The sequence below is a fragment of the Hippopotamus amphibius genome, chromosome 7 (genome assembly GCF_030028045.1).
Source record: "Hippopotamus amphibius kiboko isolate mHipAmp2 chromosome 7, mHipAmp2.hap2, whole genome shotgun sequence".
Lineage (NCBI taxonomy): Eukaryota > Metazoa > Chordata > Mammalia > Artiodactyla > Hippopotamidae > Hippopotamus > Hippopotamus amphibius.
In genome coordinates, this window is record NC_080192.1 from 103,480,495 (window position 1) to 103,768,852 (window position 288,358).

Here is a 288,358-nt window from a genome sequence, read left to right on the forward strand (position 1 = left end):
TGGGGCTTTGTTCTATGTTTGGGGGGAAGAGGAGCCCTCTCCCTCCTCGTCGATGTGAACAAGGACATGGCCTCAGAGGTGCTGACAGTCACCATTCCCGGGGCGGGGGGGGGGACGCCAGGCCGAGGCTGAAACTGACCCATGGAGGAGGGTGGGGTTGACAGAATACAGAGACATCACCTGCAGTCCTGAGAAGATGCAGAGTTTCTGGAGCAAATCAACGCATGGAGTTGGCTCTACTCTGGGATGTTTTAGTTGCATGAGCTGACAAAGTCTGCTATTTACACCCCTGGGATGTGGAGTTTCTGTTATCAAATTGGGAAGCACTCTAATAAAATCATCTTTAGGAAAAAAAAATGCACAGCACCTCTTCCTGGCAGCGGGAGAGAAGACGTGATTTACGCAGTGCAGTGTTCATCACCTCATTTCCTCAACCCCCTTGTAAAGAAAAGACGACCCAGGCTCTGACAAAGCCCACGGTACAGAGTGTAGTGTGTTATAAGCTCCACTAAAGCTGGCAGTTAGTAGGTACTTTGCCAAGGCAACGAGGGAATAGTCGTCACTCAGCTGCACAGTAACCAGTCTGGGCTCAGAGCCCACAGTCTTTCCCTAGAAGAGCAAAGGTCGGGCAAGCCTGATGCAGGACTCAGATCAGACACCCAGGAAAGCCCAGGGGAGAGATGTGACAGCCGCGCGGAACAGATGGCAGCGGGAAAGGGCCCGCCCGCACACCAGCAAACACGGGGGGAGACACACTGCTCCCGGCCTTTTTAGCTGCAGCCCTGGGGCCTGTCCCTAGGATGGAGGCCCTGGGTGAGAGACTAAAACCTTGAGAGACTGTCTCCCTCACAAACTCTGCGACAGGGAAACGGAAATGGTGACTGAACCGAGCAGATCCTCCAGGGAAAGGCCGTTAGCCGGGGCTTCCTCAGCTCCGCGGAGAAAGGCCCAGGCTCCGGAAGGCAGGATGCCCCAGCCCTGGAGAAAGTCCCTGTGGGCATAGGGAAGAGAAAATTCCCCTTCCCTTTAAAGCAGCAGCTCCAGGAAACTCCACTGACGTTCCGCCTCCTCCATTCCCACTCCCAGACACAGTGGGTCCCCAGAGACTGATAAACATCAGAAGGGATGAGTGGAAACGCCCACAGGGGCCCGGATGTGGAGCCCTGGGGGATGGCTGTGTGTGGGCAGCAGGGCAGGAGCTGAGATCCTGCCCCTCCAGAGCTGATGTGAGTTTGACGTGAACACTGACAACTAAGGCAGCTCAGGCAACAGGGGCATTTCTGAGGATGCTGGTCTTCCAAGCTCCTCCGCAGAGGAAAGAGACAAATGAGGTGCTACCGCAAAAAAATCTCAATTCTATCAAATAATTCTACTACCACCAACTCCCTAAGTCACCCCAGTTCATATGAGTCTTGGGTTGGTGGCACTGCCTCGACTTGAGTGAAAATTCCCTGAACAGCATGGGAGAGAAGCATCAGTTTCTCACACATCTTGACCCCTAATTTAAAGTAAAGGGAGAGAGAGTAGGTCCCTCCAATTCCACTTCCTGAATCCCTCCTTTTAGAAGGAGGGCCTTTTACAAAAACACACAGAGCTCCAAACAGGATATAACATTCTTTCTCAAAGTTGGGCCAACTGGGAATTGTTTTTTTAAAAACAAGTTGAAAAACTCATTTTTCTAGGGCAGCCTGCATTCTTTAACCTTTGAAAAACTTTGAAGCTCACATTTATTTCTCCCTTGGAAAGTCTTCACTCAGTTCTCAAAGTAACAGAAGAGCACTTCACTTTTAAGTGCTTGACTCAGAGAACTGGCCAAAAATAAGGAAGGTTGGGAGTTGGGGTGGAACGAAAGAGAAACTAATTAAAAATATATATATATACACCTAGACAACACCAAGGAAATGAGCTTCAGACAACCAAAATGACTAGAGAACATCCACATATGGTTTGGGGGTTAGCATTAAATATACAATTACTTGTAGAACAAAGACTACTCCAGGGTTCAGGAGAGCAGAACTACTTGCTCAGACATTTTAGATACAATAAAATAACCTGAAAGTGGGGTAAGGGGAGAACGGAGAGACCATATACAAAATGTTTTTTAAAAAATTATTCTCAGCACTCCTGGGCATTTTTTATCCCAGGGGTATGAAGGGGTATGTTCACACAACATAAATGTTTACAGCAGCTCTATTCGTAATAGCCCCAAACTAGAAATTATCCAGATGTCCTTCAGTAAGTGAATGATTAAGCAAATGGTGGTATATCCACCCCACTGAATAGCACTCAGCAATAAAAAAAGGGATGGATACACACAATAGCCTGGATAAACCTCCAGAGATGTATGCTGAGTGGAAAAAATGCCAGTCCTAAAAGATTACATCCTGTGTGATCCCATTTATACAACATTCTTGAAATGACAAACTTAGAGCAATGGAAAACAGACTGGTTGCCAGAGGTTAAAGGGGGTGGGGCTGGGAAGCAGGTGTGGCTTTATTAAAGGGCAGCAGGAAGGATGCTCGTGGTGGTGGACATGCTCTGTATCTTGACTATACCAAATGTTCTGGATGTGATACTGTCCTATAGTTTTACATGATGACACCATTGGGGGAAACTGGGTAAACGGTACGTAATTATCTCTTACAACCACATGTGAACCTACGACAACAAAATTTCACAAAAAAATTTGTTTAAAAAAAACTGTCCTCACTAATTATATTGATGGTGGTATTATTGGTATTGAGTTTATTCATGTAATTTAGGATAAAGCACATGAGTAATTACAGGATATTGTAATTCTATGCCTCCTGTATCCTTGAAAGCCGTGATTCTGAGCGAAAGTGATTAGGACATAAAACAGGAAAAACCCCTGCAATCCTGAATTTGTGTTATTTTTTCTTAGCTCTATCTACTGATATGCCTAGAAAACAAGGACCAACCCAGTAGCAAGAAGCATTGCTAGCTCACAAATTATGGTTTTGAAATACCATTTTACACTAAAAGAAACCGGGTTTTCTTAGAGGAATTTTTGATTACAGATTCAACGGCAGGACACATACTGGATGTGTCTGGGACATCATGTCATGCCAGATGAGGAGGAAGGGGATATCGAAAGGACTCAGAAGCCAACTTGAAGGGGATTCCACCAGCCAAAGACGGGACTTAAATTTTTCAAAAAGGGTAATTTCATTGATGGTCAGTGTTGGGAAATGGAAAGTGAATGATTTCACCGTGACTTTCAATGGTGAGAAAAGTCCTGCACTTTGGTGGACAGAAGCTTTACTTTTTAAAATTTAGGCTTTTTAGGTTACGGGTCATGCTTAAAAAGACCAACTTAAATCATGGTAGACTCAAGCATTTATTCTGTTTCCTATGTGAAGACCACTAAATGAAATATTCAAGTATTCCAACTAATAAATGAAAAGAATGTAGCCAGAGGGAAATAACATAGCCACCCCCCCCATATACCACGAATCCTGAAAGTGCCAAAAACTTGGTGAGAAGATAGCCACGTGTCCCCTGCTCAGTCTGATATACTCTATTTCATCGACTGAAGACCTGTACGTTGTATGAAGCACCATCACAGTACTGTCAAGAAAAATACAACACTGAGGCATGGGAACTGAAGATGCGTTCCAACTTTAGAGACGTTCAAATGTGACAAAAGTGAACTTTGATCAGTCAAGAATGCCTCCTTCACGTCCTGTGAGTCTTAATTTACGACTTCTCACTTCTCAGATGTATACAGAGGGACCAGTGATACCCATCCTGTATCACTAAAAGTTCAAGTAAAATGGCACATACCAGCAACAAAAATAAATGTGCACAACTCTCAAAGTGTTAAGTAGTGCATGATTTCTATAAGAATCCATTATTTACCCTGACAGGATCGAAGATCACGATCCTATATGGCCTGTGACTTCAGCCTGTGAGCATGCCTTCAGATTTTCTAATCGCATCTGTTGACATCGGCTCCTGATGACCCACACGAGCCGGTCTTCTGTGGCTGCTTCTCCTCCTGCTGCCCATCACCTTCCACTTTCAGGCCTCGGGCATCCTCAGCGAGGGCAGTGGGGAGAGCATGTACCACCAAAGCCCAGGCATCAGGGGTCTGCGAGCCTCTGGAGTTATGTGCAAAATGTTCCATCTGCATCTACTTTTTATGGGAATCTGGGATTGGTGGTTAATTTCCTTTTGAGTGTGGCCTGCCTGCCACCTGCCTGGCTTTGTCAGGTAGGCTGTAATCAATCATGACCATTTTCCAAGATGCTTTTTCTTAACTAAACAGTTTGGTCAGAGGTTCACCTGTTGAGAAATGAACACCTTGATTCCAATCCTGAGTAAGGCAAGGGAAAGGAAGTATCATGGTGAGATAAACGGCCTTGGGTGCTTGGGGGTGCAGATGGGTGGGAGGGTAAGGAGGATAAACAGTGAGGCCTCAGTTCACCTGAGGGTAACAGAAATCCCAGATGCCAGTCATCTGTGGAGCCCAGGACTGATGTCACGTTATGTATGTACTTTGCTACTTCATGTAAGAGAACATGCAAGCGCTATGGAGTTGATGCACGCAGATGAACTAGGACAAGTATAACATGCATGTCTAACCCGTGACCCTACGCTGGCATCAGCAAACTGGCCCATAGGCCACACCTGGCCTGTCACCTGCTTTTGTACAATCTGTGTAAGATAGACTTTACGTTTTAAATGTTTTCAGAAAATCAGAAAAGAATATTGTGTGGCACATGAAAATGATACGAAATTCAAATCTGCGTCCACATATGAGGTCTTACTGGAATGCAGCCGACACTGGTCTACACATCATCGACGGCCGCCTCTGGATTACACAATGGCAGAGTTCAACAGAGAGAGTATGGCCTACAAAGCCCCAAATATTGACTTATCTCTGCCACTTACTGAAAAAATCTTCCAACCCTTGCCTCAAAGCTCAGATGTAAGCAAGCTGATAACTTTTTCGTAAATAAATGACAAAATCTGGATGTATAGCTGCAACACATTCCATATTTATTTCTCTGTCTGTTGTAATTTTCAAAGCTGGGGTATCAGACATGCACGAGAATGCAAAATAGGAACCCCGATGGACAGCCTAATGTTTCCCATTTGCTGCTTCTCACTCTGCAAACTCCCTACATGGCGCGCACGCAAGGAGAGGAAAAACAACGACCAACGGTGCTAGATTTAAAAGCATTTAATGACATAGCATATATTTAACAGATAGGGCAAAAGTTGAGAGGTACAGGTCATACGACTGAGCACCGGGCCTGAGTGACCACCTCCCTGCTCAGGCCCAGCCTCTGGAGTTCATTCCTATCAATGCCATTTTGATTGTGCAGTAAGATGAAAATTTGTCATTACAATCATTACAGTGACAAAGAAATGCACACTATGTATCAAATAGCAAGGTAATGAAGCAAATTATAACACAGTGTGGCAACGCACAAGCAAGTAACCATTAGGGTAACATGACTTTGTCCAGTAAATGCTTCAGTTCCACTTGTACACTTACCAATGATTTAAAGGGTTTATTATACATCTAGTTTTATTATACTTTGTACTAGAATTATCTCAAACATACAATATAATGTATTTCAGCAAAAAAAAAATTGAAATTACAGATTATTTAAAACAGTATCAGTTTTCTATTCCTTCTTGTATCCCGACATTCTTAACCGTCGTCCAGGTTGATGCAGAAAAGCCGCATGTCGTGTGTTAGTAAGTGATGCCAGATACAAACGGTTTGGTCTGTAGAGTTAACAATGGAGCTGCACTGCGGCTGCAGCGAGATCGTAATACACGATCTGTTTATTCCAGGTTAGACCCATCGTGGGCACTTCTAATAGTCAAGACTCAAGGTAACCCCTGGGAGTGAATGGAAGAGAATGGTGTTGGGAAACTGGTACATTTTATCTGTGGTGAGCACAGAAATATTGTTTAAGCACCGCTGCCTTGCATACCAACAGCACTAGAGGCAGGTTATTTCCAACACAGCCTCACAAAATTGAGGAACAGTTTAAATATTCAGATCTAATCTATATAATTTCGTTTAAAAAAAATCTGGTCTTCCCTCTGCACCTCAAACTTTTGTAACTTGGAGATGAAGTGTTTAGGTGTATTTTCCCCACCCACCCCAAGAAATGCTCTATAAATTAAAAGAAAAAAAAAATCAACCACATTGAGGAACATTTAGGCACAGAGAGTAATGTGTTGGTTCTGAGCTTGCATGCTGGAATTTCACTGAAAAGGTAAGAGAAGGGCAGGAGGTGATGGAAAGGAGTTCACTTCTTTTTGCCAAAAAGGCTGAACCTCTTTTCTTTGTCTTTCTCTTTGTCCTTCTCCCGTTTGCCGGGACTGGACTCGCTGGTGATGGTGACGACGCTGGTGGGCAAGGTCTGAGCCCGGCTGGACGCTGGCGTGCTCTGGGTGCTGGCGGACACCTCGTGTTTATCGGAGGAGATGGCGGAGGAGATGGCCTGGATCCACGTGTTCATTTCCTCCTGGATGAAGGAGGGGACACAGGTGAGACTCAACTAAGAGGGACGGGCACGAGATGCTCTCACCCCTCCTGGGTGACTGTGTGAGGCTCTGTGGGTCAGAAGGCTTGGGAACCATGTGTCTGCCTGAGAGGGGAAAGCAGTTCCCAAATGAACTGCTGCTTTGTTGGGACAGTAGTGAACATGGTTCAACTCTCATCAGAATTCGCTTTACAGTACCTGAAGGTCCTCACTCTAGTATGTGGTCCTATAAATCTGGATGAGCTGGGAGACTGGTCTACAGTAGGGTGTCAGGTCCCACCCTAGAAGGTGTTTTTTTCTTTTGTTTTTTTAAAATTGAAACACATTTGACATACAACACTGTATAAATTTAACAGAAGTTGATTTTTCGAATTTAAAACTCTACACACCGCTGTTTTCACTGTTTTCTCATTGGCCGACCCTCTCTCCTCTCAAGGAGGAGCACAGCCGCGCGATGGTTGGCTAAAGGCTGGGGGGTGCAGTGGGAGCAGAGGGGAGGCTCCTAACAGGGCTGCAGGATCCACGCCCGGTCCTGGGACCTCCTCCCTGTGCCTCATCCACAGTTCTCCTCCATGCATTTTAAGGGACCCTGTGCCAGCTCTCCTGCCACGGAAGGAGGACAGCGAGATGACAGTCACTGCCCCTGAGAAAAACATGAGAACCGAACGCCTTCCAGCGTTCATGACTGTGGAGGCCAGAAGACAGCAGCCACCACCGATCATTACTTACGTGAAGAACATCATAAATAAAGCTCATCAGGCCACAAATGCTTGCAAACTACTAAGTATTTGAAAAAAAAAAAAGAATCTTAGAAACTTACGTCGTCTTTGGCTTGGAAGAGGTACTCATTGCCGTCACTTAGTCTGTAATTTGAAGGAAGAAAGTCAGTCACAATGTGACTTAAGGAAAAAAAAACCAAAAACCCCCAACTCTCATTTCCTACATGAGTTACAAGCAGGTACAGGAATCACACCAGAGATGCCCCTGGGAACTCTGTACACACCACCCACCAGGCCTGGGGCGTGCACAGGCCCAGCAGCCACCCCCTGGACATCAAGAAGCCATATAACTGGGCCAATATACACAGGGAACTTTGGGGTTTCAACCACTGGAAGCATCAAAAAAGTTCCAAACATAGCAACACCTGAATTTGTGGCCAAGACTACCTGGATGACCAGTCACTGCTCTAAACTGAATACAAGAGAGAGGTCTTTAAAAACCATGAGCCCTTGTACATATGTACCACACTTCCTTTATCCATTCCTCTGTTGATGGAGATTTACGTTGTTTCCATGTCTTGGCTATTGTAAACAGTGCTGCAATGAACACTGGGGTGCATGTGTCTTTTTGAATTATGATTTCTCCTGGTATATGCCCAGAAATGGGATTGCTGGATCATATGGTAGCTCTATTTTTATTTTAAGGAACATCCATACTGTTCTCCATAGTGGCTGAATCAATTTACAGTCCCACCAACAGTGCAAGAGAATTGCCTTTTTTCCACACCCTCTCCAGCATTTATTGTTTGTAGGTTTTTTTGATGATGGCCATTCTGACTGGTGTGAGGTGATACCTCACTGTAGTTTTGATTTGCATTTCTCTAATAATCAGTGATGTTGAGCATCTTTTCATGTGCTTTTTGGTCATCTGTATGTCTTCTTTGGAGAAATGTCTATTTAGGTCTTCTGCCCATTTTCATATACACACTGCTATATAGAAAATACGTAACTAAAAAAGACCTAGTGTATAGCACAAGGAACTCTACTCAGTAATCTGTAATGACCTACATGGGAAAAAAAACCTAAAAAAGTGTAGATATCTGTGTATGTATAACTGATTCACTTTGCTGTGCAGCAGAAAGTAACACAACATTGTAAATCAACTATACTCCAATAAAAATTAAAAAAAAAAAAACACCAAAAAACCATGAGCCCTTTTGAAATTCTGCTACTGGGCTTGTATCTCCCACATTAACGAACACCAGACTCCCTGAACTGACACACAGAAAAGGTCTCCTTGATTTCTCTTCTTACGTATATGTCAGAACAAAAGAAACTGCCCTGGAGAGGCCATCACTGTGACACGGAGAGGACACCGGCTGGGAAAGCTCCCTCATTCACTGCTGTGTCAACAAGGAGGCTTTCCTGATGCAGTGGAGTTCAGTGCCCCCTGGGGCCTGCCTCAAGTGCTCATCAAAGGAGCTCAAGAAATCACACCACTTGAACTGCTCTCATCTGCGGTCCTTGGCCTTGTCCAGCAGGCATGAGACACACACGTCACAGAGGACCAGAGCTTTTCAGATCCCAAAGCAACAGATCAAATCAGTATTAGGCTAAGTATCATCCTAACCACTAACATGTTTACTTTTTATGTTTTTAAAAGAAAAACTGATTTTTCTGCCCATTTCCAAGTATACGCAGAACTTCTGAGCCTGTATGCACTCTGTGGGGAGTTGTATGTGTTCTACAGGGTAGAGACATCTGGAACTGGACAGTTCCAGAGGCATCTGGGACATCCACGGGATGAGTCAGGGGAGCATGGGGCCCCTCCCTCTCTTCCTGTTTATCTCCATCAAGTTCCAGGGTGAGTCACTTGACCCATCTCCAGATAACTCACGAGCAAAGAACAGCATCTCCTGGGTCTCGATTAGCTGCAAAGATGGGGAAACTATTTTTCTAAGCTCCCCCTAAGCTGTGAAATGTGACTAGCTCACCTTGTCTTAGGAAACACCAAGTTCCAGCTTATAAAAATGAAAGCACCTTTCTTCACTTTTCAGCTGTGCCATTAACCACAGGGATGCCAGAGACTGGCCTCAGAGCCCAGAGATCCTAACTGCGACGTGTGCCTATCCAGCCTGTCACTGTGTTGGCGATTTTGTAAATGGCAGAGGAGAGGAACCAACTGATGGCAGCATCTATCCAGGAAAACCAACCCCTAGAGTGAAAATAAACACACACCCACTCTCTGGCAACTCTCACCTTAGCTTGAACACGTGTTTCTTCTTTTTGTAATCAAGGGCCACTTCACAGCTGGCTTCTTTCAAACTCACAGGGACCTCGCTGTGATAGGGAATTCCGGAAGCAGCTGTCTTTGCATCTTTGTAGAAACCCATTTCTTGGTTATTTATGACACAATAAACATTGTGCCAGGACCTGAGCAGTAAAGAAAGGAACATCAAGGTTCTATTCCACATCCCTTAAAGAACCAAGAGTCTGATTAACAGGAAAATAACCCACACACAACGTGGCAAGATTCCATTACAAGCCCTTCCTGAATGCTGCTAAAAACAAACAATGGAACAAAATTCCTCTGTGGACTCCCAAGACAAGGCACATGCTGCTACAGTGGCAGGTTTTTGAGGTAATTCTCACTCTGAGTTTGAAGAAAACCACAGTGCCCTCTTTTATTAAATAAAGGTACTCTTGTCTCTGACGGGAAAGATTTTTGTTAGTGTTTGGTACCCTCTCGTGGTAATGGGGTACCGGCTAGGTTGCTTATTGGAAACATGCCTGTCCTTAAGCAGCTCTTTCACCTCAGCTTCACTCTGTAATGTGGCCTGGCAACCTGACAGGCAGATCCTGGGGCCACAAGCACTCATGGTACACTGGCTGAATTAGAAACAGGTAGTCTTTCCCCCAGGATATGGCAAACTGTCCTAATACACTGTTCTCATCAGAACAAGACATTTTACTGCCACCTACCTGTATTAATAATATCTATACTGTCCTCAACGTGGATGGCAGCTCCTCATGGGATTCCTTTGTACAGTGTATAACCTGTACAACTGTACATGGCGGTCCCAGGCAGTTTAGTTTACTGGTTAAGCACACAGGTTGTGGAGTCAGATCAGTTTTACCCCATCTGTGCCATCTACTAGGTTACTACACAGGGTGAGCTTTCTTAACCTCCCAGAGCCTCAGGTTCTTCATTTGTAAAATGGAGATGATACAAGTAGGGATACTGGGAGGTAATGAATATAAAGAATGATATGGAGATGAGGTGGGGGAAATGGTGACTGTCTTACAACATCCCGCAGGAGCGAAACAACAGTGAAATCATTTCACTCTAGGGAAGACACCCCCACCTCAATCTAGCAGCATCCTGTCTCAAACTACCAAGGCCTCCTCTTGCTGTTCCCACATACACTGAACTCCTCCTTCTCTCAGTGGATAGAAAGCACTTTACTCCCACTTCCCAATGTCAGTCCCGAGAAGGATGTAATGCCTGGGCAGCTACAGAAAAAACCAACCACGTGAACGCACACTCCCCTTTCAATCAAGAGCAGCCCGCCTCCACCTCTAACGTGCCGACCTCCCCCGGGCCTGCCTCGGCCTTTGTGCTGTTACCTGCTTGAGGCCTTCTTGTTGTGGGCCTCCCACTCGTGCTTCCGATTCAGGAAGCCTTCCATCTGGGCCGAAGGCATCTCCTGGGTCCTGGCTGGCAAGGTGGCGGCACTCTGGGCTGGGAGGGCAGTCTTGGCTTTGCGATCGGAGGTGGGGGAGGGGATGGGGCTGGACTCTTTCGAGCTTGTCCTCTGTTCTGCAGCGCCGTTGACCATTTCGCTCGTGTCCACCATTTCTGCCATCTAGGGACAGTGGAGAGGCCGTTCAGCTAACCCCGTGAGCCCCGGGGGAGGACCACATACGCTCTGACTCGCACACGTGGCTGTGTATAAATGCCTGGCACAGATCGAGGCAGTACAGTAAAACCATTTGCACATCCCACAAAGCCAGCTGGACACCAAGGACATTAGAAGGTGGGAGTGGATTAATACCCGCCCGTTTACGGGGAAATGAGAAAAGCGAAATGCCAGGATGAGTTTTACTGCACTCTGCTCCTCTGATCAATCCATTTTCTCTAATAGAACTCAGATCATTTCCTCTTATGGTTACTTTAAAACAAAAGGACCACGGTAACAATCACACACATTAAATATGAGAGAGTGGACGTTATACAGCAGCCACCTTACAACCACGGACGCCACCAGAAGGGCTGGAAGTTGAAGCGAAAGGGCATTCACAAACAGATGGAGAGACAACGCTATCAGAGCTACACGGCATTCCCCCAAAGTCAGACAAGAAAGACCTCTGGTTTCTGAAAATGCTCTCCGGCTCTCCCCCCACCCTACCCCTCGACACATCGTCATAAACACATGCAGAAATTAGGACGGCAATCATGCACTTCACATCTACCATCCCCGTTAGACTTTGGAACTTAAGAGCTGGAAGGAAATGAGGCAAGTCAACGAACATCACTTTAACCACAGCTGCCGAAGTTGTATCGTGAGTGGGTTGTAGTTTGTGTTAAAGGAGCTGGAAAAGCCAATCACAGTCACTCAACACCACACGGCTATTTACCCCCAAACAAAGACAGAACCAGGGCCTTCCCCATCACGTGTTGGTTGATCACGGTGCCTTGCTGCACTGAGACGAGAAAGCCCAGACAGCCAGGCTTCCAGCGGCTCCGACCCTTCAGGCTGGAGACGTCTTCGGGAGCTGTTCCTTCCCAAGCTCATTTATATTGTAACCCTCATGGCTTTCCGGCTTGGGAAATGCAGTAGGGTCTCCATTCATTATTGCTTTCAGCCTCTGTGCCATCAACTGTGTGCCATGAACTGTAGCGGCCCCTGGCTGATACACCCAGGGTGTGGGATTAGCGAGTTACTAAAGCTGGGTGTGGCTGACGCTTTAGTGGATTACAGACAACCTGCACCCCTCGTACACGGACAAACACAGAGGTGTCAATGGCACGTTCATTAGATACGTCCCCCACCACGGCTGCCCAGAACCAGGTGACACCAAATTAGCAGCAACAACCTCAACAGCATCAATGGGAGACTGGCCACCACTGCCTGAACATCAGATATGTCAACTCTCAGGAACTGGATGTCTCTGCTGGGTCTTATCTAACTGTTGGGGCGGGAGTCAAGTTTATATTCTGTCTACACAAACTATCACTGTCAGCAGCAGTGTTTAAGACTAGAGGCTATGCACGTGAAGGGTGTTTATGAATAGAACCCTTTATCCACAAAGCAACGTGGAGAACGGATTCGCAGGGCAGAAAGGCATGGGCAGGGTGGGGGGAAATGCATGGCAATTACCCTGGCCTTGCAAGTGACAGCCTGTAGACACATGTGTATAAGCAACAGGGTGTTTAAATATCTCTCTTGCCTCTCACTTTTAAAGGAGAGACAAAGGGGAAAGAGTCACCAAAAAACCCCAAAACCCCCGCATCAAAAGAGAGGGGATTTTAAGGTTGACAAATCTGTTCTAGTGTGAGATTTCCAGAAAATTCTGGTGGGGAGGAAGTATGAGATTGGTCTGGAAGGCCTGTGCCAGGCATGAGACCAGGGAGACATGGGGTTAGTGTGTATAGAAACCAGGTTAAAAAAAAATTAGTGCTGCAGGTGTGACTCCAAAACTGCTAGTGACAGCAATGACCCGGACAGAGGAATGTTTACTGGGAAAAGGCTAAAATTTATCATACTTGGTCAAACTTTAAGGTAGGTGAAGGCCAGGGAAAGCCTCTTCTGGGGGAAATTCTGCAGCAAAAATTTTTTTCTTTAGAGTTAGAAGGAAAGAGAAAACCCCAAACCAGTATGCAGAGATAATTAATGTTTATGCAAATGAATCACTAACCAAGAAAACAAGGAAAATAAAAGGAACAAAATGAATTTTAATGGACATGTGCTTAAGCATGCCAACAGACAACACGCCACTAGAGACAAACATCAAAAGCAAATCGTAGTGCTGTGACCAAACAGTGGGTACACGTAGATACACCCCTACCGCCACCCCACAGTGCTTCTCTTTAGCGATTAGTCCAGAGTGCTTTAGTGGCTGGGTACGCCTGAGATATTCCAATCAGGAGGTGAACATGAATGCAACGTGACAACTAGTAGCACAAGGAACACCTGATTGGTTTTCTAAGTGCAAGAAGCAACTCTATTTTCAAGTTCATTAACTTGAGTCTCTGCACTGTAACTCAGAAGAAGGAAAAGAGCTTTTCCTCTTCTGATACAATCCAATTACAATTTAAAAATCTAGATAAAACTAGGCATGAGAACAAATGCCAAAGACAAAAACATCACAGCACTCCTTTTCCTGTGTGCTTATGTGGCTTTTTTTCTTTTTTTCTGGTCTTCTGAATACAAAAGGCATAAAATTGGGTATTAGTTCTAATGATACAAAATTTAAACATATATATATGGACACATCACATATATACATATAGATCAATGACACATATCATTTGGAGCCAGAAACACATGTCAGGGCTCCCTAATGACCAAAGATGAAGCAGTAGTTTTTTTCTAAAATGAATTTTGGTGTTTTAAGGCAGAGACCCAATAATGGTGCACACTACTCCCAGAACATAAGAAGCTTGGCATCTATCTATATACCCATCTACAGTCGCAAGTAGATAGATATGTACATAGAAATAAGGAAAAAACAAACAAGATGCTATATGATGTTATCCTGACAAAAGAAAAAAAAGACATGCATCATGAAATGAAAAGACAAATTAGACTTAACTCATGGAGAACATATCAAAACAGGTTTTCTGATTCCACTAACATCTAAACATGGCAAATGAGCAAGTGAATGTCTCACAAGGCTCTGATGTAATATGGACTTGATTTGGTAAACAGAACTGCTATTAAAACATTTTCGATCCCTGCTGGTGGTCTGATAAATGCCATCCTAAAAGACTCCTTATTAGAGAGTGCCACAAAAAAGTCGTAAGAAAATGAAAAATGAATCAGAAGATACATACGAGACGCACAACGGAGTTTCTGTCTACAGACACTGAAAGGACTTCTGGAGCCCGGACGCAGGCCACGGCTCCCGGGGTGGTCCCCCAAATGCATCGTTCAAGTAATCAGGGTGAACCAGAATGGCTTTTGTTCCATTTGTTTGAAAAATTTAAACAGTTTGACACCCTGAAGTCATCAACTGAACAGAGAGGCACAGAAGTCTGGCAGGCAGGCTTCCCCAACAGGCCGAGAAGCACGGCCACACCCGCCACGTCTCGCATCCTGGCGGTGCCCACAGTGACTCAGACAGAGGTGGTGGCAGCCGTCAGCGGGCACCTGACTCCTGAGGCCGGCTGCACTGTCTGCTGCAAGCAAGCCTACAATTCTCAGTTCAGGACTTGGCAGAAAAAAATAAAGAGAGGAACTGGTTTGTAAAACAGTAATGAATGATCTGAGGCTCTCAAAGCAGTTCAGATTCTGTGCCTAAAGTTAAAAGAGCTTCCCAAGTAGATTCAACTTTTTGTTGTTGTCATTTTCAGTAAATGAATGCATCCCTCGTGGAATGTTACACAGCTGACTTTAGGTTTTAATCTTAGTGCTGAAAGTCCCCCTCCTCCGTTCCTAGTTAACTACTGCAGGTTAATAACTCTGTAAAGGGGGCTACGTATAGTGCAGGACTGCACCCTGTTAGTATAACTGGATGTGTCATACCTGTCCGACTCTAGTTTTCTTCTTCATTTTGCTGTAATCTCATTTAATTTCAATTACTCACGTAAGGCTTTCGCTGCAAAATCTTAATAAAGTAAAAAAGCTCACGATAAATAAACAAAAAATATGTATGTTGCTTTCAGGTAACTGAGCATCCATCAGTTAAAAGACTCAAATAAACATGAATTAAATGCAAACAAATATGAAACCAAGGAAGGCTATGAATTAAGCAAAATTTTTAACACTGTGGGTGAAGTGGAAGCCAAAAGGTCAAACCAACAGGATCTGGAAAGAGTGGTTCTTGACAAATGGTAGTGAACTTCACAGTCCAGACCACGGCTGGTCACTGGCTGTCCGTCTGCTATTAAAGTTTTTGTAGTTTTGGTAGGTTTGAGAGCGGTAACTAACCCGTGGAGATCCCTGTTCAGCCGGCAAACCATTCTGGGAAACTTGCTCTCCTTTTGAAGTATCCCTGTTGGGAAAAGGGAGAAAAGAAGACAGAGGAGAGAAGCAGAGGAAATGGGGAAGGGGTGGGGGAGGGAAGAAAAGAGGAAGAGAAAGAGAAGACAGGGAGAACACAAGTCAACTTTATTAGAGCCTTTCTCTCAGAAAAACGTATGCAGCCCTCTCTCACGTGATATGATTTCTTTCTAAAAACTTCTCAAGTGTTTCAAATTGACTCTAGAGAGTAAGACCACAGGCATCTCTGCCCATAAAGGTGGCATTCGGGGTTGTCAAAGAGCTTGGACCCTAGCAAAATAATCAGCCTTTCAGCGATAGAGAATAACTTCTGCCCTTCGTGTGAAGTCACCCAGAACTTTCAGAAAGCATCACCACACCATCACTGGCCCGAACGCCGGGTGGTTCACTCCATCCATTCACTCATGGAAATTCTGAGAGAGAGAGTGTGTGTATGCACACAGGTGCACAGCAGAGAGGGTGCTGTCTGTACTCCACTTCTGTGGCCAACATAGCAATGTGACTGTGGATAAGTCACTGTCCTCAAGTATTATCCAGGGGTGACTGCATGGAGTCTAAACAGTCTTCAGAAGTAACTAACAGGAAGGGCACAGCGTAGCACAGGCTTAGAAAGCGTGCTCCCTAAACCTCAATTGTCACCGAAGCTGAGACGCTGGGGGGCAGGCTGCCCGTGACTCACCACTGCTGCTGGGACTCGGTCTCCTCGGAAACCTTCGTGCTTGGCTCGGGAGAAGGCGGCCGCCTCTTCCTCTCCTCTTCCTCTTGCTGTCTGCGCACTTCCAGTAGCTCCAACTGAGGGAGAACACGCTGATGTCTGGCAGAGCCCCAAACACTACCTCTTTTAAGGAAAGGGTTCCTGACGAACCCTCCTGTCTGAGTATTCTGCACTGGATTACATGGGACAACCAGAAGCTCTAACATCCTAAGCAAAATCTCTTTAAGGTCATAGGAACAGCAGCTACAACCCCAAACCACAGGAAACAGAAGTCTGAGTGATGAAAGAGATCCATTCTATGGGCTGGCAGAAGCCCTGTGAGTTGTGTGTGTCCCTGGGACATCGCGTATAATTTCCAAATGAACCTTTCAGCTCTCAACTTTGCTTAGGAAGAAAGCACCTGAGCGTGAGGGTCTGTGCTGGACTTTCCATCAAAACTCAAACACCACTGAGTTAGAGCTGCAATAATTCCCAAGGAGGCTTCTTGGGTTGCAGTAGCGATTTGGGTTTAACCAAACCCCAATAACACATTTAAAAAAGCCACAAAATAGTCTAACTGAAACGAAGCCATTTCATGAGCAATATGCATGTACCAAAAGTATTCCGTTTTAACACAAAAGTATACAGGTACATTTCAGATGCCCAGAACTGTAGAAATCAGAAAAAACACCATTTTTGTAACACCATAAAGAATCAGCTTTCCACCAGGAGTGTAAGTGTCTAGGGAGAGAAAACGCCAGTGAGCACAGCCTATTCTAAGGGCTTTATTTTGGCAGAAGAGATTATCAGGACTGGGGAGTGCTTTCAGTGGTCTAGGATCAGGCTACCACGGCTTGATGGGAATTCTAATTCTGAAATCTGAAGAAAATTGTGAGGCTATGCTCTCTAGAAACCACAGCTTCTATGAGATGCAGGGAAAAAAAGCAGATCAAAAGAGGAAAAGCAAACCCCAATCCATCAACTTCTAGACAGGACGTGATCACAGATCTAGGTGCCCAGGAAGTAACTCAGGGGGCAGCAGCCCTGGGCTGTCTCCCCAGGTCCTGTACCAAGAGAAATACCCACTCCAGGAAGATCCTTACTGCTTTAAAAATCAGAGCAATGATGTGAGCTCCCCAGTTTGGGAGGGGAGCAGGAAGGAGAGGCGACCCACAGGAACCAGAGTGGGCACCCCGGCTCCCGGAGCCCACGTACCGTCGTCAGCCTTTCCAGGGCGGAGAACCTCTCGTCCCAGGTCGCTGCAGACTTTTCAAAAGCCTCGTGGCGCTTGATGAGCTTCTCCACCTCATCCACGCTCTGGCCTATTTCTCGGCTGGATAGGTAGGGCTCCTGTCCGAGCAGCCAGGCCTCGGCCACACTGGCGTCCCTTGAGAACTGATGGACCTCCAAGACTGCACAGGAAGCCAAGAGTGAGTGGGACGGGTAGGGTGCCTGGGCGGCCAGGGCTGGTGCTGCCCTCTGGTGGCAGCTGCCTGCACAACCCGCTCACAGTCTAGTCTAGATCTGCACTGTGCACATAAATGTCATGTGAGCTACACGTGCACAACTTTAACTTTTCTAGTAGCCACATTAAAAGCAGGTGAGGTTAATTTCAAAAGCATATTTTAGACAACCTGATATATCAAACTTTTATTTCAACACGTAACCAGTATAAAAATTTACTCAGTCACGTTACATTTTTTTCTTCTGTCTTTGGAGTCCGACATGCATTTTATACTTAAAGCACATCTCAGTTTGGACCAGCCACGCTGCAAGTTCTGAAGAGCCTTATGGGGACAGTGGCCACTATACGACCACATGGGCCCAGAAGGTGCGCTCTGCTCACTCAGCCCTACGGCAGCAAGGTGAGCCTCCGAGCCCTGCAGGAATCCGCCGTCTACGTACAACCAGATCACAGGGGTGGGACAGCCGCTCACCATCACCCTTCCTGGGGCAGAAATGCTATGTTTTATCATCCTTTGGGGGCTGAGAGGGAGGGAAGGATCTGGGAGCGCTACAGGAAGTGGGGACAGTAACGCGCTAAGGCTTCTGCTGTATTCGTTCTGTCCCTCTGCACGTGCCCGCCACCCGCCGCAGCTGTGAGAAGGCAGGTCAGACCCGGCTCTGCGCTATGGGTGGCATTTTCATTACCCCTCAAGCAGCAAAGCTTGGGGTCATTCAGGTGAGAGAAAGACTGTGGACAGCACTTGGTGTCACCCTGGTGGCCTCCAACACAGCACAAGGAGCGGCCACCACTGCTCGAGGGACTTGCCGCCTCATCAGGAACGCTCAGCATGCAACCTGGTGCCTAGTTTACAGTGGGGTGTAACCTGGGTTTTGTGGAACTGAAATGAATCTGCCCTGGGAACTGGCAAAATTTACAGACCAAATCCTCATCCAAAGAATGGTCAAAAGTGACACTTCTTTTTTAAAAGAGTTGAGGTGCCTCCCCTAGGTTTCTTACACACCTTTCAGAAGAGGCCCCTTGGATTCTGCCTTTAGAAAGCACCCCTGGTGCCTGAGAAGAAGGTTATAATATAAAGACAGAGCCCGGAGCCCCAAGCACAGAACGGCAAAGTATGGCAAATAATGCTTCAGTTGGGCTACCTTTAGTGTTCATACCAATCATAAATGCTATTCCCAATACTGTATATTATAAACTCTGTGTTAGTTCACTTATTCCTTTAGAAACTGAGGTTAAAAATAGAATCTACCTCAGAGGGTTATTGTGGGAAGTAAATAAAGAAAAACATATAAAATATGTTTAGAATTAGAATAATTAACTTAGAATAACGCCTGGTTCACAGCAAAATCTTTACCGTTGTTAGCTTTTATAAGACCTAATCAAGCCAACCTTCCATCTTCTTGACTCCACAGTAACAATTCTTAAAGACAACTGGAGGAGAATGGGTTCCTGTCTGCACACTCCCGGGGGATGCCACATCCTGTCTCCCCATACTGTCCCTACACATCCAGACCCCACTCAAGCCACGGAGGTCAATCATGAGATGAAAGATAATGAATATGCCACAGGGAACTACTTAAAAAGTTATTAGCATGAAATGATGAAACAGGACGTTAAAAAAGAAGCATTCAAAAAGACTCCAAAAATCATTAAGAGATAACATCACATCAAATCAATTAAAGCAGGTAAATAAACTGGCGTGCTTTTAGCGGGGACCCAAAAAGAGCAGAGAAATTAGGTATGTCCTTACTCAGTCTTAACCATTCCCATCGGTCTTCCCACTTGTCAATCATTTCTTTCCTCTTTTCCGTCAACTGCAGTAACTTCTCCTTGATCTGTGGGAAGAGAGGACCCCAGGGACATCTTAATAGAATGGACCACATCCTCCTAGTCTGCCCCTTGATGGGCCACTTCATGTAAGAAAAACACATTTTATGTAGAGAGCACCACAAGGCAGGAAAGATCTAAGGGCCGCTGTGCATACTGGGAGAGGAAAGCATGGTGACGCTCCTTCCAGAAGGGGCTGGGAGGAAGGCCAGACTCCAGCCAAAGCTGCTCTGCTGTGGGGAGGACAACAGTGCACCGAGTCCCTTCCAGACTCTGGGCCTCCCTGTGGCGAACACACTCAGGAAGAGGGGGCAGCAAGAGGGCAAAGCCCTGAGCTCTCTGGGAGCCTCACGCTGATAACCACTTACCTCCATATCGCCAGCATCCGAGCTCGACTTAGCAACCATCCACCAAAGAGCAAACTGGCCTAGGGCACGTGTGACAGAGCAGGGGTGACACCCATGGGGAGGACCGACGGAGGAGGTGGGAGAGAATGAACCCTCACCTGGAGGCCCTCAAAAGTCGTCTTCTGTGCCACAGATTGATTAGCTTCACACCTAGAATCTTGTCTAATTGTCTTATTCTACACACAGGAAAGGAGCAGGAGTTGTGAAATGCATGTGTGTGCATATGTGTATATGAATATAAATACAAATTTCTGTGTGTGTGCATATACATTTTACATCTGAACACCAGCTGCACTCACCCCAGGAGCCCCAAAGCAAAGCGGCATCCTACCTCCTCGGATGCGTAGTGCTTTCTTGCCAGCAGGGATTTCCCAAGTTCAATGCAGGTCGTGAAACTGTCATTACGAGCATCAATTTCAGCTTTGATACCTTGATGATTATTCATTAATAGTTCAACAGATGACACATCCCTAAAATTACACACATAATACTTCCTTTAGGGGACCAAGCTTTTCAAATAAACGTGCAGGCTTCAAAACATATAATTAATTTGAAGGAAACTGGTGGCACAGTATCTGATTCACAGTCTGAGCTCAGGCTGGGTCACTGAGCTGTAGCACAAGGACGGTGTAATTCATGCCCAGCTTCGCAATGTAACATTGAGAATAACGCTACTTTTATTTTTGTGTGTGTGCTTGAATAATTTTTCTAGGTGGAGACCAGAAAAACCACTGGATCTCTGTTCAACCTTTCACTTTAAAATGCAATTCAGACTCTTCCAGAACGTACAGAGGCAGTAACAGGCACCTCCAATTGTACGCCGGTGAGTTAGCTGCTGAAGGTTCAGGACGTGTGGTGTTTTTTTCTTTTTTTTTTTTGGTTTTGTTTTGTTTTTAAGGACGTGTGTATTTTGAAGAGCAGCAAATACTGTCTCCTTATGTAGACATGAAGACACACACAGTAGGAACCAGCCAAGAAATCAATGACTGGTAGAGCCATGAGACCGTCTCATCCATCAAAACCCACTGACTGGGAAGTCCTGACCTAAGGAAATACAATCACTTCATATATATAATAACCATATTTCTTCTCTTGGGGCACAGTCCATTTCTCAATTACGGTGGGGGCTGGAGCGGGCAGGGGTGAATGGGAGGTTGTATAGGGGCCTGCTTGTACATCCACTAGCTCCTCTCACTGCTTTGCATGAAGCACGGCCAAAGAGAAGATACAGAACAAATACTAAATACGAATCCCAAGATACCATTCAAGCAGATGCTGAGTGTAAGAGGCACCTTTAGTAATGTGTCTGTAAAGGGATAGAGTGGTTTTTAACCTAACAGACATAGAAAAAGAGCTCAGAAAAGCCACCTCATTCCAACCATGAGGCAGAGCTAGTCCGGCCCCTGGTATGTGGCTGCTCTGACGCAAGAGGCCCACAGAAGAGGGTAGGAGGGCCCAGGTGACCATGGACCCAGGGGACCAGGTTGGGGAGAAACGAGGAAGGCTCCACAGGGCTTGATTACACTGGGCCCCTCGTTCCTGGACAGCCGTGTGCAGCAGACATGTGAAACAGCGGTAGCGTCCCAAACTCCTCCCTGCCCCCGCTCTGGCATTGAAACTCTGGGGCAAGGCCCACTCAGGAGGCGGCAGCGTTACCGTGGCTTCTCCTGGGCTTCGATCTGCCGGATGACATCCTCCATCCACAGCATGAGGTCACGCACCATGCTGAAGAAGCGGAACTTGTCCCCTGTGTCCACCAGCCGCACCCTGCGGCCCTCACAGGCGTCCAGCAGGGCCTTCCAGGCTTCCAGGACCTCGTTCTCCCGCTTCTGGATGTCGTCAGCCTTGTCGCCCGCATAGGCCGCCTGGAGGCGGGCTGCATCCTCCTGCAGCTGCCTCACCTGCGGAGCCACCAGGAGACGAGCCGGGTCAGAGCTGGGCTTCCGCGCCACCGCCCCATCACCCACTCCCCCTGCACACTACTCTGCCTTCACAATGACGGGAGTCCTAGTCAGAAAAAGTCTCTGGAGGTGGCCCGGGATATAAAGACTGTATAGAAACACATGGTACACATCGAGATACGGTCAAAAATAAACACCTAATCTGCTCCTGCACAGTACAGACGGTGTTTTTACCATGAATGAGAAACTGTCATAAAGAACTCATTTTGAGAACGCCTTCTCTACTGCTATGTGACGCTGCTGCTGAAAACAATATATGAATCACCTATAGGAGCTCCCACAACAGCACATTCCAACTTGAAAAACAAAAATGCAGCATTTAATGTAGTTGAAAAAAACTGATGCCAAAGAAGATAAAATCTTATTAACCAGCCGAATTTCAATAAAAACTTTGGAGAACAAGAATGCCAATGGGTCTTATGAAAAGATGCCTCATGGAAACAGTGATTTGTCATCTCTCAGTTGGCAAGGTTGATGATGTACATGCCAGTGAGCTGATTCACTGTTGATGGGACAAAAGGGGACAGCTCCAACAGAAAGCACACGCAGTACGCACCAAAATTACAAATGCGGGTGCCTTTTCATTTTATGATGCCACTTTGGGGAATTTATCCTACATATACTCTTGCACTTTTATTTATTGCAGCAGTATCTGTAAATGTAAAAAGATTGAAAATAAAGTATCTATCCGTGAGGGACTGGTTAAATTACAATGACACACTCATCCAGGAGGCGCCCATGCAGTCATGAAAGGCTCTGTGTACTCACATGAAAAGTACTCCAAGATGTAGAAAAAGCAAAGCACAGAGACTGTACATAATATCAATACTTTCTGTGTAAAAAGGGGGGAAAAATCAGAAGAGGCTTTCACCTTTTTGTTGGGGGTGGGGGTGGTGGAGGGGAGATACACCTTTACAAGAGAAACTAATAACCATGGCTAACTTTATATTCAAAAATTTCCTTCTCTTACATTTTATATAAAGGACACATTAGTAGTGCCATACTCGTGTACAACATCTAATTTAAAATACACAAGTATGTGGAATGCACACTTGATCTTCATTTACTGATCAAAGACTGAAGACAGCAGCCATCCTGAATGATAGGAGCCTTCAGATGTCTGTGAGGGGAGTATGGGTAGAAATATCACCTGGGAGGATGGGCACTGGGGCTTAGGGGGAGGATGACCGACCCCGACCCCTCAAAAGGCTTTAGGTAGTGGTAGGTAAGAAAAACAAATTTCTGCAGAAGATGCAAAGAAGAATCAATGGGGTTTGGCTTCCCTGGTGATTTGATTTCCATATTTTAAGACTTTTGGAAATGTTCTTTAATTGTGGCTCAGGTATAACTCAAATGAGAAAAAGCAAGTTCCTAGGAAATTATTTGAAAAGCTAATCTACTATATGACTAACCAAATCTTTCCAAACAAGTAAAAAGAAAACCCAAAACAAACCCACATTTTCCTGTGCCTCTAGTTTTTTTAATTTGTCCTCACAACAAAAAACAAGGTGGATGAGGACAGCAAAAGCAGAAATGCCCATGAGAATTAACTACTGCTTTGAAAAGGCACTGTAAACCGTCACTGGGCTCCTGCACGTCCACTGTGCCTGCACCGAGAGCCGCCCTTTCTGCTCCAGTTCTGCGGTAACTGCAGGGGGAGCACACATACTTATGTGGCTGAAATGGCCTGGCCCAGCAGGTAATGGTGAGGTGCAGACGATCAGGCTTGACAGAGCAGACTCCTGCCCTGGATGTTCCTGGACTCTCAATGGGCCCCTGCATCTCTCTGAGCCTCAGAGAGTGAAAATATTTAATGAAAAAATGAAGAAGCAACTCCAGCATCTCTGGAGTTTCCTGAAGTTCTAAAAGTAAATGATTTTACAGGTGCAGAGGAAAGATCTGCTACTAATAAGGCTTCCAAGCATTCCAGAAGTTCTCTTAAGCTTTTTAAAAACTGTAACAATAATTAAAGAACACTCATGGAGCTCTTGCTATGTACACATCTCAATCCTTAAAGTATTAGGGAACTGAAGCTTAGGGAGGAGAATTAAACTTGCAGCCATACAGTGTGACAGGCTCAATTCAAGCCAGGGTCTGCCCGTCTCTGCTGGCCTTGCTCTAAGTGCACGACACGTCAGACTGCATGGTTCAGGACCCATACGTGCTCACATGGTGCTCCAGGACCTCATATGCAATGAGAGGCCCTGAACAAGAAGCGGACAAGCTTCTGAATGGGGAGTCCACCAGCTCTGAAGGAAAGAATGGAAACCCTCGCAATGCACAGTGGGCCCCTGTAAATTCTGCCTGATGCAGACCCTCAGCCACTCCACAAATCTCTTTTAAATATTCCCTCCACACCTTCTGCCTCCTTGATGGAAATGGTGAAGCTGCTTACTCTGAGTAGAACCCCAGCTGGGACCTACCTTTGCTTCTAGAAAAGGGGCAAATTAAGGGGAAGACAATGGCAGTAAAGGTGGTCCTTCTATAGAACAAACCCCAAAGCACACCAAAGAAGGCTGACACCCTGGATCAGGGGCTGGCCCACAGCGGAACCTGGGCTGCCCGTTTTTATAAAGGTTTGCTGGCACCCAGCCACGCCCTTCATTTTCGGATTGTCCATCGCAGCTTTACGCTACAATGGCAGAGCTGAGTGGCTGTAATGGACTGTACGTCCCACAAAACCAAAAACATGCACCGTCTGGGCTTCTACAGAAGTCTGCCGACCCCTGCACTAGATCATGGATGTGCTTCTAAGAGGTAAAAACAAACCCCCTGATATCCTCAGGGCTGATATCTTTAAGAAAACAGACTTCTTCTCTAAGATCATGAAATTTAAGGGAAAAGACAGACACAATCTATCTTTCATCTAACAGACAGAAGACTAAAGCAGGAAACTGTGCCGAAATGAGCGCGTGAGCTGGAGAGTGATTACACTGCAGACCCTTTTACTGCCGGTGTTGCCATCACACTGTCAGAGGCCTTTTAAACAAAGTCTTAGTGTTAACTGCTTTATGGGGGGAGGGGAAGACTCAGCATATTAAAACATGAGCATCTTGTTTTCTCTCTTCTCTGATACATAAGTCAGACTCTGGTTGATGGAAAATAATAAGGTATCATTTTGGATATTACTCTGGATGGATATGCCAACGTCATTCAAATTCTTGCTGAGAAGGTTTATAACTAGTAAATGTCCACGTGCGCGTCTGGTTTATCTATTTTAATCATGGGATGTTCTTCCAACAGTGTCTGCAAACGTGACAAACTGAGAACGTTATGGACGGTTAAGTCCTCCCACATGGAGCGTCACAACAATGTGTGTAGTGTGTAAGTGTGCAGAGTGTGCACATGCGTGTGCATCTAATTTCGGCAATTCTTTCAGGCATGTTTTGAGGAGCCAAGGAATGGAGAGAGATGCTCAGAGAGGCACTAAGACGCTGTATGGAAAGAAAACCTCCCACCACCCCTGGGCAGCACTCCCACCCACCTGAGTGCCCAGAGCCTGGATGTCGTGTTCAAACGTGGTGTGCATTCTCTGTAAGGTCTCCACTGTGTTCTGATCTCGCCCGAGCTCCTCAGGGAGCTTCTTGTGTTTGTCCTGGATGCGCCCAAAGATCTCCTTGGCATCGTGGTAAAACTTGTGCAGTTCATAGGAGGCAGCGAGGATCTGAGTTCTCGTGTCGATGAGCTCCAGGAGGTCAGCCCAGGCTTCGTTGAGCCCGTCCTTCCACTCGGCGATGGTGGCGGCATCCGAATGTCCAGAATTGATGAGTTCATCTGCCATGTGATTGACCGTGTCCACGCGTTCCTGCCCAATGTTCCCTGTGTCCCGGGCAAACTCCCGGAATCGTTCTTGTAGCATCTGAAACAGGGATGAGCACAAGAAATCAGTGAGACTGTTGTGAACACTTTATTTCTTGATCACACGAACATCTTTTGGAAGAAATGCCTGACAACAGATCTCAGCTCTAAAGCCTCTTATGACTCAGGCTTCCTTCTTGCTCACGGCAGCAGAGTAAGGCACGGGCCCCACCTCCTGTGACCAGACAGAAGAGGGCGCAGAGAGGTTCAACAACCTCCAGGTCACCTGGTGATAACAGTGCCAAGTTGAAAGTGATCTCTGGCTTGAGTCCAGGGTGTTTTCTCTGCTCTCAGATAAGGAATGCAAAGGGTCTTGCTCAGCCCGCGTGCACACACACCCACCCGCGCTCTGCCCACAGTACTTGCCGTGACGTGCTCATAGTCCTGCCCCAACTCGTGCGACCCCGCGACCACCTCCCTCTCGGCGATCCACTGCTCCAGGTCGTCCACCTCACGGTTGAGCTGGAACAGCCGGTGCCTCTCGTCCAGCTTGCCCCTCCTCTCCTCGGCCAGGTCCTTGAGGCCTGCGTACAGCTTGTCGACCTTGGACTGCCGCATGCTGATGCGCTCACTGCAGGAACACAGGGGTGGCGGGGGTGGGTACGGACCTTGAACGTCACATTTTCTTTTGGGAGACAGCAGATGAGGGGAAGTGCCAAGACACCACATTCCACAAAATTTCTCGAAGGAAACCTCAGGTTAACCTATTTAGCTTAAAAAACAGAACTCTGAAATCTGACCTCATCTTCAAGTAATGAAGAGCCAACATGTAACAAAACAGTTACTAAGGACAAAGGCCATCCTGACAGTGATGACGGAGCGAGGACAGGGACATCAAAACGCTCTGCACTGGCTCCGAACGTTAGAAGTTAACCCAGGACCTGGGAGCTGTCCTCTGTTCTCAGGTGCCATGCCGCCGAAGGGACCGATGACATCCCTGTCTGCACACACCTTGGCCTGCTCTGGGCGGGATGCCCTCCTCTGCCGGGAGGGCGAGCCCTGCTGCTCCCACGTCCGGAGTCCTGGGCGTGCAGCACCCACCGCCCCCTCCGGCTTCCCCAAGGACCACAGCCTTCCAGCGGGAAAGCAGACAGACAAGGGCGTGCTGACGCCTGTGCTTGGAGACGGGGAAGGCCACTTCCCTGGGAACCCTGATCATGAACACCTGAAGGACCGCCTGCACCAAGACAGCACGGACCTCATCTCCAACTCGCCTGGGTTCGTGCACAAAGCCGATTCTTGTCTGTCTGAGCCATAAAAGGCAGTTCCAGAGAAAGCCTTCAATGACTCCCACTGAAGTGAGCGTGTGAGCCTGGTCTGCAACACGGCAAGAGTACCACCCACTCCTTTTTCTTATTCCTGAGGCATTCTCAAGACTCAACGTGTCAGAGTTCAGAGGCGGCATCATTTTGCTCTCCCAGTAGCCCTTTTAATTTACAGCTCCCTGTAGCCTTATCTACCGCTCTGTTAAAGCTAATAATTACTCTCCTAAACCGGATGACTTTTTAAACCCAAGGGTAGGTGCTTTGATCACCTGTATATCCACGCAAGTCAATCTGTACTTCTGACTCATGATACCACTAATCTCGCAATAGGGCTTGGCCAGCAGGAGATAATTAACCCACACGAGTCAGCGCCTATAACATAACAGTCCACTCTTCCTGTTCAGCACAGGCCTACTGGGTCTGTTTCTAAAATGCTTCCCAAAGATCTACATTACCAGTTACTCGAGCAACAGGCCCTGACTAGGGAGGGAATGACAGGCCAGCCTCATCCTCCCAGAAAGGCACGCACCTCTCAGGATGGCTGTCGGCCACCAGGGCCCGGCTGGTCTTGGAGAGCTGATGCACCGTCTCTGCGTAGTCCTCCACGGCTTGTTCCAGAATCTGGTGCTTCTTCAACATGGAGACGGCACTCTGCTCGTCCTGCACAGAGAGGGGGCTGTCACAGCCACAGTTGTCCCCCTACACCCAGCCCAAAGCCACCTTCAAGAGGGACCAGCTGACTGCGTGGTGGGGCAGGAGGAAGACTCGGCAGAAAGAAAAAAGCCACAAGTGTGACATGGGCAGTAGAATACGGAGCGTTTCAGGATCGTCGATGTGGACTGGACGGTGGGAGCCTCTGAAAGACGGACATGAAGATGATGCCGGGTGACGAGGACCCCTGAGGTACGAGGTAAAGCCCAGGCAAACCAAGTGTATCCCGGATGCCTGAAACTCAAGTCCAACAGATACAGATGACAGCATTCTGGTCAGAATACTTTCAAATTGTCTCAAAAGGATCTAGTACGTTGTAAAAGAAAGACTTCGGCAATTTCTGTTTTAGAAAGGGGAGGGCATGATGAAGCCAGTCTTAATGGCATACCAGGATTACAACGAGAAAATTCTGCGTCAAGGGGCAAACAGCCAGGTAGGCACTATGCTGCCCCCATGACCAAGGCGACAACGAAAGGTTTCACAAGGACACCGCCGCCCGCGGTACACAAATTCAGGGTCTGAGTCTGAGGCTCTCGGGCAGGGATGCGGGGACGGGGCCCAGCCTCCCTCCCTCACCTTGGCCTTCTCCTCGGACATCATGTACAGCTCCTGCTCGCTCATCCACGCCTCGGCCTCGGCTGCGTCGAAGTAGTACTGCTGGGCCCTGTGCGCCTCCTCCAGCCGCCGGTGCCGCTTCTCTGTCTCCTCGATGAGCAGGCCCCACAGCTGCTTCAGGTCGGCCAGCCTCTGCCGGATGGCCTCGGCATTGAGGCTGCTGCTGTCGGTGATGATGTTCTGGCTCCTCTCGAAGATGTCGTCGATGCGAGGCTGGTGCCCCTGGATCTCCTTCTGCAGGGTCTGTGGGAGGGGGGAACACACGCCGGAGGCTCGCTGAGCTGCAGCAGCGCGCCGCTTGTGCCACGCCTTGGAGGCCGAGGAGGAACCGCCGGCACGCACAGCCCTCTCGTTCTCCGCCTTGCAACGTGGGGCCGTTATTTATCGGACGGAGCTAGCCCCAGCGGACACGCTTACCTGATTTTTCTTTATTAACAGCTGCACGGTCTGGAGGTTATGGCCATGATCTGTGGAAGTTGCCAAAGGCATCCTCTCTCCAACCCACAACTGGAAGGAATTGTAAACAGGTGGTCAGGGCCACTCAAAAGGAACAAATATTTGATGCAAACAAGGGCAGGAGGGGGCAGTACTGAGGCCAGCGTGAGAGAGGAAGTGTGTTCAACCCCACTGGGGGATAAACAAGGTCCTACTGTGTAGCACACTGAACTATATTCAACATCCTGTGACAAACCATAATGGAAAAAAATATGAAAAAGAACATATACACGTATAGCTGAGTCACTTTGCTGTACAGCAGAAATTAACACATTATAAAAATCAACTACACTTTAATAAAATTTTAAAAAAAGAAAAAGAAAAAAGAAAAAAAATCCCACTGGGAAGGGCAGGCTGGGGAGCCTGTCCTTCTCTGATACAAGGTGCAGGCTAGTCTTAGAGACCTTACTTCATCCTCAATACCGGACTCTCCCATGAGTCCTCATTCTTTGTTTTTAAGACTACTGTTCTAGGGGCATTAAAACTCCTGAACTACCTTCAGAAAACCACACAGGAAAAAGGAGCTGCCTTTTGTGCGGACACACAGAGCAGGGCTGTGACAGCTCGGCCCGGTGATGTGGCCGAGGGGGGCTGGGCACAGAGCTAAGACCCCGGGCACGAGGCCGGCCGGACGAGGAGGCACTCACGATCTCGTCCTCCACGTCCCTGTTGAACTGATGGATCTCTCTGGAGGCCAGCAGGTTCTGCTTCCTCTCGCTCAGGGGCTCCAGCAGCTCCAGGAACCTGGTCTGTACGGTGAGGCGCCTGCTGTCCACCTCGTCCGTGCTCTTGCCCTCCTGGCTCAGGGCCTGCGCCTGGCTCTGGAGCTCCTCGATCTCCTTCTTCCGCACCTCCATCTGATTCTCCAGCATCTGAGGGTGAAGACAGACCCGCCTTCACACCCGAGGCAAAGGAAACACAGACGGCGCTGCAAAATGTTCCCTTCCGGCACTGGCCACGATGGAAGATCCAAGAATATTAACTGATATGGTGGGGAGCCCAAGAAATGGTTCCGCACGGCCAGCAAACTAGCAATTAGCACTCCACTCCATCAGCAGATTTTTTTTAAAAAAATCCCTAGAAGGATTTTTACACTTGGGAGCAACAAGTCAAGTTCATCCAGGAACTTAGGAGGCAAATCACAGGGGAAACAAGGATTAATTATGGGGAAAGGGTAGTCTTCATCTGCCTGTTCAGAAGCCATGACGACGCTGGAAACCAGTTTCACCACCAGGGAGGAGTCAGGTCTTCTGTTTCCGGTTCTTTTAGGCCAGAAGGATAGCTACCGTTACCATCTCCTCTCAATTTCTTCAATCAGAAAGCTGATTATTCTTTTTAAAAATACTGGATAATAGCTAAAAGCATTCTAACTGTATATGGACATGAGTAAAGTGGGCAAAAGCAGAAACAGAGGTCTCCCACTCAGGAAAGACCACCCCGGGCAGACCACACACTGCCGGCTTAGAGACAAGCGGCGGGCGTTCCTGGGGAAGGGAGGACTCTGCCACATGCTGCAAATCTGGCCCCGTGAGCCCCACAAGATTCTGCCACCAGCTTGCTTGCTCAGCCTCACCAAAGCTGTTCCTCCTAAATTTGAAGTAAATTCATTTGCCCTCATAAGGGCTCTACTGTGATGCAAAAAAACCCCAATTTCTTTTATTATCTAAAAAGTGCCCTGAACAACTCAGGTAACTATCACATATCGAGACATTATACAGCAAAGTATGCAAACATGATAACTCTCCTTCACGTAAACTGTGAAACTAAATGAAATGTAAATGAAATGAATATCTACTCAGCTACCCATCAACTAAGATGATAATCAAACATTATTTCCATGCAGGGGCACCTGATACTCCTACTCTGTCTTTCCAGTTGACTCTGGAAATGTCCCACGATGCTGTGAGAGCCCACTGTGCTGGGCTAAAACCCCTTCACACACCAAGGGATCATCTGAGAACATGGCGGGTGAGCTAAGACTATCAGGACCACAGCAGGGAAACAGCCCCGGCCCCAGCGTGCGCTGGCCGCGGCCACTTGCCTGTTGCTTTTTCAGCAGGATGTTGACACTGGTGAGGTCTTTGCCATAGTCGTCAGATTGAATCTGACTCTCCAGGCCGTGCAGCCATTTGTCCAGATCCGCACAGCTCTGGGTGAAGAGTTCAGCTTTGTTTGCATCAAACAGCCGCTGGGCCTTGGTCTGTGTGGTGGATTCAAGGACTTCCCACATTTTATGTAAACCTGTGAGTTTCTCCTTCACCACGGCTTCTGTCTCTGGCTTTTCTGAAATGAGCTGCATTCCTTCCTGGAAAACACACATACATGCAGTTTGCAAGAGAACAGGTGTCACTGGGGAAGATAAATCTGAGATGTTTGAGCTGTGAATTTCCTATCCATTCAACACACACACACGCACGCAGTCTTTCCACATGGAGTTACCGCTCGACAAAACTGACAACGGCCTGCCCTATTGTGTGCTTTTCACAGGTGTGGAGCACCAAGTGATTGCTGGGGCTGTGGGACACGATGCCAAGAACCTAAAACTCTCTCCCCCCAACATCACCCCCAGAGACCGTAACAAGCTATTTCAACCGTGAAGAGTGAAATAACAGAGCATGAAGGAAGAGGAGGGTGGGGAATGGCACACGCACGCTCAGTTTCGCTGCAGAGAATCTCCCTGAGCTGAAGCAGCACGCTTTAGATTATTAAAATGAATTTAAAGTACAGAATATTTCTAAGTTCTGTGTACCCGCTCAGTCTCTGTCACAGCCCAGCACACACAATGTGATCAACAGAGTGAGGATGCCGCCCCAGGGGCTTGCAGTTCATCAAGTGCAGCAGATGAGACACAGAGCAGAAACTCAACTCCTGGTAGTCATTAAAAGATAAAGCAGGCATTCTGTGCCACTTGCCTGGGTTTCTGCTTTTCTCTCTTCTGCTGGGTTGAAGTCAGGAGTTGGTGGGTGAAAAGTGGGACTGCTCCCGGCTGCGTAACTTGAGTCATATGTGGTCGGATACGACTCAAATAGGTTGGAAAACATGCTAAATGCAAAGGAACTCATTCCCACCCAGCTCGTTTTCTCACCACGGCCACACCGAAGGAGCCCCATCAGGTATTTTAACCCACCTTCTCAATTTTGTCAAGCCATTCTTTGTTGGATGCGAGTTCTGCCATGAAGGCTTGATGCTTTAACCATTTACTGTGCAGATTTCTGGCTTCATCATAAGACATGTCCTGGGCTGTAAGCATCTTTTCATTGATCCAGAGAGACAGCTAGGAAAGAAAAAAATCACGAACGTTTCAGAGATTGTGATGACAGACCTCAGCCTTTTTTCTGCCTGGAAAGAGCATCATGTTACGTCGCACTACGGGCACGCCACGTTTCCATGTCAATAGACAAACAAAGGTTCACTTTAAAGCTCTGACCTGTCACAGCAGGTATGTCCATTGTATGAGCCCTGTACCTGAGCCTTGCTCCAAACTATGTATCTAACATTAAATCCAGACGTACAAAAGCGCTCTGAGCTTGCTTTCAAACTATTTGGAACTCTTAACCGGCTCTTCCCCCAAAGGCTTGTGTTTAAAATTCTGCCCTAACCAGTCCAAGTCACAACCTTCTTTCTCCTTCAAATACCCGTGCCAGCTATACCATGTTAATCATGAGTAACTGTCTTATACTCCATGTGGTAATCTTTTTACTCTTTTAGTTCTTTTATTTAAAAAAAACCCAAAGCTGCTACTCTTTTATCCCTCCCTCTCCTTCACAGGCATACCTGTGGGGATCCCAAAAAGCATCAGTAACTTGCTCACTGTAGGGAGGCGTGAGGCAACAACGACGACCTCTCAGTGCTCCCTTCAAGCCTGAGTCACCTTCACCTTTTCTTCTATGGCGTCTGTCCGTAAAGAACCTTTCATTCAGTCCAAGAACACTTCACAGAACTTGATCTTGAGACCCAACGTGTCTGCCTGGATGGGAATTCTAGGAAGCCTCTTCACAGACCCCGCCAGCTGCTGGCACATCTGAGAAGGGAGTTCTCTTATGAGGCTGGGGTGGGAGTCAGCCCACCTGGCTCCTAGACACACTCCTCCTGCTGGCTTTCAACCCCACTTGCCTGGCTCCTCACTGCCTGCCTGCAGTTGGCCACGCTAGGGTCCTAATTCCTATCCCATCACAGCACTAACCAGGAAGAGTTTTTGTTCACCCAGGTGGAAGACACACACGCGAATGCAGGGTCAGCCTGCAACCAGAAGCAAACGTCTTCGGGGGCTGTGCCCTTTCTCGCATGTGACCACGAGGACACTCTTATACCAGCTGCTGCCACAACAAATCTGCACCCAGACTGCTTCATGGTCCCATCATCAGAGGTTTAGAAATGGTGTATAAAACCAACAGAAATGCTTACAGAATCAACAATTCCAAGGCCACTCACTTGCACTCTGGGCTGCTAGGGGAAGGGCTTCCCCGTAAATCTGCTTCAACAATAGAAAGTCTGTTCTTTAAAAACGAAGTCAAGGTAGGCGATGCAGGTCACGGGAGGGCCCCAGATCTCCATATGGGTGAACCTCCCTGCCAGGCACCAACTCTACCTTTCTCAGGCTACTCACCCACCACGCAGGAGGGAGTGGGGTTGAACGCAAAAGGTAGTGAGATCTTTGATGTCACTCTTTATTAAGGGGAAAAAACCCCAATAAATCTCATAAGACCCTTTGTAAGCAAGGACTGTAGATTTGTTACACAACAACCGAGACACTAAATTTCCTACTTTAAAAGAATTACCTATTTTCCTTCCAGTTATGTGAAATGCTACGGCCATTCAATCTAAGGAGAAAAGAAGTTAAAAGGAAACCAAATGGTAAAACTCTCCCCTGTATTGCGTACACACACACACTAAATACTATAAAAGGCATTTATCCAAAGTGCAAAGAACATTCACATATTTGCGCTATTCATAACCACCTACCCAAGAGAGGTTTTTTAAACGAACTACATAAAAATCAGAGGCTTATACACAAATCTGCTCTTTGCTGAACACATCATCCTACAGATAAAGCAGCGTGCAAAGCAGCACAATGAAACGGGGCTATGGAACTTGCTAGTTCATCAGCCTTCCATCAGCATTCTGGAATCCGAACCACAGTTATTATTTGTGGGCATTTACAAAGGTCATTTAAGAATATACTCATTCTCTGCAGAACAGAACACTGCGCAGACTGGAAAAGGACAGGAAAAAATGCTTTGATCACTGAATTAAGCTCAAAGCAAAGCACTGAACTCGCTATCTCCACCACGTCTAGTTACACGGCACTCCTGGGGAAAAAAAAATCAGTTTCGGAAAACAGGAGGTATGGTGGGAGGGGATAAAACTGAAAAACAGTACCTTTTAAATCATTCGTTTTTCAGGATATCACATTAAAATAACAGTACAAAAATTACGATGCTCTTTGTATCGCCACCTGTGACTAGGACTAGGTGGGCCCTGCTCATTCCCACTGCACTGCTGCAATGAGTGTCCCCATCCAGGAAGTGTCTGTGGGGGGCGGCAGTGATGGCAGATTTCACAACCCAGCCTCCTCTAGCCTCTAACCCACGAGGAAGGGAGTGTGACAAAGAGACAACCTGGACTCCCCAGAACTTAAACAATACCAACAGCCAGCAGTGGTTTTAAACCTGACCTCTGGGTGCTCTGTAAAAATCCACCAGCACAGTAATAGACAGGTTTTCAAATGTAGGGCTGGTCCACATACAAACTCCATTCTCAGAGATTCTGGCTTAAAAGGGCTGTATTTTAATGAGGCTGAATGATGAAAGTTTATAGTCAATAATACCCCTTAAAAACAGTATCACCCCTTTGCTGGTACTTCTATACCGAGGGTTTTGGAGCCCCCAGACTTTACCTAAACTCCGTCACTACCTGGAAACTATATATGTTGATGTGGTACCCCCAGGAGATCCTATGGTTGTACTAACTTTTAATGAGGTTCAAGGAAAGAAAAGATAAACCTGGGAGACTTGGCAGAGCAGTCACAAAGAGACCTGGAAATCATCTCCAGGACGGAAAAGCCCGGCCAAAAGCTTTGTGCATACTTCCAGGGGAAATCACCCAGGACTGAGCCCTCCGGACGTGCCTAACAGTCACTGGTGCATGTTAAGGAAGGAGCGAACTCCTTGGAACTAAGGATGCTAACTTGGAACAAGTGTTAACAAAGATCTACTAAAACTGACTATTTCCTGTGATTCTACTTGCAAGCACTATCTTTTTATCTACTCACTTTTCCCACACATTTCTATTTACAAATGGAAAATTTGTCAGGGGCTGGAAATTTCAACTGAGCTTCTCTCAAAGGCTCCTCTGTCCCCTCACTTCCTGCTCATTTCCTGGCATTCTTTCTCCCAAACTTAGTCCAGATTTCACCATGCTCAGGTCAATGAATTTCATCTCAGTAACTTGTCCTTTAAGCAAGTGTATGGAATCCCACTGATTTCTCCAGAACCGCGCCCCCCATACGACCTGAGGTTAACATAAGTCATTCGCAGTGCTTCAAGGGAAACATCAAGGCACTTCAGGGACCTCCAATCAGGGAAAGGCACAGCCCAGGCTGCAAACGTCTCTTGACAATTTTCACTCCCTCCGATGCTGAAGGGCCACCTGGTATTCACTGCAACACATCATGCAACTCCACACAGCTAACCCTTGATCCCATTACTCTTCCCTATGCCTTGTCTGGGGACGTGAATGCCTCTTTACATGAGCATCCTATTCAAATGGGTTATTAATGCTCAGGTGTCACTTGAGGAGACACACCTGTCCTCAGCCTGCCTGGCTCCAGGCAAACCCCCAGAGACCTAGATTCATCACTGTGGCCCTGAAAGCTGACAGACCCCAAGCTCCACAGTTGAGGGGTTTTCTTTCCTTTGTAAGGTTTACCTGTTAGAGCATATTTTAAGACCCATAGTAAGACAGCAGTTTAATGGACATGACAGATCCCTTCTGTCACCAGCTCTCTGACTCGACTGTTATTACAGCCATACTTCTTTTAACACACAGCTACAAGTCTGCACGCGAGGCATTCGTGATGAGTGCAGTCATATTCTTAGCACATGACCTTGGCCCTTGCCCCACCCCTCTAGCTCCCCTGTCTCCAAGGTCCCTGCAGCTTCACTTGGATATTTTTCATTCCATTTCTGCCTCTGATGAGATTTAGTCTAATAAACCAGAGAGGACCAAGTCATACCGCAGTTGTCTGGCAAATAGTGAAACAAAATGTGCTTGTGATCTCACATGTGAGGTCAGCTAGATGCTTTTTTCCAACTAGCTTGCAGAGAGATTGCTTCTTCTGGCTAACTTTAGTTTTCTTGGTTTATCTATGCACGTATCAGGGGAGCATGAAAAGTCTGAGAATCATCAGATTAATACCACATGTTAAAACTCAGAGTTTGAAATCAGGATTACAGCTCTTGGCATGTTAGACACACACCTGAGGAGTCTGAAAGATAGATATTTCTAGACCTTCAGTGAATACGAAACTTAGTTTGTATTTTTTTAATCTTTCTTCTTACCTGGGTAGCCAAATGCAGTTCCTTTTAGCTCCTTCCTTCCATGCTATTAAATGCACATTATTTTCACTAGTTAAAACACAATATTAGATGCTTTTAGGTTATAGAATATTTGAGACTCTCACTGCCTTTGATGATGGAAATGTTCTACATCTTCATCGTCCATATGATACAGCAGCCACGAAGCACAGCTGGCTACTGAGCGCTGAAGATACAGCTAGTATGACGGAGGAACTAAACTCTTAATTTCATTTGGTTTAAAGTGAGACAGCCACATGTGGCTAGTGTCTACTGTACCGGACAGCACAGTTCTAGATGACAATATTCTAGTTACTCTAAGTGGAAGCTTGTAGGCTGGAGAATTGACACTGCCCCACCTGCAAATTATACAAGTGATCCAAATTTCTGACCTCAGTCAATTTTATAATTCTAAGGGCTCTTCTGCCAAACGCTTGGTGGCTCTTGTTAGAAAAAAGGAGTTAAAAGGAGACGTACCTCCTGACAATCTTGCAGGAATTTCTGAAGATCCCTGTTGTCCTTCAGTCTCATCAGGAGCTCACTGGCTGCCTCACGGTTCTTCCTATGTCTGTTATAAAGATAATAAAAATAACTTTAAAAAGAGGAAGTAGGGAACCTTGAAATACAGAATTTACAACTCAGTTTCTTTCCCGAGTTTCTCTATATGCTAAAAACAGTTTGATTACAGTTCTCAATGACGTCAAGGAGACATGATAAACAAGGGAGTTTAGCATCCTCCAAATGACTAAGCCATGGTACAAGAGACAAAAACACCTGTTCCAGCCACACAACAGGCCAGGATGCAGGCAAAAGAGCTTTGTAAATCTGGTGCTAGGGAAAAAAAAACCCCTGAGCATGTGCTATGAGTCTCCATTTTAGGAACTGTGGGAGAATATGAAATTGATTTTTAAGAAACTCATACCTGGGTGACAGGCCATGTACACGGCTAACAAAATACATAAAACCATGTAACTGGCTTAAAGGAACCTTTCCTGATAATGAGATTCTCATCAGGAGAAAAACACACCCAAAACAACAATAAACCAAGAATGAAAATTTTTAGAGCTGTGAGATCATCTACATACTCAATCCCATTTTCTATTAACAGGTAAGGGCCACAAAGGTTTAAAGAAGTTAAAGCACAAAACCTTAACCAAAACACTTAAAAGAATAGGAATGAGCCGCTGAACTTGGTGATGTGGGGTGCTAGCTCCCCAGCTTGGACGCTGGGCACAGGGCTTCTTGGCACACACTGTGGAGGTGCCAGAACTCCCCTGCAAGCCTCCTTTACGTGCCCAGCGGCTTCTCCATCAGACTATGAAGAAGAGCTATGTGAATGCTGTGAGTGCCATGAATGCCACAGAAAGGGCTGCCTTCACGCAGTTCTACTGCCATGGGGCAGAGCTGTACCACGCTGAGAATCGAGAAGCATCACCATAACACAGCTCTCCCATATTCCCAAGGAACCCAAGCGAGCGAGCCAGCCAGCCAGCCAGCCAGCCAGCCAGCCAGCCAGCCAGCCAGCCAGCCAGCCAGGCTAAGCACAGGGTACAAAAAAGGGCAGAGAAAGAGTACAAATAGGGAGGTTTGGGTTTTTATTATTTCAATTCCCAAAGCAATTTCTTGCTGCAGTGCCTGGGCAAAGTCTCTTGACCAGCCCCGCAAGCCCCCATGGCAGGGAGGAGGAGGAGGAACACGACACCAAGAAGGGGCAGCTCAGGGAGCACTTGATGCCGGCTGGCTTTTAAAGAACCTTCTTCAAGCGCAAGAAAGACCTTACAGTGATGTATGCGTCACACGGGCCTGAAGTGAGTGCTGGCAAGTGACAGCATCATCTGCCTGGGGACCAAAGGGAAATACCCTCTGTTCCTACAGGTACCAGCAGCGACAGCACCAGCTATGAATATGAATGGAAATAATACTGTCAGGGAATTGCTTGATACAGAGAATGACATTTTTTTAGTTGAAAGGGGTTTCATAGCTTCAGGAAAAGGGGTCTTAATATGTTATACCACTTAGACAAAGTGCAACAATAGAAAAGTACTTCTTACAGAACGCTAAATGAAAAGTTTATGCACAGCCAATGATACAAAACTCCAAGGCACAAACTGGAAAAGCAAAAACTAAAATAGCGTGTACTAAGGATATCAAAAAGTGGTAGTTTCCACCTCCCCCCCAAATTTTTAACATGGTGGCTTTTATAACAAAAATAAAGGCCAAAGCCTCTTTACTTTATCCCTATCCTTTCTCAAAGATCAGAAACGTAAAAAAAAATTTTTTTTGAAGATTGTTAGTGATTTCGGACTGAAGGACTTAGTCATCTAAAAATGTGGGTGGGGAAAGAATGTCAAGAAAAGGTCTTCAAGTTCCCAACCCTCAAATTCCAGTCATTATTTGTTGGGGGGTGGGGGGGATAAAGCAAACCTTCCAGAGGAAGGTAATGTGAATTGGAGTTAAGTCACAAAATGTGAGTCCTGCTTTTAGCCAAAGGCCTCGAATAAAAGATCCCATTCCCTTTCCCGGAGTCACACGAAAACGCTACGATGGCAAGGAGTAATTAGAGACACGGGCAGTTAAAACAGGATATGCAGTCTTGAAACTCATAGAAATAATAGAAGTAAAAATAACTTCAAACACTGAGAAAATTCACTGAGAGAAATACCACCAGACGGAACCTTGTATGTATCTCTTATTTAATCAAGACTCACACGTGCCCAATAGATTTCCTTCTGCCTGGGCAATTTTTCTTTCAGTGGGTCCGTGCAGGAGGGAAAGGCCAAATGGTGATTCAGGGCCTTGTGTCCAAACACCACAGATGAGGAGGCCATGGCGATGGCCTCTGAGTGATGTGCTCTGTGGAATGAAAACCAGCTACACAGGCAGCTGAGACGTTGGTGACTCAGGAAACCTTTGAGAGAAGTGAGCATGGCTTAGCTGTGTGCTAGTGGTCACCAATGGTGATCACGGGAAGTGACGCTTCGGAAGGTCTTTCAAGGCCGCACTGTGGATTTAATCATAGGGAAGGCCCTTCTTAAACTTGGCCTTAATTTCCTACACTCCTAAGACTACTCTTTGTTATGGGTGAGGGTAAATCTGCTTTCTTTCCGTCTCTCATCTCCTACCCCTATAATGAGATTCAAAAGCTCCCTGTCACATAAGGCAGATACTGGGCTTAACTGTGGTTCTTATGAAGAGTGAAGCACCACAGGTACCTGAGTAAAGCCACGTTGGTAATTTTTAAGCTTTTTTTCCCACGTAAGATCAGGTCTGGCTTTATGAAACTGGACACTTTTCCTTTTCTCCCAGGACTGCTGGAATTTTCCTCTGAGCAAGGACGCTCACCCGTTCGCACCCCCTGAGCAGGCTTGGATAGCAGGCTCCTCTCCACCCAGTCACAGCACTTTAAAGGCCACTCACACCCCACCCACATCTGTTAGGAGTCAGTATTTTTGTTCTAGTACTTTTTCATTTCAACAAACTCAGTGGTAATCGACGAGATTTCCGGGACGTAAGCAGGTTTATGATGCTTTTGCATCCTACAAAAATAGCTTCGAGAGAGCGTCAGAATGTTTCTGGAAGGGCAATCAGATCTGAAGGGTTAGATATTTACTTAGCATGTGCCCAACACCACCTGGAACTCAGATTTGTATATTTTTATAACAGCCCAGTATCCTCTGGGGTCAAGTTTCAGATCCCAAGGCCTCTGGGGATATTAAAGTGAAACCAGAATTCAGTTAATACATGCAGAAGAAAATAAGAACATGTAGTTCTGAGGACAGATCACTGGAAAGCCCGTCCCCTCTTCCCTCTCTCTTACGCTTATGGATAGTAGAGAATCTTCTTCCCACTGCTTTTTAACCATACAAATCCCCAGCAGGCCTTGGAACCCCAGAAGCCCAGGCTCAAGGACAAAAGGAAGGTTAAGCCACAACTGAGAACTGTTGAAATGTTCTCTCATATCCAGGAGTCTCCAGTCTTGATAACGTCTCTTGCTTCCAACAAGTCCTTGCAGCTGCAGCACCAGGGGACAGATAAACACACGCATTGAGGAAGCTGCCAGGCAGCTGCATGCCTGCCTGAACACAAGCGTCCCCAAAGGAGCGGCCCGCCTTCTGGAAACCAGCTGTGTGCACCTAACTTGGAGGAACATGGGGTACCAAATTTACAAAATAATGAGAGATTTAACATCAAGAGAAAAGGAAATTCCTTTTCCTCCAGGTTGAGACTGTCTTGCTCAATCCTTGATTCTCACACTCACTGAAGAAGGGCTTGGTGGAGAGATGTTTTCTTTTTATTTTTTGTAGCTATTTTAAAAGCAACAGACCCCAAATTATAATTAATATACCTGACCTATTCCCTAGTGCCACCCTCAGCGCATATGGTTTAGGATCCGAGTCAGTGCAAAGGACAGACTGGCTAAAGCCAGGAGCTCAGTCTTTACAGGGAAAAGAGTAACTCCCCTCTCCACTACACATGGTAAAAAGTTCATTGGCCCAAGGTCCCAAGAGACCCTCTTGGAAATGGTAAGTAAGGAAATGCTCTCAGCAGGAAGTTCTTCCTCTTCACTGCACTTGAAGGCCAGAGAAGCCTTGAGGAAGAGTTTGTTTCTCGATGACATCAGTCTCACAATGAGCCCTTAAATCGGGCCCAAACTGGGACCACAGAAGGTCAGCTGGAACAGAGGCCAGTGACTAACTCAGATGGGTCACACCTGGAGAGAAGTGGCCAGTCCAGAACCAGGCCAGAACCAGCCCAGGTTGTGCATCCAAACCAGATCTGCCCGGGCCTCCCACTTTAGTAATAACCAAGGCAGAGTGAGCATTAGGGGGAAGGGTCCAACAGAGAATACTGCCCAGGGAAAAAAATCTTTTGGAACTGAAATAAATAAATAAAAATAAAACAAGAGCATCTAATCCTGGAGAGGCCTTGGCAGAAGAGGAAAAGGGTCTTTTTTCTTATTATGAAAAAGATTCTATTACAGCATTATCCAAGCCAATTTTCTAAGAAAGGTCTGATGATGTTCCTTTTTGGTTCTGCCAGGTACTCAGGACAAACAAACCTTGTCCTTCCTCCCTACCCCCTCCTGAAAGGCCTCAGAGGAGTCTTGTGTAGATGAGGGTGAATGTGGGCTTGGCTGGGGAAGCGCCTGGCTCTCGGGGTCCCACTGGTGACATGCTGTGTGTCACCTCTCACATGGCAAGGCTTACACCTCATCACTACTTGGCACTCTGGCTTTCGTAAGTCATTGGTGAAGGATTAGTTTGGCTTCTCAGGCTTTCTTTCTTCTGTAGATTAAACTTTGGTAGGTGGCCATATCCTGCCCACTGGGGAATTTATACCCACAGCCCCAAAGATGCTGTCCAAGGATTCAGATGCTTGAGAGTCCCAGGGTGCATGACTCCCTTAAGAACCTCAGGACACCGTACCTGTCATCGATAGAGTCCACCTTCTCTTGGATGCGATCCGAGTTGATGTTCCCATCGCTCACCAGCCTCCGGCCTGTCTCCACGACCGCATTGATCTTCTCCTCATTGGCATCCATGGTGGTCATGAAGTCCTCTTGCTTTTTAATAGCTGCTTCAGCTCCTTCCAAGGTGGTGGGCATTTCAGTATGGGCCAAGACATACTCCTTATTTTAAAAAGGAAAAACAAAATCACAGCAGGATGAGAAATCATGAAATACAACTTGCTCTCAGAATAACAAAAAAAGAGCACTCTTTCCTACGTCCTACATTTCCACGCAACATACTTGGCAACAATTACTTTGTCACACTTATATGAAATTATCTAGATTCAGATAATACGAAAAGTTGGGAGGGAAAAAATCCCAGTGGGACACCATAAATGACTAAATTTCCCTAAGTGGTTAAATGCTCTCAATTTTTCCCCAAAGCGAGGGAGGGAAGTAAACAAAGGTCTGTGCATCAGCCACAAAGGTCCGCTCATGTGCCATAAGGTGACAGCAACAGACCCTTCAAACCCAACTTTTAAGAGAGGTTATCAACCATGATGTTGGTGACCATTCTTAGCTCTTCTCTAATCTCTGCCTCATGTCACTGACTCAAGTCCCCAACCCTTTCTAGAGCAAGGAAGACAGAACCATTCAGACAAAAAAAAAAAAACAAAAAAAAAACAAAACCCCTAAAATATTGGGTTGGCCAAAGAGTTCGTTCGGATTTTTGTGCAATCATATGGAAAAACCCGAACAAACTTTTTGGCCACCCAACACTTCTTAGAGTGGATTAATACCTCTCAGAATGTTGCTAATTTAATGAACTACTATGAAGACATACGTTCTATGAACACATTAAGAGGTCCTTGACTGTAAATACAGTGGAACTGTGCTTTGCAAGGCAACACAGCCCCTGCGGAAATCTTCAACTCTATCCCCCACACTGTGATGGGTTTCAGTGCTTGAGATGTGAGGAAGAACAAATGTCTTTCCATTATTATTCTCATTTCACACAGGTGAGCTTTACACCTGCAGCCCTGGTGGAAATGTTTCCAGAAGCAGCTGGGGGCCTGCTCTGGCAGGAAGGAAGCCAAGGTGGGGAGGGACGTTACCTGGTTGTTAAGGAAGGCTTCGGCCTGCTTTGTGTCCCGCAGGAACTGCTGGTAGGCGTGGGACTGGGAGAGGAGGTTCTGCCTGTTCTCCCACATCTTGTGGAGCTCGTTCCACCCGGTATCCAGGGCCTGCAGCCGCTGCCGCAGAAACATGTACTGGGCATCGGTCTGGCCCTGAGTGACCATCTCGCCCATGTCCCTCATCTTCTGGTAGTCCTCCTCGTAGTTGTCAATCTCATTTTTGATGTTCTCATGCTGCGTGAGGAGCTTCTCAGCCTCCGTCAGGGTGTTGGGCATGTCCTCCGAGGCGATGGCCGTCTGGGTCCTGGACAGCCAGGACTGGAAGTCATCCAGGTCCCGCAGGAACTGCTGCAGCTTGCTGGCCTCTCCCAGAGAGGCCTCGCGGTTCTTCAGCGTGGTCTTCATCTCCTCCCACACGTCGCTGATCTCGGCCAGCCGAGACAGGATGGCCTGGGCCTGGTCGGGGTGCTCGGACTCCAGCTTCTCAGCCTCCTTCTGCAGGTCACTCAGCTTCGCCTCGATGGCCACCAGGTCCCGCTCCATGCCGGTCAGCTTGCGCTGCAGGGCCATGACGCCCGCCAGGTCATTGCCCAGGTCCTGGGTGGATTCGATGACCTTGGTCTTTTCCCGAATCCAGGACTTGGTTTCATTGCACTCAAGGTGGTAGTTCTGAATGCTCAGGGCGGAGAGGAGAGCATCCTTCTTCCGGTCCACCAGCTCCCTGAACTGACTCCACCTGTGGGTGCAGGAGCAGCAGAGAGAGCAGTGTGAGAGACAGGCCGGAAGCTCATGGCTGGACAGTGAAATTAACAGTGATGGTCAAAGCTGCGATTCCCTCTCCACCTTGGCTTTCACTATGTGTTTTTTGGAAAATCACCTCCCTCAGTATAAATATCACCACCGAAAATAGCTCTGGGACACACTATAATCTGGAAAGAGCCTGACAAGAGAAGGGACTTGTCAAAGAGCTACAAAGTGAGCAGTGACAACCCACCTGTCCCCCAAAGAGTCACTTAATTCATGTCTGCAATGCACATTCTACTCATCTCCAGGCTGCGCCTAATGGACATTTCCCCCACCCAAAGGCTTCAGAACCGAGGCTAGCTTGCCACCACAACCTACTCAAATGTATTTACTCAACAGAAAGATAAGACAGGGACAAAGGTCCACCTTGGTAATCAGGACTTTCATCCCCCAATTATGTCTCAAACAGGCTAAAACCCTGTTCCAGGAATCATTTTAAAAGGCACAGCACAGATGCCACCTTGATGCCGCGATCCACCACGCTGGGCACGGGTCTCACCCAGGCCATCACGTCCCACGTGGGGAGGGGCTGCCCTGAATGATGTCACCCCCAAAGACACTTCTCGGAAAACCAGGATATGTCGAAAGGCAGATGCCGATGCCATGACATCAGCGCCACAGTGTTAATGACCCCGTGTAGGAGACTCCTGACCGCAGGGCTCAGCAGGAGACCCCGCCCTCCCAGCCCCGTGGGCCTCATGCTCGCCTCGTGTTGAGCTTGTCCTGCTGGGCCTTGATCTCCTTCTCACTCGGGTGGCCGCTGTGCATCAGCTGCCGTGCGATCTGGTTCACCACCGCCACCCGGGAAGCCTGGTTGTTCATCTCCGGTTCCAGGCTCTCAAATCTGCAAAGACAATTTGACACGGCGGTCACCTGCTTGGTGACCTTGGCCGTGAGCGGCGGGCAGGCGGGCCGGCGCCCCCGCGGCACCTGCTCACCTGTGCTGGATGACCTCCAGGTCCTCCAGCTTCTCTGGGATCTGCATGTTGTTGAGCCACTGCTCCTTCTCGTCGATCCAGAGCTCGCAGGCGTCGGCCTCGCTGAACATCTTGTACAGGGCCAGGGTGTCCTGCAGCGCCTGCTTCCGCAGCCGCGTCAGCTCGGCCACCTCCTTGTAGCGCTCCTCGATGCCCGCCAGCCGGCCCTGCACGTCGGGGGACTCGGCATGCTCCTGGGGGAGGGCGCCGGCCTGCTCGTGCAGCGCGTCGATGGTGGGCCGGTAGTTGGCGATCTCCTCCGCCACGTCCTTGTGCTTCTTGACCAGGGACTGGGTGGAGTACTCGTCGTGGCCCACATCGCTGCTGGAGACGATCTTGAGGATGTCCAGCATCCAGGCGTCGATGTCGTCGGCGTCCGCCTGGAACTGGTGCAGCAGTGAGGCCTCCTCCAGGCGCTTCTTGCGGATGGCCGAGAGCTGCTCCAGGTGGGCCCACTGCTCGCGGATGTAGGCGATCCGCTCCCGGATCTTCTCCGACCCGAAGTGCTCCTCAGCGATCATGTCTTCTCCCTCCTTGATGGCCTGCTCGAAGTGGCCGCTGCGGCCGCTCATCTCGTCCTCGAACGCCCGGTGCTTGCTGAGCAGGCGCATGACGCTGGTGAGGTCCTTGCCGTAGTCGTCGGAGGACAGGATCTTCTCCTTCTCCCGGATCCAGCCTTCCTCCTCAGCCATCTCCCAGAAGAACTTCCAGAGGCGACGGGACTCTTCCAGGCGGGCCCGGCGCTCCGCCGCCAGCTGGCAAAGCTCTTGGTAACAGAACTCCATGTGGGCCACGCGGTCTCGGATCACCTGGGGGTCACAGGGCTTGTAACCTGTTTAAAACCAAGGTGGGCATGTGGGTGTGACAGTGGCAGCACAGGCTCCTGCGTGTTTTTGCAGGCAGTCGGCTACACCCGTTCTCCCTCCTAGATCAGAGGTTCACGCTAAGTGCAGGGCCACAGTATGGGGCAATGGAGCACCTTCTAGGATCTCGACTGGATGGGAAGGGAGGGGCAATGATAAGTGGTTTTTTTTTTTTTGCCCCAAGCATTATCTTTTTTCTTTTTCTTTTTGATCACTTAGGAACCAAAAAAGCAGGTAAATTGTAAGAAAGAAGGCAGCTGCACTTAATTGTTTCTTAAACAGGACAAAAACAAATCCTTTCAAACATCACACCTATGCACAGCCAGGTGTGAAAGCCATGAGGTGTCTGAGAGCCACACCAGGCTGTGGGTGTACAGAGTGTGGTCTGACAGATTTCACTGGCCAACATCAAGGCACTCAAAACCAAGCAGCACTAGAGTACTGAAGGAAAGACAGGTCCATTTCAGAATAGCAAGACAGAGTTAAAGTGTTCAGAAGGCCACCCTACTGCATCTCATTATACCCACAACCTGGCCCACTGGGAACCCACAACAGCACAGTAACTGTAAAGGCCCCGGTACCACACACAACCCAACATCTCTAGAGATGGACTCCTGGTGACAAGGGGGGAACGCCTGGGAACAGTCTGTCCTTACCTTCTCCGTCTGTTGCAAATTTCTGGGCAGAGGCATTGACACCTCTCACCCGCTCTGCCTGGATGCCAATGTCCGCTTCAACAAGGGCATGCTTCTGTAACAGGTCTTCCACACCAAGCAAGTGTTTGCCATAGTCTTGAGACAATAGTAGCACCTGTGCACAAGAGGCAGAAAGAAAGACATCCCTGAACACAGCCTTGACTTCAGCGTCTCATAATCTCTGGATGGGATGGGAGCCAGCAACCAAGCTGCACCCTGCCTCCCGCCAGCCATCCTCCCCGCATGTGCAGGGGAAGATGATGGCAAGCAAAAGACACGTAATAAACTAATGACCCTCTACGTTGGAATAAGAAGTCAAACCCATGCTAAAAAGTACAGAACAGAAAAAAAGGGAAGGGAGGGAGGGGGAACCAGTGTGAAATATAAACTAAGCCTCTAAGAAGAAACTGCTCCAATAACAACTATTCAAAAAGATAAGATAAAGGTAACGGAGCCGTTTCATGTCAAGGTTTAAAGAAATCTCCTAGAAGTTGCTGATCCCTTCACTGGATGCTCTCCCCACCTGAGAGCTCACGGACACACCTCTGCGATACTTACACAATCAACGGGAGAGGCATCTACTTGAAAAGCTTACAAACCACGTCTTTAACCAAATAAGGATAACAGGGTCAGGTGACAGTCACGCTTAGGAGGTCCCAAGCAACGTCTCTGGTTTAAGTTTGGACCCACGAATATTTTCTTTTTCATTTCTTCCATCAGCCCAATCTGGGGCTCTTATCACACACCCTCTCCAGGTGGAATTTCTACCCAAGTAGAAACGGGGTCCCTGGCCCAGTCTGAATTTATAAAGTGCGTGATGAATTCTAAAATGAAAAGCACCTCTCTGCTAGATTTTATGAACACTTCCATTTTAAGAGGACAAAACAGACTGTACATGAGAACATCATAAATCTGGGACAATAAGAGGGAAAACTGATTGTATGAAGTGACCTTGCTCCCCCTGCCAGGAACAGTTCAAGAGGTAAGCAAAAGACAAGGGTTTACATCCCAGGAAGGAAACCCTTCGCACGAGGTCAAGCTTGGGAACACAGCATGCTGAGATAAAGGAGGCTTCATGGTACTGCCTGAAATCTGCCCTGTTCTGTCCCAGCTATGTGGCTAAGTGCCTCCCAGCTGGGGAACCGCATCAGAAGACATGGACGGGCACAGGACGACGGCACGATGGCACGTCTCTTCCTGGGTTGGGAGAAAGCTGGGAGCGCCATGCTCGGAGCTGTCAGCAATGGGAGGGGAGGCACAAATCGGCATTGGCAGCCCTCTCCAACCAGCGCCATCCCATGACACATACACATCTTGCACTGAATTCACACTATCACCGGATGAAGGAGATGAGGCAGATGGTAAGCACACTCTCGGCTAACAGAGGAAGGAAGGAGGCTCAAGGAGATTGGGCATGCACAACCTGAACTCTGGCGGCCTGGTTCCCAGGCTATGCTCTGTCCACACTGCCTACCACTCTTCCACACCACCTGCTGGGGCCCCCTTCCCCAGAGCAGAGCCGCTCCTACACAAAGATCAACGAAACGGAAAGCTAGCTCAACTCTAAAAACTTAAAACCAAAGAAGACCACAATTTGATTGATTCCCTACCATGGAATATATTTAAATTAGATCTGAGTCACAGCAGCAGAGCTCCAGCTACAGAACTAGTCTTCATTACAACTTCTTCTCACTTCACATCTCATTTAACTTGTGAGCGAACCACCCTCCCGGGGGGTGACATGGCCCTTCTCTGGCTGTAAGTGGGCAATCAGACCAGGGGCGTGGCTGTGTGCTGGGGGGCTAGTGGGTGGGTCTCTAGAAAAGAGAGGCCTGACTGAATGGGCTCTGGCCTCCATGCAGGCACATTTTACCTTCATTTCATCCATCCAGTCCATAATGTAGAGCATTTCCTGGAATATCTTCTGCAGCCCCAGGTTCATCTCAAGGCGCTGCCTCCGGGCCCTGAGCAGTTCCAGCAGGTACTCCCAGAGCCGGATGACGTTGTCCTTCCTCGCCGTGATGCGCTTGATGTCATGGTAGTTCTCTGCTTCCAGCTCCCTGGCCACGGCCACCACGGCCTGCACGCGCTCTTCATATGCAGCAATGTCTGTCTCAATGGCCTCGTGCTTTTTCGTGGCGGCCTCAACTGCGGGAAGGTCAAATCCAAAGTTGTCCTAAAAGGAAAGGGAACAAAAAGAAAAGAAACACAAAATTCAAAAGCCATGCAATTTGGAACAAAGAAACAGAAAACTGAGGTGGAGTCCTGGGTACACCCCTTAATCTTTGGGGGGGGGGTCCCAAAGCTAAACACCACCTCCCAAGTCCCGACCCCCACTGGTCTCTGCCTTCTGAAGGGCCCTTAGAACTGTGCTTGGGCTCAAATGCTGTCCCCGAAGCAAAGCAGCAACTTCTCTCTTTACAGAGGGGTACGGCACGTACGGAAGCACCTGATTTCCAAGACTGGAGCAGGCAATGGCTTCGGTTAAGCCACGTAGGAAAGAAACCACTTACTTATTTCATGACCAGTCTAGCTGCCTTGAAGGCCAAACACTGGGAGAAAGAGTGAAATTTTTTAAAATTATACAAATATGAATGGTTTACACACATTCACTGGCTCTAAACAAACTCTGTTAGAGCTACTTCCAGATCTATGAAAAGTCAGATAAACAGAAAATATATTAGAAATTATAAACATCCTCTTCATGGGAAGTGGGTGAGATGACCCGACAGCTGCTTCAGGACACTGGATGGTGACAAGCAGCTGTCCTTAGGACCCCTGGGTGTGGTCCAGGTTCTAGGGGACCCCGGGAGCAGCTTCTGGAACACTGTTCTAGAGCAGGACCTGGGACACCAGACGCTGGTTCTCGCTCAGCCAGGTCTCCCTCATAGCTGCCTTGCGGTCGAATCTGCGGGCGAGCTGTTCCAGTTTCTCCTGTCTTATGAGCTCATTCCGCAGGGCCAGTTCTCGCTCATGTTCTGCTTTTTCCAGTCTTTCCCAGGCCTACGGAAATGAAAGAGACCAGTCTCCTGCTATGTTCAAGGAACAATCCTAGGCTGCAGTCAACAGCCAGTGGTTCTCAAAAAGACCTAAGAATGTAAAATGAAAATCCCATTCCCACCCTCACTGACTCTAAAGCATTGGGAAAAAAATAATTTTCTCTCAGTTGAGCCCCATGGGAACACTCTCCCCTATCTACATCTAAAGATCCTGTGTTACATCTGGAAAACAAAACAGTGCAGATATGGAGCAATGTAACTAAGTTATAAATCTCAACTTTGAGAGGAAGCAAAGTACCTTCAACAGCTCTGAGCACAAAAAAGATAAACGACTTCTAAGAAATCATATCATGACTCTCTCATTCACCCCACTCTGAGCCACTTATTTTTAATTCACATATCTATTTTTTTTCAAAATACTCACCACTTAAATTCATTTCTATGAAATATATCTTACTTCACATTAAAAAAAATTCCACTCAAAAGAATCTAAATGTGTACAACTGAGCACAGTTATAGATTTTTCAAATTTCTGCTTGGGAATAATGCCCACCATGAAATTCTATAATTGCAGATACAACAGGCATGGAAACAAATTTTCTGACAGCTTCTCTCATGAAAGGAGTCAAAATCTCGAGCCCTAACCTCTAGGGATTCCAGATACATGAAATAAGGTTTTGAATTCTCCCTTCTGTACTTTAAAGATGTTTCAGCCCATTGCCTGGGACAGATGAGAGGTAAACTGTGTATCTGAGTAACAAGGTAAACGGGCTGAACCTGGTTTGATAAAATCTAACATCCCCCCACCTCCAATAAACCCCACCAAACTGTCACAAGTACTCGCTTGACCCCTCAGTACTACCCAAGTAACGGCTGCCACTTATCAACTAGGGGGCCAGGAAGGAAGCCTTCCAAGATCTCTTAGCAATCAAGACCCACTGATAGAACCTGAAAACCTACAGGAGGCTGTGGCCCACACAGGCCAGATGGACTGGTTTTACCTTGTTAATGTCAGAGATGAGCTTCCCCTCCCGGGGCATGTAGACCTTCTGGTTATTGGCCCTCATCTTGCTCTGGATAGTGAAAAGCAGGACTTCCAAGTTCCCCTTCTCAGTAAATCTAAGCAGAGAAAACCAGCCATAAACATTATCTACTATATTTTGTTCCTTCAAAGGGAAAAATTCATCTGCTTCTAGAGGAAAAAACCACTTCATGCAGCCTTGCAATTTTAAAAGGCATTTATCTCTGGTCTGATATATGTGAAATGCGTGCGTGTTAGAGAAACCACAGTGGGTTAGTTTTGGGGTACTGCAGACCTCAATATATGCCAAACTGTGGGGTCTTTCTTGTGGTTGGTTGTTGTTGTTGAGATTTTTAGTCAGGGGAACAGAATGCTACTCCTTTGTTAATCAACTCAATTAAGATTTAGACCCCAAGCCCTGGACGATGAGCTGGCTTCATTCGGAGAGCACAGCTGAATGCATTCCAACAAGGATCATTTCAAATGACCACCTAGCGTCATTGTCAGTGGGGTGTGGAGACAGCCAGCGATTCACAACTGAGTGGAGTTCTCAGAAAAAGGAGGGATGATTCTTGCCACAATAAGCAAGAGGTAAGATCTACCATCTTTATTGGACAATTACAAGTTTTTAAAATACGTGAAAAATCAAATATTTGGGGGCAGCAAAACCTGATCTGAACTGATAGGAAACCATTGTTTTTTTATTCACACAGTGTGAATGTTTACACGTTCTGCTGCAGACATGTCAGTGGGCCTGACGATGAGTTACTGCCTCAGAACCACAGAGCATGTGCCCCGCTACTCCTCTAAAATCCAGAAACGATGGCATTCTGTAACACATGAGGCACAAGAGCTGTGGATAAGGAATTGGGGACCTGCACCACTTCTCGGGATTCTCATGTATTACACGCATCAGCGGCACATTTTTGCTAATTTGTGATAAATCTCAGCAACACAGGCTCAGAATAAAAGGAGTAGGACAGGCTGCTGGTGAGAGGCATTCACGGAGAGATGAGACCATGCAAATCAGAAAACAGGGGCCTGTGGTTGCCACGATCTCTCTCCCCACATGAAGGGTAACACATTCTAATCTGCGTCTTACTTGGGTGGCTTCTCCACAGTGCGGTAAGTGTTGAAAGCCTGAAGCTGCTGTTGAACCCCAACCAGCGAGTTGGCAAATTTGCGATTGTTCAAAATAATGATGGTTTGTTCGATCCACTCCAGAAGGTCAGAGGCAAGGGATTCATACTTTTCAATCATTTTTTCTGTTTCAATAGCGTTGTCAAGCACCTGTAAACAGGAGGTAGAAAAATAGAGAAGCAAGATCGTATCGCTACGTAAGGGAAGCACGATTGCAGCCCTACAGGAGCCCACACACACTTAATCACTGGCTTTGAAACGGTTCTATGAGTCTTTGGCACAAGAGTTTTTAAACTCCAAGAACCATCTGCTAATAGGCACTCAGACTGTGGCTATTATTTGTGAGCAGTGACAGCTTAACTCAACTGTAAGTGGTTCTGTAACCTCCCAACCCCCAGGCAAAGGGTTTAAGATCCTGAAAGACTCCTGGTGCCTCAGCTCCGAAATTCCTAGAGAAACAAAAGGGACTCTAATTTGCTTGGTCCTGTTCCATGAATGCCCGTGAATTTTCCATCCCACGGCACTGGGAGGACAAGGTCATCTGATCTGAAGTGTTCTGAGATATATGGCAGGGGAACATCCGCCAAACAAAAAAATTTAAAAAGTGTAGCACTGAGGCCTCTCCAAGCGTGGTAAGTAGGATTTTCAAGTCCATCACATTGGGCAACTCAGTCAGATTTTCAACACCCAATTTCTGGCAAGGTTGAGGGGAGGGGTGTTTCCGGGTCTGAGATCCCCCTGAAATCCCTTCCTAAGTATTTTAGCCACCACTCCTGCCTCCTGTTACTCTTTGGGATGGAGAAGCTCCTGCCCACTTCCCTGCTATTTGGAGAACCCACCATGGACTCCCAATAGCTAAATGTCTGAATGCTTGGTGGCTGCACATTAAGACACGAACCTTAATTATGTCTCACAACTTACAAAATTGGTGTGAGCTCACCTTTCCAATTCGTTTTCCTTCAACAGCCAAGGCCTTCATCTTTGAGAAGTAGTGGTAATAAGTCACCACATAAGTGATAATGGACTTCTCATCGGGGTGGTCCACACTGATATCTGCAACCCAGAGAAGATTCCATTCAGTATTCTGCTCATGGTGCCACAACCCAGGCAGCAGGAACAACCCGGAACAGCTGCTCAGCACTGAAGGGCCACAGGTCTTCAGTTTTTGTGCCTGAGAGTTCTGCCATCAGTGCATTACTTATAAAGTTAACTAACGAAGATGAAACTACCTCCCTGGCTCTTTTATCATATGAACATTCATAATTGCCTTCTATTGCAATAAGGACACAGAAGTCTTAATAGACACGATCCCTTCTCTAGAGGACCCCAGGCCACTGAGATGACAAAATATATGCAAAACTACTACAAAGAAGTGCAGAACATCGTAAGCACTGAGTCAGGTATCTCAGTGATGTGGTTACCACCCAGACACAACATGTTCACCTCCCTGCCTCCCCCACCCCTAAGCTGGTCTGTGCTTCTTTGTGGTCCCTTTTTCTGACAACGGCACCAGAATTATTCCTGGTCACTAAGTCTGTGGACATCTTTATCTCCTTGTTACTCATATCCAGTTAGTCACTGAGTCTGGGACCGGATGATTCTATTTTATGGAAACCTTATTATCACTCTCGGGTCCAGCTCTCACGGTCACATAACCAGACCCGAAGCAATGGCTTCTTCACTGGGTTTCCCTGCTACTCGAGTCACTTTACACACTGTGCCTAGCTGATATTCCAGAAGCACAGCTGTGAACACACTTCCCCCAAGCCCAAACTACTCAAAAGTGACTTGTAGTCTGAAAAATAAAGTATAAGCCCCAAAGGCCTCGACAATTTGCCCTTTCTTTCCCTTCCTTACTTTTTTCCATCCATCCACCGAATATTTATCAAGCTTCCTCTAAGTGCCAAGCACCACTCTAGACATTTCTCATTCTATAGCCTACTAGTTCCCCTAAGGCACTACCAATCTGAACCAAACTGGACTATTCCCCTCTCCCCAATCCCCAATATTCCTTCCACCGACAACTTCCCTTTGTCTGAACGGGCCGTCCCCAGCCCATCACCTTCCTATCCTCCAGGTCCAGCTCAGAAGCTACCAATCCAATACAGCCATTTCTGATCCCTACAACTGGAATGACTGTTTCCTCTGTTTCCTAAAGGGTTTTGTTAATAGTTTGTTTTCTGGGACTTCCTAGGTGGCACAGTGGTTAAGAATCCACCTGCCAATGCAGGGGACATGGGTTCGAGCCCTGCTCTGGGAAGATCCCACATGCCGTGGAGCAACAAAGCCCGTGTGCCACAACTACTGAACACGTGTGCCACAACTATTGGAGCCCATGTGCCTAGAGCCCATGCTCTGCAACAAGAGAAGCCACTGCAATGAGCCCTCGCACCACAATGAAGAGCAGCCCCTGCTCTCGGCAACTAGAGAAAGCCCGTGTGCAGCAATGAAGACCCAACGCAGCCAATAAATAAAATTAATTAATTAATTAAAAAAAATAGTTTGCTTTCTGCCAGGCCTATGATTACTTATGCACATTTCCTTAGTCTTACAAGACTGAGTCCCCAGGGCAGGAACCCAGTCTTGGGAAGCCCTGTGCCACTCAGCCTCCCCATCTCCTAACGTGTTGTCTATATACAGAGTGGGTGGTCACTAAATATTTATTGAGGGAGGGAGCAAATGAATGAAGGTGGCCTTCAGGTATGGCAACACTGAGGGAAGTACTCAACTCAGGGTAGACAGAGAAGAGAACACACAGGTGGCTGTTTCTTCAATGTGCATTCATACATGCGCCTACACTTCTATCCTCCTGACAGCTCTGGGTGAGGCAAGGTTGTTTCTCTTATTTTAAAGACTAGACCACCAGGGCCCAGGGTGGGAAAGTTCCCTGCCCAGGGTCACTGAGGCGGCCGATGACAGTGGGGAACCACAGCTACTGTTCCCACCCCAGGGCCCCTGTGGCCAACTCCTGTGTCTGTTTGGCCCCATCAAAGTGGGCCCCATGGATACAGAACTGGAGGAAGGCCAGGAAAAAATGCCAGCCCTGTATGCAATTTAATAAACACAAAATGTCAACACGACTGGAGAGGAGTGAGCAAGCAAAACCTTTTTTAACTTGTTGACAATTGCATTTTAACGGATGCTCTCTGGGGCAGTGGACAACTAATAATAGCTAAGGACAACTAATAATCGAGATCAAACCCACAGAGTAAGCGACATCAACTGCTTTCTTTAGCTCCTTGTCTTCGAATGATCTGCAGAACATCAATCCCCTTTTCATAGTGGGTGGTGATTAGAAAGATTAACTAATGAGCAAGTTACTAAATTTTTTTGTCATAGTGATTTAAAAAGAAAAGAATCTTTAAGTACAAAGAGCTAGGGCTCAGGGAGAATGCCTTTCCACTGTAAAGCAGGGGTTAAGTACAAAGATTCATCACAGTCCAAGGAATTTTAGTTTTGTGTTTATATTGAGAAATCATTTAATGGGCTAGCACAAAGATAATTTTACCTCAGCTTCCTGTAGCGAACCTATCAGCGCACCTGATGCACTGGAAAATAGCAAGAAGCCTGCCTCGCAGCCTCGTGACCCTGATCTGCCCTTGGGGAGTTCAACTTCCTGTTCTATATAAGAACTTTAAACTTTCACTCACATACAGTTTTTTCCTAATATTTGCTCACAGCTGAGAGTGTCTAAAAAGCTCCAGCCCTACAAACATATCCCCTCACATTTTAAAGGCTTCTCCAGGTTGGGAAATGTTCCTGTGATAGCTCATGCTAAGATGAAGCCTACCACTAGGATTTCGTCAAGCACGGGAGTTACAACCTACGGCACTGCCCCACACAGGTCTGCCCCGTGTCGCCCGCAGTCAGTCTCCGGGGTCCTGCTGCAGGGATCCGCGGAGCAGAGAGAGGTCGGTTCCGTGCAGAGACCCAGCAGTCAGCCACGAGGAGGTGCGCGTGTTACTCCTTCTGCCACCTGCACGTTCCTGGTGCATCTTCCTCATTCAAGCTCTTCTTGCTCAGAAGCAAACACTGCACGGTCTGCTAAGGAGGCCCCTGCCCCAACTTCTCCCAGGCCAAACCATGCCCTTGCCACCGTGGGACGAACGTCAGCCAACAAGCATGTACGCAGAGCCTGTGGCAAGCTCTCTTTCTTGAGCACAGAGCCCAAGAGCCTTCGATGACTCCCCACTGCCTGCTTGAATAACCTCTAAGAAGCGTAACCTGTTGGGCCCCACCCACCTTTCCTGTTGTATTTTTCTTTATTATTACACCAACGCCACCCCCAACGAACTGTTAGTCGCCAATCACACCCTCCTCTTTCCTGGCTCCTTTGCTCACACAAGCCCCTCTGCCTACCACGCCCTCTCCTTTGGCACATGTTTAAATCATACTCCTTTTTCAAGGCCTTTCCAGCTGTAATCCTTTACACAAATCCTCAAGGAATTCCCACACCAAAATTAAGCTCCTCTTCCTTCGATAATTCCCAAAGCACATTGTACAAATAAAACAAACTGACACAAAGCAGATTTTAGATCTACCACCCCTCACCGCTAGAGATGCCGAAGGTCCCACCTTTTACCCCTTGAGTCCTCACCTTCTGGGTCCAACAGTTTCGTGAGGCCGAGGTGCTGCTCTGCCAGGTTAAACGCATTCTGCAGGTTGTAGTGTGCATTGGATTTCTTTAGTTTGTCAAAATCTATCAGGTCAGGCCTGGGTAGAACAACAACGGAACACAACAGAACCCGTGGCTTGAAAACACACCTTGTGACCGATGGGATGCAATGACTACTCCAAAATGTCCACTTAGCAGAGTAAAAGCCTACAATATTATTTAATCATCAAACAATGAAACCCAATCTTTGAATTAACAACCTAAAAGTTTATTAAGAGAACTGAAGAGCGTGGGCACACTTGTTTCTTTTGTCTGAGAGAATTTACACCCTCTCTCCCACTTTCCTCACATGGAAGGCGGGAATTTCCACTGTCAACATCTAAGGCAACGGACACGAGGGTCGGAAGTCATCCAGATCTGCTGTACAAGGGTGTCAACACTCTACCCACGAACTGTTAGCATGACCTCTAAGGACTCACCGGTGTTTGTGTATCAGTGCGTTGAAGGCCATGCCGTCCCTCCAGCTAGTGGTGAAGTTGTGAATGTTGACATTGGGGTACCTGACAGACACAAGGCACGAGAGAACAGCAACAGTTACCAAATAAAGGTCTGTGCTTTTACTAAATTCGGTGTTTAAAAAAAAAAGTCTGCAGGCGCTGCGGAAATGTCAGGCAGTGAATATGAATGAGGACAATCAAGCTGAAGCAAAGATGGCCTCAGCTTCCACTTGCTGGAGAATAAAACACACGTTCACGTGGCTTTTCTTTCTTGGTAATCGATCTGTGATCTGTCCTCGACTGAAAACACCACCCTTACTGAGAAAAAAGCAATCACAACTAGAGGGCTCCGAGGCCTCCTTGATTCACTGGCTTTCCACACCCCCAGCAACAGCTATCAGAACCCTGCAGACACGGAGACCTGAGTTTGCACGTCACTTTGGGAGAGGAAGTAGCTGGGATTACCTGTTCAAACACTCAGCTTTCCTTCTTCCTTATATCACTGAACTGGATGAAGTTTTGTAAATCAAATACCTCCCTGAAACACATCCCTATGTTTGAAACACACCCGTAATCAATCACCTACTCTATATCACACTGAATATTAATAACTTTCTATCTGTGGTTGATTAAAAATTCATTCCTAACTTGATCCCCTTACTAAGTCTTACACGCTTTATGGTTTCCATAGTTACCACTGAATGATCACGTCCATTACAGTTACATCTGTCCTCCAACTAGTCCCGACTTGGTAAAAAAAAAATTAACCTGGTACAAAGCCAGTTCTCACTTAGTGCCTAGGAGCTCCGACAGCTTCAGTGAACAATAAACATGATGCAGTTCTCTAAAAAAATACCTTCACTGAAATTTCAATGGAAGAATAAAAGAAAGGGGAACGGAGATAATGGACAAAGACTACTCTGAAGTTTACTGCACAGAGCTTCCCAAAGCAAGAGAGATTAAAGAGAGGAGAAAACCCACAACTTTTACAAATATCATGGGTGAGATTCTTAAACATGGTTTCGGGGTTTTAAAAATTCAAGATAAACTTCTCGCTGGAACTTCCTTAATAAACAGAGGGAAACTGTGCAGATGACAGGTCCAGAATATAAATCAACTCCTTCCGCTCTGAGAACTAGCTGAAATGTCAGCGTATCAACTGCTTAGGAGTTAAGGAGATGTCTCAGTGGAAGTGGTGGAAAAGTTCCTTGTCAACATGGTGTAAGTGATGACTCGGGGGGAACTAGGTCCTGGGAGAAGCAGCCCCCAGCCCCCAAGTTCATGCTCACCCTGCTGTCTTCATCTGGCACCACAACAGCAGTGCATCCTTGGCAGACTTCTTCTCTTTGTTGTCTTCAGTTTCCACACTGATATCCTGGATCTAGGATTTAAAGAGAAATATTGGACAGATGTGTCAGCTTCCTAATGAAAGCCACAGAACAACAGGTCTACACATACGTAAGGAGTAAACTTTAGATCGGCACCTAGCCCTGCAGATTGTCTACTCTGAGGGTCCATGAAAACTGCTTTCTGAAGCCAGGGTTCACTTCTTAGAAACACCAACCAGAACTAGGTTCCCTACTCTGCACAAAGATAAGACTGAAGTGAAGACTAGTTACCCATATGACTCCCAAGAACCTATTTAGGGGTCCTTTCTACCCCCAACATAGCCCATCTTTTCCACTACATGCTAGAACGGTGGTTCACAGGCTACACCCTGAACCTCAGCTGACTCTAGAAAAATACTGTTTGTTTTTTCACAACCAAAGATTTTTTACACCAGGGTGAGTGAGTCCTTCGTTGATGAGGACAGTGCGTGTACCATTTCCTGAAAACAAACCCAAACTCTCAGAGAAGGAGTGCCCTTAAATGCTATGTGCTACATGGTCTGAATGCTTGTCCCCCCACCCCCACCAATTCTTATCTTGAAATCCTAACCCCCAAAAGGTGATGGTATTAAGAGGTGGCACCTTTGGGAGATGCCTAAGTTATGAGGGTGGAGTCCTCATAAATGGGATCTGTGCCTTATAAAAGAGGCTCCAGAGAGATCCCTAGCGCCTTCCACCACGTGAGGACACAGTGGGAAGTCTGCAACCTGGAAGAGGGCCCTCACCTGACCAGGCCAGCACCCTGATCTCAGACTTAGAGCCTCCAGAACTGTAAGCAATAAGTTTCTATTGTGTGGAAGCCACCCAGTCTGTGGTATTTGTTTCAGCAACCTGAATGGACTAAGACAGCCTGTATTCACAAGCCACTCATAGGCCCCTGATTCTCAACAGGATATAGAGCCTGGTCTACTGGCACCAAGACAGATTTCCTGGGTCTAAATCCAGGTCCCCCACCTACTATGTGTCCTTGGGCAGGTTCCTCGGCTTCCTCTCTGAGGGGTGGCTGTGCACTTGAACAAATGCAAAATACGAAGGGCTGGGCTCTCAGTAAGGATCCATGCCAGCTCTTTGGATCACAGGCTGTCTACCAGTTACGTGATTTTAGACGAATGCTCTAAATACCCTTTCGCCTTTAGTTCCTTGATTATAATAATAAAATGTGGGATAGAATTGGGGGAAACGGTCTTGGCCTCTCTCTTTCAGCTCTAACCATTCCAAGCTTCCCTGTCCTGGCCCTTGTCAAAGGTCCTTCCATTTAATCTAGAAACACGCCCCAGAATCCTTTTTAAGAAGAAGAGGTAGGGGGAGGATAAAACACATACATGTAAGGTTAAAAAGTTAGAAACTTCCAACTAGGAATAACACCTAGAAATTGAAATAATTACACTTCTAAAAAAAAATCTCCAATTTTAACTGTTGTAATTAAAGTTTGAGTTTGCATAAACTCCAAACTCCAAAGAGTATGCAAGAATAACCTTTGCTCAAGGGGTAAGACACAGACTCACCAGGAAAGGCAGGTGGAATTTTACACATTAACCCCCATCAGCTTTCCTATGCCTCAGCGTGAAGGGAATCTGTTTCCAGACTTATTCATTTAGAAACAAAATCTACAGTTCTGAAATGAAAACAGCTCCCTATGTGGACTAGGCAAACTCAAAGACTTTCATTTCAGTTTCTCACACCATCTTTTACTCTTTTAAAGGGAAAGCAGCAATACAACCCTGTCATCACTTTTGGTATTTAATGCACACCTGCTACACACATCAGGGCAGGCCACGTGTTGGGGGCTCTGGGGACAGACAGACAGACAGGCAGACACACACACACACACACACACACAGGAAATGTAAGACAAGGTTGTACATTCAGGAGCTGGGGGGCGGTGGGGAGAGAGATCTTTGTAGATACATGGGAAGCTTCACAAAGGAGGCAGAATGTGAGCTGGGCCTTGGCTGGTGTGGAATCAACACGTGTTTGTGGAGTGGGGGATGATTTGATAAAGCTGCTGCGGGAGGCAGGGTCATGTCAGACACCCACCCTGCAGGCCACGCAGTGACATCAGCCTATGTTTCTTGCCTCAAAGGAAAGGGAGAAAGTACATATTAGCATTTACAGGTTCAAGCACAGAAAAAGGCAAGCTGGCAGGAAGCTAATTAGTCAATGACTCAACCCAATTCATGCCGAGAATCCTGGAAAGGGCTCTGTGTGCCAGCTCTGCCACGGGCACTGACTCGCTGTCAAGAGAGGCCACAGTCGGGATGCCCTTCCATGCTCTGATTACTACAGGCCAAAGGCAAGAGAGACAGGACTTTCCACGCTACGGAACTGAGGCCAGGCTCCAGGAGGGTCCTCTGCTCATTTCACCTCTGTTGGCCTAAGGCCGAGAGCAATAATTAGTGAATTTAATGGTATTCACTCTTATCTTCATTTCACGCAGGAACCAAATGACAGAAACCTACAGAAGAGTTCTGTTGGCAAAATAAAGTCGCTGATTGTTGCAATTAAAGCTCCATTAATGATGTCATCTTCACAGTGGTTCCCAGCCTCAGACCTACTTAATTAGAAGGGCTGGGGCTGGGACCAGGGAACCTGAATGAGTAAAAGGCTTTCCCAAGAAAGGTCCAGGCTTAGGAACCCCCATGCAGGGAGTGTCTTCTTACAGCTTTGGTTTAGTGCCCTACCCCTCCTCCCACATACCCACCCAGACCACTAAACGGGAGCCCAATCCCGGGGGAAGCAGGAAGGAAAACGACTGGTTAGAGGTTGGTTTCAGCACTTTAGGAAGAATACAAAGAGAGCTATAATTTGATTTCTGTTATGATGCTTTGTTGGTGAGATTTTTATTTACTTAGGGAAGAAAAATTAAACTTCATCAAAGGGGCTTAACAGGAAGGGAAGGCACAGAGAACACAGCCACCAAGGAGACAGGGCTGCTAGGACTTTTGTTTGTAGAGTAACCCGATGCTACGGTAAGAAGTGTTTCCTGCATTTCAGATGTTAATTGAAAAGCTGGAGCCTGAAGCAACAGCCTGGAGAAAGAACCAGTAATAGGGCTGGAGGTGCTTCACAGACAGGAAAGGCTGAGCTCTCTCCCAAGGGGTCAGAAGCATGCGCAGTAGCCCTGCCTGGCCGTGTGACCCCTGGCAAGGTTCCTCCTTTCCCTCATAAAGTGAAGGAACTGGACAAAATGACCTTGAGAGTACCTTCCGGCTGAGAGTACTTCTATACTTAGAACCTTCCCCTCGGGTATAACAAACCATAAAATCGTCATTGATTCAAACAAGCAGAAGGCTTTTGCACATCCTCCCTGAAAACTGCTTCCTCACACCCAAAGGAGAAGGAGAAGGTGAAAAGAGAGCCCACACATGTGTCATAATCCTAAGCAGTGTCACCTAAAAGTATTCTACGATGCACGTTACAATCTGGTGAAGCTCAGACCGTCTAGTGGTGGTAACCTAGCATCGACCACATCCTTACACCTCTGCTCCTGGCAGACACCAGACACTTAGAGGAGGTGCCGGTGAAGTGGTGGGCTGAGACGCAACCCAGAAACCCCCCTATCTGCCAAGAGGGTCAAGACTTTCAGGGGCTGGAAAGACTGAGGGAGGACATGGCAGCTGCCACATGCCTACAGGGCAGCCAGTGTGACACGCAGCTCCCCACACCTGACTCTGAGATGCCATCTCAACCTGGTCTTCCTGGTCCCTCACGGGGATGCTCATAGCCAGGAGGGAGGTGGAATCGCCGGGCCGAGTCCCTTACCTGGAAGCGCAGGATGATGGTCCAGATAAGGCCGAGGGTCAGCCGGTGGTTCCCATCCACGATGTCATGGGACCCCATGTTCTCAAGATGGACTCTCTGCTCCTTCAGGAACTGAAGGGCCTTGTCCACATTCTCCAGACAGTGGATGCGCATTCGTCCCTTGGTGGGTTTAGGCTACAAGAGATGAGCAGAAGGTGGAAACAGATCATCCCAGAGGGCAGAAACCGGCTCAGAGCTACAGCCCAGAGAGTTCACACGTGCCCATTCACACAGCACTGTCTGACCCACACCAAAACGTTAAAAAACATGTGCTCATTCAGTCCACAGACAGAGTTTCCCTAACAGCCTCAGAAGAGTTTACTTAAGGGACAGTAAGTGATCACTCTTCAGAGGTTTGTTTAATCATGGAAGCGACACAATTTACAAATGAGCACAGAAGCTGGAAGTTTAGAGAAAAAGGAACCCAATTTTCATAAAGAATTTCAGAGCTACTACTGCCATCCATATAATTTTTGCAGATTCACGGCAAAACACCTCTGAGGATTTTCTGGCTGCGTCAAGTGTAAAAACAGGTTTGTCACCTGCTGGTTCAGGTTGTTCTCAAGGTTGGCTCAAAATGAAAAGGGGGGGGGACACTCCACCAAATCAGAATTTCCAAGTGGTGGTTTTGTGAGATGATGGAGTAAAAGGGTGTGACCCGCTGAAAAGAAAGGATAAAGGAAAAAATATGAGTAATCTAATTTGAATACCCCAAATGTCTGTTCCTTTTAATCAGTTATATAAAAAAAAAAAAAAAAAGGCCCTTTCAAGCTGAACATTTTAAATAAACAAAGTAATAGATAAAGATACACACACACACACTCCAAATTTCCACTGGGTCTCTATCACCTCCTGTGTCAAGAGCAAGCTCACGCACTCCGCCACCTGGCTCCATCCTTCCCACCCTCCTCTCTGTCGCCCATCACTTCCCCTTCTAGCAGAGGCTGCACCTCAGGCTGATCTCACTGTTCCACAAAGCTGCGACCAGGTGGTTCACACCCCCCTGGCTAGAAGATGAACCTGGCCTGGCTGCCATCCTACCTCCTCAGCCATCTCATCTCATCCCACCCATCTTTCAGCGTTCAGGTCAAGGCACATCTTTCCTTCTAGGAGTCATTTCCAACCATTTTGGTTCTCACAGGTCTCCCTTTCCCCCCAAATCTATACAACTGTGGTCTGAACCACAGAGTTCAGGAACTAATCATGTGTCTTCTGTTTCTGCTGTTATTTCATAAGTATTGTTCTTATTACTTCCAAGTTGACCACTGGCTTGAGAGCAGGGATGATGCTTTACACTCCTGCTATATTCTCAGCGGCCTCAGGTTTGGTTCGGAGCACAAGGCCCACACAGAGCGACCTGAATGCCCACGAATGAACTGGGCACAGTGTGTGCTATGAACTGGCCTCACAGAGGAAAGGCAGCCAGGTGTGCAGCAACCTGGGCACACACAGGTGCGGGCGGCAGCTGGTCCTACGGTAAGCTCTTGCCCGTTTCCCACTTTCCCCTCTGCAGCTGAGACCCTCAGTTACGGGCTAGGTGGAAAATATAGAGAGAGAAGATAACTTGGGTACAAGCGACCACTTTCAGTACCCAGTCTCAGATTATGTTGTTTTTCTTCTTGACTTTCTCTTCTACAAAAAAGGACTACCAAGCATAGAAGAATGTGCCCTGACCCTGAGGAAACAAGATTACAAGCAGAGGCCTTACTACAAGTGGCAGATTCTTTTTTCAAGTAACAGCAGTGGAAAAGGAAATGTCTCTAAACGTTAAGCTTTTCACACTACAGTCGGCCCTCCGTACACGCGGCAAGTCCTGGATCAAAGCCCCACTGGGAATCGAGGGAAGTCTGTATCATAGAAGTTTTACTTACAACCTCCCCACCCCCCAAAAAAAGGCATTCTCTCTCCCCCCGAGAGCCAGAGAAGCTGACATACGTCAACCGAAAGGCGAACTTAATACCAGGAGGGAATGTACCCCCAGATAGTGGTAATGATATTACTCTTCTAACCCAGACAGCCCAAATTAAACTCTGGACAGGAGTACAAGGAGAAGGTGGTAGAGAAAATTTATGACTGGCTGGAGGGAAGGGAGATAAGATGAGGGAGGGGAGAGGGTGTGAAAATACCCAAACCTCGACACCTGGGGCTTCTATACATAGTAAGATCTCTATGATTCAAAGCTTATTAGGAAACAAGGCTGGAAAGCATGATTTGCAGAGATATTTTAAATATTACTATCATGCTGCACTGCTAGTCACTCAAACTAGGCTAACTTCATCACCTCACCACACCTCTCTCTGTTTTTCAAACACTTCCCCCATTTCATCTCAACTGAAGCTCACTCATCTTCAGTGGCATATTAACCCCTTGTAAACCAAAAGAACCAACCAGACGTGGCGCGGTGAGGTGTCATACTGGTGGCACAATGAGGGGGGAGTAAGAATCAAGACTAAAACTCAGGAATACCGAGTCCTGAGGCCTGCGCTGTATCTGCTGCAGAGAGGGCTTCTGAAGTGTTTTAAGGGACAACAGCTGGGCAAGTTTAGGAGGCAACCATTACAGGGAATTTAGAAGAGTTAATGATCGCACAGAACTATACACTGAAACACACTGGGTCATATAAACGGCAAAGCTCCCAAGATTTAAAAATTCTTCACTGCCATTTACTGTGCAACTATGTTAACCTTTCTGTTAGGTGGTTTATACCTGTTATCACACTTAATCCTCACACTAACATTGCATAAGTAATAATAATTATTATTCTTGTCATATTGCAGAAGAGAACACGCCGGTGGAGGGGGGGAGGTGATAGTGCGGCCGGTGGGTGTGCGGTGAGCCGGGATTCCAGAGCGTGCCCTCTTCACGCTACACTGGGAACCAAGTGCGGTACAAACACATTTGTATGTGAAAGGAAATAACGAGGCTCAGTTCCCATCTGGCAGACAGTTTTCCTTTTTTTTAAAAAGAGCTATTTTTATTTTACTCAGCTTCCATCTTCTCAAAAGGAAGAAGAGATAACAATGGAGAAACTGAACACAATGCAACTGGGGGAGGGTGCCTCTCTCAGTAATAAACACTTTCTGAAGCCTCGCCCCAAGAGTGGCTCGTTCTGCCAAGAGAAGGAACCTTCCCTGTCTTGTCTCCATTAATTATTGTCAAACGCCTAGTGAGACACAGGTCCGTTCCCACGGCAACATGCGCATTTCTGTCCTCTGTGTCCTTTCTGATGGGGCCGTTTGAGATGCCATTAAAGAGGAAGCAAGGATCAATACCAGACTCGCGTGCAACTCAAACAAGGGGGGCTCTGCAGGCTCGGGTTCCTCTGAGGAAAGGCCTATTTTTAAGGATCCTCCTTTAAATCATTCTAACAAGTGTTCCTGCTCTTCCACACCAGGGCCCATGTTCCTGTTTTTGGTGGGCGCTTTTCCTGTTTCCCCTTCCCAAGGTCCCTTCTGTCCCTTCTAGTCCCAAATCTTTATCAACCACAGCTCCAACCCACCTGGGCCTTGCTCCAGACCCATCTTCTTTCCAACTCCAAAGGAGGAGTAGGAATTACAGGGCTAAATAACCAACCTCCGGCAATGAACATAATTCTAATTGTTTATTAGAGCAGCTGGTTCAAGCCCTGCCCCTGAGAAGTGGTGTGGTCCTGTGCAAATTCGCCAAGTGGGCCCAAGGCCCTTAGAAAGGAAGGAGGGAGCTGGATGCCCACCTGCCCCACCCCAGGTCCACGACTCTGTCCCAACTGTTGCTCAGCCTTGAGTTTGGATCAGTTACATGCTGTGGGGCATCAGGATTTGAAGAACTGTGGAGTAATCACAATGGCAGGGTTTTCTCAGAGCCTACATAGATGGAAAAGAAAAATGTTTCCTGGAGCCATTTTTAGCCTCCTTGAATAGAAAAGGAAGACGTAAGGGAGGGTTCCTGGCAGGGTATTTTGGGAGGACCCTGAGGAGCTGGCCGCTCTTCCACCCTGGTGAGCCCGGCTCCCTCTGATTTTCTCCATGGGTGTGCAAAGCCACCCTCAAGCCACCTGGAGCAACAGCTCTCCAAAGGTTGCAGGGAGGAGAGAACACCAGTGCTGGGAGCTGGGAGAGGCCGACTGCCACACGCCAGCTGGACGGCCTTGCTGGCTGCCGACTCTCAGTTACAGGACCGATGAAAACAAAGGGATCTAACCTAGTGGCCGCAGAGGTCCCTTCCAGCTGTGAAACACAACCTGTGTGTTGGAGGGTGAAAGACTCACTAGCATGCAGGTGAACTGGAAAGTGCCTGCTGATCTCTCGTTGAGGTGAAGAAGAAATAGAGGGAAGACACTACTGGTCTCAGCACACCAGTGTGATGGACACTTGCTTATGTTTTCACCTTTTAGTCAAAAATCAATGTTCACTACACACACACACACACACACACACACACGCCTCTACGTAATACAAAGGTTAGGATGGGAAGCACTAATTCCCAAACCTCCTCTAATACAACAGCCAAACTCATTTCACATGAAGTCCCCAAACTCCTCCCTACACATCACACTCTGAGCTTTAAGAAGTGTATAAATGATTCTTGCCCAATTAAAATTAAACTGCAAACAACATACTTTGTTCCATTAATTCCTGCCCCCCTCCTTCCAAGTTGGGACCCACTCCCAAGGAGAATCTTCTCCTTTATCAGGGCTCAGTGAGAAAGGAGGGGACCAACAGACAGGAGAGGAGAGTGGGTTGGAGTTCAAATTATATTCCTCAGCAGTGAGACCGGCCTTGGCCAAGACCCTGGTCACTACCTGTTTCTCACATAAAGTGTAAGTTGTCCACTTCATTAGACTGCGAGAACTAAATAGATCATGTGTGTGACAGCAAACACTAAAAGTGACTGACCATCAGCACTCCTTCCAAAAACAAACTCCAATTCAGCCAGAACGCCTTCCCTATACCAGCTCCCTCCTGACACCCACCCACAAGCACGCTCTTCACTTTTTCCTCAAGGCTGACAACCAGCCCCTCAATTCCCCCAGCCCCTCTATTCTCTGGCTATCCACACCTGAACCTCTCCTGTATCCAGATGGAACCCCACCCACTGGCTAGGGTTTCCTGACATCCCATCCAGAAGGCCCACTTCCCCTTCTGAACTTTAGGGCTTTGGGGCCATTCCTTTGGTACTTTATCACATGGTATTACTACTACCTGTTAATATTAATTCACTTTTCGCATTTGTGCAGTTAGACCTGAATTTAACAGGGACATTTTTCTGTGGCTGGATGTTCAGAACAAAAGCAAATTCTCCCACACAAGAGACATTATAAACAACAAGCAGGTTCTGTGGCCAGTCTGTAAAACCCCATTTCTACAGCAATACATGCCAGTATGGTTCTCCTAACAAAGGCTTTATGTAAAACACACTCAAAGTAGTTCAACATGGGATTTATTTAAGGCTTAGCAAATCTCATGGTAAACCTATCTTCTCTACCTTGCTCAGCCTGTTTTGGAATTAACGGTGGTTAAAGAAAAAATTCCAGTTTTTGTTGCTTTGTCTTCTTTGAGATTGATTAACAGAATAAGAAGACAGAATATCAGGAAAACAACAAGCAAGAAAAAATCAGTGATACCTGCTATTGGAAATGGTGGGGGCTGGGGGGGAGGGCAGATGTGTTCAGAAAACCTTATCCTCTCAGTCAGAGGCGAGGGCTTGGTATGGCAGGAGCAAGGCAGGAAATGCATCTTACTCAGAACCATGCTGAGGCCCACGGAGAGACGGGGGCAGGCTCAGGCCAGCTTTGAACCTGGAGGAGGACCTGTGGGCTCCACCTCGCCCGCAAAGTCCAGAGGCCCCACTCCCTCCAAATGTCAGTGGGTGGCGCAGGACAAACCTTTACCCCTCAAGTTCTATTTCTAATCTGGACCTGGGACCTGGGACCAATGAAAAAGTGACCAGCGCAGGTTCTGTACTCACAGCTTTTACCTGGTCAGTTGATGCTAGTAAAGGGTAGCCTGTATTTTTTACGGAACTTTAAAGCTAGACATTTATGAAGCTATAGTCCACGGTAATTTCAGGAGAACACCTTGCAAAGGAATGGTTTTCTTTGTCATCAACCCAATCCCGGTTAGCAGCAGCTTCCGAGCTCAGCCTTGGACCTTCCTCACTGCTCTCGAGCTGACAGAGCTTGAGGCACAGACAGCAGCACTTCCAGACATGGATCTTGCCCGAGCCTGGACCAGAGGTGGGGATTCCTGCCCTCTCATGTTCCCCAGCACATCAGAATCAAGTGCCTTGATAACCCAAATGCCTACCCAAAACCTGCTCAAAACTAACTCAAATTTTATTAAGCTGAAATGCAGGGTGGGGTTAGGGTGGAATGGTCTGGATCATTAAGCTAATGTGTTTCTTTGAACTTCACTCAGTAAAAATCAGACAAATTTCCTCCTCTGTAAAGAGGGATGAGCTGGCTCCAAGAATCTATTAGTAAAATAAATTTAGATACTCCAGCCCCTCAAACATTTATCTACTACCTACTGCGAAGCTGGTTGTAAGTGCTGGCACCGAAACGCCAGTGGAGGCACAGCTCCAGATGGGGCACAAATGTCTATGTGACCCAGGGCTTCGGATCACTGGTATTGTGAGCCCAGTGCTGACTGAATGTTACCTGATGATACAATGTTGAACTGTGGACATTAATTTACCCAGGCCTGGGAGCTCCAGCAACCTCACTCATTTTGGAATCTGAAGATGCAGGAATCCTTTGCGGCAAGCCCTCAGGGATGGATGTCCTCTCCTGTGGGGGGAGGTCTCCAACGTGAGTCCCTGGCAGCCTCTGTAGCCAACAGCAGACTGTGGTCTATATCCTTTCCAGAAGATTCCATGAACCAAATAAACCACGAGGCCAAAGGGGCTGAAAATCTCCAGTATAAATGAACGAGGTCTGTGGCTCACTCTATCTACGGCATCCTTACTTTTGGAATAAGAAGATTAATCAGACTGCCCAACCTACAGTCAGAGTTGGCTGTGAGGAGTGGATAATAAAAGAAGTCAAGGCACTTGGGGTTTTACAAAGTGGTAGGTCACTGCTAAATACAGATGCTGCCACTGACCACCTGAGGGGAGATGGCAGACCTCTTGAGTTCCTCTAGCCCTACTCTCCCAGGCCCCCTGGGTCACTGGGAAAAAAAAATGTGTGTGTGTGTGTGTGTGTGTGTATATATATATATACATATATATAGATAGATAGATAGATGGCAGCAGATAAAGAGAAGAGTGGGAGGTATCTACAAACAACCAAAAATCATGCTTTGTTGGTTGCTTTTTTCTCCCTCCTAATATTTTCGTTCCTCTTTTCAGAATAAAGGGCAAAGGGTCTGATCCCATTTATTATGTGGACATTATCAAGGGCACAATCTTCTTGGTATAAAAGAATTATGGACCTTCCAGGGCGAACAATTTACTCCCCACAGCTCTGAAGACGGGACCCTACTGGGACAAAAATAAATGTTCAAACTAATTTCTAGTTTCACGTGACCTTTAATGAAACATCATTCAAAAAAAAATCAATAGACCATCATACTAGGTTAAACATTAAGCGGGAAAAAAAGGTGGGGGGAGTTGAGAGAGTCTGGTTACCAAAATTATATTTAAAGGTGCATATCATAATAATTCTGGCCTAGACTCACATCAAAAAACAAACCAAAATGCACTAAATGACTGGCCCTCCCCCTGTGGACCCACTGCCCCACTCTCACTTTAAAAACCACCTTCAAGGCAGCATCACGGTCACTGAGGCAGGAGCCTCCTTTGTTTATCTAGTTTGCCTAGCTTGACCCACAACCTCTCAAAGAAGATGAGGCAACAGCACGTGTACGCTCAGGGAACAAAGAACATGTGGACAGAACACACTGAGGATGAGACGGGGTTGCGCTGTTCTTGAATGGAGGGGCAGGGAAAGAGAAACCCGACTATTCTTACCAGGGCTCAAAGAGGCCATTCCGTCTGTGGGCTAATGACAGGACAGGGCACAACCGCAGCCCCTTGCCTGTGGCCAGAGGTGTGCGGGTTGGTCTGCATATAGACCCACTGCGGCTGTCAAGTTACAAGGTGGAGATCAAGTTAAAAATAAGGCTTTTTGGCAGCCCTGCCAATCACCAGCATCATATTTTCCTGGTGATGTCACTGCAGATGTGGGCTCGATCCCTGGGCGTCAGCCTTTGGCTCGGGCCCACCACCACCTATGGAACTGTCTGTGCTCTGGCAGGAGACAGCACCCATTTCCACGCCAAGGTGAGACAAAATCTGTTGGGTCAGTTACAGTGACTGGTTTAAGATTCCTCGGTTTAAGGTTCATAAACAAAAGTCACATCAGAGACGGCCGTGGTAGCTCTGGGAAACAGAATGGGGAGAACATTTTCACCGTAGGCTGACAATTCCCGTGCCCGAAAAGGCTCGGTGAATTCATCAGAAGCTCCAAATTTCCAAGGAGACAAAACAACAGCCTCTCTCTCCACCCCCAAAATAAAAACTGTGCATGGAAGAAACTAAAAAAAGGCCAGAGACCACTGACTTCAATTCCTGCCACCTTAAAACGGCAGCTCAGATTTTCCAGAGAATCAGTAAGACATAAATTTAAAATTATTCCGTGATCTCAAGGGATACAGATTCATCCTGGAGCCAGCACCCAGGCCTGGCCCTTAAATTTCCAACACACATGCCCTGTTTAACAGGGGACACCAGCCAAGATCCTTCTGAACAAAGGTAATAACCTTCCAAATAACCAGAATGAAGCCGCTTCATTACAGTTCAAGAAAAATCAGCCACATTCACAACATTACCCTGGGGCTTTCCCCAGCGTGCTCATCTCAATTATCAAGCGTCTCCTCCTCAAAATTACTAACCATTAACTGCAGAAATCAATAGGAGCCAAGTCCACATTTGATTTTTCAAAAATATTTTCCTACCTACGGTGCACGACACTTCGCATCCCCTCTTACCAGTCTCTCTCCAGAGAGCACTTCCAGCAGCTTGATGAGCATCCGTCCATCCCGAAGGTCAGTGTACAGGTCTGTGATCCGGCAGGACACCCGGGCAAGGTGGGAGTTGACCCACTTGGTGAAGGTCTTCTTCTGCACGGCTTCACGTTCATCTGCAAGCAGAGAAAGCTCACTGTACCACCAATCACAGCCTGGGCAGTGATGGGTGTATGCCAGTGGGGACACAAGACCCTGGCCAAAGGAAGGAGAGCAACACAACTGCAACGGACCTTAGCTCCTCTAAAGCAGGGTCAACAACTCGGGAACAGAGGAACCACACGATCCTTGAACACCTGAGCCCCTAAGCATGACCACCAGCAGAGCATCCTTTGCTCACACTCGTTTCATTTTCTTCCACCTCTGCTGAAGAGGTAACAGGATAGAGAAAAGATGACGGTGGGGTCCTCTACAGGCCTGCCCGATAGTATAATACTTGGCTGGTAAAGTTTCTAACGTGTGTCAGCTACTATTCCTCCAAAGGGCAAGAATGGGGGAAGCACACAGTACACAGAAGCACATGGGGCAGAAAAGCTCAGGAGACAGCCAGAAATTACCTCCCTCGTGTACAAAGGATCAAGCAACACCTGACAAGGTAAATTCACTCATGACCTTGATCTGCAATGACCCTTTCCCCTGCTTAGTTGGATGTTCAGTAAACAACAGAGAAAATGGTGGGCAATGTGGCAGAGCACAAAGAGACCTGGCCGGGAACTGGGAGAGCAGGGCCTGGGCCCACTGGTGAGGTTTCGTCAAAAATGTGCTGAGACACTGGGTTCAGTGTCCCCTTCCATAAAGTGAGTGGACGACTATCATCTCCAAACTTCAACCATTCCTTGAAAAGGCAACTGCTGGTTAATGGTCCAAATTGGGGTAGTTGCACATCTAAATCATCTAGGAAACAGTATTAAGTTTTTCAAGCCTCAGTTATCAAGTTCTGTACAATTCAAAGCACAAAATTCTAGACACATCTGCCTTCACATTTCATACAATAGGCTTCCCATCTCCTTGCCTCTGAGAATGTTCTAAATGCAGGCTATTGAAGATCTTTAACAGAGACCCACAGAACGTTCCCTGTACCCACTGACTCATACTCCCTGACTGTTCTCTACTGAGCTACCCTTTGGTTACATACTCACCCCACTTTCAGTTCCATCAGCATGAATTTGTCCTGAAAGGACCCAAGACTTCCTCCTTTCAGTGTTAGACCCAAACCCACCAAGATGTTTATGCACCAATCTACAAAAAAGCGAGCAGACTCCAACAACTTTTTGTGTACTTCAGCATCACTGAGTGACGACTAAAAAGCCACCCTTGCTGATGGGGCGTGAACTTGATGGCCTGGGTGTACTGGGTTCCCAGGCTGGCCAGGGTGTCCTGGGAATGTCCGCCTGGAAGACTCTGCTGAGGCCTCCAGCCACCACAGGTTGGGAATGAGGCACAGACAACAAGAAACGAGGCTTTACTGCTGCCAACCAGGCAGGTGAGGCCACCAGGGCACCTGCCAAGACAGCCACCCACCTGCGCAGCCAGCAGCTCCTCCTGGCCCAGCCTTCCCCTGAGGGAACAGCCCACCAGAGGAAAGGAGGGTCTTTCCCTGCGACAAAGGCCAACTGAAAACAGACAAAGGATCAGAAAGGGCAGAATTGGGGGAACAAGGAAAAAGGCAGTGAGGGGCAGAGTGCAGACTGAAAAAGGAGCTGCACCAATAACATCACGATTGGTCGCAGAGAAAAGATCTCATGCATTATTAATCACGCAATCATGATGATGGATGGTAACTTTACAAGAGCGACACAGGAGCTGTATTTTTTGGCCTAAGGTTGGCTGTTTTGAAAGAGCAGGTCCAGAGCAGAGTACATAGACACATGAAGCTTCTCCTAGGGACACGTCACAGGTGGCAACTCAAGGTTCAGACGCATTCAGGGTCAACTAATTTTTTTTCTAAATTATAATATCTTTTATGTGCTACACTGTTGCAAATGTCTTTAGTAAAGCCCTTGATGGGTATCCTAAGCTGTAATTAAAGGGCCTGGGGCTCCAAATCACTATCACACCCAGCCTATCAAGGGAACAAGATAAAATGAAAACCTGCTCGGATTAAGTTATTTCTAAATAAACAAGTACCAAATGTGTCCCCAGCCAACTATCACTGCTTTGGGTGAATCTCACATTACAGAAACACTCCCGGCTTCTTTCAGGTTCTGAATTAACAGGTTCCTTTACAAGGAGATTTCGAGGATTTCCTTCTAAAGACAGCGCACTCCCACAGCACTCTGCTCTGAAGAGTTAGAGTCCAACCCCAACCATTCCCCCGTGAAGACGCAAACAAAGAGGCCACGCACGGAGCAGAGGGAACTGAGCGGTAACAGAACAGGCTGAGGATCTGAGAGGGAAGGGCTCCTCAAGGCTGCTGGGGTCCTCAGAACCTCCTGGAAGAAGGGAGGAAAGAAGAGGAGGAAGGGAAGTTCAAAAACAAAATCAAACAAAAGGAATGAGAACTTGCTCTCTTGCCCTTTTCTCCTGTTTCCCCGCTCTCTACTCTGCCCCCTGGCCTCGGAGCAGGCTCCAGGTAGCCCGAGTGTGCTAGAAAAATCAGAGGGTTCAAGTTCCTTGGGCTTGCTGGAAAAGGCATGGAAGATTCCATCCAGGGACTAGACCAAAATCAACACCCTTACTACACATCAGGGGCAGGAAACAGGCTCAGCCGAGAGACACAAAGCCCGGCCGACTTAGCGGGTCCTCTTACAATGGACCATTTGGTGAACAACAAACACTTCTGAAGCCGGAAGGAGGGAAAGGCAGGGAAAACACCTACCCAGCGGGCCAGCTGAGAATGAGGCTGCCTGTCCTTGGGGACTCCGTCCTTTGTTTCACCCTTCCTGGGAAGGCGCAATGACATCACCCCTGCACTCCCAACCCAGTGAGGCCAGGACAGATCGGGCCAGACGCCGGCCTGAGGAGGAGCTGGAGGCCCTTGACGCAGACAAGGGAAGACAGTTCAGAGGCATGTCCCCAACGTCAAGCTGCTGTCACTGTGCCTGAGCTGCATGAGGAGGTGGTGGGAGCAGCAGAGGGAAGAGTGCCCACTTCTAGTTCTACGAGTATGAGCAGCTCTGGAGACGCAAAAAGGGAGCCCTTACAAGCTCCACTTGATTTGGTTATTTAGACCAGTGGTTCTCAACTGGGGGCGATTCTGCTCCCCAGGGGACACTGGGCAATGTCTGGAGACATTTCTGATTGTCACGACTGGAGGGCAAGTGCCTCTGGCGCCTAGTGGGTAGAAGCCAGGGATGCTGCTAAACATCCCACAGGGCAAAGGGCAGCAGTCACAACAAAGGATTCTCCAGCCCCCAATGTCAGCAGTGCCTGAGCTGGGTTGAGAAACCCTGGTTTCGACATTCTGGGCTTCCACCAGCTGGAGTTGACATTAAGACACCGGAGCTGGGGTACTATTCATTCATTACTCTACGCCTGCATCAAAGACTTTTTGATCCGGATGGTGTGCTTGTTGGCTGATGGCAACAGAAACTCCCTGCCCTCAGGTTCACTCAATTCCATAAAGAGCTGGCTACTTCCCTCCAAGGCAGAAGAGCCACCACAGGGGTGGGCGCGGTCTGGGTCAGCGTGACGTGGGCATTTCTGTCCCCCATACCACCTCCATCCTCCTTCTCCCCTTCAGGGCTTTATATTGCTTTGAGTCAAGCCAAATCGTGCCTGCATCTCCTCCCAAGAATACAGCTGGACAAGCCTGACGCTGTGGTAGGTTCCCACCTGTCTCCGCAAACTCAGCAGTGGTGCCTCCAAGGAACGGGCACCCCACAGCATCTCCCTGTGAGTATCCTTCAGCTGTGCTCGCCCCTCTCCCCTACATTATACTTATGTGGAGAGAGTCACCGAAAGGTTGCTCTGGCATTCAGAGAGGACATCAAAGTGCCCGGCGTGTTGTAACTCTCATACCTGGGCTCCCTCTCCCCTTTCCCAGCAAAGCAGCTCTTTCAACAACTCAAACCATTCAAGAAACTTACCAGGGATCATGGAATCGTATTATTTCAGGGTGGAACAAGGCTTTACAAGTCATCTGAATCACCTTTCCTTCAAAAGCAAAAACTCCCTTCTACTGCACCTGGACCAGCTATTTAAAAATTCCAGAAAAGGAAGTGGGTGGGGGAACTGTGTGTGTACACAGTAGGAGGTTAATAGTTGTACAGAAAGAAAACGACTTGTTTTTTCTTATTAAAATAATAATAGCATTCACTGCCTACTTACTATGTCCCTGGTACCAATCTATGTACTTTACACCCCTACTGCTCCATGAGGTAGGATCTATGAACTCTCCAGGGCAGGCTGGCTCCAAAGCCTGGGTTCTAGTCACTATGCAATAATGTCTCTACCACAACATTTAAAAAAAAAAAAAGTTTCAATGATACAACATATAGAATCATCTGTAATCTCAGCATCTTAAACCAAGTCTTTATTTTGTGAAAGGGTCCGCTCCATCGCTGGGTAGCTCCAATTGTTGGGATGCTGTCTCCATCAAGACTTGATCTGGTTCTGTGGCCTGCCAAGGAAGCTTGTTCCACCCTTGAAACTATGGAAAATAGGTCTCCTCACTTCTCCACATAAAGGCCTTCAGGTGTGAACACTTCTCACTGACCCCTTTGTGCAGGACTGTCACAATGTGGCAGGCAGAGTGGAACCCAAGATGGTACCCGAAGACACGGCCACCTCTTGGTGGCCTATCAATACAAGCCTGGACTTGAGGCAGCCGTAGCACCAGCAGTCCAGAGGCAAGAAAAGTGGGGAACCGCGTAAGGGAAGGGCAAAAAGAACCCAGCAGCCCTCTGTGGGAGGAAGCCTGGTAAGGCAGTCTGTGTATCAGTGCAGGGGTGGTAGTCAGGAAGGACTCTCAAACCTGCTCTCAAAAATAAGTTTGCCAGAACCACAGATTCTACCAGAATGTCTGTGGAACCCCGAGAACCTAGGGACCAAAGTGGTTCCAAGTGTGAAAATCCAGCCAGCTAAGTCTTCTTTGCCCCACAGGCTCAGACATGAACTAGCCAACCACCTGGTCAATGAGGACCACTGGGAAGCAAACAAGAAACCCAACCTTGAGTGAGTGACAACATCTGCGTTGGCCTCTGATTGGAAGGAGTAAATTATAAATGGCTATCTACCATGGTGCCCTTTCCTGGAAACAGAAATTTACAAGGTGATGTGCCTACAATGACACCATCATGCATCTGAACAGCAATTCAGACTTCCTCAAAGCTCACTAGGTCTGCACACCAGCTCCGTCAGGGAGGTGGGACACCAGCATGATCTCCAGCAAAGCCCGAGGCTTTGTGAAAGCTGCTCAGTGTCACCAGCCAGCAGTGTGCTAGGTGTGCTGGGTGTCCTTGGGTGTTGTTCTGTCTCTTCCACTGTTGAGGTTAAAAAGGAGTAGGGTCTTTTCCTCTGAGTATCTAGATTCACTGTCTTTTGTTTTCAATACATAACTTGAAATTTTCAAAAGACGTCTTACAGAAAGAGGATGAGATATATAGAACAGAGAAACATACTTGCTTAATTTCAACCACAGGGCTATGAATATCCTCTCCATCACCCTCTTCTAGAAGCACATAACTGACTTTCTCTTTAGGGAATGACTATGATCAACATTGGAAGGCTGGAATGCTTCAAAACTTATTTACTCTGGAGAATTGGCTGTAACTGGAAAAATGAACACTGTGTTAGCATGAGTTAAGCTACAGGATATAGAAATAGCTTTGATGAACAGAAGGGCATTGTGATATGGAAATGATTGTACAGTATCTTTCTGCAACACCCTCTGTACAGAATGCTAAACATAATCACATTCACCATATGCTACAGCTCCAGCTATGGAAAAGGATGGGAGCCAGGGAGGAAGAAAGACCTGAAGGCATGTAACCATCTCTGGATGGAAAATAAGGGAAATACAGAAACGGGAACTGACAAATGACTCCATTTATTATTTCCTCAAAGGCTGAATTTATACCTGGCTGAAGAGAGCAAATCTTTCTTCTTTTCAAACAGTCTGAACCTGCTGGTGTAACCCAATAACAGGTTCTTCTATCAGGATCTTCCTCAATTGTGGTAAGATAATTGCCTATCTTAAGTAAGGGCTGGCAATCATGTGCAATTTTTCTACATATAAATATATAGCTAAGTTAGGTATAGACTTGGGTTCACAGAAGGGAAGGAGGTACAAGGATGGAAGCGGAAAAGAAATCAAAAGGAGATGATAAAGCAATCATCCCATGAACACATCCCCACAACTGGCTATTTAAATCAACAATACTGTATAGCTAGCTGAGTAAGGACTAACCCGTACTTGAGAGTATTAATAAGCTCCAATATTTACAAAGTGCATACTGCATGCAGAACTCTATGTAAGACAAGCTCTCTTGCCCTCAATGAACTAGAAGTCTGCCTGGGGAAAACACATGGCAAGTTAAAAAATAACAAAAGATACTACAAAGCAGTACAAGATCAGCTGCCAGGAGAATGATTTCAACAATGTATTTTTGGGTGTCTGGAAGAAAAAACTTAGGACAATTAGGATGGTTTCAGGCCCCATCAACCAACAGTTTCTGAAATCCCCGGCCTTGATGGCTTTCCCATTCTTACCCTTCTTAAAACATCACTGCCATAGTTGTCTACCCCAAACAGCAATTCCAAAGTTATGCCGCTGAACCAATACCTTCCACGGCCCCCAGCCATCTACAAGAGGGTCCAAATCTGAGTCTAGCGTGCAAGGGTCCTGAGCAGCTTCTCCCAGGGCACCTGCTTCCTCTGGGATCTTCCCTGACACCTACCCACCTCTGTGTTCCAGTCCAACCCAACAGACCTTCTTATTCATCATGTTTTCAACTCTCATCTTGCACATTCCTTTTTCCCACCTTTGCTTACACTATTCTCCTAACCTGGAAAATACTTGTTCTTCTTTGGCCCCTCTTCTAAGACCCGGGGCAAGATTAGTTCTTCAAAGAGGATTTCACTTGATGGGAAGAGGTCTCTGTCTCTCTCATCTTTTTATTATGCATCCTGTGTTCTACCTCCTCAACTAGTCTGTAACTGCCTCCAGGGCAAGGACCCAATTCTACATCCATTTAGAGCCTTAGCATGTGCCTGGGGGGTGGGGGGTGGGGTGTAAAATTAAGATTTGTTGAATAAATCAACAAACCTCTAGTGTCCAACAAATAAGCTCTCAACAAGTCTTGCTGCCATTGGTGGTCCCAACTGTTAATGAACAAAGACGTTCCAAACCACAGCCACAGGCCCTAAGCAGTTAAACATTATCACTGCATGTCACTAAAAACTTTAACAACTGAACTGTAATTGTTCTTCAGGCTCTGAGAAAATGATGAAAGTGCAATTTTGTGGTACTGTCTTTCAGATTAAAAAGGGGTCTTCGGGGATATGTGTATAAAAACAGATGATTGCACCTGGTGTACCACCAAAAAAATAATAAAAAAAAAAAAGGGGGTCTTAAGCTAACCTAAAAAGTTTCATAAAATTTTGTTTGTTTTTGTTTTGTTTTGGGGCAATTGCCACCACATATCCATACAGCGAGAGTGAAGCTGTAACACACATAAGGGTATAATTGTGACATTATTTTAACATGACCCAAACAAGCCAATAGTCACAAGACTTAATGTATACTAATTTTAACAATTTATCCATGAAAACTCAATTCTTGAGTTGTCTCAAAAAAAAAAAAAAAAGAATTCTAATTCAAAACAAAAGAATACAGTAGGGTGGAGTCCTCATATGTGCCTTGGCTTGAAAAAATAAATAAATCATTTCCCAAGAGCAACATGCAAAATACACAGAGCAGGAAACCGGAAACAGGCAACTGGCTGTATTGATAGTAGAGAATCAAACTGTTATCTTGAGGCAGCAAAAGGAAGGAAACTAATCTTTTGACTGAAGGCCCTGTGACGGATTAGTCTGGGGACCTTTATGTTTGCTGATTTGTATATAAATAGAACTTGAGTTAAAATACTTTTCTTAACAGTTTAACCAGCTTCATCAACAAAACACATGTAAACATCTGCTCTAAATGCATGTGCAGCAAATATGCAATTCTCTGCTAACACTGAACACTCCGATGTGCAGACTGTAAAACAACCATGAACTCCCAGTAACCCGGCACCTACAGCTTATGTCAGCTGAGCAGGCCCTGCTCACCGCTTCAAGGGGGTCCGTCTTCTGAGCAGCACAGCCCCGGCTCTGCCACGGTGGGACCTGAGGCACTGCACAGGGAAGCTCTGGAGGAGACCTGCAGTGATGAACTGAGAAAGCAGGCATGGCCCAGGGCCCCCGGCCCGGCCATGGTTATCACCTCAAGGTGAGCCCCTTAAAGTCACAAACCACCAAGGCTGAGGCTTCGGAGGAGGCGGAGGTGGTGGTGGGCACCAACTCCAAAAGCAAATGGGCAGAGCAACAGCACTGACTCCTCTGAGATGCAAAGGAGGGTGAATGAAGTAGCATACAACGCCAAAACCAGGAGGGAAGAGGAAGTGAAACACAGTAAGGACACACAGAGACAGGACCTCAGGAAGAAATATTCAGAAACCACCCGCTCAAAGAGCCTGAAAACGGGTGGCATGCTTCAAAATGCCTCCACACAGAGGACGTCATCCCATGAGCCCGCTGCCCTGCTACTCTCCACCTCTGCGGGACGGCCAGCAGGAACCAGCCTGAAACTGCGGCCAAGGAGGATCAAGAACACAAAGGATGAAGTCAGTCCTCCTCTGCTCCTATGCACTGATGGATGCTGTGGCAGGCTCTTCCTTAACTTTACTTTGTTTATAATAAGCCGTCAGTTCTATCTAGACAAGGCCCAGAGGTTCTGGGGATTCTCCTGAGGGCATACTGCTACCAAAGCACACCCAGGATCAAAACCTTGAAGAAACCTGAAGCTCCCATTCACATCCCACCCCACAGTGCCTGTCGAAAACACGATGTTACCTCCCCAAACAGCACAAAAATCATAGCCACCGATCTCAGCTCAGTTTCTTCATGCCTGAAAATTAAAACAGGCATCAGCAAGCTTTGGCCTTACTGACTGTTTCTGTACAGCCTGAGAGCTAAAAGTGTTTTTCATTCTTTTGAGGGTTGGGGAAAGGCACTGGAGGAGGATGAGGAGATAAGATAGAGACCCCCACATGGCCCTTTACAGAAAAAGTTCGTCAAGTCCTGGTTTCAAACATCTTTTACAATGTCATTGGTCCCACATCCCATTTGTTAGCTTCCTTTTCAAGGATATGCAGCCACGTTGACGTGCTACAGCCACATGTGCTTTTTTTTTTTTTTTTTTTTTTTAAGTTATTTTACTAGGATGTTGCCCACACGTCTAGTCAGTCCGGGCAGGGGTGGGAGGGACGACTCAGGCCCCTCTCAGCTGAGAAGTATTTTTCTGGTTACCAAGACACAACAGGATTAACAGCACTACCCCAGCTGTCCAGAGGGACAGAACATGATGAGTACCACAGGCTGGAACTCAAGGCCACACCTTCTCTCCCCCCTCAAAGGATGTAGGAGAGCCAGGAGGCTGGAGACCAGATTTCCCACCCCCTCTCCAGGTACACAAGCTTCGTCCCTCGATCCTCACCCTGAAGGACATTCTGTTTGCCATCACCTCTCCTCCCCAATGCTTCCTGGAAGGAAGACTACAAACCATTAAGTCAAGGTAGACTGAAGGTGACTTGTAATATCCTCAAAAGGTGGAAAAGACTTGGACCTAAACAGATACCACAACCTTAATTATTAAACTTATATGACAGAATGCTCACATTAATACAGACTAACTAGGTGAGAATTTTTTAAGGGGCAACAAACATAATAGGTCCACTAAAGATGAGACTTCATGAAGGTAGTTTAATTGCAATATATGAAGGTGTGTGTCTGTGTGGTATTGCTTTTTCTAAGCAACAACTGAAGAAGCAGTAAATAATACATTCTGAACCAGACTATTATGTGGCACACAAATTCACTGGTAAAGATAAAATCCTGTAATTCACTTTCAAGGGCTTAAAGGCAGGTTTTTACTATAGGAGTCTTGGAATTAAGTGCAGGTGATGAGAGAAGTTTACCATGTCTCTTTTCTCACGCAATGAACAAAAAAAGGGAGCCATTCTGTTCTGTGGACTGTATGCAGTTGGTCTAGGCCAGTATATTAAAAATCAAATAGTGTGTGCCCAAGCCCTTGCTTATGACTTTTCTATCTTCTCCAGTTTTCCAGAATTCTTAAGGTCAACAGGGCAGGGAGGAAAACAGAATTTTCTTTCATTCACTAGTCACATTACTATCAGACACTCAAGATACAAGAGGACACTTACTACTCAATGTTTTCAAAGAGGCTGATGCTGCCAACAAGATGACTGCACCAACTCCAGCCACTTGGGACACTGCCTGATAGCTCTCCTACATAGTGAGGACGTCCAAATTAACTGCAACTTGCTGAGTCCGAAAAGCTCAGATCCAAGGGATTCTTTTTTTAAACCAGAAAGACGCACAAACAAGAAGGAGCAGTCAAAGGCCTAAAAGTTACCCTAAAGCTGTATGCACTGCATGGATAGTGTAGTGTTTACCAAAATAACCGTTTCTGAATGAATTGATTATGGAAGCACCCATGTAAGAAAAATTAAGCTATCATGGAAATCCGCCAAATAAGGCTATGGTGTGTGAGTTTAATCTACCAACCATTGGCACTGGAACAAGGAAAGCCACTGTGCCACCCAGTTACCACTTGATCTATATGATGATGACAAGATTTCACCTAATGAGAAGAGAAAGTACATTTAAAAAGAAATGAAATGAATTTAAAAGCTGGCTTCTGTCCTAAAGAGCATTACAAATTAGTCACCTAAACCCCTTCTTGCCAGTAACCATGATGCACCACAGACCCTACCAAGGTTGAAATGGCAGAATAATAAATTAAGTAAGACTCTCTCAACGTCAACGCCGAACTCCAAAATTAAATAAGCCCAAGCGTTCATGTGTGTTTGGGAGAAAGGTGTCCAAACTACACCTGGATTGCAGGAGTAACTAGTAGTTCTGCCAAGATGAAAATATAAAATGCATAATGTTATAAAGATAAGCTATTCTCTGAACTATATAACTTTAGAGCTTTGCACTATTTTCTAAATGATATCACAATGCATCAAACCAAAATTTCACTTCTCATTGAATATTCTTCATCTAAGCAGTAATTTCTGAATGATAAATTCTGACCCAATCCTCAATTATTATTTAACTCAGCAACTATTTCACTGGAAACAGATTCCATGTAGATCAGCAAATGGTCTACACACTAGTATCTGACATTCAGCCATACAGGTCTACTGCCCTTTTTTTCATCTTGGATAAACCTATCAACCAATGAGCAACCATTTATTGAGTAAATGGTATGAAGGCAGTGGAAAGAGCACCTAAAAGCATTAAGAGTTCTTACCTTATGGTGATCATTTCATATTATACACAAATGTCAAATCATTATGTAGTACACCTGAAACTAACAATACTGTACATCAACTGTATTTCAGTTTTAAAAAGTTCACCAGCAATTTTCAATTCCTTGAGAATTCACAGCACTAGGTAATTGATACCCATACTCAGCTACCATTTAGTTATTTTAAAGGTGTCAAAATGAAAAAGAGAAAGTTAACACTCACAGCATCAAACACTAAACAATTCTGCTAACTTCCTCTGTGGCTTTCCTCAACCCCACACATAGAATAAATGGGCACATAAGATTTCTTATAAAGCCAAACAGTGCAGAGTTTTGGTGGCCAGATTCTGTAAATACACAATGTACAGTACCTTTTTTTAATAAAGGAGGACAGAAAAACTGGAGGAGGAAATGACCTTAGAGTTAACCCCTGTAATGATCTAGTCAACAGATGGGTGGCCCCGAAGGAGCCCTCACACTAATTAAAGGAGGACAGGACAGTTAACAGTTGCTACTAGTTTTGTTTTTTTTTTTAATCAGTACCTATTTCTCATTGATAGGAACCCTCATCAAAGATTTAAGCGTAGCTTTACAGAAGACAGTGCACAAGGTATGCCCTGGATCACACTGAATCTTCCTCGCTTACAACTGGTCATCCACCTTAACATAATTTTTTCAAGTGAGAAAAGTAACAAAAAGGGGGCATGAAAAGGGAGATCAGTTTTTCTGTTGTTCTATTTGTTTTGGAAACAAATCTGTTGCACAGTGTCGCTTAACTTAAATGTAAGTGTCTTCCCACAGAACCTTTATAAGGTCCCAAAGTACACACCCCACGTGCAGGCCCCCACCCTAACCCTTTTCCCTCCCATCCCCCCAGCAAGGCATTAACTCTCACTCCACAAAAGCGGGGGTTTACAACAGGTGTGGGGACCTGGCTGCTGTAGTTTTGCCGGTCTGTAGGGGAATGGGCCTGTCAAAGGTGAAGTATTACTCCTCGTTACCTAGGTGTGGCCTGGGAAGCCTACTGCTATAGCTGATTAGTTCTTCAGGACATTTTATTGCTTAATAAGACCTTGGCTGTTTCTCACCAACAGCCTCTATAAAGATAATAATCTTGGAACTGGGTGGGAACGGCTGGAGGCCCAGAGATGTTCCGTTGGGGTGGCAGATAGCAGAAGTTCCACTTCTAGGACTAGGTGAAAATAGGCGAAAATAAACTCTGTTCCTTGAACTTGAAAAACAGATCTTGTCTGAAGACAGAGAAATAGACACACTAGTATGTAGTTGGTGGGAGGACAGGTGAGCAATATCAAAGTTTTAAAAATGCATTTTCTCCTTCTACCAAATCACACCTGTAGATACTTTCTAGAAATACTTGCACATAAAGATGCACAGGATATGAACTGCAGATTTCTTTAAATAACTATAAAAACTGGATAGCAAAACAACATAAAATGACCAGAAACAACTAAATATATTAATAGATTGATTAATCAAATTATGATACATTCAGGGACCTCCTTGGCTGTCCGGTGGTTAAGACTCGGCAATTCCACTGCAGGGGGCATGGGTTTGATCCCCCGTCAGGGAACTAAGATCCCGCACACTATGCAGAGCAGGGAAAAAAAAAAAAGCATTCATATAAAAGAACAGTATGTACACTCTAAAAGGGAAATGAAGAGTTACTTACAGAAGAGTGTATATATTTAGTACGACCCTATGAATATTTATTTATTTATTTAAATGTAAGTAATTACATAAACAGGTACAGGAGGATACTTTCCAAACTATTAACTCTAATTATACCAAGGGAGTAGAAGCAGATGCAGAAGGCATTTCTGCTTCTGTATGTCTGCATTGTTTGTTTTTTGGTTTTTCTTTTTTTTCTTAATGAGCACATACCTTTTTTTAAATATGTAAAGGGCATTTCCATTTGAAGGGAAAACACACAATACATTTTTATTTGATAAGAGAACTAAGATTCACCGTTGGGTCTGAGATTGATGAGTATGCATAGAAAGGGCCCTCACTGGAGGAAACTAATTCTCCCAGCGCACTGCAAGAGGTCATATATGAAATGCTGTCTTCAATGAGCACTCTAAAATAAATAAAATGCCACCCTGAATTTTCATGGCTTTCTTCTGGAGAATAATACTAAATCAGTATTTAACCTTACATAACACTTATAAGCAAAATAAGGCAAACAAATATTAATATTTCCTTTCAACAGACGGGGAACTGAAGATATTAATACAAAGATAAGTGATAATCACTGAAGAAACACTGAGGTCTGAGGATGTACTTTTCAAACCAAGTTCCTGGAGGTCAGGCTCCAAGTAACACCTTCTTCTCTGTACTCTGGTCAGAAATACTTCATTTCACACCCTTTATTTACTGGAGTTCCAACTCATTTAATCTATGGGAAAAATAAATTCCATTCTTAAAAAATGTTTGTAAATTGCTATACTAAGCAACGGGAAATAGAGACGCTGGAGCAGTTTACAGTTGAATGACACACCAGCCTCAACAGACAGGCAATTACACTGCACACAGTAATGAGGAACAAGCAAAGCACGAAGGGATCAACCGACCAGAAGCAAGTCAAGGGGTCAAAGCTCCACAGCTGAGATTTGACTCAAGAAGACATCACGGATCAGCAGGAAGGAGAGGGTCGGAGCCCGCTGCAGTTGATCTGCCAGTACTCCAGCTACGCAAGTGGCAAGTTCCATGGACCTGATCCTGAATGATGGGGAATTCCAGCGTCATCTCCCACATCCACCTGCATACTTAAGAGTTTATGGAGCCCTTGCTGGAAGGGCCACACACCTTCCTAAGCACTTCAACCAAACTTATTTAATTCTCACAACCACACTGTGCAGTAGGTCTCGTCAACAAACACATTTTGCCTACGAGTAAACCATAAGAACCTCAGAGAGGGTCAGGGAATTGCCCAGTCACAAAGCAAGCACAGTCCCAGGAGTTTGACCCAAGGTCTGATGCCACAGCCCCCACTGCTCCAAACGGGATTCTACACTAGCACGGACCTTATGGTGCAACAGATATGAAATGGGGCTCAAGTCTAAACAGTGAATTTGTTTTTTCCCCCTACAGGGAGCACATGGAACTAAGTGTCTTAGTTCCAAGCACCTTGACTCTGGACAATTCCAAAACCAAGAGTTTTACTTATAATTCAGTGACAGCAGAAGGCCTCATCAGAAAGCCCTCCATATTTTCAACTGTTCTTTCAATTCCATCAGGGTCTCTCTTCAAGTCCCATCAAGGGGGTGGTGCTCCTCTCCCCTCCCTCATACCTGGGAGGAGCGTAATCCACCTTGCTCTCAGTTACCACCAATCCAAACCCAAGATCAACACTTTCCTTTTCAGACATCACCTTTAGTCACAGCACAGAAATGTCCATGACTCTCTCCTACCCTGACCCCCATCTAAATTACTTTTAAGACTCTGGAACCACTGAGTCAAGAAAACTAGCTTTGTAATTGTTTTACCATCATGTATTTTAACAGACAGAGGAGCTCATTTAAGATTGTACCTGTTTTTAAAAAACCATCAGTATCAACTGAAAGCTTTGAACAAGCCCAGGTTATAACAGCCAGACTTCCAGGCGTGTTTTCTTTTACCTTGGTTTCCAGAGCCACCCTATTGTTGGCCCTGATAATTACAGGCACTCCACGTACCAAACCTCAGAGCAGCACCTCTGCAGCCAGGGGAGAGTGAAACGCCTATTGCCTGGCATGGGGAAAGGTCTTCATTCAGATTTGAAAGTAAGTAGAGCAATTAATTAATTAAAAAAATTTAGCCTGGGGTAATTAGCAGCAGCAACAAAAATGTTTAGCTGAGTTTCCCTTTTTATCTTGAGGTAGTTCCAACAGACAGATGCTCAGGATTAATGAAGTTTAATGAGACCTGCAGCAGCTAGCTAATTAGTCAGCGAAGAGGAAGCAGTAAAGACAAGGGAGAAAGGGTTTTATTCTTGTTATGAGCTCAAGCCTCGGACAGTTTTCCTAAACTGTCGGGCTGCACCCCAGGGGAAAATTCCTGAAAAGTGGTCCCAGGGCAAATAAAAAAGATTCTTTAAAAAAAGAAACCAAATCAAGTACGCTGGCTTCGCTGGGGTTGGTTCACCAGCTGAGATGGAGTAACTGTGGGCGCCCAGAGGCTGCGGCAGCTCCGTACTGGCATGGTTCCCTGGGGAGCAACACCAAATTCTGTCGGCATCAAAAGAGGACCACATCCTGGGCAAGCTGGACAGTCACCATCCTGTGTCTCACTGAAGACCTTACTGAGAATTCTCAATTTTGAGCCTCCCTTCCTCCCCAATACTAAGAATATTTAAAAGGTTACTAATTGTGAAGGAGAAGCAGTTAATGACAATGGACAACTCCTTTGCTCTCCATCCTGCACTTGGATCATCATTTAAGAACCACATGGAAGGAACCCAAATCATTTCAGAATTAACTAGTTACTGGCAGCAAATATCTCATTCTGTCAAGAAACAATGAAGGAGGGAAGCTTTTTTTACAAGGAGAATCTGACTATACTGGGATTATAATCCCGCCCCACACCCACACACAAAATAAGCAGCTGATGGCAATAATATTCATATTCCCAATCGACAGGGTCTGTGCTTCAACTTGCTTTCCCAATAACGTGGATGCACCTTCTCTTTATGTTCTTAAGAAGCAGGCTGTGAAGGGCCAATGTGGGCCTTAAAAATGAAAAGTGCCCGGCCAAAGTCTCTAAATGTTGCCAGTTTTCTAAAAGTTTCAGGTGCTTTTTTAGTTCCACATTTAGTTCTACCTTTAACCTCCACCACTCAGCACACCATCAAGAAGCTAAATCTACTCTTTATGTAACTACAGTCACCCCAGAGTAACCTTCACACGTTGGGTTTTTATCTCAAAGAAAAGCCTTGCAGCTGTCACCGCCATGAAGAGGATATTACAGAGGGAAGCTGGATTTTTTTCCAGCATTAGTTTCCTTCCCCACGAGGGCCAGAGGCTGTCAGAACCAGCTTGGAAACCACTCTCATATATGGCTTTAGTGTAAATGAAAATATTCTGTTGTTAGTTATTGACATAAAGAAGGTCATACAGGTTTGTCCTAGCAACACCAGAGAGCAGTTCTCGCCAGAAGCTTTTACTCTGGGAAAGGAGAAAAGAAACACTCATTCGTTCAGCAGAGCTTTGGGTTTGTAACCTGTTTCCAAAGTAAATACAGTTAACCCCTCGAGGCTATTTACTCTTACAGTTTTAGGATCTCTGTCACATTGTATTTTCTCAAAAGATCTGACAAACAATACAGTCATCAAGTCTTCCTGCAGTGGCTAGAACCGGTTCCGACATTCTCATCAATCCTCCGAGACTGACATTATATCTACATCCAAAGGTCAACAGTCAGGAGTTACAGGGACTCACAAAGCTGCTTTTCAGAACTCCACGCAGCAGATACACGTTCCCAGTTAAAAAGCAGGACCCGGCAGCAGCACGCAGCTCCCTTAATGTGCCCCATGTGGAGCCATGCACCCCAGCCGGTGAGGATCTGCTCCGTCCAGAGTGCTGGTATTAAGACAGCAGAAGTTTCCTATCTACTGTGCTGTTCCTACCATGAAGAGAAGAAGCAACCTTCATTGGGTGCTACAGTCCCTCCGTGTGAAACGTGAAAGGTGGCGAGTTTAGGTGTTTTTGGAAACTCTGGTTTGTGATATTATATGGTTTACCCATACAGCATATAATATCACAAACACACTGGCTGTCATCTCCACAGAATCTCAAAAAAACGGTAACTGATAATCTTGTACTCTCCCCCTTTGGGTGACATTCTTACACCTGTGGGGCACCACATGCTGAATGGAAGCTATTATAATTCATTCTGATTGCATGCTCCTTCAACATTTTAAGCACACTACATCTCAAAGAAAAGGTAGAAGAGATCACTTGAACTAGAAAAATCCAAAAAATAAGCTTTACTCTCAAAAGAGATCAAAATGGGAGTTTACAACATACACACTCACCATACAGGAGGCTTTTTCTATAGCACCCGCAACAGAAAATTTCCTGGGGGAAACCCATAGCAGTGACAGGGCACCTTTCAGTCTAGTAATGTCAGACCTTGCCAAGAAAGACAGAAGACATTCACATTTCTCTAGACAGAGATGCCCAGGAAGAGAACAAACCTAGCGTTCACAAACCCACGACCAGTCTTGTGATTTCAGACTCTCCAGCAGCAGAATTATCCACACACACACACATCACCTCCCCACCCCCCATCAGAAGACACTTGCCTAAGCCAAATTAAATCATTTCTCAAACTAAGTGGGGTATAAACAAACATAAATTACTGCTTCTCTTATTCCAAATTCACAGCACAATAGACAGCAAACAAAATCAAACTTGTGTTTTTAGGGTATAACAGCTACTAAGGATGAACAGGTGCCCCTCTTAAAACCTATTTTTCTGTCTGCTACAGGGAAACTCAAAAGGTGGCCTGGAAAAAAAAAAAGTGAATAGCAGCTGGAAGTCTTCACATATACTTGGCAGCAGCCAAACCAGAAACAGGGATTATCTACTTTATTCACACACTGAAAATCACAGAACAAAAGGCAACTTGGCCTAAATACACCAACAAATGCTCCACCAGCTGAAAATATTTAAAGTCAAGAAAAATCAGCAAACTCCAAGAATCTGAACTTAAAACAGGGGTTTAGGCTCAACTCCATGCTGCTAGGTAATGCCATCACCGTTGAAAATTGCTCCAGGGTTACCTTCTGTATTGCCTGTACCAAGGAGTCAACATCAGACTTCTAAATCCAAAATCCGACCTCAGGACTGGTACCCTTCATTCCACGTTCTCAAAGTTTCCTCTAACAAATAATTTTGTAGACTAGCAAGATACCAGGCAAACACAACCAAAAACACCACTACCAAAACCAAAATATCTAAAGAACAAAAACACAAAGCTGCGAGAACAGAAATGGCGAGTTTATGATATGGTGACAAATAACTTGTACCACTGGCAAAAAAAAAAAAATCAGAGAGTCTGCACAGTCAGCTCAGTCCCTCTTATTCTGCCAGAATTGCCAAAGTAAACTACCATCAAAGAAAAGGAAACAAAGTCTTCCAAGATTAAGCAAGGCTTGAATTTTACATCCCATCTACTAAGCCATGCTGCCCCTCACCACCGCTGCCAATTAAGAGCGAACGTCAGCAAATGCTTTGCAGTTGGAATAGGATCAGGAATTTCCACTTCTGGGCAACAGCTTTCATCAAATCGAGGTTTCCCAGGTCTTAACAAAATGCTAATCTGAGATCTACAAAAGCACAGGCCTCATCAGTCACCCTGCGGGAAACACTACTGAGAGGCAGCACGGCAAAGTGGTTAAGGATTCAGAGTCCAGAAGCAGCCTGCCTGGGCTGGGATGCAGAGTCTACCACGTGCTAGCTATGCATCCGTGGGCAAGGCATCCCTTGTACCTCAGTTTCCTCACCTCCACAACGGAGATAATTCTTATCTCGCAGGGATGCTGTGAGGAGCATATGAATCAATACACGCAGAATACTTAGAACAGCTCTGGCCCAGGGTTAAGTATCAAGAAGTGGTAGCTGTATTACTATCACAGCCACTACCACTTCTGGCTAGAGTTTAAGGAGGGACCCAACTCTCCTTCTCTGTTTCCATGAGGATACACTTTTCTTTTGCTCTCCCTCTCCTTGCTAGCCTGTTAGTTCCACTACACGACTCATTCTGTGAGCCCAGAGAACAGAGGAGCCAGAAGTGCTTGCATTTCTTTTAGCAGTGGGCATCTACCCAGCAGCGTCTCAAAGGAGCATTTGTTGAAATGAAAGTTACCGCGGATGGCCAGTAGTACCCTCCATGCATTTATCTGCAGGGGCCCTTAAATCTGCAACCGTTGAGGATTTAACAACCCTTCTTAACAGGTAAGAGAAGTGAGATGCAAGTTGCTTCTGCAAGGTCACTGCACCAACGTCAGCTGCTAAGCACCTGATTCCCTGTACCTATGCCAACATTAGCTGAATGCTGGCTAACAAAAAGAGGCAAAAATCCCAACTAATAATAATAAGCATTAATAACTGAAAGAGAAGGGAAAAAATATACATCATATCCTAAGCAAAGGTCTAGCCATTCCCCCAACATGCCTCACGGTTCTGTAGCCCCGCTCTGGTCATATCCCATTCCCACCCCCAGGCACCTATCACCTCATTAGCTAATCCTGGTCATACTTAAAGTTGCAGCTCAAATGTCAACTCCTCCAAAAGCCTCTCTCACATCCCACAACCAGGCATGTTATTTGCAAGTCTTAGGACACCTGCCACTTTGGGCCTAGTATTCTCTTTTAGAATGTACTTGCAGACAGTGGCTGTCTCTTACACCTCTGTGTTTCTAATGCACTTATTAGCACTGTAACTTGCTCACTTGTGCTTGCTGAACTGCCGATTGAATGGGTGGACGGATCTGATGGTTCCTTTAGAGATCTCAGAGCTATAAAAGTGTTCTAAAAACGTATCCTGCCTTCATCCATAGCACTTATTCTTCATTAATTAGGAGGCACAGGCTACTCTATTCCAACAGCCAATATGAACTGGGAAATCAACTAGAGCAACTGACTTCCATTTTTTTGACAGCTGAGTTTTAAAGTTCTAGATAGCAATATTTATCACCAAAGTGAAGAAACCAGAGCCAACAGTGGAGAAACTGGGCCTACACACACCTCCCATCAATGTTCAAGCTTTAAGTTATTACCTGAGCCAATGGAGCAGCAGAAAGAAGAGACAGATCTGGTGATGACAGGAATTAACACAAACCATCACCATACCCACCTATCCCTCTAACTCTGCTGCCATAACCTAAACTGAGCCAGGTTCTGGAAGCTGCCCTAAGCACCCGCCCAAACATGTTTCTTTTGTGCTACAGGTTAATTCCTGTCTCACCCAGGAGAAAGGAAAAAAAAAAATAAGGTTTTCATAATGGCCTAAGCAGAGATGTGTTGGCACCCAGTTTTCTAAATGTAGGTAAGCACATTTTCCCTCTCCTTTTGGTTCAGAGGTTTGTGTGCAGGTTCAAATGAGTCACTAGTACCTAGAAGTTGAGCAGCCTGGCTGCCACTGAATCACCACCACATCACTGCATCACAAGAGATGCTTGGCTGCAGGGATTTCATCTCCAACAATTCAGGATCCAGTGCCCTCACAGTATTAGCAGTGGATCTATATCCGTGTCTAAAACTATGCTCGAAAGGATCCTGATATGCCAAGGCTCAAAATCACATGAATTTAGGCTATTACGTGGCTCAATATCCCCCAAATAGCCTAACTGCATTTACCAAACACTGTATCCTCAACTGGGTGAACGTCAGCTTTAAGATATGCAGATATGTTACCCATCCCCACAATGTTATGCCCCTTGCAATATCAGTGATAAGCAAATTAGCAGATAGCATTGTTTTTAATGGAAGGATTTACTCAGCAATAGCAACAGTCTTATCAGAAGCTGACACATGAGAAACCTACTGGTGAGCCTTCCCTTTTCAAGCTGTGTATTCAATGTGTTGCTAGGTTAGATGGTACACATTTAAACACCTGTGAATCTGACCAGATCTCAAATAAGAATGATTAAATACACGTTTTAAACAAAACTTAAAACAAAAATTAAAATCAATGTAATCCACACACATGCTGACAGACACATACACTATGCCTTGCTATCTGCCTCCACCGATTTAGAAAAAGCACATGCTTTAAGTTCAAAGAAATGGTGAAAAAGGCCCTTCCTGCTGCAGAATTTCAGAGTGTCACCCATTTTATCACATGCTGGCTAAGAACCCTGCCACCTCATTTCACCTTTCTGATCCTCAATCCACAGAGCAGATGTTATACCACCTACCACACATGGCTACTGAATGGATAAATCATATGTAGGTGAAGGTACCTGATTTATACCTAGAGCTCACGAAAACTTTTTTAAAAGTCACGTTCAGGGCAAGAGAAAGCAGCTTGTGGTTTCACTTTTACATCCCAGGCATCAGTAGATTCATGAGCAATGTGGTGGAAAGGGTGTGACCTCCAATTTCAAACCAGACTGCACTGATCCGGCCCTCACAGCACCCCTGGCTCATCGCATGGTGACACAAGCATGACCCATCCTGAACACAGGGCAGGAAGCGACTCCAGCAGGGCAGACTACCAGCAACCCAGCAATGGAGGGACTTTCTGACCCTGGGGGAGAAGAGCTGACCTCCAGAGGCAGGAGGAAGGAAACCACATCATAAATCTCACACCCACAGGGGAGGATGCTTTCTGAGGAGCTAGGGCTGAGGGAGATGCTTCAAAGCAGACAAAAAACTGTGTCGGCTGCGGCTAGAAGACGTGGTCCAACTGCTCCCTCCACACCCAGCCACACCTAGATCCTCCCGGGAAGATAACCACCCTGGAGAGGCAGTGTGTAGTATGGCTCTGTGAACACACAGCCGGGTGTGACTGCCAGGCCCACCGCTTAGTAGCCTCTGCCACTTGGCAAGTTGCTTTATCTCTCCTAGCCTCGGTTTCCTCATCTGTAAACAGAGATAACATCTGTGCATGTCTCTAGCATTCTCCTGAGTGTGCAATGAGGTAAGGCACAGAATAAACGGCCCAGAGTCAGGTACTCAAGAATAAAAGTTGGCTATTGTTACTGAAAGGTCTCTGCTTCCTTCCTCAGTGAACACCACACCAGCTGAGTGGACCTGAGCACAAGGACAGCCTCGCCATTTGTTTCCCCAACAAAAACTTCTTAGAATCGATTATGAATTTGTATTTTTCATAAGGAGTTCACATCTTATAATGTAACTGATTCTCACAGCAACCCCGGAAGAGAAGGGAGGGCCATTGTTCTCCACTATCCAGGTGTATAAAGCATCCCCCTTCCTCGTATACACCCACTCAAATCCTACTGCAAAAACTGTTTGCCTGTCTCTTGACTTGTTTGTGAGCTTCTGAGGACAGAGATAGAAACTGTACCCCAGTGCCTAGCAAAGAGCTGCAGACAGAGGCCCTCAGTCAGGCAGAATATTCAAGAGGGATCAGGTCTCCTGCTCCAATACGAGTTTTGTTTGTGGGTTTTTAACGCAGGGAACCTTAGCAGATGAGTTACCGTGTGAATTCCCACTGGGGGAGGGGGAACAAAGATAAAAGATCCCAAATCAACTGCTGCATCACTTTACTCTCCCAAAAAAGCACTGAGCAGAAGAGCAGCTCCTGATCAAACAAAGAGGGAGCCAGGACCCAGGACACAATTTATGTGTGCAGACAACTATGAGCTCACAGGAAAATGAGCTAAGAAAGGTCACTTCAGAATCCCTGGATGACTATGGCTGAGATGAGCCTCTGGGCCCGCCCCCCATCTGACTCCCAGCACGCCAGGGGGCGAACCCTCACAGAGGCAGCCAGCGCCAGAACCCCCGCCCAGTACATCTCACTCTAGTGTCCCTTCTTCAGCTCCAACTCTCTTCCTTTCCCAAATGCCACCTGAATTTACTACCCTGATAAACAGTGCATGTGGTTCTGTGGCCAAGAACTCCTAGTCAAGTCCAGTTACAGTCAAGCCCACTGAGGAATAAGTATGACTTTTAAAAATTGCTTCCTTGTGTTTCAAGTGAGAACATAACCTCCCGTCTCAAAACTGAAATCATATATATTTGCAGAGGAAAACCAAAGATTTTTTTTTAAGGGGGGTTAGAGACTGGAAGGCACTGAGGGCTGGGAAGTAGTAGTTCTTGGGCCAAAATTAGTTTGCTCCGCGGCTTTCTTCAGTTTAAAAGACCAAGCCTGCACATTCATAGCTGGTATCTAAATTTCCGTGGCCTCACCTTTGTTTGCTCAGAGTACTACTAACTGCCGGCTTCCAGAAAAGCGTTACTCATGCGGCACCACTCTGAGCAAAGGCATATTCGTTTTATTTACAGCCACACAATATGAAACTCTGAATGGCTACCATGCCTAGAAGAGTGGACTGCAGGTTCCTGGGGTACACTTTTACCTCCCTTGTTATGTACTAGCATGCCCGCCCGCCCACCCAAAGGAAAAAGAAAAACAACAAAAATGAAGAGACAACCTGACGCCTCATTAATTTCCAGGGATGAGTTCCTCTCTCAGGTACCGTAGTGCCGTGGGCTCCCCTCTCCTCTCCTTCCCACCGAAGTTAGGTCAATTCCCCAGTGCCCGGCAGGGTACAGGGACTACATGGGGGAGGTCCCTAGGGTCCTGTCAAAATTTCATTTTATCAAAAAAGTAGACAGACGCAGATAAGCCCTTCCTGAAGTTATAGTTTAGCCACATCATAGAGTCAAAATCATGATCGTGAGTGATTCATTCTTTCATTCAACACATTATTTACCATGTGGCTGGTGAGGCCACCTCTTCTCGGGAAATAAGAGGCCACAGGGAAAAAGGGCCGCTAACTTACTTTAAAACAACTCTACATGTGTTACTGCCTTCATCACATTCCTCATTCATTCACACGTTCCTTTATTTATGAGACATTTTTATGTCATGCACTAGGAAGGAATGCAGGGATGAACTAACACACACAGACATCATCTCCGTCCTCTGTACAGAGTAATAGGTGCTTTCATACATAATTAGGGTGACCAAGTGCCCAGCTTGCCTGGGATTCTAAGAGAGAGGCTCTCTCCTAGAATCTGGAAGATTCCCTGGATGTGGAATGCCCAGTGCTAAACTGAGAAAGTCTCTGTCAAACCAGGATGAGCTGGTCACCCTATTCATACAATATACTAATTTAAGCTTCCCAACCACCCGAGGGCTACTTTTTCTCCCCCGTTTTTATAGATGAAGACAATGGGGCTCAGTGAGGTCACTGTTGGAGCCAGGATTTGAATGCTGGCTTGAATCTACAGCCCATGAGCTTTCCACCACCCTTGTGTTTCTGAAATAAGAGATAAAATGTCCTAAGTCTGAACACAGCCCTTCTCACCACTACCAGGATCTGATCACTTTCCTCCACGGCTCCCCTGGCCACTGCCACCCACTCTCCACCACAAATTCTGTGCAGCTGGGATTTCACCTGCTTGGCAGTTGTTCGCAGATAATACATAATCTCCCTCTACCACTGCAAGACTGAATTTTTTTTATAGCAAGTCGTTTAAACCTCTGTAGGAATAAACGTCTCCCTCAATAGAAATCAGGGCACCGTTTTCAAGCACCAGAAACACACTTTGCACTAGACTTGTATTCACCTCTCAACTACTAAACAATCAAGCTAGCAATCTACAGAAATTCACTGGCATTTAACAGTTCAAACAGACTAGGCAGACTTTCAAAGGCTCTATCCACTTTAAAATAGACCTTCAAAGTTTCTCTTTAAAAAAAAAAAAAAGCTAATTCAAAGTGCCAAGGCCACATTCCAAGGGATAACCACCATTTGCTTGTCAGTGTGGCCAAAATAATGTCTATGATTCGTATAAGGATTTCAGGCAAAACATACACACACACTCCTGCAACTAGCCATGCTTAAACCCACAGCTCTCACTCAAAATTCCAATACAACTGTACTCTCAGTGGGGGGGAGGGGGGGGGAGGGGCGGGGGGGAATTCACCCAAACAGTGACACAGCCTATGTAATTTCCTTGCCACCAGAGAAGAACAGAGCCTCCGGACGTTTTATGTTTTGCTCACATTCTTCATGAATGAAGCGTGCCTCAGTGATCCTCAAATTAACTTTCCACTTGCATCATTTAACCATTAGAAAAAGACTTTAAGGCCAGATCTTTCACAAGGCCTTTGTGAGACCAAATATAGGCCAGCCTGTGTCTTCATGCTACTGTGTGTGATTACTGGATTTGCTACTTAAAGGTCCTGTGCCTCTTGAAAACAAGGTTGGGGGAGAGAGGGAGAAAGGCTAAGAGAGGCCTTTCAAAAGCAAACACAGTAGAGGCATTCAACAATCGGCCGAGAGCAGTTAGTGTGAGTCTGGCTACAGCAGTCTCTTCTGACGACGTGCTGGGCGCTCTGGCTGCAGCACTGACTGCTCCGCACGCTTTTTATGAACTTGGGAGAGACACCACCACTGTGTCCTCAACCTACATCAAAAGTCACCAGGCTCAAGTGACTGCTGCCAACCTGGTATGCTTTCTAAAGGGGAACATAAAAAGGGGTGTTTCGGTTGGGTGCATTTTCAGGCAAACTCAACACTTCTAAACCTGAAGGAAGCCACACCCAGAACAGGTTTCGGGGTGGGGGGTGGGGCACTCAACTCAAGTTCAAAAGACGTGCCCCTGCTGTGCCTGCTCTGCCCTTTAACCAGGACCTGTAATAATAAAGACCTCCCTGACTGCTGGGGGCCCACTGCGTGCAGGAACAGCTTCCACTGAGAATCTCACTCATCCTTCCCACAATCTTATTACACAGAACTTGTACTACCCCATCCCACAGAAGAGACAGCAGGCTCAGGGTGGTAAATAAATTGCCCTGATTTGGAAAGCAATTTGGCAAGAGGCACAGAAATAACCACATGCGAAATGTCTGTCATATAAAGTAAAAAATAAAAACAAGATGCCAAGACAAAACCGAATCTACATAATCATTATAAGAGTGTTAAACTGTATCAGAAAGTTAAGATTTGTTGGGACTGCTGGATTTTACATGAATTTTTCTTTCATTTTTACTTCTTTTGGAGATGACCTAATATGGCTATGAAATAATAAATATAAAAAAATTTTTGGAGTAATACAAAGAACAGCTAGAAATTTAACTTTGTCTATTAATAACCTTCAAACTTGCCTTTGAAAGAACACCATCTGAATAGCACTGCTTTCACGCCAACGCCCCTTCCCCTGTCAGAAAGGTTCTGGAGTGAGGCCAGCCAGAGCAGAAGTCACTTATCTCCCCACCCCTTTTCTTTCTTCTAAGGGGTAAAAAATTCTGGCCAACAAGTTTCAGCAGGTGCTTTTTCTCCCCTACCTAATCAATAACCACTAATTTTAAAGCTTCACCTGCAGACTCACAGGAAATGAGCACTTATCAAGTAACAGATATTTAATGTATTTTAAATCCACCTTTAACACCAAAACCTGCAGGCACTGCTGGGTAAGACTGATATACATGAAACCAAACTAAAGTCTAACCAACTGCAAGAACACGAACATTCATTTAATTAGGTTCATTTTAGTAAGATCGAGCGTGGGGAGGAGGGGGGTATTTTTGCTTTAAAAAAATAATTTAAAAGTATATAAAAGGTTTAAGTCATGAAGCAAGTATGGCCTTAATAAGCCTCTACTTCCCAGGATACGTTGAAATTCTGGAAGAACTTAAAGAAAGTAGCCCGGAGTATTCTTGTAATTCTCTATTAATACCAAATGTATAAATGAAAAGAAACTGTTTTTTTAACCTCACAAATTTCTAGAACTGCAGGATTAGCAAGTAAGAGAATCCTAGCCAAACTCTACAAAGATTTACAAAGCTAGGAATTAATCAACCATGCTTTAAAGCCCTGTAATCTCCTAGGGCAACACTAAACTTTAATTAACTATTATTCATTTGGATACTATATTATTTTTACCGTTAGTTAAAATGATCTCATTTACTTAAGAAACACACACACACACACAAACACCTCCTTCCTTTGAAGCAGACTATATATGAAACATGAACGTTAAACCTCAGAAAGGTGTAGCCTCTCTAGGACTATTTCCTTCTAGGCTTAAGGGGTAGGGGAGCAGACAGAGATTATTTCCAAGGCAGCGCTTCTTAGACTTGACTGTGCATACAAACCACTTGGAGATCTTGTTAAAATGAAATTATGACTTAGTGGGTTTTGGGGCAAGCCTGAGATTCTGCATTTCTAACAAACTCCCAGGTCATGAACAGACCACACTTGAGTAATAACGTTCTAAGTACCTTGCAGTTCAAAATTCGAGGAGGTTATGTTGTTTCTGTTTTTCATCACCACAAATGCAACAGCTTCCTAAGTGGTCTCCTGCCTCCTCTTTTGACCACCACCCACCCTCCAAAACTATCATTATACTCAGGAATCAGACCGGCCTTTCTTTACGGAGAAAAAAAGTCAGAACAAGTCACTCTCACATTTAAAATCCCTCAGTGAGCCTCCCACTGCCTGACTTACCTCCCAGTTCCTTAAACTTGATTCACAGGACTGTGCATCCTCTGGCCTTTGCTTATTATCCGTCTAGAACTCCTCCTACCAACCCTTCCTCACTCGGTACTCTAAGCTCTGGCCACCCTGGCCCTGCCTGAATTCCCCTACCTGGGTCCTTCACCTGGAAGAAGTTTATTTCTCCACTTGCTTCTAGTCATCAGTGAGCTCAGCCAGCATTTCCAGCACAGCTGAACCTCGCTTACTCACATACTTCCTAACCAGAGGACAGCTGCTTACTGAAAAGCAGGCAATCAATAAATGTGTGTTAATAAACAAACAGAACAAAAAAGAAACCCCTCTATTGCCTAAAACAGTTTTGTCATTTTACTTCTGAGGAGTCTTCTTGCTTTAAAATAGCCTAGAGTAGTAGCTGACTACTGAGCTTTTAAATGGCAAGACCTCTGCACCCAGATATAGAAACAACTGCCAGATTTTTAATTAAGCCAATCAAGCAAAGAATATTGAAGTTAGAAAAAGGCTTTACAATGTCCCCATCATCAACTTCCCCCGGTCATTAGTTTTTCATAGCTGGGGCTTCTAAGAGTTGACAGAAACTTGTCAGGCAAAAGGGAGAAAAGGCACTAAGATCTAAAAATGGCTGGGATCTACCTGGTGTATTTTTGAGAACATGCACAAGTATGATTCCAGCAGGAACAAGTGAATGGCTGTGAAGCTCTGGTTCACTGAAAACTTGAAGCTCTGACAGATTACTGACCCTATTTGGCAGTCATGAGGTGGCTGAGGCCCGCAGAGGTTAAATGATTCCTCTAGTTTAGCAGGGTAGATAGAGCTCATTCCTGACTAGCTAAATACCTTGTCCACTACTACACAAGTTTGTTCTGAAACATATTTTTTCCCCAACTCTTCATTCTTCAATACAAAATCAGATACAGTATTTGCTCCTATCTGGGAGCAATTCATGCAGCCTGTTCTTCCCAAACCCTCCCACCCCCAAACTGCAAAGAGAGTCCAAATGATCCAATAAGGGAGCATTTCTCAAACTTAAGTGTGCATCACAGGCACCTGGCAGGCTAATTAAAAACCTAAGACTGGGCCCCACCCTGAAAGTTTCTGATTGAGTAGTCAGAAGCACGGCCTGAGAATTTATATTTCTAGCAAGTTCCCAGGTCATGATGTTGCTGCTGGTCTAGGAACCTCGTTTTAAGAACCACTGCAATAAAGCAGTCCATAATACTAACTTCATTCATTTACTCCTTAACAAATACTTAGTGACTACTATGGGTAAGACAGGTTATAATGGATTTTTGTCTTTTATGCTCCCAGATTTTGTGAAATGTAAGGAAATCTAAGAGGCAGATACTCCAACTGTAACTAAAGGCAGGATGTGAATGTCACAGAACAACCAAGTGCTTAGACTTTAAACCTTAAAGGGAAAGAATCCAAGCAGAGATTGGATCACCTCTCCTTAGAGGAATACTCAGAATTAAGTTGCATCTGAACTGAACTTCAAAAAACAAACAAAAATGATCCTGACACAAGAAATATTTTCCAGGGGGAAGAACCCAGGAGAGCAGGGATTCAAAGGCCCAGAAAATGCAGGGTAGGCTTAGGGAATCATGAGTACTGTGGAGTAAGGAGTAGCAGGAGCTGGAGGTGGGAAGGTGGGCTACAGCCAAATCCCAAGTTTTTGCAGGGAATAGATCGCTTACCAGGATCTGCCTTTAGGGAGGCTGGGGCAGCTGCACTGCGGGGTGGGGGTGGGGGTGTACCTCAGGAAACCATGGAAAGAAGAGGCATGAGAAGAGGTGCAAGCTGACAACACAGTCATCAAAAAAGCTTTCTCAGTAGCCAGGACGTTTAGAGTCCCATTCTTTCACTACCCTAAGAAAAGTGGTATCTTTTCCTCAAAGGGAGTAACTATTTTCCTCCTCTTCTTCCTAACTGGTCTCCAAGAGTCCTTTTAACTGTCACCCCAAACCCTGGACTTGAGCTAAAAGAATCAGTGTTCCCTTGACTGTTGGTGTTCCTAGCCCACCAAAGACCGAGGGTACCACGTGTCCAGAAATCTGAGCAGTTCTGCACTCTTAATTTTCCATGCTGCCAGAAAGTATCTTAGTAATGGGTATCGTGGCTCATACCTAACCTACACTTTGTAGTCCAAAAGGAGAAGATCAAATTTGGAGTCAGCAAACCTGGATCCTGGAGAAGTAGCCTCATACTAGTTGATCTTAATCCAATGATCTGTTCCTTTATAAAAAGTCAGAGAATACCCCATAGGATTATTATTAGTACAAGGAAATGTCCACTTATTTAGAACTTACTAAGTACTGGCTCCCATGCTGGGTACTCTGAAATAATCTCATGTAGTTAATTAAGCAAGATGGTACATATGAAAGTGCTATAAAATATTAATAATAATTAGTAGCAGTAGTAGTACATCACTGAAAAAGGATACTAATTCACAAATCTGTTAGGAACTTCTAAATTTTGAGCTGAAACTCTGGTAAACTGGTGAAAGGATTTTTTTTTTAAATTGATGACTTATCCCACAACGTTATCTGGGCTTAGAAAATCTATAGTATCATAGTACAGCACTGGCAGGTATCCAGACCAAAACCCCTTTTACACTTTCACTAAACGCAGAAATGATCTTTTAAATCTTGGCCACTCCCAAAAAAAACAGGGTTATCATCTGTCACCAATTCTTTTCACTGTCACAATGGGAAATATCTGAAGCCTATAACTTTATATGTAAGAACATAAAGTTTTCTTCATGACAAGCAGGTGTAAACCCAGCAATCTTTCTCCCAAAGGTTTATGAAATTACACAAGACAAATATCTGGGTACCATAACAAACTGGAAAGTTCCTTTTAAACATTTAAGAATGCATTTTCCTCACAATCCTCGGGTATAAAACCAGCAATATTCTTTCCCTAAAAGTTTAGAAATCAAAACCAAAACATGAAGAAATTCAAGGAGGCAACCCTGTGAGAGCATGTAATAAACTTGAGAGTAACACATTCCAATGGTCTCCAACTCTTGTCTCCCTCTATGTCCCAATGAAGACAGAGGTAACTCCACGACTCCTTCTGGACAGTTGGAAAAATTCACTAAGCCAGAACAGCTAAGAGAAAGCACCTTTTCGAGAAACACCAGGTGCTGGATATCAGGGTCACGCTGCAAAGAAGGCAGAAAAAGTTCATTTTGATGCTTTTCAAATAGATTCTGTCTTCATTACAACTTCACTGTTGAAAATGACAGAATCACTGCTCTGACGGGGCAGACAGGAAGAAGAGGGAAGCAGGTTGGGGTTGACATTTCACAAGGTCACTTTGTCTCTTTTTTGGGGGGCAGAAATAAAATAATATTAATATCTAGAAGTCTGGGAGGAGAGAGCTTGAGAACAATGGGCAGCCTTAGCTCAGCAGTGCCTGGGACCTGAAACAAGCTATTTGACTCTCTCTTCTCATCTTTAAAACCTCAGCAGGAGGTGAAATACAGGGGTAAGGGATTAAGAGGTACAAACTGCTATGTATAAAATATGCTACAAGGATATATTGTAAAACACAGGGAATACAGCCAATATTTTATACTAATTATAAATGGAGTAAAACCTTTAAAGTTGTGAATCACTATATTGTACATCAATTAGACTTCAATTGAAAAAAAAAAAACCTCATAGGTGTGCTATGAAGACAAGATGAGATACAGACAAAGCTCCTACTAACACATCTGGTGCATGGTGAGCACTCCATGAAATCTTTTTCCCACCAACCCAATGGAGGAGACAAGGAGACACTTTCTGTAATAATGGAATGTAAGCATAGTCTTAAAAAAAAATTGTAGGAAGTATTTCTATTGGTAAAATGGAAGGGCAGGGCCTCTGAGGCAGAAAGTAGATAATGAAGGCAAAACCCAGGGCTGGGTTTCATGAAGAGCTGCAGGCCTGCCCACCTGGAAGATTTATTTGGTTGGAATGTAAGAGCTGGAATAGGAATTTCGTGGTCTGGGGCCATTTGGGGGAGGGTCCTGAATGCCAGGCTAAGGAGCCTGGAATTTAATTTACGTAAGAGGCAGACCAACAACCTCTGAGTAGAGGAGGAGCGGGAGTACAGTCTGATAAGAAGTGGAGCTGGCTGATGTGAAACTGGAGAAAAGGTATCATCCTGAACTTCTCTGTTACTACAAACACATTTTTTAAAAACATGTGAGGCTGAGTTTTATTGTGTTTCAGCAGTCCTCTCATTTAAAAAACAAAACATTAAAAAAAAAATAAAAATAAATAAAAAACAAAACAACAAATCCAACTGTGTAAGATACACAAACAGATTCTGAGGAAGGTGGTAACTTAATTTTGCAGGTGAAAAAATTTGAAAGAGATGAGTGTGCAGTGGGTATGCCTGTCAGGTGTGTGCCTCTCAGGTGTGTGCTGGGCATCAGTGGTTAATGTTTGAAGCCATCAGAGGTGGAAGGCCCTATCTCTTATGCCAGGAGCATCAGTGTGAAAGACACCATTCTGTACCTCAGCCCCTTAAGTCAGTGAGGTTTTGTTTCTAATCATACTTGTTTACTTACCAATAAATCTTTATTAACTATTTTATCTAAAACACCAGACTCTTTTTAACATAGTATTTCCCTTAGCTAGGATATTAAAACCCATCCCCCCTGAGATTTTTAGGATCCAGTGTGAAAATATTTGAAACCAACAAAAATGCAGAAATATCTCCTCCAAACTCATGGTACTCTTATTAGACTCTCAGGTAATGAATAAGTTCATATAAGAGGCACTGAAAAAAAAATCAATACAGGTTCAGAGGCGCTGTTTGCCGATATTGGATTATAAGTACTAGGAAGGATTAGAAAGGAAAAGGCAGCTTAGCAGGCGTGTACAAAATTAAATCAGCAGACAGAATCTATACCTTATCAAAGATGTGATGATTATAAGAACTACAAATACTAAACAGTAAGTAATAAATACCAGACGGGGTGGTAGGTGTGGATGGGAAGAAGTTTTTATCACAAATATTCCTCAAGTTGCTTAAAATGCAATCAATTCCATTTGTAACTAAGGACGATGCCAACCCTTTGTAATTCTCCTGGCATCTACCATACTTGAGAGTTAATTCACCCTTTCTCAGTTCCTCAACACGGTGGTTTTCTGTTATAGAAATACCAACACTAAACTTGTGCAACTTCTAAACCACGATATTTAGAAATAAGAAAGTTATCTGGAACTAAGGGGACAAATGTCATTTAAAAAAATCACACAAAATGAGGAGCTCACTCCTTTTGAAGGAATTTTCTTGGTAAACATTTATGAGGTAAAATATCAAAGGCACACAGTGATTATTTTTATTTAAATTTCACTTTTCCAGAAAGGACAGTTTAAGACATTTCCTGTGTGTAAGCTCCACCCTCCTCAGTGAGCAGTTTTACAACCGTCCTCAAACCTTTCAGAATAACAGCCTTTTGTTATGGGTGGGCCTGTGGGCATACTCCTCCCCACACCTTCTTATATTTTCTCCGTGGTTTTCATTTCTTCTGAGACCAGAGGAGGAGGCCGACTGGACTTTAGTAATAGGTTTTCAGATAGAGGATCCTCCGCGGTGCTTTCTCCCTGGCAGTATGACACAATGAAGTGGGGAGCCTGGGTCATTTGAAGAAGAGGTGCATCCTGAACTCTCAGAACCTCAAACCTCAAACTGTGGGCCTCTCACCATACACCAAGAAGATAACGGACACACCCCACTCCTCTACTTACCACTGCAAGTTACCCCCCACCAGCTCTGGCCCCTCCTAAGTTTTCCAAAAAAGCAAATTCTACCTTGGAAGAGCTCAAGAGGAATGAAGCAAAGGCACACAACCATTTCCTAGGGAAAATGGAGCTTCCTCTTCGCTAACTGCCTGAGGAATGCAACACAGCCTAGCAAATGTCTAAAATCACGTCCTGTTCTGCCTCTTGTTTTCCAGAAAAGTGTCATTACTGTCAACTATTTCACAAGACAAATAAACCTGTGAATGAAATATATCCTCCCCTCTCTTCCCAGTGAAAACATTCTAAGACTGAGCTGCTTCCTTCCTTCCTCCTCCTCACAGGAACCGCATTTGTGGCACCAAGAAGAGTTAAAATAAGAAACACACACAGTCTGCAAAGGCTACTTTTTCACAGCACTAGAGCCATTCCCAGCCTATTACCAATTCCAGGGGCTTCCTAACGGAAGTAGTTCTGTTTTCAGTTATAAATCCTTTCTCATGTATAAACTCTGAGATACCGCCAGCCAGGCCTGCTGGCTGGGCAGGGACAGCCAAGGGGGCTGCAGGGTCCACTTCGGCCACAGGCTGCAGGCCCATCACCCCACACACTGCTCTCCATAAAAATATGTAAATATTAGGTTCATTCACTTGTTTGAGATTAATATAGACTCCAAGAAACCTGTAATTGATCCAACTAATCCAACCCAATAGCACTGGAATGACAATAACTGGTTTTCATTATAAATTACACAGCTCACTAAATTGATGGGAAGGCTCTATCCCAACACAATACATCAAAAGAGTTAAAATTAAGCTTCAGAATCAAAACTGTAATTTACCCAAGGCTTAGGAACAAAAAGACCACTCCCTCCTTGCCTTGGCTATTGTTCTACAGGGTGTCCAGCAGTGCACTTTACACCTTTAGGCTTCCCAGAGGTAAAAGGCTGGGGGCTGGGAGGCGGAGTGGACCAGGAGTCAAATACCTGCATACTAATAGGGATATTAGCATTGATCTACTGAAATGCAAAGGCAGCTAGAAAGAGAAAATGTGTGTGCAGTGGGCAGCGGATACCTGACAACCGAGAGAGCCCAAGGGAAAGTGGAGAGAGAGAGAGAGAGAGAGAGACTCCAAATGGTGGCTTTTCTGGAGTAAAGGGTCAGCAACTGTCTCCTTTAAGTAGTGAATGAGGTGCTCGCAGCCAACCAGAGGCTTTGGGGCCGGGCCTGCGGCCGCCGGTCTTCATTAGCGTCACGTACCATATGGCACAAATAAAACCCTCAGAACCCCTGGAGGCAAGGCCCCAGGGCAGGCCCGGCCTTTGAGACGGGAGCTTACCTTGCAGCTGCTTGAATCTCCCTTCCAGCTGGTTGTAGTTGTAAGGCACCTGCCCCGTGTAAGCCGGCGACAGCGGCCCGGAGACGCTAGACGTCCTCTGCAATTCCATTATGCCCGGCGTAACGCCCCGGCGGGCTGCACGGTGGAAACCCCGCTCCGGCCCCCTCCTACCCCCATCCAACACGCAGCAGCTTCCGCGACGCTTGGCTCCCGGCCCCGACTGAGAGGGCTGGACCTTAGGCAAGCCCCATCCCGGTGTGAAAGTCCACAGGGGCAGCAGCAGGAGCGTCCACCTCAGCCCGGCCACTCACGCATCTAATTCCTGGCGGCTCTCCTTGTGTGGCCCTTGGCTCTAAGCTTGAGATAAATTACCGAGGAGGGGCGGCAGGACGGAGGGAGGGAGGCGCAAGTACTACTAACAATGTTTTTAAAAATATGGCCAACCCTGAGCACGCCTCGGTCGCCGAGCCCGGGAGCTGGCGGGCGCAGCGCGCACACCTCCTCCCGGCTGCCCGCGGCGGCCGCCGGTTTGTAATTGAATCAGGAGCCACTCGCCGCGCGCCGGGCGGTGATGTCACCTGATTAGCATAACAGCATTGTAGAGGAAACGCAGGCTGTACCACGAGGGGCGCGGGGGAGGCCGGCCGGCCGCGGCCCCCCGCCCACCCGCCCACCCAGCCACCCACCGGCCGCCTCGGAGCCGCCGACCCCCGGGCCGGGCCCGGGACGCGCCTGCTGCGGTGGTACCGTCCCACACAAAGCTGCTGGAATTACAATCTTTTGTTGAGAGCCTCACGTAACGGAAAAGTCTCCGATTACTATCCCATGAAAAGGAGGCGGCCCGGGAGGGTCAGGAGCCCCGCCGGTCCCCGGCCCCGGCGGCTCCTCCGCTCTGCGGCGTCTGCGGAGGCCACGCGGGCCGCGCACCTGGGCGCTCGGCGTCCTCGCCGCGCGGGCGCCCACCACGCGGCGGCGGCGGCCCGGCAGGGCCAGCGGGGGGAAAGTAAACACAGAGTCCCTCCGGACACTGGGCAGGGCCACGGCGAGGGGGCGCGGGGGGCGGGGAGCCTGTAAGTTCGGGCTCAAGGAAGCGCCTTCTCCACAGACTTCCGCTGCCAGCGCGAGATGTTAAGCGGCGGTTTCCTGGGATAACGCCGGCCCTGTGACAGGAACGCACTGCAAGATTTATGGGAGCACCGCCTTGCAAGGCCTTGTGGGAGAAAGGTACGCAGGTAAACACCTCCGGGATTCTGCGAACCAGGGAGGAGATAAAAGAAATCACCCTCAAATCCTGCCGTGATTTGTAAAAACAAGGCCTTTACACGTTTGAGTTCTTCAAGAATGTAAAACTCCTCCCTAGCTTCTGCCACCAATGTCAACCCAAACCAAAATCCTCTACACAGAAAATAACAGTGATCAAAATGTGTTCTTGGGAGCCGTCCCCACTCACCCACCCATCCCCTTTCTCAGTAACTACAGGCAGACAACACATTACAAATTTAGCGCTTCAAGCCTGGAGCCTTGCAGCCATACTCACTGAAGAAGGTAATTTCACTCCTAAGGGATTCCAATCTGCACGCAAGAGGTGGGCCTCCGCCACAGGTTCACTTCAGTCCCCAGGGCACTTATAATTCAAGCAACTGCATCCTGTTCAGGGCTAAAGTTAAAACAAACCCAGAGTCTAGCTATCTGCTCAGCTCAGATCCACCCCTACTCCTTACATCCACACTGCTGGGTTTTTATCACATCCAGTGTCAACCTTCAGCTTTCTAAAGCCAGGCCCAGGATTCGAAGATATTTCTCATCATCCAAGATGCAGAGCATTTTCTAAAGCCCCTCTACCGCAATCCAAAACACTGACAGCAAGGTGGCAAAATGCAGGGTCTTGGAAGAAGCACTTGACTAGGATTCCCAAGACCTGAGTTTCTACTCCTGGCCAGGCCTCTTAATCACTTATGACCTTAGAAGAAACCCTGGATTCTTTCTAAACCTCCACTGTCAGACAGGGATAATTAATGCCTACCTCCAAGATGACTGAGGGGATGATGTGAAAATGCCCTAAAAATGATCATACTATTCAAAATTAGGAGTACGTTTTACAAAATGCACCTCTTCTTGACTTTCCCCCCACATATCACATCAAGGCTACAAAGAGCAGAATGAAGAATTATCCTCACTTGAGATCGTTTTTAACAGGCCCCTCTTCACTATTAAATATATGGGTGATGTGGTAAGTCTCTAAGTGTCCAGCTATGAGCACAGAAAATGAGACTGCAAAGTGCTTGCCAATTTACAACATGCTTTTAAGCTTTAAGCCAACTTAGTGAACGGAGTATGAGTCACCACTCTTGGGCTCCCTTTCAGTTCCCTCTGGTATAGGGAAGTAGGTAAAATAAGCTTTCTAATTAGCCAGGTTGCATGCGATGTGATGGAGGGAGAGGCTGGGACTAGTGTAGCCACACCGGATCCTAAAGAGCAGACTTAGAACAAGCCAGGTGAAGTGGACACATGTAAATATTAGAAAGAAAGGTTTTGAGGCTAGGAAAGGGTTTAATAACCCCACAGGGGCAGGAGGTGAGATGTGGGAATGCTCTGGTGTGACGGGGTCAGGGAAGAAAAGGACCCAACCCTAATGGCTCCGTGACCACCTCCACCTCAGCAGTGGGGAGGAGGCAAAGGAAGGCCAGAGGCACTCATTCTTTATTCCATGAAGTACTTCCTGGACACCAAGTGTATGCAAGGCACGTTGCCTGGTGTTTTGGAGGAGTCAAAGATAACTGGGAGAGTTGGTGGCCAAAGGAGACGGGACAGATACGCCAATAGTCCAAAACCAGGAGAACAGAGTGAGAGGCAGGTAGGGGAGCTACAAAAGTTCAGTGGACAAGGAGGTCACATCTGCATAGGAAGAGAGGGAAGAACAACTCCAAGAAGGACTGGCATCTGACCAGACCTTGAAGCACAGGTAGACTGTCAACAGGCTGGGAAGAAAGGGAAGCCCCTCTCCTACTTGGGGGAAAGCAGCCCAAGTAAAGGCACCAAGGGGACTGCTGGGGAATAGCACCAGCAGCTGCTACGGTTTGACTAAAGCATAAGGAACTAGGGTCAGGCAGGAGGGAAGTCAAGAGGCAGGCTTGGAACCACTGGAGATTTTTGAGCCAGAGGAGGACGGGGTCAGGGTTGGGCTCCAGGGGTGATTAATCTGGCGGTGGTAGGTTAGAAAGGGGAGAGACATTAAAGGCAGTAGGGTCACTTAGGTGGTCACTGCAGTTGTCCAGGTCAAAGGGCTAGTCAGGGTGTGGCAATAGGAGCAGAAAGGAACGGGCTGATGCAAGAGTTAATCCATAGGACTTTGGTAACCAGTCCTGTGGGACTTCAAAGTCTTTGGGAGGGTCAAAGGCCAGGGCTGAACTTCAGACTCTGGGGGTTTTCGAGCTGGCTGTGGGGTGCAGGGGGGAAAGGAACATTTCCTTCCAGACAGGCTACAACTCCACAGGGTGACATGTCCAGAAACGGTCAGGGACGTGGAAACAGAGCTCAAGGCCGAAGGTACAGCCCGTGCACGGACTGAGAGTTGAGACGGCAGTGGGCTAAAGTCTGGGAAGGGACATAAGAGGCAAGAAGCCAAGCAGAGAGCCCTGAGGAAGGCCAGCATCTGGGAGGAAGGATAAGCCACAGCGGAGATACCAAGGGGTTCACAGAATGAAAGTCCAACAGAGGGGAGAGAGACTCAAGCAGGAGAGGTGGTGGGAGGATGGCAGCATGTGCTGCAGAAAGAACAAGGAACAGAGAACAGGTGATCCAGTGTGTGAATTAGGAGGTGACGGGGATGACACAGGATGAGGCGAGGTCACAGGGAGGTGGAGAATGAGGAGAAAGGGGAAGATGGAGGACAAGAAGGTAGAGGTAGGGAAGGGAGCTACGGGACCAGGCAAGGGTTCTGGGTGGTCAGGCTGGCACGTCCTCCGTGCACGGGCTTCAGCCCCGAGTTGGCACAGGCAGGAAAAGCCGGTGGGAAAAGGCTCACAGGTGTGGGTGGAATAGGCCGCCTCACCCAAGAGGAGGCCCGCTTATCTTCAGAGGCAGCAGGGCAAGGACGGAGACATTCTGAGAGGGAAAGCAGGACTTTCAAGGAGCTTGCTCAGCTCTGACTTAAAGCAAGAGGCCAGGGGTCCTAGTCACAGTTTTGTTTATAGTGATCTGGGAAAAAGAATCCTGAAGACACCTGTGGCAGAAACAGGCAGCACGTGAATGGGAACGTTAACGGCGGGAGGGGTTTTCAGAACGCTCAACAGTCCAGCTTCCCGCAGAAACAGACCCTGACACGTTGGCCGATCCCCTCAATTGTTTCTAATCTGAAAAATTACTGTCCCTCCCCCACGCCAAGGATATCAATACATGTGGCCAACCCTGATGAGAGGTTGTGCCTGCCTTCAAGCTGCATCAAGACTCCAAGGCGTGGGAATGCCCCGGAGGTCCAGTGGTTAGGACTTGGCACGTTCACTGACAAGGGCTCGGGTTCAATCCCTGGTCAGGGAACTAAGATCCCACAGGCCGCATCGCACAGCCAAAAAAGGGGAGGGGAGGGGAGGGGAGGGGGGAGGGGAGGGGAGGGAAGGGGAGGGGAGGGGGGGAGGGGAGGGGAGGGAAGGAAAGATTCCAAGGCATAATGAAAGACGGTGGCCAAGACTGACTGGTCAAGTCAGCTATGGGATTGAAGCAACTGAAGCCCAAGTAACATGAATCTACTGTCCTTGTGATACCAGAAAGGAAAAGCCAAGTCACCATGGTTATCTGCGGCCAACACAAATCAGAAGTGCTGTGGTGTGGTGGAAAGATTCAAGGCCACAGTCAGGTACTCAGGCTCACCCCAACTCCTGAGGGCCACCAAGGAGCTAAGTAATTGCATAGGTGCCTTACCTCCCTGGGCCTTGCAATCCTCACCCACAAATCAAACAGGTTGGAACTGATGGTCATAAGAAATCCTTCTGGTTCTAAATGTACGAGTGATTTGGGTTCAATCTCCACATAAACTGAATGGTCATAATCACAGCAACATCACGTTATCACAGCACCCTGTAGCTTTCACAAACATTTTCTCAAGTGAGGTAGGGCTTGTATCCATTTTACAGACAAGGCAACTGAGGTTCAGAGAGATACAGTGCCATGCCCAGGGCCCCACAGGTGCTGAGGCGGAGCCACACCTGGACGGCAGACATTCCAGTCTAGCACTGTTTCTCCTATGTACTCAGAGCATATATAATATCAGCTTACTAATGGTGTCTATGCTTTTCAGAAAAACCCTAAGACTTGATAAATGGTATCAAGGTAAACCTAAAACCCAAGCAAGCCTCCACACGAACGCAGACAACACTTAGTTTGGGTCAGGATCAGGCACATTCTCTGCTGGTTCACACAGAAGTTGCTACTTGGAGGGTTCTTTTGTTGTGAATGGGTTTTGTTTGGTCTTGTTTTATTCCTTTTCTCATACTTGGTGCACCTATAACTAAGATTCTGTATGATTTAGCATGTAGCATATGAAGGGGAACACTAAGGGGGTGAGATTAAACCTCTGTTTGTTCCAAGAGGCTTTACATAGTGTGGGAGGTCAAGGGAAAAAAAAAAGAAATGCTTTTCCTGAATTATAGCAAGCTTGAAAGGGTAAACCATGGGGTGTTCATTTCCTGAACATCTAAACATTAGCAAGATTGAAACACACAGAGGATGGCCAAAATGCCAAGATGTGATGGGATTTGTACACACTCGAATGAAAAGCTAACCCAAAGGGCTGGGAAAGAAGTGGTAGGAACAGGAAGCAACAGAAAACAGTTTCACATACAAACTGTTTTGCCAAATTCTCTGCCACTTTCTACTGCTGTTTCCAGATCTGCCTTTCGTGTTCACGGCTGTCAAATCCCTTGACAGTTGGACGACCGCAGCCAGTTTCTCCTGAGCATTTCTTTACAGGAAACCAAAATATTACTACTAAAATTATCCCCTTCCACCCGTGTGGCCAGATACAGTGGGCTCCAAATCACGCTGCTGCGTACATGCTCCACGCAGCTGGAGCTAATATTATCCTTCTGTCTCATCTTCCCAACTCTCCTTCTGTCTTAACTCTCTGGCCCACCCACTCCCTCCTGCCCACCTCCCCCAGTCCTGAACCTTAATAGTGATCATTCTCCCTCTACTTCCACCATATAATGCCTGGGGAGCCTCCCACCCAATAACTACCTAGTTACCCCTGGCCTTACTCCCCAAAGCCTGCTTTAAGATGCATCTTCTCTTAGAACCCGTCCCTTTTTCTATGAAAATGGCCTCATTTACCAGAAAACTCAACCAACCCACCCAGCATACAACCATGAAATCCAGCCAAAACCAGAAAACAAGAAATTACCAGAAACCTCCTTTTCCCACCCCAAAGAACAACTTTCACAGAGTCCCACTGGCAGACACATCTGTGACACTGGCATTTCTGCGCCACTGCTCCCTGCCTGCCAACCTCTCCAGAATGTCTCCGTTCTCAGCGCCCACAGCCTGGGCTTCTGGAAGCAGTCAGCAGCACTTCTCCCCTCACAATCCACAGGACTCCTAGATGAGGGCTGAGACCACCCCCATACTCATCCCGAGAGCACCGCCCACAGAGTGGTTGGCTCAGGGTTTGGAAATGCAAAGCTAGAGGAGGAAAGGTGGTTAAACAGACTCCGAATCTAGGAAGCTGGCTCTGCCACTTTCTAACTTTGTGATTCTCTGAGCCTGAAAAGCTGGCACAATAATGAGACCAACCTCAAAGAGTTCTTCTATAATTGAATTAAATGTTTAGAAAGATCTTAGCGCCGTCGTGCAGCTATGATCACTAGTCTTTAAACTTCTCACAGAGGAAATCTCAAAAACTAATTCTGCCCCACCTCTTTACCAAGGAGGCTACAGCTGGAGGATGCTGTAGGTTCCACATGGAATCACTGGGAACCCCTTTGGGTTGAGGACAAGGACAGTTTGGGATAGCAGGACCAGTCCTCTACCTGGGAAGTACTCACAAACCCCATTCCCTCTAACTCACCCCATTATGCACTGGGAAAGGCATATTCAAAAATCATATATTAGAGTCATAAAATATCTCAGAGATAGCAAGAACACAATACTCACTATGAAACAAGTCATAAAAGGCCTATGTTTTAGAAAGGCCAATGTTAGTTTGAGGTGGGGCAATCAGATTTGCTCCTTCAGGACTCAGTAACTAGAACAAAGATTAAAGGGAGGGCTAAAGGTATTTTCCATCCACAACAATAGACATCTCTGTGCCTTGGAAGATATATGGATGGATGGATGGATGGATGGATGGATGGATAGAGGAATCTCTCTCTGTACACACATACACACATATACACTCTGTCTCTCTCTCTCACCCCTCCCACAAACATCTAGTTATATGCGCTAAAATACCAGGACAATCTAATTTTTATTCATATCCTTTTCCTGTTTCTTGTTCAACTGGTCACAGTAGAGCTGAACACAAAGAACTGACATCTCTGCTGAGAAGGAGAAAAAAATGGCAAGTTACACTCAGTAACAAGCACCCAAGGTCCCAGGGAAGGAAGGAATGCAGTTTATTGAATCTTCTACCCCAGCCAAACCTTATCCTGCATTTTATCTCATCTGTTATCTGCACATGCAAAGCTTGCCCCGTACAGGCAAAAGAATGCCCGGGTCCAGAGGCCCCACCTTTGGCAAACAGGTGTTGCTATGCCTGTGAATATATAACAGCAGCCACAGCCAAGACTGGGCTCCTCTGCACAGGTAGAACAGTTCAAAGGAAAGAACATCTGAGGAATGCAGCTCGGGCCAGGCCTGCTCTTGCCCAGGATTTTTGGTTCTGCTCCCCACCTCCAACTTGGAGGGAAAAGGCTGTCACACACAGGTGTTCAGAGCCATCAGACCAGAGTTTTACAAAGGGGCAGATGGGACAGTGACAAGATGCTATTTCCTGGTAGCACAGCTCATGGTAAAGAAATGGGAGAAGAGGAAATACAATCTATTCTTTGTGAAAACAGGCCTTTGGATCCTGCCTACAGGTATTCACACCCAGGTTATCTTTTCCAGGAGCTTAACACAGACCGGCTGTAATGAGAAAAGGTGAGAAGAGCAGGTTGAACAGGCACCTAGAGAGAAAAGGAAGAAAAGGAAGGGAGTGGGGGGATGCAAACCTCATTATCAAGACACAGGCCTTGCCCCTCTTGGCCTGCAGAGAGCAAAAGTCAACCCATCCAACAAGTTCTCAGCCCCACCATGGGCTCAGTTCAGGCCATCGGAGGGACCCACAGTGATTTAAGTGATTTATTCTCTGCAGGCACTTTCAGCCTAGCAGAGGAAACAGGACACACACACAGAGGCATGTACACACCAATGCTAAGACGTGGTCACGTACGACAAGTGAGGTTAGAGTGAGTACCACTCTGAACGGATCAACAACAGCACTTTTCTCCTCGGCTAACAGAGCAGAGGGGGATCCTGCCACCTGAGCACTCCCTGTTGCCCCACCATCCTATCTGCAACTTTAACGTGGCTTCTTACTAAATCCCTGCCAACACGTGCCATACTAACGTGAGTGTGTCGGTCACTGCGTTTATTAACTGGGGGTGGGGGGCATGATTTCTCACTCTGAAAAACAGGCCCCAATTACCCAGCTGCAAGGCCAGGGAACAGCGCATGCAGCCCTGGCATGTTAAAGCGTGAAATATTTTAAGGGTGCAGTCATTTCTTCATCCTCGGCACCTGAGCCTCCAACGATCCCTCAATGAGATAGCACAGCCTCCTTCCCACAGGGCTTGGCCAGGCAGCCACTCGCTGGGCACAGGCCCTGAATAATTCATGGTCAGCCCGGTCACTCAGGAGCGCCAAGGCCCACCAGCTGCCATTAACTGGGAGGCAGGCTCCAAGCTTACAATGAAAGAATGAAATGCTATCAACTACCTCAGAGACCTTCTTTATAGAATCTGACAGTCCTTCCCTGTTTTTTCCCCACTTGAAACCAGGTACTTTCCCACCAGATCAAAGCGTAACTGACTTTTCCTCTAAGGGGGACAGGTCCCAAGCACAGATGGGGAGAGAAGAAAGGGATATCCTCAAGTGAACCCTTGGTCAGGATGTCATTCCCCCGCCTCAGCAAGCCGAGATGACACGGTGAAGGGCCAGACACTGTGCCTGATGCCAGGCAGATGCTCAGTAACTGTCAGTCCTCGCCCCTTCCTCCTACCTGTCTCTCTGCTCCAGCCAAACTGATTGCCACCACCTGTCTCGGGCTTTCCCATCGCCACGCCTCTACTCCTGGCTCTCCCCTCTCCTCTCCCTCTCGGTCTAAAGCCCACCCATCCTTCAAGCCCAACTCACGACTTCCCTCCTCCAGGAAGGCTTCCCAGACTATCCCAGCTGGAATGATTGCTCCTTTTCAGAAACCCTATACATGTACTGTCAGCCCCCCTCGTCTGGCACCTTTTGTGTGCTGCCTTAGAGCACTGCTTATCTCTTCCTGGGCACCAGTCTTATCTACCTAATTAAAAAAATGGAGAGTACACCAGGTACAGACTCAAGAGACGTGAAAAGTGGACTCCAGCCTCGGCTTCTGACACGGACTGGCCTTGATGACCTGGAGCCAGGCCCTTGGCTTCTCACAGTGCTCTCCCTAAAAACCAAGAGATCTGAAATAGAAAATCTCCGGGGTCCTCTGGATATAATGTTGTTGCAAATACATCGTGATCTCTTTTAGGGCAGATGCGAAGTCTTATATAACCTTCACCCCACACCTAGCCCAGTTTCCTCTAAGAAACAACTGTTCAAAAGTGACTTAGCCACTTCAGAAGCCTGAACGCTGAACAGAAGCCTGAACAGAGCAAGGGCCCGTTCCACCTTATGTAAGAGCCCCCATCCATACCTTAATCCTTCACGAGAAGATGAGAGCTAGAACGCCAAACGGGTGTCAAGAAGGTCCTTTTCAAAATTCACCCACCTGAGCCAACCATCTTGTTTACAGAGAAGGTAAACGCGGCACAGAGCAGCGTGCCCAGAGACACAGCATAAGTTACTGCACACCAGCAAGCAGGCCTTCTGAATTCCTATCTCTTTCATTTCCAGGGAAAACCTGAAGGTACCAGGGACTGAGGACAAAGGCAGTGGCGTGCATTTCTCGTGCCTTTCAGTCAGTGAAGCGGGCTCAGAGCTGGAAATTAGAGAAAGCGCATCCTTAACCCCTCTCCCACCTCCCTTCCAGCATCCAACACCAAGCTGGGGCTGACAGGCTTGTACTAAGTGGCAGGTGACCCATATCCTTCCGTGTTCTCTGACGTCCAACTTGTACCAGCTGATAGACAAGGAGGCCCCGGATGTGGTACTGGGCCCTTTCATCTCACCCTCCCAGCCCAGCAAAGACCCAAACACACAGTCAGCCCCAAACAAACTGAATTCCAAGGTCTGTTGTTCAAAGACCCCCTCCTTCTCTCGGTTTTCTTCACTGGACTTTTCTCTATTATTTTTATGATATTCAGAGGGAAGAGTTTACTCAGGGGGCATTTTAAAAAACACATCTGATGAACGGATTTATTCATTATAACTAGCACTTTAACGACAGGTAAAGAATGAAGTGAGAGGAGAGACAACTCTTTCCCAGAACTTGCCATGCTCATCTATAACCACCTCTCCACTCACCTTTTTATTACCATTTCTATCACCCCTTTAAATTACCATCAACCAGGAAAAACCGTGAACTGCGGCCATGATGGTACCTTTTTTCCACTACACCTTATCTTAATAACAATAAAACTTTCAGTAAAGGATGCAGAGAAACTGGAACCCTCGTGCACCATTGGTGGGAATATAAAATGGTGAAGCTGCTGTGAAAAACAGTATGACGGTTTCTCAAAGAATTAAAAATAGAATTACATATGATACAGCAATCCCAATTCTGGGCTTATCCAAAAGAACTGAAAGCAGAATCTCAAAGAGAGATCTGCACACTCATGTCCATTGCAGCATTATTCACAAGAGCCAAGAGATGGAAGTAATCCACAAGTCTACGAATGAACAAGTGGATAAAGACAACGCGGTACATACATACAATGGGATACTATTCAGCCTTAAAAGAGAAGGAAATCCTGTCACATCCTTCAAGATGGATGAACCTTGAGGACATTACGCTAAGTCATTATGAAGTAAGCCAGTCATAAAATGACGGGCACTGTAAGATTCCACTTACATGAGGTATCTAGAGCAGTCAAACTCAAGGAAACAGAAAGCAGAATGGAGGTTGCCAGGAGCTGGGGGAGGGGGAACTGGGGAGTTGTTGTTTAATGGGTATTGAGTTTCAGTTTTGCAAGATGAAAAAGTTCTAGAGATTGCTACATAACAATGTCAATATAGTTAACACTATCGAACTGCACACTTAAAAAAATGGTTAACATGGTAAATTTTATGTTATGTGTTTTTTACCACAATTAAAAACAAAGTTAAATGAAATTAAAAAGCTTTGGTACAGACGAAGGGGGAATCCATTACTGGGCATGGAAAGAAAACCAGATCTAAGGCCATGTTACGTGTCTGTGACTGTAAGCTCGAACAAAACGTTCTCAAATGCTATCAACCAGCACACTGATCCCTCCAAGCCCTCTCTTCAACACTTAAGAAAAAACCAAAACTGTATTGGAATCCTGCCAACTCTCATTTTTTACAGCAAAATTCCCAATAAATTACTTATTGACTCCAAATTGCCTCCAAGCCCATGTCTGTGTACACAGTGCTGCAGAGTAACTTCCATTTACCGCCGTTACCCCTCGGGTCAGGCCTCCTTATCTCCACAAGTCCAACCTTCATGAAATTGTTCAGAAACTATTCTTTCAGTCAGCCTCTTTGAGATGGAATCCCCAAAACACAAATTTGTAGTAGCAGTTTTTGGTCATTTCGGAAGAGTCAGTAGCAACACATCATAGTTAAGTAGGCATGCACACACCTGCACAACCTGGGTGTGGGTGTGCTGTGTGTGTCCACGGGCAGAGGCCCACATGTGCACAGGATCACCCTGGCAGGTATTAAACAGACGAGGTTTCCATATCCCTAAGTGACACTCCATCATAACTCTCCTGAAATACTCCTACTTACTGATATCCTGTTAATGTGGGCACGAAAATAGTTTTCTGTTAAGAATAATTTTAATGTAATAAGGGCTCATGAAGCAACATATCACGGTTCTTACTGATCAAAGTGTCCTTCTCTCCTGCCTATGTAAGATTACTGGAAGGGCAAATGGCAAAAATCATTACACAGGAGAAGGGCCTGTAATTTGAAGTGATTATAATCAAAGTCTTGTTAACACCCTACAAGAGCCTGCATTTCTGACTCATCAAACATAAAAAGTTTACAAAAAATTAACATGAGACTAGTACTTGAGTCAGAGTCACATGGCATTCGTTATTTCCTGGAGAAGGACAAAGGTTGCTATCATCCCTATACACAGTTTGCATCTCACTGTGTACACAGAAACCACCGGGAAAAGAGGCCAAAACTCACCTTGGAAACCACAGGAAGGGCAGCCTGCTAACTCCTCAGGAGCAAACGTGCAATCCTGGAGGCCTACGGGACCTTCGTATATCCAAGCAGCCCGCCCCTCGTTTTTCAAATGAGGAAAGTGAAGCTGAGAGAGGCTGGATGATTTCTCTAAAGTCTCAACTAGCCAAGCCCAGCAGCACCCCAAGCTGATCTCCTGACTGCAGGAACAGTACTGACAACAGCCTCCCAGCTGAAGCCCTTCTGTCAATGCCATAAAAAGCTTTGGGATCTAAAAAAGAGTTTTCCCTAGAATTTAATGCCCATCTTTAATGCCTGGTTTCTCTCTAATGGTAGGCATGTTAATATTCCTCACTTGGTAGGATCCTAGGGTACCTTCACTTAATTTCATTCTTCCTCAAATAGAAAAGTATCCCTTTTCAAAAAAATGTTTTTCAAGTTGCTCTACAACCTACCAACAGTCATATCTAGGATATATTTTATACCGCCATACCTTATAATTCATACCACCATATCTTTTTAGTATACTATTTAACACAAATAAATGTTTGACCTTTCTTAAAAAACAGGTCACAGGCCTCTGTTTTTAAACTGGTCACACTTCTCTTGTGCTTGACAATCAGAAGAAAGCAAGCTGTAAAATACCTGATTCTTGATTCAGTTTTCCTGTTAAATATAGGTAATGTTTGGCTCTATCGGGAAAGGTTTTAAAATAAGCTCAATCATCACTGATGTCACAAATGAGTATTCATTACTTAAAAAAAAAATCTAAAAACTTTGCTCTAATTTCTGTTCCTCCAGCAGTTCTAATCTTCTAAATTTACCCAAGGTATCTCAAAGTCTTATTCATAATTCTCTAATATGGAGTAATTGTAGGGAGAAGTACAAATTTTTTTTTCATGAATTAAAGGGCATTCAGAGACCTACAAATGCTTATGTGAAGGAGGGCATTTTCCAAGAGAGTTAGAGAAGATAGGTCAAAGATAGGCATCGGGGGCTTTCAATTACCACCCTGGAATGCAGGGGCCTCTGATTCATATCACCACTAAAGCAGGCAGGCTGGGGCAAACAACAACCTAATTCAGAAAATCTCAGACTGAAATCTGTGAAATGGGGGCTCATGCCCCCTACTGAAGACTGCTCCTAATATTACAGTAATATTTTTATAATCTTCCCCAAGATGAAAGTGATACACAAATTTTAAGTATTATAAATAATCCTCCTGAAAATCTAGCAATATTTCTTCTTTATTAGCCCCTGATGCCAAACTACAGCTGTCTCAACAAGAGGGAACAGAGCACTAAAGCTAACAACCCCCACAAAGGACCAGCAAGTGCCGGCCGACTAGACTTGGATGTTCTATGCTGCACTCGTCCCTCCCCGTCCAAGGAATACAGGCCTCCCACTCCCATCTCCATCGCTCCCTCCCTCCAATCTTGGTTATCTTCAGGGGAAAAAATAAATTTCTCAACCTCCACTCCAAGAAAAGTTTTAAAATACTTTTATGGAACTTTCCCCTAAATCATTCTCTCAATGAATGATTTTTAACGTGATCATTTTAATGTGCACTGAGAACAAACCCAAAACAGGAAAATGCAGCAAGAGAAGACACAAATGTGAAGAACATATTAGGGTTTTTTTTTTTTAATTAAAAAAGGAGGCTTTTCTAATGCTTTTCCTACCCATCAGAAGAAGGCCTGGAGTCACAAATGCCCTCTAAACACCCCAGCAAACAAAGCCACAGGTCAGCACCATCTTTAGGACATTAGACATGTGCCCTTTGAATGTTTTTGCTTTTCCACCTTGACTTCTGATCTTCCCACCGTGCACTGATATTGAATTTTTCAATATGGAAGGCCTCCTTGGAGGAGGAGGAGAGGAGCCCTCTCTTCAGAAGCTTTATCTTCCTAGAGCAATGTTAAAATTAGCACCTCCCACGCATGCCTACCATGTGCAGATGCCAAGCTAGGCACCTTCCACATTAAAGTTCTCTCAACAGTCCCACAGGGAGGATATTACGATTCTCATCCTGTAGAAGTAACTTTGCCCACTACCTTACAGCTAGTAAGTGGCAGACCAGGGGTTTAATCTCAGACCCCATGCCTCGAAAACTACTCTTCCTTTCTTAGCATCAGTCCTGAGACAGACAGTCCTGGATGCCTGAATCCAAGCCTAGGAATACCTGGGTGCTCAGACCCTAGAAGGACCTGCACATGGGCAGGCGGAGAGGCAGATGAGAGCTCAGGGCCCATGTGGTTTCCAAAGGCTGGGGAGAATACAGGCAAATGCAAGCTAAAGAATAGAGCAAAAACAAAAACAAAATACTGAACAGTGGCCTGCATATTTGTGACCAAAATACCCCATAAAACTCTCAAGATACCCCAAGCATCTGGCACCCAGAAGAAAAAACTTGGCATGAGGTTTCACGTAACCAAAACCCATGCTCCTCCCATCTCCCTTTCCCAGCCCCTCCACAGCTCATTGGAGAGCAAGTCCCAGGGATTCTGATTAACAGTTCAAGTCCCTGCTCTCTCAAACCTTCAGCCCCGCCCCAGTTTCAGGGCCTCCTCCTCATCTCCTCCGCACAAACAGGACAGTCTCCCTGAACGGCTTCCCTCTGTCTAGTTGTTCTCCTAGGCCTTCCTCCACCGCATCCCCAGAGCACTCCTGCAAAGACCCAAGGGCCACCCTCCCAGTGGTTCTCAGGTTAAGTCACTAGAAGGCTCAGGACTCCGGGGGTAGAAATCCAGGTGAGGCCACTGTTTCATTCAGAGTGGCTCCAAGTTTGCCACTGTACATACGAAAGTAACAAATACAATTCTACTTAAAAATAAACTCAATCCTGATCTCAATGTTGAAACCCACTGGCTGAATTTAAGGATAAAGACTAAACTCCTTGGAGTGGCATTTGAGGCCCTCGTCGTCCACACCTGTGGTTCTCCCTCACTTCTGCACTTCTGCATGGCATCCAGAGAGAGCCGGGCACCGTCATGCCATTCTGGGCACCACCTGGCTCAGCCTGAAACTCCCTTCCATCTCCTGACACTGTCTCTCCTTGGCGAGAACTGAAAATCTTTTCTTCTGACCACAAGCTTGTTTTCACTTCATAACCCATCTCTATACTGTTGACCCTCAAACAACATGGGTTTGAAACGCGCAGGTCCACTTACGTGGATTGTTTTGAACAGTAGATACTACAGTGCTACACGATCCAAGGCTGGTTGAATCCAGCAGATACAAAACCGCAGATACGGAAGAACCACGATACAGAGGTCTGACTGTCAAGTTCTACCCAGATTTTCAACTGCACAGAGGGCCGGCAACACTAACCCCTACACTGTTAAAGGGTCAACGGTATTTCTAATGTTAATCACAGTGCCTGGCACATACTAGGTGCTCAATAAATATTTCATTCATTCATTCACTAATAAATGAATAAAGCAAAAATCAAATAGTCACTTTAATAATCATGATTCATAAAGTTTAAAAACAGAGAGGCCACTTAGATGTACTTTCAAATGTATCTGTTACCACAAGGTTTTCCAACACTTGGTTATCAGCTCTTATTAGCGGATGAATACTAGCATTTAAAACAATGGACCTGAAAATGTCAGAGCAACTCATGAAATACAAGTAAACTCCACTTTGCGAAGTTTAAATGTGGATGCACACACACATACGCCTGTACACAGACAGCCCCTTCCCACGGGTAAACTCGATTTTGCAAAAGCAATGCGCAGGCAGTAGAAACTGTACGTTGAATTGTGAATGCTGATCTTCTCCCAGGCTAGCAACATGCAGGATGACACCATCTCGTGATGCTGGGCAGGAGCTCCAGGCAGCCAGGCGAACACGAGGGTAAATAACCCGCACACTGACAACCATTCTCGTTTCCACTTTCAGGACAGCACAAACAATACATTCCATGAGATAGACAACACTTTATTATAAAACAGGCTTTGTTAGACTCAGGCTAATAGACGTGTCCTGAGCACGTTTAAGGCAGGCTAAGCTAAGCGATGGTGTTCAGTAGGTTAGGTGTATTAAATGCATTTTTGCCTTATGACATTTTCAACTGGCTGATGGGTTTATCAGGACATAAGCTCATCGTAAGGCAATGAAGATCCAGACATAAATTTATGTGCGTATTAGATTGGCATGTAAAATATATTTCTTACTGATACTTTGCTCACATTTTCTTTCAAAATCTTAAGTCAGTTACAGCTCAGGTTGACGTGATCACTCTAAAGTCCTTCATTCAGTTTAAAAAGCATAGAAACTTCATCCTTCATGATAAAATTCAGTTCAGATAATAATGGTGTTGGGTGTGCCAATTAAAACGGCTCCCTGAATGTGAGGGAGTTAAAAAAAACAAAAAAAAACAAAAAACCTACACGTGGGCACACCTGAAGATTACAGCTGATTAAATGCACAAAGAAAGCACAAACACACCTGTTCATTCTGTGCCAGGGGTTTTAGGTTTCAAATGAGATCAAGTGCCTCCTCCAGCCTTGCCTCCTCGCCATCCCACATTTCTCAAGGCAGTCTTGAGTGCCTCTCCATTATTTACAAGCATCCCTACTAACACGGGTCTCCCCTCAGATGCTTGGAGACAGGTCCACGGATGGTGTCTTTAGGGGCTTGAGGCAGAAGCGGGAGGGGGGCACTGATCCTCTGCGGAGCGACCAGTTCCAGGCATAAAATCTTGTATTTTCACCATAAAGACACACAGAGGACTGACAGATGTGATCTGTAAACTTATTTCTCCAACATTAGTATATAACAGAGCTCCAGGACTATCAATCCATGAAACTGTCAAACCCACGTCCTGGCTGGAGAAAAGGTAAAACTGACCAAGCTGGCTAAATGACAGGCTACTAGCCCCGTGAACATAGAAAGTTACTAGATTGTTTCTGTTGCTGTTAACTATAGAAGAAAAGGCTTAAATTACACATCAGTGAAAACAACCATCATGACGACAGCACTCGAGTCCACTTAGAGCCTAGCCTAGGGGACAGGTGAGTGGCCTTTGGCTGTCGCAGCAAAATGGAGGTATTCTAGGATGAAAGCATTCCCTTCTATGTGTGGCTACCATATTCGCCAAATTCCCTATGTCCTTAAAGTCACAATACCATATATTCCAGGAGGAAAATTGTGGCCAGCATTTACAAATTTGTGATGGACCATTAAATGATCAAACTCCAGCTGCTGGCACCCACTGGAGGCTAATGATGACACACAGGAGAACACAGGCAAACTGCAGGCCCTGCCTCTTCAGAGATGCCCCCCATTAAGCACCTCTAGCATCCCAGAAACATGGAAGGCAAAGAGATAAAGAGCGAAGAGGTCCAGAAACACTGCAGTGACACGAAGGAGAAGCAGACAAATCGAGAAATCTTTAGCTTTAGCTCTTCCGGCCAAAAAGCATAAAACCCTAGGGGCAGACACGTGCAGCGCAAAAGGAGGCAGGGGCCACACTGATAGTATCGTGGAAGGATGTCTGATCCAGTTTCCAAACAATGCCCCAAACTTCCAAAAGCCTCTGTCAGTTAACAATGCAATAGGATGATCGGATCCTGCGAGAACGAAAATCTAAGATGATACTCTCTGGTGGGGGAAAGAGTTTAGTCTAAACTCCAGATTCTAACAATCAACTGGTCCTGCTACTGTTTACAATAATTTACATGGAAAATACATCAAAAGATATACATCAAACTTTTAAAAGGAAGTATCTTTAGGAATGGAAATAGGTTTGGTGAAGGGGAAACATTCACTTTCCACTACTTCCTTTTTTTTTTTAAACAATGCATGCATTGTAATGTACAATATACAATGCAATGCATTATTTTATAATATGTTTTAATGTAAAACTCTTAAATACACAGAACTAATTTTTCAATGGGTATTACAGAAATTAGGGAGAAATTTCCCCCAAATGAAGTGATATTTAGTAGTTCTGACCATGAGTCGGTTCTTCGGCCTGACAAGTAAAAGTAAATAATCGCATTCTGACTTATGCGAGGCACTGCATTACTCGTTGTTACTGACCTTGAGGAGTTTAGCAATCAGCCAGAGAGACAACGTATGGACACATCCACCCTGAGCGCACACAAAATTAACAAGGCTCAGGCTGGAGCCAGTGGAGAGGGCTTGGGTTTCCCTAAGACTTACAGATCCAAACGGTAACATGCAAGGCAGGGATGGCCCGGGGACCTGGCACATGGCCCAGCATCTCCCTGACTTCAGCCCATCTGTTTCTTACGATGCCGACAGACACAATCATGTGGCTAATAAAGCAATTTCACATACATGTTCAAGAAACCCAGGGAGTCTGCAGAAATTAAACCCTGTGTGGCAAAATTTTTATCAGCCTCACTCAGTCACACGTGCCCATCACCCAATCATGTCACTGCCTTAAGGTTCTGAAAATGTACAGGTTTGCAGGAGAGAGATCAAAACGTCCCTTGAAAATCACCTAATGAGACTCCAGAAGAGATAAGAATTGTGGAAAATAGACATGTTTATCAACCAGAAAATGAAGAGACTGAGATTCAGGTTTTAGGGAAGTGTCACGACACTTTTATGTAATACTGTCGCATGCACTGACTGTTTTATACATATAGTCTATTTCCCCCAAAATAGATTACATGTCGGTTAGGAACAGACTAATGTCATTATACTGCTAAAAAATCTGGAACGATACTCTATTACTGGGCACCTGTCATATTCCAAGAACATGGTTGTTCTTGAGGCCCCAGAAGAAAGAATGGGACAGACTGTTTCCAAGTCACTAAATCTCCAAGCCAATTCACAAGTTAACTTAGGTACAAACAGAACAGCTTATTCTAATAAGGCATATTCTAAAGACTGACACACTAATATTCATTTCTCTTTGTTAACTTTATTTTTTCAAAGATCTTAAAGGAAGCTGTAAGGTTACTGGCTGCTTTGTTTTAAGGAAGCAATTAGTCGATGGTGAAGGTCACCTTGCCATTTCATGAAATAGTTTTATCTCTGAATCAGGAACATCAATCTATCGGAAAACATACCGTGAACATTTACTGTTACGTACTGCCATCTACCCAGCACCCACCCTCTTTTTTGGGAAGAGCTCCACGTGATTCCAGGGAGAGCTACCGTGTTCTTACATCCCTCCACACCCACACCACAGTCCACTGGTTCAGGAGTTGCCCGGTGACCAAAGCCTAGTAAATTACATTCGCCTTATCAAACAGCCCCAATGCTTCCAACTGGAACTAGAAAAACGGGGCAAGTGGTGGATAGTAAAGTCCAGGGCCACATGACAACCACATCCCCTGCTATCTGGAAGACCACCTGCGGAGACAGAAGCTAAAATCAAGAGATTGAGAGATGGAAAGCCTTAATTTCTGTTGTTTCAGAGCCTATCTGCACCTTGCCTTTTCCTTAAGACTGGCTGTTTAGTTCTTCCCTTGATCACACAAGATACACCAATATCTTTCCCTGAAAGTCCTAATACAAAATACCTTCCCCCACCACACCACAATTCTGCATTAGAAATGCCAACCATTGCCTCCAACTGCCAGCCAAATCCCCTCTAATCCGTGGATGAATGGAGCTGCTATGTTTTATACATATGACTTCCTGCTCTTCTAAACGTACTCATTTGAAGTAGCCAGTTGGTCATGACCTGGTATAAAAAGATTATCTGGGCCAATCAGAGCCCCAACTCCATACTCAACCCCACAGAGATCTGAACTAGAGAAAGCCAGGATATTGTGTCATTTAACAACGAGGTCAAAAGGGAAAGATCGGCAGGAGGTAGAGCTGGAACTACAACACACCAAAGCCATCTGTGAGCTGACTTACGATGAGCAGATACCAGCACTGTGCAGAGGTCTCCCATCAATGGCACCCGCCTCACCTGAAAGATGAAGACCACGTCCAGCCCTACAGCAGCCTCAGTCACTAATGGATTTCTGGGTCTCATGTGCCTGAAATTTTGCAATAACCTCCCTCGCACTCCAGCACACACTATCTTTTTTTATCCAGACACTCAAGTGAATCCTTGTTGCTGACAACCAGAAAGGACTAACCCAAAATAATTTTGAATGCAGAATTCTTTCCAGAGAAGCCAATCAGCAAATGCTTGTTACCTTGTTACCCAGAACCCTTGTGCTGGATTACTATTTAATGTGATCATGTCAACACTACTGACAAATACACAGTTTAATAATCAAAGCCATCTTATTTAATCAGCTTGGTGTCAAACATCAAAACATTAATTTAAGAAACTATTTAACATCTACCCAGCATCAATTTTCTCTACAAATTAGAAAATTAAATTGAATGTTACTGCTGAAGATGGTAGTTAAATAAAAACCTTAGCTTTCTGAATTGCATTGTGAATACAAAACCTATTTCGTGACATTTTTAGTTTGTTCTCATTGTGGGACATGTTTTTAAAGTGGACAGGACTTTATAAATGCCCTGTATATAAACATATTTTCTTTTTACCTTATTTTTTCTTCTTTACCTCCTCACAGGTCCACTTTGATAGAAAATTGGCAAAAGAATTAAACTGTGTAAGTGAATTTAATAGAGGGAACAAAGATGACCGTATGAGATGACCAAACACCCACCAGGAGGCTTTTCTGATGACCACATCTGGGTAAATGAAGAAGTACTTAACTCTACAGTACTTTCAGATGCCTACAAGGGATCTGTCATCCTCTCCCAGGCAAGTGCCAACTAAAATCACAGTATTAAGCTGCTGGTAACTTTTATAGAATTTTTTCTATTCTTTCTCACTACTCTACCACTATTACTTACATAAGAGCAGAGGGAGAAACGAGGTACTTGAAAATGTTTTGCTGAGTAAAAGAAACAAGTCACAAATGGCCACATACTGTATGATTCAGTTTAGATGATATGTACAGAATAGACAAATCCATAGTCAGAAACTAGATTAGTGGCTGCCTGGAGCTGAGGAGGGGTGAAAATGGGAAGTGACTGCTAATGTGTACACGACTTCTTTGGGGGTGATAAAATTGTTCTGGGGTTAGTGGTGATGGTTGCACAACTCTGTGAATACACTAAAACCCACTGAATTGTATACTTTATAGGAGTAAATCTTATGATATGTAAATAACATCTCAATAAAGTTGATATTTAAAAAGCAGACAGATGGTGGTGGGTGGAGGGGTGCACATACCCAGAGAGAGCCAGGAAAAGCAGAAGAAAGGAGAAATATCATAAATTTTTCCTCTTTTGCTTCCCTAGCCAGTCTCCAGCAAAAGACAGGTCAGATCCCCTAAGTTCAATCATAAATCAACCATAAAATATGTGTGATTTTCCCCTAGAAATGGTGACTGGAGTTCTCAAAAGGAAGGGACTGACTTAAGGAGAATATTCTGGTGGGTGAGAAGTTAAGAAAAAGGCTAAGGTGCAGTAAGAGATGAGTAAGGCAATGGGGACCAGAAGTTTCTCTGACCTCAGGAATGAAACCTGAAGAAGACTGAGGGGCAGGAATGGGGGCTGGACTAGGAAGAGAAATGGTGTGTGATTAAGAGGTTTGACGAAGGAGAGGAGTAGTAGGCTGGTTCTCCCAGCCAGGATCACTCATCTCAGCTAATATGGAGTTCCAGCCATTGCTGAGATGAGAAGAAAATCTGAAGAATGTAAGGAACAGGAACAGGAATCCAAGCTGATTTCAAAAGTCAGGAGGCAGGGGACTTCCTAGGTGGCGCAGTAGTTAAGAATCCGCCTGTCACTGCAGGGGATATGGGTATGATCCCTGCCCCTGGAAGATACCAAATGCCACGGAGCAACTAAGTCCGTGCACCAAAAAAAAAAAAAGTCAGGAGGTGGTCATCTACAGCAGTTACGGAGAAAGAGAAGGGAGGGAAGTCTGAGAAACCTGTAACCCAAAAAAGAAAGAAAAGATTCCTGCAGTCCTACAGTCAGGAAACTACTAAAGCCTTATGTATATAGAAAATAAACTGAGGGTAAAATCGGGGACTTCATGTAATGACCTAAACAGACTTTCTCTCCAATAGCCTGCATGAATTTCTTTGATATGAAATGCTCTTTCAGATTCAGATTTCACAAATAATGGGTGGTGTATTTCCTGGCACTAGGGACCACGACTCTCTCACAAATAATCCCAAATAATGCATAATTTAGGCAAACAGCCCTAAGAGTAGATGAGGAAAAAGATGGGTAGCTATTAAATATGTTAATCCTGACTATAAAAATCCACTCCATCACGCAAGAAGCCTTTCCCCTGGGGCACAAAAGTGTTCCATCTGAACAGGGCGGTGAATACGTGAATAAGAAAAGCTCTAGCTTAATTTTCAAGGAACGAGTCCAAACTCAAGGTGGTGTATCATATCTTGAGAAGCCAAAAGCACTTTCTGTTTTAATGAAAGGGGTCCTCAGAGACCTGCAGACTGGTCTCTCCTGTTTTCCTGCAGCGGAAACGGAAGCAGCCCTGCCGAGGTTCAGGCCCCAGTCTCTCTCTCCAAGTTCCAACGCTCTTTACATTACTCAACCCAGCTTCTTAAAATGACTTTTTCTTTTCCCTCTTGCAATCAATCCTTCCCGCTAAATTACTAGAGCACTAACTGCCTGTACTACTTTCCTGGCACGTGTATACAAGTTTAGTTCATGTTCTATGTAAATGGATTTTATCTTCCCAATTAGATCATTCGAGACCATGTTTTATAGATCTGCTTGCATATTCAATAGCAAGCTGGCGTCATACTTCCACTAGAAGGAAGTAAAATATTTTATATACATTTGTTTGTTTGTGTATTCATCTTGGCAGGGGGACTGACTGTGAATTAACAGTCATATTCTGGGAAGTTTCTAAGTAAAACCACCGTAGTACAGATCTTTTTCTTTTTTCTTTTTTTTAACAGACAATAAACAGCATATATTTAGAGTGTACTATTTGGTATCCCAACCTCCCAGTTCATTCCCCCCAACCCTCCCCACTTTCCCCACTTGGTGTCCATATGTTTGTTCTCTACATCTGGGTCTCTATTTTTGCCTTGCAAACTGGTTGATTTGTATCATTTTTCTATAGTCTGCATATATATGTTAATATACGATATTTGTTTTTCTCTTTCTGACTCACTTCACTCTCTATGACAGTCTCTAGGTCCATTCATGTCTCTACAATTGTCCCAGTTTCATTGCTTTTTACAGCTGAGTAATATTCCATTGTATATTTGTACCACTTCTTCTTTATCCATTCATCTGTTGATGGACATTTAGGTTGCTTCCATGTCCTGGCTACTGTAAATAGTGCTGCAATGAACACTGGAGTACCTGTGTCTTTTTGAATTATGGTGTTCTCTGGGTATATGCCCAGTAGTGGGATTGCTGGGTCATATGGTAACTCTATTTTTAGTTTTGCAAGGAACCTCCATACTGTTTTCCATAGTGGCTGTATCAATTTACATTCCCACCAACAGTGCAAGAGCGTTCCCTTTTCTCCACACCCTCTCCAGCATTCACTGATTGTCGATTTTCTGATGATGCCCATTCTGACCAGTGTGAGGTGATACCTCGTTGTTGTTTTGATTTGCATTTCTCTAATAATTAGTGATGCTGAGCAGCTTTTCATGTGCCTCTTGGCCATCCGTATGTCGTCTTTGGAGAAAGTTTCTAAGTAAAACCACCATAGTACAGGAGATCTTAAAAAATATGAAGCCAGTATCTAAACCACCTAATTAAAAATTCATGATTGTAGGTAGAAAAGACAGTAAGACTCGTCTCTCAAAAAAGGTAAACTAAAAAAATCTTTTAGAGTTTTAAAATAAGTTTCCACTATCTATGTGCAGGTTTATCTATTTGGGGATTGTCTATTTGGGGATTAAGTAAATAATTTAAGTATATAACCTTAATGATAGCTTGAAATTTGCGGTCAACTGGCAGAAAGCAGATGGCAAGTTCTGCTCCAATTCTCAGTGTATGGAACCCAGGTCTTTTCCTCCTGAGAAAACCCTGTGCCTGAATTTTTTTTATCTAGAACTGCAGAATTTTGGGGGGGATATACTTTTGAAAAGTCCCCACTAATTTTAATTAGCACTAGAGAGCTAATTTAGGCCCCCAAGAAGTGTTCTGCCCTCCTGGAGACTACAAATTAAAAGGCCCAAACAACTCTAGGGGCTGGGGGGAGGCGGGGGAACCTCAATCACTCCTGGAGGAAGATCCGGCCAGACAGCGGCTATAACGAGGGCCGCGATTACAGCAAGAATGTGTTCCGCCTGCCATGAGACAGCTCTCTACTCAGTTCAGGCAGAACATGAAGCCTTCTTAGGCGCTGAGATATCAAAACATAACTGTGACCTACTTACCAGGGTAAAGGGCAGACTCACATTTTAAAGGAGAGATAAAAAGTTGATTTTCACTTTGGCGAGAATACTCAAGGATAATAAGATTTGAATATTAAGCAAGAACACTTAGGCCACGTCCCAGTTAAGTGTTTCTCAAAGAGTCCTGTTTGCACGAAAAACGCAGATTCCTGTGCTCCCTCCCACGGTAGGGAATCTCAGTTTTTGGAGGGAAGCGCAGACACCTTGGAATATGCATGTTTAAACAAGTCTGCTGTGGAGTCTTTCTGCATCCAAAAATAGCACTGCATCCAAAAATAGAGAACAAGGCCAAAGTTTTCAGCGGAAAGAGCAGAGTGCAGATGTCGTGGAAGATCTTTGCTGCTCCTTCGTAGCCATTTAATAACAGTTTACAAGTGGAAGGCACACACACATTAAAAAAAAGGGGATTATTTTAAAAATAAAGATTCAGTTGATGGGTTATTCCTCATCAGAATTTAAATTCACATTTCACCAAGTGGCCAACTACTCATTGCTTCACAACTATACCCAAGACCAAGTTTGTGACGGGGATTTAAAGCCCACATTTGTTCAGCAAGATCTATAACGTTTTCACCAGTAAAAGCATCTGCATGAAGGCACTAAAGATGCACTGTCCAAAATGGCAGCCACTGGCCACAAGGGACTAATATGACCACATGAAATATGGGAAGTAAAATACGCACTGGATTTCGAAGACTTAGTATAAAAAATGTACAGTATCTCATTTATAATAACTTTTTACACTGATTACATGTTGATACAATAATATTCTGGATAGTCTGATTAACTGAATTATCTCATTTAGAACATTTAAAATCACATATGGCTAACAGCACTGATCTGGAAATTTAAGTAAATCACTGCTTTAGCTGATTAAATGCTCTACCCAAATTCTTGGTCACTCAAATAAATACTTAGGTTTAAAGGGAATCTGGCTTACACACACAGCCACTAATAAGTGTTATTTACTCTACCTATGTAATGTAAAAGATACAATTAGGTGCTTTCACCTCATTTTCCTATGTTTCTCAGCTGTCCTTGATGCCCCACAACCACACAAACTCAAGGTCAATTTCTTTTTCCATGTCCATAGCTTAGCAGAAAAGCTCTCCAGCAAAATTTTAGCTCATAAATGCTGATGAGTGACAACTCCCAAAGTAATCTTGTTTTTAATTTCTGTTGTTTTTTAAAATGTTCATTCATACACAGGCTTTCTCCTACTACTTCTCTATGCCATTATTTTGGGGGAAGGATTAATTAGATGTTAAGATGTTTTTATGCTTTTTTTCCTAACTACAAAATTGTTCAGATTTATTTCAGGAAAACATTCAAATGTAGACAAGAAAAAAGTCACTCAGAATGAAATATGGAATATTTTGGTACATAGTGAGTTTTTTAAATTCACTATTTATGAAAGTTGATAAAAACTTCTTAATTCTAACTACTTTATCAACATTTCCAAGCTAAATGTTGCACTTTTAAAAGGACTACTTTTCCTACTTCACCTAATTTGTTTTCATTACACAAAATATAACCTAAACCATAAACACCCATCACTTGTAAAAAGAAAATGTTTACCTTTTACATTTCTTTAAAAGATTAAAGGGTTTTTTAAACATGTAAGTTACAGGTTTACAGCAACAGAATTCCTCATCTGCATATACTACAAAGTGATCACAGCACAATTCTAATTACCACCCATTCACCACACAGTCGACCCCCTTCACCCCTTTTACCCACACCCACCCCCCTTTCCCTATGGTAACCACTCATCTGATCTCTGTATCTGTGAGCTTGTTTTTGGTTTGTTTGTTCATTTGTCTTGTTTCTAGAAGAAATGGCCTCAGACACCCAAGGAAGTAGACCAGATGACCATCAATACTCTACACCAGTCTCAAAATGTAATTCCCCAGACCAGCCACATCAGCATCACCTGGAAACCTGTCAGAAACGTAAATTATCAAGTACCGTTCTGGACTTACTGCATCAGAAACTCTGGCAGTGGGCCCACAATCTGTGCTTTAATAAGACCTCCGGGTGATTCTGAAGCCCACTCAAATTTTGGAACCATGGTTCTAGACGCTGCTGGTCTGGTCTGTTACTCCTGCTATCAGCAGATAAGGCTTCTTAGAGAGCTCAGAGATTTTTTTTGTCCCTCAGAACTAGGAAGCCAGGTAATAAGCAAGATAATTTCTTCCATCAACAGGTGGTTTTCCTGGTATCTTCTGGATTCACTAAAAGCAACTCTCTTTTCTTTTTTTTTTTTTTCACATTATTTATCCTGGAGGCAGCACGCTTTCTTTTCAATAACTTCTCATGGCTTCTTCAAGCCACAGCATGCATTCCTGAGCCTCCTAAAGATCTTTTTTTAACATGCTTGCATTACCCATTATCAATTTTCTATACCAATTAATGAGCTTTGAATCATTTTGTATTTTACTGAATACAAAAATGAGCAGAGTATACACTTTGGAGCCAATCAGCCTTCAGTCACTTAGCAGTGCAACCCTGGGCAAGCTACTTAATCTTTCCGTGCCTCAGTTTCCTCACCTATACATTGTCGATAACAATAATCTCTCTCATGGTTGTTATGGGATTAACTGTTAATATATGCAGTGCATTTAGAACAGTGCCTGACACACAGTAAGCAGGCTTACTATTATTAGCATTCATTCAAGGACTTGGATAACAGAGGGAAAGACATCTGAGGAAGTGTAAGGACAACCGATGAATCCTAGGGACAGCTGGGAATCTCTGGAACTACAGAAAAGAACCAAGCAAGGAACTGCTCTGCAGTTTGCAAGTGAAATTCTTAAAAGAGCGATACTACAGTTGACCCCTGAACAAACACAGGGGTGAGGAACACCAATCCTCCACACAGTTCAAACCCCCGTTGTTTAAGGGTCAGCTGTACATGGCAGTCTGGAACCAGAAAGTAAATGACTCATGATCAAAGATAATCAGCCACTAATATCATACTGGTCTAAAAAAGCGGTCCCCAACATTTTTGGCATCAGGGACCGATTTTGTAGAAGACAATTTTTCCATGGATTGGGGACGGAGGGAGGGATAGTTCACACAGTACTGTGAGCGACGGGGAGAGGCAGACGAAGCTCCACTGGCTCACCTGCCGCTCACCTCCTGCTGTGTGGCCCGGTTTCTAACAGACCGGTACCGGTCCGCAGCTCGGGGGCGCCTGGTCTAAAGGCTCAAATGAAAACTCAAGAAAAGGTAAAAGATTAGAGTACAAATCAACCCACTAGCACAAGACAGGATCATGGTTTCCATAAGCTTCCATGTTAATGAATAAGCTAGAAAATAATGCTGCGATTCTAGAGTGACTATCTGGTTAATCATTTATGCCCTCAAATCAGGCAAGCTCAGGAAAGACCTTCCAATCACCACCACTCAAGAAACAAATCCTCCTAAGGCAGCTGGACAGTTTTTCCACAGCATTTAGTTCCTACATCCCCAACACCCACTTCCCTCTTCCCCCTTCCTGTTATATTCTAAATTTTCTAGCCAAGCTGTTTGGGTGGGACTGACCCCTCGCCACTCCCAACCCCCAATTCCCTGCACTCCAAGATGCATCCTGATTAGCTGATGTCAATCAGCACATCCTCTTCTGACTCCAGTGGAGAGAGGGTCTGAGAGAGCCATGTGACCCAAGCACAGTCAGTCAAGCCAGTGGGACTGAACCCGGGCCTGCAGTGGAAGTACAGCCCTGGGCAAACAGAGGTGTTCTTTTCTACTGGATGTCCTTGCAAACAGATCTGGGACCTGGGGCAGCCATCCTGGGACTCTGGGGCCCAACAGCCTACCTGAGAACAGAGTCCACACCAGCAAGGAAAGCCAAAAAGCAGAGAGAAAGAAATTGGATCCTGGTCACACCATTTAAGCCCAGGAGCAAGTCTGGCTTAAATGCTGAATTTGTCTACTATTCTCTGTCATTTCTCTTTGTCACTGAAACCACTCTGGGTTAAGTTTCCTTTTGCTTACAACTGAGAGAACTCCAAAGATACATGCCTCATATTCAGATTACACTGTAAAGGCAACAAAAAAAGTGAGCTATCTTCACAAGTAACAGTAAACTTACCTGTTTAAGTCATGACTTTTATTTACTTGCCATGATTAAAGAATATTAGGAAAAAATATATAAACCCACTCTTCTCACCTGGAAATCATTTTATTTGAGATCTCAAAGCACAGAGGCAGGATTTTGAAAAAACTCCACATTGGCCCCTTGGTTTACACATATTCAGGACTGCTGAGTTTTCATTGTGACTGAACCTCTTCCTGATTTTCAGGGCAATTTCAAGACAAAACACTCCCCACCTCATCTAGGGCCCTGGTAAAAGTGTGCTCTAAGTACTCAACAGCAACAAGGGAGTGAGAAATCACGAAGTAAGGGATGTGTGCCTGTTAACTTCATCAATGGCAGACTTACCTGTTATAGCACTGAATGTGCCCTCATCAGATTAAGTTTGCTTTTCAGATCTAAAACCATTGCACATGATACTAACTAACCTTGGTCACTCAAAATAAGTACTGTAACAGATCAAGTTGATTTCTATATCACAGGCCCTAAGTAGACAGGTTAATTTGCATACAGTTGACCCCTGAACAACATGAGTTTGAACTGTGCATGTACACTTACACATTTATTTTCAATAAATATACAGATGTACAGTAAATGTATTTTCCCTTCCTTATGATTTTCTTAATAACATGTTCTCTTCTCCAGCTTACTTTACAGTAAGAATACAGTATATGATACATACAACTTACAAATCACGTGTTAACTGACTCTCTATGTTATGGATAAGGCTTCAGCAACAGTGGGCTATTAGTAGTTAAGTTCTGGGGGAATCAAATACATGGATTTTCGACTGTGTAGCAGGCTGGTGCCCCAACCCCCCTGTTGTTCCAGGGTCAACAGTATTTTTGTGTCTAAAGTATAGCACACTTCAATATATTGAAATGTAAGATGTGTTAAAATAAAAGAATTCTGGTAAGTCTAGGGCATCTCTTTCTGAACGGCTATAAATACCACCCCGTGCTCTCAAAATCATTTTGGCCGTGGGATCGACCATTCTCTGAACAGGGAACTGGCCCCCTTATGAAACGGTCGGCTTGCTCTGGTGGGCCGTGTTCAAGTAGAGACGAGCTGATCTTGCAAGGGGGGCAGGGTGGATGATTTCAAAGGGACCTGTAAGGCATCCCAGGCCTCTGTGACAGGCTATCAGGGAGCCCTACCTGCCAGAGCCTTGATGCGCGACCGCTCAAAGAGCCTGGCGGAGCTGTTCTCGTTGTCCCAGTCGTCCACGTCCCAGCGGTTGTTGACATCGCTGTACTGCTGCTGGATCTCAATGTTGTCGTAGTCTGTGGCTACCGTGGTCGTCATCGTGGACCGTCTCAGCTGCTCCTCCACATCAGCTCCTTCCTAGAGACCTGTGAGAAAGAGAAGGAAATCCCTAGTCAGACGTCTAGGCTGTCAGTCCCCACGAGACCTACTGGGGAAAGGTGAGCAGAAGCTAGCACAACGCCTACGTGCCAAGAGCAGGTCTCTGGAGTCAATCAAAGCCGGTCTGGGACTTCAGCACTGCCTCAGAACACGTGTGTGACCTTGGCCAAGGCACCTAACATCGCCGCGCCTCCGCTTCCCCAGCCACTGAAGAGGGGAAGACACTACAGGCTGTTGAGAAGACTGAAAGAGGTGACGGATGCCCAACAAAGGGTGGGTTGCTTCCTTCTTTCTAAAGTTTAAACTTTGAAATTTTAAAGTTTTATTAGAAGTGGATGAATACCTACCTTGGGGTTCTGAATGAACTAATTTGTTTCTATTGTGTGTCACCATAAACTAGAATCTTTTCACGTCTAGAAATTCACATAATGTGATATAAGAGAACTAACAGATCATTTTACCTAAACATATCATTTACATATTAGAAACCTGATGCCTAAGATTAAATGACATAGTAAGTATATATATAGCGGCAAGGACAGTACTGGTGTCTAACAGATGCCAAAAATAACTGAACAATGACTGAAATTATGTATATGACTGTGTTATTACAAATTCTACTACCAACCCCAATACCCACACCTCAGGGACCCACCCAAGGCCACAGTGTTTTACAGGGATACATGGGAAATAAGAACGTCAGCCTCAACGTTTGGCCCACTGCCATCTTGTCTTTATCACAGTGCCCTCAGAGAATGAAGAGAAATACATTTAGCTTCAAATATGTAGCTTCTCCCTTCAAGACAGCTATTATTCATTCAAGGAACCAAGATGTTCTGGGGACCCAGTACATGCTCAGCACCGTTCCAGATGCTGGGGTTAACAGTAAACAGACAAGGACCTGGCTCTAGTGAAGCTTACATCCTCGCAGGATGAGCCAGACAGAAGGCACACAAGACAAGACAAGGTAGCTGAAAGAAAATGAAATGAAACTGGAGTGATGTGACAGAGTGAGTAATCAATAATACCGTGTTATAAACTTCAGAGCTGCTAAGAGACTAGACTTAATCATTCTCACCACAAAACAGAAATGATAATTATGTGAAGTGATAGAGGTATGAGCTAATGCTACCGTGGTAATCATACTGCAGTATATACACACATGAAATCAACACATCTTACACCTTAACACTGACAAAGTACTATATGTCAGTTATATCTTAATTTAAGAGTAAAAGAGAGAAAATGAATGAATGGCTATTTTAGAGCTGGTGGTCAGGGAAGGCCTGAGTCAGTATTTAAACTGAGATCTCAATGATGTTGTCACACTCAGATCAAGAGGAATAACATTCCAGGTACAGGCCCTATGGTGAGACCAGCATGGCTTGCTGGAGGAATGAAGAGCTGTATGTGGCCAGAGTCTGGTGCACAGGGAGAGAGACAAGGAGGTGAGGCTGGGAAGGTAGGTAGAGCCAGACCACAAAGGGCTGTTAACCTAAGTGTAAGGGAAGCCATGGCAGGATTTTAACCTAATAACTGACATCACTGGATGTACATTTCTTTTTTTAATTTTATTTATTTATTTATTATTTTTTGGGGGGTACACCAAGTTCAATCAATTGTTTTTACACAAGTATCCCCGTATTCCCTCCCTTCCTTGACTCCTCCCTCCTCGAGTCCCCCCCACCCTCCCCGCCCCAGTCCTCTAAGGCATCTTCCATCCTCGAGTTGAACTCCCTTTGTTATACAACAACTTCCCACTAACTATCTGTTTTACAGTTGGTAGTATATATATGTCTGTGCTACTCTCTCGCTGCGTCTCAGCTGCCCCTTCACCCCCTGCCCCCCCCAAACCTCAAGTTCTCCAGTCCATTCTCTGTATCTGCTTCCTTGTTCTTTTCACTGAGTTCATCAGTACCATTTTTAGATTCCATATATGTGAGTTAGCATACAATATTTGTCTTTCTCTTTCTGACTTACTTCACTCTGTATGACAGACTGTAGGTCTATCCACCTCATTACATATAGCTCCATCTCATCCCTTTTTATAGCTGAGTAATATTCCACTGTGTATATATGCCACATCTTCTTTATCCATTCATTTGTTGATGGGCATTTAGGTTGCTTCCATGTCCTGGCTATTGTAAAGAGTGCTGCAATAAACATTATGGTACAAGTTTCTTTTGGGATTATGGTTTTCTTTGGGTATATGCCCAGGAGTGGGATTACTGGATCATATGGAAGTTCTATTTGTAGTTTTTTAAGGAACCTCCAAATTGTTTTCCATAGTGGCTGTACCAACTTACATCCCCACCAACAGTGCAGGAGAGTTCCCTTTTCTCCACACCCTCTCCAACATGTGTTGTTTCCAGATTTTGTGATGATGGCCATTCTGATCGGTGTGAGGTGATACCTTATTGTGGCTTTGACTTGCATTTCTCTGATGATGAGTGATGTTGAGCATCTTTTCATGTGTTTGTTGGCCATCTGTATGTCTTCTTCGGAGAAAGACATCACTGGATGTACATTTTTTAAAAGATCAATCCTGGTGCTGTGTGAAAAAAAGATTCTAGGAGGCAAGGATATGTGCTTAATTCCTACTGGTGTGGCTCAGTTTCCGCACGTTTTATACACAAGGCTATCTAAGTAAATTAAAAAGAGGAGGAAGCAAGATGCACCCTCCCACTTAGTTGCAGGAAGATGTCCCAAGGGAAAAGATGTTTGCCATCTTCCCCTCCCATCCGTCCCACACGCCCCATCTTAAGACTCAAAAATTAATTATAAGATTTTGTACCTGGAAGCTCATTTCATGACAACCTCATTCAGCGTGCACTAAGAATGCACGCACAGACCAGAGTTAGCAAGCCTGATCACTGGAGCCCGTGCACTAATCAAAGCAGACACCACCTGGCAACCACAAATGGACCACTTGAGCTCACATTTTTCCCCACATATGGCACCAAAGAAAATAAACAAAGCCACATACACAGAAAAGAAACACTTCTCATTGTGCTTCAAAAGGCAGCTTTTCTCAAGTTCTAGCACAGAACCACACATAGCACACGTAACCAGGTTTCCGCGGACAATAAATTAAGCTGAAACAAATGAACTGCACGTCAAGTAGTGTAATGACTGGGGGCACACGCACAGACCTGCCCCCTCTTTTGTCATCAGCTATTTTCTCACAAGATATCCAAGAACATCCCCAACACATCCTCTGTGTCCCTAAGGAAGAAGCACTGCATCCACCTCACGACTGAACCACACACCTGTAACTCACAGTCACCCACCTCTGCTCAAAGAGAAACATCCTGGATGGGAGTAAAATCCTGGATCCCCATCAGGCAGACACTGTCAATGTCAACAACATAAATTTATCAACAGATTAATTTTAATACCTCCATTAGCAATGTACTTAAAAGATTTCATAAAAACACTAAAAAATTCAGACACCTAAGCCAGTAAGTATATTCTAAAGAAGGATCTTACAGTTGCTTTTAACAGTCATAACCCCTTCAAAAAAAAAAAATCAACATTATGTACTATTTGACCTTGGAGATGGTTACTTTTTATGACTATCGAAACCAAAGACTTCCACAAAACTCAGCCTTGGAGGACGCCATCTCTAGGGGGAAAAATGTGAAAGGGCTGTTAACTCCAAAACACTTAACCCAACCCAAGGTGAAATCTAAACAACAAGTACCTCTTCCCAGATTCGTTCTGGCTATTTGGTGCCACCTGCTGACCAACGAGAACAAGCCACACCGTGGCCCCCAGGGCAGCGAGCAATCTGTGCTCCGGCCCCAACCACCCCTGACTCTGGAGCCCACCTACACCCCATGATTCTCTTCCTACCACTGACTTATCCCCAAATCACTGACTTATCCACAAATTTCTCAACAAGCACATGTTGAGTCCTTGACTTAAGTTTAAAATAAGTCATTCAGAGGATGTAAACACGTTTCCTATGTATTCTTCTTTAATGGTGTTCTTTCATAACATTATTGTTCCTCAAAGCAAAGAAGTGACTGGGAAGCAAAAGTCCCTACGAGTCTGTACACAAAAGAAATACTGACTATAAGTTATTCTTTTTATTCGATTGTTTCACTTGAGCGTCTAAAAACCTGGATATCAGTGGCATTTTTTTCTTCAGAGTTCTCTGTCCTAAGGCAATATTCTCACCAAACAGTAGAGTTTCCATAATAGATTTTTTTTTTTTAATTTTCAGGGATATGTCAAAGCAAAAATTCCCACTTCCCCACCAGGGCCACAGTGAAAGGATGCTTCTAGGTATTCAACAGCAACAATGCAGGAACCTGAGGGTGAGGGAACAGTCAAGGCAAGAGCATGGATGAGAGCGTACCCAGGCACAGGGATTCCAGAAAGCCCAGTGAGCTATAAACATCATTACCCTCCAACCCACTTCAACAAGGGATGGTGCCAGCTGCAGGGGCAGCTTACATGGCACGTGTAGGCGTCCCCAGGAGGTTATCTATAAAGGGCTAGATTCTCCCAAGGTGCTATCAGCCATGTGTCCCAACAGCCAGTGAAGCAATCTGTACTTAAATGGCTGTGGGAAGATTAGGAGGAGAGAAGAGAGGAGAGCTGGCCATCTTGGAACCCTGCCTGGCGGTGCGTCTGCCATCAGGAAAGCTTGAGAGGACTATGTAAGGCTGGCGTGAGATAAGATGATCTCCACTCCAGGGAAGGGTGCTCACTGCCTTCACTGGCTCTGTGAGGGCCCGAATCCTGACTCGATCACCACAGCAGGAACCCATTAAATAATCCTTCAGTGAACAAAAATCACTGATATCCCAGATGTGATATGAGTAACTTCTGTGGCTAGATACTGGGAAGATGATTAAAAGTGCTTCCCTGCTCTTCTCCATCCTGCGTGTGTGTGTGTGTGTGTGTGTGTGTGTGTGTGTGTGTGTGTGTGTGTGTGTGTGTGTGTGTAAAAATAATGAGTAAGTAAAAAAGCCAAGCCCCCTCCACAAATTACTCTTCTCTAATCCTCTGCCCTTCTCTAATTCCTATGAACTGGAACGTTCCAAAAATACAAAGACATTCCAAAAGCTTTATAATTTTCTGCTTCATTAGGAAAACAATTTTATTTCTTCAAACTGTCAAACAAAGATGGAAACAGATGAGGAAACTACCACTATAGACGTATGAAGCCAAGAAGTTCAACTCTGGATGAACTACCACAAGGTCATAATCAACAGGAAAAACTGGAGCTTCATCACTCCCAGCTTTAGGAGTTACTTATTAGTTTTCCTCTTCATTGATTAAAATTCTGAAAGTCTATACCTGGCAAAGCCCAGAGGGAAAACACTTGATCTGTTTATTTTCCAAGGTACCAAATCTATTTTCCCTGTCACATGGGTATTATATCAACGCACAGGGTTTTGTTCTTTATAGTTTTATCTCCAGGCTTCTTTCCACCGCCCTCTCTGTCTCCCTGGGTGATGCTACCCACTACCCTACAGTGACAACCACTCCCTGGACAGCTAAGGGCAGCATCTCCTAAGGACTTCCAAGTCGGTGCCTACAACTAAACTCCTAATTCCTCGCTCAAACCCTGTTTTCCCTCTCTCACTCCCGCACTGAACAGCACCCTCACTTCTCCTGCTGACCTCAGCTAGAAACATTGCAGTCATCCCTCATTTCTCTCTCTCTTCCTATATTTAGGCCCCAAGATTGACTGCACCTCCTGAAAATCTCATCCGTTATCTCAAGCGACAGTTTCTTAGTCCAGTGCCTCACCTCTCACTTTAACCCCTAATCCACTCCCCTACAGTAACCACCAGAAGGACCTTTTTAAAATGTAATTGTAATCATCTTACTCCCATAGCTAAAATCCACCAATGTCCACGCCTTCAGAATAGTAAATCCCCATGCCTTCAGAATAATACCCAGAACTCTCTGAAGAGAAATGAGAGCCTTCATGAGGGGCCCTGCCCAGCTTTCCAGTCTGGTTTCAATATTCTTGTCTTCAACTCTTATAGCTCCTGAAGGAAAAGTCACACTCTGGTCTCACCTCCAAAACTACTACCTAGAACAGCTCTTGGCTATTCCAACAAATCCTAGCTGATGTGTCACCTCATCCAGGAAGCCACCCCTGAACCACCACCTGGTATGAGTTAGACGTTAGACAACCCACATAGGTCCTCCTTCCTAGACTCCTTATATACCTCTGCCCTATCACTTATTATTATAAGACTTTCATAATCGCAAAACTTCTATTTACTAATCATCAGTAGGATACAGGCTCTTAAGGTCATGTCCCCATCATACTGTCTTTATATTTCTCAACTCCGAGCAAGGTGCATGGAAACATTCAGTGCTTGTTAATTATTTATGGACTGGCTAAGAGGGCGGGAGACTGGATGGAGGATGGGAAAGTGAGGCCACAGGAGCAATGGCAATTCAAGCTGCCACGCTGGTACTGTCTCCATTAGTCATAAAGCCCAGAACACATACCCTTTTAAGCTATAAAGATCTGCTGGGCTCTCTGCCTTTAAGGCAGTCACGTTTTTAGACTAGGCTGCTAATGAACACCAACATATATTTAACAAGCTACTTCTCTATGTACTTATTAAAATTTATGCTTCCCTTTCTTTTAAATAAATTTATTTATTTATTGGCTGCATTAGGTCTTCGCTGCTGTGCATGGGCTTTCTTTAGTTGCAGTGAGTGGGGGCTACTCTTCATTGTGGTGCACAGGCTCCTCATTGTGGTGGCTTCTCTTGTTGTGGAGCACGGGCTGTAGGTGCCCGGACTTTAGTAGTTGTGGTGTGCGGGCTCTAGAGCACAGGCTCAGTAGTTGTCGCACACAGCCTTGGCTGTTCCCCGGCATGTGGGATCTTCCTGGACCAGGAATCAAACCTGTGTCCCCTGCACTGGCAGGCAGATTCTTAACCACTGCGCCATCTAGGAAGTCCCTATGTTTCCCTTTTTAATTTCATTTTTACCCATGAAAATATTTTTTGTCCAAACTATTCAGATATCAGAGAATAAAGCAACAATAGAGAGAATAAATGGAATTTTCACTGGCACTACATACATGCACAAACACATGCTTCATTAATATCCAATATTAATTACAGGCTCAAATAAATTAAAAAAGAAAAAGGTGACAACATTTTCCAACCCTTTTTGAGGAAGAAAACCATATGCTAACAATTACTTCAACGGAATTCACAAACCCAAATGTTCTGCAGACACTTAAAAACCCTCCCATTTCACTCATAAAAAAATTGAAAAATCACATTGGATTGCTGGTGTGCTATCTGTAAAAAAAAAAAAAAAAAAAAAAATCCTGCTCAGGGACTCTGGAGGGACCAAACTATGTCTGAGAGTTTCCAGGAAGGGACCTCTGAGAGTTTTGCCTCAAATCCTTTCAACTCTCCAGTAGTCAGAAAGCAAGAGAGTCACACCCTGTTTACAGTCGGCCACCGAAGCATTCTGCAGTACAGGTAAAATGGCCAATAAAGAGGAGTCTCTGCAAGAAACCACATCTAGAACCACTGTGATGAATAAATGTGGCTAACTGACTGTTACGCAGGTTCTCGGACTCAGTTCCATAAAAAAGGCCTAAGAGTCCATCCTAAACATTCAAAGTTCTCTGCTCACAAACACCAGGACACGCAGAGAAAGTCCTAGCATGAGAGCTGACAACATAAGGGAAGTCGCACACACACAAAGTCCTTTAGAAAAGTTTATCATTCACGTTTACCATTACCTAGTTTACCTAAAGCTTTACAGAAACACATCTACTGTACAAAGAGTGTTACCTGGCTGCATAAACCAGGCAAAATTCATAGACTCTGACCATTTTGCAAGGGAACGGTACTCAAGAGACCTGTTTAAAATTAAACTTGTTAATAAAGGTGGTCTTCAAATACTCTATAGTCACACTAACTTTTGCCTGTTTTTATTTATCAGTGACAGAATATGTTAAAATCTACCACCATGACTGTGGATTTAACAGATTTTCCTTGTAAGTCCCTGGATACATGCAAATCGTAATTATTTTATCTTCTTGGGGGTTGTTAACATTATGAAATATTCTATTTTCTCCATATTCATATATCAATTCTGTTTTCAGTGATAGTAATATTTGCCTGTCCCTCCCTGTCCCCTTTCTTTTAAACCTTGTAGAGTCATTTTGTTTTAGATATGTCTCATTTTTTAATCCAATCCAAGAGTCTGTCATTTAGTGGGCAAATATAACCCATGTACATTTATTAGGATTACTGCTCTATTTGAATTTTCAACCAACTTACTCTGCTTTCTATCTTAATTAACAAAATGTGGAAACGGGGGCCTGAAGACTGAAACAACTGGATCAAGTCTTACAGCTAAGAACCCAACATCTGTAATATCTTTATCACCATTGAATCCAGAGCCACAAGAACCTGTCTAATCTTTAAAATGCAGAGAGCTGATGAGTCCAACAATCAAAGAAAACTCTAGTACTATTAAAAATAGCTGAATTACTTTGTGGGCTCACTTTATGCCGAGCATGGTGCTTTACTCGCTCTTTCAGTCTTCCCCAGCAGCCTTTTGAGGTAGATACTATTACTGCCCTATTTTACAGATGAATGAACTAAATAAGGCTTTGCCCGTGGTGGCACAGCAAGGAAATGAGGAAGCCAGGAGGGTCTGAGCCACGTGTGTATGACTCCATGAATGAATAAATAGCTTGTGCTTTGAGCAACAATGTTTTAATAGCAGTCCATATCAGAAAACTATCGAATGGACTCTAGGTTCTTAAATAAATAAGAAAAGAGATGAGCCTCCTTCAAAGCCTAATTACTATACAGGGCAGCAACCCACCCACCCAGCTGTCCTTGCTCATGTATTCTCAATGGGGGAAATACTGCTCCCAAAGAATGAAAATTCATTTGGGGGTGGGGGAAAAAAACTTTCTTTTATTGTAAGCACAGATATAGTACATCTGTAGTATTAAAATTTCATCAGTATTAAAATTTCAAACTGTCTAAAAGAATTCTGGTAGAGGAAAGGAATAATGAAAAACAGATTAAGAAACACTGTCCACCAGTGACAGGGCAAGAATAAAGATGCAGATGTAGAGAATGGACTTGAGGACAAGTGACAGGGCAAGAATAAAGATGCAAATGTAGAGAATGGACTTGAGGACACGGGGCAGGGCCTGAAGGGGAAGCTGAGACGAAGTGAGAGAGTAGCACTGACATATGTTACACTACCAAATGTAAAATAGATAGCTAGTGGGAAGCTGCTGCATAACACGGGGAGATCAACTATATGATGGGTGATGACTCAGAGGGCTAGGATAGGAAAGGTGGGAAGGAGTCGCGGGCGGGAGGGGGTATGGGGATATATGTATAAATACAGCTGATTCACTCTGTTGTACAGCAAAAGCTGGCACAACAGTGTAAAGCAATTATATTCTAATAAAGAGCTTAAAAAAAAAAAGAAAGAAACACTGTCCAAGCTAAAGGAAATATATTTATCACCTTTAGGTAAGTTAAGACTTGAAGGCAGGCCTTAGAAGACAGGAACATGAAGAGCACATTTCTTTGCACCACAGAATTGGAATTTCATACACCATGGGTCCCATGTCTCTGATGTAAAAACTCACAGTAGGCTACTCCTCCCTAGCACTAACATATGTACCCCAGGGAAGCAGTGATGATTTAGCCATCTTCTGCCTACAACACGCAATGACTAACGCACTCATTATAAGCCTTCTGCTACAGACTGAATGTTTGTGTCCCCTGCCCCATTCACATGTTAAATGCTAATGCCCCAATGTGATGGCATTTGGACTTGGGACCTTTGGGAGATGATTAGGTCATGAGGGCAGAGCCCTCATGAATGGAATTATAAGAGAAACCTCAAGAGTATAACCTCATTCCTTCCATCGTGTGAGGACACAGCAGGATGTACCAGGAAGCAGGCCCTCACCAGACACCAAATCTGCCAGCACCTTGATCGTGGACTTCCCAGCCTCCAGAGCTTTGAAAAATAAATGTTTCTATGCCACCCAGTCTATGATATTTTGTAACAGCAGACAGTCCACACAGACTAAGACACCTTCATTCCCAATATTCACAAGTAACCTCTTTCCCACCCAGATGAAAGATGCCACTGGAAGCCCAGTTCTAAGTTTATGAATAAAGTTCTAGGGACAAATTTTATGCTTTTAACATGGCAGGTTAAACCAGGTTCTACTACTTGGAGTAGCAAAATTAACCCTTACCATAAAGGAAATTACTTATTTCAAAAGATTCACCATCAGAAAATACACTGACCATAATTCATTCTATTTTAAAACAATTTGTCTAAAAGATTATATCAGGGTGGCTTAAGAACTTATCATCACCACACAGTATGACCAAGAATACATTTCTTCTACAAGAAAAACTATAAAGTAGGGGGAATAACAAGGCATCTCCCTGACCCTCCACTTTACAGAGTGATCTGCACAACAGTGAAATTATAAACAGATTTACTGTTTGAATGCCTTGAACAAAAGAAAAATTCTTAATATACTGCATAGAAATTTATCCTCACGTACTATTTGCACATTAAAATTTTAAAGTTATTTTAAACAAAGTTATTTCAAACAAAGTTATTTCTTTTCTCTGCCTACATATGATACTATCTAGATTCTAAATATAAATTTGTAAGCCCTAAAATTTTTTAGCACTAACTTTATTTCGAAAATAGATCTAGAAAGTAAGGTCAGCTTTTCCAGTATCTATCTATAAGCCTCAAAATCACCTCATCTGAACCAAACAAAAACATTTAAAAATAATTCCTATTAAAATACAAGGTTTCCTCATATACTTGGCTGCTAGAGGCTATCCTTGTTTTTGTTCTATTAACAGAGAAAAGCAATTAAAATTGAAATCATTAACTCAGTGCAGACCTAACACCATGGTCTTATGGCCAACGTGGGGTTTCTGAGCCACTATAAATAACCAGTTTGGTCTTACCTTTACTTCCAGATAGTTTTAAATTACGTTAGGAGTAGGTCTCATGGTACTACTGCCAAAACGCCAATCCTGAATTTCAATGAGTTTGGCGTTTCACGGCCTTACTCTTTGGGAAGTTTTATAAGGCATGAGTGCCGGAACAACAGAGGGGCAATAATGTGCTATTTGGAAGCTGACTTTTACTCCTAGAACAGCCCAGTGCCAAAATTCTCTGCAAATCTTATCAAGTGAAAATGCATATCTCAATTTCCTGGAAGAATGATCAAATGACAGAAATATGTAGAACCACAACGAAAGGCAACACTACAGGAAATGATGAAGGAGGCACACACATTAAGCTCCATGAGGGCCAGGATCTGTCTGTTCTGCTCATCTTTCCACCCCCAGCACCAGCACTTCAGCCACAGCAGATGCTCAAAACAATCGTGAAAGAAGATGGCAGGTGGCGGGGCAGGGTCGCCACAGAGCATTCTAATGCTGAAGCACAATGCTTCTTTCTGCCTAAATAATGATGCATCCTGGATCAGGATAAATTGTAATTGTTATGTAAGGGGCAACAGTCTCCTTACGCAGATTCATTTAGCAAAGGATGAATTTTTTTAAGACATTTATTTTCAACCAACAAAATATGAAGGGTCAAATTTGGATAGGAATGGAATAATCACAAATTTCACAATCTCATTTGGGGTAAATAAACAGTTATTTTCATATGTGGTATCCTGAGAAACATTCTCCTTTGCAAAATGACTTAAAGCCTAGGCTTGTCTAATAATACCCAAATTTCCAAAGGTTTTAATATTATTAAATTGTCTCAAAGAGCAGTTCAAACAACACTCACTGCTTGGGTTTACACTTCAACAGCAAGCCCTTCCCCTCTGCATGGTTGGCAAATGTTTCCCAAACTATTTAGAAATCTGTAACCTTTCAAATAAACAAAATGAATGAAGGTTGGCCTATGATACTTGAAAAGAAGTGACATCAATCCCAGAAAAAACATTCAAATAATTACCATTTTAACATGATCAAACCTCTAGTACTCAAATCTGTTTAAACCTATCAATTTGGGGGGAAAAAAGGTTTTTTTTTAAAAAAAAAAACACTTTTAACAACATATACAGACTGAAATCCATTAGAATTATGCATGTTACTGTTTAAAAACCTGATTACAAAGGTGCTCAGTATCAAGGTTGGTAACAAAGGTCCCTTAAAGCAAATGTGGAGGTTCACATTGGCTTTCCATAATATTTAAACACTGATAGATGAGAAAAATCAGCCACACTGGTTAAAATGCTGCCATACGTTTAGCATCCCAGAGGAGCTCCTGACGAGAGCTACGAGCGAGAGCATTCACCATCAGGTGAGCAGACACAGCACGCACACCCACCACAGGGCCAGGCCATAACCCAGCTCTGCCCGCAACCCAACACTCGAAACTTGGCAGAAAGGCACGCACAGCCTGCCCAAAGCTACTATGGGGGCAGACGCCTGCAATTCAGACTTGCTTGGCTCCCCCTCTATTGCTCAAATTACTTCAAAATGAAAATCAGGTCTTAGCTGGTGAAGTCCTCAGTCAGGTTCAAGAGCAAAGGAATAACGAGGATACAGCACAGGGAATTATAGCCATTATCGTGTAATAACCTACAATGGGGTATAACCTGCAAAAATACTGAATCACTATGCTACACATCTGAAACTAACACAATATTGTAAATTAACTATACTTGAATAAAAATAAATAATTTTTTAAAATTAAAAAAAAAAAGAGAGAGAGAGAGTGAGAGAGCAAGGAAACCAGCAACCTTCCTTGTCCCCGCAACAGGGGGATATAGGCCTAAAAGAATAAGAACCAGAGCATCCAGACTGCTCTGAATTTCTTTCTTTAAAAGCTCCCTGGTGATGTGATTTTGGAAAATGTATATCTGAACTCCTTGCCTGACCAAAATGAAGCCTGTATTTTCATCTCGAGATATGTTATTAATAAACCAGTTTTCTACGTCCCAAAATATCTACAACATAACATGCACTTCATTTTTCCTTCCTCCAAATGCTTTCAAAGAAGTTAGTTCCTTTCGTCAAACTCAGCAACAGAGTGGAGAATGAACAGGACAGGAGTGCAGTTTACAGAATTGGAGGGAATAAAATTATTTTAGCATCCTATGATTCTGTATAGAGAAAAAATGAAGGGGTGGGCGTCCCTGCAGTGGCTGGATTTTTTAGTGGTGTCTGAGCGAACCCTAAAGCTGTGTTTCATGCCATCAAATGCCAATTCCAACCCCAAAAGTACCCGGTAATTAGGAAGGCTTTCTAATCTCATTAGCAGTGAAGCTGCTCTCTCTCAACAATTTGCGATTTTTAAAGATAGGGACAACAGATAAACAAGAACCAGGTCAGCCTAAACATTACTTTCTCCAGGAAGGCTCTTCTGAAGCTCCGAGCCCAGGGCTCCTGTTATATGCTCTTGTTGGAATCTTTTTTCATGGCATGTACCAAGAGTGTTTAAAAAATCACCTGTGTAACTGTTAATGACTATCTCACCTTATATACCATACTCTCCATGAATTATTAGGTATCTCTCTCTTTTTCACCAACATAGCCCTAGGTATAATGCCTAGCACATAGTAGACAATAGGTAAACATTTAATGAATAAACTTTATACTTAATTTTAATCTTCCAAGGGTATCATAAGCACTTTCCCTACCAAAGCAGCTGTATCAAGAAGAAAAATTTTCCAGTTTACCCAATGGTAAATTGGTTCAAATTAAAGCTAGAAATAGTAAAAATCAAACAAAACTAAAATAAACCCCTAAATGATTAAGGATTATCTGCATCTTAATTTTTCTACTGTACTTAACCACATTAGAATTTTTGATTTCCCATAATCACCAAAGGAAAAACTTCAAATGGCAACCTCAAATTTCTATCTAAATCACAGAGGCTAATTTCCCAACTCAAATCTTGATTGCTGGCTGAAAGGGCGCAGACTTGAAGATGAAAGGGTGATGGGACAGATTCATAACCCAGGGCCCAAGCTCATCAACACCTTCCTCACGATCTCAGAAAGCATGCTCAGCGCCCACGGAGGACCCCAGACCAAGAAGAGACATAATTATTCAAGAACACACTGAGTCCTACATTTAGATTTTTTACGTACCCAAGGTTAGAAAACATGAAAACTGACAGCAACGCAAAGAAAACATGGTCAGCTCCATACGAAGCACCAGCAGAAGGTAGTGCAATTGTTAGAAATGAAGTAACCACCCAGGGTACTGAGCAATTCGAGAGTGTCCAGAAGCGGGCAGCCGGCTGTAAGAACCTGGGAGTCCCAGGCAGGACTCAGGACCCCCAGGAGAAAAAAGTCTTAAAGGGACACCAGACAACTACCTTGAAGTAGCTTCAGAAGCCTTCATGTTGGCACTGGCACAGGCTCCTTGGCAGCAGTGAGCAACAAATTCACAGTGACTCAGGGTTAGGAGCAGCTTTCTAACAACTAGAGCTTTCCAAAAATGCAGAGGGCTGGCCCGAGAGCAGCAGAGCTCACCAGCACCACCAGAGGCTCACCCTGGGTGGGGAAGTATCCTTTGACAGGGTGGCCACAGTGGGATGGAGTACTGGGTGCAAATCTGGGCTGCAGGAATTCCAAGATCCCTTCCAACTAACAGGCCTCTGTGATTTGGTTAACCACAAAGTGTTTACCGTTCTTCTCATCAGCACACTGTAGTAATACTACAGTACTTACAACTTGGTTCCCAAGGTATGCACCACACGCTCTTCCACAGGGCTGAGGATATTCCAAAAGAATGGTTTTGCCTATTTTTAACTGAATCTCTATTACTTTAATGACAACCTTTCTTTGTTGGGGTGTTCTCGTATTAAGAGAACGTCTGCACTCTCTTTAAAACAAAAGTACTCTTCTGCAGGGACTTCCCTGGTGGTACAGTGGTTAAGAATCCGCCTGCCAATGCAGGGGACACGGGTTCAATCCCTGGTCGGGGAAGATCCCACATGCCACGGAGCAACTAAGCCCATGTGCCACAACTACTGAGACTGCGCTCTAGAGCCTGCGAGCCACAGCTAATGAGCCTATGCGCCGCCACTACTGAAGCTCTCATGCCTAGAGCCTGTGCTCCACAACAAGAGAAGCCACAGCAATGAGAAGCCCATGCACCACAATGAAGAGTAGCCCCCGCTCGCCATAACTAGAGGAAGCCCTGTGCATAGCAACTAAGACCCAGTACAGCCAAAAAATAAAAATTAGGAAAAAAAGCACTCTTCTGCAAACATTTATAAACATTTACATTGAGTTTCACAACCCCATTGAAAAAAAAGGCAAAAAATTTTGAAAACAGCTTTTACATTTTGATGAAAACATTAATTTTAAGTGCACCATTGGAAATATTTATCAAAACAACTATTTTATTAGGTAATTTTATACTTTTTAATATCATAAGGTAGCAAATAAAACATGTTTATTAAAGAAAAAAACTTTTCGTTAGAAAATACTGCCTATGCTGATGTGACATATTTTTGAGGGCATATTATTGAGCCTGAGATTTTGTCCTTCACAAAAAGTAGAGACATTCCTGCTATCTAAACAGACGTGAAAATGTAAAAAGTTTTTTATCTAAGACAGTCACAGAACATCAGAACATAAAACAGTTTGTGTTTCACAGTCTTCTGTTGATACCGCTTATATGAAAACCTCTCTTTGCTTCTTCAGTTTGGGGAGAAGGGGACTGCATTTCAAGTTTCCCTAAAAAATTACTCTGTGATTCTCCTGATCAGATTTTGGCTCTAACGGAGGGGACTGGACCTCATCAGTCCCACCTAGTGCACTTCAAGGTCAATGCTCACAATTCCAGCATCGGTCATTTTGCAGCTTAGTCCTGACATAACTATGGGGCTACTCAGAAGAGAGTTGGTGACAAACCAAATCAAATAAACAAGGCCCCACACCAGCTGCAGAATTTGCTTTATTACGTCTATTTTAAATGCAGTTCCCAGAAATGTCCTTATCTCACTCACTTTCTAAGGCAGACCATATCACCAAAATATATCTGAAAAAAAATGAACTGATACATTTGGAAACATCAAGAAAGTAGGGGAAAGCCATTCCTTGTAACCACTCCCAGCTAGGAGATGATGAAAAGTTAGGCATTCAGCAGTTTCTCAGCCAGAAGTTGGCTGGTTTTGCCTTACGGCGATGGGTCCACGTTTTACTGATGTGTTGCTCGAACTGATTGATACGTTCAAAGACCAGAAAGAGATGGCCTGTTTGTGATGAGTGCATGGATCAAATGGTGACCCTCAAGGATGGTCATTTTCATGCTTATGGAGATTTCCTGCCTCTTCGCCTTGGATATTTTTAAATCCCTCAAATGCTCCAAGGGAGGGAGTAGCGAGCCGGTGCCAAAATCTCTCTAAAATGCATCTTGCCCCACACTGGCCTGTAGAAGGAAGACAGGAAGGGTGTTGGCCTCCTTAGTTTGCTCTGACTGCAAAAGCACTAAGCAGTTGAGCAAAGAAACCCCTCACACTATTCCTGGTCTTCCAAGAGAAGAGGAAGGCAGCTGTCGGCTCACACAGTGTGCTGAGAGACTGGCCAGGTTCCTGTGAGATCATTCTCATATCTCCAGATGGAAAGAAAGCGAGTAAAGCACGTTAGAATGGAGACTCCAGTCTCGGGGGCGGGTTGAGACTGGATGACCAGAGTCCAAAAATGTCTTTTTCTTTTTTTTAAATTAATAAGCTCAGTACAGTAAGCTCCACATAGAAAAAGGATTTTTTTTTAAACTTAGGGATCACTCCCAGAAGACTAAGAATGTACCCAGTTGTTAAAACCCCTCCCAGTGTAAAATCCAGAGTGACCGCTGGGCCAGGAAAGTGGCCAGCTACACAGCAGGGAGGGTGGGCCGTGTTGCGGTCTCCTCGGAAGTGGGCAGCTGCTGTGTTAGCCCAGGAGTCTGCAAAGAGCTCCCCCGTGACTCTGAAGCAGGCACAGCCAGCAAGCACCCGCCCCTCTTCCACCCCACTGCTCACCACTCACATGCTCTCCAGAAACCTCCCTCTAGAAGTTTCAGGACGTTCCTGCTAACCAGTCTGACAGGCTTCCCAAGTGAAGGGTGAGGGGCCCCCACCGCTTGCTTTCCATGTACATTCCAAAAAGAAGAAGGAAAAAGAAGCCAGCAAAGCCGGCCCTTGCCCTTGGTTTTGCACGGAGACAGATTTTTCATTAACACGTCTCTGACGGACTTCAGGCGAAGCCTGTTCATCTTCACCTCCAGAAGCGCGCAGGAAAAGCAGGCAGGGAGCGGTCCCCCGCGCGCAGACACGCCCGCCTCAAGACGCATTCTCTGAAGTGAATATTTGTCCGATCGCCTCTAAATGGCAGGCGGTCTCTCCCATCTCTGCTGTGTCTCTTCCGCCAGAAATAGACTGCGATGTCAGGAGCAGCCTTCCCTGATGTAAACCAGCCCCTCACAGGGCAGGGGGTGGGCAGGTAACGCCAGACCACTCTGGCAGCCTGCCCACTGCGGCCTACACTCCTCAGGTCCTCGTTACTGGCTGCGGACAAGAGTAACACGCCCTCACCATCGGCTTCCAGATGATAGCGGGGGGAGGCCTCCGGGGCCAAAAAAGCAGAAAATCGCCAGCTCCCCCTTCACAGCCACAGTCTCACTCGGTGGGGTCGGGGAGGAGGGTCATTTCAGAGGCCAGCGAGTACTTAGAATCAAGGATGAGTGAACTCTCTGACATTCCGAGGAGAAAAACACACATGTTCCTTCTCTTCATCTTCTTCATTTCTCGGAGTTTCACATTGGGAAACGGATGCTGTCATGTTACAAGAATAAACGGCAGGTCTGGAAACGAACCAAAGCCCTTTAATCCAGTCCTGCTTTACAATGCACATGTTTTTCTATCAAACGTTCTAAAATATGCTCATCATCACCTGCAGCACAAACCTGCAGGGAGCTGTACATGCTCACCAACAGGTCTTCAAACGTTTCTCAAGCAAAGTCTCTGTGCGCATACACTGCCCGGATCCAGGCTTCCTCTCCTCGCACAACTCCCCACCCCCCGCTCCGCTGTGATCTCTCTCCCAGAGGCTCCGTCCCCCAGGTGGGGTGTCGCACAGGTGTGCCCAGTGCGAGGAGAGGGGGTGAGCCGGGTTACCACCCCCAGTACCACTGTCCAGTGCGCAGCTGCAGCACCCATCTGCCTGAGCAGCAGAAGGAAGTACAGGTGAGGAGGGCATCGCAGACAAAGCCTCGGACATGAGAAGGGCTGGACAGGACCAGCTCAGAGTGCACGCGGTCCAGCCCCTCTCTTCGCATACCACAGACCTGCGCCTTGCCGTCCAGCTAGGCTAACACTTAATTGGCTTAAATCATCCTTAATAGACATACACAGCATTAGCAATTGTCAGGTATGCCAAACACGGTGCCTCATTAATACATACTGTTCCCTAAAAGGGGAGAAAGAACTATCTCAGAGATGCGGGAGGGGACCAGCTATTGAAAAGGCCCTTTGGTGATAAACAGCAAGTGGTCTGGACGCTGCCATCTCATTTAGCTAATTACAAGTCTATTTGTTTTGGGGGGGGAGCACCTGAGGCAGTTTATCTCCCCTCTCACTGAGGAATGCGCGGTAGCTCTAGTGGGAACACAGAGGGCGGTTTCCACTTGGGTGAACGGGGCAGGGAGCTCAAAGCTCCATCCTCCTCACTGGGTCCTGCTCTCTGCAGTCTCCTGGCCTGACTCCATGCAGGGCAGTCCATGGCCTCTGGGGAGAGATCTGCAGTCAGAGACTCTGACATCCCTTCCAGAAACCGATTACCTCACATTCAGCTCAGTCCCAGGGGAGGTCTTGGGACACGTCACTGAGAGGCTCAGGGCCTCAGTGTCCTCACCTGTAAAGAGAGAGGACTGGACTGGAACAGTGGTTCTAGCCCTGGGCTACATCATGATCACTTCTGGTGATTCTGTGATTTAATCAGGCTCAGATGTGGGTAGGCAGCAGGATCTGTAAAACTAAGGGTTGAGAAAAACTGATCAACTAGAGCCCCTTCTAACTCAAAGAAAACAAGAAACTTCCGAAGCCCCAAATATCAATGAAACCAACTGCATCCTTCCCCCTAAAGGGTGGTTGGTGGGGATGAAAAAAGTGAGCTGATCACTGAGCAGGGCAGAGCCAACCTGGCCCTGATGAGCACTGAGGCTGCAGCCTACCTGAAGGATCTCGAATGTTCCATCAGCTCTGAAATTTGGACACTGTATTTGGGATTTAGATTTTCTTCCCTCTGCTGCCTGAAGCATGAGTCGCACAATAAACTATCTTAAATGAAAATGCTGTGGTTATTTTAAATAAGTCCTCAGCTAACAAACGAGGCTGCTTGCCATTGGTTTTTTTTTTTTAAACAAAGAATGAAAAACTGCTTAAGCACTTGTTCATTCCCTCGCTTTCAGTCGATTATAGACCATAGAAAAAACATAAAACAAGTCCTAAGAAATGAACAATTAACATAACAAAAAGTGAAAAGAATTATAATACCAAGATGCCAAAAATACTGATTACATTTCAATTACTATTTGCGCTTTCATCTGGAAAACATATCCTCCGCTGGAAAGTACCCAGTATAACAGCTGCATTGCTTTTTCGACTTTCACAAACACTCTAAAAGTTAGCCAGATCTCTGGGCTGGCGGACATCCAGGCTTTTATTATTATGTACTATTAGTTCATAGTGAGAAACCTGGGCTAAGGAAGGGAGAAAGCGAAGTAACAACAGGGGATTCATAATCGTGTGCAGATGTGAAAGTTTTTTCTGAAGCATTATCTGCCAGAAAATGCATCCTATATCACTTCTTTTACCTGTAGCCTTTATTAATTTAATTAGATAATCACAAATGTTGGGTTTTTAGGACATCATTTAGAGACTTAACGTTAAACAATTTTTCTTACGCTAGTGGCTGGGCCATACTGATATTTTAATATTTTTCATATGTAAAGCAAACTGGTCAATTTTCTCCCCTTCTCGCTCCACTTTTTAGCAAAGTGTGGGAAGCAAATCAACAGGCCAACAGCCAGTCCCCTTCCTTCATTATGTCCATTTCTTGTCAAGTCAATTACGGCTCAAAAGTCTCTCCCTTTTAATACTTCATAAATGTTGGGGCTTACATTATTTTCTTTAAAGGTTTATATAAACCAAATAGAGTGGTATGGTCCAGAAGAGACTTTTCAACCTCACGAACCTCTAAAGTTAAACAAAAACAATTGGAGGGACCAACACGGGTTTCTAACTTTTATTAGGTAAGGAGTAAAAATTAAAACAAATACGAAAAACTACTACCTGATACGCCACAATTTTATAAAGAAGACTCAAACTAGGAGGAGGGTTACCATCATCATCTGAGAATTGAAAGATCAATCCTTTGCAGAAAAGAACAAATGGTGCTCTTACATCAAGGCTTCTGAAGCCAGCAGTGAGCGCCCCAAGACACACCTGGCCCCACAGGTGCCAAGGGAAGCATGCGCTTGTAGTCAGACGATGAAAGCTGAAACCAGCTAGCTAACCAGGAACAGGCACAAAGCTTCTCCAGCCTTCCACATCTATACCTGGACATTTACCCTACCTCTTAAGTCCCTTCCTGTTCCAAAGTTCCATAACCTTTAGGTGAGAACACTCTGCTAGACTGTTACCTATTTTATTAGGATGAGGGATAAGAACCAAGTCTCTCATGCCCCACGATGTGCATCTCCAGCACCCAGCATAGCACCTGGCACAAAGTAAGGGCTCAACAAATATTTACTGAATAAATGACTTTCCTGATCTCCACAGTATTTAAAGGATTTAAGAAAAATGTATTGATGGCTGATGCCTGGTAGCTTCCTGAAAGAAAATACAACCTGGATCTGGCTTTAATTTTTAATTTTATGGATGTATGTATATTTGCATTATTTAATAAACACTTACATAGCTCTATGTGCCAGGCCTCAGATCTTTACAAACACTAACTCATTTAATCCTCAAAATATCCTTTTCGTGGTAGGCACTCTTATCTTTTGCATTTTACTGATGAGAAAATTGTGGCACAGGGTGGTTAAGGAACTTGCCTAAGGTCAAACAGGTGAAGTTAGTGGAGTTGGGACTGGAAACCAAGTGGTCTAGTTTCTGAGCCTATCCTGTGCTGTCCAATATGGTTGCCACAAGTCACATGAGGCTACTTAAATTTAAATGAATTAAAATTAAATAAAAATTAAAATCCAGCCCCGCAATGTACTAGCCCTGTGCCCTCAGAAGCCACATACAGCTCAGGGTGACAGTACTGAACAATGCAGATGGGGAACAAGTCCACCACGGCAGAAAGCCCCACTGGAAGTCGGGTCCACCCTCTCAGGCCATGCTCTTCTGCTGCCTCTCTGTGTGGGTGTGGCTCTAGACCCTGCACTCCATCTCCATGCTGTGCCCCCAACCTAATAAAACATAACACAAAGGGGCTTTCCAACTGGGACTCTCTAATGCCCATTCTTTAAGCAGAAGTCTATAAAAACAAACCAATGGCAGCCTGATTCTTGACAGATGTCCTTAACAAGAAAGTCTGGCTTGGTTTTTTCCTGTTATGTTCTATTCTTCTCCTGGCAGGATGTCTGCAGAAATGGTCTCTGGCTTAGGTCACTGGTGCACACTTGCACCTGTCCTGCTGTGAAGGGCAGGAATCCTGTTTTATTGATTTTGTAAGCAGAGTTCAGCCAGAGGGTAGCCCTTCCCAAAATCCAGCTCCCAAAATATTTCAATATACAGAAGGCACGTCACACAGGTCCCTTCTGCAACATGGAAACAAAGTTTTTGGTATTAAGGCAGCCTTTAAATTCTCTGTCTCAGAGGAGGATTCAGGGTGAGCTGCCATTGAGGGGTGGGATTGGGGGGGGGATGTGCTATGATTTCTGCAGTTCCCAAATAGCTACACCTTTGAGAAAAGGCAGTTGCAAATGTTTAATTACCTAAGAAGGGTAATCAAGTCATTGTTCTGCGTAACATCTGAATCCAAAGGAACTTGAGCGGAAATGAGACACAGGACAGCTAAACTTTGGTAGAAAAAAAGTCAAGTCCCAGAACTGAGGGCCAGGAAAATAAAGAAGTAAAGAGGGAAACTCTTTGGGTGGAGTGAGTATCAAGAGAAGAAGGACGAAAGGAGGAAGACTGGAAAAATTAATTCATAGTTCTGCTGTGGCTGGACTTCCCAGTTGTGAAATTCTCTTTCTGCATTTGTTAAATGAAGTCAATAAAAGGTCTATAACAAAATATATTCATTTCTTCTCTCCCTCTTCTAATCTAGGTATTTTTACGATGCTCACTTCCAGAGAACCCCAAGGGGTTCCCCACAGAAACCCCAGGGTTTCCTTGACCAGACACGCGTCCCATGGGTCAACAGATGACAAGTTTCTCTGGCAGTAAACAGAGAGGGCTGGGTGTGCTGGCTTCCTGGTGGGGGGCCGAATACCCACAATCAGGAGCTCAGGCTGTGGACGGGCGCTGGATCTTCACGCTCCATGCCGTATGTCTGTCCCGGTTACACTTGGCCATCCACACCCATGGGTTCATCCACGAATACGGAGGGCCACCTGTACTATGCCATCTTATATAAAGGATTTGAGCATCTGCAGATTTTTGCATGGGGTGGGAGAGTGTTCCTGGAACTAACGTCCTCTGAATACTGAGAGATGAGAATACAATTTCCTGAACAACTATTTCCGTAAACACATGCCCAAATCATCGTCCACAACTGCTGCCAAACACTGTTGTAAGTATGGATGTACCATAACTTTATTTAATCAAGTCTCTACTATAAGATATACAATTGTTCACTATTATCAATATTTTCATGAATGTGGTATTATCATTGTAACCTTGTCCATTATTTTGTTAAACTCCTAGATCAGAAACCTACTGCCCTACAAAAATGGATCCTCCCGCCAGCACTGCAGGAGAGGGCCTGTTTCCCCTCTACCCTGATCACACCAAGTAGGTCAGGACCACTAAAAAAAATAAAGATATCTCTAAAGTGACATTTCACTGTTATTTTAATTGCATGTCTTTGCTTACTAGTGACGTGACCTTGAATGTGCTTTCATAATCTGAACTCATAGCTTATTTGGGAAAATGACTAACCTCTCTGTGCTTCAGTTTATTTATCTGTAAAACAGGAATAATAATTGAAGCTCTATCTCATAGAATTATTTTAAGAACTGAATGATTAATGCATGTAAAATGCTTAAAACAATTCATGGAACATTCAAAAAAGTTAACTATTATTATTATTTATACTTTTTAACTTATTTCTGATAAGGAAGAAATCTTCCTTTGAAACAACAGAATTCACCTTGGTGGCTACTTTTTCTGAACAGCACAGATGGAGTAACTGTCACTGGGTAATAAAGAACCACTGTACGTACCCACGTGTAGCTCTAGAAGTGCACCTCCCTCTCCTTCATCTAGTTATAATATCCACTAAACCAACGCTATTTTTCTGTTATATAAACAAAAATACATTTGAATAAAATTTTAATAACGTGTACGTTCTTGGGTTTACTTTTAATAAAATTCTGATTTTTCCAGAATCTTCTAAATTTTATAAAAAAAATTTTATAACAAAAAAATCCCAAAACGGACTTAAGCTTAGTTAAATCATGACATATATAATATGCAGACTCTCATGCAGCAATGAAAACAATGATATTTTACATGTTTGTGTAAAACGGGACGATGCTCAGATGAAATAACAGGTAATGAAATAAGCATAGGATGATTCTATTTCTGTTTGAAAACATACACTTATCTGGAATAATGCATGTATCAAAATGTTAAAAAGTAGTTATTAGCACTGGGTGGTGGTATTAAAGGCAATTTAAATTTTCTATTTTTTCTAAGGAAAGCCATGTTTTCCTTAGTTTATACAAAGAACACTTCATTTTTGAAATGAGAAATTTTAAGTATTTGTACAGGTGGGATTCCAATGTGGTGTGCAGTTTCCTGGACAGAGCAGAGCTGTCTGGCAAGACAGGTCCCTCTTGCATAACATGGTTCTCTCCAGCAGGAACATTCTTTGGACAGACTGGGGAGTGGCATCTCATCAAGGGCTCCCTGAGCTCAAAACCTGAGAGCCCTGCCTGCTCAACCTCCCAGATATGGGCAAAGAGCCTGAGCCGATTTTGTCTTTTTCCTGTTTACCACCCACCAATGATGCCCCAAGGCTTTCAAAGCAAAGCTTCAAACTATATGATAAGCACACAAAACCCCTACTTTTCCCCATGTCATCCCCTGCCACAAACCCGCACACCCTCAATTCTTGGCAGCTCAACCCTCCCGCAGCTCCCAGACTCTGAACACCCACTGGAACACACCTCGTGCACACTCAGCTCAAGCTCATCTCCTGCGGGAGGGCTTCACGGTGCCCCCGGCCCTGTACCTAGACAGCATTCTACACCCTGAGCCACAATTATCAGCCCATTCCTGCCCACCTCCTTGACTGTGAGTGGGCTGGGTAGGATACAGCAGAGTGGTAGAGCCAGTAGACAGATGGAGAGAGGACTCTTTGAGGTAGAGTTGACATATAATGACTATAATAAATTGCACATATATAAATCACACAATTTGATAACACATGACATATGTATATACCTGTGAAACCATCACCACCATCGAGAAAATGAGCATACCCATCACTCCAGTTTCCTCATGCCTCTCTGCAGTCCACTCCTCCTGGCCCACCTCCACTTACTCCCATTCCTGACCTCAGACAACCACAGATCTGCTTTCTGTCACTAGAGATGAGTTTGTATCTTCTATATACATGGAATCATTCAGTATGAACTCTTCTTCTGTCTGGGTTCTTCACGCAGCATGACTCTTCTGAGGTTCACCCATGTTGCTGCATATAGCAATAGTTGATCCTTTTTCACTGCTGAGTAGTATTCAACTGTATGCCTATAAGTCAGTTTATGCGTCCATTTACCTGTTACAGACTTTAAAGTTGTTTCCAGTTTAGGGCTACCACAAATACAGCTGCTGCGAGCACTTGTGTACAAGTTGCTGTGTGGACATGCCTTCACTTCTCTTGGGTAAATGCCTGTGAACACGTGGGTCATATCACAGGTCATATGATCATTTTTTTTAAGAAACTGCACCACAGGACATTCTAATAAATTAAAGAAAAACAAAAAACAATGAGCAGACAAGGACCCAAATGCACCAGGGGAGTATCCTTTTTAAAGTAAGATAATAAATCCTTTTATAAGGGATGAGTCATTTTATAGTGTGAATAATCACTCTCTGTGACTTTTAAAATTCAATCTTTGCATATGAAGTTTTTTTTAAACATCAAATGAGTCATGCCTATATTAATTACAGTTACATAAAAACTGGTGCTCTGTCCACTACCCAATTCCCCTACAGTGAGCCTCGTTCTTTTCAGGATTTGGACGGCACCATTTAATTGCTTCTCTCTCTGGAATTCTCTACAGCAGTGTTGTGAGAAAGAGCATGGCACTGTGATTATATCAGTCTTGAAGAAGGATCCTTTCTTTGTATGCGTTCCAAGAAAAGACAGTAACCCACTCATGTGACTCTGGAGGAGTTATATTAACTTTCTGTGTCTTTGATAGCCACCCTATCAGCACCCAAAATTAGACGTGAGATTTAAAAGGCCTTCTGTTTAAGAGGTCTATTCAGCAGTAAATATGACATGGGCTGAATAAAAGAAAGCAATTCTAAATGGAAATAGTCTATCTTGGCACTTAGGTGGGGACCCTCTCCTCCAACTTAAACCTACTTAAATTCAGAACACATAAAAGCATACAGTTTAAAGAATACAAGAGCAATCTGGAACACAGAGCAAATTATAAAAAAACTGCCCTTTGGTTCTAGCGAAACTTCAAACGATTGGGTTTTCTGGTAAATACTGTATTCAGTATTCTTGTAGACGCCTTAAACTGCACATAATTTTCTAAACATAGCTTTAAAAGAATCTGTGTATAAAAGCATAATACAACTCAACAGAGTCTGACAGCTTTTATTATTTCTATTAACTTTTCTGCTCTACTTTATACAAGCCAGTAAATCTCATTCTTATTCCACATGAAAAGAAAGGAAATACACCCAGTAGTCAATTACGTTTCCACTGCAGGCTAGGAGTATCTTTGCTTGAGACATAAGACACGCGTCCATGTGTCCTCAGCATGAAAACCACTGTGATTTACATAAATGTTCCAGAAGCAAACCTTTTAAGTACAAAACCCAAATCCCATATAAAATGTTACCAGCCTGCTTAAGTCTGAAGGCATCTGCCAAAGGAGTCAGTCAGCCAATACAAGGGCAGTAAATAAGACACCTGCAAGGAGGTCACTGGAATGCACAGCCTTACAAACGGGTGTTAAATGAAACTCCTTAGATCCAGCAGTTCCCCTCTTAGGAATCTATGGGGAAAGGTGACTTCGGATAAAGATTTGAACGCAACAATGCTCTCATCATTGTACTTCTTACAGTAGCAAAATAACTGAAGACAACTTAAATGCCCACTAATAGGGGACTATATGGGTACTTCACACGGCCACGAAAAAAGTCCTCAAAAAACATTTTTAACGTGGATACAACACATAACATAACAAAGGGAGAACAACCACATAAAAAAGTATAATGTAAGGACATGCGTGTATGTGTGTGAGCGAGCGCAAACAAGCAAGACTAGGAAGAAGTGCACCAAGATGTTAACATGGGTTATCCCTGGCATTACAGGACTGTACTGCTTTCACAGTCAGGGGCTATTTTTTTTTAATTACAATGTATCCTCAAAACAAATATTTTACCAGTCTTGCTAAGCTCTTAAAGTACCACATTATTTCTCTGGAGACATCTAAAGAAATACCTAAGTTCCCCAGCAATACCAAATGTCAATTTCTTTAAGGGCCTATAAACAAAGGCTGATAGGAAAATCTGGATTTAGACAAGAGAAAAATAAGAAGTAAATTACATAAAAGTGATTCTTCAAATCACAGAAATTTCAAAAGGATTAATTTTAAGTGGTGCATGGTTAGAAGGCACTGAAAATATAATGTTCAAAATTTTACTTCACATGCAACTCTTCAGGAATACCTCTGCTCCAAAAAATTATTCTTACATATTATGACCAACAATTTCTGACCAGGTCTTCACCAAGGATGTTGACTACCACAACAGTTCAAATCTTAGTAATAGTGGGTAATGAAACATTTTTTTCTACCCAACTGCAGAGTAATCAGAAGAGAACACATTTGAAAATTATGAAGTCCTGTTAATAACATGGGCAAATCTTCAACCTCTGAATATGGATTTAGAGACTCTTCACAATATATGACTACGTGGGAGAAAAAGTAAAATCCTCGCAGTGATGGACCACGACGTCCTGGGATGCCATGTCTCCTGTCACTCAGGTTTATTATTAGCAATTTCTCTGGATCCCCCCAAAATTATGAACTATAACCCTGACTTTAGCTATAACATTTCTTGACTTAATTATTGCTTACTCTGCCACTATGCCCTACTGAAATTCATTCTCTTCCATAATGGAGCTCAAGTGAGCTTTGAAAAGCATCCAAACTTGCCTAAAATCTTTCAACATCCTCCCCTCTTCATCTTTTGGGTAGGACTTCCTCTGAAGGCAAATACGACCTTATGCCGTGTTTCAATACCCTTCATCCTCAACACACACCCTCTGTCTTGGCCATAAGAGAGCCCTTCCTCCAGAGCACACTATCTTCTCTCTCCCTGGCTTTGTGCAAGTTGTTCACTCTGCTTGGGACCCTCCCACCCCCTAAACTTTCCAGCTAACCCCATTTATTCTTCAAGAGTTATCTTAGGCATCATCCTTCTTTAGAAAGGGATCCCTATCCCCTTACATCCATCACCTACCTGCCCACAGTTCACACTAATCATGACAAGGACTTCTCACTGGTTCCCTGTTTCCTCCTCTAAACGCTCACCCAGCGAGAGCAGAACTGTCTCATTTTTGTGCCCTGGTGCCCACACAGAGCCCAGCAATGGGAAGTACTTAACATTCTGACTGAGGCTCCACGCCCATGGATGCTAATGAGGCAGTGGTCCTGCTCAGTCCCATAAAACACATCCACTACTCAAGGGAAACTCAGACATGGTCAGTTCATCAAAGTATCCACTTATTTTAGGACTGACATATATATACTACCATGGGTAAAACAGATAGCTACTGGGAACCTGCTATAAAGCATAGGAAGCTCAGCTTGGTGCTCTGTGATGATCTAGATGGGTGGCATGTGTGGGGGAGGTGGGAGGGAGGTCCAAGAGAGGGGGGATCTATGTACATATACAGCTGATTCACTTCACTGTACAACAGAAACTAACACAACATTGTAAAGCAATTACACTCCAATAAAAAAGGAGAAAAAATTTTTAGAAAGTAAAAAATAGGACTTCCTAGGTGGCGCAGTGGTTAAGAATCCACCTGCCAATGCAGGGGACATGGGTTTGAGCCCTGCTCCAGGAAGATCCCACATGCCACGGAGCAACTGAGCCCGTGCACCACAACTATTGAGCCTGCACTTTGGAGCCCATGAGACACAGCTGTTGAGCCCATGTGCTGCAACTGCTGAGGCCCACACACCTAGAGCCTGTGCTCCGCAACAGGGGAAGCCATGGCAATGAGGAGCCTGTGCACCACAACGAAGAGTAGTTCCCACTCACCGCAACTGAAAAAAAGCCTGCGCACAGCAAAAAAAGACCCAACGCAGCCAAATAAATAAATAAATAAATCTGTAAAAAAGGGTAAAAAATAAACCATTAAAAAAAAAGTGCTTATTCTCAATCCAAAATTTCTGGAGCAACTGCCTTTTGAAAGAGTGCTCTTCTCACCATTTCAGTGTTGATTTCAAGATTGTTCAAATGTTCTGTCTTCCCTTTTTGTGGACCCTATCCAAAACATTACCAGAGAAGACCCCTTAAATACTTTCAGAATTAAAAAGATCTGTTTATAAAATCTTCAAAAAGTTGTTTTTTATCCTCTGCATCATCAACCCAGCAAAATGAAACAGACTTGGGATCAGCATGAATGATTAATGCTGAGGTGCTCTCGTATTTCTATGGAAACACACAGCTAGGATTAAAAATATTTTAGGCTCAAAGAATAGATCACAGGTCCTCTCCTTGATCCAGAAAAATCCAACTAATTAAAAACCACAGTGAAAAGATCATTTCAAAGAACATTCTCTATAAATAACCCACATACTCAGTAATATTTTGCAAAATATTCCCAATTAGGGATTTCTGTATGCATGCTCTTTGCAAAAGCTTTTAATCATCTGAAACATACCAGCTCTCAGGTCAGAACTGTGATTTTAAAAATCAGTAATGTACATGTGCATAGTGCCATGTATTTTTCAAAGTACTTTCAATTACATCATTTTATTTGATTGCATTTTTGGCACTCAATGTCAAAACCAAGGATTAAGTTTTTTTCTTAATTTTCTAAACCCAGAAAATGGGATTGTTATTTTAACATCTGGTGTTAAAGATGTAAAAGAGTAACAAATGATGTAAAGCTATAAGAGTAACAATTCTCTTAATTTTTGCCAGTGGAATTAACTATTGTATACAAGTGTGTTTGTTCAGTGCTTAGTCTCTTTACAAAATGAGTCCTTTGTAAGATTAATAACTTCATTAAAATTGAAAGTAGGAAAATGATTCATGGAAAAGTGTGAAAAATTCTGTTATTTTTTCCCTATACAAAACGTACCATCTGGAGTTATTCTGCAGCCAAAAATATATCAGGAGATAGGACTTTTTTTTTTTTTAATGGTGAGGGGAAGAAAGAAATTGTAAATCACAAATAAGCCACTAGGACGAGACATCATATAACACTGAAATCTGAGAAAAGGAGTCCCAGAGATCACCCTCAAAGCTCAGACCAGCTTGTGTGACCAAGCAGGACCTGTGACATGCCACCCTTTAAAATAAAGCTAAATAAATAAATAAAGTAAATTTCAGACAGAAGACTACAGAGTGAGGTTTACATCACATCTGTCTAAGGTGAAACCAGAGAGTCACTGATTCTCAAGGGGGGAGGGGGTTGTGGATGACTTAGGAAGGTCCCTAGTCTAGTCCTCCTCTGGCTACCTTTTTTTTTTTTTTCAGTTAAAGAAGGTCCTTTTTATTTTTGCAATGTCATTCCATATAAAAGCAATAGAAACGTAACAGTCTTAACAAGAAGTTTACAACTGAATATTTGAACAGAAAATCTTTACACATTATCATTTACAGCAATTTTACATGTTAAATTAACTGATTGTTAAAAAAAAAAAAAGTTCTTTCTAAATCCTTCTGCTGCCTTAACTCTTGGAGTATTATAGGTAGAAGGCCTACTCAGTGCTATTTACAAATACCAAATTAAGACTGTATAACTTACATAACCCCCATTAACTTACCAGCTCAACTCGCTGACTATTCAGTGCTCTGAACGCTCCTCTGGCTACCTTTAACGGCACCTCCCTGGTCCTCAGTTTTCTCATCTGAAAATTGAAGCAAGTGGTTCTTGAACCTGGCTACTCACCAAAATCACCCAGGAATTTTAAGTACAGCTTCCTGGGCCCTGTGCCTAGAAATTCTAATTCAACAGGGATGTGATGTGGGTGGAACCTGTAATTTTTAAAAAGTCCCTCAGGTGGTTCTGATATACGTGTCTGGAAACCACCAAACAAGATGATCTCTAAAGTACCACCTCATCCTTTTCATTGCAATTTAACTTCACTGTTGATAACCCTGATCTATTTATTTCTAGAGGATTTCTCTGTGTACTATACTAAGAACTGAAAACATGGTATTTTCAAAACACAGATTTTCAGTGGCTTGGAGGTATGTTTTCTCTTGCCCTTTAAAATTCAATTCTATAAAGACAATAGAGCAACAGAGGACCAGTTGCACTCTACAAGTTACCAGGACTGCTCCCTACTACACAAGATAGCAATGAGTCAATGTTTGCTTTCCTATTATTCTCCTTAGCACTTCCTTTTGGCCTTTCTAATCTTCCATTTTCCTGCTTTTAAAAAAAAGTTAACATTTCCTATCTAGATCTCTGAGCTTGAGAAAAGAGAATATACAAAATCAGGCAAAACAAAAGTGTTGGATGTAATTCAAAATAAAGATGAGTATTAACAAAATGTATAAAAATTATTGACAATAGGAAGAAAAGGAAATATGCCTCTTCTCCAATAGTCAAAAGCAGAGTAGATATGTGTACCCCAATGTTCACTGCAGCACTGTTTACAACAACAAAGACATGGAAGCAACCTAAACGTCCATCAACAGATGAATGGATAAAGAGGATGCAGTACATACCCCCCCCTCCACAAACAGTGGAATATTACTCAGCCATAAAAAAGAATGAAATAATGCTATTTGCAGCAACATGGATAGACCTAGAGATTATCATACTAAGTGAAGTAAACCAGACAGAGAAAGACAAGTATCATATGATATTGCTTATGTGTGGAATCTTAAAAAAAGATACAAATGAACTTATTTACAAAACAGAAAGCCCCACAGACATAGAAAGCAAACTTACAGTTATCAAATAGGAATGGGTGGGGAGGGATAAATCAGGATTTGGGGATTAAAATATACACAATACTATATATATAAAGATAATCAACAAGGACAGCACAGGTATATTGTATCGCACAAGGAACTATACTCACTATTTTGTAATAACCTATAAGGGAAAAAAAATCTGAAAAGAATATATATATGTATACATACATACAATATATACACATATATGTAACTGAATCACTTTGCTATACGCTTGAAACTAACACAACACTGTAAATCAACTACACTTCAATAAACATTCAAAAATTAAAAATTAAAAAAAAAAATTAGGGAATTCCCTGGCAGGCCAGTGGTTAGGACTCTGTGCTTCTACTGCCAGGGGGCTGGGTTCGATCCCTGGTCGGGGAACTAAGATCCTGCAAGCTGCGCTGTGAGGCCAAAAAAGTTAACTAATTAATTTTTAAAAATAATAAAATAAAATAGTAACCAATAAACCCCCCCCCCCCCCACGTCAAAGCAGACTGGAAGTAATTCGGGGAGGTCCTGATCACTTACTCCTCAGGGGAAAGCAGGCAGTGCTGCATGGTTATCATTCGTCAGTACACATATTTAGATACGACCCTGTCAAGAACACTTAACCAGCAAGTGCACCAAAGTGAGGAAGTGAGGCCTGCAACAGGCATTTACACTCCACCCCGATTTAACAGCAGACAATGACAAAATAGGAAAAACCTCAAGTGACTCACAGACCCTATTAAGCTGCTGGGACACACACACCCCTGGACCACTTGCAAGCTTTTGATTCACACACTGTCAGAGCTCTGCCCGCGCCCTCCCTGTGCCCATGAACACTTAGCATTTCCTTTCTGGTGGGCTCAGAGAAACCAACAGAAATCTGTTCCTGGGGAGGTGCTAATGTCCAGTGAAATGCAAGAGAGTGGGCTCAGCCTGGAGGGTACAGACTTGAGTGCCAGCCTCACGACAGCCTCTCCACCTGCGGGTTTCTCACTCCTGCAGAGGACCTGCTTGAGGGGAGCATCGTTTGGAAAATACACATCCTTTAGCATACTTCATTTTTTCTCTACCCTTTCCCTTCTCCATGCCCATACCTGACTTGGCTGTCTAAGTGAGATGTCTGAATAAAAATGATTTAGCTCGTTCCCATCCTCTCAACCCCTATCTGCTCAGCGTCCCAAGGACACGGGGGCCCACACGGAACGGCATGTCACTGGAAATACGTGCCAGCACCATCCTTCTCTCCCGTACACCAGAGATGAGCCAGGGGGCAGAGGACGGAGGCAGGCCTCTCCACAACACAAGGGGCAGCATCTGCTCTACCTCGTTTCACCCCAGATCTCACGCTTCGGTCCCCAAAAGGGCATTCCCCAGCTCTGCAGGAATAAAGCTTAATTCTCCCCTCCCTGGCCCTGGACGCCTCGGGGATCATGTTTTCCTGCCCTCAGAGCTGCCCACACCCCTCAGGCTGGCCTGCTTTAAACGGGGCCTTTCAGCAAGATGTGACACCTAAACCATCACACCAACTGTGGCAGGGCGGCTGGTGCCAAAGACCATTGACAAAAAGGCTGCTAAAAACGTATGTGGCAACTTGGTACTGGCAAGTCCTGTCGGATTAGCTCTACTCCAAGCCTGTCCTTCCTGTGTCAGACTTCTCAAATGTTCACGGTCCCCTCCCCCAACCCCGTCGCCCACACACACACACACACCCGTTCTGTTGACATCCTACAGACAGCCTAAATGTAGGCTGTCCACCAGGACTTTCTGCCCCGTTGCAAACATTCTGTATCTGCAAAATCCAATACAGTAGCCATGAGTCTTCTGTGAAGACTGAGCATTTGAAATGCAGCTTGCGTGACTGAGGACCTCAGGTTTTCGTTTTCCTTAATTAATTTAAATGTCAGTACTCACATGGAGCTCCTAGCTTCCCTACCAAACAGCACAGGCTACAGCCATAATTCTGAGTACACCAAAATAATGTGCAAACTTGGTTAGAATCACCTGGGGAACTCTTAAAAGTCCCAGTGCCCATTTCGTACCCCCAGGTAATTAAACCAAATTCTCTGGTGTTGGGCCCACGTAGCTGCATTTTTTAAATCTCCTTGAGTACTGCCAAGATGGAGAATCACTGCTCTAAAAGGTGAAAATTTCTACCATGACTAGCCAATCGTCATCCAACCAGACACCTCCAGTACTAAGCCATTTAAACAATTAGGCCAAATATTCCACCCATCATGCAAATCAATTCTAAAACACTATGATAAACCTCAGGCTTGTTGTGGCCTGAGGAGCAAATCACGTCCAAAGGCAAAGGGTGACCAAAGGAAGCAAGGAGGAGACAAGGAGACAGCTCAGAAAGGAAAGGCAGAGTTTTCTGAAATAACTATCAGCATCCAAAGCTTGGCTAGCATGACTCCTTACATATAAATAATTTATTTTCTGGAAAGCCACCGGTTAACAAACAAAATACACCTCAAAACCGGATATGCTGAACAAACAGTCTGATTTAATTTTTTTCCCTTGGCTAACCCCACCCACACACTATCTGTGTCTCAGAGTAAGCTCTCACCACTGTGCGTTTTTCTTCAAAGGACAACCTGAAACCTGTGCTTTTTCACTTGATAAACTTTTCAAATGGCAGCAATTAAACAGCCAGCATTGGTCCAAAACGCATTCGCTCTGGCTCACTCGCTCTCCTCCAGCAGGCACAGTGGCAACCTTCAGTTGCCATTACTAATTTCACCAAGTGTATCATTAACCGGGTGAAGCTTTTTCTCTGAGACTTGGCTTAAAAGAGGCATCATACCCAGAGTGTAAAAAATGCAAACAGACACTCAGGTTTCAGCGGCCTTTAATCTTCCAATCAGCATTTCCCAAAGGCATGCAGTGCCCTTCAGGTTGAATGCTGACAGAGTTCCAAGGCTGATGCAAAAACTTCACCAGCATTTTCTAGGCAGCACTACTGCAAGTCAAAAATAGGAAGAAGAGATTTTAACAGGAAGAGTATCTGAAGGTCACTCTTAATGACAAAATTGTTGCCTCTACATTGACAAGTGAAATATAAATGATCCAAAATTAAATCCCCTTCCCCAGATTATTACTAAAGTAATTCAATCTCAAACCAAGAACTCCCTGAGTCAGCCAAGACTTCAATAAGTCACCTTAACCAATGGACTCCCCTCCAAAGAGAAAGAGCTGGCTTGAGTCCATCCATACTCACAGCCAAGAAGTTCTCATGGAGCAAATGTAATCCCTGCTGCTGGGGCAAACCAAACTCAAGTCCTTTCTGTGCTGGCCTTAGTGGATACCCAGCGGCAGCTACTCAACGGAGGGTAAAAAACGTGGACTTCTTAGAGTTAACAAAGTACTTACAAGAGGAATTGGACTATACTTTTGTATATACGTCTAAATGTGGGTTGTAGGAATAAAAAGTCTCTTTCGACTATATAACTGAATTGCAAGATAAATACAGGATGCCAAGTTAAGCTGAATTTCAGATAAACAAGGAACTTTTAGTAAAAGTACATCCCAAATACTGCATGAGACATACCTCCACTAAAAAAGATATGCTGTTTATCTGAAATTCAAATTTAACTGAGTATTCCGGTTTCTTTGTTTTTCCTAAATCTGGCAATCCTACATATCCATATGCTAGGAAAATCCAATCTGAGAGAGGCAAGGAAGAAGTCTAGTCTGGGGACCAACCACCCAACCATTCCTATATCTCAAAGTCAACTGTGAATACTGTGCCCTCTAGTGTGGCTACTAATTAGCCACCATCTGATAAACAAGAGCCCCAATGTCCATACTTCTCTGAACCACAGATGCTAATTACGTAACTCAGTGCCGGGGTAAAGGGCTCAGACAAAGCAAGTAATTAAGCATGAGTAGGTACCCTAAACGGAAGAAGTCATCAGTAAGTGTTATCATTTATGCAATAAAATTAAAAACAAAATCTGCTATGGAGAAATAATATGAAGACGCCGCAAGTAAACAATATATATTGTAAACAATTGTGATGTGACTTAAGAACCCTAAATAATATCTGTTAAAATAGCTAACTCTATTGAACAGTCACTATGTGCCAAATGACATTCCAAACACACTGCACGTTTCATGGTACTTAATCCTGATCCCCTAAGCAGTGAATACTGTCATCATGCCCGTTTTACAAGGTAAAGAAACAGAGACACAGAGATTAGATAATTTGATAAGGCCAGGGAGACCATATTTCCTGGTTTGCCTCAGACAGTCCCAGTTCATGTCTGTTGTCCTGGTACAATTATTAGAAGTGCCCCCTTTCTTGCACATGAATTACCCGGCTTGGATGATAAAGCGCATGGTCACCTACCAAGGACCCACAGTCAATAACTGGCAGAGGCAGGGTCCCATCCAAGTAGTGGGCTCCAGAAACAGAAGCCAGTCACCGAAACATTCTCCCTCCCAAGTCCTACCTTCCAGGAAGAGAACTCCAAAAGGAGATGTGATTAACCTTTTTACTTTTACCCATCATACTCTAGACATCCCACAGGGCTGCAGATCAAAGTGAGGTGAAGGTGGGGGTAGGTGAGGGTCATGTTTTCCAGAACTGTCCTTTATCTCCCTTTAAATCATTTGTAATACACAGCACAAATCATCTGTGAGCAGAGAGAATTCCTCAGCCAACTTATATTCACATCACTGGGTCTGAAAATTTTTAAACTTACTCAACTAATCAGAGTAATATTTCACTAGATCCTTTTCTATTTTGGAATGACCTTCACCTTCCTTCAGCCTGGTCCTGGCAGCCAGGCATGGCTGTTGCTATTTTTATTAAAACAAAGGTGGGAATGTTGTATGTGCTGGTTTTTGGTTCCACACACAATGAGCTTTCCTTCTTTCTCTAGTAATAAAAAAAAACACCTCTCTCCTTTTTAAAAAAAAATCTTTGGTAAAACACTGTTTTCCCAATAAATGTTTCCCAGCAAACATTAATGCTAGTTTGACAGCATAAAGACAGCAAACATGAGCATTAACTTGTAGGCTCCCCTCATATACACAACTGTGAAATCCATCACAAGTGGTCCACGAGGGAAGACGCCTCCCAAGGTTCAGCACAAGGAAAGGGTCACAAGCAGACCAAGTGTTCCCACATATCTGCAAATGCGTCAGAAAGAGCGTCACCCACTTAACGTGGTACTTTCAGCCCTTAACACTTGAGGTTGCGTAACTTTACCTGGTCTCTCCTAGCTTATCTTCTCCTTATACAATGGAGTGGACAGACTAAGGCCTACAGGGTCCTGCCTGGCCCGAAGACTTCTAATTCTACATACTCCCCGCAGTCTTCCTGGCCGTGCACTGTGAAAACTCTGCTCTACCACAAACCCTCCTAACATCTGACTTCCCAGCTGACTGGTCCACAAGGGCGGTCCACAAAAGGATAACACTACAGGTTCGCAACGTGAGGATATCAACCCTCCTCTCTCAATAGCAGACTTACACCAAAGCTACCTTTGCTGAAAGTCAACACAAGCATCTGAGGCGGTCAAACACATGAAAGACCTTCGAGAGACAATGGTCCTGTGAGCCGGCCCGGAAGCCGCCCTGTGGTGAACAGTGATGTTCTCATGTCTGTCATACTCCTTGATATATTAAGTTTGACTCCTGTCATCCCCAGGCCATGTGAGAAATGTTTTTTTACTGTTTATTTTTGTGATGGGTCACGAGTGCTTTTTCTACAATGACACTAAAATCAACAAAAAGGACAAAACTAGGAACCATGGCTCCAAAGAAGGTTTTTTCCTGCCTCAAATTCTCACAGGTCACCTTCAAAAGGCAAGTTCACTGCTGGTCAGGTCCTGATTATAACAGCAGTGGGAAAGGGCGGGGATTGGGGGTGCTGATTTAACAGACAGATTTAAAAGTGCGTTTCCCGTCACATAACAGAAATGGCCCTTCACATCTTTTCACTCACAAAGGAAAAAAACAACACAGAAAATGAAAACTGAATTCTCAGCCCGGATGTCACGATTTTTCATAGAAACGGAACTCATCACTTAACCAAAAAAGCCATAAGCTCAAAGGTCTGGGAATTAGGCATGATACAGTTGTACTCCTGCATAGTTATGAAACAGGAGGAGCCCCTTCTCGCCGAAGTTTTACTGTGTGACGTTTACAGTCACATTTCAGTGAAAACCTCCATACTGAGATCTGTTATGTATGCAGGCATAAACTCCCTGCCAGCAAACATCACGTTTAAATGCAAAGCCTTCTCACAGAGAAATAAGTATACCTCTTGACAGAAGCTGTCCCTCTGCTTCTTATCAGGGCCCTCATTTTCAGTAGTTTCGAAACTTCCAGAAAATGTGTTATGGAAAGTCAGAAAGAACCAAGAAAAATGCAGAAACCAACAAACAATTATATGTGTTTGGGCCATCTGCTCAAACCAATGTAATCTTTTATCACAACAAAGATGTGTGGTCATGGTTTGTTTACCTTTCTCTTTTCAATGGTAAGTTTACAACACAAAAGCAACTAAATGAAGACAAAATCCTATGGATTCAACTGCAGGCATGTAACCAATAACGACTAAAATTTTAAAACAACACTGCCTGCAATTTGATTCATAATAGCAGAAACCAGACTCTTCAAATCAACTCTTCTAGCAAACAATAAAAACAAAACTTTTTCCCAGCATGTGTAATAATGAAAACCTGATTCTAATAGCTTTGCTTTGTATGAGAACAGACTAGACTAGGGCATCCCAAAGCATATTTTATGAAACCCTGGCCTAAGAGAGTCTTTAAAAAAAAAAAAAGAAAAAAAAGAAAGAAAAGAATTTCAAAGTCAGCTAAATTTGGGAAACAACATATATCACTCTCTCTTCTACAATGCCTATGGACTTATAAAGGTTCCAAGAAGTCCTGTACTAAAGAAACCCATTACATTTTATCACCTAGCATTCTCTTTTTAAATAACACATATTAGCATACTGCAAAACCAGTACTTCAAAGAACCTGATAAGAAATGCCGAGTTAGACCATATTACCTACACCACCATCTATGCTTGGTCAGAAACTTCTAATGCTCACACATACCCAGTCTCTTCTCTTTCCAGTCACATGGGTAGATTACATTTGTCTGGTCCCCCTGCAGCTGGGCAAGGTCATGCGACTACTTCTGGCCACTGACTTACATGACCTATCAGCCAGAGTTCCTGGGGGAGAAAAACATGGGGGAGAGAGCCCCTCTTCCATCCTATGATGGACATAAAATATGAATGAGAAATGCACTTCTGTGGGTTTAAGCCACTGAGATTTTGGAGATGTTTGTTACTGCAGCACCAGCCTAACCTGCCTGATGCTATGGAGGTAAATTTTCTTAAATAAATCAATATAAATTGATTAAAGTGACAATATAAATTGGAGTGAGGAAATAAATGTAGAGATAGAAATATCTGAAGGATGGAGAGGTAGACAGTAGAATAAGCATACAACAAGAATGCATCTTCAAGAAGGCCACTTTGGTCTACAGAATCTTAAATCAAGTGCTAAAGATCAGTGAGCTAAAACTAAATACCATGGTATGGACTAATTTGAAGTGGCCAAGTTTAGTCTGTGTGCAGTTCAGTTTGTTGGCACGGGTGGGCAGTGAGGGTAGTAACATCATTTACCGAGTGTCTATAATGTGCCAGACCCTGAGAAACTAAGCGTACAGATCGCTGCTTTTAATCCTGACACTGTGATGGTTGGTAGATGATAACTGATGGCATCATCTCCCTTTCATATGAGAAAACCAAAATTCTATTATATATTTTGTCTAAGATGACACCACTAATAAGCAGCACTCATATGTGTGTCTATACTTTTTTAATTTATTTATTTATTTGATCGGCTGTGTTGGGTCTTTTTTTTGGCTGTGCGCGGGCTTTCTGTAGCTGCGGTGAGTGGGGGCTACTCTTAGTTGTGGTGCGTGGGCTCCTCATTGCCATGGCTTCTCTTGTTGTGGAGCACGGGCTCTAGGTGCGTGGGCTTCAGTAGCTGCAGCACATGGGCTCAGCAGTTGTGGCTCATGGGCTCTAAAGCGCAGGCTCAATAGTTGTGGCGCACGGGCTTAGTTGCTCCGTGGCATGTGGGATCTTCCTGGCGCAAGGCTCGAACCCGTGTCCCCTGCATTGGCAGGTGGATTCTTAAACACTGCGCCACCTAGGAAGCCCTATACTCTTTTTATTACAGCATTAGTCTGAATTGCCAGAAACACCTAAACTATGAAATTTTCTGAAAAAATAGTTTGGAGAGTGATTACTCTAATGCACTTTGTAAGAATGTGAAAGTAATGTAGAATCAAAAGGGGGCAACCTCTGGCCAAATGTAAGACCTTGAGCTTTCAAAGAATAATAACCAATGTACTAACTGCTTGCAAAGGAAAACATGCACTTTTCAAAAAAAGTGTATTTTTTTGAATTATACAAGTAAGATGTACTTATTGTAGAACACTGGAAGATACAGAAAAGCATGGAGACAAAAACAAAAATCACAAGTAATCCTATGACTCTCCCCCCAAAATTAATATTTGGAGTATTTTCTCCTTATCTCTTTTTTTTTTCCTTATCTCTTTTTGTTTGTCCACATAGTTGAGACCACACCATTTATATAATCCTGCGTTCTTCTTTTTTCCCCTTATATTAAAAACTCTTCTGTTATTAGGTTTTCAATAATAATAATATTTTTATCAGTATAATAATAACTAATAGTTATATACTTGCCAGGTATTAGACTAATCACTTTACTTATATTAACATATTTAATCCTGACAATAACTCTCTAAGGCCTGTATTACAATTGTACCCATCTTACAGATGAGGAAACTGAGACAGAGTGGGGTTAATAACTTGCCCGAGGTCACAAAGTGAATCCGTGGTAGAGTCGGGATCCAGACCCAGGCAGCCCCTGGGTGAGCACTATTAAACCACTGTATTGTACTGCCTCCGTAAGCGTCCTTCCTCTATCCTCCTTCCTATTCCTTCCTTACCAAGAGACGACATGAGGGTTATTACCAATTTTTTCTATTATAATAAAGTTACAATAAACATCTTTATAGGCATCTGAAGCAACATTTTATCTAAGCCTACTCAGACAGCAAAACTCTTACCATTTCAACAAGTTCAATTTATTTTCAGCTAGCTGACAACAGCTGTAGAAACATCTAAGACAGCTAGCATTTCATAAACCAACTCATTGCTCCACCTACCCCTGGTATGAACTTCCATGTGGTCCTCACCTGTCCACTCCACTGCCATCTGCAGCAGATTTCTGTAATGTTTCCATCTGCCTTCACACGGCACAAAGAGCCAATTAAAACCCTGGGTCTGTTCTGTGCATCCCCCAACACATATAAGCAAATTCCATAAATTTTTATGTCTGAAATATTTTAAATGCTAAGCTTATTTGTTCCTAGTCTTATAAGCATGTAGCAATACAAGGCATACAGTGAGAGATAATATGCAATATGCATGCATAAAATTAAAACAAATGATCTTCTAATTTAGACAATCATTCAGAAAAGGGATATTCAAATATTTTACTTTTCGCCTGCTTTTCACTGCTTACAGTGAATGGCTGAACTCTCTTGCAAGATGAAAAGGATGGTCTGAGATGAAAATAACCCAGAATCAAGTTTTAAAAGCAGATCAGATAATGGTGTCTTAAGTAAAAAGGGAACTGGGTGGTGGCTCTGGCTCACAGTTCACACCTTCTGAACTCAACTACCGATATGGCTATTCAAGAGCATGCTTTAAAAAGCATGGAATGAGTAAAAGAAGAGAACGGCAAAAACATAATTTAAAAAGTTTAGAAATCATAAAGAAATTTTCTAATGTGTCAATCATACCACAGAGAGAATTCATTTGACATTTAAGAATGAAAAAGATCAATACTTCTGAGAAGCTATTTCCATATATCCTACAAAATACTTTTTCACGTTGCAAAAAAACAAAATGTTCTTTACAGATTCTGAAAACACGCCTAGAAAAATAACCTTAACTCTTTTGACCAAAGGCCTAATAATTATAAACTATAAATCTCTGTATAAGGCACTTACATAGAGCCAGAAATAATGTGTCCATACAAGGAGAAGCCCTCTGAAATACTGAATATATATGATACTAAAAGTGGTAAAGAAAAATTCAAAATATTTTGAATCTGAAGATGGCAATATAAAAGAAATGAAGCCATCTGCGGGGTTCTCTAAAAGGCTAGAAAATTACTGCAATTAGTCTAAGTCCAAACTTCTAATGGACTTTAAATTAGAGGATAATTAAGATTATCTGTTAATACCAACTTCCATAAAATTCTTACTGGGACCTTGGCTTATACATAAGCCTTTTAAGATAAAGTTCACTCACTATTTTCATATTACATTTAACATCTAAATCCTCTGTTATTTTATTTCCACTCAGTAATCCAAACACTGTATTTTTAGAAATTTCATCTTCACAGAACCCCAGACTAACAGGCTGTCTGGATTATCCCCACAGGCAGCACCCCTTCCCCACCCCACCCCCGCCTCCACCCAGCCACCCCTCCACCCTCTGCAGGTGCTGTTTATGTCACCATCAGGCTCCCAGCAACCCACACAGGACCCCTCCTGAAGACTACACACCCCCACCTCCTATCTTGTTTTTACCACACTGATCTAAAAAAACGAGTCTTTCAATTAAAAAAAAAATTTTTATTTGAAAGACCACAGTTAAAAAGTAAGTCAATTACGTACACGAATCAAGCACTGCAGACAAATGGCCAATGAACAAAGTTAAAAAGTAAGTGAAGAAAAAAGTAAGAGTTTCAGCACAGTAATCAATGCCTTTGACTTTGCTTCTACAGTGTTTTAGCATCCAACCATCAATAAGTCATACCTAAATGACTACCAGATATATAAAATATAAGACTTTTTTTCAAACCTTCAGGGCCCCCATTTTCCTTCAGACCGCAAAGACTGCATATTTTGCAATGAGTGGAGTAGGTGAGACAGGGGAACCACCACAGGAAGTCTGGAAGAATGCGTTACTCATTAGTCCAGGTAAAACCATGCAAGATTTGATGTTACACAGAAGTATCTCCCTCCATATAGTCACAAGATTTAAGATTACTGGAACAAAAAGATAAATAAATAATAAACCTTGCTGAACTAAAGAGGAAAGCCACCACCTCTATTTCAATTCTCTGCTCAAGTGAAATGACAAGTTTCAAGAGATTTTGTTAAACTGTAGCTATTTTCAGGCAGGGCAAAGCTGCATCAGTGCTTGTCACACAGCTTGCTCCCAATCTCTGGGCAGTTCTCCAGCACATTCCAACTTTTTGTGCACAGCCTTGCTGGAATCTCACCCCACTTATCTCTAAAGACACACTAAGTAAGATGCTGCCACATTACACAACCAACCTGCCATTTATTCCCATCCTTTCACTTTGCACAATGTCTTGACTTTAAAAAAAAAAATCAGAGCACCATCTGTGTCGATGCAGTTTAATCCAAAAAATCCAATTCACAAGGGTCCCCAAAACAAGTATCAGAACACCATTCAAACTGGAGAAAATACTAAGCACTCACCAACCAAGGAAGGAGAACTGATACAGAGGGAAAAAACAAAGATCAAATCCTGACTACAGATGCTAGACCCTAGTCATGCAGTCACTGCCTACACTGAAGGCAGATTATTAATCAGGTGTATTTTAAAGGATAATCTCAGTATTTAATGAGCCCCATTATCTCTGTGAAAAGAACAATTTAACATAGCACTACATCCTCTAAGTCAATGTACTCTCTAATTGTTAATATTTGGCCAAAAAAAAAGCTCTTTTCAAAAACAAACTCGAATGGTTAACCACACACTGTTACATTCCACTCTTGCTAAAAAACATATATTTATTTTTTTTGTTTGTTTTTTTTTTGTTTTTTTTTTTTAATTATTATTTTATTTTATTTTTTTGGGGGGTACACCAGGTTCAATCAACTGTTTTTATACACATATCCCCATATTCCCTCCCTTCCTTGACGCCCCCCCCCGATTCCCCCCCACCCTCCCTGCCCCAGTCCTCTAAGGCATCTTCCATCCTCGAGTTGGACTCCCTTTGTTATACAACAACTTCCCACTGACTATTTTACAGTTGCCCAAAAGCCAACATTGTTCTCAATGGAGAAAAACTGGAAGAATTCCCTCTAAGAACAGGGACAGAAAAACATATATTTAATTAGCACATTTGTGCATCATGCTCTGCACAGCTGCACAACATTCCAGTGATAGGCCAGCTATTGATACACTTTACATTAAAAAACTGCTTCAAAAGTTGAGAAGACTGGGACGCAGTTCTCAAGCATGACTCACTAAAGATGTATTTATTTCACATGAACAAGCCTCCTTTAACAAGGGTATGGTCCAGAGGAAATATATACTACAACTAAGAATAAAATATTCATGCAAACATACACTAACGAAATCATTCTTCAGAGCTGGAAATTATATATATATATATAAAACAATATATTCAAAAAATTCAACTGACAGACAAGAACAGTCTTCCTCAGGAACAAGACAATAAATTAGCCTGCTCTCTCAACTTTCACCCTTTCTGAATCAAAGATTTTTAGAACTAGGATGAAAGCTGATGTTCTTAATGTCAGGAACACATACTTAAAAAGCAAAACAAACCTTTCGAAATGAGAAATCATCCTGATTATCAGGGAAACTCAGGAATTCTTTTAGCAGTGGACGTTGATTTAAAAACAAACAGACCAAAAAAACAAAACAAACAGGAAAAAACCTACCTTAAAACAAAGACTAAAACACAAAGTGTGCACTGGTTTCTCTTCTGCTCCAATGGCACACAAATGTCTCTGCTCCAGGGTCAGGGTGCTTCCTCGACTCCGCCCCAGGAGATAAGCTGGGTATTTAAGGACAGCTGGCAGCACAGAGTTGTCAACCTCGCTGTGAGAAGGACCAGGCCCCCTTCAGAGAAGTCACCGGACTGATACATCTAACCACTTGCCTCCTAAAATAGTGACAGGTGTGCTCATTCAGTCAGAGGTCCAGATAAGGCTACATTCCAGCCTCCTGCTCTCCCAAACCTGGGGCGCTGGGACCAGACTCTGGTCCCAGGTGTCAAGACCCAACGTTTGCAGCTGTCTGTAGGTCAAGCTGAGATCCCTCCCTACTCCAGGCTTCAGTCAGCCCAGGCACATAAACCATCAAACATGTCCCTTGATGGGTTTTGTCCACCCTCAAAGAGAATGATTCCCTTTAGGCTGGGAGTTTCTGAAGAATTCCTCATTTCGAGAGAGGAAGTCCACATAGTGTACCTGAGCTCCATCACCCAACCATGCTCTATCCATCACCCAGCCCAGCTCCATCCATCACTGGCCCAGCTTAGATTTCCCCTTTAAACTGCACAAGGAGCTACCAACTGGCCTTAGTGTTTAAACCTGGGAAGAAAGTCGTTTGCCACTTTTCCTTGGGGCAATCAACCCAAATGAGACCAGTAACAACCACAAGGTAACTCACAGAAATTGCTGGCAAGGGCTTTCTTTCTCTTCCAATGAAAGGGTATTTCTCCCCTCTTCCCACTCCTCCTTTTCCTCAGCATGTGAAGAAACCATTTTAGCATGTTCTTCACAAAGAGGCCAACTATACTAAAATTAAGGCAACAAAGAAGTGCCAGCAAGTCACCTGCATCACATCCACCCATATGATGTCCCATGGCTTAAGAAACTGGATTGCATAATCAAATATGTATATTGCTTTTTCTCCTTGAAATAGATCCCGGATTCAAAGACAGAGTTTTGAAGAGTTCGGCTGATACAAACACCCTAGGAAAGCTGAGCTCTGCTGTACGCTTTCAATAGATACAACCAAACCCAGCCCAATAAAATTTACTACATTTAAAACCAAGATTATAATTACCACATCCATTCCATTTGCGACACTTTATAGGGTAGCTGTTTCAAAGACTCTGAAATCTGAAGACAAAAGTAAAATCAGATGTTGTCCAAAGCATACGGAGTTGTCTCTTAAGGGAATTGATGCAACTCTGATGGGAATTCCTCTCAAAGCAAAACAGAAAGCACACATTATTTAATGAGAACTTAATTCCTGGTACTTTTCCACTGTAAAATAATGTTTTTAAAGAAGAGAAGTATCTGCAATAAGCAAATTTGGGGTTCTCTCAACCTTCACCATTTTCCTTAACACCCCCACCACTAATACAACTCAGGGAAACCAACAGTATCCATAAGCCACAGTTTTAAAAACGGGCAGTAATAATAAGATATTACATTCTGTCATGCTACATGTACAAACTGGAAGGGTGATAAACATCTAGGGATTATTCAGACTGTGCAAACTTCACATCTTTAGCTTAAGATTTGAGAACTGACCCTTATTTATGAGATGAATAAATATGTACACAGGGAAAAAGGTTTAAAAGGCAAATACCAAAATGATAACTGCATGTTTCTGGGGTCACTGAATGGGGTCACTGAATGGGGTCAGTGACTTTAATTTTCTTCTGTGTTCATTTTTATTTTCCATATGCTCTACAATACTTATTATCTTGGTAATAAATATTATTTCGAAGTTGTTATGTTATGATGTTTTATGTTTTATGCTCATTTACACCTTTTGGGAAGTCTATACTCTTCATAAACTAGTCAGAAAAAAACTAGCATACTGTATATATTAGCAGACACTTAAAAATCCAGGGATTCTAAAAATGTGAAAAAAATGAACATTTTAACTTTTAAGATGATTGTTCTCACTATAAAAGTACTCCTATGCTGCAGGTTAAAAAATACAATGGAAAATGTTTAAACATCACAGAGAAAAATAAAAAAGTATTGTCTTAGGGAATAATCTGTTTTCCTTCCCCTTTTAAATAAGAAAAAAAAGCCCTAGACCATGATAAAAATATGAATTATCCCACCCCAAAGACTCTGTACAGATGGAGAAGAACGTTCCAGAGAAGAACATTCCAGAAGAATGTGCAGCCCCTGAACATTTAGATTTCGCCTTGAAACAAACACACCAGGACAAAAATTATCCCTGAAACAGCCATCCAAGAGGGTATGGAAAGAACAAGAAATTTCATCCGGAACCAAAGGCAGCAGCCATCCGAGTCTGGCCTCTGCCGGGAGGATGCCTCTGTCAAGGCTCCCTTGTGGCCCAGTTTCTACATCTTTTCCCACGCTCCACAGAAATGGCGAGGCTCTAACAAATTGCACATTTAAATGAGAAACGGAAAAATCTTTTCAAAACTTCAGCGTTCTTTACACCTTCAGTACTATTAATGCTGCATTTCTGAAAGCCCTGGTAGGAAAAAACTGAACAGCGAGGGTATATCTAGCTGATTAATCATTTCACTCATTACTTTTTATCCAGCTAAATTTTGTTACGGTGTTAGGATATTTTTGATAAAGATCGAAAGTTTATTGTTAAGTATTTTCAAAAATTTAGAAAATATGGAGAGATGAAAGTAGAACTCCTCCACAATCCCATCACCCAGAGATAACCACTGTTAGGCTAATGAACTTACTAAGCAGAGACATATTTTATCATACAAATTAATTATTCAAAAGAATAAATTCTATTTATATATCATTCTAAATTTCATCCGAGTTCATCTCTTGGCTAAAAAATTTGTGGTTATATTCTGATACAGATTTTACTGCCTAACTCGTGGCTTCAAGTTTATACGTTAAAGATCAGAACCAGCAAGGAACTCTAGATTCTAAACCAGAGATGTCAGATGATTCTAAAATCACTCAGGTGTTTACTCTTACAGTTTGGCGTTCACTGAGAATGGAATTATGAAGCCTAAATACAAGGGCCAATTTTAAAGCAATATTGAAATTATAACATCTTACCTTCATATCTCAAAGCACACTTCACCTGAAACCCTCCTCAATCAACCACTTAAAGTTTATGGCAGAAAAAATACAAAATTCCTGAAAGTAAATTAGTTGGTTTTTATAAGCTACCTTTTACAAAGTACCAATACAGTGGAGGACGTGGACCGTAAAACAGAAAGTACTATTTCCTCTCAAACATTTCCGTCACTGGCTAAGGACAAAGTGATTCATTCCTGGGATTCACCTTCCTTCAAAATACTATCTCTATAAAATTCCCCGTTAAAAAAGTCTTAAAATAGCCCTTTGTCTCCCTTCATGGTGGAGATTTCTCAATCACACACAGCTCTCTTTCTCATTTATGTGATAGGTAAAATAGATATCATTATATGCATACATACATGTTATATATAACATTATATAAGAATTTCTTTTCATAAGAAAAAAGGAAGGATATCATTAAAATTCATTCCTCCCACTCTTTGAATATTCCCAAATGCTGAGAAGCCATTAATTGGAAGTAATCTAAGTCTGGAGTCATTTTTACTTTAAAATTTTCAACTGGAATTTTATCTACATTTCTGACTGATTCCAATGAAACCTGATGGTCTAATGGTTACAAAATTAGCTCCAGCAAGAGTGTCTGGGCTTCTAACAAGTGAGAACAATGTGTTACAGAATCGCATTGCTCTCATCAGGCAAGTGTGCAGTTCAGAAATAACAAAGAAACCTGGACTTCCCCACTCTAAACTGACCCAGATTAGTGGAGTCAAGCTATCATTCCATTACATCTGAATGCTCTACCCCTCTCAGACCCACACCCTTCAGAAGGTGACTGACAGATGCTCATGTTTTCACACTGCTCTAGATAAGTGCAGAAAACAGATATGACAACCCTTTGGAATCTTAATTCCCTAAAGATAATCTATAATTGGCCAGGCTTACTTTTTACATCTCTTTTTTCAAAATTAAAGGGTTGATTGCTTTATTGATTAAAAAATAAAAAATGATCCTCATGGTAGTCTATTATGTTATTTACTGTTTGTAAAATATTTCAAAACTCCAAATGAAAAACGTTAAGTCATAGGAATTTCCTTTAATACAAGAAAGGAAATCACGCATCAACCCACCATCCAAAGCAAGCCATTAACATTTACTGTATTTCCTTTCAGTCTTTTATTTAATATAACAAAACTGGAGTTATACAATATTGTACAGCTTTGCATACAGATATTTCCACTGGATATATACTCTAAAAACCATTATTCTAAGCAGTACATTGAATTTCATCCTATGCCTGTGCTGTAATGTATCTGACCATGCCACACTTGCTTTTTCACTATTAATACTGCCAAGAAAATCCCTGTTTAAAAACCTGTCCTTATTTTTAATCCTTTCTTTAGGTTACAGAACTACAAGGGGAATTTCAGTCCAAAAGGTATATAACATTCAGGTTTTCTGTTATATAGATAGATAGATAGATAGATAGATAGATAGATAGATAGATAGAGATATATAAACATGACACCCTATTTTCCACTCAGTTTGTATTAATCCAAATATTCCCCAATAGGTGATTCAGAGGCCCAATCTCATAGAATCCCAGAAAGTATTAACTACCTATCAATTTAAGTGGAAAATTAATCTGTTTTAGTTCTTATTTCATATTACTGGTAGGTTTGAACAACTGAATATGGTTATTGGCTTCTATGTTATCTTCTTTTATAAACTATGTTCCTATCCTTTTCCTAAGCACTAGGGTTTTAGTGTTTTCTTGTTTATTAAAAATAAGTATTAATCAGGTTTGCTTTTCCTGCTATTTAGACATAGGGACAAGTTTAATATAGACTTAGCATTACTTACCTGCATGATGGTATTGTTTACTGGAATGTATCTTTTCTGAATAAATCAAATTATTTATTTGAAAGGAAGCATAAAAGTGAGACAAACTAAGCAAAAATTCCATGTTTTATGATAATTAAAATATACTGTGATGGGCACTGGATTATCCCACTTAGCTTTCATAATCCTGTGTGACAGAAACTGTCAATCACCACTTTGCAGATGAAGATAGTGAGGCTTGCAGAGAGGTCAATGCAGCTTGCCCAAGGTCACTTAGTCAGTGCATGGAGTGACCAGGTGGAGTAATTTCAGAGCCTAAGGCTGGGGACCCCTGCATGCAACAGCCTCTCCTCAGCCACCCTACCTACCTGTCTCCTTCAACTTTTCGAACATTATCTCCACTAAGGGTTCTGCCAGAACCTCAAATTCTCTTCTCAACCAGATATCCACTGTTCCCCTTAGCTTGTCTATTTATGTCATCAAGGTGACAACCATGCTCTTTGTCATTACTTGAATTTGAACCCTTTATTTTTAGCTCCTCAACCACTCAGGTACATTCCAGTCACCCTAAAATACAGCAAAGGATTGGGTCTTCACAACTTTTCTTCCATCTCTCCCCTCCTTCTCGTTCTCTCAGCCTCTACCATCACTTGCTCCCTTAACCTCTGGACCCTCACCATCACCTCTTTCCTGTCTCCTTGCTTCTAGTTTCTTCCTGTTCCACTGTGTTTTGAACACTGCCAAAGTGTGTGTTACTCAAATAGAATTTTAGATGTACAGGATCTTAAAAACTAAGTGCTGGATCTGATCAGTTAGCTGTTCCTGACTCAAACACTGTATTGAGAGTGTTCCTGGGACTCTGAGGAAACAGTGCCCTGAATGAGTCTCTATGCCTGCCAGGAACACAGAAAGTGGTGCCCATGTGCCAGGTTTTAACCCCCACTATGATTTCATCTAAGTTTTTTATTTTATAAAGAGACCAGAAGGATTAATGGCTTGCTGAAGCTACACATCTGGTTAGTAAAAGATCTTTATCTTCTGTGTACATATATAAAGTATATTCTATACAGCAGGAGTATATAGTCCTTGGATTCAGGAACTAATTCTTATTCAGCTTTAAGTCAGCCCACACCACCATCATCCTAACCCAATGACAAGCTTGGCAAGAGAAGGTACCCAATAGTTATTTACTGTATTAAAAACCATATTGCAAAATAATCTTGGAGTACCAGCAAAGGAATAACATTCATATAAATGCTTCTTGGTAAAAGAACTGTAACTACACTACTTTCAGGAACAGAAAACTGAACTGGCAAAGGGTTTCCACTAAGTGGTCTTGCACAGCCTATGTTAATCAATATAAAAATTCCATTGGTACCACAGAATTTAAAAAAAAAATCAGACTAATATAATAGCTCTTTTGACATAAAAATGTTAAAGCAGTTTTGAGAAAGTACTGCAAGAAGGGTCAGTGGCTCATAGAGCTTGGGTAGTCCAAAGAGAAAGGAATGGAACTGTCGTCAGCTGAACACCTACTATGTGCCTCCCACTGTACAATGCTATCTCACAACTGTATGAGGAAGTATTATTATTTCAATTTTTACTGGTGAGGAAATCGTGGTCCCAAGGGTAATGAACTAACCTAAGGACCGAGATGTGACCACATGGCTAGTATACAACAGCAATAGGATTTGAGCTCAGATCTCTTTGACACTAAAACCCAAGCTCTTTACAAACTAAAGAAAAATTTTCTGCAATAACATAATCATCCTCACAAACCTTAAAGGACAAAAACTGATGATGACTCTACTGAAATTACAAGTGACTGTTCATCAAAAAAAAAACCACAAAGAGCTTAAACAAAAAACACATAAACTGGAGTCTATGCAATACATATAATTCACAAGAGATTATTAGGCAATCTACATTAAATCGATCAATAAGAAAAACAGCTAAAAGATATATAGACAAAATACTAAACAAAAACTTAGCAAAAGAAGGAACCCAAAAAATCAATAATATAAATATATACTTAACCTCAATAATCAGGGAAGTTGCAAATAAAAAACACAATGAGATAACATTTCACAAATACAACTGGACAACATTTTGAAGTCTGGCAAGGTTGTGGAACAACTATAACATCTATACACTTCTAGTAAGAATAGAATCAGTACAATCACTTAAGCATTATCTAATAAGGTTTGGCATTATATGGTAAGGTTGATGATGCACATGCCCTATGATCCAGCAAATTTCATTCCTGAGAAAGAGAAAAACAAGTAATATGTTTGTGTGCACGTGCATGTACCCCCACATACATAACAAGAGACACGCAGAAGACCCATTCACAGCCATCCTTTCATAATAGCAAAAAACCCAAAAAACTACAATCAATCCAAATCTCCATCTACCATAGAAAGAATAAATTAGCCATGGTGGAATACTACACAGAAGTGAAAATGAATGAACCACAGCAACAAAATGAATGAGTCTAAGGAATATGTTAATCTGAAAGGAAAAGTCACTGAAAAACACATAAAGTGTAATTTTGTTTATATAAAATTCAGAAACATACAAAATAAATAAGAATTTTTAAAAGGATAGCCCATAAAGAAGAGCAAGGGAATGATAAACACAAAATTCAGGACCATGGTTGCTTCAGATGGGATGACAGAGGGCCACACAGGGGACTCTGAATGTATGATAGGGTCTTCTTGAACTAAGTGGTGGCTGCCTGAGTATCCATTGGCTTGTGATTCTCATAACTTTTATGAGCACTATTTTATATACACAAATCACTTAATAAAAAACAACTTTAAGGAAAAAAATGGACTAGAAGGTCAGGATATTAAACATACCAGGAAAAATACCTGATGACAGAGAACAAGATGCCAGAGGAGAGCAGAGGTAGAAGAGGGGACCCTGTGCTCAGGGGGTTATTTAGCTTCCTGGACTCCAGTTCTGCTATCTCAAAGCAAATGCCTTCTTTTGAGGGGCTGGGGGAGATTGTTTTTTCAACTTTAGAGGTGTTTTATAAAAGAACCTGAAAAATTGATTAATCTAAATAAACACAGTAAATAGAACTCTTCTACCTAAAGACTGCATGAGAACTTTATAAAGTATTTCTGTATTAAATAACTTACAGTGCATGCATCAATTTCTTATTGATGAAAGGGGAAAAAAATGTGCTGATACTTCAACAAAAGACAAAAGTAAGATACTGGGAAGAACCTTTTGATATGGAGGTCCCTTAGCTGAAGAAGCAGAGCAGTTTCTCGATTTAATGTCCATACAAACCACTTAGGGGTCATGTTAAAATGCAAATTTTGATTGGAAAGGACTGGGCCTCTAAGGATGTGCGTATACAACAAGCTCCCACTTCATAAATAATCCTGTCCTGATGTTGCTGATCCATGAACCTCACCTCACCTCACTGTGATGGCACCCAGATATCATGAAAATGCCTTCTCTGGTGATGTTTAAAAATAGAAATATGACAGTATTTAATTGAGATAGTTTCGGTTTCCCCCCAAAGTAGAGATTGATGACATTATTCCTACACTATAAAAACTTGGATACAGGATACTTGCTATCTGAAAAAAATCAAGAGTACTAAACTAGGTCTTTTGCAAAGAAAAGGTGCTTTGAGAAACAGCAAAGACTTAAAACATACAAGAGAACTGCATGAGATGTTTTACTCACCTCCACAGACCTAGAGAAGTAGCTTTTCCAGCAGGGGTGTTAGCCCTTTCCTTACAGAAGAATGGTTTACATTCCTAATAGTCACAAAGGAAGAAACCAGGACTACCATAAAGATATTCATAAAACATTAATTAAGCCCTGATTATAATGCAGATGTTGGTGGGGGGCCCAACATAATTAAAAGAGCACCACATCGCTGCATGTAAAAAATATACATATTGGACTTTAAAATCCTAAGAATATGCTGTTAAAACAAAAAGCTTATCTCAACAAAAACCACATCCAATAATTTCCACTCATCATGTCTATATGTTTGTTTAGCAGTAGTAAAATCCTCCCATCTCAATATAGTACTTCTACATGTAAAGTTACACTTTCATACAGCAAAACAAAATAACCACACAAATACTCTTCCAAGGAAACTGCCAATGCCAAGTCTCTGCTAAGGATGTGTCACAAACAGAGAGAGGTCTTGTCGCTTGCTCCTACAGCATCACAGTTGTTACTGCTCTCATCTCAGAGATGCTCTTGACTGAAAGCCTGCACAGCAGGAAACGACCAAGTGACTGCAGTTTCTTCACTGCCCCAATACTTCTCATTCTCTCCGATGAAGGTTTTGGTCAGTCCAGAGCCAACAGAGTTACAAAGAGCTTAACCTAACAGAATTCTCCACCTTGTTAAGTCAGAACAGCTAAACCTCCTGTGACATCAACACAGGATATTTTCCTACAACATAGTAAATCCAAAATGTCTGGGTAATCCATGGAAACAATACTCCCAAACATCATAACACAGCATGAGTTTATACAACCAGCACAACAACGAAGCCCAAATCTAAAAAATTCTACATTTTAATGGCCCTCTATTACTGAAACCCAAAATAATGCACATAAACCACCCAATCTGTAGTCAATTCTATTCTGCAGAGCCACATAAAATCAAATGCCACGAACTTGGATTCATTAGACATTTAAAAAATAAAAGTAGACACACCCTTGCTTTGAAACACTGATCTTCCCTTACAGTTAACATACTGAAATTCCTTTTTTCACCTATACATTCTAAAGATCCTGGGGTGAAATCTGAAATGTATCCCATTTGCAATCCCACACTGAATTGTAGAAGTGGCATTTAGAAGGGAAATTCCTTGTGTACTACCCCAGACTAAATAGATGAGGACACTGGAACATCTCCTTCTAACCAGATTCCAGCTACACAGGCCTTGCTGGTCTGCCCTTCTCAACCCCCTCCCCAGCCACATGCGCAAAAAATACGTATATAAAAAATACATATAGAATGAACAAAAAAATCCAGTCAGTTACCACCACAATTCATGACTGGAGACTTAACTTGGCTCTCAAAACCAATATGAATACCAACTTACCATCAGTCATGACACTCATTTACCAAATAATCCTTAATAAAGATCCAAATATGTAATTGTATTTGATTACAGAAAAAAGCAAACGATGAAAACAAAGCAAATACAGATTAAAGAAATCATTTACCATCCATCAAAAACATACATAAATTCCTTTTAAAACACTTTACTGAACATTAATATTTTAAAAAATGTCTCAGGGACATATGAACTAAGCTGTATCAATCGTTTCATTTCAAAAAATGGTTTCCTACAGGAAAAATTCAGACTCTTAGTTTGATCAAAGACAGAGGTACCGTCTTAGCTGTAAAGCTCTAAATTAATAAACATCAACTTTTCACATATGATGAAATTGATGGGTAGTTGGGTTGTGGTTTACGGATTACGGCTGATGGACAAAAAGACGCTGCGACTCCCAATACAGACTGCACCATTGCCTCCGCACACCAGTGGGCCCGGTCCTCCCTGCAGCCCCTCCCTACTGCTCAGGTCCCTCGGTCGGAGATCAGATTCCGGTCCGCAGCCGCAGGCCGACTCCCTCTGCCCGCATTAGCACTGCAAGACACCCCTCCATCCCAGCACGGCCCAACAGGCGAGGCAGGAGGGGGTCACCCAAAGACAACACCACCCCCTCACAGCTAGGTGACCTGGTCCTCCTGACGCCACATCCAGCTGAAGCAGCATGACAAGGTGGAAGGAGCTCAGGGTCTCGGCCAAGGGCAGCCCTGGGCCTGGGTGGGGCCGGGCGGGGGCCGCAGGCGCCGAGTGGCCGTGCCAAGCCCGGCCAGCGAGAACCAGGGAGGCTGCGATACTGCTGCATTGTGCTGCATCACGGCGAGGGCACCGTGAGCCATCCATCTTGCCAAAAAATCACATCCCCGTCCAAATAAACCCCACCGATTTTTTTTTCTCCTCTGCCGAAACACCCCCACACTCGTCCTCTCTCCACTTACTATCTGGCCTGGCTTTTGACTGGAAAAACAACGAACACGGTTTGTGTTCCGATGCCCGCAACACTCCCCCCTCCCCATATGATGGCCGGCACTTGGCATCTTTCCTATCACAAAAACAAAGGGAAGGCTCCCCCCCAAAAAAGGGCTGTGGGCGTGGCGTGGGGCCTGATGTCCAGAGGAGCTTCCAGCCCACCTCCCCAAAGGCAGGCCCGGAGGGTCCCCGCACTGGCACAAACCTGTTGAAGAGAGGGTGGCAGGAGCTGAAGGGCGGGCGCAGCGGCGGCTCCGCGCCCCGGGGAGGCTCCCGCCCAGCCCTGGGAGAGCGGGGACGGCAGAGAGGGCGGGGGGCGCGCGCGAGGATGGGCGGGGGTGGGGGCGCCGGGCCGCCGCCGCCGCCGCCGCCGCCTCCGGTTCAGCTGCAGCGCGGCGCGGCGGGGACCACGCCTGGCCGCATCCCCCGCACCGTTACGCGCAGAGCCGGGCCCTGTCAACGCCGCCCCCGCGCGCCACCAGCCGGGGCTAGAGGGAGGGCACCCGAAAATACACCCTCGCGTCTGCCCACTCCGCAACCACCCCCGCGCCGGGGGCCGCTGCGCCCGGCTGGAGGGAGGAGGCGGCGGAGGCAGGGAAGAGGAATCGGCCCCGATGCGTCCGAGGATAAGGCTGGGCGGCCGCGGTGCGCACAGCGGCCGTGCGACCGCCTCACTGCGGAGCCCGCCGCCCCCCGCCCCGCACTGCCCGCGTACTCAGAAGCACTGGAGACCAGGCTCCCCGCGCCGCCCCCGCCCCGGCTCTGCAGCTTCCCAGCCCCCACGCCGCTCCCCGGGCGCAGGGCAGCGGCGGGACAGCGGCGTCCTCCCGGCCTGGGCCCGCGCCCCTCCTCCCGCCGCCGCGGAGCCAGCCTGGGAGGCAGCCCCAGTGAGTTGGCATCTTCCTGCCTCAGGCCCCCTACCTACCTCCCGCGGGTAGGGGGGTGGAGGCGCCGGGGTCCCGTCCTCCTCCCGCTCCTCGGCGGCCGGGCGGGTGGGCCGGGAGGCGACTCCGCGGGGCTGTCCGCGGCTGCGGCCGGGGCTCACAGGACGGGACCGGTGGGCGCTGCTGCGCGGGGCTGCGCGCTCGCTCCGGGCGGAGAGGCGGCCGAGGGAGGGACTGGAGGAATTCGCAGCCTGCACGGCAACAGCTGCACTGATTCCGGGGGCTGGGCGGGAGCGCGGGGCGGGGGGAGGAGGGGAGGGCGCTGCAGGGAGGGGGCGAGGGGCGGGGAGAGGGAGAGCGCGGACGCGGGCGGGAGCCGGGTGCGCGCGCGCGCGCGCACACACGCTCTCTCCCGCACAACCTCCAGCCCTCCCCTGCGCGCCTCCCTCGTCGGCGCCTCTCTTGCGCCGGCCCTCGGCGCTCTCCCGGAGCCCCGCAGCCGCGCACCCGGCGCTGGCTCCGCGCGCGACCCGAACCCCGGGCGCGTACACGCTCGCCCCGCCGAGATTCTGCGCTGGCCCAGCGCAGACCTCGTCCGCTGCCGCGGGGACTGGCCCGGGCTGGCCTGGGCAGGGTGGGCACCGCCGCCGCGCTGTCCGAGCCAAGGGACAATGGGGGCTTTGTCCCCACAGCCGACGAGGGCCAATTTCACGTTTCATTTGAGGCTAATTCGATTATCACCACGGAAAGGGGCAGCCTAATTTTCTACGTGACTCGTGCAGCCTCTTTTTGCCCGCGATGTTTGCGTCTGGAACGCGATGGAGAGAGCGTGTTGAGGCTTTGAGAGCCGTTTGGTTGGTTTAGTTTTAGATCTAGGTGGTGATGCCTTATAGGCTCTGCCCACCCTGGTGAAGAGCGATGGTGACCTCTCCGTGGGAAACCTGGGCGACGGAGGGAGGGTGGTTGTTCCTCGGTGAAGTCAAGATCTTCCTCCTTTATGAGTGATTTTTCACCCTTTCTCTCGGGGTAGCTGGTAATAGACCCTACAAGTGGTTCGTCCAACTCTTGCCTCTCTCGCCGGAACGCCGGCTCACTTCAACCTGATTCGGGTGCCCTTCCCGAGCCACTCCCGGGGAGTGGGGACGTCCCGGGTGCAGTGGAGGCCCCGCGATGGCCTGAGGGCTTGATTTCTCCCCCTACCCACGTACCCTGTGACGGACACCGAATGTTTCCTCGAGATGTGTCAACTGCTACAGCCGATTTTCAACCAGCTTGCCCACCCTGTCAATCCCCGAAGCTATGCAGAAATTCTGGAAGCGCCACTGTTGAGGAGAAAAGATGGTGTCATCACCAGGACCACGAATAGAAACGCTCTTTAGAAGAAAAAAAAAAAAACAACAGCCTGGAGAAACTGACTTTCTGCCTGTTCTGTAAGTGCCCAAGGCGGCACTGTAAGCCTTCAGAGGGAAGGGGGCCTTCTCCGTTGTTAAAAAAAAAGCCCTAAGGCTTTTCTCCTAAAGATCTGACCCTCAATTTCTGAATTAAAAAAAAAAATTTTTTTTTAATAAATAATGATAATAATAGTCAAATAGCTGGGATCATGCTTATTTCTCAAATCAGTAGACCTGATGGGTTTGTATTTTTGTATGTATTTTAATGCATACTTCAAAATAAAACTAAACAAAACCGTCCCAGCAAAGTGAAGATGATTCTTCCTTTTAGGCCTTTACCATCACTTTGAATGATTGACCAGAGTTTATATTTGATCTATATGAAAAAAATTGAGGAAGACAGATACTTTAACATTTTTCTCACAAGGTTGATCAACACAGGTTAACTCAAAGGGCAGGGTTCTTTGTTCACTGTGTGTACATAGCAGGCATTTAAAAGGTACTCAAAAAATATTTGTTGAATTGAACAGAATCAACATGTATGTGGCCACTCTTATTAGGTAATGCTGGAAATCCACTAGAAATAAAAGTTGTTTCCCTTTCACTTATTTTGTGCCAGAGCCCCCAGCACCTCCCCACACAAAATGTTAATGAAATACCAAAGAAAACAATGGCCCTGCTGAGAAATGCCTGTTTAAATTCTTTCAATGTTATTCTGATATTGTGACTGCTAACTGCTTCCTTTATCACAGATAACAGGACTCGAATAAATCTTCACTTGATGGATGAGTCGCCTCCCCTACGCCAGTCCACTCCCACTTACTTTTTAAAATTTTCCTTCAGAAAGGGAAGCCACACACAAATTTAGCAAGGTACTCTAGTAAAGTGGCAGAAAGTATTCCAAAAATGTGAAAGACAGCAATTCAGTTTCACTATAAATACCTGACTAGCAATCTCAAAATCTTACCTTTTGGTGGGGGAAAAAAAGAAGCAAAGAAAGAAAGAAAAAGAAAGAGAGAGAGAGGAAGAAAGAAAGAAAGAGAGAAAGAAAAGGAAAGAAAGAAAAAGAGGGAGAGAAAGAAAGAAAGAGAGAGAGAAAGAAAGGAAAGAAAGAAAAAGAAAGAAAGTCTAAATCTGAAGACATTATTGGAGAAGACATCTCTGTGGAAGGAAAACATCTAGAAAAAGAAAAAACGTTAGGCAATAATGATGGTAATGCAAAAGGATTATTCTCAAATATCTCAGAAGCAACTTTGCTAAAGTTTATCCTCAGATTAGAATCAAGTTTGCTTTAAAGGAATCTTAAAGTCATGAGTTTCCTGTCAGTAACATTCTACTTTCCATTTTAAAAACCATGGGAGGACTTCCTAGGTGGCGCAGTGGTTAGGAATGCGCCTGCCCATGCAGAGGACACGGGTTTGATCCCTGCTCCAGGAAGATCCCACAGGGCAACTAAGCCCATGCACCACAACTATTGAGCCTGCACTCTAGAGCCCGTGAGCCACAACTACTGAGCCCATGTGCTGCAACTACTGAAGCCCACATGCCTAGAGCCCGTGCTCAACAACAAGAGAGGCCACCACAATGAGGAGCCCATGCACCACAACGAAGAGCAGTCCCTACTCACTACAACTAGAGAAAGCCTGTGTGCATCAACGAAGACCCAACACAGCCAATAAAATAAATTTATTAAAAAAAAAAGTGAGTATATATGACTTTGTCTCCCACAGAAATAGTATTTTATTACAACATTTTTGCAGATATAGTTATTTTAACTTTCCATTCTAAATGTAGGGGAAAATCTTGTCAACATATATATTAGTCATTATAGACTGTTATTATAACACCCAGTTCCCAAATCTCAGTATAATATGCAAGTTCCAAATCAGCAAAAACTAATTTGTTGCTTATACAAAGTCAGCTGTGGTTCCAGGAGACTCTGGGGAAGCTGTCTTCCAAGTATCAGCTCAACATTCCAGAATACTTTAACACTATAGTACTTTCATGTCAATTGGTACTCCCACAATATCCACAGCAAGAGAAGAATGTGATGGAAGATTAAATACCAGCAACTAAACACTTCCACCCAGAAATGACATGAGGTTTTCTCCACTCACATTTCATTTGCCAAAGTAAGTCATTTGACTACACCTGAAATGAGATATTGATGAGCAATAGTATTGTCTACCACTATCTGTTTTATTTAGAAAAGAGAGAATGGTACTTTATTTCCTTGGTTATATGAACCCAGTTAATACCCATATACATACAAACTATTGTGTATAAAATAAGCTACAAAGATATGTTATAGAACATGGGGGTTACAGCCAATATTTTATAATAAATAAAAAAAAGATTAAGATTATAGATTTTAAGTTATGTATATTTTACCACAATAAGAATTTAGAAAAAAAAAAGCCCATCTTTTATTATACTAGTAATATTATAAAATTTTAAAATCAGAACACATTTTGAAAACTTGAATAAATTTCTTCATTTCTAATATTCTTAAACCTGACTTCCTTTTAACCTTGAACTAGTCTGGGAAGTCTCCTCATATTAGAAATATTCCATTTGGTGATTTACACATGTTAATTTTGCACTGGGGAAACCTAAAGACTTACATATTTAAACTGTCATTACCATGAATGAATACTTTTTGAGTGCCAATAACACACTTATTGCTGAATAAAATAATTCATTCTTTCAATTATTCAAGAAATATATATGCCTTAATCCATTCTAGACTCTGAAATAGAGCAGTGGGCAAAAAAAGTAAAAGATTACTGCCTTCGTGAATCTTTCATTGTCGTAGCGGGTACAATCGATCAATAAACAAGTAAAATATACGTATGATGATTAATCTGACTATACAGTAATGTAAATGTTTAGAAATAATATTTATAACATGGTCAGAATAAATAGCCTCAGCTTTCTATAAAGGATCTTCAGATTTTTCTGTTAAAAGTAATGATCGTAGGTGGCAACTCTAAAATGCTTTCCAGTTTTTAAAGTGCTTTAGCAAATCCCATATTATCTTGTCCTTTTGTCAGTTCTGTGAGGTAGATAGTAACCCCATTTTATAAATGAGAAAACTGAGACACAAGCAGGTTGAGTTGTCCAAGTTTACACAACTGCTAAGTGCCAACGATATCTACTTAGAAGCTAGCATATCAGAGCTGTGTGTCTGGGCATTGCATATTAATTAGTAAAAAGTAATTCCCTTTGCAAGATGCAAAAAGTCCTAGAGGTGGATGGTGGTGATGGCTGCACAACAATATGACTGAACGAATGCCATTGTGTACATTTAAAAAATGGTTAAAATGATAAATATTATGTATATGTTATCACGGTTTTTTTTTTTTAAGTTCTTAAGGTAATTCTGAATGTAAACCTCTAGAGTAGTGGAGTGGATGTTCTCTTAATGATCCTTCACTTAACCCACGTGTTGGATTACACCCTTCACTCACTCTGTTGTAAGCACACTGATGTCTACGGCACAGCAAACACACTTTGCTGGTAGACGGTACTCTCCTTCATCTGTGTATTTCAGCTCCCATCAGTCATGTTATATATTTACCAAGGCAGTTGTGTTTGTCCCAAAACTTGTTTGTGCCAGTTATGCTTATTATACCTAATAATTATATTTATTATAATTATTCATAAACCAATTAAATATCAGTATGAAAAGAGGGTTCTTTCAGCAAAAACTAAGTTGTATATTTTGAAAATGTCTGATGAAAGGCTAAAAATATTGCCATCAAACTGTGTGTGGTCAAGCTAACAATAAAATATTAGAAAGGGTAGAAATTATAAAAACCTTGAAATATTAGGAGACAGGTTGCTTTGCAAGTGTCTCTAAGTTCTTAATTAACTTAAAAGAAAACAAAAATGTGTATCAAATATCTGTGGCTTTTGCAAAAAAGAAGTGACCTTTCATTCAGTAAACATGTTCAAAGAAACACTGTTTATCAATAGATGAACAGGTGAATATAAATGTATGTTTCAAGTAAAATAAAAACTTTAAAGTATGTCTTTTTCCAGATATAGAGCTATAATTATATTTTTCTTTTGAAATGTGCTTAAAAGATTAGGCAATGAATTATTAGATATGACACCAAAAACATGAACAACAACAAAAATAAACAAATTGGACTTTATCAAAATTTAAAACTTTTGTCCATCAAAGGACAGTATCAAGAAAGTGAAAAAATCTACAGAATAGGAGAAAATATTTGCAGATCATACACCTGAAAAGGGTGTAGTATTCAGAATATATAAAGAACTCTCCCAACTCAACAACAAAAAGACAAACAACCCGATTCAAAAACAGGCAAAAGAGGTGAATAGAATTTTCTCCAAAGAAGATGCTCAACAAGCATATGAAAAATATGTTCAATCTCATTAGTCATTAGGGAAATGCAACCCACTAGGATAGCCTTAATTTAAAAAAAACAAAAAACAAAAAACAAAGTAAAACAGAAAAATGAAAGAGGTCAGATTTGTGGTCACCAGAGATGTTGGGGGTGGAGGGGAAAGTGGACAAAGATGGTCAAGAGGTACAAATTTCCAGTTATAAATAATGTACAACATGATGGCAACAGTTAACACTGCTCTATGGTATATGTGAAAGTTAAGACAGTAAACCCTAAGTTCTCATCTAAGGAAAAAAAATTTTTCTTTTATTTTGTATCTATAAGAGATGATGAATGTTAACTAAACTTATCGTGGTAATCATTTCACAGTAAATGTAAATCAGATTATTATGCTGTATACCTTAAACCTATACAGTGCTGTATGTCAATTATATTTTAACAAAACTGGAGGAAAAGTAGAAAATAACTAGTATTGGCAAGAATGTGGAGGAATTGGAATCCTCATGCATTGCTGATGGGAATATAAAGTGGTGCAGCTGCTGGGGAAAACAGTTTGGCAGTCCTTCAAAAAGTTAAACAGAATTACCATACAGCATCAACAATTATCATACAGCAATTCCACTCCTAGCTATATTCCCAAAAGTATTAAAAACAGGTACTCAAACACTTTTACACAAAAGTTCATAGCAGCACTCTTCACAATAGCCAAAAGGTGGAAACAACACAAATGTCCATCAATGGATGGATAAACAAACTGTGTTAGATACATACACTGGAATACTACTCAGCCATGAAAGGAATGAAGCTCTGGATGCATGCTACAGTGTATCAGTACATTGTACACTTAGCATAATGTGAAAAAAGCCAAACTCAGAAATCACATATTGTATGATTCCATTTATATGAAGTATCCAGAGTGGATAAATCCATAGAGATAGAAAACACATTGTGGTTGCCAAGGGCTGGAGTGAGGGGCGGGGGTGAGAATGGGGTATAAGTGCTTAATGGGGATGGGGTTTTATTTTGGAGTCATGAGAATGTTTTAGAACTAGATAGAGGCTGTAATTGCACAGCATAGGGAATATACTAAATACCACTGAAATGGTTGCTTTAAAATGGATAACTTTATGTTATGTGAATTTCATCTCAATTTAAAAAATGTAATTCAAAATTAAAAATCTTTTTTTATTAGTTCCTCATTTAATGTCATTTTTTCATAACCAACCACTTGTCACATCAGGTAAATGGACTTTTGCATGTTCTTTAAAACTTTCCTACATGCTCCTCTTGAGAAAGGGTTTTTCACAATTTACCTCTCAGATATAAGCTAATTATTCCACTTGCATATATTCAGGCAGCTTGATTCTCGTTATCCCACCACAGAAATATAAAAGTGATTGTGAGTTCTTATTGTTGAAACCAAACTAGAAATTACAAAAAAAAAAGCATTTTCTGGAATCTCCCGATGGTAAGTAGCAGCTGAGGATGAGGAGGGGGAAAGCCCTGAGTGTGATGGCTCTCCAGATAATAACATGCACTTTTCTCTGTCTTCCCAACCTGCACGTCCAGGACAGTAGCCACCAGCCACATCTGGCTAGTGAGCACTTGAAATGTGACTGGAGTAACAGAGAAACTGAATTTTAATTTTAATTAATTTAAATTTTATTTCAAATTTCTTGGTTTAGTTATCAGACAGTGTTTAAGTATGTTTAGAACAACTTAGGTATTTGAATCTACTTGTTTTAACTGTAAATTTTATGAACTCTATGTACACACCAAATTCAGACTTAGTTTAGAAAAAAAGAATGTGAAATATCTCAATTTGTAAAACATCAATTATACATTGCAATGATATTACCTTGGCTATAATGGATTATATAAAACATTTAAAAAATTAATTTTGCTGTTTGAAAATTTTATTTTTTTCAAATATAACTATTGCAAAATTTTTAAATTATGTATGTGGCTCACATTATAATTCTATTGGACAACTCTGTTCCAGGCATTGTCAATGAGGACCTCAGTCATTAGCATTCTGACCATTTAGGTTTGGGAAAACTGAAGGAAAGCAACTAGAATTTGGAATATGCCACAAAGCAAGAACTCCAAAGTGAGGTCATTTCCTACTCCCAGGCTTCCCATAGGGCCTCCATCATAGTGGCCTTGGTATCTGTGGGCAGCAAGCCACGATGCTTTTTGAGAGCAGAAGGCAGGCATGGCTAATGTTTTCATGACTGGTGTCATTCTTTTGGAAGTCCAAAGATGACCTTGGCAATGACATCATGCCATTGCCTCAAGATAAACCACCCACTCACCCCAATTTGACATACTTTGTTGGCCTATGTAAAGGATTCCAAAAGTGGGCTAGATTCATGCTTAGAATTCATTCACGAAATTGCAAAAATTCATAGGCTGATGGGTGAGGAAAAAAGAGAAACAGAGAAAAACCACTTCTGCACAGAGGTCAGAAAAGTTTAACATGTAGCTGGTTTGAGGAGAAGCTCTTCTGTCTGAATTGAGTGATTGGATCTGGTCCCCTTATCATTCTTCTGACATTGGGGTACCCTCATTTCCCATCCTTTGCCCTCAGATACTGGGTGAGTGGGGATGTGCAGTCACAGCACAAATGTTACGCCTCATTCTCAGAGGATGATAAAAACACTAAGACTATCTAGACATTTGCCGTAGAGGCAACGAAATTCTGTCCTTGTTTGCTTCTCATGGTTTGCAGGCTGGTCTCTTTTCTTAGGTTCTTTCTTTTACACACCGGTTAGAGGAAGCAAGAGTTCAATTGCAATAATAAGCTTTTATTCAAGACTGAAATCGGGGCCCTTAAAGAATCACAAAAATGAGGAAATATTTGATAAATTTCAGAAAATAAGCATTTTCCCCAAATGAGATGCAAGGTATAATAATTTTTTATTGTTTTAACATTATTATTTTTACTAAATATATACGTAGGCACTCTGCTAAGTACTTTACATGTACTTATTTTTTAAATTTATTTATTTTTATTTATTGGCTGCGTTGGGTCTTTGTTGCTGCACGAGGGCTTTCTGTAGTCTTGGAGAGCAGGGGCTTCTCGTTGCGGTGGCCTCTTGTTGCGGAGCACAGGCTCTAGGCGTGCGGGCTTCAGTAGTTGCAGAGCATGGGCTCATTAGTTGTGGCTCTCAGGCTCTAGAGCATAGGCTCAGTAGTTGTGGCTCACGGGCTTAGTTGCTCCAAGGCATGTGGCATCTTCCAGGCCCAGGGATCCAACTCGTGTCCCCTGCATTGGCAAGCGGATTCTTAACTGCTGTGCCACCAGGGAAGCCCTACATGTACTTAATCCTCACAGATAATCTGTGTGGTACATACCATAATTATCGCCATTTTATTGATGAGGAAACTGAGGCAAAGACGTTGGGTCAGTTGCCTAAGGTCTTACAACTAATAAGTGATGAAAACAGAATTCAACCCCAGGTCCATCTGACACCAAAGCCGTTTCCAAAAGTTTGAAAAGGGAAATAGGGTCTTAGTCATTGTACTACAAGCTTTAAAACCAAGCATAATGACTCGAGATATGTGGTCAAAGGCATCCTTTCTTTTTAAACTGACATAGTTTAATAAAACTTTAAAAGGATATTTTTCAGATGAGGGCCTAAGGATGTGTCTAAGGTTGAAAATTTTTTAAGCACCTGGATTCTTATGTGCTTATGTTTCAAAGTTCACCCAACTTGAAAGCCATCCACTCCTTCATAAGTGCTGCCAATATGGAATAAGAAAAAATACTTTAAACAGAAAATCCCCCTGTGTTTGGTGAACAGAGCGGTATTGTTGTTTGTTTTTTGAAGGGGACAGGAGATGGGGGTAGAAGTGGGAGCGTTTGTTTTTATGAGGTCTGCTTTGAAAAGCTCTTCTGAGGCCTTCCCAGGAGCAGCCAAGCGGGAGTGCTGGGGTTTGATACAATACCTGCTGGGTAAGTATGGGCCTGTCTCAGCTGCAAGTAATTTACACTCTCAGGATTCTCCCCAAAGAGGACCTTAGACCAAAGCAAGCTGAGAAAATCATATATTGGATTTCTAATTGCTACAGAACTCTGGTAGGAACAAAAATATTTTTAGGTCTAAATTTCTTAAGGCAGTGGGCTAACTGAATTTGAGAAGAATTGGGGATTTTACCCATTTGGTGGGAAGATTTATGTGATCTGAGGGGTAGATTCTAGGGAAGGTTGGGAAGATTATCTGAAAGCAGTCTCTGAATTGTGTCTTAGCTGTTGGCATGTAGGTGCTACTCAGAGCCTTCTGCAATCATTCCTCTGTTAATTTGCCCTCCAAGAGGATCTGAGAATTTGCTAGGCTGCCCCTGTCCTCCTCCTCAACTGACTTCTCCCAGATCCTCCAGAAAGAGTAGGGGTGCTGATGCTGTCGTTGTGGGCCTTTCACACAGTCATCAGACACATCCCAGATGGATGAAGGTTTCTGAGCATCTGTGTCAGGTCGTAAGAACTGGAGGATCAGTGTGGCTGGCTTAAGAAGAAAACTCCAGGATTATCTCAACTGCCAAAGTTTTACCTTTCCAATGACAAGCTTGCCACAGGGATTCATACCCCAGTAGAAAGCTGCAGAAATAAATTAGTAAAGCATGTCTTAGTTATCCCCTAGCCTCACTGAAAACTGAAAATCAGCAAGTAAGATAAATATCTGTTTTTGTTAAAAATACTGTCACAATCAGAGGTTTCTCTTTTAACTTCAGCTTTTTCTTTGCACAGGTAATACATTTACATTCTTAAATAATCAAAATGGTATTGAAAGGTATGCATTGAAATTCTCACTCTCACCCTGTCCCCACTCACCTCATTGCCCCACCTCCATTCCCCATAGGTAACCACTTTTTAAACTTCTGTGTACTCTAACAGGGCACATCTGTCTCTAAAAGAGATAGCTGCCCAGTGTCTCTTTAGGCATGTCTAAACAAGATCAAATACATAGTTTTATTACTTCTCTCCCTTTATTATACAACAGGCAGCATACTACAAACACTGTATCTTGCCTTTTCACTTAATGCATCCTAGAGCTTTCTCCTTCTCAGCACACGGTAAGCTTCCTTATTCTTTGCTGTTGTTTTTACAGCTGCATACTATTCCATTATATGCCACACTTTATTTATTTGGATTGTTCGGTCTTTTGCTTTTAAAAACAATGCAGTCAAGGGTTTCTGACCAGATATTTCTGGATCAAACTTGGTTCCTTCTATTCGCTTGAAATCCCACAGGCATGTATCAATATATGGCGGCCCAGGGAGCATATCCTAGGCTTACAGAGGGTAGAGATAGAAGAGGTTTCAGATCTAATCTAATCCAATGCACTGTTTTGTGGTTTTTTGTTTGTTTGTTTTGGCTGGACCACATAACATGCAGGATCTTAGTTCTCCAATCAGGGATTGAACCCATGTCCGCTACAGTGGAAGTGCAGAGTCCTAACCACTGGACCACCAGCAAAATCCCCAAAGCACTGTTTTAAGAAAGAGTACACCAAAGCTCCATGAAGTGACTTGCCCGAGATTACAGAGTGATTGGCCTGGGACCAGAGCCCAGGTTTCCTGGTTCCCAGCCTGCAGTTGTTCCCTGCTGAATCACACTGCTGGGTGCTGAGTGGGTGCGTGTGTTGCTCCTCCAGGAGTATAACACTCATTACATACAAAGTTGAACATTGTAGGAGCCAAAAGAAATCTACAAAGCCCTGAGAGGGTTCCTTTGAGGAGGAAGATACCACCTTATTCGGGGAAACCTGGAAAGGCTTCACCAGGAAGGTAGCATTCAGGGTTGGGCCTGGAAGAATGGGTAGGATTTCACCAGGCAGAACAAGTAAAGAAGGACATTCCAGCAAGAGAAAAGACATGGACATGGGAAAGCATCACGTATCTTTGTGTAGCCAAGAGCTAAGTGTGTATGATTAGAAAATAAAACTACTAGTAGCTTTAATGAGATTACTGAGCACTTACCTTATGCCCAGTGTTAGTGCTTTATCATTATTAACCTTTTGTCTCCACAACCCTATGAAGCAGGAACCATTATTAGCCCCATTTTAGTCTGTGCCTAACTATTCCCCAGGTGGGAACAGCTGGGCACAGACAGGGTAGATGACTGGCCTCAAGTCACAAGTCACACAGCTAGTAAATTTACGTTCTAGACAGTCTGGCTTTAAAAGAGTTAACACCTCCTTGTTACTAGGAGATGCGACTGGAAAAAGAAAGTGGTCATATTAGAGAGGCTATTGGAACACTTTTTGAGACACAGAAAGATTTATACTACCGTGGATTGCAAAGGGAAGCAGGTAAATCTTCACTGAGTATACGCTATGTCTTCAAAATATCATGAGAGATTTATTTTCTCTTTTAAATTAAATTTTTAATTAATTAAAAAAAGAGCGCGATCTCAGGGAGCCAGCAATGCTACAGAAACATAGGGTTAGGGGCATACCTAGAAAAAGACCCTGGTATTGGCAGAGAGATATTGAGGGACTGTGAGCTTAAAGTCTGAGATCTAAAGAGAAAAAGTAGACTAGCCGGTGGTCACCTTCCCAGCCCCGGCTTGACGTCTCCTTCAGCTCATTCCAGGAGGAAAGAGAAGGGCAGGGAAGCGGGGAGCTTCTCAGCAAAGCCAGCTTCAGCTCTGGTAATCTCACCTACCCACCATATTTAAGGAGTTCCAGCTTAAGAGTTTAAAAACATATGTCACCTAGACTGTCATTCAGGAGAAGGGGACTCATTCCAAGTCCAAGAAAATGCCTACCTCAGATCTGAGAGTGTTCTGGATTTCAGCTGAGCTCCTCTGGCCAACCAGTAGTCACTTGGTCAGTCCTGCTGCCTTGACCCCATCTCCGGGGGGGCTCAGCCAGAGGGGGTAGAGGGAGTCCAGCCCCAGGCCTTTTGAGACACTGTTAGACAGATAGGGGAAAGAGGGGCCCTGGGGCCACTGATTCTAGGAGGGAAACTGGTGGGGCAGCATCTTTTCTGGGCTGGACAGAATGAAGGCTGCACACAGAGCAGAACTATTCCTATTGGAGCTACAAGCCCGTAGAATTGCTCCACAGCCTGTGCTGGTTTCCCTTGGACCGCATCTGCTCCTGAACTGCACCTGTCATGGCAAGTCCATCTCCAATCCCCACCTCCCCAGAGCTCATATGAGTCAGGTGAACAAAATTCATTGGTTCCCCAATCATGGCCCGGTCAGTCCGTCTCCTCTTCTTCAGCTGGTTTCTCTACCACGCAGCAGCCCAGTTTGTGCCAAAATTCACTCATTCCCTGATGGTTACACTTTCACTCCTGCGCCTGAGGCCCCAGAGGGCTCTCGCTCTGGTGCCTTGACCGCCCACTCCTCACTCCCCTCAGGTGTAACAACATCCTAGGTTTACCCAGCTGGACAGGTATAGAAAAAGTAGAGCCCCTGGAGCCCTTAGCTGAGCAGTGAAGGTCAGCATCTCAGACCCTGAGAGACTAGCAAGGTCAGAGAGCAGAGTGGGTGGGCAGGCACAAGGTTATGTCTTCCACAGACTTGGAACCCTGCTCTGCTCCGGCATCCAGGCATCTGGCGGCAGCTGGCGGGGGTGAAGGCAGGGGTGTTCTGCTCGGTGCTCGCCAGTGTGGGGTTCCCAGGCTCGCTCCTCGGCGTGGTGGTGGAGCCAAGGGCCGGCTGGCAGAGCTAGATTTATTTTCTACATAATTCAGATAAGGAAACCAGGGCTCTGAGAGGGTAAGCGACTTACCCAAATTCTCAAAGCTGTCAAGTGGCAAAGAAAGCCTTTCAGGACCCCGGGTCTGAGCCTAAGCTAGTGTTCTTGCTTATCTAAAGGTAGCCCGAGTGCATGGCCTAGAGGAGAATGGGCTTCTGTGGTGAACGTGGCTGGGGAAATGCTCAGATAATCCCAAACAGACCTTAATTTGATTGCAGATTTTCTCAGATTTTAATAGACTACCATGCTTCATAAAGTAGATGTCTCACATTTCCAAAGCTAATTTTACCATGACATGCTCCTCCGCCACCACTCCCAAGCCCTTTGTTCAAGTCACATTCAGTGGAAATAGTGCTGGGAGGATCGTAGCTTGGGAAAGCCTACACAGAGCGTCCTGGCGAAGGGAAGGAAAGGTGTGTTTCCTGATCACCTGGGTGTGTGGCCCCTCTGTACAGATACTTACAAAGGGCACTTGAATCTCACTTCCTGAGAACGACATGGAAAAGATGTTATCTAAACTTCCACATCTCAGAAAGCTGGTGTGTTTTCTTTTTTGTTTTTGTCTTTGTTTAATTTTTGATCCCTGAAACAAACAAATTGCCTTTGTTTGTTTCAGGGATCAACATGGAAAAACCTGATTTGATTTCTATGGTAGAATCTCCCAATTCCTAGTCTAGTTCTTTCATACCCTAAGGTTAACATGTTGGGACGTCAAAAAGCAAAACATATATGTACGTCATGCTTGACTGGGTTATGCTTGTGAACTTAATTTCTATTTAGCTGGTGGTTTAATGTATAATCCAATGTTGCTATCATATCACTATAAAAGACAGTATGTCCAAAAAAGAATACATTTACCCTCTCCCTTCTGAAAATTCTCATAAAGTGTAAAACTTATACACGCATGACTGAACCAAGTAAAACCTTAGGCATTTAAATCTTAAACACTGTGTGAAAATAATACTCTTGGACTGGCTACAAATTCTGCCTGTCAAAGGACATTTTTGTAGGCAGCTGTTATTACATTTGGTAAATTGGGTGGAGATTTCTTTTCAATTCTGGTAGTATTTTAAGTATTGGGGGGAGGATTATTGGAATGACCAGAAATGCTATTGGTGGTGGTTTTATTACTCAATAAGATGACCTAATTTTAAGGATGAAAGGGCTACTTAATAACACTTGTTTTTTTTTTAATCTTTTAAAAAAATTTTATTTATTTATTTGCTGCGTTGGGTCTTCATTGTTGCACACAGGCCTTCTCTAGTTGCTGAAAGCGGGGGCTACTCTTCATTGTGGTGCGTGGGGTCCTCATTGTAGTGGCTTCTCTTGTTGTGGAGCACAGTCTCTAGGTGCATAGGCTTCAGTAGTTGTGGCACACAGGCTCTAGAGCACAGGCTCAATGGTTGTGGTGTATGGGCTTAGTTGCTCCGTGGTACGGGGAATCTTCCCAGATCTTCCCAGAGCAGGGCTCGAACCCGTGTCCCCTGCACTGGCAGGCGCATTCTTAACCACTGCGCCACCCAGGAAATCCACCCTTGTTCTTATTTAGAGGGCCGGTATGTGGGTGAAGGCTCCAAATGTTGCAAAAACTTCTCTAATCACTTGTAGTGTTATGTCATGGTCTGGGGAATGTTTGATAGTGATGTCTTTGGATATAAGACAGCACTGAGTGTAGGATGTTTTTCCTAAGAAACTTTTTACAATAAATCATTTGCTGCTACTGCTGCTGCTGCTCCTGCTCCTCTTTTACCCACTGCATTATGACCACACGGTGGAATACTGAGGATTACCGTCAGTTCTTTTTTTTGCCCTTAGTCTATATGGGAAGAGGGACTCAAAGGAAAAATACAGATTTAAATACATGTGTTCATTCATAATCTTTCTTAAGCCAAAGTGAACAGTATATATTAATGCAAATACTAGTGACGCAGATTGGAAAATAGAACAGGAACATTGAGGATAATGCTAATTGCAACAAAATACGGATCGGTCCCTCACCTAATTAATTACCAATATAAATATCTTCTTTCTTTTGGACACCATATAACATGTACATATGCACTGGAATGTTTCTCAAGTATAGGAAATCGGGACACCCAACCCCCAAGAAACATACCAGCCTAGTGAAAAGGTCCTTATCTTAGGAATCATGTGAATTGGAATTCTGTACGATTCTGGTGACTTCTTAGTTACAGAGGTGGGTAGGAATTCTGTTTTCAAGATCTTGGGTGAAATGAAACTTGAGATGGGCATCCTGAGTTGTAATCTTGGCACCACCCTCCTTGTGAGCTCAGACAAATGACTTCATCTCTTGTGCCGGTTTTTTTTTTTTTTTTTTAATCTCCCAATTTCTATTCTAATTCTTTCGTATCCAGAGGTACATGTCATCTGAAGCCTTAGGCACTTTGCATAGTAAATCAGGAACAAATCCAGGAGGGAGAATGAGACAGAGAGACAATTACCTGGTTAGTAGCACTAAGTTTCTGCATGAACTTTGGACTAGGTTTGATGAACCTGTGGTAATGTACGATGTTTCACGTGCTGCACCATGTCTTACACATTTGTACATTTTCTCCTGGCCCTTGGAAAACTGAAATCTCTGTGGAACATTCCATGAACGATCATCAGTGTTACATTCGACTAAAATAAGTGGGACCTATTTATAAACCACAGGAAATTGTTCTTGCTCAGGATACAGTCTGAATAAGTAATTTAGAAAATGGAAAACACTGTCAGTCATGCATATGTTTTCTCTATCTGCTATTTTCCAAACTGGCCTTGAGTGTTCCTGTCCCTATACCTTTGCTCATGCTGTTCTCACAGCTCAGAATACCCTCCCCACTTTTCCAAATGCTCTTCTCCTTTAAGGGTCAACTCAAATGCCACTTTTTGGGGTAGAACTTTCTGTACCTTTTTGACGTGACCCCTCACCACCGTAACCCAGGGATCTCGTTTTTCTTGAAATTGTGAATCACTTCTAGCCCCTAACACTTAGCACTTAAGTTCTCCCCCATATTATTCCCTCCTTTTTACCATTAAATAAAACTGAGATTTCCAGAGAGACAGTAAACTCCTTGAGAAGAGGGTCCTATATGAATAACCAAGAAAGCATCTAACATAGAGATGAGAACATGGACAGCACTCAGTGTTGTTGGTATAAGGTGGTGGTTTTCAAGTGATCTAAAGCCAAATGAAAGAAAATCACAGAAACCCAACGTGCAACATAAACGAAGGTTGACCTACTGTGGTAGAAGCTGGGGTAAAGGTAGGTGCACTGGCATCCCGTCAGCTGGCCGCTACTCTCACCCGCCTCTGTGCAGCCTCTGGTGCACCCCTGGGGTGAAGCCTCCCTTTGTCCCCTTCCCTGCTGGTGTCCTGTGTTCTCGGGTTTCTGTGCTGGGAACCTCACCTCCCCCAGAACCCAAGCTTTCTCTATTCCATTCTCTCCAGGCTTAAGTATAAATGTCTCTGAGCTGAGCTGTTAAAAACCCTTGAGTGTGTGCTAATGTTACCCACCCTCTCCAAAACAAGTGCATCCTCACAGAGTTTTTCTAAAGAGAACACCTTGGCCTGACCCACAGATCCTCAACCAGTGAGTTGGAGAACTCAGTGTAGCTGAGCAGGGTGCAGTCCCTGTGGCCACATTCCCCCCTTCCTACTGCCCCAGCAAATTCCAATAGGAATGCCTGCAGGACTGAAATTCTGGAGTTCCCTTCAACTCAAACTTCCTGTCAACACAAACACACGCTTCCTTATAAGCAAACATTTCCTTTCTCCCTCATACTCCCAGTTAATTGCAAGGAAAGAGAGCAAACAAATTTTCTGGTGGAACTTTTGATGGCACGAGACACACCCCAATCAGAGCAGTAGGAACAGAATGAAGAGTGGCTGTACCATCCACCCTTTGACCCTGGCATCACTCCAACCCATCCCACCCCAGCGCTGTGTGGACTCCTCCGACGCTGACCACCTTGGCTGCCTGCTCTCCTGGGCTTCGTGCTTGCCTTCTTGCTCCTCCCTTGATTTGATTCTTGGAGCCACAATGGGTTTATCCTTGCCTTTACAACCTGCTGATCTGCTTTTATGTGGGGATCCAGTTTTCACTCCAGACCCTAACGCAGGCCCTGGTGCTCTTACCGTTGTTCACGGACCCGTGGCTCTTCAGGGTCCACCTGATCCTGGTTGCTTCAAGACACCAGGCCCTGACAGCCACAGATGGTGACCCATCTATGCCAGCTAGAATCTGGGACTTCTTTTCAAGAGACCCTGCCTGGCCCTGAACTGTCTGTCCTACAAGCCCACTTCCATGCAGTTCCAAACTCCTGACTGAGCGACCCCAGTCTCAGTAGCCTCCTGACTTGACATCGTACGTGTTCTTCCAGCTATCTGACTTGGACTTCCCTCCACAAACGTTAGCCTTGTTCACCGTTGTGGTCTCTGTGTCCTCTGGAGCCTTTTGCCTGACCCACCCCCGGGACCTGCCCCGCGGCAGGAAGTCACACTCTCACCGTCACCACTGTAGCATATTCCACGGGCCCCTGAGGAGTCAGCATGAGTCGGTCAGGGAAATCATTTCACAAAGAGGGGCTTTTTGATTTCCTTAAACTCACCACGTAGGGCAGGAGTTATTCTCAGAAGGCAATGCAAAATGGGGATGTAAATCTGGAGTCTTAGTCCAGTCGAAAAGGAGGTACAAACCTTCCATAAAGGAGAAATGATTTAATCTCTCTCCTATCATTCTACCAGATGGGATGAGGCCCGCTGGGAAGCTGGTGAGGGAAATGCTTATCAGGAGGACCGCAGAGGAGTTAGGACTCTTTTGTTATCCACCTTCCATAAGCAAGCCCTTCTTTTCTCTTTTGTATTTTTTTAGGGAGAAAAAAGTGTTGACTTGAACTCCTCGTGCTTTCTTATGTAATAAAAAAGTCAAGCAAAGGGCATGTCTTGGTTCGACTTGGACTCGGCAGCCTGCCTGCGTTGTCACAAGTGCTAGGAGGTGGAGGCTCTGTGCGCCTTGAGGATTACCACGCAACTTCACCGCGGGTGTTAAGCCTCTTTCCGTGTAGAAGGGGCCCATCTCAGGGCAGGCCGTTATGACGCCTAGTCCCTTGCTGATGTTTCAGCAAGGGTTAAGTAAGTCTTTAGGGCTTTGTTGTAAGGGTCCTAAATTTGAAGGCAAGTTTTCCAAAACCAGTTTTCCTTCTAACTGGCTGTGGGTATATCATAGCCCAACTGGGTCCCTTTTGCTCATCTGTAAAATCATGAGGGTTGAGCCCATGTAAATTGAAAGACACCCTCCTGCTCTGAAATTTCCCAACTTCCTAATAAGTCCTAGTTGGCACCTAGGCACAAACTGGAAATCTATAAGCCAGCTAAGATATTCTGGAATTGAATCTATTGGTATTCCCTCAGCAATAACAGTAATAATCAGAGTTTTAGCTACAATAAGAAGTCATCTTCCTCTCCGGTGAGATAATATATCCATGGGACCATCTAGCATCGATAGGCCATCAATACATTTCCATTAAAGAGGCATTTCCTATACTAATATTTCCCAAAATATAATTCTAAAAATCTTATTCTTTCACCTAGATTCACCAAGGCAATTATGTCCTAAAAGGTCCTTTATAATGTTTTTTATGCGTGTAGGATCCAATCAAAGATCACGCGTTGCTAGTTATTATCTCTTTAGTTGTTCTTAATCCAGAACATTCTCTTCCCATTTTTCATAACATTGATAAGTCTGAGGAGTCTGGGCTGGTTGTCTTGTAGGATATTACATAATTTATGGGATTGTTTCCTCAAGTTGAGATCCAGATTTAACATGTTTGGCAGAAAAACGACTTCAGTGATGTTCATACTGTTATTTTTTAAAATCGTTTTTGTTTCACCTTTAATATGTGATCAAATGGTACAGAAATACACAGGGAGAAATGGAAGGTGCTCCAAAATGCCACCCCCAGAAATTACATTTGTGTTTGCTACAAACCACCCCCCAGTATTTACATTTTAGTATATATGCCATTAGATTCTTTTCCTTTGCATGTAATAAAAATGGAACTACTTTCTATATCGCTTTTGTAACGTGCCCTTTTCACTTGTTGTCATATCTTAGAACACTTTCTGTGTTACGCACTTTCTGCATATAAATCTACCTCGTTTTTTTTTAGTGGTGTGTTTCCAGTTTCTGGCTATTAGGAACTATGCTGCAATCATCATCTGTGTACATTTGTCTTTGTGTACTTATGTGAATGTTTCTGGTTACCTTCCTAAGAGTAAAATTTCTGGATCAACTTTGATATTGCAAACTTGCCACCACAAAAACATTACGTCAATCAACACATTCACTAACAATGCATGAGAGTGACTGTTTTCTCACCTCTTATCCTGGTATTACTACTCTTTTTAATCTTTGCCAATTGGAAGTGAAAATTGCTATCTCATCATCATTTGAATTTTTAAACTATGAGCAAAGTTGAGTATATTCTTATATGTCTATTTCCTGTTTTTGTTCCTTTTCTTGAACTATCTGTATATATCCTTTGCCTACTTTCCTGCAGGATTGTTTATCTTTTACTTATTGATTTCTGACTGATTTTTATGCTAAAGAAATTAACCATTTGTTTTCTGTACTTGTAATAATTATTTTTTCCAGCTAATTAGAACACCTAAGTAACATCCTGTGAAATGTGCTCCAAAGAATATGCCTGACTTAGGAGGAAGCCATGTTTAGATTCTTCTCTTTGAACTTTCCATATAGGGAAAAGAGCACCCGCTTGATTTAAATCTCTAGTGTGAATAAAATATATGTTATGTACTCATACACATACATACACTATATTTATAATTTGAAAGTGTTTTTTTAAAAAGTGTTTTCTCTGTGGTCATTTTCTTTCAAAAAAATAAACTACATTAAGATTCTTTAAAGTAGGGCCATGGTGGGTTATAAGGTAGAAGCAGAAATTGTTCTGAAGCTGGAAATAGGCTGCAGGTAATTAAACCCAGTGTCCACAGCTGGTCAAATCTGTCCCCTTCCCCCCAGCAGTGGCTGGACATAGTTTGGAACCCATCACTCTGGAAGGTCTCAGAAAGCTCTGATAAGAAGAGCATTTTCAGAAAGTAGACTCTGTTCACTTAATTTTCTTCCACCTCGAACTGCTGGGTTTGGTTCTGCGGTGGCCTGCCAGCAGCCTGCAGATTGCACCGTCAGCTGCTCTGCAGGCTTAAGTTCAGCCTTTAGAAAACTTTCCAAACGGAAAGGACTTGTGGGCCAAAGTTTTGTTGTTTTCATTTTGTCTTCCCTATCTCAACCAAGTTGGATTCCTTTTCTCACAATTTGGACCATGTCATTGCATTTCCTATGAATAAGATTGTCAGCTTCAGAGACGTCTATATTTGGTGATAGTGAATTATGTTCAGCAGTTTTACAACGTTCTCCCTAATCATCTCTCCTGGTCCACTGGATGTGCTGGCTCTGTGCCCAGTACAAAAATTAAAGATTAGTTAACTGGATGCACTAGGTACATGGCCGCCAGCTCCATTTAGGGTACGTGATTAACTCTCTTACCTCTCCTAAGTGCTGCCCACGCGCCTCTGCCCTAAAAGTGATGCATCTTTCTTGTTCATTACTGTTGACTCCTCTTCAGAAAGAAACAGAGAGAAAAAGTCTCTGACTTTTGATAGCCCAGAGCTGGATTTGTCAGCCATCTGAAATGCATTCAGTCTCCGATAATAAAACATTTTCCTATGTGGCTCAGAGGGAGAGAGGGAGTCAGAAAACGTTGCCTCAGAATTTCATCTCACACGTGAAACCGTGAGGTTTGTGAGGGCAAAAGTAAGAGGTCAGCCCCCAGCCCCCAATACAGCCACGAAATAGGAAATAGAGCAATAAACGCATTCAGCCAAGAAATAAGAAATAAGGAAATAAACATACTTTGTGAGGGATCACCTATGAAATCAACACATAATGGCACTGGGCAGAGATAAGTAAAATCTCCTTAAGGGATCAGAAATCAGTTTTCTAGCCTTTAAGGCTTGACTGCTGTTCACTTGAGCATAAACACATCTTCAAAGAAAAAAATGCACCTTATTTGTAAAAGGAAACATAGAAATGGCACACAGCCGCCTTTTTAGTTGTTATATAATATGGGTATATTAATTTTGTCTCATCATTGCTATTCTTTCCATCTGCCTTTTTTCCCATGGGAGATACTCACTGGAATAAAAATATTTTTCCCTTTTATTTTTTTTTTTAAGTGCTCGACTTGCTAACATAGTGGATCTGCTTCAGAGCTGTAATTAAACACACTCATCTGACTTGGTTGGGATAGAACCTCCAATACCTTCTCAATTTAAGCTACAGCTGAAATATTTTGATACGAAAAAACAGGAAATTGATCTACAAATAAACAAAGGTACATTCAGGATGGAATCAAAACTTTTCCTTCGTGGGAAATAACCTAGTGACATCCCTGTTTTCTTTTGAACAGAAAAGAGCTGGCATAGTGTACGGCTTATTGCACCACTGTTAAATTCATTCAAATTAGGTCTTCTGGATAGAACGTACTTATGATCAGATCCCTTGGTTGGACTCCTCAGCAGCTGTCCAACAAACTAGGCTTCATGAACAGAACGTTGAGAAAAATATTTCTGCTGCTTCACGGACACACCCATAACACACTTGAGCCATGATTTCCCCACGTCCTGGACTTACACACACTCTGTAGTACACAGCAAACAGTCAGCAATTGAATATTATACATGTTAATTTGATTGTATCACAAGGATATCCATCCTTGCTAGTCAGCTGTCAGGGATATTTATCTCCCGAAAACTTTTAATTGCTAGAGATTTTCACTGAATTTTGACAATCAGATTTGATGTTCCCCTACCACCTCACCAGTTAGAAGAAGGAAAAAGAAAAATTTACTGCACTCCTCATCCTTCTGATTTGAGTGATTGTGGCACGATGACTTAATTTGCTTTTCATACTTTGCGGAGGAATTTAAATAGCTCAGATGTTTAACTCTTGAAAAAGTGGTTACTAGTCACACATAGCAACTACTTCCTTTACGAAATGTCACAAGGATGTTTATAATTTATTGCTGGGCTCGTTCAGCATAGCATGCAACTCAACTTACATATTTACATCCAGCATCAAATAGGATCTTAAAGGCACTGCTCAAGCCAATCAAAGCAGGTACGCTTATTGGCAACCCATGGCTCTGCATTTTCTCACTCTAGCATTTTTCCAGATGTTAAAATAATCCCATTTCTATGATGTAGGAATGCATATATGTGATCAGAATCACCAAACACAAGTAAAAGGTGGTCCAGGCACCATTCCATGACTGTCCGTAGAACTCAAAGCTGTTGACCACAAGGAGAAGGGAACTCCAACGCAAAGGGCTTGCTGGAAACCACAGCCACAGGGATTTAGTGGTCGCTGTTCACAGGCCCTGGGGAATACTTGTATGACTGGCCCCGAACCACAGTGATGTCAGTGACCTTGTGGAGTTGATCTGTAATATCACACCTGAAAGCACAGGTAGAAAAGCATCTAGGCTGAATACATGGATCCTGAGATGAGAAGGACTTTGGAATAGGCCTGCGGTTCCCTGGGACCACCACCCTGATAAAAACTTTCTCTAACTGCTGTCTGAAATTGCCTCATGTCTTTGGCTTAGGACTTTCATAAGCCTTTTTAAAATGAAAATATTTGAGAGAGGTATAATACTGTATGCTGTTCTTAGTTACTTGTGTCAATATGAATAAGGAATAGCATGTTCCTAAGATAAAGTGTCGGGGGCTCAGGGATGTAGGAAGAATCTGCCTGCAATGAACCCTTGGGGAAAGGATGCTACTGAAGGTGAGGAGCTGAGGGCTTGTTGCTTAATGTTTTGCTAATGGCCTCCCTGGTACCCCTTGTAAGCCTATTTATGATCACTTACAAAGCTGAAGCAAGCGGGGAGATGGCTGGGTCCTGAGCAGAAGGAAGAGCTGCTGCTCCACGGAGGCAGTGTTGTGTAGCAGAAAGAAATGGGACTTGTGGAGGGGAAACCCTTTTGTAGCTTTCTGTGGCTTATAGCTTCTTCCTGCATGATCAAGTCTCCTCTCAGGGAAGATCAGCCCTCTCTAGATATTTACAAACTTAATACTTCAAGTTAATTCCTAAACCCAGCCCAGCCCTGAGAGCCTGCCAGTGCACAGGGCTGCAGAAACTCTTCCATAGCGAGGAATGGCAATCGGTGGATCTCAGGAGAGGGGCCAACGTCCCGCCCCCGTTCTTCACTCATTGCCACCACCGTGTCTCTGCCCAGAGATTTGAGATTTATTTTGCACCTTTCTGAGTGAATCTCAAAGCTCTTTACAGACAAGAATAAGGGTTATCCCAGGACAGGACTCTTAGTTTGTATTCATCAGATTACACTTGGCCAAAGCAACAGTCGCAGTTGGAAGCGGGAACAGGCTTCATGCGTCCTAAGGAGTCTGGTAGGGATTTTGAAATCACAGGATGAGTCTGGAGTATGAGACAAGTCTCAAAGTAACTCAAAAATGTGGCAGAGGCGTGTTTCACTGTGACCTACACACTGCATATGTGGTTTCCTTTAATCCAATCAGCCAGGTGGTGAGAGTGGGCAGTAGATGATAATAACAGCAACAACTAACACTTACATAGCATTTACTATGCCCCAGACACTGTTCTAAGACTTTTACATGCATTAACTGATAACAACCTATAAGACAGGTACTGTTAGTACCCTCCCACTTGACAGATGAGAAAACTGAAGCACACTGAGATGAAGTAACTTGCAGAGGGCATATAACAATAATTAAACTCATGACATTTATTTATTTATTTATTTATTTATTTATTTATTTATTTATTATTTTTGGGGCAGGTACACCAAGTTCAATCATCTGTTTTTATACACATATCCCCGTATTCCCTCCCTCCCTTGACTCCCCCCCCACCCTCCCTCAAGTCCCCCCCACCCTCCCCGTCCCAGTCCTCTAAGGCATCTTCCATCCTCGAGTCTCATGACATTTTAAATTCTCAAAATAACTACTACTGATATTGCCTTCATTTTGCAGAGAAGGGAGTTGAGGCTCAGAGGTGAGTAATGTATTGAAGGTCACACAGTGCTGAAGTGGTGGCATGGCCCACCCCTAACATTTGGGGGACCGGAAGCAAGAGTACAATTAGAGACCCACATTCCATGGCAAAGCTTTTACATCAAACCAAAGTGAAATAAAATGTATTCTCTTCCCTTGTTTTCAAAGATAAACCTTCAAAACAACCTGGAAGACCAGATTCATATTTAGAATTTTCAGACTTCTTGGTCTGAGCCAGAAGAGGTGGTCCACAGAGAGTCATACCCCAGTCCCCGGCCCAGTGCCCCCTCTCTTCTCACCCCTGAAACTCACATACAGATACCCCAGTGTGCATGACCTACTCCTGTCCACACTCCCTACAAACAGCTGCCCCTAAGCCACCCTGAAACCTAGGGGATACACACCCCAGGGAGGACACGCCTGGGAGAGGCCTGCACAGGTCCTGGAAGCAGGTGCAGGGCTATTGGCAGGGGAGTTCTGGTATCTTGTGATGGTCTAGATGGGGGGATATGGGCTCTGGTGGGCATGTTTTTTTGACCTGGTTTTTGACCTTCACTCCATGGGGTGAAGCATGCCTTGAGGAGGGCCACTGTGGGGCCCTCTGGAGCTCACGGCCCAGGGCAGAGGGCCCACTTGCCTGGCTCTGAGGGCGGCACTGGTCACAGTACCGGGTCTTTAAACATGTCTGCCCAACTCCAACATCCCTGCCCTACTCAATCACCATTAATGCCACCCCTCTGCCTCTGACCCCAATTTAGAACTTGAAGCTGAAGAGGAGCGCTGTGGGAAGCAGGGAACCCTAAGAGCAGGGGGCACGGAGATGTCCCCTCACCCACTCTCACGCTTCCCCTTTTCCACTGGGTCCTGCCTCGAGCAGCTGGCCGGGCTGCATAAACACCGCCCAGAGCAAATCCAAATCCTGACCACACCCTTTCCTTGTTTACGAACACAAAGCAGGGAAAGAATAGACACCGCCTGGGAAATGATTCTTTCAAAATCTGTTAATTCTCTCTAATCCTGGAAGATAAGATTTCTAAAAAAAATAATTTACCGAGAGAAAGCCCTTTTTCTTTCTTCAGACTTTAGGAGAGCCAACCGGCCTGCCTGCCTTGCAGTCCCTCTACTGCAGTTACTTCCTGGCACCTGGCATGGGTGATTTACGTGGATCTTGTCAATATGTCCAGGCTTCTAAATTTAGTTTCCATACATAAATGCAATTTCCTGTGTTAGTTATCATAATTAAAATTTTCCACAGGCTTAATTTTGTGTTGTTGACACTCAAATATCATCATTCACGGTGTCTTGCTGCCTTTTTAAGGAACCACTTTAGCACCCCGACAAACCAGCAGCTTGCAAGCCCCGGCACTCAGAGCTGAAACTCCAGTGGGTAATGGCTGTGGACTTGGATTGCTGCAGGGCAACCCCACTCACCTGAGAGCTGGGCTTACTAGCACCTTCTCTCCTTTCCCCAAGGCACTGGGAGAGTGAGACAGACGTGCCCAAATACCGGAGGACTTGTGTCCTAGTCCTGGAACCTCAGATATCCACCCAAAACAACATGAACAAAACTTGGAGTTTTGTCATAAAGATCTGGCCAGACTTAGGTAGGGAATGTATCAGATCTTTCCAGAAGATTGGAAACAGAAATATGAAAGGCACCAGGAGCTGATCTTTCTTCTCGCCATGATAATTTATTGTATCTCTTCTTTCTCCCTGCCATCCACTTTTCTCTGCTTCCCCACTCCTTTGCACCCCAAATAGTTGGGCAGGCAGCACTGCATGTCCTCTGGTTTGGAGCTCTGGTTTAACTGCAGCTCAATTCCAAATCCTGAGTATCTGACTGGTCCAGCTTGAGTCAGGTGTCCATGTCTGAGCCTATCATCTGTGGCTAAAGAGGATGGCTAGAGTCAGGGACAGTACAAACAAGCCTGCAGGTGGAGTGGATGAGAAGTCCTCATGAAGAGGGGGTGAGCAAATGACCTAAAGGTAGGTGTAGGTACAGCACCCACGTTGTACACATATTTAGAATAGTTAGACTACTACCTCTTTATCTTTACCTTAACATTTTTGGGTGATAAGCAGTTTGAGGTCAGGTTTCACATCTGTGCTTGTTCTGTTGCACATTGTATACCCTTATTTACCATAAATCGTTACCATGGCAATATCCTCATCATCCCACCTTTCATCATTAATACCTTTTCTTGCTTTCTATTATGGACCCATAGCTCTCACCCAAGCTCAAAAGTGGGAATAAACATTGTTGAGAATGATCACTGCTTAGCGTTTTGCCCTCGTTTAAGCCTGTTTGAAACTCGCACAGAAAATGACTATTGTCAACTGGGTTCACTTTTTGGGCCTCCAGCCCAATCAGAGTTCGCTGCATTTACTTGACTTGTCTAATATGTAAAACAATAACCTCTTCTACACTCTAAAATATCATAAACCTCTCAGTCCATAAATCCCAGACCGGGATATCTGAGGAATTTTTGGCAGATCCACCAAGAAACATGGCCAATCTAGATGTGAGAGGAATTTCTTGAGTTTCAAGCCAACCAAGAACATTAACACTTCACCCATATTCCAGAGGAATGCAGTCATTTTGTGCAGTTGGAGTCTTTAGGGAATGGGCAATGTTACATATTTTAAGAAATGTGTGTTTGGTTTCCCTGACATTAGTGTTCAGGGGGAACAAAGCACTCACTGCAAACTAAATTTGGGGCAAGGTATAATCTATGCTGCCAAATTCGTTTCTCTCTTTCTCTCTCTTTCTTTCTTTTCTTTTCTTTCTTTCTTTCTATCTTTCTTTTTTTTTTTTTTTGCTAGAATGACTAAAGAAAAATTCTGTGCCCAAATCAAGATGCAAGCTGAATTTCATTAATCCCTTTACTAATTCATTTGCTGTTCATTGGGTATTTGCTATGTGCTGGACGCTACCTTAGTTTCTGTGAATGCAGAGATAAAGGACACAGCCCTTGTACTCATCACACTCACCGTGCAGCAGTGAAAACAGATATATCAACCAAAAATGACAGTGCGATGTACTAAGGGTACAAGTACAATACATAGAATGTTGAAGGAGGACAGAGCAGAGACTTGTATCTCAGCCTGGGTTGAGTGGGATGAGGAAAAACTTCCTGGTGGAGAATGAGGTCTCAGCTGACTTTTAAAGTTGAGAAAGGAGTTTACCAGTTAGATGAAGTGAGGAGGGGATGCAGGCAGGGGGAAATCATGAAAGAGCAAAAGAGCACAATGCATTGTAGGTATTGGTGATGGCTTGTTTTGGCTGGAGTTTAGTCCAGGAGTAGTACAGATAGGGCTGGAGACATTGGCCTGGGACCAGGTCATGGAGGACTTTAGGCCAGGCTAAAGTATTGGAACTTTATATTGGGTTGATATGGAGTCTTTAGAATACTTGTTTTTTAAGAAAAATTTTTATTGAAGTATAAAATACATGCAAAAAAAAATACATATGATAAGTGTTCAGCTGGATGAATTTTTATGACCTGAACACAGTTGTGTAGCCAGAAACTAGGTCATAACATAACCAAAACCCCTGAAGCCCCTTCTTGTTCCCTTCCAGTCACTACTTCACTCTAGAAGGGGGACCACTGGCCTGACTTCTAACACGATAGATTTGTTGTGCCTGTTTTGAACATTATTTAAGTGGAATTGTAAAGTATGTAGCCTTCTGTGTCTTCCACCAGTCAGCACTGTGTTTCTGAGCACCATCTATTCTGTCTTGTGGAGGTGTGGTTCATTCAATCTCATGGATGTACAGTATCCTATTTTATGAATTTGCCATAACTTATTTATCCTTTCTCTCATGTATCAATATTTGAGTTCTTTTCAGTTTGATGCTCTTATGAATACTGCTACTGTGAATATTCTTTTTTTTTTTTTTTTTTTTTTTTTTTTTTTTTTTAAATAGAAAGATATCTTTTTTTTTTTTTTTTTTTTATTTTATTTTATTTTATTTTATTTTTTTGGGGGTACACCAGGTTCAATCAACTGTTTTTATACACATATCCCCATATTCCCTCCCTTCCTTGACGCCCCCCCCCCTCGAGTCCCCCCCACCCTCCCTGCCCCAGTCCTCTAGGGCATCTTCCATCCTCGAGTTGGACTCCCTTTGTTATACAACAACTTCCCACTGACTATTTTACACTTGGTAGTATATATATGTCTGTGCTACTCTCTCGCTTCTTCTCAGTTTCCCCTTCACCCCCCGCCCCCTCCCATACCTCGAGTTCTCCAGTCCATTCTCTGTATCTGCTTCCTTGTTCTTGTCACTGAGTTCATCAGTACCATTTTTAGATTCCGTATATGTGAGTTAGCATACAATATTTGTCCTTCTCTTTCTGACTTACTTCACTATGTATGACAGATTGTAGTTCTATCCACCTCATGACATATAGCTCCATCTCATCCCTTTTTATAGCTGAGTAATATTCCATTGTATATATATGCCACATCTTCTGTATCCATTCATTTGTTGATGGGCATTTAGGTTGCTTCCATGTCCTGGCTATTGTAAAGAGTGCTGCAATAAACATGATGGTACAAGTTTCTTTTGGGATTATGGTTTTCTTTGGGTATATGCCCAGGAGTGGGATTACTGGATCATATGGTAGTTCTATTTGTAGTTTTTTAAGGAACCTCCAAATTGTTTTCCATAGTGGCTGTACCAACTTACAGTCCCACCAACAGTGCAGGAGAGTTCCCTTTTCTCCACACCCTCTCCAACATTTGTTGTTTCCAGACTTTGTGATGATGGCCATTCTGATTGGTGTGAGGTGATACCTCATTGTGGCTTTGACTTGCATTTCTCTGATGATGAGTGATGTTGAGCATCTTTTCATGTGTTTGTTGGCCATCTGTATGTCTTCTTTGGAGAAATGTCTATTTAGGTCTTCTGCCCATTTGTGGATTGGGTTATTTGCTTTTTTGGTATGAAGCTGCATGAGCTGCTTGTATATTTTGGAGGTTAATCCTTTGTCCGTTGTTTCATAGGCAATTATTTTTTCCCATTCTGAGGGTTGCCTTTTAGTCTTGTTTATGGTTTCTTTTGCTGTGCAAAAGCTTTTAAGTTTCATGAGGTCCCATTCATTTATTCTTGATTTTATTTCCATGATTCTAGGAGGTGGGTCAAAAAGGATGTTGCTTTGATGTATGTCAAAGAGTGTTCTGCCTATGTTTTCCTCTAGGAGTTTTATAGTGTCTGGCCTTACATGTAGGTCTTTAATCCATTTGGAGTTTATTTTTGTGGATGGTGTTAGGAAGTGTTCTAATTTCATTCTTTTACATGTTGCTGTCCAATTTTCCCAGCACCACTTATTGAAGAGGCTGTCTTTTTTCCATTGTATACTCGTGCCTCCTTTGTCAAAGATAAGGTGCCCATATGTGTTTGGGCTTACTTCTGAGTTCTCTATTCTATTCCATTGATCTTCTTTTCTATTTTTGTGCCAGTACCATACTGTCTTGATCACTATGGCCTTGTAGTATAGTTTGAAGTCAGGAAGCCTGATTCCACCTACTCCATTTTTCCTTCTCAAGATTGCTTTGGCTATTCGGGGTCTTTTGCGTTTCCATACAAATCGTAAGATTTCTTGCTCTAGTTCTGTGAAAAATGCCATTGGTAATCTGATCGGGATTGCATTAAATCTGTAAATTGCTTTGGGTAGTACAGTCATTTTCACGATGTTGATTCTTCCAATCCAGGAACATGGTATGTCCCTCCATCTGTTTGTGTCGTCTTTGATTTCTTTCATCAATGTCTTAAAGTTTTCTGCATACAGATCTTTTGCCTCCTTAGGCAGGTTTATTCCTAGGTATTTTATTCTTTTTGTTGCAATGGTGAATGGGAGAGTTTCCTTCATTTCTCTTTCTGCTCTTCCGTTGTTAGTGTATAGGAATGCAAGAGATTTCTGTGCATTAATTTTGTATCCTGCTACTTTACTAAACTCATCAATGAGTGCTAGCAGTTTTCTGGTAGAGTCTTTCGGGTTTTCTATATATAGTATCATGTCATCTGCAAAGAGTGATAATTTTACTTCTTCTTTTGCAATTTGGATTCCTTTAATTTCTTTTTCTTCTCTGATTGCTGTGGCTAAGACTTCCAACACTATGTTGAATAACAGTGGTGAGAGTGGACACCCTTGTCTTGTTCCTGTTCTTAGAGGGAATTCTTCCAGTTTTTCTCCATTGAGAACAATGTTGGCTTTTGGTTTGTCATATATGGCTTTTATGATGTTGAGGTAATTTCCTTCTATGCCCATTTTCTGGAGAGCTTTTATCATAAATGGATGTTGAACTTTGTCAAAAGCTTTTTCTGCATCTATTGAAATGATCATATGGTTTTTATCCTTCAATTTGTTGATATGATGTATCACGTTGATTGATTTGCGTATATTGAAGAATCCTTGCATCCCAGGGATAAACCCCACTTGATTGTGGTGTATGATTTTTTTGATGTGCTGTTGCAGTCTGTTAGCTAGTATTTTGTTGAGGATTTTTGCATCTATATTCATCAGTGATATTGGTCTGTAGTTTTCTTTTTTTGTGACATCTTTGCCTGGTTTTGGTATCAGGGTGATGGTAGCCTCATAGAATGAGTTTGGGAGTGCTCCGCCTTCTGCAATATTTTGGAAGAGTTTGAGAAGGATAGGTGTTAACTCTTCTCGAAATGTTTGATAGAATTCGCCTGTGAATCCATCTGGTCCTGGGCTTTTGTGTGTTGGGAGATTTTTAATCACTGCCTCAATTTCTGTACTTGTGATTGGTCTGTTCATGGTTTCTATTTCTTCCTGGTTCAGTCTTGAAAGATTGTATTTTTCTAAGAATGTATCCATTTCTTCCAGGTTATCCAATTGATTGGCATATAGTTGCTTGTAGTAGTCTCTCATGATGTTTTGTATTTCTGAGGTGTCCGTTGTGACTTCTCCTTTTTCATTTCTAATTCTGTTGATTTGCATCTTCTCCCTTTTTTTCTTGATGAGTCTGGCTAATGGTTTATCAATTTTGTTAATCTTCTCAAAGAACCAGCTTTTAGTTTTATTGATTTTTCTTATGGTTTCTTTCCTTTCTTTTTCATTTATTTCTGCTCTGATCTTTATGATTTCTTTCCTTCTGCTCGCTTTGGGGTTTCTTTGTTCTTCTTTCTCTAGTTGTTTGAGGTGTAAGGTTAGGTTGTTTATTCGATCATTTTCTTGTTTCTTAAGGTAGGACTGTATTGCTATAAACTTCCCTCTTAGAACTGCTTTTGCTGCGTCCCATAGGTTTTGGGTTGTTGTGTTTTCGTTGTCATTTGTTTCTAGATATTTTTTGATTTCCTCTTTGATTTCTGTGGTGATTCCTTGGTTGTTTAAGAGTGAATTGTTTAGCCTCCATGTGTTTGTATTTTTTGCAGTTTTTTTCCTGTAATTGATATCTAGTCTCATGGCGTTGTGGTCTGAGAAGATGCTTGATATGATTTCAATTTTCTTGAATTTGCTGAGGTTTGATTTGTGACCCAAGATGTGATCTATCCTGGAAAATGTTCCGTGTGCACTTGAGAAGAAAGTGTAGTCTGTCGTTTTTGGATGGAATGTCCTATAAATATCAATTAAGTCGAGATGGTCTAATGTGTCATTTAATGCTTGTGTGTCTTTATTTATTTTCTGTTTGGATGATCTGTCCATTGATGTAAGTGGGGTGTTCAAGTCTCCCACTATTATTGTGTTACTGTCGATGTCCCCTTTTATAGCTGTTAGCATTTGCCTTATGTATTGAGGTGCTCCTATATTGGGGGCATAGATATTTACCATTGTGATATGTTCTTCTTGGATGGATCCCTTGATCATTATGTAGTGCCCTTCCTTGTCTCTTTTAATAGTCTTTACTTTCAAGTCTAATTTGTCTGATATGAGTATTGCTACTCCAGCTTTCTTTTGACTTCCATTTGCATGGAATATCTTTTTCCATCCCTTCACTTTCAGTCTATATGTATCCCTTGGTCTGAAGTGGGTTTCTTGTAGGCAGCATATAGAAGGGTCTTGTTTTTGTATCCATTCAGCCAGTCTGTGTCTTTTGGTTGGAGCATTTAGTCCATTTACATTTAAAGTGATTATTGACATGTGTGTTCCAATTACCATTTTCTTAATTGTTTTGGGTTTGTATTTGTAGGTGTTTTCCTTTTCTTGTGTTTCCTACTTAGAGAAGTTCCTTTAGCACTTGTTGTAAGGCTGGTTTGGTGGTGCTGAATTCTCTTAACTTTTGCTTGTCTGGAAAGCTTTTGATTTCTCCCTCAAATCTGAATGAGATTCTTGCTGGGTAGAGTATTCTTGGCTGTAGGTTTCTCTCTTTCAGGACTTTCAGGATATCCTGCCATTCCCTTCTGGCCTGCAGAGTTTCTGTAGAAAGGTCAGCTGTTATCCTGATGGGTTTTCCCTTATATGTTGTTTGTTGCTTTTCTCTTGCTGCTTTTAATATTTTTTCTTTGTGTTGAATTGTCGTTAGTTTGATTAATATGTGTCTTGGTGTATTTCTCCTTGGGTTTATTCTGTATGGGACTCTCTGTGCTTCTTGGACTTGGTGAATTATTTCCTTTCCCATGTTGGGGAAGTTTTCCACTAGAACCTCTTCAAATATTTTCTCAGACCCTTTCTTGTTTTCTTCTTCTTCTGGGATGCCTATAATTCGAATGTTGGTACGTTTAAGGTTATCACTGAGGTCTCTGAAGCTGTCTTCTAGTCTTTTTATTTTTTTATCTTTTTCCTGCTCTGTGGCGTTTATTTCTCCCATTCTATCTTCCAACTCACTTATTCGTTCTTCTGCCTCAGTCATTCTGCTGGTTATAGCATCTAGAGTATTTTTAATTTCAGTTATTTTGTTATCCATTGCTGTTTGTTTTTCTGAGTTCTTATGAACTGTTTCTTGTACTTTCTCTATTTTGTTATCGAGATTTTGTATCATTTTTACTATCATTACTCTAAATTCTTTTTCAGGCATTCTTCCTATTTCCTCCTCATTTATTTGGTCTTGTGGGTTTTTTTCCTGCTCCTTTGCCTGCATGGTGTTTCTTTGTTTCCTCATGGTTGTCCAAGCTTTTGGGGTTGCTTGTCCTGGTGATAGAGGTGTTTATAGAAGACTGTCCAAGCCTCAGACTAATGTCCAAGTATTGGATTAGACGAATATTCAGTCCAGTGCAGTTGCTTCATGGTCTACCAAAGTGGGGTTGTCTCCCATCTGTCAACAAGGCAGGAATTTCACTCTTAATGAACAGTGAAGCAGAAGTCACAGGACACCAAGACACAGAGATGGGTCACATCTTCCATTTTCCTTTTACTGCATAAAAATCACGATGCCGGGTATCACCTGCTCAGCTTCCAGCCTCTGCCTCCTTGTGCTTTTCTTACGCTTTTCTTCAACTGACCATTCACAGCTGTCCTGCTGGTGTTGGAGGGTTGCCTGCAGAGGTGAGGGGTAGCTGTGGCTCACTGAGGAGACAGGGGCACTCGAAAGATATCTGCTGGTGTTGGAGGGTTGCCTGCAGAGGTGGGGGGCAGCTGTGGCTCACCAAGGAGACAGGGGCACTGGCGGCAGGGGTTCTGGGAAGTTGTGAATATTCTTGTACCTGTCTTTTGGTAAGTATATGTGTACATTTCCACTGGATAAAATACCCAGGTGTGGAATCTCTGGGTCATAAGCTGAGTATATATTCAGCTTTATTGGATTCTGCCAGTTTTACAAAGTGATTGGACTAATTTAAAACCCCAGCAGCAGTGTATGAGACTACCAGCTGTTTCAGTTTCCAACAACTGATATATTCCTTTTCATTTTAGCCATTCCAGTGTGTGTGTGTGTGTGTGTGTGTGTGTGTAAAATTGTTATGGACTGAATTTTGTCTCACCCTCAAATTCATATAGTGAAGCCCTAATCCCCCAATCTCACTATATTTGGAGCTAGAATCTTTACAGAAGTAATTAAGGTTAAGTTGGGTCATAAAAGGGGGGCCCTAATCTATAATAGGACTGATGTCCATATAAGAATAGAAGACACCAGAGACCCCTCTCTCTCTGCACACACACAGGAAAATCCATGTGAAGACACAGTGAGAAGGTAGCTGACTGCAAGCCAGGAAGCGTCCTCATCAGAAACAAACACTGCTGGAAACTTGATCTTGAACTTCCAGTCTCTAGAACTGGGAGGAAACAAATGTCTTGTTTAAACCACTCAGTCTGTTGTATCTTGTCATGGCACAGGTAAGCTGACTAATAGAATAGTGGAATCACATTCTAGTTTTAATTTGTATGTTACTCCTCACAATCTTTTAAATAAGTGAGGGAAGTTATCAGATTTGTACTTTAGCTGGAGGACTAAAAATAAGGAAACTAATCAGAAAGCTAAAGGAATAATCTAGACAAGAGTTTAAGAAAGCCTGAACAAACTCAGGGCCAGTGGGTTGGATATGTGGGTTAGGTCAGTAAAGGAGAAAGAGGTAGAACTGGCAGATCAATGGGGAGTAAGGAGAGGGAGGTGCCAACTTAGCATTTTGTCTAAGAGTGGCACTGGAGTCAGACTACGTGAACTCAAACACTGACCCTATCATTTACTAGCTGTGTGACCTTGAGCTACACATTTTACCATGCTAAACTTCTATTACTTTAACTCTAAATTAAGGAGTTAATAAAAATAACTTCCTTCTAGAGTTACTGTGAGGACTAAATGAGATAGTGAAAAGTACCTATACGGAAAAAAGTTAATATAAACCCCAAATATATTTGAGTTAGCCTTGATTAAAATTAAAGATAAAACCAGAGGCTACAATTTCTTTATTATTAAAAAGTGTTTATTATTATTAAACTTTCAAGAATGAGAGTCTGAGCACTTTTCTATTATTTTCTTTGTGAATACATATAATTGTGGAATATATATAAGGTTTTTTTTATTATTATCATTATTATTTTTGGCTGTATTTGGCTCTCTGTTGCTGCACGCAGGCTTTTTCTAGTCGTGGTGAGCAGGGGCTACTCTTCGTTGTCGTGCACAGGCTTCTCATTGCAGTGGCTTCTCTTGTTGCAGAGCATGGGCTCTAGGCGCGCGGGCTTCAGTAGTTGCAGCACGCAGGCTCAGTAGTTGCGGTGCATGGGTTTAGTTGCTCTGCAGCATGGGGGATCTTCCCAGCCCAGGGATCAAACCTGTGTCCCCTGCATTGGCAGGCGGATTCTCAACCACTGAGCCACCAGGTAAGTCCCTACATATAAGTTTTATATTCTATTCTAGATGCAGTATTTTGGTGAATATGAAAGTATTCGCTAATGTGTACTTACAATAAATCTGTGCTTTACTGAAGATAATAAGATTACATTTCAATTTTCTTTGCCCATATTTAGCTGATGAAAAGTATAGGTGAAAATATCGAGAAAGTCTTTAGAGCTATAGTTAGTCCAGCTCAGGACAAGGAATTAGTAAATCAAAGGTACCATTAAAAGACAAGTATTTTGTTTTGATTTAATCCTTATGAAATAAGTTGACTAAATGTACACATATTCTGTATCATATCGTGAAGTTGAAATTTTCTTATAAATAAAATAAAAGATTATTTTAATGAATAACTTTGAACACAATGCAGGATTTGTCTTTTCCTTGAGATCAGCTCAGAGCAAAGTACATGCTAGGCACTCAGTAAACTTTAGCTGCCATCACCGCCACCACCACCAGTACATTATCATTATGGAAGTATCTGGGATTACTTCTGTGGTAGATTGAAAAATCACTGCACTTCTCCATCACTCTGTGTATCCATACCACTTAAAATTTGACTTTGCAGCTTCTTCCATCAAGAGCTGGTGTATATTTCTCCATCCCTCGAGCTTGGGCTGGCTTTGTGACTTCTGGCCAGTAGGTTACAATGAAAGGGATATTGTATTCATTCGAATCTTAGTCTTCCAGAAGCCTTGAATAGTTTTTGATTTCTCTCTTGGAACTCTGCCACGTGAATAAACCTAGGCTGACTTGGTGGAGGGTGAGAGACCATATGTGCCCAGTTAGCCCAGCTGTCCCACCTGAGGCTCCAGACAGGAGAGAGCCCAGCCAGGATCAGCTAAGTCTGGCTCAGGTCAGCAGAAATGCCCAGCTGACCCATTGACTTGTGAGCCATAACACATGACTGTGATATTAAGCCACCATTTGGGGGTGATTTGTTAGGTAAATAACTGATACAATTTCCAGAGACATAAACTGAGAGAGAGAATATAGGAGGGAAAGCTCATCTGAAGGTGGGAGACCTCTGTTTCAGACATATAGAGTTTAATATAGCTAAGAGACATAGTGTAGAGGTGTTGAGAAGTACAGTCTTATATGGAGGCAAAGATTTAAGAGCATTCAGCATTAGATGGAAGCAGATGCCCCAGAAATGAGTTTCATTTTCCAGGAAGAGAGAAAAGTGAGCTGAGGAAAGAAACCTGGGGAAAATCAACACTTAAGGGATGGGTAGAGGAAGAAGAAAGTGAGAAGGAACAACCAGAGATGTGAGAGGAAAGCCAGAAGAGAGTGGCATAATGGAAGAAAATATGAGAGTTTTGCCCTCGTTTTGTTTTCAATTCTTAAAAATTGAGGTAACGTGGGTTTATAACATTACATAAATTTCACGTGCACAACACTATAGTTCTACTTCTGTATCTCTGCCACGTGCTCACCACCAAATATTTCGATTCCATCTGTCACCATACAGTTGATCCCCCTTACCCTGCCACTCACCACGCCGTCCCCTCTGGTAACCACTGCTCTGTTCTCTGTATCTACATGTTTGTTGTTGTTGGATTTGATTTGTTCATTTATTTTGTTTTGTTTTGTTTTTTTCCACATGGGTGAAATCCTACAGTATTTGTCTTTCTCCCTCTGACTTACTTCACTTGGCATAGAACCCTCAAGGTCCATCCATGTTGTTGCAAATGGCAAGATTTCATCATTTTATGGCATATATGCGAGGATGGCATAATTTTTGACTCACCCTCGTATATATGCCACATCTTCTTTATCCATTCATCCATTGATGGGCACTTGGGTTGCTTTTATAGCTTGGCTATTGTAAATAATGCTGCAATGAACATAGGGTTGCATATATCTTTTCAAATTAGTGTCTTGTATTCTTTGGATAAATATCCAAAAGTGGGATAGCTGGATCATATGGTAGTTCTATTTTTAAATTTTTGAGACTCTCCATACTATTTCCATAGTGGCTACACCAATGTGCATTCCCACCAATAATAAAAGGCATGAACGTTTAAAACCACGTTATTAAGATAAAAAAGAAGGTAAGGAAAAGATCCAAAGCATCTTCCCATACCCAACTGACTCTGTGTATTGGAAGTAAGAGGAGGGGAGAATGAGATGAACCTAGGAAGACCATGAAGGCTCTCATACACCATCCTGAGGGGGCTGGATTTCATCCTGAAGTATTTTTAGCAAAGGAGTGACTTGAACAAGTTTTTGTTTGAAGATCACTCTGCAGCAATGCGGTAGATGGGCTGATTGGAGGAAGCAAGGCAGAAATTGGGGAGACTAGTTGGGAGGTTCTTGGAGAAATCCACGTGAGACAGGATGAAGGCCTGAATTGAAGGAATGACTCTAAGAATGAAAAGGGAAAAAAAGGATTCAAGAAAATGTGGGTGATGCACTGATGGTATGTGTGGCTGATTATCCACGGCAGGTCAGATAATGCAGAATGACTCCTACTTGTCAGGCTTGGGCATTGGGGTAAATGGTCTGGTCTAGATGGAAATAAATGTAATCTAGACGGTTACCCTGGCCCCACCAGCCTGTGACTACAACAGAAAGTGATTCTTCCTTAGTCTATCTAAATTCTTATAGCATAGAGCCTGCGCTGGAACTACTTGCTGGAAACCAGCTCCTGTCAGAGTGTCTTTTTTTGTGATTTCTGACTGTGTCTTAGAACGCCTCTCAGTCCCTTGGGTTCTTCGCCTCTAACCTTCTAATCTTGCTGCTTCATTGCTGCTGCTGCTGCTACTGTTGATGTAGCTTCTGAGATCCCTGCCCTTGGGGATCAGATGACTTCACTGGTATTGCTGCCTATGGACCCCCATTCCAGCCTTGGAAATGGGGGATGTGCCCTCTAGGGACTAACCAGGTCCCCATTTGCTGCCTTAGTCTGGCATCTCGAGAAGTTGCTTCCCGTCCCCCGCTGCCCCATTTTTTTTTTTTTTTTTTTTGGCCTTGCTTTTCCAGCCTCCATGTTGCTCCTACATCAGAAACTTGGTGTTACCATTCACTGCCTCCATGTGACCTCCGCAGTTGCTCCTCTTGTAGAACAACTCTAGGCTTCTCTGTATCTGAGGTTCAGACTCAGCGGGTCTTAGGCCCTAGATCTTTCTCTCCCTCTCTAGTTCATAGCATTCCCCTCACCCCCACCCCCCATTTCTTGTCCCAAGAGAAACCACTTCAGAGGATGATGGAGCAGAAATATCTATTCTCTGCTGGGAAAAACTCCATACCCTCCCACCAGCCTGTGGTCTTATTCTGTTGCTCAAAAGATGCATTCACACAATAGCTCAAGGTTAGCATATTTCCCATAGGCTGGGTAAATCACTCATCCATGGTTACCGTAAGAAACTTCAAATACAAGAAAAAGTTTATGGGAAGATTGTGTGTCTATTTTGCCTTTGATGATGTTAAGAAGATATGGCATTCAAGTAGACTTGAGTTTGGTACAAATGAGAGAGAGAGAGGAGAGAGAGAGAGGAGGGATTTCATCCCGTAGGTGGTAGTAGCAGTGATGGGTGCGGTGGTGTGTTGCAGTGGGCTTATACAGCTGGTAAGGGCTGATTTTGTGCATCAATTCCCAACTCCACAATGATTGGTAGCTTGAAATCAACAGTGGTGAGAGCATTACACCACAGCAATCAGCAAACACTACAAATCTGGGCTTTTTCATCCCCCTGGAAGAGCTGTTTGTTAACATTTACCACACACTAATGTTGGCTGAGGGTGAAATCATCCAAAGAAGGCAAATAAAATAAGAGAGGAAAAGTTCTGAGGAGTGCTGAAGAAGTAACATTTAGGGAGTGGGCAGAGAAGGAAGAGTTGTAAAATAGAACCAGAAGCACCATCCAGGATGCAGCAAAAATGCTGTGCTATAGGGCAGAGTTTACAAAATAACCCTGTGGGATATGTGTTTCAAGATATCCATAAACAAGATCAGATTATGTGATGGAGACCAATGGATAGCTATTCTTATTTTTTAAAGCTATTTTAAGCAATCAAAAGGACAGCTTCATGGTCAAGCCAGTCAGTGTTAAGGTTGCTGAAATAATCAGTCAAGCATTTTTTTAATCTAGTTATCTTGGTCATTTCGAATAACTGCATGATATCACCAGTTTATTCTTGGGTAACAGACCTATTCAAACTTTGTGTCCAATCACACAGAGTTATAAATATCAAATCATATTATTTTGGAACTAGAAAGAACCTTAAAGATCATCAATATCCTAATTATCCAGCCCAGGAAATGAAAGTGCAGAGAAGGTAAGTGACCACCACATGACCACCACCAACACACAGCTGGCCACTGGTACAGGCTGACTAAATCCAGGTCTCCCGGCACCTTCTATCTCCTTCAGTCCCCGCCTCTTCATAGCGACTCACTCTGTGAGTGAAAGACTAACCTGAATTCAGCTGACATGAACCTGGAAGCAAAAAAGGATAGAAATCATGGGACATCCCTGGTGGTCCAGTGGTAAAGAATCTGCCTTACAACGCAGGGAAGGTGAGTTCTATCTCTGGTCAGGGAACTAAAATCCCACGTGTCCTGGGGCAACTCAGCTTGCAAGTCTCAACTAGAGAGTGTGTGTGCCACAAACTATGGAGCCCACACCACAACTAGAGAGAAGCCCGCGTCCCGGAGCGAAAGATTCCACGTGCCTCAAGGAAGATCCCATGTGCAGAAACTAAGACCCGGAGAAAGAAAATGATAGAGGAGTCTTTGCAACCTTTTTATTAAAATTCAATTAAATCAGGGTCCCTGTGTCTATTCTCTTCTGCTTGGGAATATATCTCCAACAGCAATGCAGGATTTCAGCCCCCAAGGGGCTCTGACTGCCGTACCCAAGGGAAACCAGAGGGCCTGGGAGCCATTTTGTTTTCAAGATGTTTCCAGGAGGAGCGCGTTGGGCGGACATTCTCTGGTCCAGGAAACTTGGTACCAACTTTGTTTGTCCCAAGTACCAGAAAAAGACCTGCCTGCTTGTTGCATCAAAAGGTAAGATTTTGAATTTGATTCTAAATCACAAATGTAGGGCAGTGTTTATTTAAAATACGACAATTTCTACTAGAACTAAGTAGGAAGAATAGCTTTGTTTTTATTGGGAATTCAAATCTATCTACTAGTATTATTTTCCTCTTAATCTCTTCAGGGGACCTGTGGTTCACAGTATCAACTTACTGAACAGCCTCATTTCCTGACTGCTGTTCAGAAGCTCAAAAGACACTGCTATGGCTTAGAGAGTGTGTGGGCGAAAATTCTACTCCTTTCCCTCATCAGAGGGGGTGGGGAGACAGCTGCTAATTGAGTTTTCTTACTTCTTGACTGGAGTGGGTTATGTGGCTGGCCCCTGCTGAGCTAGAGTTCCAGATTGGAACCAATATTCCTCTTATGATTGTTGTCTCCTATTATTGTTGTCTGTCTAGAGAGCCAGACACCAGGTCCCTGTTTACTGCCCTCCAGGAGCCCCTAGGTCAATGAAAGGACCAGAACACTTTGTCCTTATTGTTATTTGCTTATGTGTATGACTACAGTCACCCAATGCTCCCCCTGAGCCCTGAATTATTAATTTCTTAAAGTGGCATCTAATGGGCTGTGTGTGACACATGTCCCAGCCACCCCAGCTTCTTTCCCATACAGGCTGGCTGATCCCTCCTCTGCCCAGATCTTTCTCTTCTTCTCCCTTTACAATTTGTTTCTACTCCCTGTGATTCGTGCTCTGCGTATTCTCTGCAAGCAGATTTTTCTCTTTTCATGTGAGGTAAGTCATCTGAGGAAATTATTCACATTTCCATTTTCAAAATATATTTTCCTTCTCACATGGGTGTTATTCCCGAAGAAATTGGTGCAGCAGTAAATGTGAATAACCCTTGATATCATCTGCCTCACGTGGTTTTGTTTCCTTAGTTTCCCCAAGAGACTAAACATTTTTTTTTCAGTTGCCTCCATTGTGTGTACCTTTTAATCGTATTCTTTCAAAAAATATTTATTTTTAAAACAATTTACAGTAAAATGAAAGGAAATTCTATTTTGTATTCTATGTAATGTAACCATGATATGAGATGTCTTGGTCATTATTTTTAGTAGGCACTAGTGATCGTTTTTACATATTACAACTCTATTGATCCACCACCAGTTTCTTCCTTAGTGCCTTATACACACACATGGACACTCACACACCCGTGCACGCATGCACACATATTCATTTGTTTATTTCAGATATCATACCTTTTTTTGTACGCCTGGCTTTATTATTGATTAATGTATGAGGATAATTAACATTTCAATGCCAAGTTTCTGAGGACATGTGCACATTACAATACCCTAGCAGAGAATATTTATCGGAGAGCTTTACTTGGCCACAGACATGTTGAGAAGTACAGACTTGGGAAACTTCCCAGTGATTGCCCATTGACTTTGAACTGTCATTTAAGTCAATGGTTCCCCGCAGTGTCAGTGGTGACATTTCTAAAGGACCATAAAGCAATGAGAGAAATAAGTCAATAAAGGAAGTTTACATAAAACCTAGTTTATTCTGTTTGAAAAAAAAAAAAGTGAAATTTACATCTTTCCTACTTTTTTGGAAATAAAATGTTCTTTATTTTATGATGGTGATGGTGAAAGTAGATGATAACTTTTCCACTTAATATTTTTACTTGGCAAAATAAAAATAAAATGATTAGTCTACGTCAACCTCTTCGTTTTCCTGGACATTTAGGAATTATTGGAATCTCAAAGTCTGGAAAGTAAACAATTCACTTCCTTATGTTCTTCTATTTGATCACCGTTCCTCCCCCCACAACCCCTACACACATCCTCTGCTCTCCTCACCATCCCAATGGCATTTACTAACCCCGAATCGATTTAGAAATTCAAGGTCGTGCCTGCACTGATGTCTTCTTCCTTCCCAGTCATCACGCATGCTTTTTGTGATAATTACCCTTGGGTTTTACAGGAAAACAGACCTCCAGAGATGCATTTGTTCATGTACATACGCATTCAATAACAATTTGTTGAGTGTCTCGATGTTGGTGGAATAGCAGAGATTAAGACATATGAGTCCCAGCTCCCGTGAGGCTTATTTTCTGTTGGGGTGGGGGGCAGAACTGCGAGGTGGGGGTGACAAGAAACAAGTCAACACTTAAGTAATAGAATTCCATATAGTGGTAAATATGAGGTTACAGAGCAATTTCCAGATTATCTCCAAGACTAGTGGTGCTGGGGAAGGGAGGTGCTGCTTCAGTGGGGGCTCAGGGGCAGCTCCATGAAGGAAGTGGTGTTTGGACAAGATCTGAATAACAGGGAGGAGCTTTCCATTAAATGATTGGGAGAAGAGTGTTCCATGCCCAGGGAAGAGCTTGTGCAAAGGCCCTAACCTGGAAGCTGTTCTTTTCAGGGACAGGGCTGTGGTGTGAAGGGACAGAATCAAAACTCTGTTCTGAACATATGAATTTTAAGTTCATCCAATGGAGATTTCACATATGCCACTGGATATGTTAGTTCTAAGTTCAGGCAAGAGGTTGAGGCTGTAGATAACATTCAGGAAGCGTCAGTCTGTGGATGACTTTTAAATCAGGCAGAGGGGAAAGGATAGGGCCAAGGAATGAATGACTCTTGTGTGAGTTGCCATTGAGGAATTTAGGGCAAACAATCAGGAAACTGGGAAGGAGCAGCTCGAGGGATAGGAAATCCAGGGAAAATGGGAGACGAAAGAATTGCACAGACGAGCAGCCAACTGTGCCAAAATGCAGTGTTGGTGGAATTTTTAAAACACCAAAACCCCTCTTCATTTATGTAATTTTAATAAACCCACAGTTGTAGTAAATTTACAGAGGGCTCCTTTCACTTGCTTCAGGCACTGCTTCATTTAAAGTAACCCTGGTTTCACACTCACCTTCCTACCCTCTGCTCTGCTTGCTGCTTCTGCCTCCCAGAACGGCCTGGGCCGCGGATTCTGAGCACCACTAGGTTTGGTTGCTTTCCGCGTTAAAGGCATTGCAGCAAGTTCAGCCCACTGGCACAGGGATCACTCTGAATTACCCTCTAATTCTGAAAGCTTACTTTCCTCTCATGCCAAGAAAAGACAATATAAAATTTTCAGAGACGCTGAGTCTGCTCAAATTCCAAGATAGATGCGGCCCTGTCTGCCTCTACCTAATCGATATAGATTAAATTTATTTTGCATAGAACAATTTTGATTTCCCATTAACTAGGTTAGGGAACTAATGGATTCCCCACCTCATCCCTGTTCTAGACCATTGCTGTCTGTAAAGAGTGTTCTTTTCCTTTATGGGTTTGAAAACCATTTAGAGAAGCAGAACATCTTGAAAGCAGCTTCCCATGGCGTTTCTCACGTTCATCTTTGATTGAGTGACGGCTGTGAAGATAGCCCGGAAACTGCTGAAGCCTAAGAGAAGCGGAGGCCTTATATTCTTTATTGTTATTGTTCTATTTTCATATATCATTTGCGCCAAGGCATAAGGTAGAATGGGACTGGAATTTGAGAAAACCAACTTCTGCTCCTAACTCTGGGCAAGTAGAAATCTCTTTGCGTTCCTGAGTTCCTCAGGTAAATGGGGTAGGCCTAGCTGTACTAGCTAGTATGTTACAATGTAAAAGGGTAAAATCATATCTCTTGGGCAAATATAATATAAATACATGCCAAAGATTTTATTTATTGAGAAGAACATGAAGATGTTAAAACTGGCCCAAAGGGCATGAGAGATGCGTGTGTGTATACAATTTAATAGAAAATTAAAACAAAAAGATTGCCAGGCTAAATACAAAACTGGTTAATGTCCAACAGGACAATAAACTGTCATCTTTAAGCTAATCTGCTCTATTAAACAGAAATTATTTGCATCTTCATCAGAGAAAAAGTTCCAAGTTAGCCTCTGTGCAGTAGAAAATCTATCCCATTCCTGCACTGAAAGAAGGCGCAGTAAACTTCTCTGCCGATTTTCAAATGTCAGATAATTTTTCTGACAAACATGTATAAAAGTAATACTTGGCTAGCGTTTCTTAAGCACTGACACTGTGCTGAGCAACACTTGACATGTATTATCTCTTTGGATACGCACCACAACCTTATGAGATAGGCACCTTCATTATTCCATCTGATAGAAGATTGAAGCACAGAATGGTTAATTAATCGGTCTGTGGTCACACAGCTCACGAGTGGCAGGGATGACAATCAAACTGAGGTTTTATCCCAACATTTTTGTTTGACCTCCTGCCGATTATAATTGTTATTATCATGTGAAGGGTCAAAAGGGATAATAAATGTGGAAGTGTTTTAAAGATTGTGAATGTGCTGTAAAATGAAAAGCATTACTGTTACATCAAGGTCACTATTAAAGAATAAGGCAGTAAGAGTTATTGCCATAAGTCAGAAAGAGAAGGACAAATATTGTATGCTAACTCACATTTACGGAATCTAAAAATGGTACTGATGAACTCAGTGACAAGAATAAGGATGCAGATACAGAGAATGGACTGGAGAACTCGAGGTATGGGACGGGGCGGGGGGTGAAGGGGAAACTGAGACAAAGCGAGAGAGTAGCACAGACATATATATACTACCAACTGTAAAATAGTCAGTGGGAAGTTGTTGTATAACAAAGGGAGTCCAACTCGAGGATGGAAGATGCCTTAGAGGACTGCGGCAGGGAGGGTGGGGGGGACTCGAGGGGGGGGAGTCAAGGAAGGGAGGGAATACGGGGATATGTGTATAAAAACAGATGATTGAACCTGGTGTACCCCCAAAAAAAAAAATTAAAAAAAAAAAAAAAAAAAGAGTCATTGCCAGCCCAGTGCAGAGGGAGACGTTAATTATGGAAAAAGTCTATTGTCCCAGGAATGCCTCTGAGGCTTTATCTTAAATCTCTTCCCTTGAATTGAATAGGCTTTACTTAACTCAGCCTACTCTTTCCTTCCTCCTCTTTTTTTCTTTTTTGAGGGTGGATTTTATTGAGTGGGTTTCTTAGCCCATTTCTTATTAAGTGCATGGAGAGGTATCTACTCTGAAACCTTTCCTCACTTCTCTTTGTGTTTTCCTTTCTCAGCCTAGTAGAAGTGGAAAGAACAGTCTCAGAACTGGATAGACCTGAGTCTGAATTTCAGCGTCATGATTAACTCAGTGTAAGACTTTGGGCAAATTACTTCACCCAGCTTGTCGCAGAGCCTGTCCAATTGCACTGAAATCTCTTGCAGGAGGGAGTATTGCTCATCCAACATACAGGAGAGGGTACCAAAGAATTTGAAATCTCAGGTGCTCATTAGTGAAAGGGCAGTATCAGCATTCTACTTTGGAGGTGGTTTGGAGAAGTGATATCTAGTAGGACATCAGAAATGTTAGTTCCGTTCTTCCCATCTTCTTTCCAATGAAGTCTTATTCATTTGCCGTTCTTCTCTCCTCCTGTCCCCTCCATATTTCTGTTCCTTCCCCTCCATTCCTTTCCTCTCCTCTCTTGTCCATCTGTCCCCTTCCCTCCTTTCCTTTCTCCTCTGTCCCCACCTGTTCCCTTCCCTCCCTCCTTTGGTTCCCTCCCCTCCTGTGCCTCCCCTTCCCTCCCCTCCCTTCTGTCTTTCCGCATCCCCTCTTGTCCCCTTCCCTTCCATCACCTCCCGAACTTCCCCTCCTTTCCCGTAGGTCCACTCCTCTCTTGTTTTTTGCCCCCTCCTCTTCTTCCCCTCCCCCCTTTTCTCTCTCACAAGGACCCTGAGACTAGACATCTCCCAAACAATGAGACCTGGTTCTCACCTTGCTAATTTAGAGAAACTATGGAATTTCAATTTAGTGGCAAGTGCTGGGACCTCTTTCTCTCCCAACCCTCACTTTATCAATGAGAAAACCAAGAACAGAGAGGTTAAACCCAGACCCACCTAACTCCTGGTCAGTGCTCCTCATAACACATCACCAGCGGCCTCCGTGTCTGCACAGGACAGTTTTTGGCTTATCCCCATCTTTGCTTCATAGCTATCAGGAGACTGAGAGAGATGGGGCGATAAATTATTGCTTTTATTTGTTTGGGAAGAGTTAAGGTCTTCTCACCCCTGAGACCACCAAAGAAAATGTGCTGTGGTGACAAAAAATGTCAAACCACCATCAAATATGCAGTATCTTCCTTAACTGGTCAGGAAAACATGACAAACACAAATTGCAAGGAAACCCATCTGTGGTCATTTCCATAGAGAGCTAGAGCTTTGACACTCAGTGTCTCCAAGAAAGGAACAAAACCATGTCCTGCAGGAGAGAAGGCTGGAGAGGAAGAGAGTTAATCAACTTGGTGAAGGCAGCCAGAGCCAAGCCACCACAGGAACCATGCCTCCTGCAAATGCCGCAGTAGAAAAATGAAAATGCACTCCTGGGTTTCCTTGGCACGTGTTCCCCAGATGCTGTGCTTGCTGCTCTGCCCTCATCTTCTCCTCGCGCTGGTTTTCACTGGTCCTGCTCCCTTGGCTCTCAATATATAAGAAGGAAGCTGGGGGCTGGGAGCTAAGGTAGTGCTCACCTCAGGGAGGAGGGGCTCAAGTTAGCATGGTGACCTTGAGAACCTCACAGAGCGAGCTGTCTGTTCCTGTAGCAGAGTCTCCAGTTTCACTTGCGTCTATGTTGAATTCCCTTGTGTTCTCTCTGAGCCTTTAATGGGTGGTGTTGACTTGCATTCAGCCAGCTACACTCCGGAGAGGGCAAGTATCCACACGGGGGCCAGAACATCGAGTAGGTGTCGCCCCTGCCTACCCAGGCCTGCGGAGGACACCAGAGGTTTGGGATGCTTCTCGAAGGGCTACGTGTGGAGGACTAGGCAAGTTTATAGACACAGGAGGTAGATATTAGTGGTCGCCAAAGGCTGGGAGGAATGAGGAGTGACTGCTAATGGGTTCCATTTTCAGGTGATGAAAGTGTTCTGGAATTAGTGATGATTTTTGCACAACTTTATGCATATATTATTTTTTTAAAAAGCACTGGCTTATATACTTTGAGTGAATTTTATAGTATGTGAATTACATTTCAATTAAAAAATTTGAGGCAGAAAGGGAGAAAGGGGAATTTTGGAGCAACGCTCAGGGCTGTTAAGGTCAGCTGCTTTCCCCCCAGGTATCCTGCCTAAATATCGTAAACGTTTTTAAGGGTCTCATATATTTTCACAATTTTCATTCTTATGGTGGAATAATAATCCCCTGTGTGTCATAATTCATAAAGAGATATTTCCAATGTTGGTGATTTAAGAATGTTCCTTTTTTTCTTTTTTTTTGCTATTGTAGATGTCAAACAAAGGCAGTAAAATTCTTTTTCCACTCTGCCACAAATCTTGGTTTTCCACAAGCTTCCTCCTGCAATCTCTGTTGCCACAGTACTGGACGCTCTGTGCCTTTTCAACTGCAGTTTCACCTTGTCCCCTTCGTAAGCCTTCTCTCAACCCTGCCTGCTCTCTGCTCACCTCCCCACCCACCCCCATCATAAAAGTCTAACTCATCTGACTGCATCTGTGGTTTTTTTGCTGAACTTACCGAACCGTTTGGTAATGCACGTATTTACCTACATGACTCCTCTGCCAGACTGTGAGCCCCCTGAGGTCAGATACAGTGTCTTATTAATTTCTGATTCCCTGTTGCCTCTGCTTGGCAGGTGGAAGGTGTAAAATATATGCTAATTGAATTTAATTGAATCGCCAAGGCTCCGAAGAGTGGTGCTGAGTGTATATCTTTGCTTCTGTCAAATTATCCTCCTTAGTGCTAATTACAAAAACTGGAATTACTGGGTCAAAAGGCACGAATGTGCCTCCATGTCACCATAGTGCTTGCTCAAAGGCGGTACCACCTGAAATAAATGAGTGTGCCAATATCACTGTCACCTTGCTGGCCCATCATTGTTTAAGATGCTAATTTAGTAGGTGTCAAATGACATTTCAGGGTTGCTTTAATTTGCATTTCTTTGATTACCACCAGGGCTGAACATTTTCTCAGGTGTTTATGTTTTTTCTCCTTGGGGGAATTGCTGGTTCATGCTTTTTGACCGTTTATCTATCAGAGTGAAGAAATTCAGCTAATAAATTTAAATAAGCTCCTTTTATATTTTACTTATAACCTGATAGTCTGTCACACATGATATCAATTTTTTCATATTCTGTATTTTTTTATGTTTTTGCTATTTTTTATTGTGTAGAGCTTAAAATTTATATATGAATTTACCTATCTTTTTCTTTTTTTATGATTCCTTATAAAGTCTTAAGGAAAAAAGTTCTTCCTTACAGATTTGCTAAATATTTATTTAAATGAACTTTAAGTTGTAGGTCTGGGACTTGCCTATCTACTTGTTGATCTAATCTTACCTGTATCAGTTAGGCTGGGTTTGATTGTAGGTAACAGAAAACTCAAGCCAAACTGCCCTATACAAGAGAGGCTCACAACACGGAGGTCAGTTCGGCAACTCTACCAGGTAATGAAGGATTTAGTTTCTTTCCAGCTCTTCACTTTGCTGGCCACATAGCCTTCCTGCTGAGACTGGTGGTCCTTGTGGTGGTCAGAGGGCCAACAGTAATAATTAAGCCTATGCACTTCCTTATTTACATCCACTAAAAAAAAAGACACTTTCTTTTCTAGACCTTCCCCTACTTCTCCTCTCCTGTTTTCCACAACATCTTCTTCTGTCTTACTGGCTCAGCTTAGGTCCTCGCTCACCCCTGAACCAATAACTGTGGCGAGGTTGGGTTGGCAGGCATAAAATTACACTATTTAGTTTAGACTTGAGTCGGGGGTTTGGAACTGTTCCCCACAAAGCTGGTGGGCTTCGTGTAGGAGGTAAAAGTATCCCACCTCCACTCCAACCTCTACCATCAAATTAGAGCAGTTAGCAAGGGTTGAACAATGGATGCTGAGAAGGCAGCCGTAACGTCCATCACACTTTAGATGTCACTTTTCTCAGGACTCCTGCTCTGCTTCCCTAAGTCCAAGTTCCAAGATCCTCTCTGTGATCCTCTAACACAGGGGATCACACTACAGTAGATCTGCCTGTTTACTTGTGGGACCAGAAAAAAATAATGTATTTATAATCCCCTGGCCATCTTATGAGGAAGTGTATCTTGCTAATGAGAGGACCTTTATCTGACACCTGAGTTGTAAGACTTCAATAGTCTGCATAAGGAAGGAAGAGCCATAGAATGGCCTGCGGGGCAGACCCTGAGCCAGGGGCCTGTCCCTGGGCTGGGAGCCTGGGGGTAGAGTAGGGTTGGGTGAGGAGGTTAAGGATTGATGTGGTGGGAAAAACAAAGAGTTTATGGGGGACTTGTGGATAGAAATTCTGTGTTATGATGTATAAATTCCTTCCCCTATGCATTCTTTTTTTTTTTTAAGCTTGATATCTCTTTCTTTTTTTAAATTAATTAATTAATTTATTGGCTGCGTTGGGTCTTCATTGCTGCATGTGGGCTTTCTCTAGTTGTGGTGAGTGGGGGCTCCTCTTCGTTGCAGGGCACGGGCTTCTTATTGCAGTGGCTTCTCTTGTCGTGGAGCACAGGCTCTAGGCTTGCAGGCTTCATTAGTTGTGGCACATGGGCTTAATAGTTGTGGCTCACGGGCTCCAGAGTACAGGCTCAGTAGTTGTGGTGCACAGGCTTAGTTGCTCCATGGCATGTGGGATCTTCCTGGACCAGGGCTCGAACCAGTGTCCCCTGCATTGGCAGGAGGATTCTTAACGACTGCACCACTAGGGAAGTCCCCCTTATGCATTCTTCAGTAAAATATCCTTTTCTTTCTTGTGTAATGGCATGGATTTATTTTAAGAGGATGAAGAGAAGGGCAGAGGTTTGCATTCAAGGTGGCATAGCAAGAATGAGGTGGTGAGCACTGGGCCATGATGACACTGGGTTTCACCTGACTGTACTCCTCCCTGGGGTCCGTGTCCTGTGAGGACAGGGACCGGGTCTGTCTTGTTCACCTCTTTGCCTAGCTCAGTGCCTAGTACACACTAGCTTAGTTAGTGTTTGTTAGTGAATGAATGAATGAACAAGCTTGGTAAAATCAGAGAAACCTTTGTCAGATCCCAAGTCTGCCACTTACTGATCTGTGAAATGGGAAAAATGATAACCACCTTGTAACCTTGTTGTGAAATTTAAGTCTAATTTAATAAATGGCAACCATGATTACGATTATTAGCTCTTCCCAATTTCTACCAGCTAACCTGCAAATACTAAAAATAACAACTGCTAACATCTGTTGAACGTTTCTTTGAGCAAGACCCTTTAGTAAGCATTTTACATGTGTTACCTCCTTTAATGTTAATCCTTTCAACCACCCTGTAATTATCCAGATATCATCTCTTCCTCTAGGACTTTCCACATGCCCAATATCTCTCGTCATTTACAGGCAGCAAAATCTAAATAGGCAGAGAAGGAATCCTTCGCTGGTCTGTTATTTGCTCCTCCACTCTAGAGATGCACAGCTCAGTTGTTCTAACAAGACTGGACAGAATGTAAGTAACTGGCAATTTACTTGTAATAGTGAAATGTGATGGATTCACAGTTGTAGCAACGGAGAACCCATGACCTCAGAGCAGGCAGAGGCTGAGCCTGAGGTCACTAGTGATGGGAAAAGTTGAGGTTGGATTGTGAGCACCAGGAATCAGTGGGCTTTGTTTTCTGGCAGGGTCTATTCCTGGAACAGCTGAAAATTCTGAGGGCTAAATTCAGACTCCTGGATGAGACTCAAAGATTGCCTGGTGAGAAGGCAAAAGGAGAAAGGGACTTTGTTCTTGTTCATTTAGGTCCTCTGGGCATGTTAACGTTTAAGGATGTTAGTTTTCTCACTTCTAGAATAGGAATAGTAATATCTGATTCCTCAACTCTCATACGAGTATTTAGGTCTTTAATGAAGTGATATTCAGAATTTCTCTACAGGAAAATGCTACAGAGACACAAATTCTTTCAATAACTAAATATATATGAGCTTCGTGTGTGCTCTGAAAAACAGAAGGAAAGATAGCACAGACTCACTTAAGATTAATTTCTCTGTGAGTTTCAGACCTGTGCTGTACACTGAAATCTCTGTAATAATACACTTACAATTCTACATGTATGTATTGGATGTAGTATAAATAAATGTACTCATAATCATGGATGCTCTTAGATGCAGAATCATGTGCTTCTTGCTGTTCTTAACCCCTTAGATTTCTGTCTTTTCAGAAAATATCAAGTGATGAATTTGACAATATTGTAACACTATCACATGAAGCTGTCACTTGCTTTACAAGTCAAAGGGATTGCTCAAGGTTTAAAGCATCTGGTAAAGAAATGAGGTAACAAGAAAAGTTACCTTTAAGGATTCAAATCTTTTAGACTAAAATATCTTCATTGTGCAGAAGTGTTTTAATCAAAAGCAGTGGGAGATTTTAATCAAGAATGGTAATGATGATGGTGATGACTGTTGGTAAGCTTCCGTGGTTGAAAAGAACAAGCCTGTCACCCGAGAGAGATTCCCTGGAATGGAACGTTCAGTCCTCTAACTGTGAGCTTTCCTCTAATTCTCAAGGATTTGGCCTTTGTAGACCTGTGTTCTGGTGTGAGTCTTGCCAGAAATTTGGTAGGTGACCTTGAGAGAGTCACCTAACCTTGCTGAATCTCTGTTTTCTCATCTATCAAGTGAAGAGAATGGAGTAATTAATCTACATAGTCCTTTCAGCTGTGAGGCATTGTGATGACTTTCAATCATTTCCAGAGGACTTACTGCTTACCTTGGAACACTGCTCAGCAACAGCGTGAAGTGAGAGCTAAACATTAAACGAGGCTCGCGCTGACGTTGTTGTGTGATCACCGTGTGCCAGACCTCATGCCTCATACTTTGTATTTATTGCCCATTTAACCCTCTCAGAATAACCTCAGGCATACCCGAGTGTTCGTCTCCAATGAGGAACGGCCACAAACTGTGGAACTTCCAGCTGCCAGCCGACTGGTCCTTACTTACATAAAGACAGATCCAAACCCTGCGGGTGTCACTTTGGAAGCATCCAGGGAGAGGCGGTTGCTGGGATGGGTCTTCATGCTTTTGATCCACCTTGGGCGTGTGGGAGTTTACCAAGTGCTGGAGCATAACTGCAGATCCGTGCTTAGTCTTCATCTTACTAGACTTTTTGGTAGAATTTGACATGGTTAATTGAAACAATCCTTGAAATAATGTCTTCATCTGGCCTCCAGGACCCTGAACCCACCTGGTTCTCTTCCCACCTCTCTGGCCACTCCTTAGGGGCCTTGGCTGGATCCTCCTTGTCTTCCTAGTCCCCACTTGACAAAGAGTCACGTCTCTTCTCCACCTGTACTCCTTCCCTTGGTGATCCCATCCAGGCTCTTGGCTTGAAATACTACTTATACCTGATGATTCTAAAATTAAACCTCCAATCCCAATTTCTGCCCTGGACACTAAATAAATATATTCGACTGCCAACTCAATATCTTCACTTGAATACCTAATCTCAGATTTAAGAGAGCTGAAATTCTGATTTTCTCCTCCAAATCTGCCCCTCCCCCAGTGTTCCAAAATGCAGTACAAAGGACTACAGATTCACCTGGCCGAGAACCTAGGAGTCACACTGGATTCCTCCTTTTCTCTCACATGCCGCAGTTAATCCATCAGCAAATTCTGGCAGCTCTATCCTGAAAAATTATCCAGAATCTGACAGCTGTTCACTAGCTGCATCACCTCCACCTCAGTCTAAACCCCTAGCTCCTCTCACCTAGACTGTTGCGATAAGTCTCAGCTTTCACTCTTGCCTTCAGCATCCCCCAATCTAGTCTCCAAACAGCAACTGTGGTTCCTTTAAAATGTAAGTCTTTGCAAACCCAACTGCTTTCCTCATACTGGGAACACAACCCCAAATTCTTACCTTGGCCTATGGAAGCCTATGGAATCCGGCTTCTGGGTTTCTCTCCAACCACATCTCTTACCATTTTCTCCCTCACTTACCCACCAGCCACACTGAACTTGTTCTTTTCTCAACACATCCAGTACACTCAGGTCTTAGGACCGCTTTACTTTCTCTCTTCTCAGTCTGGAAAACCATTCGTTCGGGTATTTGCGTATCTTATTTTATCCTTTCATCCAGGTCCCGTTCAAACATCACCTCATTGGAGAAGTCTTCTTGGACCTGCTACATGAGAGAGAGGTCCCCTCTTCTCCCAGACACTCTCTATACCCTATCCTTCTTTTCATTTCTTTGTGACAGTTAATCTTTCTCTGTGGTTAGGGACTTTGTTGTGTTTATTGCTACATCCCAGCGCTTTCCACAATGCTTGGTACATAGCAGGTGCTCAATAAAAATCTGTGGAATGAATGAATATTATAATTACAAAGGCATGTTTTAGGAGGTGAATAGATAATTCACTCAAGAACAGTAACAGTAAGAAGACACCTTGGCAATAATCACAGATCTGCTTTTCCTCTGTCTAAAGGCCTGGTCTGTCTCCTGCTTTGCTTCAGGGGCTCATGAGAAGCAGCTGCCCCTAAGCTCCTGTTTTTAGCTTCCCGACTGCTCAGTTGGCATGCTGTTCCGGGCTCCAGTCTCCGTGGACTTCCCAAGCCTTGGCTGTATATCCACCTGTGTACTGTTGTCTTAGGTTCTCCACGTTCTGATGACCTGTTTGGATCCTATTCTTTGCTTACACACCTATGCCAGTACTATCAAAGTTCAACTTATTGAAAGAAAGATAATATGTTGTACTTGCTTTAGACTCATTATCAAAATAACACATTTAATATATGTATACATATTATAATCAGAAAAAACAAGGCAGAAAATAAAAATCAGACAAAACCTCTCACACATACATTTCAGAAAGAGCCAAAAGATTATTAGCATTTTGGTTGAACTTAGCTTTGCATAAGAAACTATCTTGCCCAACTGTAGTCATGTAAGATCCTCCCTGGCTGGTTTAGTCCTCTGGTCTCCTTGCCAGGAAAAAGTAAAATAATGGAAATAAAATATAATATAGTATTCTATAGTTGGTGAATCAGCAAATGAGCAAACAAATGAATAAAAAAGCATCTAAATCATAATAGCATGCTAGTGTGGTTGTGATGAAATTTGCATATATATAATTAGTAGTATTTTACACTGCCAGTCATTCTGATTATATGAGATTATGAAAATATTTTATTTTATTTTTAAAATTTATTTATATATTTATTTATTTATTTATTGGCTGCATTGGATGTTCATTGCTGTGCGCGGGCTTTCTCTAGTTGTGGTGAGCAGGGGCTACTCTTTGTTGTGGTGCACGTGCTTCTCATTGCAGTGGCTTCTCTTGTTGCAGAGCACCAGTTCTAGACGCACAGGCTTCAGTAGTTGTGGCACACGGGCTTAGTTGCTCTGCGGCATGTGGAATCTTCTGGGACCAGGGACTGAACCCGTGTCCCCTGCATTGGCAGGCGGATTCTTAACCACTGCGCCACCAGGGAAGCCCTGACAATATTTTAAAAGTTATAAAAATGTTCACAATTTTTTGAGGTACAATTGACATATAACAGTTTCTGGTATACAACATAATAATTCCATATATGTATATACATAATTCCATATATTTTGCAGAATGATCACCACAGTTAAGACTAGTTAATGTCTGTTACCATACATACTGATAGTTAAAATTTTTTCTTCATGTGGTGGAGAACTTTTAAGATTTACTCTCTTAGCAACTTTCAAATTTGCAGTACAGTATTATTAACTATAGTCACCATGCATACCTTACATCCTTACGACTTCATGGCTTTTTTTGCATTTAATCTACTTGCACAGAAAAGTTCCACACACAAAGATGTTATTGTAGTATGATCTGTTTTAGCCAAAAAAATGGAAAATCAACTGAGTTCAATAATAGGAAATGGTTAAGTAAATTGTCATATATAAATCAATAAAAAATTATTTTTACATTATAGTTATAATTATGAAAAATACATAGAAAAAATAGGAAAATAATTATGATATGATGTTAAATGAAAAAATATAGAATTAGTTTGTAAATAGGTAAAAAATATTTATGAATATGGACTATGGATAGTGAATAAAAACAATACACAAAAAAGAAATCTGTAATAGGGATGGAATTATGGGTGTTTTTTTTCTTTTTCCAAAGTACTATTTGAATATATTCACTGCTATTATTGTTTTGATTTTTTTTTTTTAACAGAAGGACACAGAGCAAATAAAAATATGGAATTGGTGATCTCTAAAAGTTTGTGCTCTGTGATGGGTGTTCGTGGCCTACACAGCAGTGTTCCCAATGCCCCTCCTCTTTGCCTTTCCCTGACACACAAGGTTGAAAACTCCATGTTGGGTTGCCCGGCCCCCTTTGCAGCCAGGGTTTGCCATGTGACTCATTCCTGGCCAATGAAATCCAGGGGGAAGTCTTTTGGGGGTGCTATTGGGATAAGTTTCCTCCTTGATAAAGAAGTGAGACCCATAAAGAAAATCCATTTTGCCTTTGTCTTTTTGCTCTTTTTACTTGTGAGGACTGATTCTGGAAGCTGTGGCAGCCATGTTGAGTTATCACCAACTCTTTAAGGAGGGCAGAGTGGGATGATAGAAAGATCCTTCGTCCATAATGTTGTCTACAGCATCACCGAGTCACTGGACAAACCCCAGGACAGACCCCCTCAAGGCTTCTTGATAACTAAACAGTAAGTGTCCCTGTGGTTTGAACCACTGTTAGGTTTTCTGTTACTTGAAGTTCAGTGCATTCTAACTGATGCAGCCAGACAAAAATAAAACTTATGGGCACACAGAGCTATCTAATGTATAGAAACCATGAGGTGGCAAGAAACATCACAGCAAATATACAGATTAATTTGAAAGATGTTTTACTCTTACAGAAGGAAGTGCAAAACCAATAACCCAATAAGAATTTATTTTTTGCAAGACTCCTTGGATCTGTTAATATTTCCTGGTAGAAAAAAAATATTACTTTATATTTCTGGTTAAAATAAAATAAGACACATCCAGGCACTTTTTTGGCTTGCAATCTTTTTCAAGTTTATATGTGTCAGGAAGCAGCCTATGAGGGTATGAAACGGTGGTGGTTCTTCTCCCTCCCTATATCCTCCGACCTCTTTGATAGCATAGAATACTACTCAATTATGTAAGATGGAGTTCCCTGGGATTTGAGGATGCACCACCTAGGGGGTGAGATATGATTTCTTTATTGATCTTGTATCAGGAATCTCTTCAACTCAGCCTCTGTCTCTACTCAATACACATCTGGTTTTGAAGATAACAAGTTTTAGGGTTTGCTAAGAAAGGAATTGATTGTCTAAAAGCTGGAGACATTGATGACAAAATAGCTTGTTATAAATGGAATCTTTATTAGAAACACAGTTCTAACATCCTGTTTTTTTTCTAAATGGTAGATGACTTAGCAAGTTAGCTGACCTTTAGATTAAACAAGAAGGCCAGGAGAATGGAGTCTGATTATTGTCAGTGATGTGGTGGTTTGGTATAGCCAGTGAGAGTAGAATTTAAATAGTACATGGGTGACGAGAGTGAAGAAACTGGCTCTGCCCCACAGTGTCATTAAGTGAGGGTGGGGTAGGGGTGAAATGGCCACAGCATGTTTCATCCCTGTGGTCTCCGTTGTTGGTTTGGGTTCTATGGCTGCCTAAGCGGTAGGGAGGAGAGAGGGTGAGACGCCTCCTTCCTCCTTTACTGCTTCATGAAGTGCCTTCCTGAAACTGCCTGGGGAAATAGAGTTACTCTCAGTTCAGACTGCAGTTATCTGCAAGTAACAGAAAACCCAGCTCAAAGTGTCTTATACAAATATCTTTCTATTTTGATTTTGTTTTCCCACATAACAAGAGACCCCGAAGTAGGTTGATGCTTGTTTAGCTCAGCTGATCAAAGGCCAGGCACCTAGTCTCTTTCTGTATATCTGTCACACCATCCTTAATCTTCACAATCACAAGATGGCTATAAATCCATCATTTCCAATCCAAGGAAGAAGGGAGTGGGAGGGGAGGATACTACTAGCTACGTGTATTTTTTAAATTTGAAATATCTCACAGAAAAATTCAGGAGACTTCTGTTAATATGTCATTGGTCCACATTATGTCACATGGCCCTCCCTTGATGCAAAGGGGCTAGGGAACAAAATAGTTAGCTTCTTACATTGCCAACTAGAGCAAAACTGGGATTCTGTTATCAAGATGCTGCCACTAGAGTATAAAAAGAATAGATATGTTCTCTCCTGCTTTGCTAAAGATCATTGGGTTCCTTGCAGCTCCAGCAGCCGTGGTGGAACCTGTTAGGAGACAGCAGCAGAGCGCAGGAAGGGCAGCAGTGTCCAAGAGGAGAAACTTCCCTAGAACACCATCTTGGTCTCTTTCCCCAACCCTTATTCCATTCTTTGCACGAGAGGCGTGGTGACTTCTCTGATGGGGGATTTTGGCGAAAGCAACTGGGCATGCTCAGCTCATTCCTGTCTTCCCTCCACTCCCTAGGGGTCTGCTGACTCATCTGTTCCTGATCAGGCAGGAAGCTTAGTGAACAGCCCTTGACCCTGTGCTTGAGGACTGAAGTTATCCAGCTGTGCCTGTGACTGGGGCAGCATGGAATAAGCCTACTGTTGCACAACTCAGCTGCGTCCTCTAACTTAGCCTTTCTCAGTGACAAAGCTGATAATTTTGATTGTTATTTTCCTGACACCTGTGTCTAGCTCTTAATTTTTATTGAACTTAGATGGGTAAAAGACAGGGAGTATATATGAGCACCCTAATATCCCTAAATGCATGAACCCCTGTGTATCCTCAGCCTGGTATGGCCTGGAGACACTCAAATTTCTAATGATCCACACTGGTAAACCTGACTGGGGAAGATAGCATCGAAAGATATAGTCCTCTTTATTTGGGTAATGTTTGACTTCATTCCTATGACCTTTTCCCTGCCAGGATCATGTAGTTTAACATGTATAGGCCCAGCTGGACTGATTTTAGTCTTTTTTTTCTTCCAACATCATAAGCCATTTTATTTTATTTATTTTTTATTGAGGTATAGTTGATTTACAATATTATATTAGTTTCAGGTATACAGCATAGTGACTCAGTATTTTTGCAGATTAGACTCCATTATAGATTGTTACAAGGTACTGTCTGTAGTTCCCTGTGCTCTACAGTATATCCTTGTTAGTAATAATGTTTTGTATATAGGACTGATAGTCTGTATCTGTTAATCCAATCCCATACCCCTAATTTCTCCCTCCCCACTTCCCTTTCCCCATTGGTAACCACAAGTGTGTTTTCTATGTCTTTGAGTCTGTTTCTGTTTTGCATATACATTCATTTGTATTATTTTTTTAGATTCCACATGTAAGTGACATCATACAGTATTTGCCTTTCTCTGACTTACTTCACTAAGTATAATATGATTTTAGTCTTTTTGCTTGAACTTATACAAAATGAATCCAGCATAATTTAGCTAAGTTGTAAAGATGACTAAAGCAGTAAAGCCACCCCCAAATTACTTCCAGGGTGGATATTTGAAGTTAACAAAAAAATAAGTCATCATTCTTGAACTGAGTGAAAAACAAACTCCAGGAGGAAAGAAAACAGATTTCTGAACACATCCTTTCCTTCCCTTCATGAAAAGAACGTTGGCAATCTTCATTGTCAAGCAGCTGTGTTTGGAAACTGCTCTTATTCATCTAGGTTTGGGATTATTTAAGATCCTGTGTAAGTCATGACCCATTTACCTAAGTGGATCCAAAAGAAACTCATGTTTATTTATAAAAAAAAAAAAAAGCATTATATTCAAGAAAGTTCAGCCATGGGAAAATACTGAGAATTTCCTAAAGGGCTTTCCAGATCCCACCAGTTCTCTGTCCATAAACATGCAAATAACCAAAATGTATCTTTGTGGCTTTGAGGCAACTCTCATAATTTAGAACATTTCCTTTAAAATCAACAGACCCACCCATGTAGAAGAGTCAAATAACTTCTCACTGCTTGGCTACCCAAGGAGATGACTATTTTCCCTAAGAAGTCCTCTTCTTAACACATCCTGTAATGTGGGGAGGCTGATTGGGCAGATCAGAGGGCCTCAGGGTGCCCTGAACTACCCTGCCTCGGTGGAAGACTGGCAGCAGGACACTCCCAAAGGTGAAGACTACACCCTGGCCACTCAGTGCTCCACTTACCCATCCTTGGGTTGTTCATGTCAGAGAACCTAAAGTACAGTTGCTGACCACAACCTTAAAATGCTCTTGAGTACTGGAATGGAAGCTGATGATACTGTTGGCTCAAATTCCAGGCGTTTGACCCAAATAGAAATGTTCAAGTGTGTGTGGCTGGGGATTTCCCATCCAGGTGACGTTAAGGGACAGGTAAACGTGTCTTTCATAGTTGCAGTCTGTCTTTCACTTATTTGCCAAAATACATCCAACCAAGTAACGTTAGTGTGTACATCAAGGTCTTATCAGAGAAGCACAGTCACTAGGGGTGACATAATAATAAGGGATTCATTTTAGGGATCTGACCTTATTCAGTTGTGGAAGCTGGTTAAACTGTCTTTGTGAGGCTTTACTTCTGCCTCTGCTACCAGAACTTGAAGTTCGGGAAGGAAGTATGGGTGTGAAGTAAGGGAAGCACAGACACACTGGAACGTGTGAGGGTGAGGCAGAAACCGCGAGGATGGCTGGACCTCCGACTGGACTCTCAACCACCTGCAAGCCTCCAACTCTAGGACACAGGGGATCTGCAGATTAGGCCAGGCTGCTGCCCCACACCAAACAGTGGAAGAGCAAATCCGTGATTACACCTGTGAGGGGCAACCACACCCCGCGCCAGCATCAACCTGTTAAGCACAAAATAATACGCCTTCTTCATTCCCACCTTCTGAATCCCCCCAAACTTTCTCTTCTGACCCAAGCCAACTGTGTAATGAGAAGAATTCTGGGAAATGTAGTCCAAACTTAGCTAAACTGACACAATACGCTTTCTCCACAGAGAAGAAAAAGGCAGCTGGGTAGACTGTAAAAATATTAGTATCTTGCTTGTGTTTCTGGATATAACACTGAATGTGCTGTACGGTCAAGTAGCCAGATCAATGAACCGATGGTAGGAAAATGTGAGCATTTTCACGTGACATGATAAAAAGAGTCTGAGTTGGAGCACATAAGAACTAAAAGCCCAGCATAAATTGCTCAAAATATAAAAAGATGTAGAGAAAATTAATAGACACCTTGAGTAGAATTAGAGTGCTAAAGGCATATGCGCTGCCCCAGGGGAAAAAGCGCTCTTGGGGGGTCTCTAGTAGCCAGAGCAATAACAGCTGCAGCTGAAAGGACACTTAGGTCTTTACTGAACTCCCCCTGAGTGAGGAGCAGGGATGTGCAGGAGAGAAAACCAGGGACTTTCTCTGCATTAAAACTCCCCCTGAAGGCGAAAGTTCCTTATCCATCAGCACTCCTGGGTCAGTCCTCAATATCTCCAGAGAAGGTGCCCCTGCTAAGTCATCCTAAGGGGTCAGGTGAGGTAATACACCGTGATACATGATCTGTCAGTATTAGCAGCTCGGGGGTCTCAATGGCAGATTTATGATTGAGTTCCTGGAATTCTTGTCTGTCTGTTTCTCTCTCCCTCTCTCTCTCTCTCACGTTTTTCAACCTCCATAATTTTCTCTAATGGGAAACTAGAGCCTTGACTCACACCCAGTCATTCACTTCTACAAAGGGATGTGGCGGTTCTTTAAAACCATCAGTGTGATAACTGCTAACGACAGACATTCTGAAATGTTTGAGAGATATTTGGAAGATGTATATTTAGCGGGAGAGGCTTATGTCATTTACAATGTCACTTTCCCTGTGTCTCATTAGGCTGTGCATCCTGCTAATTGCATACGTACAGTCACCCTCGAGTGCACTTATCCTTGACCTGCCCACGTTATAAATATTTCAGATCCGTGTGCTCCTCTCATCAGAGATGACTGTGATTCATCCTTTCCTCTCTGAACTGCACACCAGGTTGCTCCTCACCACTTGAACAGAAAGCTGGAGAACGTTATATTTTGGATTTTTTGATAATATTTTGAGGGGAGAAGAATTTTAACTAACATGAATGACATAAAATGTAAATAATGACTACACATTTGAAAGGGAAATTAAAGTCTTGAAAATTGAAACTAAGAGGAAAAAAATAAAGAAATACATGTTTTGATTGGTAAAAAGACAGGCCTCTTGCTGGCCCTATAAAGGAACCAAATCTCTCCCTGGATATCCTGCATTACCTTCAGAATGTTATTTTTTAGTGTTTGACAGAAGCTGGGCCTATATATTTACAAGGTGTAAGTGCAGTTCATATTGACTGAATGTCAGTTCTGTAGCTTCTGACCAGTGTGAACTGGAAATATCTTCCCAGCACAGCACATGTATTGATTACTGAACATCCCAGCAACATAAAAAATATTGAAATAACATTAATGTGTGGATGGTAGTGCTTAACCAAAGTATTGCATGGATTACTCCAGGATCTATACGGTTCAAGTCAATTTCTACCCAGAGATACATATACCCTTCTAAGGTTTGAAAGTTTTGATGCTAAAAACAGAATTTTAAATAAGAGCTCATAAGAAACAGAGCCTTAACTGCTTAAGGTCTCTAAATTGAAAGGCATTAAAATGTGGTGAGTTTCATCCAAAATGGAAGGTCCCTGACAAAGTCCAAAGAGCCAAAAGACCTGCCATTTGGTGTGGATGGACCTCTCTTTAAGGACAGCTTCCTTTCATGGGTCAAATGCTCACAGCCTCCTTGGTATGGAGGAGCCGAAAACAGAGGTCACCCTCAGAAAGAACCACTTCCTAAAGCCTTCATTAAAGTAAGTCTGGGGGAGAGGAGGACGGGTAAATGCTGTAGGGGGTGAACGTGGTCAGATGAGGGGACTACCCTTTCTCCAGAGGTAACTTCCTGGTGACCTTCTTTCTTAAAAAAAATTTTTTTTTATTAGAACAGGCATGTCTTCCTTCCCCTCCACTCTTTCCCTTCCTTCCTACAACCAAGCAACAAAATAGCTATTTGAAGGAGTGCTTTGAATGCTTCCTCTCTCACCTTTAGAAATTACCACCTGGATGGGTGAGGCCCATTGTTCCTTTACCTATTTTTCTAGCTCCTCACTGAAAGAACATTGATACAGGTGCTGATATATTATTCATGAGGATTCAATGGCCAGCCCTTGGTTAAATAGATTAGAACAGACTCCTCTCAGGGTAAAAGCAAGGCCTTATCTGAGCTTGAGAGGGACTCAACTTCTTTCTGGCAGCTACACTGAATCGGGGAAAACATCTTGATGCCTCTGTGGACTTGGATGGCAGTGAAGCAGGGAAAATCCATGCTTGTGTGGCTGGTGTTCTCCAACAATCTGTTCTCTGTGCTACCCTGGCCCTTGAAGGGCTTGACTGAAGAGCCTGGACTATTCATGTGGATGCCTTAGAGGTGGTGGGAATAAAACATTCCCACCACCCAGAAGGTTCTCTGGGGGTACCTGTTTCTCATTGGCTTGGGCACCACATGGACTCTTGGTGACCCTGAAATCAACAGAGGCCTCTAGTTTCGGAGAGAATCACAATCAAACAGTGTGATACCAGAAACCCTCATCCCCAACAGAGGACCACTAGCCACAGAAGCACATTTCTTAAGCTTCCCCTGTTCCTCTCAAAAGCCCCCAATGAGTAAGCTAGGGCCTGAGAAGCAAGGGACTGGCAATGTCGCAGCCAAGTCCTATCCTCCGCACCCAACACACACACACACACACACACACACACACACACACACACACACACACACACACACTCCAAGCCTACCCTGGAGAAGCAGGGAAGAACTTTGAATCCCTTATGAGATTAGTTTGGATAAATTTAAAAAATAAAAATGACCTGAGAGATATCAAATCTGCTTACAATGACACTAAGGGGTGGAAAGGACGATTTGACAGGACATGGTTGAGAGCAATGATAAAAGTATATATAAAGCCATTTTCTTATGTTTGAGGCTCTTCAAATAAACCGGTTACCTACAATGTTAGCACATAGTTTCTGTACATTTTAAGTGTAGAAATAAAATCACACCATGGAGAGAAAAAGAGATAGGCAAGAAGTTTCAACTTTTTCTAATTTTCTCCTCTAAAGATGTTTCACCTGCTCATGAAAAGGACAGCTTGGCAGCCTGGGGTCTCAGAGCACTGGGCAGGGAGTCATGGACCGGGCGGCCCTGCTCCAGCAGTGGCACAGCTGCAGGCTCTGTGAAGCCCCACTGCTTCTCTAGTCTCCGTTTCCTTGCCCGTCAGATACGCTGCAGCACGGGCAACCCAGCTGCTCCCAATATCCCCTCAACTTGCTCATCAATGACTCATAACCTGATCTTTGCAGGGACCAGAGCATTTGAAACACATCAAATATAGGTTAAATGCAACTCAATTTTCCTGCATAAAACACCAGTTGTGTAAGTAAGGAGAATCCTTCACTCCAGGGTTTGTGCATTCCTCTAGAAGTCAGACTAAATGTCTCCCACGTTCCAAAGTGGAGTCATTGAATGGACATTGATGATGCAGCAAGAGCCTGGTGTGATGGCTGTGGGATGGGGACATCCCCATCAGCAAGTGGATCCCGACATCCAGCAGCAGGCGTCTTCACCACAGCTGTTTCGCCATCTCAGTATTAAAGGAAGAGAGAGGAAATACACCAAAGCTCCTATTGAAGGACATCCTCATGGCTTCTTTATTTTTCCCTTAGAAGGTTTTTAAAAACTTAATTATTAGAAGAAAAATAATAAAAAGGAAAAAATTTTAAGTTAATTATTAAATATTTCAAATGTATAGTAAGATACAGATAAAATGATAACAGCACACATTTACCTATACCCAGGTTTTTCAATTAACATTTGGCCACGTTTGCTTCAAATTAAAAACAACAACAACAAAAGGCCGGCAGGAAGGCAGGAAGGGAGGCAGGAAGAAGAGAGGGGGGAATGAAGGAAGGGAAGGAAAACATCTTCGCTGCAGTTGAAATGCCTTCCAAACTCAAGTGAGGAGATATGACCTCTTCCCAAAGGTAACAGCTGTCTTATTGTTCATGCACATTTCTCCTGCTTGTGTTTTTATTCTCTTTCTACCCATTTGTTCATGAGTATATAGATTATTGTTTCTGTTTTAATATTTTACATATTTGTTCATGAGTATATAATTATTGTTTCTCTGTTTTAATATTTTTCCAAAAATGACTTTTTGTAACTTGTGTGCTTTTCATTCCGCATTACTTTTTAGATTAATCTGTGTTGGAATATGTAAATGTTATTTATTCATTGTAACTGGGTATACTATTTCATCGTATGGTAATGAAACCACAGTTATCTGTTCTACTCTTAGAGGGTATTAACCCTTCCAACCTATTCACATTACAAAGATTGCTGCAATGGACACCTTGTGTTGTATCTCCTTCTGTATCTGTCTGAGCAGCAAACACCTGAAAGGGAAATTGATTTCTTGAAGGGTATGAGCATCTTCTACATTATTATTTAGCAAATATTGAAAAGTTGCTCTTCTAAGTTGTGCCACTTTACACCCCAACAAGTAATACAGCAGCGTCCTTGTTCCTCAGCATCTCCGCTAACCTTTGCTTTTACCAATCTTGTGGATAGTCATTCTGCTAAGTGTGAAGTGGTATCGCCCTCATTCGTGATTGGCATTGGCATTTCCCTGACTACTAATGAGGTTGAAAATCTTTTCATGTGTTTAGTAGGTTCTCAAAGCTGCTCTGTTATTAGCTCTTTATATCCTTTGCTCACTTTTCCATTGGGTTGTTGCCATTTTCATAGTGATTTGTATTTCCTCCTATTTCGAGATATGAATCCTTTCTTCGTGGAAAATATGAGTGGCAAATACGTTGTGTTTATTCTGCTTCCTGCTGGTGGATGTGGCTGTCCCTCTTGTCGCGGTGGTAACCACTGAGACTTGGGTTTGGATGTGGGAATGGAGAGCAACATTTGGCTTTGGTTGTTGGCTGTTCAGGTGTGTGCCAAAGCACTCTTCACTAGCTGCAGCCCGCTCACTACAGTGCTGCAGTGAGATTTGGGTCCCAAGCTGCTGGTAAAGGGTTCCTTGGCTTGTTTTTTCCTCTGTGTACCTCATAGGAAGGGGAGTGTTGTTTAGAAGAGCTTAGTTGCCCAGTGATCCTACACCTGTGCTTCATGGCTCCCTGCACATTCAAATCACCTGGGGAAGTTCTAAAAATAATATAGATAACCTGGCCCTACCCCAGAACAATTAAATCACAATTTCTGAGGATAGATTCCAGGAATCAATGTTTTAAAACTCTCCAGGTAATTCTGATGTGCAGCCAGGGTGCTGAACCATTGCTTTAGACAAATACCATCTTCACCACGTCCCATGAGTATTTCCAACACTTTGAAGCTAAAGTCAAGACACCTGCCCGCACTAAGAATCATTAATTAGCTATGGGAAGAGGTTGCGTTCTCTATGCAGATATGGAATAACTATTAACATATGTATTTTTAAAAGGCCCAAGAGACTGATTATTGTGTGATACAAGAAAGCTTCCACATCACATGCAGTGTCAAGGTCAGCAAGCTAGGGGGTTCTGTATTTCTACTCCTCACCCCCTCCTTTATTTGATCTTTGTTTTGGTCTCCTTGAAAGACAAAGATGCTCAGTCTGTGACATATTTGCAGCTGGAAGGGTTGTCCCTGGAGTCCGAAGCCTTCATTTTATTCTGAGGTTTGCAATCACAACCCTGCAGGATTTATAGTGTTTTTCTGTCCTAATTGCTCCTTCTTTATTTTCCAGTTGATCCCTCAACTCAAAATCATCTCCAGTATGTTGTGCCGCATTTGGGTTCCACAAAGGATCCTTTGGCTCTGACCACCTTAGATCCCTTTCTCCAGGGCACCTGTGAGCTCCCCTCAGCGGCACATCCTTCCTGAAGCTCAGGCCAAATGCCTCCTGCACACATCACAGGGGAGAACGGAGGTTCTTGGGAGATGCTGGGTCTCAGTGGACAAACTATTTCCAGATTTGCTTTTTAGGCCACTCCATTCCTCTCTCCAGGGAAGAGGGACGAGATTTCCTTTTTGCATTGGCAGACTGTTCAAATGCAATCCCAGGCCTCCTTGGGGTATATGAGCTTGGGGTACCTGGACTGTTTTCAAAAGGACACGTGACTAAATTCTTGACCGGAAATGTCTGCTGAAAGGAACTGCTCGGTGCTCTTTCTGTACCATTAGGAGCTCTCAGACCAATTATGGGAGGCCTGCAATGGCTCGTTGTCCCCTCCACCCGCCTCCCAGGTCTCCTGACTTATGGTGCATTCTTCACTATTCCTCCCTCAACAGCATTAATTTAAAAATTCAACTCAGCTACGCTATTTAGCCTCTTTCCATGCTGGGGGCATTTTCCTTTATCTTGTTTTCCACTTCATCTCTTAACCTTTTTCTTAACTTAAAAAAATGTCATTCTTTGTTTCATGCTAATTGTTTGCTTTGACCCTTGGGTTTCCTTCAAAGTCTTTTTTCCATACTCCTTTCAGTAGCTTCATCCCACTCTGTAACCATTGTTGTTACCTCAGAAGGATGGATCTGGAAGGGGACAACAAGATGTTTCACGTTTTCTTCATAAAATTTTCTTGTGTTTACTTTCTTAAAATGGGCACAGATTGCTTCATTAATTAAAAATATTAAAAAATAAATTCAGTCATGAATAAAACCTTAAGAAGTGCATCCTTTGGAATTTATGCCACCCCATAATATGTACATTTTATGATAAATATACGTGTACATATACATAAATACATATAAATACATTCATGTTTGTAAAGCACTTAGGATACCTCCGAGTACATAGTAAATAAACAAAAACGAATATGTATGACCCCATTTAACAAAACAAAGGGTTTGCATTAAATCTGTAAGTGAGAGGAAATTCTGAGTTAGGGGTGACAATACAGTGCTTAGCCCAGTGTGGGGCCTATCATGCTGCTGAAGGATACATTCTGATGTTTTCTTTGTTCTCTTTTGAGAAACTGGAACGAGTTAAAGTCAAGGAGCATGCTGAGGTTTAACGCGTTCCATAGTTCCAAAGTGACACAGGCATGATTTAAAGCCAGACAGCCTACCCAGGTTTTCAGTTCTTAGTGGACGTTGTCTGTCGTTGATTGATTACACAGGACTCAGGGTTCTGAACACCTATTGTGAGTGACCCAGGACTGAATGCAGCCTGGCAGATGGTTTGTTGCATTCCCTGTGTGTTTTCTGGTTCCAGTCAAAACCCGAGGATTTGAGTAGCTATGCGATTGATTCAGGACTCCTTGGCTGGTCCTGGACCCAGCATCCACTGCTATGGCCCCAAACAATCTGGACTCTTTCCAGGCCAGACCGGGACATCCTGAATGTTGAGGAGGACCGTAGACTTTGGGCCTTGACCAGAGCTTTTGTCACATACAGAACTAGAGTTGGGCTCCAAGCTACGATCCATTGGGGGTGGGAGGCAGGGTCCGTCAGGAGCAGTCACAGCTGGGATGGTCTGAGGAAGACAGAATCTTACTCAGACGCGTGCCCAGCAGGGAGGTCAGGCCCGACCTGCTCTGACCTCAGCTTGGTGGGCTCAGCCAGCTCTGGGTCAGCTATTGTTTTGACCCAGCTATGTTGGTGTTGATGCTGCTCTTCTAACTTAAAGTTTTCCTTGAAGGTAACCAAAAATAGGATAAAATGGCATTGTGATATATTTTTTTGCAAATAGATTTTTCTGCTCTTAATACTTTTTAGCTGCGTTTCTTTTTTATTATAAAAAATTTCTGAATCATAATTAACCAAAAATCTGTATTAAGTGGTTACTTGGGTTGGAAATTGTGTTCTTGCTAAATTAACAACAAAAAAGTGTAACATGCTTTTATTGGAATGAGAAATTCTACAGGGACTTGTGAAAAAGTACAGGGTCTTCTTTTGTGTTCTTAGGCACTAATTCAAAGAATTCAATTGTTCATGAATCAGTAATGCTACAACTATTATAACTTCTGAGAGAATTCATCCTGCTGGGGTTTCTTTAAGGGAGAATATTTTCATGAGGCTTACTTTGGGGGAGAATTAAGTGTGGATTTATGATTGCTGAGGGAGGGATAGTTCGGGAACTTTCCTAATGACTCCATTCAGGGTGAGGAGCCAAGTCCAGCCCCTGGGACCATACAGTCATGTCCTTCCGGCTATTCTAGCTGCGGAGGGAAGTCCAAGAGCACCTCCTGTCCCAAGACAACTGATTAGGGTGGGGACCAGTCAGAAATACGAAGTGAAAGTACCAGAAGCTCCTGCCGTCTGTGTTCCAGACTTAAATTCTTGCTTGGCTCTTTCAGCCTCTTTTCGCCCCCTGAACTGGTGCCCTTTGAGGGTCTGGCTTTTCTAAATGGAGAGGAGTTTATTTATAATGACTGCAGGACAAAATCAGTCATGCTGGAAATTAATCGTACGCACATTTAATATACGATATTTAAGCATGTAGGTTTCATTCTCATTTCATTTCAGTTCTCCAAAGACAAATTTTGGTCAAAATATTGATGTAATATTTCAACATGGCCTGGGTACTTCTATTTTTTTTATTAAGAACAGATGCGCTCCTAGTTGGAGCATAATTTCTTATAAGCTGTGTCTACCTGATAGCATAATAGAAATTCAACAAATACTGTTAAATAAATGAATAAAGAATAAAGGATAGCTTCAGTTCTGTGTCGATGCATTTATCAAGTGCCTGGTATGTCCATTTATCAAATGCCTTGATCAGACACAAACAACTGCCCCCAAATCTGGCCAATCTCAACCTCACACTTGGTGTCATCCAAACAGGAGATCACCATCCTCCCCACCCCTAGTCTAATCAGTTATTCTGCGAGCGCAAATTTAGGGTGAATTTCTACATCCTAAACAGTGGAGCTATCACATCTATATCCAGGTTTCTCCACCTGGGCACTGCTGGCATTTTGGACCAGATGGTTCTCTGTTGTGGGAACTATCCAGAGCCCTGTGGGATATTAGCAGCCTCCCTGGCCTCTATCCACCAGCTGCCAGTAGGGCCCACCTCTCTAGTTACAACAACCAAAAATGTCTCTAGATTGCCAAATGTCCTCTGGGGAAAAATCACCCTGAGTTCGAAACCATGAATCTGTATAAAAGAGTAACATATGGTTATGCTACCTTAAGCAATACTAAAATGACAGAAAAACCCAATAACCCACTTTTTGTTGTTGTGGTTCAGTGAAGGTGTTCTGTAACATTCTGCCAGAAGAAACACACACCAAAGGGACTTTTCTCTGAGAAGCAAGGCTTCTGTTTATGGGAACAATAAGTGTTGTTTTAGGGCAGAGGTTTATAATTATAAAACTTACGGAAGAGCATTCTTGACTTCTTTTGAAACAAAGTAATAGAAAAATGAAGACCCAAAAGGTCATAATCCTAACTCTGATGAACTCTAGCAAAACAAAATTAATAATAAAATAAAGAAACAAATACAAGAAGGTAAAAACAGAAAACAAATATCTCCCTCCATCTGTTCCAATCTCCCTTTCTCTTCCCAGAGCCCCCCACTTTCAACATTTTTCACTGCAGAAAAAAAAAGTTTACAGTAAGGAAAGTTTAAGCTTTGCTTCGGGAGAATTGGGACAGACAAAGGTGTGAACTTGAGGTGGAAGCAGGGTGGTAACTTGAAGCTAATGCTAATTCCAAACAAATCAGAAAGGAAGGCCTAGGCTTTGCTTTCATTAAAAGAGTTTGAGACTGTTTATTACTTACCTACCCTCCCTAGGAAGGGATTGTCTTCTTTTTCTCATGGTGCACTGGCTGCATATTTTGGAAATTTAGCCGTTTTTAGTTTAAATCTGATTGCATTTTTCTCTCACGGAGCGAGCTTGCTGAGACGGGTGTTTTGGCCGAGAGCTCAGTCCCGTCTTTGTTGGGGCTGACCTGTTGTGGTGGTGCCAGGGACTCATTTACTGCCTTTCCCCTCAGTCCACAGGGCACCCACTCTTCCACTGCACTATCGTGTTGTTCTGGAGAGAACAGTCTGGCCTTTGTCCTGCTGCTGAGGGCCGTGAATGGACGCAGGTTTCTGGTGAAACAGGGGCCCAGCGGTACAGTGGTTGCTGTCCTCTCCTTAAGAGGTGCCTGTGGATTTCGGCCACTTTCCTTAATGAGTCGGCTCTTCAGAAAAGTCCTGAATATGTTTGATATCCTGAAGCACTTGTGGCTCTTTATCTGCAAATGTAGACATTACGAAGGATTTCTTCACATTCTCTAAAGCATGCTTTTCGTCCAGTGAATGAATCTCTTTATATGCCCCAGCCACTAACACCCTAAAGTTCAGAGGCATACAAGTAAAAAGAGACATTTGTATGAGGAACAAAATATTTCAGGACAACAGAATTTTTTATTATTTGTGAACCTTCATGACATTTCGCCACTTACCATATTACCATTTGTTTATTGACTTACTTATGCAGCTGCAGACATTAATTAAGCAACAATTATATGCAAGAGACTTTGTTGGGCACAGTGTGGGATCCAGGGGTCCCTGGGAGGGAGGAGATCAGAGTGGCTAAGAGTTCGAATTTGGAAATCTGAACACTTGCCAGCTTTGCCTCTTCCAGGCTGTGTGATCTTGAGCAAGTCACTTTACCTCTCTCAGCCTCAGAGTCCACATCTGAAAAAACAGAATAACAGAATCTATTGATTACTTTACAGGGCTATTGTGAGAACTAACTGAGAAATGCTGGCAAAGCACAGACTGCCGAGCATAGGCATCTTCTAATCACACATTTGATATTCATTTAATAAAGAAAGCAACTTGTAGACCAGAATGGGAAAAAAGACACTATGCACATAATGATATCATATGTGGTAAAGAACAGTACATGCTAGGAGAAGTAGAAAGGAGGGTGTATCAGCACAATAAGTAACACTAGCTACTATAACACACAAGCCCCAAGCCTGTGGTTTAACGCTGTAGGGATGGCTTTCTAGGCTACCTCTCCTCCAAGTGACCCTGGATCTTTGCTCCTTCCATCTTGTGGCCTTCTAGAGCTTCAGAATCATTCACTTCAAAGGATGTAGGAAAAAGGACAAGGAAAGTAGGAAGGTGAGTATGAAAAAGGAGGGTGTGTGTGTGAAATATTGCTTGGGATGTTTTGTAGCTAGGCGTGTCTCTTAGTTCTCTATTGTTGTGTGACAAATTACTCCAAATTTAGCAGCTTAAAACAACTCATGATCTCTTTGGTCAGGAATTCTAGAGCAGCTTAGCTGGGTGGTTCTAGCTTTGGGTTTCTTATGAGGCTGCAGTCAAGATTTGGCTGGACTGCAGTCATCTGAAGGCTTGAAAGAGGTTGGAGGATCGTCTTATGAGACACTCACCTGGCTGTTGGCAGACGGTCTCAGTTCCTTGCCATGTTGACCTTTCCATTGGGCTGTCTGAGTGTTTTTACAACATGGCAGCTGGCTTCCCCCAGAGCCAGGGATCTGAGAGAAGAACGAAAAGGAAGCCCTAATGCTTGCTATAATGTAGTCTCAGGAGTCACTTGCTGCCATTTTTGCCATATTTGTTCACTAAAGGAGAATCACTAAGTCCAACCCACACTCAAGGGCAGAGGAATTAAGCTCCAATTCTTGAAAGGAGGAACACTGAAGAATTTGTGGACCAGGTAATTAACTGCATGCTGGCTGTAGAATTTATTTTAATTAACTTTTAGAGAAGACAAATACATCATTTTTCAGCATAATCTCCTTGTTTTTCAATACACTTTGTCCATCTGTCAACAAGATTTTGTATTCTCTCATTAAAAAATATTTTTGGCTGAGCCGAGAGCAGCAAATGCACTACTATCTTCACTTCTTCATCAGAAGTGAAACTTTGTCCTCATAGGGCTGCCTTCAGGGGACCAAACAGGTGAAAGTCCAATGGAGCAAGATCAGGACTATAGGGAGGATGCATTAACACCTCAAAACAAAGTTTTTTCAGAGTGTCAACACTGTGGGCAGAGGTATGTCTGATGTGCATTGTCATGCAAGATCACAACACCCTTGGATAGCAGTCCTCTGCATTTAATCCAAAGTTTAGGCTTCAGCTCTTCAATAAGCATCTCGCTGTAATGAGCACTGCTGATTGTTAAACGTTTTTCCTGATAATATTCTAATACTGGCCCTTGAGAATCCCAGGAAACTGTAAGCATCAATTTTCTAGCTGATGGTTGACTTTTGAACTTTTTCTTGGTTGTTGATTGAGTATGTTTCCATTCCATACTCTGCTGTTTACTTTCAGGCTCATAGTGATGAATCCATGTCTCGTCACCAGTAATGATTCTCTTTAAGAAACTTTCACCTTCCTTAGAATATCGGTCCAGGTTTTGTTTGCAGATATCCAAAGACTTCTGTTTATGCTCTTCCATGAGTTGTTTAGGTACCCATCTTGTAGAAACTTTTCAAAACCTAAGTCTGTTGTGGATTACTTCGTTTTGAGGTGTTAAAGCATCCTCCCTATAGTCCTGATCTTGCTCCATTGGACTTTCACCTGTTCAGTCCCCTGAAAGCAGCCCTATGAGGACGAAGATTTACTTCTGATGAAGAAGCGAACACAGCAGTGCATTTGTGGCTCTCAGCTCAGCCAAAAACATTTTTTAATGAGGGAATACAAAACCTTGTTGACAGATGGACAAAGTGTATTGAAAAGCAAGGAGATTATGTTGAAAAATGATGTATTTGTCTTTTCTAAAACTTAATTAAAATAAATTCTACAGCCAGAGTGCGCATAATTTTGGACTCACCCTTGTGTATACAGCACAGAGCTCCTGAAACCCTTGGAATTTTCTAAATGATAAGCACAGAGAAAAGTGAAAGGAGTGTCTTTTGTTATTTATAAGAAGCCCCTTTCAGCCACACCTGAGCTTATTTTAATTTTTATTGTGATTTTTTTTTTGAAAGCCACTAAGTATGAGGGGCTGGTTGCCAGGGGAACCAACTTTCGGCCTTGTTCCTTACAACCTCCAGTCAAGGGAGAAGGGCTAGAGGTTGCATTCATCACCAATCATGCCTCTATGATGAAGCCACCATAAAAGTCCCTAGAGTATGAGGTTCAGAGAGCTTTCTGATTGGTGAACACATCCATGTACTGGGAGGGTGGTACAGCCCGACTCCACAGGGACAGAAACTCACACTTGGGACCCTTCCAGACCTTGTCTTATGTATCTCTTGATCTGGCTATTCACCTATTTCATTTATAATGTAATAAACTGGTAAATGTGTTTCCCTGAGTTCTATGAGCCATTTTAGCAAATTATCAAACCCAAGGAGGGGGTCATGAGAACCCCAATTTATAGCCAGTGAGTCAGAAGTGCAGGTGATAACCAGGGAAATGCAATTGGTGTCTGGAGTGCGAGATCAGTTTGTGGGACAGAGCCCTTGTGGAAGTGAATGCTAACTTCAGGTGGATGGTGTCAGAACTGGTCAAACTGCAGGATGCCCAGCTGTGCTGGAGAATTGGTTGGTGTGGGGATAAAACCCACACACATGGTCACAGATGTGGGTAAAGTAGAAGAAAACAAGTTTTCCTTTCACAGCTTCTAATTACTTCTTTGCTCCTTGATAGTTGTGTATCTTTGGGCAATTTACTTAGTCTCCTTCAGTCTCAGTTTTTTCATCTGTATAATGGGAACAATAATATCCCTTTGAATGGATATTAGGAGGATTTGAGAAAACAAGCATAAAATATTTAGGGCAGCAAATGGTAGCTCCAAGGATCAATGAAGCCTCTTTATGGTGAAGGAGCAAACAGGCTGAGAGGGTTTTAACAACTTGCTCAAAATTACATAGGAAATTAGTTAGGAATTGGATTAGAAACACATTAGAACCTCACATGAACAAAGGCATAGAGGTCAGAAATATCACCTGGGCCTGGACCAGAGGTGGCAGAGGAAGGTTTGGGCAGAGCAGGGTGGGGCAACACCAGCCCTTGAAAGCAGGAGAGGAGCTTGAGATCGAAGTGCCTTAATCCTCGGGCAGGGTGGTGGTTTATGCAAACATATTCTGAGACTCGGTTGCAAATTGGTGAATGATATAATTAATACAATAGACTTTGAACCAGGACTAGGAATACAGTCATTCAGCCACCATGCTCATTGGAGAAAGATCTACTAAAAAGCACCCAGAGGCTTTTCATTGTTCTCCATCTGTAGTCAGGGAAACAAGGAGACTAAAAAAGATATCACCAAAGAAACACTGTTTTGAAAATATCTATAAGGGAAAGAGGGGAACCAGCTACGTATTCTGTGTCCATGTTGCCATGGCAGCACATGTCTGTATGGGTAATTACACCCAGAGACACAGGTGTGATTGTGTGTGTGTGTGTGTGTGTGTCTGGGCGGGTGTGCACGAGCCACACCCAGCTCACATGGTGTTGCAGTTGGGAGAGAGGGTATAAGCACATGGTCCCCCATAGTATCCACAGGTGGATGAGGAGTCTCCAGGAGGTTTTTTTTTCCTTCTGAAAACTCCCAAGTTTACATTCAAGCCCAAACTTTTTTTCCACTCCAGACCTAAATCCGACCTGCTTAGCAGACATTTTTATTTGGCTGTCACATAGACATCTCAAACGTCACATCCAAATCCAAAACCATGATTAAGAACATTTTCCTTCTTAAACTGATCTTTTAATTGAAGTATAGTTGATTTACAATGTTGTGTTAATTACTGCTGTAAAGCAAAGTGATTCGGTTATATATAGATTCTTTTATTTTAATATTTTTTTCTATTATGGTTTATTATAGGTTATTGAATATAGTTCTCTGTGCTATACAGTAGGACCTTGTTGTTTATCCATTCTATATATAAAAGCTTGCATATGCTAACCCCAACTTACCACTCTATCCCTCCCCCAACCCCCTCCACCTTAGCAGCCACCAGTCTGTTCTCTATCCATGATTCTGTTTCTGTTTTATAAATAGGTTCATTTGTGTGATATTCTAGATTCCGCATATAAGTGATATCATATGGTATTTGTCTTTCTCTTTCTGACTTCACTTAGTATGATGATCTCTAGTTGCATCCATGTTGCTGCAAATGGCATTCTTTTGTTCCTTTTTATGACTGAGTTTAAACTGATTTTTGATCTGGTCTTCCGCATCTTAGTAAATGACACCACATCCATTCAGGTATTCAGTCTAAAAACCTGGACATCGTTTATGTTCCCCCTTCTGCTTCACCAAGTCCTGTGTTCTCATACCCTGGATGGAAGCAGCAGTCTTTTTATAACCTAAGCTCAGAAGTGACACGTCATCCCTTCTGCTGTGTTCTATTCGTCAGAAGTGAGGCATTAGACCCAGACCACATTCAGGGAAAGGGAATTCCACGTTTGGGGGCCATCTCAGAGGCCGCCCACAACACTCCGCCACTGTTGGAGCAGGCTTGGTGACAGCCGATCTGATCCTTCTGCAGCGCTCCAAGCCCTGCTGAGATTGTCTCTCCTCATATCCACAGGCCTGGTGGAAGCAGGGTCAGTGCTTCTTTTGGATTCCAGTGCTTGGCATAGGCCTAACAGTGACCTGCTGAACTGAATTGAATTGTACTCTGTAAGCCATGGTCAAGGACGTACAAACAGTGCTGATGGTTGAGACTAAACTCAGGAGATTTTTGAACGTTTGTCTCTTATGGCAAATGAGCTGTGGAGTAGCATCTCAGAGGTCATTTTGGGTCAATATAGGATATAACTGGAATCTGGGATATTGAATGCGTGCAAATGGAAGGTGTTCTAGGTGGGAGTGGGGTAGGCAGTGTGTTGTCATGGAAGGAACTGAGGACATGCGGTCAGATGGACTTTGGAGTCCTTAATACTAACTCACTGTGGGGCCTTTGTTTGTTTAATCAGTACATTAGTGTCTGAAATTCATCACTGAAAGAAATGCTAAAATCTACCTTTATGGTGTGAGAATCAAAGGCAGCATCTGGCACCTGGGAGGCAACACAATTATCTCCCTTCCCTTGAGAGCCTCAAACTTTAGAGTAACACATGAGCCGCCTAGGAGATGCAGGCCTTGCCTCACCCTTAGGAATCTGAGCCAGTAGCCTGCAAACGGGACTCAGAAATCAGCATATTTAAATAGGGCCACAGGTGATCTGATGAGGTGAGCCAACAACTACACATTGAAAAGCATTGTCCTGGAGGACATTGGAACTAGAGAAAAAAAAAAAAAAAAGTCAAAGGATGAGATCTCAGATGAATAGCAGGGGTCTTTTTCTGGCTGTTTTATTATCCAGGTGGATGAGGAGGGGTTATTAGGAGCAGCCAGACTACTTTCCAGAGATGTCAGTCACAGTGGCCTGAGGCCAGTAAACCACATTTATAACAAAAGCCTGGCTTTTAAGCGGAATCAGTGTAATCTCCTTGTGTAAGGCCAAATGAGGAAACTGAGGGCCACAGAAGTTGTGCTTTACCCAAATCCATAGGTGTTCATTCATTTGCTGCTTGACTGGTTTATTTATTCATTCATAAAGTGAATTGCCTGTTATATGAAGCTTATGTAAAAGTAGAGTATGTGTTCTCTGCCCTCAAAAACAGATGATAAATATAACACTTTGAATCTCTACAAAGGATAACAGTGCATAATGCAAGGGAAGTATAAACGGGGCAGTAGAAGCACTGCGTTCTACAGCTGCAGGAATACAGGAGATGTGGGTCCAAAAGGGTTTACTGGAGCCCTTGGCAGCCAGGTTGGGACTTGAAAAGGGGATTTGACTTGAGTAGATTGAGCGAGAGGAGGGCATTCCAGCTTTCCACCTTCATTGAATACTTCTTTTTTGTGTATTGTTTGTAAGTTAGTGCATATCCTTTTGTCTGTTTTTAGATGTGTTGCTACATTTTGTTGTTGTTCAAACCAGTACCTCTGTACTTTATTGTGAATTATAGTATGCTCTATTTTTGAGGCAAGCTGGGCATTCCTGTATTTCTTCTTTCTAGACAATTTTTTTTTTTTTTGTAATTTCACCAGCATATTTTCCCAAGTACATTTTAGGATGAATTTCTGATGTTCTTAAAAAAAATCCATTAGCATGCATAAAGCAACTGATATCAATTAATTAAGGAAGAATTAAAATTGCTGCAATACATAGTTTTCCTGTTTAAAAATTTTTAAACTGCTTTCAGGCTTGCTTCGATACAGGCCTAGCACGCTGGATAAGCTTGTGCAGCCACAAAGCATGCGAGGCTGAGATTTTTCTCAAGAATGAGTATCACTGGTTATCCAACCTTGGTGACCCAGAGGAATATTATCACCACAAAGCCAGGAGAGTTCTATCTCTAGAACTTTCTGCCCCACAATGACAACCCTAATTGACAGGATTAAACTACAGACCGTTGCCAGGCACCAGAATGATAAAGTCAGTGTGTCTCCTAGCCTGAGTCTCAAATTGGGTAAAAAGAAAAAGAGAGCCAAGTTCAGCCTGTCTGTGTCCTGACGCTGCCTGGCTCTGCGGGTCTCCCTAAAGACTTCTGGTCAATTACCTGGGGATCCGTGGAGATCCTTGTTAAAGAGAAAAAGGACTGACACGTATTAAGCTTCTGTTATGTGCCAAGTGTTTTACAAATGTCAGTTCTTAAACCGCACTCTTGCTCTATATTTAAGTATACTCTCTACCTCCTTTACCTCTTTCTTCCTGCAACCATCCCATAGGTGATACATAGTATTAAATTAAGGGTTAAAGATTAATTAAATTGCACATTGGCACAGAGCAGTCACTGATCTATTTGACTCCAATGTCCATGCCTTTTTTCACCTATTGCATAATTCAGCCCTAACACCAAGCCCAAGAAGGCACAAATGCAGACGCACACCAGTGTAGAGACACCTCCTGTCTACACGTAAACAGACATATGTATTGTCTAAGACACTGGGAGATCTGAGCTCCTGTTAAGGAAATAATGGCTGTGAGTTTTCCAGGAGAAAGAATATGCATAAAACCTTGCAAGGCGGTGGCCTCAGGAGTGTGCTGGAGCCGTCTTGTGTCGGCGTGCAAGAGCCCATTGTTAAATGCTCAGGGATTTTGTGAGCTCGTTGTCACACTCACCCATTATTAGAAATATATTTATATAAACTTACGATTCAATAAACTTTATTGAAACGAATGTCATTCTTATAACAAATGTCTTCCTAATATTTTATTACACTTTATGTTACCTCTGCTCTTGAGGTGGAAATACTGTCTAATGGTATATGCTGCTGTGTACACCGCTTCCCAACTGACATCCAGTGATGTTTTGTTGGTAGTTTGAATTAGGCCATGGGAGTTGTAGCCACACTGTGGAAATCAGTAAATATTACAAACCAGGGCATAGTTTCTCCGGGAGCCGGTTGTTATACATTTACCAACACACCACTGGGCAGTTCCCACACAGGTGTTGTCATGAAAAGAACAGCCTACAAGGACTAATGAATAAATTCCACAAGCACAATAGTGCTAGACACTCAACAGAGACTTGGTTGGAAAGTCTGTTGGAATGTTGGTGGGCTGAGTAGTGAAGACTCCTTACATTAGAAAAACACTTGGTCTTTCACAAAAGTGTGGCACAAAGACTCTTATGTGAGCTTGACAGTGACCCTGAAAGGTGGAGCCTTTGCCCTCAAGGAAAACCAAGCCTAATTTCTTGTGCTTACAGTGACAGAAGCCCTGGAGTGTGTCTAATGCTTTTTCCAGAATACTCTTCTTCCCTGGCTGGTTAGGTGCGTGGACACACACTCACAGCAGGTTGTGGAACAAGGTATCTGGCTGGCTTTCTTTAGCTCACTCTGTGTGACTCCTGATTCTGGGCACTGCTAGCCCATTGCCCCAGTGTGTGTACACTGGTTTGTTCTGGTCAACCTTCACCAAAGGTCAGATTCACCTCCATGGGAATAAGGTATCTGGACGTGAGTAAGTCAGAATAATTGGGAAGAGGTTCAGAAACAGAACTCATGGCCTCAAACGTAAGATCATTCCTCTACTCTAGTGCCAAGAAAAGGGATGATAAAGTAAACCTGAAATTTTAGATATGGTCTTAGGAATGGATCCTCAAACTTGGTGGGTCGATACCCGTGGCAGGAATATAGGTAAGATTTCCTTGGATATTATTTCTCTTCTTTAATTATTTTTGTAAAAAAAAATTAGAAAGTGACTCATGTCACTGTAAAAATTTTAAACAACATTCAAGATTATGAAGCTAAAAAGGGAGTTGCCTCTTTATCTCAACTTTCCTGGGATAATTACAGTGATGTGTATCCCTCCAGGACTTACACACACACACATGCACACACACACACACACACACACTCATCTACATGATTTGAAAATTTTTAGGTAAAAATTTGGACCATGCTATCTATATAAATAGTTTAGTGACTTGTTCAGTTCACAATATATCTTAGAGGATCTAAGCCATGCTTTGGGTGTACATTAGAGAATTCAATTGTGTCAATGTACCATAATGTATTTAAACAGCTCTCTATTGAAGAACACTGAAGTTTTCTTCGATGATTTGCAACTAAAATTATAGTAAATAAGCATCCTCATAAATATGCTCTGTTGACTTGTGTAGTTATTTCTGTAGGATAGCTACCAAGGAAGAAAATTGTAGGGCAAAAATGTATGTACATCTACACTTTTGATTTTTGTCAAATTGCCCTTCAAAAGAATTGTACCTATTTATACTCCCACAACATTATAGTAAGGTACCTATCCCCACCCCATCCTTACCAACATTTTATATGAACAGTCTTAAATTTTGGCCCAACTCAGGTGAAAACTTGTATCTTATTCCTATTTTACAATTATTTGACATTGTTTACACATTTTTTTGTATTTCTTCTTTGAATTTCCTGTTCATGCCCTTTGCCCGTTTTCCTATTTATTTGAATGACTTTATTTTACTGATTTGTATGAGTTCTTTATATAGAACTTCTTATATCTTTGTATATCAGGGAATATATTATTTTGTTATATGCTACAAACATTTTCTCTCTTCCATTTATCTTTTAACTTCATAAGAGCTCTATTTTGGCCATATTAACATTTAACATTCTTTTGTAGCAAAATCTGATCTGTTCCTTCTGGCTTCTGGGTTTGGGGGTCTCGTTGCAGATATTTTTTAAAGGCTGATAAGGTAAGGGAAAGCCTTAAGAAGAAGCCTTGAAGTCTGACTAATTAATGTCATAAAATAATAGCCAGCATTTACTTCATACTTTACTAGACATTCTATTGTGTGTGGAAGCAAAAGCTCAAAAAATGTTTTTTCCAGTAAGATTAAAAAATACTTTTTTTTAACAAATCAGGGACAAAAATGCAGCGTAGAAAGCTGCATTGAGCTTTCCGAGCACTGCAAATGTGCACAAGTGTGGAGTGAGGGAGGCAAACAGGAAACAGAAAGGGTGCCTTGACATGTGCATTTCATCATTTGCTCTGGAGCCGAAATTTACCACTGGCTTATTCTGTCTTTATTTGCCACAGAAAAAGAAAAAGAGAATTAGAAATCTGTCAAGGGCTCTGTGTTTGAAAAGTGATCACTATTTTTAAGGCCAGTTCTATCCCAGTTTTCTCTTTCTAACACACGTTTAGGATAATGTGTATGACATTCCTCTAAAGGGACCAAAATGGAAACTGGTTGATGTTTAAGTTCTTTAAATGGAAACAAACAATGCTGTTATTTTGGAAGGAATTAGTCATTCTCTGAGAAACTTAGGGCATATTTATTGGTTCTCTAAGCATTATGTTGTCTTTACTTAAAATATTAAAATGCTTATGCTCCTTTTGCCCTGAGCTAGTTTTTCTTTTTCCTTGAACTCCCATCAATGACCAAAGGAATTGTGAACTTACCAGCAATTATTAACTATCATTCCTCAACCAGATAACTCAAATCTAATTACTCAAAATACCTTGTTTTAAATAGGACTCCCAGTACATGGGAATATAATTGCTTGAAATATCTCATAATAGAACAAGAAAAAAGAAAAGAAGAAAAGACATTCATTTTCAACATTTTAGGATCCCATTTATAAGAATTACAGTGTAGAGCAATAAATGCTCAGACAAGATTGTAGAACCAGTTACTATGGAGAGCACTGAGGATAAGAAAAAAAGAGCATTGCAAGAGGCATGTTGCATAGTAAAATACAAGTTACGATAATTGGAGAGGAAGCAAAAAAACCAATGCTTCTGAGGCGAGGTGTCTATATGCCATTACCTAGGCAATGGGCAGTAAAGAAAGTGAACTTGCTGTCTGGCACCCAGAATTAAGTATGACCTCATGGGCATTCCTGAGACTTGATGCGGAGACTCAATGACAGGAATGGAAGGATAAACGTTGTCCAAGAGAAAGAGACTGTTAAGAAGATAAATATATGAGTAGAAATTAAAAAACTGAAGACAGTGCCATGCTGCAGAATATCTGGGTACAGACAGAGGAGAGAGGATCAGAAGCAGCCCAGAGGTGGGCACCACCCACCCAACTTATTGGACAACTTGAACTGTTAGTATGACGGTCAAGGTCTCCTCCAGCCTGTAGACATAGGTGTAGGTCACAGATAACATGCTAAGGAGCTCTGTCTTCATTCGGTGGCGAACCACCTAAATCTCTGAGGGGGAGGTGGCCTGTTGGGGGCTATATTTTAAGACAGGATAGAGATTATTCTCTGAATTAGGGCAGCAGCAGTAGCAATCCTAGAAGCATTGATAGAGTACATATTGCATGCCAGGTAGGCTACACAGTCAGCCCTGGAGATGCAGAGTGTAGAGACAAACATCACGTATGTGCTACAAAGTGACACGCAATGGGATGTACAGGAAGGAACAGTTTGTTCTTTTGGGGGTTGGTGGAGGCGGAGCTTCAGAGAGGGTGCTATCTGAGCTAGGCCTCAGAGGAATAAAAAAATGTTGCAGACGTGGGGGATGTGTGAAGGCATGGGCAGTCCAGACAGAGGGAGAAATGTGGATAAAGGCACAGAAGCACGAACAGGCCTGGCATGTTCTGGAAAGAGTGAGTAACTCCAGGTGTGAGCACAGGACATTGGGCTGGGTGGCTGGAGAGAGGTGGCCCGGCTCTGAAGATCCTGTGAGTCCTTCTGGCAGCAGTGAAGAGCTCTTAGAGGGTTTTCAGCATGGCTGAGGCACATCAGACTTAGGTGAATCTGCAAAGACCAAACCTAGCCACAGTGCAGAGAGTGCACAGAGGGTGAGAAGCTGAAGGCAGGCAGGTCAGTTAGGAAACCATTGCCTGTAGATGAGTGAGTGTTAAGTCCTGAGCTAAGTAAGGCAGAGGTAGTGGAAATAGGAAGCAGGAAACAGATGGATGAAATAGAACTGGGTGACTAACTGGAGATGGAACATGAAAGTTTCTGACCCATTGGATAACCTATGATCCATTAACTTAAAGGCAGAAATGAGGGGGACCCTAGGAGGCAGGGATGGGTCTGATCTGGGACACGGTGAGCGTCCCAGTTATCTGTTGCAGCACAGTAAAGGCCTCCAAATGCAGTGGCAAATGATAATGACCGTTTCACTCTACAGTGCGTGTGGCTCAGCTCTGTTCCCAATCTGGGGCCTCCGCTGGAGGCTGGGGATGACTTAGATGCACAGGAAGAGATGGAGTGGCAGGAGCCACTTCCAAGATGAGTTTTTCACTCATGTACTTGGCATCTGAGTGGAGCAGACTGGAAGGCTGGGCTCAGCCCAAGCTGGTGGAATGCCTGCTTGTGGCCTTCCCTGCACAGCAGCCTTGGGGAAGTCAAACTTCTTACACGGCGGCTTACTGTACCAGTGGACAATGGCCTCTTATGACCTAGCCTTAGAAGTCTGATGTCGTCACTTCCGCCTTGGTCTATTGGTCTAAGAGTCAGAAGCCCACTGAGATTCAAGGCGAGTGGACACAGACTCCTCGCAATAGGGGCGGTGTCAAAAAGTCTCAGGCCATGTGTTAAAGCCAGCACAAGAAATTTAAGAGAAAAAACAAGAGGACAAATATGAGACACTAATACACTCTACAGATCTCAGCAGCTGATAGAATATTAGGTTAAAGAGGAAGGAAGCCTCAAAGCTGAATATGCACATCGAAATTTCCCACGTTATAATGTTATTGCTAAGATTAGAAGGCAGACTTGCAATCAGACTATCTGGGATTGAATACCAGCTCCAGTGCATATGAGGAATTTGACCAGAGGTGAGTTACGTACCTCTGTGCCCATTTTCCTCATCTGTTATCCCATTTTAATGAGTGTGATAATAGTAACCTACTTCAAAGGGTTGGTGAGGATTCCAGTAAGACATGTGAAGTTCATGGGATAGTACTAGGCACACAGCACCTTCAATACGTGTTAGCAGTTATTATTGTTCACAAAGCATTCCACATGCATCATCTCATTGATTCCTCACTAGGACTGTCTGATGTAGCTGTTTGTGTTATCATCATTTAACAGATGAAAGAATGAGAGGTTAGGTGACATTCTCACGGTCACACAGCTGGAAAGTGACTGAGCTGGAACTCGGAAACCTGCTTTCCTGCTTCCCTAGACTCAGCTCTTGCCACGGCAGCCAGCACAGCTGCTCCCCCGGCAGGAGCCCACTCCCGCGCCCACCCACACTGTGGGATTAGCTTCCTGGCAAAGCCACTGTGTTTCTGGCACTGATGTCGTCCTCCAGGGAGACGTCGCTGCGGCTGCTTTGCCCCTCGCCCACCACCGGCATGTCTGAAATTTACTAGAGGTGAGATGTGGACAACTGTGACAGCAGGTGTGCCTCTGGCAGGCACCCGGCCACCCTGCTTGAAATCTCCAGATTGCTGCATTTGCTCTGGAATGGGGGTGGGGTGGGGTCGAGCCCTGTCCCCAAAGCCAATAGGAATTGGGGATTGGAGGCATTAACGTACCCTCTGCTCCCTCTGAACCCAGCACCAGGGCAGATGCCAGGCCCAGATATCCCTACCCCCTTTCCTAGCATAGATGACTTTGGCGGTTAGGGGTGCTGAATAAGACAAGCCTGCCTTTCCCCTAAAAACCCAATGCAAGCCAGCATCCTGGGGAAGACGGGCAGCCCCCAGTGGTGGTCCCAGCTAGGTGGTACCTCTCATTCCCTGGGGGCTCTGGCCCAGCTTAGTACTTTTCCCAATCTCAACCCACCCCATCTTGCTGTTTGAGGGGCTCAAAATCAAACAAGGAAATATTCAGAACAGTGAAGAGTTTTGTCTTCCTCCTTAAACAGCCTAAAACGTGGGTACATCTGTGAGAAAATGAACCTCTCAGCTCACCAGAGACCCTGAGACTGGGGGAGAAAGGAGTAACAATGTCTGCTGCTTTCTGTTAAAGGTCACCCTCTAGGCCCTGAGGAATTTTTCCTGAATTACAAAGGAGGAATAGATCAAATGCCTGTCATAACACACTTCAGAAAACAAGAAGCAACCAGAAGTTTCCATTCATCTAAGGAATCTTTGAAAATCCTGCCTTGGGTGGAGTGACATTTGGTAACAATAAAAACAGTTCCCTTGGCAGGCGGCCCTGGGTACGGCCGGAGCTGACCGGTGGGCTGTCCCTCCAGGGATTGGGCCTCACCTCTCAAGGCTTCCAGGAAGTTCCCAAGAACGTCAGGAACCCTGTCTGGTCCTGGAGGGTTTCAGCCCACCCTCCACCCAGGCTTCCTCTCCACCCACATCACAAGGGAAGGGGCCTTTAAACCAGGACTTTTTTCTTCTAAAGGGCAGTGAGGCTACTTCACCTTTCCCCACAGTTTAAGCTGACTAGTGGGAGTCACCAGGCAGAACTCTTCACAGATTTGTGTGTTTTCAACAAATTATTTGAGTTCCAGCCCAATTCAGATTCTGAGGGATGGAATTCTGGATGGCAAAACCAAAAAACATCACATCAGCTGTGCAGCAACAGGTCTGAGTTAATAAAGTTGCTACTCTTCTTTACATGGTATTTTTCTTTCTTTCTTTTGTTTACAAAGCACTAAAATAACAACTAATAGTTGAAAAAGAAATACGTGCTTTTAAAGGAATATGCAAAGTAATTTTTATAATCAACATCGCATGATTTCTACAACATTTTTGTACAGGTAGTAGGAAATTTTACCTCCTTTCCCTCTTAACTTCTCTGAAAGAGTAATTTTGACATTCTTTGATAGCTGGCAGCACTGAAATATGATATAGGACTAAAGTAGCAGAGAATTACCAGGTGTTTTTGTACTGTGTGAATTTACTGGCAATGTTGTTAGAAGCAAGATGAAGAAAGGAACTTCCCACTTGACCATCCAGCATCAAGACACCCTTCGCTGCTGTCACTGAATTCTTTCAGACTCTGGAAACTTAGGTGTGATTGGTGTGGCAGGAAGTGTCAGCATGACACTGATTTATGAACTACCCCGTGGCCTAGGAAGGAATGTATTTTATACGTATATGAAAATAAGCGCATTCAGCAGTGTTCTTTTTTCTCCCTTTAAAACAGTGCTTCACTGTAACCAAGGCGTTGTCCTAGTTATTTAAACAAACATTTTTATTTGCCTATTAAAATTATCATAGAATCATGACTTTAAAGACGTGATAATGAAACCTCACATCTGTCTGTTGCTTTGCAAATTTTAAAGCACTTTCCAATCAATTTTTGTTTCCAGTTTCATCCTCAAGACCACTTGTGACTTAGGCAGAGCTGAATATACGAGGGTGAGTCAAAAATTATGCACACTCTGGCTGTAGAATTTATTGTAATTAACTTTTAAAAAAGACAAACACATCATTTTTCAACATAATCTCCTTGCTTTTCAATACACTTTGTCCATCTGTCAACAAGCTTTCATATTCCCTCATTAAAAAATGTTTTAGGCTGAGCTGCGAGCCACAAATGCACTGAGGTCTTTACTTCTTCATCAGAAGTGAATCTTCATCCTCATAGGGCTGCTTTCAGGGGACCAAACGGGTGAAAGTCTGATGGAGCAAGATCAGGACTCTAGGGAGGGTGCTTTAACACCTCAAAACGAAGTTTTTGCAGAGTGTTGACAGTGTGGGCAGAAGTGTGCGGACATGGACACCCCCAGACCACATAAAATGAATCACTGCATGCTGCTCTCTTGTGCAAATCACAAGTGGGACATCCATTTTTGCTTGCATTGCAGTTGCAAATGAATTGACATAACATGTTCACACCTGCACAGCAGTGACTGGGGAGAAAGTAGCCTTGAACTTGGAAAGTGCTAATAAGACAGTGCGGCCAACAGGAGTGTTACTATAACCGGGGTGTGGGTAATTTTTGACTCACCTCATAGTTGTTCTCACTTCATGGAATAGAAAACTGATGTCTATATAGATGAAATAACCTGCTGCAAGGCCTGCCTTGGTTAGAAACAGGTTTTTCAGCATTTAATTCAGGTTTGGTCCAAGCTGACTCCCGAATGGTTCAGGATTTTTTTTTTCCGCCTCCTGAGAAGGGGTTACTGTCAGATGATACTAGTCAAAGTGTCTGTAAATCTAGGATCATTTCACTTCAGACAGACACACACACCACACAAATTCTTGAACATTTTGCCTATGTCAATTTTATTTTATTGTTTGGTAAACTGAGGGTGTACGTGCTTACTATGAGAAGAGTGTTACTCTGCGAGCTGCTGTGACGGCTGAAGTTTCTTGTGGCCAGGTGTGCTTCCTGTGCCTGAGGTACGAGAAACCACAGGTTAATAAGGAACACGAGAGTGATGGGTCGTTCCTGAGGAAGCTGGGTCGTGGTTTTGGGAGGATTCAAGATTTCCAAAAAGATTGGAAGGACGGTTGGGCTAGATTGATTGAGCCACCCTACTGGAGCTGGAATCAGTACTCCCAGGTGGGGCAAGGGGGAGGTAGAGAAGGGAGGAGTGTGACAGGGAAACACCCTGGGTTCACTCTTTTTTTATTATTTATTTATTTATTTTATTGGCTGTGTTGGGTCTTTTTTTTTTTTTGCTGTGCGTGGGCTTTCTTTAGTTGTGGTGAGTGGGGGCTACTCGTCATTGTGGTATGTGGGCTCCTCATTGCCGTGGCTTCTCTTGTTGCGGAGCACGGGCTCTAGGTGCATGGGCTTCAGTGGTTGCAGCACATGGGCTCAATAGTTGTGGCTCACAGGCTCTAAAGCACAGGCTCAATAGTTGTGGCGCATGGGCTTAGCTGCTCCGCAGCATGTGGGATCTTCCTGGGGCAGGGATCGAACCCGTGTCCCCTGCATTGGCAGGCAGATTCTTAACCATTGCGCCACCTAGGAAGCCCCTGGGTTCACTCTTGTGCGCTCCTGGCCAGGTCTCACATGTGGGAGACAAAGGGGGTGACAGCCAAGACGTGATAACTCACTTCAGAGGAAACCCCCTCCCTCTCCCCTTCCCAGTTGAGAGGCCAGAGTCTCTAAGAGGGCTGGTGTGATGAGACGAAGACCTTCTTAGAGGATGCTTACTTGGGGCTTAAGTGTGAGTTTGTATTTTATTTAACGAGCTCTGTATATTTAATGTCTCTGAATTATATCTTTAGAAGGGGCCTGAACTCCAGAGTTTTCTATAGATTTAAGCACTGCCTATTGTCTTTTTTGTAATAATTTTATTGAGATATAATTCACATGCAATAAAAATTCACCTTTTTAAAATTGAATTATACTTGATTTACAATGTTGTATTAGTTTCAGGCGTACAACAGAGTGATTCAGTTATGTGTGTGTGTGTGTGTATTCTTTTCCAGGTTCTTTTTCCTTATAGGTTATTACAAAATATTGAGTAGAGTTCCCTGTGCTATACAGTAGGTCCTTGTTGATTATCTCTTTTATATATAATAGTGTGTATGTGTTAATCCCAAACTCCTAATTTACCACCCCGCCTCCAAGTCACCATTGTGAAGTGCTGTGCATTGATCACCACTACCTAATTGCAGGACGTGTTCAACACCTCAGAAAGAAACCTCTTACCTTGCAGTCACTCCTCACTCCCTCTCTCCCACCCCCAGCCCCTGGCAACCACGAATGTCCTTTTCATCTCTGTGGATTTGTCTATTTGGGACCTTTCCTACAAATGGAATCCTATAACTTGTGGCCTTTTGTGTCTGGCTTCTTTCACTTAGCATACTATTTTCAACATTTGTTCGTGGTGTAGCATATATCAGTACTTCATTTCTTTTTTTTTTTTTTTTGTCATTTATTTATTTATTTATTTTATTTTGTGTGTGTGTGTGTGTGTGTGTGTGGCACACGGGCTTAGTTGCTCCGTGGCATGTGGAATCTTCCCAGGGCAGGGCTCGAACCCGTGTCCCCTGCATTGGCAGGCGGATTCTTTACCACTGCGCCACCTAGGAAGTCCACTTCATTTCTTTTTATGGCTGGTAAATCTTCCATTGGATGTGTTATACAGATGTTCCCCAACTTTAGGATTTTTCGACTTTAGAAAGCGATACACATTCAGTAGAAGCCGTCAGCCATGCGATCACAAGGGTAAACAACCAACACACTTAGAAGCATTCGTACCCATACAACTGTTCTTTTTTTACTTTCAGTACAGCATTCAATACATTACATGAGATATTCAACACTTTGTTATAAAATAGGCTCTGTGTTAGATGATATTGCCCAATTGTAGGCTAATGGAAGTGTTCTGAGCGTGTTTAAGGTAGACTAGGCTATGATATTTGGTAGGTTAGTTTCATTAAATGCATTTCAACTTTTATTTTCAACTTAACGACGGGTTTATTGGGACGTAACACCACTGTAAGTCAAAGAAGATCTGTACTGCATTTTGTTTATTCATAAATTGATGGACATTTGGGTTGTTTCTGCTTTTTGCCTCACAAATAACACTGCGAGGAATAATTGTGTACACATTCTTGTGTGGACATGTTTTCTGTTTTCTTGGGTATATACCTACGAGTGGGATTGCTGGGTTGTGTAATAACTCTGTGTTTAACTTTTTGACAACTGCCAAACTGTTTCTAAAGTGGCTGCACCATTTTATAAACCTACTAGCAATGAATGAGGGTTCCAGTTTCTCCACATTCTCAACACTTGTCTTCTTTTTGATTTTAACATCCTAGATGGGGATGAAGTGGTTTTTCATTGTGGTTTTGGTTTGCATTTCACTAGTGACCCAAGATGATAAGAATCTTTTCATGTGTTTATTGGCCATTTATATAGCTTTCTTGGAGAAGTATTTATTCAAATCCTCTGCCTATTTTTAAAATGGGCCTTTATTAATTGTTGAGTTTACAAATTGTTTAAGTTTTGGATAGAAATCTCTCATATGATTTGCAAATATTTTTTCCAGAGGGTTGACTTTTTATTTCCTTGATGGTGTTCTCTGAAGCACAAATGCTTTAAATTTTGATAAAGTCTGACTTGTCTGTGTTTTCTTTTATTCCTTGTGTTTTTGGTGTCATAGCTAAGAAACCATTGACTAATCCAAGGTGATAAAGATTTATACCTATGTTTTATTTTCAAGAGTTTTATAGTTTTTATTCTTACATTTAGATCAGTGATCCATTTTGAGTTGATTTTTGTTAGATATAAAAGAGGGATCCAGCTTTATTCTTTTGCATGTTGTTATCCAGTTGTCTAGCACTATTTGTTGAAAAGACTATTCTTTCCCCTTTGAATTGTCTTGGCATCCTTCATGAAAATCAGTTGACCAGAAATGTATAAGTTTATTTTTGGAATCTCAATTCTATTCCATGGGCCTATATGTCTATCCTATCCTAGCACTACGTCTTCTTGATTTACTGTAGCTTTGTGGTAAGCTTTAAAACTAGGAAGTGTAAGTACTCCAACCTTGTTCTTCTTTTTCAAGATTGTTTGGCTAATCTGGACCCCTTGCATTTCCATATGAATTTTGATTTCTGCAAGAAAAGACACGTGGAATTTTGAAAGGTAATAGTGTGGACTCTGTAAACCAGTCTGGGGAGTGCTGCGTTTTAACAATATCAACTGTTCCAATCCATGAACATGCACTGTCTTTCCACTTATTTAGATCCTCTAATTTCTTTCAACAATATTTTATAGTTTTTAGTTTAAAAGACTTGCAATTTTTTGATACACTTATTCTTAAGTATTTTATTCTTTTCAAGAGTGGGATGGAAATAGAGCGAGTTAAAACACCACAAAGCCCGCTGTTCTCACAGAGATTCAGTCATTTTATCTTCCAGTTGTTGTAAGCCTTTGATTAATTTTCAAAGTTTTGAAATAGTTGATTTCAACCACTTTTGCCAGTTTTCTCATTTCTTTCATGGAGGAATGAATTTTCTGAAGTCTTTTCATGCCAGAAATCAGAACTGTCTATTATTTATACCACTGTCTTATTTTGGTTTACCTGCTTGGTCTCTGAGGACATTTGAGATATAGAGGCAGGTGACTCAAACAAAGAGGTACAACGCAGAAGTTCATTGGGTCATAGGCCATCTTGGTGGCTGTCAAGGTTGTATTAGCAGAGAGATATAATGGGCTAAAATTCCCATTACTGAGGCCACAGGTAGAGTGGTGTAACTGAGGTGTTGTATAACTAGAGTTGTTCCTCAGTGAACTGGAAGCGAGAGAGCCGTCAAGTGTCCAGTAACAAGGCACGGTTTTCATGTTTCTTGATGGAGGCTCAAACCAAGAGGAATATCATTGTATCCCAAATCTAAGAATGACAAATGCATTTCAAGTGTCAACTTTAATCGATTCATAGTTATAACCTGGAGCTCGGTATTGAGAAGATTCTGTGACCATATGTGACAGTGCCAATCACTGCAGGGGTCTGGTCCAGCTAGTAAATAATGGCCACTCAAATAGGGTGAATGTGGAGAATAAAGGGGATTATTTAGGACGCTGTGGGCAGAGTTAAAAGAAGTAAATAAGGAGGGTGCTGTACGATAGCCAGAAATAGTGATTACTACTCCAAGGCCGAAAGACCTTTGATAGGATTGATTAAAGAAATGAGAGTTTTACTGACTGATGAAGAGTTCTTCTTTTTGCCATTTCTTGTACCATAACTGAGGTTAGTTATAATAAAATCAATACTTTATCCTTTAAAATTTCAGAATTTCTTGGTTGAAAATGCTTGGGAATATTTTTAGAGCTAAACAAATGCAACTTATTATTAACTTCTATCAAACATTCCCACTCCATCTAATGTAGTGAGAGGTTCTACATTACCAAGGAGTTTCACTATAGACTTAATTATCATGTTTAATCCTCACAACAAATAAATCACCATTGCAATGTTTGAGAGCCCCCAAGACCACTCTCATTTCTGACACTAACTGCAAGTTTGAGGGTCTCCAAGATCACCCTTAGGCTCAATAATTTGCTAGGAGTCACAGAACTCACTAAAAACTCTTATACTCACAGTTACAGTTTATTACAGTGAAAGGATACACATTAGAATCAGCAGAAAAAAGAGGTACATAGGGCATTGTCCAGGAGAGATCCAAGCATGAGCTTCCAGTTGTTGTCACCTCATGAAGTTGTGGACAGCGTTAACTTCTATCAGTACTGCATGATAGGAACATGAAATATTGCCACCTGGGATACTTAGATGTCCAGAGTTTTTACTGAGCTTGGTCATATAGCCATGATTGACTGCCTGCATGGCTAACCTTAGTCTCCAGCCCATCCAGAGTTCAAACAAATACTGCATGGCCCAAGACACCCCTCAATAAATCACATCATTGCATAGACCATTTGGCATGGCCCTAGGTTCCCAGGTCAACAAAGATGCTCTTATCAGGCAGGATATTCCAGGGTCTTAGAAGTAATCTTACAGGAGCCAAGGGTAAAGGCCAGTTCTCTCTTTAGGCAAGGTTAATCCTTTGCTGCACAAGCATGTAGGGTTATAGAATCCTAATTTGAAAAAACAAAATGGAGGAAATCCTTAAGGCAGGCAGATATCTGATAGAGATTTTCCTTTTGTCCTTGTAGCTCAGTGATACTTTAGTGTGTATAAGAAATGCTATACACAAAATTTTGTATACTAGACATCCTGGGCTATGCGAGGGACTTTCAAAGGGCTTTTTACTTTTCAGCTTGACTTTTAAAAATACCTTCTTGGGACTTCCCTGGTGGTCCAGTGGTTAAGAATCCGCCTTCTAATGCAGGGGACACAGGTTTGATCCCTGGTAGGGGAACTAAGATCCCACATGCTGTGGGGCAACCAAGTCTGTGTACTCTAGAGCCCACACCACAGCTAGAGAGCCTGCACACCACAACTACTGAGCATGCACATTCTGGAGCCCACCTGCCACAACTAGAGAGAAGCCTTGTGCACCACAGCAAAGAGCCTGTGCGCCACTGCAACTAAGACACAATGCAGCCAAATAAATAAATAAATAAATGAATAATTAAAAAAAAATACCTTCTCACTATACCCGGCTCCCACCACAATGAAATATATAAGCAGCTGCTACTATACAGAAATAAAAACAAAGGAAACAAAAACAACCTAAATAATGAAATTGTTTTTACAGACGAACTTAATCTGGCAACTCAACTTCTGTTAGAGCTACAATTAAGATTCTAGCCATAAAAACTCCATTAGGTCATATATTTCTTCAACTCACTTGCTTATGATTGTAAAACAAAGAGCTAAGAACTCTTGGGACCATTTTGGGGATGTCTCCTTCTAATGCAAAGTTGACTGAAGGATGAGGAAATTGTGTGACCTATAAGGTTACTTAAGAGTAAAATATTAGGCATTCTTAATCTACAGAATTAAAAAAGATAGTTTACAGAGTCATTTGAAGAAAATTTTAAAATAAATAATCATTACAAGCAAGTAACAAGTATCACTTTTATCTATTCCTCACAAAATTCACTCTTTCAGGGGTGTTTATTGTGGTTATCCATGTTTGATTTTGTTGGGCATATAACAGCACTGGGCTCTGCCTTCCTGGCTGAAATATTACAGATCATCTTGATATAACTTATCAACCAAAACCATTTCTTCCATAAATCTTAATAAGTTAGCAATGAATTTCTCTGGTGGAAAGGGCTTTTTTTCTCCTTTTTTACATTTTGATTTATAGCATGCCCTTTGCTGGGCCATGTCTCAAAGAGAACAGTGATTCTTCAATTCTCCCTAAAAGTTACATGTAGCCTGTCATCCTGATAGCATGAATTCAAATACTCAGTGAAATATCCTCTTACCAATAAATATATTTTTATATACCATATTAATAATTAACTTGGCTAATTTGCTTTTTTAAAAACCAAACCTTTATTGCGCAATAGATTAAGCCAATAGTTTCCAGACTTTGTGATTTCACAGACTATGAAAATTCCCAAAGTTTTTCTGGGAACTAACATAGTCAAATATTTTCTTTTGGCAAGTAAAGACACTACAAGGAAAAAAAATCCCCTAGAATCTAGTATCAGAATTATTTTACTAAAGAACATTTTTGTAGTTAATATATGAGTTAATATGATTTACTGATTTGTCTTATTTTTCTGCTTACATCTTACTTTTTCTGTCCAGGTTCAATATGTCTTTTTTTTTTTTTTAAGGGACTAAGTAGATTTTATCTTATTTTATTTTATTTATTTTTTTGCTTTTATGTTTTTTATGAGTTATCTATTTTATACATATTATTTTATACATATTAGTGTACATATGTCAATCCCAGTCTCCCAGTTCATCACCCCCCCCCGCCCCCACTTCCCCCCTTGGTGTCCATACGTTTGTTTTCTACATCTGTCTCTATTTCTGCCTTGCAAACTGGTTCATCTGTACCATTTATCTAGATTCCACATATATGCATTAATATACAAATATCAGTCTTTCAGTAGTAATTTCAGTGACTATCTGTGAGGAACAAACTCCATTACTGTGAGTGATTAAAACCATGGAATCTGGGGCAGAATGCCTGTGCTTGAATCCCAGTTTGGCCACTGACTAGCTGTGTGAACTTGGGCAAGTTACTCAACCTCCCTGTATATTAGTTTCATCATCTCTACTAAGGTAACATTAATAATATCTCAAGGTGTTGTTGTGGGGATTACTGAGTGAAAAGATATAAAGCACTTATAACAGTGCCTTGTAAAACTATTATACAGCACTCACTATTATTATTCATCTATGTCTGAAACTGTCCCTATTTTGTCCTCATTCTTGAATTACAGTTTAGTTAAGCATGGGATTCTATGTTGACCATTACTGCCTTCAGCATTTTCAAGATATTACGCCACTATCTTCTTACATCTGTTGTTGTGGAGGAGAAGTTCATTGCCATTATGATTGCCTTTCCTTTACAGGCAAGAGTCTCTTTTCTGTTTGCTTTAAAGCTTTTTCTCTTTACTCTTGATATTCTGTGGTTTCACTATTATGTGTTTATGTGTAAATTTAATTTCATTTTTCTAGCTCAAAACTGTTTGCTCCTTCAAACTGAAGATGCACATCTTTCTTCAGTCCTAGCAAATTCTCAATCATCATGTAAAGTAGGATGAGGTTGCTGCAAGTGATAAAAACCAACAAACAAAACCAGAAAAACTCTGAATTAGAGTGATTTATACAAGATAGAAGTTTCTCTCTCACATAAATTAGGCCTTCCGGGGACTTCCCTGGTGGTCCAGTGGTTAAGACTTTGTGCTCCCATTGCAGGAGGCACAGGTTTGATCCTTAGTTGGGGAACCAACATCCCACATGCTACATGGCATGGAAATATAAAATAAAATAAAATAAAATAAAATAAAATAAAATAAAATAAAATAAAATAAAATAATAAAATAAAGTAAAATACCTTCCAAGTGGTGTTTGATGATGTCATGGGCTCAAGGACCCTTTTATTTTATTGTTTCACCATTCTCAGCAAGGAGATTCTCTACTCAAACTTAAACCATAACACTTGTAGTCCAGTTACTAGGAAGGAAAAAGTGCAGCAAAGGGCCTACCTCCTCACTTTAAGTACATTTCTGAAAATTGTATCTGCTGTTTTAGTTACATCTCAGAACATAGTCGTATGGTCAATCCAGATACAAGGAAAGCTGGGAAATATTGTCTTTAGTCTGGGCAGCTAAATTCCCAGCTAAAAATGGGTGATTCTATGAATAAGGCAGAGGGGGAGATTGGTTACTAGAAATAAGTAGTAGTCTCTATCATAGCCGTGTTTTTTGGTTGCAAATTTCTCTCATGTTCCTTCTATTATGTCCTAGAACTCTTAGTAACATTACCTTCTTAGTAACATTCTATTCTCTTTGCCTCTTTCTAATATATTTTTATCTTTTTGTGTTATATTCTATGAGATTTCTTCAGCTTTGTCTTCCAATTTACTAATTTTCTTTTAAGCTATGTTTAGTATGAGTTAAGTTTTATTTATTTATTTATTTATTTATTTATTGGTTGCGTTGTGTCTGTTGCTACATGAGGGCTTTCTCTAGTTGCAGCAAGCGGGGGCTACTCTT

The 288,358-nt window shown here is 43.4% G+C and overlaps 1 protein-coding gene and 1 pseudogene across 3 annotated transcripts; both read right to left on the reverse strand.

Moving 5' to 3' along the window:
- Positions 1-5,191: 5,191 nt before the first annotated feature.
- Positions 5,192-192,332, reverse strand: SPTBN1 (spectrin beta, non-erythrocytic 1). 3 transcript variants are annotated; one of them, XM_057740542.1, is made up of 36 exons: positions 192,137-192,331; positions 135,614-135,808; positions 70,701-70,852; positions 61,693-61,866; positions 57,832-57,923; positions 56,525-56,605; positions 56,028-56,143; positions 52,371-52,483; positions 51,393-51,580; positions 50,271-50,388; positions 49,115-49,273; positions 48,144-48,446; positions 46,232-46,385; positions 44,674-45,544; positions 44,442-44,579; positions 42,911-43,667; positions 41,773-41,975; positions 36,824-36,914; positions 31,900-32,046; positions 30,814-31,077; positions 29,420-29,644; positions 28,695-28,784; positions 28,239-28,520; positions 27,481-27,611; positions 26,053-26,257; positions 25,313-25,687; positions 21,524-21,768; positions 20,199-20,337; positions 19,384-19,468; positions 17,384-17,580; positions 16,154-16,266; positions 15,403-15,466; positions 10,877-11,115; positions 9,509-9,682; positions 7,351-7,393; positions 5,192-6,512 (listed from the first exon to the last, which is right to left on the reverse strand). In XM_057740542.1, exons 2-36 carry the CDS (start codon positions 135,759-135,761, stop codon positions 6,294-6,296), a joined length of 7,095 nt encoding a protein of 2,364 aa, XP_057596525.1. In that variant the 5' UTR covers positions 135,762-135,808; positions 192,137-192,331; the 3' UTR covers positions 5,192-6,293. The 3 variants fall into 3 exon arrangements, 2 of the variants coding, with proteins under 2 accessions (XP_057596525.1, XP_057596526.1); XM_057740543.1 differs by lacking the exons at positions 135,614-135,808; positions 192,137-192,331 and adding an exon at positions 105,450-106,078; XR_009054568.1 differs by lacking the exons at positions 5,192-6,512; positions 7,351-7,393; positions 9,509-9,682 and having other exon boundaries at positions 11,040-11,115; positions 11,888-15,466; positions 192,137-192,332.
- A 12,576-nt stretch (positions 192,333-204,908) lies between these two features.
- LOC130857772 (CDC42 small effector protein 1-like) lies at positions 204,909-205,143 on the reverse strand (annotated as a pseudogene).
- Positions 205,144-288,358: the final 83,215 nt, after the last annotated feature.

What these genes read in the sequence shown, in the direction of transcription:
- SPTBN1 (XM_057740542.1), bottom strand. Translation starts at nt 135,761, where the DNA reads ATGACGACCACGGTAGCCACAGACTACGACAACATTGAGATCCAGCAG. An exon ending in AAGCCTTCCTTAACAACCAG is followed by an intron (nt 41,976 to 42,910) that starts GTAACGTCCCTC and finishes TTTTAAAATAAG; the next exon opens with GAGTATGTCTTGGCCCATAC. An exon ending in TCCTGCTGAAAAAGCAACAG is followed by an intron (nt 29,645 to 30,813) that starts GCAAGTGGCCGC and finishes CTTCACCCTCAG; the next exon opens with ATGCTGGAGAATCAGATGGA.